The 216824-nt window shown below is 47.6% G+C and overlaps 2 protein-coding genes and 2 long non-coding RNA genes across 6 annotated transcripts; 2 read left to right on the top strand and 2 right to left on the bottom strand.

Annotated features, from left to right (window-relative positions):
- Positions 1-513: 513 nt before the first annotated feature.
- On the bottom strand, positions 514-33788 carry TGFB3 (transforming growth factor beta 3). 2 transcript variants are annotated; one of them, XM_025295176.3, is made up of 8 exons: positions 33334-33788; positions 23970-25181; positions 14936-15099; positions 14311-14440; positions 8514-8621; positions 5697-5862; positions 2943-3096; positions 514-1766 (listed from the first exon to the last, which is right to left on the bottom strand). In XM_025295176.3, exons 2-8 carry the CDS (start codon positions 24445-24447, stop codon positions 1608-1610), a joined length of 1359 nt encoding a protein of 452 aa, XP_025150961.1. In that variant the 5' UTR covers positions 24448-25181; positions 33334-33788; the 3' UTR covers positions 514-1607. The 2 variants fall into 2 exon arrangements, with proteins under 2 accessions (XP_025150961.1, XP_006052922.1); XM_006052860.4 differs by having other exon boundaries at positions 23970-24799.
- Positions 26984-134011, top strand: IFT43 (intraflagellar transport 43). 2 transcript variants are annotated; one of them, XM_025295177.3, is made up of 10 exons: positions 26984-27032; positions 30341-30394; positions 33407-33499; positions 74549-74613; positions 105298-105330; positions 105967-106013; positions 132698-132770; positions 133012-133087; positions 133558-133620; positions 133750-134011. In XM_025295177.3, the coding sequence occupies exons 2-10, from the start codon at positions 30383-30385 to the stop codon at positions 133867-133869; spliced, it is 582 nt and encodes a 193-aa protein (XP_025150962.1). In that variant the 5' UTR covers positions 26984-27032; positions 30341-30382; the 3' UTR covers positions 133870-134011. The 2 variants fall into 2 exon arrangements, with proteins under 2 accessions (XP_025150962.1, XP_006052919.1); XM_006052857.4 differs by lacking the exons at positions 26984-27032; positions 30341-30394 and adding an exon at positions 30466-30609.
- On the top strand, positions 87111-95426 carry LOC112587786. The gene is made up of 2 exons (XR_006542621.2): positions 87111-88398; positions 95029-95426. It is a non-coding gene; the product is annotated as an uncharacterized LOC112587786 (long non-coding RNA).
- Positions 134012-172774: 38763 nt separating the features above from the next.
- Positions 172775-173779, bottom strand: LOC123328285. Its single transcript, XR_006543129.2, has 2 exons — positions 173456-173779; positions 172775-173193 (listed from the first exon to the last, which is right to left on the bottom strand). It is a non-coding gene; the product is annotated as an uncharacterized LOC123328285 (long non-coding RNA).
- Between the last annotated feature and the right edge of the window lie 43045 nt (positions 173780-216824).

Genomic DNA, 216824 nt, shown 5'->3' with positions numbered 1-216824 from the left:
CTTGGCCTCTTCCATTCCAAAACTCCCTGACTAGAGGCCCATCCTCCGAAAAGGAGTCCCCGGTGAGCTCTTCTAGGGTCCACCTGAGGACAGAATCAGCCTCATATTCGTGGGCCATTTGCCACAGACAGTTTCTCTCATTCTCACCTGAATTTATAGTGAATACACAAGCCAACACATTTCCATATGCAAAAATCACACCGGGTGATTTTTGCCCACAGTTAAATGGAGGTCAAATGGAGATGATTTCTGCCCAAATCTCAGCCACCGCCTCTGTGTGTCTGAGGATAACTGCTGCGAGAAGGAACAAAACACAGATGGAAGTACAGCCCCCCCCACTGTGAGACCCTGAACAGGGCGGAGGGCGGGCGGAGGGCAGCGCGGTGCGCGCTGTCCAGGGAGTTCACAGTCGGCAGTGCCTCAGCGTTCCAGAGTCTCGGCCTTCAGATTCCACTTCCCTCTGATCATTAGATGTGGGCATGGCATTAAGAAGGATACCTCACGAGTCAAGACTTACACCTTAGAATAAGGCTTTTATTGTTTAGAAACAATCTTCCAGAAGATGAAACGATCCAAGATTCCCCAAAAATTTATACAAAGATTTTGAGAGTAATATTTCTATTTGTCTTTATACCTCAGTCTATGCGTCTGGGGCCAAGTCATTGTGTGGCACGTGTGCAACTTCCCTGCATGCCTCTCACGTCATAGCACCTGCTTCCAGGAACACCAGATGAACACGGGGTCTCGGGGTTGGGGGGTGGGGGTCAGGAGGGGAAACCCATGATGCCCCAAGGCTGCAGAGACCCAAACTCCAGTCGTGTGCGCCCTGACCTGGAAGGTGTCTAGCCAAATGTCCAAGGAGAAATAACGATCAAGGAAGAAGGCGAGAGGAGGAACCCAAGGAGCAGACCAGAGAGGGTCAGTTCCCACCCTCTACCTCGGAGTTCTGCATATCCATTGGGCCCAATATAGTTGATGACCCCCGGGACCTGCGTTACCTAGATCTTCTCCCAGAACAACCCTCAATGCCGATTGCCGTCCAGGGGACAATTTGCAAAACTAACAGACTTGTCCTTAATCCCAGGTAAGTATGAGATACAATTCTGGGACTTTTGTCTTGGGAACCTGCCTAAAGAAAGATGCTTGCCTGGTATAACGTGATCCAGATGCCCCTCGAGCAGATGTGGGGCAGCGATGGATGAGCAATCTGACCTCAGCGCCAAGGGTCTTCCAGTCTGGTCCTGTCCAGGCCGTTCTCCACCCCACCTTCCCCCGTAGGGTGTCCCGAATCCCGTGAACCCTGCAATGCGTCAACTCAACCACCCCTCTTCCTCCATCCCCACCACCTCTGACACGGAAAATCCATGTCTCCTGAAGAAATCGACCTTCCCCTAACCAAACCCACACTTGCTTTACTACAGTGATTCTCAGACCCAGCAAGAAGAAGAAATGTTCCAGAAGGGGAACCCTCGTCTCAGCCATCATCTGCCTGGAGCCGGAGGTCGCGGGCCCCAGGCCTCGCAGTGAGGTCCGTCGCTGCTGTGTTTCCCGAGGGGCAGGCAGGCAGGCAGTGGTCATCCCTCCTCTCTCCCTGTGGAGGTCGGGCCTCAGCTGCACTTGCAGGACTTCACCACCATGTTAGACAGCTGCTCCACTTTGGGGGTCCTCCCGACATAGTACAGGATGGTCAGGGGCTCCAAGTCCTGGGGTACGCAGCAAGGGGAGGCTGAGGCTTCCGGGTTCAGGGTGTTGTACAGGCCCAGCACCTGGGGAGAGAGGCATCACTAAGAGGCTGGGAAAACTGAGCTTCAAGCCGGGGTCCCAGGGACTCTACAAGGTCTTGGGGCTGCTCCAGAGTCTGCGTGCTTAGTCGCTCAGTTGTGTCTGACTCTGAGACCCCCAAGGACAGTAGCCTGCCCAGGCTCCTCTGTCCATGGAGTTCTCCAGGCAACAGTACTGGAGTGGGTTGACATTCCCTTCTCCAGGGGGATCTTCCTGACCCAGGGATCAAATCCGGGTCTCCTGCATTGCCAGAAAATTCTTTACCATCTGAGCCACCAAAATGGGCCACTGATGTTATTTCAGAGGACCTGGCGGAACCCAGTTTGGGTGAATGGCAGGTTGCTGCTCACAGGGAACGCAACATATGGCACTGGTCTGAGCATTACTGGTTTAAGCATGACCCCCACAACCAAGGGACTTGGAACTGATCATGAAATTCTCTTGGCTGGGAAGAAACATGCCTATGTTGGTTCCTCCTAGCTGTAACTGGTCACTTTGGTGAGGAGCTATGAGGAAATATGCTTCACAAGTTACAGCCCTCTCTCGGATTCCCCTGGAGAGAAAGACAAGCTAGCTTCAGACATCGACTTCCCTCTCTCTCGTCTCTTCCCTTTGTTTCATGTTGGCTTCTTCTGTGTGTTTTACATTATCTTTTAAAATAACTTCTACTTTCGAGAGAAAAGAATTATTAGAGTTCTTTATCTGATCGTAGATGGAGAGGGAAATGGCAACCCACTCCAGTATTCTTGCCTGGAGAATCCCACGGACAGAGGAGCCTGGTGGCCTGCCTTCTATGGGGTCGCACAGAGTCGGACACAACTGAAGCGATTTAGCAGAAGCAGCAGCATCTGATCGTAGCAGTCTTTTGGCCCCCAAACTCTCTGACATATGGAGTGGCATGTGACAGCTAAGTAATTCCCGTAGTACAAGAGCAAATAAACAACTTAAAAGTCTGGTTGAAACTATGCAAGAAAGTTATAAAGGGTAGAATGTCACCCACTGGAGTTGGGCCCAAATCAGAACCTTCACCATAAGGGATTTTACACCCCAGATCATCATCCATCCACTCATTTAACATGCAGCCCATCATGCATCCTTTTTAAACAAGTGGCCTGGTCAGCTCAGCCCCAGCACCCCATAAGGCATGACCTGTACCATACCGTGCTGTGCGTTGTGTCTGAGCTGCGGAGGTACGGGCATGGGCCTGAGCAGAAGTTGGCATAGTAGCCCTTAGGTTCATGGACCCATTTCCAGCCCAGATCCTGTCGGAAGTCAATGTAGAGAGGACGCACACAGCAGTTCTCCTCCAAATTGCTGCAACAACAACAGAAAAATAAATTACTAAAAAAAGAAAAAAAACTGACAAGGAAATCACTAACATAAAAACTTCACAAGTGGCCCTCATCTGGGCACCTGGAGTCCTTCCTGGTCATCATAAGGGGTGGCTCTGGTCAGTGGGATCCCAGGTTCAAGTGCACTGAGCTGTATTAACTATAAAGGCATTTTCCTCTGTTGAAGACCAGAATCCCAAGGACATAGAAGGCATAGATACATACATAAATAATATATGATGGAGAGAAAAAAGGCAAAAGTGGTCCTGTCCCTTTTACATCATGAATCAAAATAAAGACTTGAAGTGTTCCACCTAACACCAAGCCCTGAGTGTTATTAGCCAACTCGACTTTGTTGAGCTGCTTTTACCTCCCTAATGTGCACGCAACCAGAAATGAACGCTAAGCTCAGGCACTTACACACTATAGTAAATGACTGCTCAGTCTAATTCTAGAGTCTATTGAATCAAAACGAGACACATCCTTCCATTAGACTCATGATTCCTAGATTACCCCAGTGTGACTCTCAGGCCACTTCAGTTCTGTTGCCTGCAGGATTCCATTTGGCAACACCCCTTGCCAAGTGGGCATCTAGCCTGTGCTGAGACCTAGAAACTTGCTACTTCCAAAGGCAGCTATTGGCCAAAATCTGACTTCTTGCGGGTTCCCTGGTGAACCATGGTAGACATTCTTGTTTTTATACTCAAGAGCCGTTCCTACTCCTCTTCTCTCATGCCACCTCCTGTTACAGTCTGGAACACCAGATATTTGTTTTCCTGGCCTCCCCTGCAGGTAGAGATTGTCATACAACCCTGCATAGATCAATCAGACAGAAGCAGAAGTATGTAATGGGCAAGGGCAAGTTCTGGCAGATATTTGATTCTTTATAAAAGTCAAAGATGAGGGACCTCCTTTGTGGTTCAGTGGCTAAGACTCCATGCTCCCAATGCAGGGGACACAGGTTCAATCCCTGGTAAGAGAACTAAATCCCACATGCCACAACTAAAGATCTCACGTGGTGCAAGGAAGATTAAAGATCCCGTGTGCTGCAACTAAGACCTGGTATAGCCAAATAAATAAATAAAATTTTTTTTTTTTTAAGTCACAGATGGAAAAGGAAGGCTGCTGGTTCTGCTACTTCCCTCCTCCTCTTGTCTTGAGCATGGACAAGATGCTGAGAGCTCTAGCAGCCTTGCTTATGCTTATGTGACCATAACCAAGGGGGTGACAAGCCAACGTACTTGGCATGGTAGACTGGAAAGAGAAAGCCTGTGTCCTCAACAGCATTAAGCAAGCAGCCAGACCAACCCTGGGGCTGCTCCTACATACTTCTTATGAACAGGAAATCCCCCGTGGCTTAAGCCACTGGCCCTTGCAGCCAAGATCATCCATTCCTATCTGATAGGAGAGCCACACAGAACAAATGGACATGCCAGCCTTCAGACAGTTGGAGGCAACCACGCTGCCTTCCCTATACGCTCCATTCCTCAAACTCAACATCCCCAGTTCATTCTGTTGTTCCACAATAGGCCTGGTTTTAGATCTAAAAATCTCCCAATTCATTCTCCCCAGCTCCATTCAGGCATCCTCCTCTCCAGCCAAAATGACCCATTCATGCACCTTCCTTTACTGGAAGTGCTTCCTCCTCCCATAACCTTACATACCCAAGCCTCACTCATCCCTGAAGACCCAGCTCCAGTTTCACACCCTTCTGAAGCCTTCCCTGCATCCACAGATGAGCTCCTTATCCCAAATTCTTTTCTAAGATTATTTTTTTTAATGTGGACCACTTCTAAAGCCTTTATTGAATTTGTTACAATACTTGTTATTTCTGTTTTGGTTTTATGGCTGAGAGGCACATGGGATTTAGCTCCCCGACCAGGGATTGAGCCCGCACCCACACCCCCTACACTGGAAGGTGAAGTCTTAACCACTGGACCACCAGGGAAGTCCCGTGTCCCAGCTTCTTAAAGCATTTTATCCTTCAGACCTTCCCATGGATGTGGTCATTGTCTACCTTTAAGTAATCACTGTCTGTGCTTTTTTATCCTCCTTCCTTATAAATGAGAAACTACTCTGAAATAAGAGAAAATGGATGCTCTTTTTTTAACCTCTTTACAATGGCTGTCCAACTATTTCCAAATTCATAAATTCTCTAGCTCACCTTCCCCATTGCAAATGGAAACTTGTCTTATTTTTGCTCATCCAGTAGCATCCTTGGACCCTCCCTAGGGAACTGAGCCTTTAATGGAAAACTCTGCATTAATCTCCCTGCCACACAAGCAGACCTTAAGAGTATTTTAAAGCATGAAAACCATGGAGAGACGAAGCCTCTAATCCAAGTCATCTCAGCCACACTCTCCTCCTCCTTTAGTTCATCCAGGCCTTTACAGGCCTGTGCTGTGGAAAAACAGTGGGACTCCCAGAAAAACAGATTTGTGAGAGGTTCTAAATCTCCATTCCCCAAGGTGTGTGTGAAAAGCATCGAGGGCCCTCAGTTGCACAAGGCTTAGGTCTGGGGCAACAGGCGAGCAGTCAATGTTGTTTCAGGAATTCACGGGTCCTGAGTGCACCCAGGCTTACCGGAAGCAGTAATTGGTGTCCAGGGCCCGCTTCTTCCTCTGACTGTGGCCTGGGCTGTCTAGCCGGTTTGGGGGGATCATCATGAGGATTAGATGAGGGATGTGTTCCTTCTTCTTCTTAAGTCGCCCCAGATCTCCGCGGCCCGGATCATCATCGCTGTCCACACCTGCAGAAGGAAGGAAGGTGATGGTCTCCTGTCTGGGAGGGCAGGGTGGATGCTACTTTCTCATCCCATCCCCACCCTGTTCAGGAGGTGGTCTCCTGTCTGGGAGGGCAGGGTGGATGCTACTTTCTCATCCCATCCCCACCCTGTTCAGGAGGTGGGACGGTGGGGTATTCGAGGAAGGCATGGGTAAGACACAGATTCATGCTACTGTCCAGCTGCAGGAACGGGAAGACCCAATGGAAGAACTGGTATCAAGGGACCTGCAAGACGCCTGTGGTCAGATGCCCTCGTGACTCCTGAGGGTAATCCTCCAGAGGGCACAGCCCCTCCTGGGATGCTTCCTAGAGAATTTACAGAGATTCCTGAAGCATCCTTGTCACTACGAGGCTCTAACACATTCCTTTGAGTTGTCGGTTTAGATCCTGAGACTTAGAGCTTGAGGTGTGAGTCTCCTCTCATAATCTGAACTGGTCAAGATGGCATTAAGTCCCCCTATGCTTTCCAGATGTCACAATTTAAGACAGTTTGAATGGGAGCCAGGGGAACAAGAATCAACAATTGCTAACGTTCACATCAGGCCTTCCCTGGTGGCCCAGACGGTAAAGAATCCACCTGCAACGAGGGAGACCTGCGTTCGATCCCTGGGTTGGAAAGATCTCTAGAGAAGGGAATGGCAACCCTCTCCAGTATTCTTCCCCCCAAAACCCCATAGACAGAGGAGCCTGGCGGGTTACAGTCCATGGGGTCACAAAGAGTTGGACACGACTGAGGGACTAACACACACACACAACATTCACACTGCACTTATACTTTCAAAATGTTTTCTCTATAAAACTCAGATAGGATCACGAAGTGTATGAAAACAGCAGAGAAATTCCAAAGGAAACCTGCTAGTTCATCTGCAAAGCCTGAAAACTGAATTTGAGTCTCAACTACAAGAGGATCTATTTTGATGGCCAGCTGCTGGCGGCTGTCCATCTCCACCAGGGACAGGAATGGGAGGAGTGAGATTTGCGTGGTGACAGGATGGACAGGGAGGCCTGGCGTGCTGCAGTCCATGGGGTAGCAAAGAGTCGGACACAACTGAGTGGCTGAACTGAACTGAGGAGGGACATGGGCCTCACGCATACATACTAGGACTGGGAGATCGACGGCAAGCTGGGTCGCAAGTTTCCGTTTCTGAACATCTTTATGAACAAGATAACTATTGACTGAAGTGGGAGGATTTCATCCCAATTCAGAATGTAGGTAAGGACTTCAAAGGTCTTTTGAGCTGTGAGGTTCTGTGATTAGGATGTCAAATGATTTGCTTTAAAAAAAGGCTCTGTTGCACATGGCAATACCGAGCCGGCACACTCTAGAACCCACCCATGCTCTGCAACAAGAAAAGCTTGCACCTCAGTGAGAAGCCCTTGCATCACACTAAAGAAGACCCCACATGCCACAAGTAGAGAAAGCCCGAGTGCAACAACAAAGACTCAGTTCAGTTCAGTCGCTCAGTTGTGTCCGACTCTTTGCGACCCCATGAATTGCAGCACTCCAGGCCTCCCTGTCCATCACCAACTCCCAGAGTCCACCCAAACCCATGTCCATCGAGTCGGTGATGCCATCCAACCATCTCATCCTCTGTCTTCCCCTTCTCCTCCTGCCCTCAATCTTTCCCAGCATCACAGTCTTTTCAAATGAGTCAGCTCTTCGCATCAGGTAGCCAAAGTATTGGAGTTTCAGCTTCAGCATCAGTCCTTCCAGTGAACACCCAGGACTGATCCCCTTTAGAATGGACTGATTGGATCTCCTTGCAGTCCAAGGGACTCTCAGTACAGCCAAAAAAAAAATTAGGTTCAGAAATAAAGTTCATGAAGGACTTCCCAGGGCTGGGGGTCAAGAGAGGCCCTGAAATGGGTACCTTTTTCCAGACACATCTCTGACCTTAGGCTTTAAATTGGTTAGTTTGACTTTGACAAACCACTTGGCCTCAGGAGTGCCTCTGTGAACCCACAACAGGGCTCCGCAAAGAAAACAGAATTTCTCTGAAATTCAGAGACTGTCTAGGCTCAGCACCTTGAAAACATACTGGAAAACCAGACATGTCTCTCAACTATTTTGCCCTCTCCATGCAAGCACCCTGAGGCCTGAAGCAGCTCAAACCCAGATAACGCCTTGGGTGGGCTCTGCAACATCTGGAAAGCCCAGCAGTCAGAGAGCTCATGCTCATGGCCACCAAAGTTCGTTTCTTTTAGGGGAAGTGAAGACAACTCTCATTTGCTGAGTAGCCAAGCACTCTATTTCACATATGTAAGCTCATATAATTTCATGACAACCCTGTGAAAGAGGTACTCTCACCCCCAGTTTGCTGACTGAGTACAGAGAAGTAGACCAGCTTGCCTATATGATTTCAGAGGTCTTATCAGCACAATACTGTCTTCCAGATGCTCATGCACTCTCTACAGAATAGGGAGTTCTTGCTTTGAGGACAAAACAGAATATGGAAAAAACCCATAAGAACTTTCTGGCCAACCCAATACAAAACAGTCAGCCATCTCTGTGAGGGAGCTTGCTTCCTCTTCTCAGGGTCTGGCCAGGGGTCTCCTGTTTTATCTAGCTTTATTAACTCCCCCCACCCATCCTACCATAAACATCCCTTTTGTTACCTTTGAATTTGATTTCCATCAGCTCTTGAATGTTTTCCAGGATATCCCCATTGGGCTGAAAGGTGTGACAGGGACAGTGGATGCTGATTTCCAGACCTAAGTTGGATTCTGCAAAATAAGACACAGAGCTGGTGAGGAAAGCAGTCTGCGTGATGAAGCTCGCAGCCCGCATACCCACGTAGCTGTCTACCCACAGCCACACACGCACGAGCCAAGGTCTCTCCTGCCACACACAGTCACGGGGCCAGAGTGGACTGAGAGTCACAGGAGACAGAAAGTGCTCCCAGAGCTATCGGGGACCTTTATGAGCATGTTGCCTCGTATTTCTGTTGTGTTATGTGTCACCAAATGGAGACATAAACTAGTGGGCCTCATGCAGGAGAATTTTAATAGTCATCTATTTTTCCAAGGATGGTATTAGGGAAAAGCTGTCACCAGCCTAGTAGGGGCGAAAGAATGAGGGTGCAGGAAAGGAGGAGGGAAAAAGTCACCCCCCCACCCCCTGACGTGTCAGCTGGGAGAGGAGACTTTCAACCAACCCGCTGAGAAAGGATGGAGCAGACAGGAAGAGGAACAAGAGGTGACAAGTGTGAGGAAGCCTGGACTGCCAGGGTTTGGTGACTCATATTCTGGGGCTTAAAGGCCAGCTCTGGCCCTTTCTCCTATTGGCTGTGGGATTAGGTATTTTGGTAACTAAAACTGGAAAAGCAAGGAAATTACTAAAAGGGGTTGAACATAAAGTGGAAGGAAGAAAGGGAGAAAAATAAATGAAAAATTTGAACTGAATCCAGTAGTTTTGTACAGGGAAACCAGGTAGAGTCTAGGATCGTGCCAATTCTGGTGGGTAAGAACCAGGGAAGCTCTCTTGATCCAGGGCAGTGCCCAGGTATGGGAGGACGTGTGCGATGACCTCTGAGCTTAGGGTCAGCCTGAGTTCACCCTAGTGAACTGAGGGTTCACTGTTGTCTGAGATCACCCTAGTTCTGTGTGAGCATCCAGCCCTGGGGCCAACCTGGAGTCTTCCAGAAATCTGATGTCATCAGGGAAAACCCCAAAGAGTCCAGCCCAGCTCAGCATCCTTCTCATGGGCAGAATGGCAGAACCCCAGAGACCGCAGGCAGCGTTGGGCAGACCTGGATGTCCCAGTTCTACTGGTTAAAAATCAGCTCAAGGGGCTTCCCCAGTGGCTCAGTGGGAAAGAATCTGCCTGCCAATGCAGGAGATGCGGGTTCCATCCCTGATCCGGGAAGATCCCACATGCTGCAGAGCAACTAAGCGCGTGGGCCACAACTACTGAGCCTGCGCTCTAGAGCCCGGGGACCACAACTGCTGAGCCCACTTGCCTAAACTACTGAAGCCTGTGCCCCCTGGAGCCCATGCTCTGCAACGAGAGAAGCCACTGCATTGAGAAGCCTGTGCACCGCAACTAGAGAGTAGCCCCCGCTGTCCACAATCACAGGAAGCCCACACTCAGCAACAAAGATCAGCACAGTCATAGATAATTAAAAACAAAAACCCAGCTCAGTCCCTTCTTCCATAAACTCCAGATCCCAGCTTTATCTATCCCACCCCAGTCATGGCAGCATCTGGGACACATTGACACCTGCTGAGCTTTCTGTTCCAGGTGAGCTCTGCTAGGGAGGGGAGGAGTCAATATAATAAGGATGCTGAGCCCGAGATGGAGAACTAGAAGTGAACAGAGAGGGAGGCATAAGGAGTGTACTCTTTCTGGTTTAAGGCAGGTAGAAGGAGCTGGAGTAGCTGAAACGGGCTACATAAAACATAAAAACATAAAACTACATAAAAAAATAGTACACTTCTATTACCCAGAAGAATTTTCAGTCCAGGAGAGACTGAAAGTCCCATGGGTCTGTGAGTTAGAAGGTTGAGATGCAGACGTGTTGGGGAGAGTTAGGGTTAGGGTACAGGTGGTGCATGTGAGATGGTGCCTGGCTTAGCTAACAGGCTCCGTCTAGGTAGGAGGCTCAGAGAATGATGGGGACAATCACCAACGTTTGTTGAGCGTTGCTGCCTGCATGCTCTAAGACTCTGCATGCCTTAACTCATGTATGCTGCTGCTGCTGCTAAGTCGCTTCAGTTGTGTCCAACTCTGTGCAACCCCATGGACTGCAGCCTACCACGCTTCTCCATCCACGGGATTCTCCAGGCAAGAACACTGGAGTGGGTTGCCATTTCCTTCTCCAATGCATGAAAGTGAAGTCGCTCAGTCGTGTCCGACTCTTAGCGACCCCATGGACTGCAGCCTACCAGGCTCCTCCATCCATGGGATTTGGATTTTCCAGACAACAGTACTGGAGTGGGGTGCCATTGCCTTCTCTCTAACTCAGGTATATAATCATACTAATCCTACAGAGCAGGGACTGTTATTCCTCCCCTCCCATTATCCACATGAGGACACTGAGACTCAGGGAAAATTAAATGGCTTGATGGAGGTGTCCAGTAAGTGGTAGAACCAAGATTCAAACACAGGCAGCCTGACATCAGAGCCACACTCATGACTGTTCGAGACAAAGAGGAACAAAGAGGGCCCAGCAGGGACCACCAAGGAAGATGCCCACCCAGTCACTGAGACACAAAACAGTTGTGTTTTCCCAGTGTGCCCCTGTCCTGAGCCGAGGCACTGGGTGTGCTCCCCACCCGCCCTGCTCGGGGAGGCCTGGCTCTGCACACAGAGAAGCCAACACATTGGACCAATTGCACAAGAGGGTGGGGACTGGGCCCCCAACCCTGGAGAGGGCTCCAGCTGGCTCTTAGCCCAGAAGGGAACTGGTGCAGAGCAGGCTCTCTGATGTTTGCTGAACTAATACAAGACTGGACCTGTGACTCAGTTTCCTCACAGTCCACACCGCCGACTCCTCCATTTGCAGTCCATTTACCACTTTGTTTGGGGCCAAGAACCCTCAAGAGACTCAGAAACTGCAGAGTAAAGGTCTGTGTCTGACTCCCCCGAACACGGGGTGGGCAGCATCTGCCGGAGTGGGAACGGAAGGTTCCAGGGAAGAACTAACCTCAGAATTGGCAGCGGTGTGGATGGTGGGTGGGACACCCATAGGTTTTATTACGAAATTATCTTTTTTGATGTCTCAAGGAGGATGGAAATCATTCTCAATGCAAACTTCTCATTGAGTTCTGCAGCTGTGAAAATAAGAACTCTAAGTGCCGAGGGCTTCAAAGAAATCCAGGTGGAGCTGATCAGAATCAGACAGGGAAGCTGAGAGATGAATTTCCCCGCCTCTCTTCTCTGTAGCCATGTTGAGTTCCAGGCTGAGTCCCATTTCTCACGGTGCTGCCGTCAGGTGATGCGCCTGGGTTCTCCGAGGTTTCCTCCTTTCGTGTGCAGCTGGGGAGATCCAATGGGGTTCCCGGTACCCTTGGAGCTGAGGCAGGACCTCCAGCCCACCATCTGTCAGTTCAGCCACCAGGTTATGCCCCTCAGATGGGAGCCTGCACACTCAGATGCCGAGAGAGCCCAGCAGGTTATGTGAGCAAAGTGAGCCAGTGCGTCATGCTGAACTGGGGCTGCCAGCCTCACTCGTGGAGAACACTGGGGAATGGTGGGGCCTGGGGTGACATGAAGACCACATGCCCCACCTTCAAGAGGTGGTCCTACTCATCTCTGATGGATCGTTACCCATTTGTCAAGAAAAGTCAAATGTCTAGGTTTTATGTGAAATCTCCGGACATTAATTAAAACTGTTATGCTATGCTAAGTCACTTCAGTCGTGTCCGACTCTGTGCGACCCCATAGACGGCAGCCCACCAGGCTCCCCCGTCCCTGGGATTCTCCGGGCAAGAACACTGGAGTGGGTTGCCATTTCCTTCTCCAATGCATGAAAGTAAAAAGTGAAAGTGAAGTCGCTCAGTCGTGTCCGACTCTTAGCGACCCCATGGACTGCAGCCTACCAGACTCCTCCATCCATGGGATTTTCCAGGCAAGAGTACTGGAGTGGGGTGCCACTGCCTTCTCCGTAGAAACTGTTAACCGCTAGTTAAATTGAAAACAATACGTAGGCCAACATGTTTGTGATCTCTGCCTTCGAGCATTAACCCTTAACTTCCTAAACCATCGAGGAGGACAAGGAAGGCCCCACCTGTCCCAGGGACTCTGGGTATCCATATGTGGGTGGACTGTGGAGCCATGGCAGCTGATGAAGGCAGAAAATTCTTCACAAGAGGGATACAAAGAACAGACAGGACTACCTTAGGTGCCCTCACCCCACTGAGCACAGACCAGGAAGTGCCACCAAGTAAAGAAGAGGAGAAATTAGTGGAGTGTGATGCCCTGAGTCCCCAAGACTGTTAGTCAGGAAGTTCAAGTTCTAATCCAGGCTCAAAGACTGGTCAAGCCACTTAACTTCTCTGGGCTTCCATTTCCTCGCCTGACCTAATAGAAGCTCACTCTCCCATAACGGGCTTCCCAGGTGGTGCAGCAGTAAAGAATCCATCTGCCAATGCAGAAGGCATAAGAGGGTTCAACTGCTGATTTGAGAAGATCCCCTGGAGTAGGAAATGACAACCTATTCCAGTATTCTTGCCCAGAAAATTCCCTGGACAGAGGAGCCTGGAGGGCTAGAGTCCATGGGGTCGCAGAGTCAACACAACCGAGTGACCACACACAGCACTCACATAATGAGCTGAAAACTTGGAGGTTCTCTGAACTACAATGGATATTTAAAATGGCTCTGTGAGACATGCAGGGAAGGTGAGGAAGCAGAACCAGTGGAGGAGAGATTTGGACCATAGGAAGTCTGATATGCATACTAGACAGCCCTACTTGTATGACTGACTACCAGGCCTTTCAAACTTAATCAACAAAATAGAACCTACCTCCAAACCTGCTCGTCTCCCAGGCCTCCTTATTTCAGTACGAGTTACCATCTGGGTGTTCAGTCCCAAATCTTCAGAGTCATCTAGACTCCTCTTCTGTCCTCTCACCCCACACCTAATCAGCCCAGTCAATCCTATTGGCTCCGCCTCCAAAATACAGAACCAACCCAAAATACAGAGCAAACTGCCCCAGCCAAAGCCCACAGCGCTCTCACGTGGGTTGCTGCAGTGGCCCCTAACCTCTTCCCTTGACCTCATGACAACCAGAGGATCTTAACCAAATCACCTCACCCTACATTCCCAGCCCTGCTTGTAACCCTCCCAGGACATCTCTTCACACTTGGAATAAGTTCTAACGCCTGACCACGGCCTGGCGGGTCCTATATTTTGGCTCCTGGTTCTCTCTGAGCCCCTCAGCTCCAGTCACACCAGGCAGTCTGCTGCTGCCAGAACAAACTGAGCCTGGGTCTCATTGCTTTTGCTTTAGCACATCCTTTATCCTGACCTTCACAGACTGGCTCTTTCTCATCCCTCAGACCTCAGTGCACCAGCTCCTTCTTCATAGAGACTCCCGCTGAGCATCTGATGACGGGCCCCACCCAGGCACTAGCACTGCGCCCTCTTTCTGTTCTTCCTGGTTCATCACCGTTGGAAAGTCTTATTCCTCAGCATTTATTTGTTCACTATGTGTCTCTCCCACCAGAACAAAAGCCCCATGACATCTGGGACCCTGCCTGTCTGGTTCACTGCTGAATCCCCAAGGGCCTGGCTTGGAGCATTTACTCAGTATCGGTTGAATGAAGGAATGATGGACACACAGCAAGTTAATGGCTAAGCTGGGCTTTGAACCCAGATCTGTTGTCTCCCCTAGTGCCATCCCCTTCCCTGTGTCATGAAGAAAGAAGGGACCAGAGGTTCCTTCCAAAATGTTCATCCTGAGTCAACCTACCTCTCCGCAAGAGCCATTCACGCACAGTGTCTGTGACGTCGAAAGACAGCCACTCGCCAGTGCCCCGCGTGGGCAGGTTCTTGCCATCGATATACCGCTGCTTGGCTATGTGCTCACCCGGCTGGAGGATCTACGGGGCAGAGGAAGGAGTAAGTCCCGAGGCCAGGACAGGGCACCTGAGCGTCACGGTGCAGCAGGATGGGAAGGGGAACAGGAGCCAACTAAGACTTCTGAAATGCTCTTTCGAGCTCCTCAGTTAAGTCTTAATCCTCTTAAGCAGCAGTCCCCAAACTCTGCCACCCGGGACCAGTTTCATGGAAGATAACTTTTCCACAGATCGGGAAGGAGAGGGGTGGTCTCGGGATGTTTCAAGCGCATCACCTTTATCATGCACTTTATTTCTAATCTAATGCCGCCAGCCGCTGATCTGACAGGAGGTACCGGTCTGTAGCCCAGAGGTTAGGGACCCCTGTTCTTAATGACAGACACAGGTACAGAAACTAAAGCTCAGAGAAGGCGGGATTCATACCCAGGCCTGCTGCACTCCGAGCAGAGCACAGGCTCAATCTGGCAAAGAAACTGACTTCTACCCCCCACGTGGTGTCTGTCCTGGGAAGAGGTTCACCTGGAAGAGCTCAATCCTCTGCTCGCTGCGCTTGGAGGCAGGGTTGGGCATCCGAAAGACCCGGAATTCTGCTCGGAACAGGTTGGTTTCGTTTTTCTCCACTGAGGACACGTTGAAGCGGAAAATCTTGGAGGTGATGCCTTTGGGGCAGACGGTCAGGTCATCTAGGAGGCAGAGCATTGGGGGAGGGGGGAAGCACAGTGTGAGCAACACCCATGGGGACAGTGTGCTGCCAGCAGACACTCATCAAGGGGCTGGGGGGCCCACCTGTGACCGCGATAGAGCCTTGAGGCCTCAGACCTACAGGTAAGAAATGGGAGGGAAATTCTCGGTGGCGCGGAACCATACACAGGCCTGATGGAGAAGCAAGGCATGGAGCCCCACCCAGGACATGGCACTGACAACTGGCCCCTCCAACCCCTTGTCTCATTATCTCCACTCTGGCAGGCTGTCCAACCTGCTTTCCTACTCCTTTAAAAAAATACAGATTCTCCAACAGCATCAGCAATTTCCCCTAGGAGTTTAATCACTGCATAGCTAGCTGATTCATTCACGCCTTTGTTCATTCAAGCATTTATTCATTCATCAGACGTGCATTGAGCAAATGCTACATGCCAAGCACAGGCTAACGCTGGGAAGCAAAAATGAATAGACAAGGGAACTCCCTGGTGGGCCAGTGGTAAAGGATCCACTGTCTACTAAGGCAGGGGACATGGATTCAACCCCTGGTCAGGGAATTGAGATCTCAGGTGTCTGGGGAGAAAGAAACTAAGCCCGAGCTCTGCAACTATTGAGCCCACGCGCCACAACCAGAGAGCCCACGCGCCACAGCGAAAGATCCCACACGAAGCGATGAAGATCCTGTATGCAGAAACAAAAACCCGACACAGTCAAATAAATAACATTTAAAAAAATGGACAGACAGGGGCCCTGCCTTCAGGGAGATTAACATTCAGAGGTGGGGCTATTAACAGAGGTTGTTTAGTGCATGGACCAAACAACAGGACCAGAGAGAGAGCAGTAAGGGCCTTTGGAGACGCTTGGAAGTCCCTGTAAACAGGTCAGAGGAGGGAGAGAGCGATAGAAGGAGAGGAAAATGCAAGTGAGTAAGAGGGACCTGAAGCAGCCAGGCTGGAGCCCATGAGACAAGGTCAAGACAGTCGATTGGGATCTACCTGCGGGGAGGCTGAAATGTCAGACCAAGGGGTTGATTTTATATCATGAACAGTAGGGAGTCATGGAAAGTGACACTTTAGCTCTAACAAGATAGCACAGGAGTGGCAAAGAGCCCATATCTAGAGCCTGGCAGACCCCCAGATGCTTCTTCATTGCATGAAAGCGGGTCCATCACCATTGGCTGCTAAGGATTATTTTCCCTGACTGCACACGCTATGCCAGCCTCTGCACCCTGCTGGCTCCTGCACCTCTGTCCACAGATAGAAGACAGCACATGCTCTTTCCCACTCCTATCAGAGCAAGACAAGGGAGACAAAAAGATCCTGCCTTTTCTTTACAACCCCAAGGTCTGAGCAGCATTAACACCCCAGAGAAACACTTTCTACACAAAGGGTAACAACAGCCAGAACTTGAAATTCAAGCTCAGAGACCCAGATTCCACACATAATGAACATGGCTGGAACAAGCCCATAATCACCCCAGGGGTGGTTTAGGAAGTCATGGACAGGGCGGGAGGATCAGAGGCCTGGACACAAGCACACGTGCTACTGAGCTTTAGGAAAGGATGAGTGAGTGTTTCTGGAAACTGCCATCTGGTGGGTCTGACACTGGCTCTTAGAAAATTAATGGAACAGATGTTGGGAAAACAAATGTGTGAATGCCAGTTAATGAAGCCCTGATTAATAACTGGCTCTGAAAGAATGAACACTGCCAACGATTCCCCTAAACCATTTCAGATAGAACCAGAAAGAGGGATCATGATGGCAGTTCAGTTTTTGAGTTTGAAAGTCTGTAATCCCCTGGATATAAGTAAGCTCCTCACAGATGTGAGTGTTGGACCATAAAGAAGGCTAAGCACTGAAGAATTGATGCTTTCGAACTGTGGTGCTGGAGAAGACTCTTGAGAGTCCCTTAGACAGCAAGGAGATCCAACCAGTCCATCCTATAGGAAATCAGTCCTGAATATTCATCGGAAGGACTGATGCTGAAGCTGAAACTCCAATCCTTTGGCCACTTGATGTGAAGAGCTGACTCATCTGAAAAGACCCTGATGCTGGGAAAGACTGAAGGCGGGAAGAGAAGGGGATGACAAAGGATGAGATTGGTTGGATGGCATCACCGACTCAATGGACATGAGTTTAAGCAAACTCCAGGAGATGGTAAAGGACAGGGAAGCCTGGCGGTCTGTAGTCCATGGGGTTGCAGAGTGGGACACAACTGAGCGACTGAACAGCAAAGCAACAAGACTAGTACCTCCAGTAACTGTTGCAAGAGGCGATAAAAGGTATCTCAGCACAGTGTGCACATTGCTATAAAAAGGAAAAGAGAAACAAGATAGCCTGAGCCAGTGAGGTGAGTCAGAGTGGGGACAAAACAGTGGGGAGCCAGGAGATGGGGGAATGAGAAGCCAAGAGGATCTTCAGGACACCCTAGTCACCTCTCTTTCTTTGTTTCTTCCAGTTCATCCATCAGTTACTGTTCCCCAAGATAGACTCCTCTTGGTGGGAATTTCAGGGAGATTTCAAGGAAGTGGGAAAGGTCATTTTTAACTCCTTAGGATCTACAGATTTCTAAAAGACTCAGAAGGAATGTTAGGGGTCCTCTAGTTCCTCAGGGAACTAGGAACCGGGCTTCACAGCAGGTGGTGAGCAGCAGGGTGAGCTAGTGAAGTTTCATCTGTTTTTACTGCCGCTCCCCATCACTCCCATTACTGCCTGAGCTCCACCTCACTCCCATCACTCCCTGTCCGTGGAAAAATCATCTTCCATGAAACTGGTCCCTGGTGCCAAAAAGGCTGGGGATGGCTGATCTAGTACAACCCACTTCAGATGAAGAAATTCATGCCCAGAGGGGTCTTGGCCAGGGTGACACATAAATTAGTTGACACACGCAAACTGACACTAGCAAGCAAAGCTCAGACACAATCATTAGTGGGAGAGAAAATAAAATGTAAACACAATCTCCTTGACCATTAAATCCACTGAATACTAACAATGCCTTAAATATTTCATGGAATGAGCCAGAGTATAAATAAATAAAATGTAATAACACTCTCTTACATTTCATAGAACGTCTATTAACTCACCTGACCCTCTAATGATCCTTGAGGAGAATAAGTAAAATTTACCATTTTAAAAAGAGAAGCATGAACATCAGGAAGGTTAAATCACTTTTTCAAGATCACTCAGCTGAGGGCTTCCCTGGTGACCCAGTGGTATAGAATCCGTCTGCCAATTCAGGAGACACGGGTTCGATCCCCGGTTCGGAAAGACCTATGCCTTGGAGCAACAAAGCCTGAGCCTGCGCTGCAGAGCCCAGGCACCGCAACTCCTGAGCCCACGCGCTACAACTACTGAAACCCATGCACTCCAGAGCCTGTGCTCTGAGACAAGCCCGCACACCAACACAAGAGAGCAGCCCACACTCATTGCAACTAGAGAAAACCCCGCACAGCAACGAAGCCCCAGTATGGCCAAAAATCAACAAATAAATAAAGATTTTTTAAAAAATCATTCAGCTAGTAGGTGGCAGAGGTGGATTTGAACCCAGGTCTTCTAACCTCATTTACTGAAACAGAGAATCTGGAAGTTCGAGGGCACCTCAGAGATCATCTACTGGAGGGATGGTTTCACCAACAAAGCGTAGCAGGATTCCATGAAATGGGCCTAGAGTACCAACTTAAGCCTCAGACAAAAGCCAGTTCCCAGTCGGTTTGGTGATTAAGCCCTGCTTCTGCAGAACACTAGTATTATTGAAAGCTGGATGAGGGGGTCCACCTTGACAAATTAAATTATGACCAACTTTTTCCATTGCACACACAGTATATGTATTAATGGGTGCCATTTTCTCCTTTTTTGCTATAGGGAAAGAAAAATAAACAAAGAATATTCATGCAGAGTATTCATGGAAAAGCCTGGAAACAGCTGACCATGTTTAGACCGTGCATTTTATTTTTTTTAATGTTTCAGACACCTGGGCTCCTAGATGTGCCTCTGCGGTGTCCATCATTTCTGCCAGTAAAACTGCTGCCAGCTCCAATGATGGGACCACATACATCAGTGTGGCGGTGTTCCTCCACCCCAGCTGTTCCCGAGAATCACCTGGAGAGTTTTAAAAACAGATGATGCCTGGACCTGCTCTTCAGAGATTCTGATGACCTCGTTGGAGTGAGGGTGGGTCCAGAGCTTCTTTTTTTTTAAAAAAAAGACTTCCAGATGATCCTAAGATGTAGTCAGGATTGAGAACCATGGTTTATAGTGCTCTGCAAAGGGTACTGTGGCATCCAGATGCCCTGCAAGTTTGATAAACCACAACTTTAAGGATTTACCCTTTAAATGTTAACCCATTAAAATACTGTTTGGCCAATGCATCATTTTATAAAATTTTGAATTAGAAGCCACAAATGTTTTAAGCCCAGGTAGGTTAAAAACTTGGAGAAGGAAATGGCAACCCACTCCAGTGTTCTTGCCTGGAGAATCCCATGGACGGAGAAGCCTGGTAGGCTGCAGTCCATGGGGTCGCACAGAGTCGGACACGACTGAAGCGACTTAGCAGCAGCAGGTTAAAAACTGGGAAATTTCACGGAAAGATTCAGATTTTCTGCTCTTCTGGGAAGCAGTTAAGATCTAGTCGAATTGGACCCACATTGCCAAATTCAAAAATCTGCAGGAGCTGAGCAGTAGGTCCCATCTTTTCATGGGATTTTCCAGGCCCCTCTCCCACCAGCCTCCTCTATACAGTCTGTTCTCTCTGTGACCCTGAGGCCAAGTGTCCTGTGAAGTTTGTTGTGGTCCCTGTGCTGCAGCTTTTCCTCCAGATTATCTGCATCAGCTGCCTGGCTTCTGTAGGCACTTGTGTTTGCAGCCCCTCTAAGGAAGGGTCTTGTCCTCTTTCATTGAGTCTTAAGCATCAGTGCACTTACAAATCAATAAGGAGTGTGTTAAAAATACAGATTCTCCAAGATGACACTGTCCCCCTCTCCCAGAGACTCTGACTCTGTAAGGGTGGATTGGGGCCTGGGAATGGACATTTTTCACATTTACCTAACCTCTGGTCCACACTTAGAGAAACACTGACCTAGCGTGCCAAGGGCACTGGCACTTAGAACAAATGGGTTCTTTCAATAGGAAATATCTTTTAATTTTCAGAATGAACATGATCTAAAAGTAGCATCCAGAAAAGAGATGCTAAAATATCAAGTTCTCTCTTTGCTCGTGAATTCTGGTTTGGCTGGTTGTCTCAACGCCAGACCTTGGATAAAAACAAGAGTCTCTTGCCAGACACAGATAATTACAAGCCAGAAGTTAAAACAACACCTACACTGGTAAATCTTGATAACAAGGATGACAAAAGAACTGAAAAAGATGTGTGGATCCCTACCACGTGGGTCAGAGAAAGCCTCCACCCACCTCCCATAGCAAAATCCTGGGGAATTATAAAGGAATAAAATATATATAAGAGTCTTGTCTTCACTCCCCAGCAGAGATCTGCTGAATCATCCCAGACGTATATATATTGGGTAGGCCAAAAGTTCATCTGTAACATCTTCTGGAAATAGCTGAATGAAATTTTTGGCCAACCCAATAGAACTGTTTCAGCTGGAAGGGAGTTTAGAGGTTAACTTTACTGATGAGGAAACTGAGGGTCAGAGAGGTGATTTGCTCACTTCCACACAGTGTAGCTGCTTAACCTGCTTGGGATTCTTCAGCAGATAAAGAAAACGCTTCCAGGAGAATGTCTGTGGCTATATGAATCTCCCAGTCATAAAAATAGGCAGAGCTAAGAAAGAAAACACCCAGTGATCCCTCTATGCAATGTGTCACCAGGGTTACAGGTTCCTATGCCTACTTGCTTGGTCCAAAATGTGATTCATTCATTTGTGTGTGTGTGTGTGTGTGTGTGTGTGTGTGTTAGTCACTCAATTATGTCCAACTCTTTGTGATCCATGGACTGTAGCCCACCAGGCTCCTCTGTCCATGGGATTTCCCAGGCAAGAATACTGGAGTGGGTTGCCATTTCCTTTTCTGAGGATCTTCCCGACCCAGGGATGGAACCTGGGTCTCCTGCCTTGCAGGCAGATTCTTTACTGTCTGAGCCTCCAGGGAAGCCCAATTCGTTCATATTATAAACCAAACTTCTCTTGGAGCCTAAAGGTTAAAGGTAGGACTTTATATGTATTTTTACAGTTTGCATTAGTGCTTAACAGCATGCATTCTGTAGACAGAATGTCTAGGTTACAGCCCTGGTTCTTTAGGGTTGTAGCACTTAACTGAGGCACATTATAGTCTTCTCATCTGAAAAATAGGGAAATCAAGGTACCCATCTGACAGGCAGAGCCAGAGAACGGTCTTATCCTCTTTGCTCTCACCTTGGTGCCCTTTCTGTGCCTCTGGTGGTTACTCCTTCTTCCACTTTGCCCTCCAGGCACCTCTGTCTGCTTGCCCCAACTCCTGCTGCCACTTTCCTCTGAGAGTCTGTCCCACTGGGTACCCGAAGGGGCTGAGAATGATGAGATGTGGAAGGGATGGAATCCCATCCGTCCAGCAGCCAGGGCTCTGGCACTCAGACCCCAGCCCACCCTCGTGAGTTCTAGACACGCTTCCCTCTCCCCAGGCCTTGGAGGGTGGCTCTGCTCCCTCTCGGCATCTGTTAGACGTTTGCATCTGCCCACTGCCTTCTTTATAATTAGTGTGCGTTGCGCGTCTGCCTCTCTGGGGCTGGCTCAGCACCTGACCAGCTGCAGGGCGGGCCGGGCCTGCGTCTACTCAGCCTCTGTGTCACCTCCACCAGCTGCACAGTCTGGGCCTGCTTCCTGTTTGCACCTGCAAGCCTTGCTGGCATCACTCGGGTCCCATGGGGCCCCAGATCCTCCATGATATCCCAAGTAGTCTCCTGCTCACTGTACCAGGTTTCCTCGCGGCCTGATCACAGCTCCGTGGCCCCAGGGCCAGGGCCACCCTCACCTACTACAGTTTCAAGGAAGGTCCTGCTGCTGCAGCCCAGAGCTGCCCAGCATCCGTGCCGCCCTGTCCTGGAGGATCCCAGGGCTGTCCACTAATTGTGCTCTGAGTCTTTGCACACACATCCACTGGCACCTGTGTGCCCTTGCGTCTCTCTGGCTCATTCGTTCTCAGCTTGGGATTCCAGGCTGGGAGGGCCCGGGTGACTCAGAATTCCTCCTCCCTGGGACTCCTCCTCCTGACCCGGATCCTTAAGGTCCCAGTCCTTCCCTCCTGCCCTGGACTTTCCTCACACCTCTCCTGCAGGTCTCAGCTTTCTACCCTCCTCCCACGTTTGGCCACCACCTCCTGCCTTTGTGGGTGCCCAGGGTGCTGGGGGTTTATCCAGGCATTCAGCTGCTGGTACTGCTGGGAACCACAAGGCCCTGGGAGACCAGGAGTCAGCCCGGCCTGGAGGACCCCGGGCAGGGAGCACCTCCTTCTCCAGCCTCTGCCCCACACGGGAGCTACCTCCCAAGGCAGCCACAGGAAACCGGAGTGGGAGCCCCTCGCCAGTAACCACAGGCTCCTGGGCCTGGCATGGGCAAGCTCCCAGCGAGGCCTTCCACACCTTCCTCCAGAGCTGGTGCACCCCTGGGCTGCCCACTCCTCCTTCTTTCTATCCAGGTGCCCCAGCGGACCACCCTCACCTGGCCGGCACCATCCCACTCTCCCACCCCCACTCCCGACATGGCCCCCTCCCAGGTGAGCCTCGGCTACCTCGAGGTAGCCTGGCCGTCGAGGACACCTGCTGGTAGGAAAAGCAAACAGAGCTGCTCCAGAGCCCCCAGGCCTGTGAGCGGGCTCACATTCCTCCTTCCCGGGCTGTCAGTTTCTCAGCATCTGCCAAATCTCTCTCTCTTGTATTGAGGTTTTTTAAATCCCCGTTCAGTAAACACACATGACTTCCACACGTGTACAAACACACACAGACGGCTCACCCAGAAGCCTCCCGGCTTCTCGGCACAGACAGGAGCCTCCTGGGAAGACACGCTCCCAGACACATGTGCCCTGTGCACCCACGGCCACACCTCCCACCCTCTCTTCCCCTGACACGCAGACACAAAAGGGCTGCCAGCAGCCATCTACATGTCCGGAGCCACATCCTCGCTTTCCCCCACGTCCACGGGCCCGGAGGATGCCCATGTTGTGCACACGAGTCCGTCTATGGGACAAAACCGGACGATGCATCGCTGTCAAGCACACAGCCGTGTGAACATAGGTGTGTCCCCCCTCCCCCCACGCACACAGCTCACGTGGTCGCATGCGTGGCGTGGACCAAGGGCCTAAGCAATCAGAGGCTGCCTCTTGCTTGGGCTTCAAGAAGCTGGACAAGACATGAACTGGGGGCAGGTATACGCTTCTTTCCCAGAACTGGAAAAATGGAACGTGAGACGTGTCACAATGAGGTGTATACAGCAGGGAGGAGACCAAGGTTTCCAGCCTCTTGGAACCGTGTGGGCTCTCTTAGAAGAGCGCCCAGCCCTGCCCCTCTACAGCTCCGCGCGCTTCCAGTTACCTGTCTGACCACACGTGCCACAGCACAAAAACGGGACAGTGTCACTCCAAATTAAAATCCCTCAGCGATGTGATGTGAGTTCCGCTATGCCGCTCAACTCCAGGGCTCCTGGCCTCCCAGCGGCACTGGGCTCTGAGCAGAATGGCTCTGTCTCCCCCTCCTCACCCACCCAGCCCCAACTGCGCATTGCACCTCGTGTGTCCCCCAGTCCCTGGTGCGGGGCATAGCTGGGGCACCCTGCCCTGTGGTCATCGCTAGGCAACCCCCGTCCTCTGTGGAGCTCCCCACCCCAGCTCAGACCCTCCAGAGCAGACACCCCCAGCAGGGAATCTGGACTTACTGTGCTCCTCCAGCCCCTGGATCATGTCGAATTTATAGATTTCTTTGGCATAATACTCCGACTCGGTGTTTGCTTGCGTGCAGACGTCTCCCCTCTCCCCGTGCACCTCCTCCAGTAGCTCTCGGGTGCTGTTGTAAAGATCCAGGACCTGGATGGGGACACTGGCCAACCCGGATGGATCGGGGGGACTGGTGAGCCTGAGTTTGCTCAAGATCTGTCCCCTAATGGCTTCCACCCGCTTCCTCTTGATGTGGTTGAAGTCCAAGGTGGTGCAAGTGGACATGGAGAGGCTGACCGTGGCAAAGTTCAGCAGGGCCAGGACCACCAGAGCCCTCTGCAAGTGCATCTTCAGGCGGGGGCCGGGGAGAAAGGCCGCAAGGCCTGGCAGGAGGAGACCCCGGCAGTCGTGCAGAAGGAGGGAGGAAAACCAGGCGGCCTCCCTAGATCCCGAAGACTGAGGCTTGGCAAGAAGGTGCATGAACTCACTGCACTGCGAGAGCTTCAGGACTTCCAGGAAGCGCTGGCAACCCTGAGCGCGAAGAAGCCGACTGTGTGCCGTGAAGCTCTGGGTTTCTTCTCCATGTGTCTAAACAGGTTCTGCTGGGCTCTGACTTCTAGCAGGCCAGGTGGAGGGCAAAGCAGAGGGCTGGGAGGGGTGGCAAGGCAGCTGGGAGTGGGAAGGGAGCTGGAGTTTTTCCTTAGGTAAAAATAAATAGAGCGGATATCTGATATTGCCAAACGCCGCTTGGCGATGGGGAGAAAGTGGGTAATTTTAAAGAAGGAGCAGAAGGACCATGGCTGGGTCCCCAAATCAAAATCCTTGCCTTGCCCTGAAGGAGAGTAAGAAAAGAGGATGGAAAAGAAAAGAGAAAAAAATTATTAAAAAATAAAAATCACCAGTGAGTAGGTGGGGAGAGGCAGGGCTAGGCGGCTGCTGGCCCAGCTCAAGGTGGGGCGCAGCGCAACACACACTTGTCTCTCAGGCACACCATTCATGCTTTCTCTTTTGTTTACACTTCCTCGGGGGGGCTTTCTAAATGACTTTGTTCACGCTGCCTCTCATCTTCATTGGCTGGGATGTGGGCTTATGTTTGCAATTGGAAGGCAGAGGGGGTACAGCCCCTGGAGAGCATCCCCAGTTAATCCACTTGGACGCCCAGGTCACCAGCACCTCGTCTTCTCCCTCGGCCTCTGCTTCTGTTCCCTGATTCTCTTTAAAAAAATAAAAAAAAAGAAAAGACAAATAAAATAGAAGCCAGTTCACTGCACGCCTCCTCCGGAAAGCTGTTATTCCTTCTTTCTCAGGCTTCTTCCCCTATCTCTCGCCTCTCTTGCTCATGCCCTTGGACTTGGCTTTCGGATTCCCTCCCTTTCTCTCCCTCCAGCTTCTCTCTGCCTCTCCCTCTCGCTCAAGCTCCTCTCCCCCTCTCTCTCTCGCACACACTCACATGCACACACACTGCTTTCTCTATTTCTCCCTGCTGAAATTTTATACCTCCCTCCCATGACGTTTCTGGCCCCGGGGCGGGGGGCGGGGGTGGGTGGTGAGCGGCGAGGAGGGGGCGAAGAGAGGTGGAGAGTGGAGTGGGTGGGGGGAGGGACCCGAGCACCACGCAGGCTCCTTTGCTGCACGATTTTAATGTTTTAAACAGGCACAGGAAAAGCCGAGCCCATTTGAAAAATACTTTGCGAGTCCCTCTCGATCGACGTGGTAACTGAACTTTTTCTCTCCTCCCCCCTACCCCCCCGCCCCTTGGAGTCACTCCGGCTACACGTTGACTGTTTTTCTGGAAAGTTACGGCCGATGAATCCCCTCCCCTCCTTCTCCCCCAACTCCTTCGCCCTCTCGCCAGCTGTCAGTCGGTCCTCTCCTCGGCGGGTCTCTTGCTCCCTCCTAGACGCTCCCCCCTACCCCAGTCCCCCGTCCCCCGGCCTGGCAGGACCCTGGGCATGGGCCTGGGCACGGCCGCCGTGCCCACCCCTCGGGGCTGGGGTGGGAGAGGTTGACGCCCGGCCTCGGAGCGGGATTGGAGTTGGGTTCAGCCCCGCAGCTATCCTGGCCCCGACTCTTCATTGACAAGACTGTGGAGTCGGGTGGCTCCCGGAAGCTTGGAGATGCTCCAGGGGCCTTGAAAAAGGGGTGGCGTTTTCCGGCAGACCGAGGGTGCCCCCTGGCGAGGCGAGACCGCCAGTGACAGAGGCTCGGTGGGTCGGAGCCGCGAAGGTCTGGAGGGCTGGATGAGGGGAGGCTGGATGCGGGGAGGCTGGATGGGAGGGAGCTTGAGGCGGGAGGGGGAGGGAGGAGCTGGAGGGCTGCGGGAGGGTGGTGCGGGGGGAGCTGGAGGGCGGGGGCAGCTGAAGAGAGGGCTAGTGGGGGGGGGTGGTTAGGGGCTGGTTGAGGGGAGTCTGCGGGGGTGGTTGGGGAGGTGTGTGATGCCGGGAACCTCGGGAGAAGGGCTCGAAAGAGGGCGAGGAGAAACTAGACGGGGTGCCCTGGGGAACAGCCTCTCTCTCTCTCTCTCCGGGCCCCACGTGCGCACACGGGCACCTCTCCCTTCCCCGAGCCCCGCTCCGCCGTCGCTCTCGCAGAAATGTCCTCCAGATGTGCGCGGCCTCCCTCCCCGGCCGAGGGTTCCGCGGGGAGCTGCGCCAGCCAGCGCGGAGTCAGCAGTTGGCCCGAGCCCATTTCCCAGATGGGTGAGGGGAGGGTTTTTTTGGTTTTTTTTCCTCCGCCTTCGTTCCTTCTCTCAGCCTAAGTTTCTAGGTCTTTTCTCACCAAAAGTTTCGGGAGGGCAAACCACAATGCCCGCGCCCTTTCCACCCCACTGCCCGCTCACCCCCGACCACCCCACCCCGCCCCGACACGGGATAATCTCCGAATTGATAGCTTTCCAGGAAATCGGTGCTGCTCCCCGCCACCCCATCCCACTTCGCCCCAGCCTTCCTGACCCTGGATCCTAGGACATTAACGGAAAGAACGTTCTCTGCATCCCCAGGGCTGTGGTTGATCAGCTTAAGTTGAGGAAATGAAGACACAGACCTGTTTAAGAGGCTTCACTGCTTGTGAGTGGTGGAGGTGATATTTAACACGGGCTCTCTGGTTTGGGAAGACATTATTTTTATTTGCATAAGAAATGAGGGATCCTAGGTGTATGGCACCCCACTCCAGTACTCTTGCCTGGAAAATCCCATGGACGGAGGAGCCTGGTAGGCTGCAGTCCATGGGGTCGTGAAGAGTCGGACACGACTGAGCGACTTCACTTTCACTTTTCACTTTCATGCATTGGAGAAGGAAATGGCAACCCACTCCAGTGTTCTTGCCTGGAGAATCCCAGGGACGGGGGAGCCAGATGGGCTGCCGTCTATGGGGTTGCACAGACTCGGACACGACTGAAGCAACTTAGCAGCCGCAGCAGCAGGTGTAAAAAGGTTAAAGTAACTTGCGTTTGAATTACTTTTAGTTCATATAATCAGGGGGAGTCAACACTGAGATTGGGACACAGGAAGTCTATTGCCAGCATCTATTCACTTAAATGTGCTGTGCTTAGTCGCTCAGTCCTTTCCAACTCCTTGTGACCCCGTGGACTGTAGTCCACCAGGCTCCTCTGTCTATGGGGATTCTCCAGGCAAGAATACTGGAGTGGGCTGCCATGCCCTCCACCAGTGCACTTAAATATTATGCTCTATTTCCTCTGGAATTCAGCTATCACTTGAAAAATATTTTTGACACTTACTATATGCCAGGCACTGTTCTAGGCTCTGTGGAGGCAGCAGTGAACAAAACCAACCAAATCATTCCCTTAAGGACTTTACATTCTAGAAGTGGAGGTAGGACCATGGGGAAGGCAATAACTGATTTAACATATGTAAATAATGTGGTGTGATAAAAGGTAAGTGCCATGGTGGAAAATAAACCAGAGAAGACAGAGTGCCCAGGTTAAGGGGCTGTTGCAATTTAAAATCAGAGAAGGCCTTACTGAGACCTTTAAGTAAATACTTGCAAAATGGGAGGGAAAATTATTAAAGTTATATCCTTCTGGATACCACCTCTACCAATCAGAGTCCACAGGGCAGGGCTCTGACACGTGTATTTTCAACACACTTCACTGGTGGTTCAGGTGCTCAGCAAGGTTTGGAAGCCGCTATTCCAGGGCTTCTTTCTGCCCAGAGTGAGCATCTTTTGCTTTCAGGAATTTGGGGAAGAAGTGGGAGTGAAGGTTTGGAAACTGGTGGTGGTGGTGGTGGTGGTGGTGTGGCTATAAAAAGTGGAAAGAAAATAGAAATGGAGTCGGTATTGCTAAAAGAGCTCTCTAAAATGGAACCAGAAGGCCATTAAGGAAGTATGAATTATGCAAGTGTCAGCCTGAGTAAAACCTAACCTTCTGTCCACTCACTGTCCTAATGAAGGCATCCAGAAGATCTGCCAGAAATTCAAGATACTTATCAGACCCCTATCTTATAATAACTTGTGACAGCCTGTTTACTTATCAGTTGTTTTTTGGTTGCTCAGTTCTGTCCGACTCTTTGCGACCCCATGGACTACAGCACACCAGGCTTCCCTATCCTTCACTATCTCCTGGAGCTTGCTCAAACTCATGTCTATTGAGTCGGTGATGCCATCCAGCCATCTCAACCTCTGTTGGCCCCTTTTCCTCCTGCCCTCAATCTTTCCCAGCATCAGGGTCTTTTCCAATGAATCGGTACTTTGCATCAGACCCTTACTCTAAAACAACTCTTGATTCCTTAAAGACAAATATTTCCTTTCTAGCATCAGAGAACAGCCTCATGGCCTTTGCCTTTATAATCTCCTTTCCCTTCCTCTTTCCTGGAACACTCTTGATTTTACCAGAATCTGTGTCTCCCGAATTGCAATTTTCAGAGCCCTACCCCCTCAATAAAGCTCTTTATTATTTGCAGCCTCCATATTGATTACTGTTTGACAGCAATTAAAAGAAATGGGAAAATCCTAAGATTAATCCCTTCTTCCTCATCTGGCACCAAGGAAGAAGGGAACAAGGGCTTCACTGGAGCCTATATTTCATCCATCTTAGATCTTTGGCAGTGAATGTTTATTCAGGTTAAAATCTAACAGGGTATTACTCTCACTGAGAATCAGAACTCATGAGTAAAAGGTTTTAGGGGTAATCTCTAAGAGTCACTACAAGGGAGGAAGCTGAGAAAGTTCTGCAGGGCTACACAGGTAGTATCCGCCGAGCTAGGACGAGGTTTCAACTCTTCTGACATCCAGGCAGCACTGTTGTTGTCACGGGCATGCTGGCACATAGCCCTACCCAGTAAACGTGTGGATAAATGGTTGGACCTAGTCATTTATTAGAGATTGAAGAAATCCTACATTCCAGTTTTAGGGTTGGTAATCCCTCTTACACATCTTTGCTTTTGAGAAGCCATCTAAAGCCTTACCCCTAGGATGATGCTGGGGACACTTCACTTTCAGGGCCATGAACTCAAGTTCTGGGGTCCCAGCTGGGAGTCCCCAGTACCAAGGATTGGTCAGTGTTATTGACGTAGGGAACCTTACATGTAGAGTCAATGAAGACTTGATAGTCCCATTAGGCTAGGAATTTGGGGACCATCTTCCTCTACTGGCCCAGGAGACTAGCTGGCACCCAGTCAGTCTCAATACACGCCAGAGAAAAACACCAGTAAGACCTGGTGTCAGAAAAGCATGTGGCTCTGCTGCTTAATACTCAGGTGATTTTCCTCAAGGTACTGTTCTGCACCTCACTGTCTTAATTGTTGGATAGAAATACTACTTTTGTTCACTTCATGGGGGCTTGGAGGGGCTATTTGTACTTTTGAAAGTTATATTTGATGTGTTGGTTCAACTGCTCTGTCAACTTCTTGAAGGCAGAAATTACGTATATTGCACTTTTCATCGTAAACCATTTATTAGCACCTGACGCTCAGGGTGTCCATCCAATGGAGACAGTATAACTTATCTTGTCTCCTACAAAGTTGTTATGCATTTTCCATGCACTAATAACTGTGAAGTTCCTCTGTACATTGACAAGAGCTATACACATGAAAAGGATGAGAATAGTTACTACTATTAATAATAGTGCTTTGCACTTTACAACTTACCTATTTGAACAGATCTACACAGATGTAGGTCCTGATGCTGGGAAAGATTGAAGGCGGGAGGAGAAGGGGATGACAGAGGATGAGATGGTTGGATGGAATCACCGACTCAGTGGACATGAGTCTGAGTAAACTCTGGGAGTTGGTGATGAACAGGGAGGCCTGGTGTGCTGTGCAGTCCATGGGGTTGCAAAGAGTAGGACATGACTGAGTGACTGAACTGAACAGAAGTAGGCAGTTTCTAAAGACTAAAACTTTTCACTGTCCCACAGGAGCACCCTCATCAGGATTTAATATGTGGAGATTCCTTCCAAATGTCAGAAAAGGTAGGTTTAGGAAAGATTTGGTTTAAATTTGAGGATGGCACATACACTCCAGGAAACACTGAAGCGGACCCTTTAAGTCCTGGAGTGAAAGGGCGGAGCCGTCGTCAGGGACGCGACTGAACGTCTGGGTTTCCAGGAAGTTACGTCAGGCAGCCTCAGAGATGGAGGACTTGCTGGACCTAGGCGAGGAGCGGCGTCGCGGCCCGGCCACCTCCGTGAGGACCGACTCGGGGCGGGGATCGGGGCCAAAAATTAGCGGGTGGGGAGGGGCGACCCCGCCGGCCCTGGCTTTCCTGAGCCGCCTCGGTCCAGCCTGTCCCTGGCGCCAGGAGCCAGCAGGCTCTGAGCCTTGCGGGGGTGAGGCCGGCGAGGAGGCGGCCTCCCTCGCTCCGCCCCTGGGGCAGCGGTGAGCTCCAATGCTGGCCTAGGGTTTGCTTTCTTTAAACTTCTCAAAGACTGGAAAACAGATCCTTTCCCTGCCGGCCTGTGAGAACGGTGGGAAATTTCCCAGTTTCTCTCCGCTTTCTGGAGTTCCAACTTGCCAACTTCCCAAGGATGGACAGATAGATCTGAGAGTGACTGGAGGGGCCCTGGCGAGGTCACTTGCACTCATGCTAGAGCTTTTCCCCTTGGCCATGCCATGCCAGGAGTTGAAGTAAAAAACGTACTGTTTTCAGAGTGGAAAGAGGGAAAGGAGTTAGGGAGGGCCTTTCTTTCAACTCATCCCCAGGGGAGGTGGGCGTTACCTCATTTTTAAAGATCGAGGGCGTGGTCGGAGGCGAGATGGGGAGCCCAGAGGTCAGAGGGAGTGTAAAGCTGTTGCATGGGTTGCATCGATTTCATTATCTCTAGAATGGAGATTTATGTCTCCTTCAAGGAGGTGAAGATGAAATGAGATGTGCCTGGAAAGCATTTAACACAGTAACTGGCATATGCTGAGTTATTAGAAGAGGTTAGCGGCTGTTGCTTCTGAGGTCGTGATTTACCCAAGGTTATAGCCCGGTGTCGGGAAGATCCCCCGGAGGAGGGCATGGCAACCCACTCCAGAATTCTTGCCTGGAGAATCCCATGAAGAGAGGAGCCTGAATGGCTACAGTCTATAGGGTCTCAATGAGTCTGACACAACTGAAGCGGCTTAGCACGTATATATATAGATAACTGAGCTAGATTCAAGACCCAAGTTCAGTGTGTGTGTGTCTTAATTCCATCACGGCCTCACCAAGCCTTTTTACCTTTAAAATTACTGAAGATCAGAGTCACTAAAAGATTGGCCCACAAGTCTTTAGTTTCTGCTGTGGAATCTCTACATGTCTTGAAGTGCCCTAATAGCATCAGATAGCCTCCAAATTGCTAGAGAGGAGATATGAGGAATGGGAGCAAATTGTTCTAGAAAGAAGCAGGTTGCTTGACTGACCAAGGAGAATATTATGTCATCAGGCCTTTCTTGATATGTGTATTTTTTAGTACCGGGAGAAAATGAGTGTAGTTATTCATTTATTCTTTCAACAAATATTTACTGAGCTCCTTCTGTGTATCAGGCATTGATTGTCCTAGGTGTTAGAAATATAACAGTGAAAAGAAAAACTAAGCCCCTGCCCTCATGGGGCTTATGTTTCAGTGGAGGAAGATGGGCAATAAAGAGACCATACATTTAAAATATATAAAACCAGGTAGTAATGTAGTTTCCCTACCAGTCATTCCTATGGATTTATACAGGGTCTTCCAAAAGTTTAAAACCTTAAAATCCTTGCCAAATATACAAGAGAAACCATCTATAAACAGTTGAGACAAGATCCTTGAAGTTTTGTTTGACCACAATCACTCCGTGTAATATGCCATATTCAGATACCCAATGTGATCATACATGGAAAAGGGCAGCCACAGGTGAAGGAGTAGAATTGTCTACCTTGGGAAGAAAATGAGCTGCTTATTGTCCAAAATATTGTTTCTGTCATTCCTGAAATCTAAATGATTGATTAGAATTTCATGTGTAAACACTACATAAGGGTTTTTATGCAGCTCTCATGTAACTTCTCTCAATTTATTGATGCAGTCAGTTCTTAGAACATCTTAGAACTGAAATTCCAGCAGGGCACAGAAAAAGCCTTCAGAATTTGAAGGCAGAAGATTTTGCTCTTATGTTTATCTGCCACTTTATTGCTTTCCTGGGTCTCAATTACATCATTTGTAAAATGGCCTCAGTCCCAGTCCCTATTATTGTGAAATCAAATGAAGCTACATCAGATGAGATCTAAAAATGCTTACAGTAATGCTGTTTTTTTTTTAAAGAGCAAAAAAAGAAAAATATAAACATTTCAACACCCTCCAGTCTGCCCAAATAATGTTTGTATGTGCTGGGAGGCATTGGAGACATAGATGGAGCCCTCCACCCTAGGAGGGCTTTGGGAAACACCTGCAAATGGTTCCTTTGATGACTCAGAATTTTAAGTGTTCTGATTCCCAAAGCTGATGTCTCAAAAAATTCTTGTAAGAGCTTTCCTTTAATGTCTGTAAGTACAAATCCAATTAGCATATACATCAAAGGAAATGCTATCTGTATTTCTCTGGTTTCAGTTTCCATGGAATTTCTTCCCCCACCAAACGCCTTTTTGATAACTAGTTTCATGCCAAGCTGCAGCTTTGAAATTAGGCCCTCCTGAAATCCCACATCGGGACATGGGAGCCTTGACCATACTCTGCCTGAGCTGTGGCATGAGCTCCCTGTCCATTCTAGAGGAAGTTCTAGTTGCATTTCTTTGGGTAGAATAGTTCTATGGCCATTAAAAGAAAACATTGTGATCAGCGCATGAATTTCCTATCCTACCATATAGAACTGACTTCGGGCACTTTGTTTGAAGGGTTTGGAGCATTTTCTAAGTATGTTCGAGTTGTTCAAATCCCATCCACCCCATGTCATCAGAAACCCAGTCCTTGCTTACCTTGGCAGAATTGTCTTCCTCATAGTGGCTCAGAGACGTTTGAGTCAGCAGCACCCCTCATCTCTCCTTACAGGGGGCCAAGATGGGGCGCCGAGCTCAACAGGAGTCCACCCAAGCCGAGAATCATCTCAGTGGCAAGAATTCCTCTTCGACTCTGACTGCAGAGGTGGGTGCTAAAAAGTTTTCAGCTCTTAACAGTTGGCAGTTACTCAGTGAGCAAGGATTTGGCCTTTCATATTATTATTATTATTTTCTTTTTCTTTAATGTCAGCCTTCCTCCTATATTGATTTGGGAATTCCCTTCCCCAGCCTTTGTCCTATTAGCAAGAAATGAAAGAGTAGCTGTTTTCTTTTGATGCCAGAGTAGTTTCTCTGCATTGCTTTATATTCCCAGTGAAGAAGTTTTGTACGTTAACTGAAGCAAGGGACTGGGAGCTTTCAAAATCCAGCCAAAATCCGGGTTTTTATTCCTGCCAGATAAAAGCCAGTGAGGCATGCTGGTGACGTAAAGTTGAATTACACAAGTAGACGTTTTGTTCTCAGTGGTGACCTGCGCTTTCTACAGTTTTCAGGCGGGAAGGGAACCCGTACTGGTACTGGCCTTGCTTTCTTGGAAGCTTTTCCAAGTGGCCTGGAATCGTGGGAATTTATCCAGCTTCTCCGCGGAGGGTGGGTAATCTTGATGAGCAATGCTTTTGATGCCAGAGCACTATTTTTGGCAGTTTACTCAGGACTTCTTTTCACCCTCCTCTGCCCTGTGTGAAGAAACTTCTGCCCTTTTCTAGAGCTGGCTTCAGGGTAATTCTCACTGTCAGCTTTTCCTCACTTCTCCAGGCTAACTTAGGGCTCGTACTTCTCAATTGCCATAGTACCTGTTTCAGGCTCTCGTTTTCTGTTTATGTGTCTGGCCCACTAGAGAGTGAGTTTCTGGGCAACAGGCAACATGGCTACTCAGTTGCCCAGCTCTTAGCCTACAGTGGGTTTATGAGGGCAGCTCTGCTGGGAGGCCTGATGGACCGGGTAGGTAGGTGAGCACAGCATGCTGCGGACAAGACAGACACACTTGACTTACATATCACAGAAGTAGGAATATCCTTCACTTTCATCAGAAATAAGTGCTCTACCATGCTTTCAAGCACTCCACATGGGCCTTTCAGTTTCTCTTCTATTTTCTCACTGATTATAGAAATACGGGTACAGAGAAGCAGTTTCCCTCTCAGATAACAATTGTTTGTTGTTGTTTAGTTGCTAGATTGTGTCCAACTCTTTGCAGTCCCACGGACTGTAGCCCACCAGGCTTTTCTGTCTGTGGCATTTCCCAGGTAAGAATACTGAAGTGGATTGCCATTTCCTTCTCCAAGGGATGTTCTCAACCCAGGGATTGAACCAGCCTCTCCTACATTGGCAGGCAAATTCTATACCACTGAGCCACCCAGGTGACCCCAGATAACAACCATGCCAACACAGAAGAACTGGCGGCCGACCCTTGGCCTCATGGTCTGAAGTCAGTAGGGAGAGGTCGGGGAGGGACTGTGGAGGCCACAGGTAACCACACTTGGAGTAACCACTTCCTGGTCACAGCCGCTGATGTCTGGAGAATATAGGTCCTGTACTGCCAGCTCTTCTGATTTTCCAAGAGACTCTGGCAGTCTGAAATTTTATGTAAAAGCAACACATTTTTAGAGATCAGTGACTAATTATAAAAATTAAATCACTATATGGGCTCTATTAGGCCTGAGGGTTGTCAGTTTATGACTTTGACCATAGTGCCTCCTTTGTAGAGCTTATTAGATCAGCCAGAAAGTTCATTCAGATTTTTCCATAAGAATGCATGGAAAAACTCAAATGAACGTTTTGGCCAACCCACTGTATTGTATTCTAATTGTTTATGTTCTTGGCTCCCTCAGAAGATGTTCCCTTTTGGAAGGCGAGGGGTGTTTAAAAAAAAAAAAACAATTTTTTTTTTTTTTTTTTGGCCATGCTGCATTGGCATTTGGGATTTTAGTTCCCAGACCAGGGATCGAACCTGTGCCTCCTGCAGTGGAGTCGCAGAATCCAGTCACCACTGGACCGCCAAGGAAGTCCCTATCCTTTGTTTATCACAGTGCCTGGCACAGAGCAGGCATGCAGAGGGTGAGTGGGGTGAAGTTCATAGTGTGTGATGAGGGCCCTTGGAAGCTGAAGAAGAGTGTTACAGGGTTGGGGTAGCGTAGTGGCACATTGGAGGCATAGTGAAAGGGGTACAGTGGAGGGGAGACAGTGAAAGAAGAGATACCAGACCCAACCCTGGATCTCAAGGAGCTTGAACTGCAGTGGTGTATGTCTGTGAAGAGAAGATGAGCCAGCCAGTGACCAGGGTAATGGACGTCTGTTCTTGGGCTTTGGCCACTTCAGCCTGTGGGCCAGGGAAGATCCATCCCACACCCAGATCATTAATTAATTTATTTAACAAGTATTTATTGATGCTTACTGTGTGCCAGGCACTGTTTTAGGGGCTTGGCATATTTCAGTGAATAAAAGACAAATCCCATACAGTAATGGAACTTACATTTGCATGCTCACTGGCAGTCACGAAGGCTAATTACAAGCCAACCTCATTGTGAAGGAGGTTATAGCCACCTTAAGTGGTGAGGTGAGTGAGCCCAAGATGGGCCGAGATGTCCTGATGGCCTTGAAGTCCTTTGTGGCCCCCACCCCGGATCAGCTTCCAGGCTGGGGTCACTAGGCAGGTTTACCCACTTCCCTTCCCCTGAGCTCAGGTGAGAGTCAGGGCTGTGAGCACCTAACTCCAGAATAATGCACCTATCAGCATGTCAGCCTTTTTGAAATACCTACTTATTTCCACTGAGCCATGTACTCTTTAAAAAACAAACAAACAAAAAAAAACCTCTGGGCCTTAGTATTTTTTCGGGGAGAACATGATGAAAAGTCATTCTGTTCTTTACCTACCTGGTGCCTCTGACAGCAAAATGCCAGTAAGAATTCCGGGATTCCTTCTCTCCCTGAGTTACTTGAGGTTTAAAGCAGTGTGGGCAGCCTCCCTCAGGCCAGATGCACACTGTGCTGTGTGGGACTTTTTGACTGATTCTTTCTAAAATTAGATTTCCAAGACTTGTGTGTGTGCCCATTTACATTCCAGTTCTGAATATATTACTTGATATATTTATTTTTGTCCTCTCACTGAGTATATTCTAGGATGAAGCTATTCATGAAAACATAAATATGGTACCTGGGGGCTGTCAGACATACTGCAATTACTTTTAAAAAAAAATTTTTTATTTTATTTTTGGCTGCACTGGGTCTTTGTTGCCGCACACGGGCATTCTCTAGTTGCAGCGAGCAAGGGGCTGCTCTCTGGCTGTAGTATGCGGGCTTCTCATTGCGGTGGCTTCTCCTGTTGCGGAGCACGGTCTCTGGAGCGTTCGGGCTTCTGTAGTTGTGACATGTAGGCTCAGTAGATGTGATCCATGCGCTTAGTTGCCCCGTGGCATGTGGAATCTTCCTAGAGCAGGGATTGAATTCCTGTTCCCTGCGTTAGCAGGCAGATTCTTAACCACTGGACTACCAGGGAAGTCCTGGAGTTACTTTAGAGTCATGTAGTAATTAGTTCCAGAGAAGGCAATGGCACCCCACTCCAGTACTCTTGCCTGGAAGATCGCATGGATGGAGGAGCCTGGTGGGCTACAGTCCATGGGGTCGCTAAGAGTCGGACACGACTGAGCGACTTCACTTTCACTTTTCACTTTCATGCATTGGAGAAGGAAATGGCAACCCACTCCAGTGTTCTTGCCTGGAGAATCCCAGGGATGGGGGAGCCTGGTGGGCTGCCGTCTATGGGGTCGCACAGAGTTGGACATGACTGAAGTGACTTAGCAGCAGTAATTAGTTCAAACAAATGATGATTTTTTACTTTATTAATTTTTCAAAATATTATTTATTTTGTTGCGCCTGGTCTTAGCTGCAATCTTTTAGTTATGGCAAGCAAACTTGCAGCTGGGGCATGCAGGGTGTAGTTCCCTGTCCAGGGCTCACATTGGGAGTGTGAAGTCTTAGACACGGGGCCACATGAGAAATCCCAAATGATGACTTTAAAGTGAGGCGGCAGGCGGGGAACTCATACAGGAAGTCTGGCAGCGGTCTGCTGAAATAGAGGGAACACAGGCTTGGCATCAGAAAGACCAGGGCTCGAGCTTGGACTCTGCTAATTGCCTGGATCTTGAACAAACCCACTAAGCTCTCTAATCCTCCATTTCATTATCTGTCAAACAGTGGTAACAACACCACCAGGTTGATGTGAGGATTAAGTGAGATATGCGTTTAAAAGCACTTTAATAAACTTAAAGGCACAGAACAAACGTTCATTCATTCAGTGAGTGGTGAATAAGAATATTTGGACAGAGCTTTGCTCTTGTTATTGAAGGGCTGCAGAGAAGGAGGATGTGAGCCTGGTCTCTTTTAGAACTGGAAGTCTTTCCAAGGGTTGCTACTCATTTATCCACAGGCTGACGAGTAACAATATGAAGCAGGTTTTTTTGCTTTCTAGATGCAGTGGGCATTCCTCCCAAAGGGTGGACAAGGACACAGGCCTCAGGGTCGGACAGCCATGGGCTGGAATCCTGTCTGTGCCACAGGTTAGCTCAATGGCTCAGCAAGTTTCTTAACCTTTCCAAACCTCAGTTTCCTCATTGGTAAAATGTTGTCGTTCATTCGCCAAGTTGTGTCTGACTCTTTGACCCCGTGGATTATAGCACACCAGGCTTCTCTGTCCTTCACCATCTCTCAGATCTTGCTCAAACTCATGTCCATAGAGTCGGTGATGCCATCCAACCATCTCATCCTCTGCCACCCTCTTTTCCTCCTGTCTTCAACCTTTCCCAGCATTAGGGTCTTTTCCAATGAGTTGACTCTTTGCATCAGCCGCAGCATCAGTCCTTCCAATGAATATTCAGGGTTCATTTCCTTTAGGATTGACTGGTTTGATCTGCTTGCTGTGCATGGGACTCTCAAGAGTTTACTCCAGCACCATAATTCAAAAGCATCAATTCTTTGGCGCTCAGCCTTCTTTATGGCCCAATTCTCACATCTGTACATTACTTGAAAAATCATATCTTTGACTATACAGACCTTTGTCAGCAAAGTGATGTCTCTGCTTTTTAATATGCTATCTGGGTTTGTCATAGCTTTTCTTCCAAGGAGCAAGTGTGTTTTAATTTTGCGGCTGCAGTCACCGTCCCCAGTGATTTTGGAGCCCAAGAAAATAAAATCTGTCTCTGATTCCACTTTTGCCCCTTCTATTTGCCATGAAGTGATGGGATCAGATGCCATGATCTTAGTTTTTTAAATGTTGAGTTTTAAGCCAGCTTTTTTACTCTCCTCTTTCACCCTCATCAAGAGGCTCTTTAGTTCCTCTTCACTTTCTGCCATTAGGGTGGTATCATCTGCATATCTGAGATTGTTGATATTTCTCCCGGCAATCTTGATTCCAGCTTGTGATTTATCCAGCCCCGCATTGCACATGATGTATTCTGCATATAAGTTAAATAAGGAAGGTGACAATATACAGCATTGACATACTCCTTTCCCAATTTTTAACCAGTTTGTTGTTTCATGTCCAGTTATAACTGTTGATTCTTGACCTGAAAACAGGTTTCTCAGGAGGCAGATAAGGTGGTCTGCTATTCCCATCTCTTTAAGAATTTTCCACAGTTTGTTGTGATCTACACAGTCAAAGGCTTTAGTGTAGTCAATGAAGCAGGAGATTTTTTTGGAATTCTCTTGCTTTTTCTGTGATCCAACAGATGTTGGCAATTTGATCTCTGGTTCCTCTGCCTTTTCTAAATCCTGCTTGAACATCTGGAAGTTCTTGGTTCGTGTGTTGCTGAAGCCTAGTGTGATGGATTTTGAGCATTACATTGCTAGCATGTGGGCTTCCCTGATAGCTCAGTTGGTAAAGAATCCACCTGCAATGCAGGAGACTCCAGTTCGGTTCCTAGGTTGGGAAGATCCGCTGGAGAAGAGATAGGCTACCAACTCCAGTATTCTGGCCTGGAGAATTCCAAGGACTACAGTCCATGGGGCCACAAAGAGTCCGACTTGACTTGCTAGCATGTGAAATGAGTGCAATTATGTGGTAGTTTGAACATTCTTTGGCATCGCCTTTCTTTGGGATTGAATAGGATGGCCAGAAAGAAAAAACAAGATAAGCATATGTAAAGTAAGCCCTTAACCCAGTCTGACACATAAGTGCTCATTATATTATTATCTCTCCAGAGCTTGGGTATTCTATTATTGTGCCTTAACCCTCTCTACCGAGGCTGAAAGCTGGTGGCCTTCAGGCTAATCTTAGCCTATAGTCAAGTCTACTTTGATCCGGACAGAGTTAAGCATTTTTTAAACTTGGGTGTTATCTTTTGTAAATTAGGAAACTTTATGTGAAAATCCAGATTTGGGGCTCCTCTTTGAAACCAGGCTGGCATTCCCCCTGGCAGCAGTTGGCCTAAGCTGATTAAGGTGCTTGCTTCCACACGGCCTGCCCTCTCCAGCTCACCCTTTCTTACTTGAATACACCTGGTCAGATTTACTCACTTCTGATCTGCCTGACTCCTGTTTCCATTTGAGTTTAAAACTCCTGCTCTTTTAGGATGGATTGATTTTTCAGGTGTCCTTGTGTATCTATGGGTATTAAATGTGACTGCACGCATCAGAAACTCAGCCGCAGGGCTTGGAGCAGACGGGAGTGGTTTTTCTCACAGCAAGAAGTCCAGTGGCGGGCAGGGCAGGGCAGGTGCGGTCACGGGGGAGGGTCCTGTGTCGCCCTCGCCCCTTCTGGATGCCTGCTCTGCCCTCTGGAGCTTGTAATGCGTTCTCGTGATTGTTCACATCGTAGTCGGTCATTCCCCACAGATTTGATCTGTATTCTAGGTGAGGAGAGAGGGAAGAGGGGAAGAGTCCAGGGTCCTACCAAGAAACTCTGTGCCTTCTTGACAGGAAAGCGATAGCCAGAAACTTCACCAAGTAGACTTTCCTAGTTACATGTCATCGGTCAGAACTAGGTCTTAAAACCACTTTAAATTTCAAAGGAGTTTTTCAGCTGGGCACATTGCCATACCCATCACATTGGGGTTTGGGGGGTTAGGGAGAAGAGGAATCACTGAGTAGGCAATTTATGACATATCAATTAAAAAAAGATGTATGCAAAGATTTTTTTCTCCTAGGCTTGGGTATAAAAGGAAAGAATTATTTTTAGTAGCCAAAAAAAGAAAAAATAATCCACATTCCTCTCCAGTTTTCTAATTTGGGGTTGTATAGAGTTCAGAGAAAATCTGTACGCCCCGAAGGTCCGAGATACTCGATGCACTTGCCAGTGTTGTCCCTTCTCCATCTTTCCCTTCTTCCTGTTTTATCTGTAACCGTTTAGGATTTTCTACCTGTAGAGTACCTGTGACTCAGCCCAGGTAATTAGACTCTTCCTCCCTCTCTGAAAGAAGAGGAAGGGTCTCTTTAGTTGCTTGTTGCTGCTGCTACTGCTAAGTTGCTTCAGTCGTGTCCGACTCTGTGCGACCCCATAGACGGCAGCCCACCAGGCTCCCCCGTCCCTGGGATTCTCCAGGCAAGAACACTGGAGTGGGTTGCCATTTCCTTCTCCAATGCATGAAAGTGAAAAGTGAAAGGGAAGTCGCTCAGTCATGTCCGAGTCTAGTGACCCCAGGGACTGCAGCCAACCATATAAATTTTTAAAAAATTTGGAAGAATTTACCTGTCTAATCATACTGATGAACCAGAAAGATGAGCTCTTCCAGTAGTTTTACTAGCTCGGAGTTGACTATAGAGTCCTGTTGGATTAGGTAATGCACATAAAGGTCCCTGCACACAGGCACCTCTCAAGAAGTTGTAAGTACTTAGAAGGTTTATGACTGCACCCGTCGTGTGTGTGTGTGTGTGTGTGTGTGTGTGTGTGTGCCACTTGTCACCAATCAGGCTTACATCACTAGATGCATGGTTCAGTTAGCAGCTCACGTTGGTGTTACAACTGTGGACACTTTAACCGGCGCCCTGATAAGCATCTCCACATCTGTAGTGAATAACTTAGTCTGGGAGAGCAGTCCTGGGCATTAAACTGGATTTCTGTGCCTGAATTTCACCGTGCGTCAGTTCAAATGATACTGCACCTACTCAACCTCAAGAAAAGACCTGGACACTTTCTCCTGGGAAGTGACACTGCCGTACACTGAGGTTGGGGAAGAGGAATCTTGTGGCAGAACCTCTCAGGACTGGCCTGTTTTTTGTTTGGGGGGATTTTTTTTTTTTTTTTTGGCTGCCTGGTGAGGCCTGTGGGATTTTAGTTCCCCAACCAGGGATTGAATGTGGGCCCTCAGCAGTGAGAACACAGAGTCCTAACCACTGGACTGCCAGGGGATTCCCTTGCCTATTTTCTCGATGAGTATTTCTCAGCTGGGTCTAGACCAGTTTGTAGCTTAGCTTCCATTTTGCAGATTGTCCTTGTAATAATAATAATGATAGCTGACACTGGAGCAGCTGCCAGTTACACACACTGTCCTATTTAAGCCTTGTGGTCACTCCTGAAGTAGGTCTCATTTTAGCTCCGAGGACACCGAGCCTTCGAGGAGTCGAGGAGTCGAGTGACCTATCCACAGTCCTTCAGCTAACACGTGACTCTCCTCTCTCTCCCTCCAGGCAGGTGCTTAATCACCACTTCTCCTACCTCCTGGATGGTTAGATGCACAGATGTCCCAGTATAGAGAAAGACTTTTGGAGGGAGCTGACAGACTTTTGGGTTTTCCTCTTGGAATCCTTTTGGCGAGGATGTGAGTTCTCACTTGATCATCCTTATTCGTCCACTTGTCTGGAAAAGCGTTTGAGACACAGCTGTTCTCTTTTCTCTTCCTCCTCCGGGCGGCCCCCCCCCCCCCCCCCCCCCCATCCCTCTGGTGCTCCTCCCAGGACGCAGAACTGAAATTCAGCCAGATTCTCTTGCAGGAATCTGAGCAATGCTGCTGGGCTCATGTTCCCAAATTAGGCCAGTTTCCTCATCCCCCAGCAGCTCCTCTCAGCTGGAGCTCCCCTGGCACATTGTATTACGTCTCTTGCCCTCCGCCTATTCCTCACTGGTCTGCCAGCGGGCAGTTATTTTCAGCCCAGCTAGGGTTATCTGCTGACCCTTTTTGGTGACATTTTTTCTTCTTTCTCACAAAAATAACTTTCCTAGATTAGTCACATTTTTCAGCCTTTTTCGTAGTCCCTCTCCAACAGGCTGGGTTGAATGATGCTTCTGACAGTGTTGTTCAGAGAGGAATACAGGGGAATCCACCGTAGACCCGTTCACAAGGAATGTGTTTTCCACACTTATCTTCACGTCACGTTCCGTATGCCCGACTTTTGAACTCTCCCTCGGAGATGGGCCCGTGTGCTTCACCGACCCATCCCTGGGGGCTGCTCGCTGTGTAGGCGGGAACGTCATCCCCGGGGGTAGATCACACAGTTGGGAACAGCATTCACGATTCCCCTACAGCGCTTCCTCGGGCTCTGTCAGTGCCCCAGGGCACTGCCACACGCCTCCTGCTTAGTTCAGTCCAGTCACTCAGTTGTGTCCGACTCTTTGCAAACTCATGGACTGCAGCACGCCAGGCTTCCCTGTCCCTCACCAACTCCTGGAGCTTGCTCAAACTCAAGTCCATCGAGTCGGTGACACCATCCAACCATCTCATCCTTGTCATCCCCTTCTCCTCCCACCTTCAATCTTTCTCAGCATCAGGGTCTTTTATAATGAGTCAGTTCTTCACATCAGGTGGCAAAAGTATTGGAGTTTCAGCTTCAACATCAGTCCTTCCAATGAATATTCAGGATTGATTTCCTTTAGGATTGATTGGTTGGATCTTGCAGTCCAAGGGACTCTCAAGAATCTTATCCAACACCACAGTTCAAAAGTATCAGTTTTTTGGTGCTCATCTCTCTTTATGGTCCAACTCTCACAGCCATACATGACTGCTGGGAAAACCATAGCTTTGACTAGATGGACCTTTGTCACCAAAGTAATGTCTCTGCTTTTAAATATGCTGTCTAGGTTGGTCATAGTTTTTCTTCCAAGGAACAAGCGTCTTTTAATTTCATGGCTGCAGTCACCATCTGCAGTGATTTTAGAGCCCAAGAAAATAAAGTCTCTCACTGTTTCCATTGTTTCCCTGTCTATTTGTGATGAAGTGATGGGACTGGATGCCATGATCTTAGTTTTTTGAATGTAAAGTTTTAAGCCAGCTTTTTCACTCTCCTCTTTCACTTTCATCAAGAGGCTCTTTAGTTCTTCTTCGCTTTCTGCCCTAAGGGTGGTGTCATCTGCATATCTGAGGTTATTGATATTTCTCTCAGCAGTCTTGATTCCAGCTTGTGCTTCATCCAGCCCAGCATTTCACATGATGTACTCTGCATAGAAGTTAAATAAGCAGAGTGACAATATGCAGTCTTGGCGTACTCCTTTCCTAATATGAAACCAATCCATTGTTCCATGTCCAGTTCTAACTGTTGCTTCTTGACCTGTATACAGATTTCTCAGGAGGCAGGTAAGGTGGTCTGGTATTACCATCTCTTTAGGAATTTTCCACAGTTTGTTGTGAACCACACAGTTAAAGGCTTTGGTGTAGTAAATAAAGCAGAAGTAGATGTTTCCTTCAACTATGTGTAAAACTGGCTTCGTACAGAAAGGTGGTGCTTGAAGAGCACCTAAAATTCCTTCCCTTTCCTATGGGGAGGGTTAAGTCAGAACTACATGGGAGAGTTTATTTAGCTCAGTGCTCCAATAAGTTAGCTACTGTTACTATCTGTTCAACCTGAGAAGTAGAAACAATGATCATTTTATCTTTAATCTCAGCTCTGCCAATTCCTCAGTGTCTATCCTGGACAATTTGCTTAACCACTCTGAGCCCTTTCCTCATCTGCTGAATGGAGCTGATAGTAATAACTATCTTCTGTGGTTGCTGGTAGATTAAATAAGAGAATGTAAAAGGCTCTTAGGACAGTGCTTGCCACATGCTAACTATTATTGTCATTATTTGTGTCATATTAAGAAGCAGAGACATTACTTTGCCAACAAAGGTCCATCTAGTCAAGGGTATGGTTTTTCCTTTCTAGTCAAGGCTATGGATTTGAGAGTTGGACTATAAAGAAAGCTGAGCCCCAAAGAATTGATGCTTTTGGACTGTGGTGTTGGAGAAGACTCTTGAAAATTCCTTGGACAGCAAGGAGATCCAACCAGTTAATCCTAAAGGAGATCAGTCCTGGGTGTTCATTGGAAGGACTGATGTTGAAGCTGAAACTCCAATACTTTGGCTACCTGATATGAAGAGCTGACTCATTTGAAAAGACCCTGATGCTGGGAAAGATTGAGGGCAGAAGGAGAAGGGGATGACAGAGGATGAGATGGCTGGATGGCATCACCAACTCAATGGACATGAGTTTGGGTAAACTCCGGGAGTTGGTGATGGACAGGGAGGCCTGGTTCATGGGGTCACAAAGAGTTGGACACGACTGAGCAACTGAACTGAACTGATGAGAATTAAATAGTATTCTCAGTTTATCCTCAGTTGCAATTCTGTTCATGATACAGAGATATTCTTATTTGCTAATACCTTTTCATCTTCTTTTCACAACCCGACCCTCTGTCTAGAGGTTGGCGGTCTTTTCAAAGAATGATCCTTAATTGCTGACTTAACATCATTTTGTTGTTCTGGGGCACATGGGTTGAAAATGAAGAGGGCAGGAATGACCTTGGTGATCTCAGTGACCTTGGAGTAGAGGGTGACATCCATTCATTTCTTCATTCGTTCACTTATGAAACTTGATTGAGAGCTTTCTGTGTGCCAGGCTTGAAGCTGGCAGTATGGTGATAAACCAGACATGCTCCCTGTCCACTTAGAACCTTCCTCTCAGAGCTGCAGAGAACTAACTGACAGGTTGGGGTGAACACAGAAGGATATGGGAATGCTATCACTGAACCCTTTTACTCTTAGGGACATCTGGAAAGGTGGTCTAGGAGAAAATCATGTTTGAGTTGAGACTTGAAGGATGAGTAGAAGTTAGCCAAGGGAAGGGGTGGGCCAGAGTGGGCCAAGGAAGGGAGAATACTCCAAGTAGAGGCATGAGCACATGCCAGGTTTTGGAGATGAGGGAGAGCATGGCACATCAGATGTGTTAGTGGAGCAGTTGACCATACAGGCGATGGAGTGGTGGTCCTCAGTGACTTTTGCAAGCAATGTCACGTTTTTCCAGTATTCAAAAAATAGCCCCCTTGCTTTTTTTGAAAATGAGCCATATAAGGCCAGCATTTCTTGTTTGACACTGAAATAATTGGCAATATCATGAGATTTAGACTATGACATTTCAATATTTTTCAATGTTTCTTGTTCATTGATGCATCTTCAATGTAGCCATTGCACTTCTCTCCCTATGCATGTATGTTTTCTGAACTTTTGAGATGTGCTCAAGTATATATTGATGGCTTGGAAACTCTTCTGGCTCATTCTTTATAAGGAAGGGCTTAGTGCCTGTGACCTCTTACTACTTTGTTGCCTCAAGAAAGATGAGAACCCTTGTCTTTTTCCTCTCAGCATTCTTAATTTGCATATACATGATTGTCAAACATAGGTCGAATCGACTTAAAAAATAGTCACAACCTAAAAGTTCAGTCACAACCTAAAAAGTTATAGTTTGTTTGGCAGAAATTTTTAGGGCTTAAGCCTGGGAGGCAGCATTTTAAGTAGCCCTGAGACAGGGCTCCAAGGAGCCAAGTGGAGGAGCCAGGTTATATAGAAGTTTTGCAACAAAGGGCAGGGAATCTGAACATCAAAAATTTTTATTAATCAAAACCAGATAACCCAAGTTAAGGAATTTAGTGCTTTTCTATGTATGGGAAGATGCAAGAGTCTGGGCTCACTGAAATCATTCCTTTCATATGCATCTCAGCTATCTGGGGCCAGCATCCTGTGTTTTTTGATATCTGGAGCTTCCTCACCATAGGGAGCGGCTGCAATCTGATGGCTGCTACATCACAGGTGTTCTTCTTGAGTGCCTTTAGAGCTCACCAGCTCATATTCAGTCAGTTCAGTTCAGTTCAGTTCAGTCGCTCAGTCGCATCTGACTCTGCAACCCCGTGGACTGCAGCATGCCAGGCCTGCCTGTCCATCGCCAGCTCCCGGAGTTTACTCAAACTCATGTCCATTGAGTTTGTGATGCCTCCAGCCATATCCTCCTCTGTCATCCCCTTCTCCTTCCACCTTCAGTATTGGAGGGTTGCGCAGTTATCACTGATGACTGTGACATCCTTGTTTACTGATATGGCAGGAAATAATCCGTTCAGTCATATCTGACATGTTTGATGTGGGTCTCACTCTACTGTAATATTGGAATTTGGTTTGACTCCTTGAAGGAGTAGACTACTGACTTATGTTAAGAGATTTTCTTTTTCTTTGTTTTTGTACATGAAAATTTTCATGGTAATAATACTTTTGTTGTAATGAAAATTGACTTAATATTTCAAGCAAAGTTCCCAGAGCAGACTTCTGAGAATCTTTGAGTGTACTTAGCATTCTGGTAGGAAAAAATAAATTGAGAAGTAAAGAAATGGGTTCAGTTCAGTTGCTCAGTCATGTCCAGCTCTTTGCAACCCCATGGACCGCAGCATGCCAGGCTTCCCTGTCCATTACCAATTCCTGGAGTTTGCTCAAACTTAAGCCACTATAAACTCTCCTGGACTGAGTCATTTGCCTCATGACTGGTCTCTCCTTTTAGGATGAAAGGATGAGATGGTTAGATGGCATCAGCGACTCAATGGACATGAGTTTGAGTAAACTCTGGGAGTTGGTGATGGACAGGGAGGCCTAGTGTGCTGCAGTCCATGAGGTCGCAAAGTCAGACACGACTTAGCAACTGAACTGAACTTTCTTGTTCTCCTGTAGGTCAGCTGCAGTGGTCTTATAAAATGTACATAATTCATTTCATACTCAGAGCCATTTCAAGGACACCCATTGCCCTCAGGGCAAAAAATACCAAATGTTTTGCCCCTTTGTGATTTGGGCCTTCCTGTGTCTCCACCCCCATCTCACACCTGCTTCCTTGTGGCAGACACAGGAAGTTTTTACTTTGCTATTATGATTCTAGTTCCCTAGAGTACTGTAATTCCATAGAATAGAATTCTCTGGAATACTTATCTAGACTCTTTGCTGGGCTGACTCTGAAACCATTTGGTGGTGTTTGCAGGGTTCCAAAGAGCTCCAGTACTGTAGTCTTTCATGTCTCAGAGAAGAATTCAGCAAGAGCAAAGTGGTGGATAATAAGTAATTTATTAGACTAGGACACTTGAGAGACTTACAAGCGGGCTGGTGAGAGGATGCTGTGCCCTGAGAACCATACTGGGCTACAATTCAGTCAAACAAAAAGTGGGGAGAGGGAAAAGAACTTCTTTGTCATTCCTGAGTAGATGTCATGCTTCCCTTATCAGCTCCTCCTCCAGGTTGAGCAGGGGCTTTGTTGGTCCCTACACAGTCAAGCAGGGTCCACAAAGTGCTGTTTTTCATGTTTGCAGAGAGCATGTCCTAGGGATCATTAACTTACTGAGCTTACTGGGCAGAATGTGGGTTTCATGCCATTGTTTTATTGTTTTGGAGCATGTCCCGTGCTTCGGCTGCATGGTTTTGTGCTTAAGCAAACCTGTTCTTTTGAGTCATCATTAACTTGCAGGGGTCTCCCATTTTTTCTTTTTCTTTTTTTTTTTTAACTTATAATCTCCTAGTGGGATTAACTAATCACCTACATTGTCCCTCCACTCTGTCCCTATCAACTCCAACGTCTTCGAAGGGTTCAGCTTGAATATCCTTTCTTTTATTTAAATGAGAATATTCTTATTTAAATTAGCTCCCTGTATTGTACTCTCTCATAGTACTTTTTTTTTTAGTTTCCTACATTTCCACTGTCACCTCACCTGCAGTTTGTCACTGTATGTCTTTGTCATTGTTCAGGTGCGTCTCCCTCACTACCTGCTCTTTCCAGGAGTTCCTGTTCTGCTCCCATGAGCTGCACCTTGTAGGTCCCCAGTCCAGTGAATGGGGCCCAGGTGTGTGTGTGGGGGTGATGCGTTCAGTTCAGGGATAAAGTTAGTTTGAGGGGCCTGTGAGACCACTAGCTGGAGGTCAGTCAGGAGGCTTTGACTATAGGACCTGTGCTTTGGACTGGGCTCCGAGCTGGAGCCAAAGGTTGGGAGTCGTTGCTATTGAGGTGGTAAATGAGAACCCAACTCTAGTTAAAGGGGAGTCAGTAGAACCCGAGGAACACCCACATTTAAGCCACACATAACCAAAGAAAAGCTCACAAGAGGAGACCGAGGAGGATGGCCAGAGGGGAGAGGGCAACAGCAGGTCCCTTTGGTGTCCAGAACCAAGATAAGAGAGAGGGTCAAGGACTCAGGGGTCAAGAGCGATTCATGCCACTAAGAGGGTCCAGGAAGACCAGACCCTCCCTCTGGAGTAGGATCTATTTGATTGAGCACCTGAGGCTTCACTGTACTCACAGGGAAGCAGTCAGAGAGGGGCGGCGTGCACCTAATGCAGTCCCACACGCCCCACACCAGGTAGGTTCTCAAATATTGTTGAAAGAATTGCATGAATAATTATGACACTCCCCATCTCCTTCCCAGATCTTTTTTCTCCTTTTCTTCTGTTATTGAGCATTCCTCTGCTTCTCCCTTTTTCCCTCTTCTTTCTCTTTTTCCTGTGTCTCTTCCTGTTTTTCATTCTTTACCAGTGATAACAGAGAACTCCATCCCCTATACCACTCCCTTTTGCCCATCCATTCTTACATATTTTTATTGATGTATTTATAAGAGCACTTTATCCTTTCATTCATTTATTCACTTATTATTTGTACATTTCATATACACTTTCCAATGCAAAAATGAGTATGATAACTCCATATTCTAGTTATATAGACCACAAACTTTTGTTCAGTTGCTCAGTTGTGTCTGACTCTTTGCAACCTTGTGGACTGCAGCACACCAGACTTCCTTGTCCTTTACTATCTCCCAGAGTTTGCTCAAACTCATGTCCATTGACTTGATGATGCCATCCAACCATTTCATCCTCTGTCACCCCCTTCTCCTACCCTCAGTCTTTCCCAGCATCAGGGTCTTTTCCAGTAAGTCAGCTCTTTACATTACATGGCCAAAGTACTGGAGCTTCAGCATCAATCCTTCCAATGAATATTCAGGGTTGATTTCCTTTAGGATTAACTGGTTTGATCTCCTTGCAGTCCAAGGGACTCTCAAGAGTCTTCTCCCACGGCACTATTCAAAAGCATCAATTCTTCAACACTCAGCTTTCTTTATGGTCCAACTCTCACATCCATACATGACTACTGGAAAAACCATAGCTTTGACTATATGGATCTTTGTCAGCAAAGTGATATATCTGCTTTTTAATATACTATCTAGGTTTGTCATAGCTTTTCTTCCAAGGAGCAAGTGTCTTTTAATTTCATGGCTGCAGTCACCATCTGCAGTGATTTTGGAGCTCAAGAAAATAAAGTCTCGCACTGTTTCCATTGTTTCCCCATCTATTTGTGATGAAGTGATGGGACTGGATGCCATGATCTTAGTTTTCTGAATGTTGAGCTTTAAGCCAACTTTTTCACTCTCCTCTTTCACCTTCATCAAGAGGCTCTTTAGTTCCTCTTTGCTTTGTGCCATTAGGGAGGTGTCGTCTGAATATCTGAGCTTATTGATATTTCTCCCTGCAATCTTGATTCTAGCTTGAGCCTCATCCAGTCTGCTATTTTGCATGATGTACTTTGCATAGAAATTAAGAAAACAGGGTGACAATATGCAGCCTTGATGTACTTCTTTCCCAATTTTGAACCAGTTTGTTGTTCCATGTCCAGTTTTAACTTGCTTCTTGACCTGCATACAGATTTCTCAGAAGACAGGTAAGGTGGTCTGGTATTCCCATCTCTTTAAGAAAAGTCTATATACTTGGCTGTGATCCACATAGTCCAAGGCTTTAATGTGATCAATGAAACAGAAGTAGATGTTTTTCTGGACATCCCTTGCTTTTTCTATGATCCAATGGATGTTTGCAATTTGATCTCTGGCTTTTCTGCAGACAAAAGAATTATAACATAGTTAAGTGGCATCAGTGGGAGCATGGAAGGAGCAACTGACCTTGCCTGGGACTTAGGAAAGGTGTCCCAAAGGAGGTGACCTGGGAGGTGGGTTGCAGTAAATGAGGAGAGATTTTTCCAGTGAGAAAGAAGGGCAGCAGAAAAAGCTATACCAAGGCCCGTGTCTCTCAGGGGCCTGGTGTTTCCAACACACAGCGAACAACTCAGTGTCTTAGGAATGAAGGCCTGGCATTCCAAGTGGAGGGGTTTGGTTTATTTTGTATGTTGTGGGGATTCCACAAAGATTTTTAAAGCAGGAAATGATGTTGCTGACTTAGTTTTCTAGGAAGGTGAGTCTGGCAGCTACGTGGAGGATAGTTTAGAGGGGGAGGGCTTGTTGGCAGGGAGTCTGGTGGGAGGGAGGCAGTTGGAGCATCTCCTCCTGAGATGATGAGCCATGAAGCAGGCAGGGTTCCCAAACTTCAGGCATTCCCAGACTGTTCTGGTAGTTTGGGTATTCACATACCACTAGCATGAGTGTTAACAATTTTCTTTAAATCAGCTCCCTGTTTATATTTAAAGACATTTATTTTTGAACGGAAAGTGCTGTTTGTGAAAGCTATATTTTTTCCTGATACGTATTAAAATGCACACATGGCTGTGTGTTTTTCTTTGTTTTTTGGCTATGCTGGGTCTTCACTGTGGTGCACAGGCTCTCTCTAGCTGCGGCACAGGCTTCCATAGTTGTAGTGTGTGGACTCTAGCTTCAGTGTGTGAGCTTAGTTGCCCCCCCAGCATGTAGGATCTTAGTTCCCTGACCAGGGATCAAACCCACGTCCCCTACATTGGAAGGCCGATTCTTTACCACAGGACCACCAAGGAAGTTCCACACGTGGCAGTTTTTAAGAGGCACGTTTGTGTACCACCCCCAGTCATCTTGCTTACACCGTTGGCATGTGTACCCTACTTTGGGAAACAAAAAATTAAAGACTGGCAGAGAGGTGAATAGGCCAGGACAGTGCTCAGAGGCATTTTTCAAGGAAGATGGGTAAGAGGTGGTAACAGATTGGCTGTTGGAGGTAGGAGGGGAAGGCAGGTCTTGTGTGGACTCCATGTGTAGCTGAGAAGGCTGAATGGATAATGATCTTTCTGAGATGGAGAATTTAAGTCTCAGCAGTAGGGGGAGCAAAAAGAGATGATTATTTTAATTTTGGGCCTGTTGAATGTGAATTGCCTTCAGGATTTTCAAAGAGAGCTGCTGAGTAAACAGTTGAAAATTTGGTCTGGAGCTTAGGGGAGAAAGTTGGAAATGAGTGTTAAAAGATGTGGGAGTGACTAGCATATATTAATATCATACATTCTGGAGTCTCTAAGAGGAACATATAGAAAGAGCTTCTGATTCTTTTGTATGGCGCAGAGACCCTTCATTATTTCTAGGTGCAAATGTGTGATCTGAAGCTAAGAAGAGATACAATCAGATTTGCATTTTAGAAAGAGTACACTGGCAATAATTGGGCAAGGATGGATCCAGGTTTTGTGGTCCTGAGACTTACACAATTTAGAGACCTTCTTTAAGAAATATAATTGAAAATTATGAATTCAAAATAGATATGAAAGTGAATCCTTCCTTGTAATGAGAATTTGCAGCCAAGTTACTAGGCCTTGGATTTTCAGATTTCTTTCTTGGAGTTCTTATCAGGCAGTGTATCTGAAATGCTTGTGTAGATTTGGCTCCTGATTGAGAGTTAGCTTCTCATCTTCATCTGGAACTCTCTGAAACTCCTAGGGACCTGTGCATAGGTGGAGTATATAGATTAGAGAAAGGAGAGTCTGGAAGCAGGGAGCCCAGGTGGGACCCATCTGAGAGAAGGGAGAGTTTGAGCTTCTGAAGCCTTTGTTTGCATGGTTGTGCCCGTCCCTCCAACACCCCCCAGCACAGTATTGACACAGTGAAGGCAGAGTGTTGGCTTGATCCAGGTTTGGGGCAGTTCTAGGGGACGTGGAGGCCATGAACACCATCAGGACCATGGCAGTGAGCTGGGTTGATAGGGAAGGGAGAGAAACCAAGAAGGAAGTTCCTAGATCCAGAAGGAGGAGAAGGCTAGATATTTCAGATTGGAGCAGTTTCAGGTGATAACGAATTTGGGAAAGTAGCAAGGTCACTGGCGTTTAAAGGGTCCAGGAACTGTGAAGCCAAGCATTAGATGGATTGTTCATGTGAGTGTTGACTTTACATGTGAACATCAGTGGGGCTGGTTGTGGCCCAGGAACGCCCACATTTTTGCTCAATGTGCTCTCAGGCAATTATTAGTGACAGGAATCAAGAAGGGAAGAGAAGTGATATAGTTGAACAATATGAGTTTCAAAGGAAATGTTCCATAGTAATTTGAAAGAGCAATGGTCTAGAGGAACTTTGGGGAGTGAGATGGGAGGGTTATCTTGGGACCCTGAGGGGGTTTTGAAGAATGAGCTGGCCCTACCTGAAAGAGCTGCAAGAGTAATGAAGTCTATGGGGGAAAGCCAGGATTTAAGAGAGGCAAAGAGATGGAAAGGCTGGGCTGTGAATATGGAACGTCTGATCTGCTCGGGAACCATAGGATTGTGGTCGGAAAGCCTCATTGAAATCATTAGCTAGGCTAGATTTCTTCTCATTATGTAGCATGTCAATAATTACTGAAAAGGAGCAGGATGGTCGTAAAATATTCTTTTAATAATGATACTTTACAGGAAAAGGGTTCTGCCTAATGTTGAATGTCACTGGCGATAGACTGAAACATTTCTGGTCACATGCCTTTACCCAGTGTAATAGAGAATTATGTTACTGTATTTGGCCGATTGCTTTTATATTCCATTTTAATCTCTCCATTGGCTTTTCAGGTATAGCTTTTTGAACTATTTTTTTAGTGGTTGCTCTAGGGATTAGACTATGCATGCTTATCACTGGCTAGATAGTATTATATCACTTCACATGAAATGGGAGACCCTTGTGACAGAATAAATCCATTTGTCCCTTCATTCTCTGTACTAGTAATGTCATACTTTAAAAAAATCGCGTACTTTATAAACCCCACAATACAGTTGCCATTTCACACAGTTGCCACTTAGAGAAATTAAGAAAAAAAGGTAGTCTTTTATATTCACCCATATGGACTTCCCAGGTGGCACTAGCGGGAAAGAATCCAAGATGCATTCCCTAGTTCGAGACGAATTCCCTGGGTCAAGAAGATCCCCTGGAGAAGGAAATAACACCTCACTCCAGTATTCTTGCCTGGAAAATTCCATGAACAGAGGAGCCTGGCAGGCTGCATAGTCCCTAGGGCTGCAAAGAGCTGGACTTGATTGAGCACCAATATATATATAATAAATCCTTACCTTTATAATTGTTCTTCATTTTCTCCTGTAGATGCAGATTTCCATCTAAGTGTTGATATGACCAAAACCTTGGCTTTCTCTGCCTACCAAAGCTGAACAAAAAAATACAGAGACAGGGTTTGGAGGAAATAGAAAGATGGCTTTAATCCACAGCTGGCGGCGGGGAGAACACTGCAGGCTAGTGCCTCAAGATCTGTGCCCCCCGCCCCCCACCACCCTCCTCCTCCCCATAGATAAGGCTCACAGTCTGGGCTAAGGGGTAAGAGACAAAGTAGTAAGAATCTAACATTCTTCTTCTTGCCTTGCTGTAGAACAGCCGTAGCTGGCGTCAGGTTGCCCGGTAATTGGGTCTGGCAGTCCTGGAAATGGGTCCGTTTGTCTCCAGTTTATTCCACTGCAGCCTCCTTTCTGAAACGCAAAGAGCTACAAGGAGTGGTCTGAAGAGAACCAGATGAAGGCACAGGATGTAATTAGCAGGAGTAAAGGGTGCAGGGTGTAACTTACCTAGAGTCAGATAGTTGTGAAGTAAACAAATTTAGTTACCAACTACAGATTAGAAATAGCTAAAGTAAACATTAGGAGTGATGAGGCCTATTCGGTGTTCTTTTTATCTATGTTCTCAGGAAAGGGAAAGAAAAGAAAGAAAAACTGGTTCTTCTTTTTCCCTTTTCACTGCAACAGTGTCATTCTGTTTAGCCTGAAGAACTTCTCTTAGTACAGGTTTGCTAAGAACTTCTCTATTTGCTCTACTAAAAATATTTTTATCTTACCCTCATTTTTGAAGGATCTTTTCTATCAGTACAGAATTCTGAATTGAGGATTGTTTCTGCTTTCAACACTAAAGGTTGTCATTCCTTTGCCTTCATTGTTTCTGATGATTGTTCTCCATTATGTAAGTCTTTTCTCCTCCCTCTGATTGTATTAAAGGCTTTCTTTTTATCTTTGGATTCCAGAGTTTGACTATGATGTGCCTAGGCGATTGGCTTTGTATTTATTCTGCTTGAAATTTGCTGCAGTTTGTAGATTTAGTAAATCAGTATGTCTCACCAGGTTGGAGAATTTTAGACCATTACTATTTCCAATATCTTTTCTGCCCCATTTCCTCTCTCCTTGCTGGGACTCCAGTTGCCTGTTTGTTAAACTGCTTGCTATTGTCCCATAGGTTTGTCCTGTGTTTTTTTTCCCTGAAGCATGGTTCATTTTCCTCTTTCCTTTATCTTTTTGTTTTTCAAATTGGGTATTTTCTGTCCATCTGTCTTCAAGTTCACTGATTATTTCTTCTGCTGTCTCCAAATTGAACTTTTCATGTCAATACTGAACTTTTAAATTCCACATTTCCATATTGTTTTTCCCATAGCTTCTGTTTCTTTATTAGATTTCCCATTCGTTCATTCATTAAAGCATCTTTTAAATCCTTGAACGTATTTATTATAATAGTGGTTTTAAAACCGTTGTCTGTTAATTCCAGTATCTGGGTCATCTTGGGGTCAGTTTTTATTGTTTTTACTTTTGGCTATAGGTCATGTTTTCATGTTTCTTCACATGTCAAGTAGTTTTTTTGGTATGCAGGATGTCGTGGATAATAAAGCCTAGAAACTCTGGGTTATGTTATCTTTCTTTGGAAAGTTTTGATTTTTGTTTAAGCAGGCAGTTTAATTATTTGCAGATCACCTTGAATTTATGAAGACTGGTTTTAGGCTTTGCTAGGTCAAGTCTATTTTGGTTTTGGCCTTAATCCCAGAGCAAATACCATAGACCCAGGACATAGAGTTTACTGCTAAGGTGTGGTTTTTCTGGAGTATCAATGGAAAACCCCGAGGTGTGTACCAAATACCTTTAACTTGAAACCCATATTCCAGTCTCTGTCTTGCCTACAGGCTGCAGCAGCTGAAATATTACCTCCATTCATTTTTTTAAAAGCCCTATTGCAATTGCTTTTCACCGAGTTTTTTGGAGTCTTCTCCATGGATATGTAGGTCAGGTATTGACTAAAGGATTTTAGGGGAGTTCATATGCAGATTTGGGGCTCCCTCCTTCCCAGGATTTCTCCTGGTCTATTTTTAGTGACTCTGGCAGCCCCAAATTTGTCCTCAAACTAATAAAACTACATCTTTCTGCTTGAATTCTAGGTGCTCAGTCACTGCCCGGACTGGAGAGTGCACTTTCAAAGGGAAAGTCCATTTAAACACAGAATTTTTTTTTTTTTTTTACCCAGTGCAGTTCTTGTCTTTCAAGGGTCAGATCCCTTCCAGTTTCCCCTACAGCTTTTGTTTGCCCTCCAGGACCTTCAAATAGTTGTTTCATATATTTTGTCCAGAGTTTATATTTGATATCTATGTGAAGGTTAGTTGAACACAAACTGCTCCTGCATTATTGGATCCAGAAGCTGCAAATTGCTTTGCGATTGCTTCAGAAAACACTGTGGTTGTTTTTGAGTGGTACTGTTGGCAAGAAAAGAATGAGAGTGGTTGTTGCAGAAACAGATTGTGTCTGTTTTCTCTTGAGATAACTGACATGGGCATTCAGGTATGTTAGCTATTGGGACAGGAAGTATTCTGATATCAGTGGTGAATTGGTAGTGATGATCAGAAACATTGGTAGAAAAGAGGCCCAGAGACCTGGGATTCCGTCACCTGGATGGAAGCGCTCATCCTTGCATGTGCTGTCCTGAGCACTCTGAAAAGTCAGTCTGGAAGGAACTCTGGAGTTATAGATCCAGAGAACAGGAGATGTTTGTCTGAGGGGAGAGAGCCAGGCAAGGAAATAAATAGGTGAGGGAGATTAAAAGCTACCGACTTCCAGCTGCAAAATACATGAGTCGTGGGGATGAAATGTACAGCGTGAGAAGTATAGTCAATAACCATAAGACCTTTGTATGATGACAGATGATAACTAGACTCATTGTGATGATCATTTTGAAATGTATACAAATATCAAATCACTATGTTGTGTAACAGGAACTAACATAGGTCAGTTTATACTTCAAAAAACAAACTCTTGGAAATGGAGATCAGATTTGTGATTACCAGAGGTGGGAGTGGGAGAGGGAGTTGGAAAAAGGCAATCAAAAGGTACAAACTTCCAGTTATAAGATAAATAAGTACTAGGGATTTAACATGAAAAGTGCAAGTGAAAGTTGCTCAGTCATGTCTGACTCTTTGCAACCCCATGGACTATACAGTCTATTGAGTTCTCTAGGCCAGAATACTGGAGTGGGTAGCCTTTCCCTTCTCCAGGGTATCTTCCCAATCCAGGGATCGAACCCAGGTCTCCTGCATTGCAGGTGGATTCTTTACCAGCTGAGCCACCGGGGAAGCCCAAGAATACTGGAGTGGGTAGCCTATCCCTTCTCCAGAAGATCTTCCTGACCCAGGAATCAAACTGGGGTCTCCTGCATTGCAGGTGGATTCTTTACCAACTGAGCTCTCACATAGAACATGATAAATATAATGAACAGCGCTATATGTTACATATGAAAGTTGTTAAGCAAGTAAATCCTGAGAGCTGTCATCACGGGAAGAAAGTTTCTATTTCTTTAATTGTGCATCTGTATGAGATGGCAGATATTCATTAAACTTGCAGCGATAATCACTCCATGATATATGAAAATCAGATCATTATTCTGTACACCTTCAACTTATATGGTGCTGTACGTCAATTAAATCTCAATAAAACTGGAAGGAAAAAGAAAGGAAGGCCTCTAGAGTTGGAGAGGTTGACAGGATGCTATATCAAGGGCAGGGGTTCTTCATGTAAAGCCTCAAACCAAGTAGGAAGATTTATGGGGTAAGTGAACCCAGGCCTTGCCTTTTGTGTCAGGCCGCTGTCATCTGGGAGCAGTCGAACAGATGGCTTTCAGCCTTTCTTGTGTGAGAAAGGGTGGGAAGGGAGCCTGAAAAGTCATCCTCAGGCTTGGCCTGAAAAGCTGAAGAAGAGAGAGAGTATAGGACTCCTTAACACTGATCTATAGGAGGAATTTTTTTTTTTCCTAAACTGAGCAAACCAAGAATAATGTAGCATGTTTTTCATAAACTGAATTTATTCAGCTTAAAGGATTATTATTTATTCTGGTTTATGTCCTTCCTAATTTGGAGAGCTTGAAAAGATCCCTTCTTTAATGAAATAGTGGTGAGATGAAATGGTGTGTGTGTGTGTGTTTTAAGATTCTCAACAAAATTAAAAACTGTAAACTCAGTGACATCTCTCAGTCTTGTCCGACTCTCTGTGACCCCATGGACTATAGCCTACCAGGCTCCTCCGTCCATGGGATTTTCCAGTCAGGAATAATGGAGTGGGCTACCATTTCCTTCTCCAGGGGATCTTCCCAACCCAGGGATCCAACCCCGGGTCTCCCGCATTGCAGACAGGCGCTTTACCATCTGAGCCACCAGGTACTACCAACCATATCTGACCCCGCTTGCCCCCCCTCCCCAAACAAAATTTGTTATTTGAAGTATTGGCTGTCCATGAAATCTAAAAGTTTAGGAAATACAGTCCTAGAAGGTTACAACAACTTTTTAGGATTGCCGGAGTCACTTGCCATGTCGCGGGGCTGGGGGTTGTAGGGCTAACTTGCCAGCCATGACCTGGCACTCACCCAGAGCATCTCCTCCTCTCACCTCCGGGACCACAGCAGGATGAAGAACTGTAAGGCGAGGCCTGTGATGTCTGTGGTCCCAAGGTACTGAATGGAGTAGGGGCTGCAGACGGGCATTCCTCTCTGCCTCTCACAGTAAGGGGAATATTCCCAACTATCCCAGCATACCCTACCATAAGAAGATCCAAGCCTCGTATCTCAGTGCTCATCCTCAAACTGCCCACTTCTGATGACTCATGGGTTAACACTTGCTCCTTGCTCCCCCCAACTTCTTTTCCATCATCGCCCTTGTGGGGTCATGAGAGATCAGGTTTCCTAAAGCAGAGAGGTTACCGTTTCCTCCTCTGCTCTCCACTTGTTCCAGGTCATCCCAGTCTGGATTTCATTGAGGGAGCGAGTCTGGATGGTGCTTATCCAAAGTCACAGGTGCCGGGAGGGGTCGCTTCCTGGAGGGCTGGGCACTTCCACCCACAACGCTGTGCATCCTTCCAGTTACATACATGCCGGATGGGTTTTAACAAACTGACAGGCGTTAAGGGAATGACACAGACATACAGGTCTTGATTTATGATAAAAGTTAAAAGGAATGTTTATTCTGGCTGAACGGAAGAAAGTCTGGGGGAAACAAGGGCGTTTCTTGACAAGTGTATGGAAGGCGCAGACCTGAGAAAGCTGATTTTGAATGACTGGAAGGGGTATAATTGAGATTAAGAGGATGCCACCCAAATTAGGAACATCCAGGATGAATTTCAAGAACGATTTGAGGGCTGAAATCTGTTCTCTTTGGATCAGCCTCTCCAACAAATGGCTGGCGGCCCTGTTGCATGAGTCATTTGAAGTGGGCAGTTTGATGACTTATTGAGATATGGGATTTGGGCCTTTTTACGATAGGGTGTGTGGGAATATTGGGGGAAGTATGACACCACGAGAGTCATCGCCAGACACTGTGGTTGTCTGAACATCGCACGGATCTCCCAGTGCACAAAGGAACTGTGGCTTCCTCCTCTTGGTTCAGGCAACTTTAAAGCATTTCTCTCTGTTCAGAGAAAGTGGACTAAAGTAGGAGTTGGATCCCTGGCATGAACTTGTGCACGGCAGTCCCAAATAAGAGACTCCCCCAGACTCCCCGTTGTCTCAACCCTGGGCATTAATGAAGTGTCTTTTGTTCATTTGTTTGTTTCCTCCAAAGGCTGCATGTGTGCAGTCATATCTGACTCTTTGTGACCCCATGGACTGTAGCCTGCCAGGCTCCAGTGTCCATAGGATTCTCTAGGCAAGAATACTGGAGTGGGTTGCCATTTCCTCCTCCAGGGGATCTTCCCAACATAGGGATTGAAGCTGTGTCTTCTGCATTGCAGGCAGATTTTTTACCATCTGAGCCACCTGGAAAGCCCCCAAAGATTGCATTTCATTGCTTTTATTTTTTTCTGATAAATAATATAGCATTTATGCCCAAGTTTGTCTCCCATGTTTACAGCGGGTCCCTAAAACAGCACAGACTGCTTTCGTTCTGTGCAGAGGAAAAAGAGACTTAATGAAGGTGTGACTAGCCCAAGGCTTCCGTAGCTAGAAAGGATTCTAGAATCTGAGCCCAGGAGCATCCCTCCTTTCCCTCCTTTCTCTCTCCTCCCTCCCCTCCCCCTTAAACTAACCCTTTCAAACTATAGCTTTGCCTCTTTATTTCTTTCTGCCAAACTCCTGTCTTCCACCTAGTCACTCATTCTTCAAAGCTACTGCTCTGTTGGGGGGTTTCCCAGGTGGTGCTAGTGGTAAAGAGCCCTCCTGCCGATGCAGGTTAGATGTAAGATACACCGGTTCGATCCCTGGGTCAGGAAGATCCCCTGGAGAAGGGAATGGCAATCCACTGTAGTATTCTTGCGTAGAGAATCCCATGGACCGAGGAGCCTGACGGGCTACAGTTCATAGGATCGCAGAGTCGGACACAACTGAAGCGACTTAGCATGGCACGGTACTGCATTGTTGGTATGTGCAGGATAGCTGTGATGTGCAGTAAAGAGACAGCTGCTTTCTTGGTGCAGAGATTTATATTGAATTCAGCCTTAATCAAGCTGAATGCAAGCTGTTTTAGTTTATTTTGGGTTTTAATCCTGACTTTACCCTTAACCCTTCCCTCAGCTTGCCTCACTAAAGAGGTGAGGGTCAGACCAAGCCTCTCTGTCTTACTAAACATATTTATATTATCAGTAGGTACAGATTTGGTTCCAAGACACCCCTCTCCCACTAACGGATATCCGGATCCACAGATGTCAAGTCCCATAGTCGGCCCTCCGTATCCATGGTTCCTCATCCATGGAATCAAGCAACCACGGATTGTGTTGCTCTGTATTTATTGAAAAAAAAAAAATCTGCAAATCAGTAGACCCACACAATTCAGACCAGTATAGTTCAATGGTCAACTGTACTTTGTGCCCAGAAGATATATGAAGGAGATGTTCCTTTTGGTTTAGACTTCCCAGGTCTTACCCTTGTCATTGTTCTAGTCTCCCTTGTATTTGGGCACTTTGTTGCAGCCCAGACAGGTTCTTTTCTGTAGCCGCTGTGTCCTTTCAAGCCTGTGCTAGCTGGCATGCACTGAGCGTCTAAGAAGTCAGATATCGTCTGGTTTAGTGTGAAGCTTTGGTGTCAGAAAGCAAATTGGGTTTGAACCCTTGCTCCATTTTGTACCGCTCAAATGATTTTAGGTGAGTTAATGTTATCTAAGCCTCAGTTTTCCTCTTGAGTAAATTTGTTATGAGGTGGTGGACAGTTCAGTGGGTCATAGGGATTCTGCAAAGTAATCCTACTAAAGCTTTGGCATAGAGTAAACCCTCAGTAGGTGTTGGCCATCATTATTTGTTGTTCTGTTGCTCAGTCATATCCGACTCTTTGCGACCCCATGGACTGTAGCATGCAGGCTTCCCTGTCCTTCACTATCTTCTGAGCTTCCTCAAACTCATGTCCATTGAGTCGGTGATGCCATCCAACCATCTCATCCTCTGTCACCCTCTTCTCCTGCCCTCAGTCTTTTCCAGCATCAGGGTCTTTTCCAATGAGTCTAACTCTTTGTGTCAGATGGCCAAAGTGTTAGAGCTTCTGCTTCAGCATCAGTCCTTCCAATGAGTACTCAGGGTTGATTTCCTTTAGGATTGACTAGTTTGATCTCCTTCCTGTCCAAATCAAGTGATAATTATTAGCTATAGATTAACGTGTTGCTTCTCATTGCTTCGGTTGTCTCACCACTGATGAAGTGTTTGTGCTTACATAGTCTCATTTCTCTCTGTAACCTTGTGTTCTTTGTTTTATGTCTGCTTCCGCTTAATACAAGTTCAAATTGATGGTAAACATTTCATGTCATCATTTACATCTTTTTGCCTAGATACCCTTTCCCCAAATTGAAAAATAACAATTTCACAGATTCAAAGAATCACAGAATTATAGAACTGGGGGGAATCACCTCTATTATGAATTAAAATCCAGGATCATGAAACTAGTTAGTGGCAGGGTCAGAAACAGAACCCAGATTAGAAGCAGTCTAGCCTAGTGTTCTTTCTACCACATTTTTGTTTCCTTAACCAAATTTCATGTATGCGTGTATACACAATTAAAAGATGGTAGACTGAGGGGTGGGGGTAGGAGGCATGGGGAGGCACTTTTATTTATAAATGCATTCTATCACATCTAGCCCTGGCAGGGATCTGACTCAATCTTTTGGGTGTAGAGTTATATTTTGGCCTTCAGGATGCTGATGTTAGGAGTTTCCAGCTCCAAAGTGGAGAAGGTCTCTGTTCCTATTTGGCACAGGTCTTCCTTGAGCAGATTTACCCATGAACAACCCTCATACTGGAGCTCTCCTCCTCACCGCCTGTCTTTTTTCCCTTTTGTTAGCCTAAACTTCATGTATCCAGTTTTTCTGTTTTAGCTTTTACTTTTCATTAAAATTTGAGACATCTAAAAAGGAGAAATGATAGTACCATGGAAAACATACACCCACCACCTAGGTTCAGCTGTTTTCAGCATTTTCCATATTGGCTTAAATGATAATTTTAAAAATACCTAAAAATATGTATTTACACGTTTTACATGTAACTTTTTGCTGAACTATTTGAGAGCCACCATCATAAAACGCCACTTAAATACCTAAGTGCACAGCTCTGAGAAATAGGGACATTTTCCTCGAAATCCACAACTCCACACCTAACAATATTAGCAATTCCCTAAGTGCCATCTATTACCCAGACCATGTTCATTTCCCCCACTTGTCTCCAAAACAGTCTATTACAGCTAATTTTTTTCAAACTAGGGTCCAATCAAGAACCACTCCACTAAGTTTCTCTCTCTCTTAAGTCTCTTTTGGTTTGGAATAGTTTCCTATTTCATCCCCTCTTTTTAATGGTGTTGACATTTTGAAGAGTTGGAGCCCCTTATTTTCCCTCGTGCTGGACTTTTCTGGTTCTTTCTTCCTTAGTGTCACTAAACTTCCTCCTGTCTCACCTGACCTGCAGCAAGCAGGTTAGAAGTAGTCAGCCCGGAAGGCTTACTTGCATTCCCAGTGAGGCTCTGTGGCAACAGTTTTTTCTGGGTGGCACCATGCGCTTCTAGTAGCTGTACACTGGTCCTCACCATTCACAGGCTAAGTTGGATCCCTGAGTTATGATGCCGATAGATATCTCTTGTTAAGGAACATTTTTCTCCCTCGCACCTGGCACACACTTGGGGGTGATTCTTTGGCACCAGGAGAATGTACGATTCCCTGTCAATCAATCAGTTAGTGGCTTTAGCATCTCTTGGTGGTCAGGTTTCTGTCTCATGCTTAAAATAGATCTTGCATTTTGTTAGGTCCGTTACAGCCTGAAAGAGCTACATTTCCTCATAAGGGTTCAGTTATAAGCTCGGATGGCCCATTACCTGCCATGACCTTAAACCCACGAGGGGAAAACTCAAGTCTGTGGTGAATTAGTTGTCAGACCCAGTGTGAGGCTAGAGGGAGAAACTGGCAGAGATGAAACTGTGGAGGACTTCCCTGGTGGTCCACTGGTTAAGACTTCACCCTCCAGCGCAGGAGGTGTGGGTTTGATCCCTGGTCGGGGCGCTAAGGTCCTACATGCCTTGTGGCCAAAAAACCAAAACATGAAACAGAAACCATATTGTAACAAGTTCAATAAAGACTTTTAAAATGGTCCACATTAAAAAAAAATTTTTTTTAAAGAGATGAAACTGTGCATGGTGGACAGATTTGAAGAACACACACCGCCTCTACAGCGTATGCACGTATTAATAAGGGTTAATCTTCTCTTTTATGAAGCATGTAAGCTTTCCTGCATCTTTTCTCAGGTTGCTGGAGAAAGGAAAGGAAGTTTGTTTCTAGCTAGGGTTGAACATGGGAGGTGTATGGCCCCTAGAAGCTGGAAGATGGGAGATGTGAGGTGTGCAGTGGATCCTTGCTGAACGGAATGTCTTTTCTGTTGGGAATTCACGCATACGTTTGGACTGGCTTTTTTGAAATAGGATGCAGTTTGGAGTTTGGACTGCTTCGCACTGTGGGGTTTCTCCAGGACTTCTGAGAGTGTGTGAGAAGTTTCTAAACTCGAAAGGCTCCTTTTTTGGCACTGCAGTGTCTTTTCTGTTTCGGCATCTTAAGAATCTGGGGGAACCATATAAAGATCAGAAACAAGTCTAGCCCTCGAGGCTCCCTGTGACTTGGTAATTCCAGTTAGTTGAATCCTTGCCCATTCGGATGAGACCATATAAAGTGGCCGTTTCCTGAATGTCCTGCTCTCTGCCTCCTTTTTGTCGAAAGCTGGTATGTCAGGACCGCAACCACTGGTCACGTGCTTCCAACCCTTTACTCGCCGTCATTCCTGCCCCTGTTTATTTTTGGAGAGAGCACATTTTTGCTTCTCTCCAGGAGCTATGCGGGGTCCTGGCCCCTCTGTCCATCAGGCGGCAGCCCCGGCAGGCTGTGCCGCTTTCCCACACTCGAGACATGACTCCAGCTTTTAGGAGAGAACGCGAGGGACGCACTGTCTCAGGGCTACCGTCACCCACTCCTATTTTGTCCCTACTGGTGCTACACATTTTAAGACTCTTTCTTTTTTAAAAAAAAAAAACAAACAAGTTTGGGTAACGTTACCTGGCACTAAATCTGCCAAAATTGGAAATTGTTTGCCCAGCAGATGTCTTGGGGCCGTGCCTCTGAATTTCAGAAGCGGAGCAATGTGAAGAATAAACCAGGGCTTTTGAATTCTAGGTCTAGGTCCCCTCTTCATTTTTAAGATCCGTTTGAGCCCTACTTTCTCTCACCTATCCAGGGATTGGGGTTTTTTTCCCCCCCTCTTTCCTAACACAGGGCTAGGAAACAGTTTTCTCCCAGAGCCATGCTTCATACAGATTGGTAGTGTCTCCCCAAGTGCTTGGTCAAGGAGGATTGCGGTGTTTGTGGGCTCCATGAAAAAGGTCAGCATTGTCTTAGACTGAGTTTCTAGTTTCAAGGATGGGGCAAGAGTCAATTCCTTTTTCTTTAAATGCCTAGGCCTTTGCACCGAGACCTCAGACACACACGATTTGAGAAATAATAAATTACACATTCATGTCTCCTCTTGTCCTACCCACACCTGGTGGGCAGGACCTCCCCTGGTCCAAATGGAGGGCTCTGTAATGAAGGGTGATGGTTTCTCAGAGCTCCCTGTGAGGACTGGGCTCTGACCGTGCGCTGGGGAGAGCATTCCGGCTCCCAGAGTGCCCCCAGCATCTTCTTTGTCACCGCAACCGGGAGAACATAGCAGTCCTGGCAGCTGATTCTAAAAGGAGCAATGGTAGCATCTCGGTTTAGAGTGTGTCCCGTGTTTCAGATTGTCCTGGAGAGACAGCTCAGGGCTCTTTCTGAAACAGTGCTAACAGGTGTCTCCATGACATCGTCATAGCTTTTAGGGAGAGGAGCCAGGCTTTCAGGGGCTAGACTGTCTGCACAGAAGAACCCACCAGACCTTTTAAATCGTACTGTGAAAAGCCAGTCATCACTTACATTTTCAAACAGATCGTTTGTACCTGATTTTAAACTACTCCATTATGATCAAGTCTCATCAGCTTTCACTTCCAGCCAGCACTGTATATAACGGCTGCTGAGGACCTCGGCTCCCCACCAGGACGATGATCGGGGAGCAGCATCTGCTACAGCCCCTGTGTTATGTGCTGTCCTGGTAGCATGGCACCTTTTCGGGTTGCTTCTGGATTGCTTTTCCTTTTCATTTCTGCTTATCTCCCCAGTCCAGGGTAAGCCCCACTTACCCCATAAAGCTTCTGTCAGTCTCCTTGTCCCCAGCACTGCCCATCTGCTACGATTCTGTGTAGGCTTCAGGTCTGTCTTGCAAGCTTATGCATGCTTGTCAGAGCACTGCCTGAACGATGCCCCAGGAGAGTGTGGCCCAGTAAAAACCACCACTGCTGCTGCTGCTAGGTCGCTTCAGTCGTGTCCAACTCTGTGCGACCCCATAGACGACAGCCCACCAGGCTCCCCCGTCCCTGGGATTCTCCAGGCAAGAACACTGGAGTGGGTTGCCATTTCCTTCTCCAGTGCATGAAAGCGAAAAGTCAAAGTGAAGTTGCTCAGTCATGTCCGACTCTTAGCGACCCCATGGACTGCAGCCCACCAGGCTCCTCCATCCATGGGATTTTCCAGGCAAGAGTACTGGAGTGGGATGCCATTGCCTTCTCCAAAAAACCACCACAGGTGATGAGAAAACGGCAAAATTCAGTGGAACCGCCCCATGGCCGAGGGCTTCCTCCTCAGCTTCACCTTTGGACTCTGGATGAAGCCTCTCCCTGGAAGGACGCTCCAGTTCCTCCATCCCTGATGCCTATGTCCCCTCTCTAGTGTGGCCTTTGTAGTTTCAGATTAAGCCAGATACCCACCACGTAGATTTCTCAGAGACCTGATACACCCTGAGTTCTGCGTCTTCCTGGCCTCACTGGACTGGGGTCTCATTTGAGAACAGGGATGACTTCTTCTGCTTTCTCTAACTCAACTGGTGTGTGTAGGGCAGCGCTCAGCTCTCCACAGAGGAGCAAAGTTGAATTCTGGGAAGGAGCCTTTATCACTGGATCATGTACAGATGTGAGGGTTGGACCATAAAGAAGGCTGAGCACTGAACAATTGATGCTTTTGAACTGTGGTGCTGGAGAAGACTCTTGAGAGTCTCTTGGACAGCAAGGAGATCAAACCAGTCAATCTTAAACTCAGGGAAATCAACCCTGAATATTCACTGGAAGGACTGATGCTGAAGCTGACGCTCTAGTACTTTGACCACCTGATGCAAAGAGCTGACTCATTGGAAAAGACCCTGATGCTGGGAAAGTTTGAGGGCAGGAGGAGAAGGGGACGACAGAGGATGAGATGGTTGGATGGCATCACCGACTCAATGGACATGAGTTTGAGCAAGCTTCAGGAGATAGTGAAGGACGGGGAAGCCTGGCGTGCTGCAGTCCATGGGGTTGCAAAGAATCAGACATGACTGAGTGACTAAACTGACTGAGTAGAGGTTAATTACATCTGTCTCATGCAGATAGGGTATTTGTGGGTGGCCATAATAAGACTCATAGTAGGAAGATTTACAAAACAATGTTTTTTCTTACCCTTGGACTCAGGGTACTAAATCATGAGCGTAGGGATTCCCCATCAGAAAAGACAACCCCCCACTAAACACCCAAGTCCTACCTTGCAGAGAGCTGAGTTCTACCCACCCCCATCTCCCAGCCACTTCAGTGCTGTCTCCCAAGTGTAGCCAAGACTCCTGGTGGGGAGCAGGGAAGGCCGCTAAACCCTGCCCATTTGGTGTAGAGAATGTCTTTGTAACTCTTAGTGATCTCGAGGAAAAGCAGCCTATGCAGTTTTTACTGCATTATGTCAGCTCCTGAAGTCTTCAGTTATTAGTGCACAAGTCCCTTTGATTTGGGGACAAGGTGTTAAGGTCTTCTGGCTGTGGAGGAGTGACTCTTGGATGGTGGTCTTTCTGTTTGGAAGCTGCTGTGTTAGCAGTTGCCACCGTTTCAGAATGGAAAGATGAGAGGAAATGTGTCTTTGTGTGACCTCTGGACAGAAAGGATTCTCACTCATCCTCCCAATGCCTGTGACTTTCTGAGGTTTGTGGTTGAAGAGGATAAAGCAGATCATTTTGGGTTTGGGAATCTTGTGAAAGTGAAAGTCACTCAGCTGTGTCCGACTCTTTGCGACCCCAAGGACTATACAGTCCATGGAATTCTCCAGGCCACAGTACTGCAGTGGGTAGCCTTTCCCTTCTCCAGGGGATCTTCCTAACCCAGAGATCGAACCCAGGTCTCCCACATCGCAGGCAGATTCTTTACCAGCTGAGTCACCAGGGAAGCCCTGGGAATCTTAGGGAACTTTATGAACCATATGATGGATTAATCATCAAAATGACAGCTCAGGCCAGGCTCAGAGGAATCTTGCCCCCAGATGGTGTAGTGTATTTTATTACACGTGATCTAACCTTTCCTATATTGACATTAGTGATGCTGCTGCTGCTGCTAACAGTAAAGATCCAGCACTTACTATGTGCCAGGCACTGCTCAGAGCACTTACCATGTAGTCACTCGTTTAATCCCTCAACAGGTTAGTGGTTTCTCAAATGAGAGCATCTTGACCTCATTTGATATCACTTACACCCCTTTTCCCTGCTGCCTAGTCTCTCACAATCCTTCCCCAGTTGGGTCTCTGCATCTCCTGCCCCCTTGTCACCCACACCCCATGGCAGAAAACGGAGGGGGGGCCGTGACACACAGGTTGAGGAACCTTGCCGAGGCAGCAGGATCCCTCTCTTCTTGCAGGCTCTCGGTGGAAAAGCGCCAGGTAGACCTGGGCCTCTTGAGCCTGTGGGCACCATGGATTTCACATGGGTTCCTCCTGTCCTTCCAACACCCGGATGCCCCAGGGGCAGGCAGGGCGCCTGGGGAAGTGAAGCGGGCCTAGGGGTTGGGCACAGGCACACCTGCGGTCTGCACGCTGATGCGGTCAAGAGATCCCACTTCCAACCAAGAAGTATATGCTCGTTCCTGTTTTTGTCAAAATACCCAACACAGCTTTCATTTTCCCACCTCCTGTTGTCATAGGACCTGGAGGGAATTCTGTACTGGAAAAGAAACAGCAGCATGATCGCCATCGTAATAGATGTCCACTGGCACTTGACGGGGCAGGAAGGAGCCAGGCAGGGCCGGTGGGGGCTGTGGCAAACTGGAACGCACATGTCCAGTCACCAGAAGGCGGCTGCTGCTCAGCCCCAGGGCCACTAGAGCTTCCAGTTTTCCGAGAGAAGCTGGAAACTGCTGTTTTGTGCGGAAATCTTGCAGTTTTTAAAATAGTAATTTAAATTTAGAAACAGACAAAAGCCACTGTATGGCCAGACCAAACTTGTGGTTCCTAGTTTGTGACCTCCAAATTCATTAAGGCTCCTTGTCACAAGATGGTCCTACAAGATGGTAAAGGAAAGTGGGATGTTATCTGCAAACGCATAGGGAAGAAAGCTGTGAGCCAGATTGGTTTAAAACCTCCTGGAGGCACCTGATATGGTTCAGTTCCAATCTCTTTAACCTTTGCAAGCACAGTAAGAGCTGACCAAGACAAGGTTCCCGATCTCTGCTTATACACAACTTTGGCTTGTGTCCATTTGGCTTTATTCTGATTCCAGCTGGTCCTTACAGTTCCAGCACTTGGTGCTGTCCGAGCAGCCTAACCTCTGAGCTTCAGTTCCAGATTTCTGGGACCAAGAACTCAGTTGTTTCTGACTGGGTCTGACTAGTGCATTGCTAGTTCACTCAGCTGTGTCTTAGGAAAGAGGGGTCTCGGGATGAAAGGCTTCTCCATCCAGTCTGGGGACAGGTGAGTGTGGGTGGCAGAGACACCAAAAGAGGATGTGTGGACTGGGAATTGATGGTGGGATCTCTTCCTTCATCTTCTGTGGATTCCCTGCTGAGAACCTAAGCACTAGTTCACTTTCTACTCTTACATTTTTGTCGTTTCTGAGAGTACAAAGCACCATTACCCAAGTTTGTTTTCTCTAAAGTACTGCCTAGGTTTCTCGGGAGTTAAGTCCTTTGGATGTAGGCTTTCCAAGTCTTGGCTTCTCCTCCATCAGGCCTTTCCAGCAGGTTCTTCCTCTCCCCACAGAAAGGCCCAGTCTCCAGATGGCGCTCATCCTTGGCAGGCTACTGGAGAACCAGGAAAGGGAGTGCATCTTGGTGTAAAATAGAAACATCAGAAGTTAAATGTATTTCAGCACATTGAAGGAATGTTTTCTTAAAAAGCTGCAAGTTAGTTGCAATGGTGAATGGGATTGTTTCCTTAATTTCTCTTTCTGTTTTCTCATTGTTAATGTATAGGAATGCTAGGAATTTCTATGTATGAATTTTGTATCCTGTAACTTAACTATATTCATTGATTAGCTCTAGTAATTTTCTGGTGATGTCCTTGGGGTTTTCTATCTAGAGCATCATGTCATCTGCAAACAGTTTTACTTCTTTTCCAATCTGGATTCCTTTTATTTCTTTTTCTTCTCTGATTTCTGTGGCTAGGACTTCCAAAACTATGTTGAATAGTAGTGGTGAGACTGGGCACCCTTGTCTTGTTCCTGATTTTAGAGGAAATGCTTTCAATTTTTTGCCATTGAGGATAATGTTTGTTGTGGGTTTGTTGTATATAGCTTTTATTATGTTGAGGTATGTTCCTTCTAGTCCTGCTTTCTGGAGAGTTTTTATCATAAATGGGTGTTGAATTTTGAAAAAAAGGCTTTCTCTGTATCTATTGAGATAATCATATGGATTTTATCTTTCAATTTGTTAATATGATGTATCAGATTGATTGATTTCCACATATTGAAAAATCCTTGGATCCCTGGGATAAAGCCCAACTGGTCATGATGTATGATCTTTTTAATATGTTGTGGATTCTGTTTGCTAGAATTTTGTTGAGGATTTCTGCATCTATGTTCATCAGTGATATTGGCCTGTAGTTTTCTTTTTTTGTGGCATCTTTGTCTGGTTTTGGGATTAGGGTGATGGTGGTCTCGTGGAATGAGTTTGGGAGTTTACCTACCTCTGCAGTTTTCTGGAAGAGTTTGAGTTGGATGGGTGTTAGCTCTTGTCTAACTTTTTGGTAGAATTCAGCTGTGAAGCCCTCTGGTCATGGGCCTTTGTTTGTTGGAAGATTTTTGATTACAGCTTCAATTTCCATGCTTGTGATGGATCTGTTAAGATTTTCTATTTCTTCCTGGTTCAGTTTTGGAAGGTTATCCTTTTCTGAGAATTTGTCCATTTCTTCCAAGTTGTCCATTTTATTGGCATGTAGTTGCTCATAGTAGTCTCTTATGAGCTTTTGTATTTCTGTGATGTCTGTTGTGATTTCTCCATTTTCGTTTCTAATTTTATTGATTTAATTCTTCTCCCTTTTTTTCTAGATGAGTCTGGCTAATGGTTTGTCTATTTTATTTATTTTCTCAAAGAACCAGCTTTTAGTTTTGTTGATTTTTGCTATAGTCTCCTTCAATGAAAAGAATAAAATACTTAGGAATAAATTTACCTAAAGAAACAAAAGGCCTATATATAAAAAACTATAAAATACTGATGAAAGAAATCAAAGATGACACAATTAGATCGAGAAATATACCATGTTCATGGATTGGAAGACTCAATATAATGAAAATGAGTATACCACCCAAAGCAATCTATAGATTCAGTGCAATCCCTATCAAGTTACCAATGGTATTTTTTACAGAACTAGAACAAATAATTTCACAATTTGTATGGAAACACATAAAACCTTGAATATCTAAAGCAATCTTGAGAAAAAAGAGTGGAACTGGAGGGATCAACCTGTCTGACTTTGGACTATACTACAAAGCTACAGTCATCAAGACAGTATACAGCACAAAGACAGAAATACAGATCAATGGAACAAAATAGAAAGCCCAGAGATAAATCCACACACCTATGGACACCTTATCTTTGACAAAGGAGGCAAAAATATACAATGGAGAAAAGACCATCTCTTTAACAAGTGGTGCTGGGAAAACTGGCCAACCACCTGTAAAAGAATGAAACTAGAACACTTTCTAACACCATACACAAAAAGAAACTCAAAATGGATTAAAGATCTAAATGCAAGACCAGAAACTATAAAACTCTTAGAGGAAAATATAGGCAGAACACTCTCTGACATAAATCACAGCAAGATCCTCTATGACCCACCTCCCAGAGTAATGGAAATAAAAACAAAAATAAACAAATGGGACCTAATTAAACTTTAAAGCTTTTGCACAATGAAAGAAACTCTAAGGAAGGTGAAAAGGCAGCCGTCAGAATGGGAGATAATAATAGCAAATGAAACTGACAAAGAATTAATCTCCAAATATATGCAAGCAGCTCATGTAGCTCAATACCAGGAAAATAAATGATCCAATCAAAAATGGGCCAAAGAACTAAACAGACATTTCTCCAAAGACATACAGATGGTTAACAAATACACGAAAAGATGCTCAGTGTCACTCATTGTCAGAGAAATGCAAATCAAAACCACAGTGAGGTACCATCTCATGCCAGTTAGAATGGCTGCCATCAAAAAGTCTACAAACAGTAAATGCTGGAGAGGGTGTGGAGAAAAGGGAACCCTCTTACACTGGTGGTAGGAATGCACACTAGTACATCCACCATGGAGAACAGTGTAGAGATTCCTTAAAAAACTGGAAACAGAACTGCCATACGACCCAGCAATCCCACTGCTGGGCATACATACCAAGGAAAGCAGAATTGAAAGAGACACATGTACCCCAATGTTCATTGCAGCACTGTTTACAATAGCTAGAGCATGAAAGCAACCTAGATGTCCATTAGCAGACGAGTGGATAAGAAAGCTGTGGTACATATACACAATGGAATATTACTCAGCTATAAAAAAGAATGCATTTGAGTCCATTCTAATGAGGTGGACAAAACGAGCCTATTATACAGAGTGAAGTAAGTCAGAAAGAGAAACACCAATACAGTATATTAACACATATAAATGGAATTTAGAAAGACGGTAATGACGACCTTATATGTAAGACAGCAAAAGAGACACAGATGTAAAGAACAGACTTTTGGGCCATGTGGGAGAAGGTGAGGGTGGGACGATATGAGAGAATAGCACTGAAACATTATTTTACCATAATAAAATAGATGACCAGTGCAAGTTCAGTACACGAAGCAGGGCACAAAATACACGAAGCAGGGCACTCAAAGCTGGTGCTCTGGGACAACCCAGAGTGGTGGGGTGGGGGGTAGTGGTAGGGGGGTTCAGGATGGGGGAGGACACATGTACACCCGTGGCTGATTCATGTCGAAGTATGGCAAAAACCACCACAATATTGTATACTAATTAGCCTCCAATTAAAATAAATAAATGAAAATTTTTTCCAAGCTGCAAGTTAGGTTTTAAGCAACAAATTGAAAGGATATTGCAGTGATTTTAGCACCAGAGACTGCAGACTACATACTTCCCACAAAATTTGGCCCACTTCTTGTTTCTGGAGAAGGAAATGGCAATCCACTCCAGTGTTCTTGCTGGGACAATCCCATGGACAGAGGAGCCTAGCAGGCTACAGTCCATGGAGTCTCAAAAGGGTCGGACACAACTGAGTGACTGAGCTTGTTTTAACTTTATAAAAACATGCATGCTTATTTTTATAAAGTTTTATTGGAACATTACACCCAGGTGTTTAATTCTTGTCTGTGGCTGCATATTGCCCTGCAGTATCAAGAGTTGAGTAGTTGTAACAGAGCCTTTGCAACCCACAAAATCAAAAATATTTCCCACCTAGCCCTTTTAGAAAAAGTCTGTCAATCACCATTGTAGTCCACTTATCTAAGAATCTCCTCAGACTGAGAACAGCAGTTATGATTATGTGAGGTTCTTGGAAAAAGAAAATTGGTAACTCAGCAGTCCTAGATGAGTCCTGGGTCATTCAAAACAGGAAAGGCTTTTGCTCTTTTGTCCAATGTATTTCAGTAGATTGATCAATTCCCACCTTGGTATTTTTAGTTGAAATAGTTAGACAAGAATTCCTGGACTTGGGTTTCTGGATGTATCTATTGCAAGTGAATGCTTCCTGCCCAAATAACTTAAGTAGATTTTTAACCCACCGAATGAGTTTGTATCTTTGAAGCAAGCCTGTCTCTTATACTTTTATTTTATTACTTTTCTGTTTTTAAAAGTGGTATAAGTTGACTGGTAAAAAAAAAAAAAAGAAAGAAAATGTACACGTAAGAAAAAAGAAAAATTGCCTTAATTCTATCACTGGATTTCCTCTCAATCATGTATGATATTATGTATGTGATTTTCTTTCACAAAGTCAGAAGCATGTACCTACTGTTTTGCAATATGTTTCAAAAAGTTAACATTTATATCATAATGTAACATTATATAACATTTATATCATTAACTCATATCATTATTGTTTTTTAACAGTTTCTCATTATTGTATAGTATTTTCACGTGTGTATTTCATGATTTACTTAATTCCTTGTTGATGTCCATTTTGATTGTTTCTGAGGGCTTCCCTGGTGGCTCAGATGGTAAAGAATCTGCCCATAATGCAGGAGACCTGAGTTCAATCCCTGGGTCGGAAAGATCCCTTGGAGAAGGAAATAGCAACCCACTCCAATATTCTTGCCTGGAGAATCCCATGGGCAGAGGAACCTGGTGGGCTACAGTCCATGGGGTCACAAAGAGTCAGAATGACTGAGTGACTAACCCACTTGATTGTTTCTAGTTATTCACTATATTAAAAAAATGACATTACATTTCTCTCTGATTATTTCCTGGGGTTAGAATTGTTTGCTCAGAAAGTGTGAGCATTTCTAGGGCTTTCAGTTGACAGTGCCAGACTGCCCTCATGGTATGAAAGGTATGAAAGCACCCAGGTTTCATAGTATTGCATTTTTATTCAGAAGCTTTTGGTAGGTTGAAGGAGGGTTTAGGTGACCTTAACCTCAGCCCCAGTTTGCTGGAACGATGATGCTGAGTGACTGTTTTGTGGCTTCTGTCCCTTGCAGGTTCCCCCTCCCAAGCCACCCCGCCGGCAAGGACGCTGGGCAGAGGCCTCTGTGAAGGTTTCCAAGTGAGTGCCAGCATCTCAGGGTTGGGGTGGAACGGGGAATGCTGTGCTCCTGTGTCGTTCTTCTGTTTTCTTATAACAGCTCTGTTGAGATGTAATTCATATACCTGACAATTCACCCATTGGAAATGTACAGTTGAGTCGTTCTTAGTATATTCAGAGTTGTACTATCATCACCACAATCACTTTTAGACCATATTTATTACCCCTCCTGAACTGTGGTGTTGGAGAAGACTCCTGAGAGTCTTCTGAAGGAGATCAGCCCTGGGATTTCTTTGGAAGGAATGATGCTGAAGCTGAAATTCCAGTACTTTGGCCACCTCATGTGAAGAGTTGACTCATTGGAAAAGACTCTGATGTTGGGAGGGATTGGGGGCAGGAGGAGAAGGGGACGACAGAGGATGAGATGGCTGGATGGCATCACTGACTCGATGGACGTGAGTCTGAGTGAACTCCAGGAGCTGGTGATGGACAGGGAGGCCTGGCATGCTGCGATTCATGGGGTCTCAAAGAGTCGGACACGACTGAGCCACTGAACTGAACTGAACTTCTTACCCCATACCCATTAGCAATCACTGCCCTTTTCCCCCCAAGCTCCCCTGCCCTAGACAACTACCAACCTGTTTTCTGACTCTGATTTGCCGTTTTTGGGCATTTCGTGTAAATGGAATCACATACCATAAGTCCACTGCATACGGGCAAGTTCCATTCTGAGAGCTTGTTCAGAAGTCCAACAGAGTTAGCCTAGGTACGCACCTAACACAGTCAGCTGTATAGTACTGTACTGTAACAGGTTTATAACACTTTTTACACAAACAATGTGTACATAAAAAAACAAACACAAAAAATAAAACATTTTTAATCTTACAATATAGTACCTTGAAAAGTACAGTACTGCAGTTCAGCAGCTGGCATGCAGGGACTGGCGCACACGTTAGCATCTTTGAAAGTCTGCAACTTGAAGGTCTTATGTTGGGGATTTACTGTATTATGTGGTCTTTTATGAGCGGCTTCTTGCACTTGCATAATGTTTTAAAAGTTCATCCATATTTTGACATTCGGTGTTCTTCTTTAAGTTACTTTTCTAAACAGATTGGAATTGCCTGTTAGTTACTGCTGGATTACAAATCATTTTGGCCTTCAGTTCCCTTGTACTAAGTCTTAGATGAATGGTCAACCAATACACATATATATGTATATATATTTGCTGCCCTTGGCCAACAATATAGTTTAACTAAAGATAAACTCAGGAGAGGAATTTCCTTTTCTCAAATAATACGTATTACTTTTGTTCTGAATTTCTTTCAGCAATTGTTGCCTTGAAAATAGCATTATCAAAAATATTTTTTTCCAGTGTTCCCCTCTTCTCCTCTGTTCCTCTCCCCACCTCTAAACATAGACACACACCACACATATGCTTTCTTCTCTCCTGAAGCATTTGAAAACAAGATGCAATTATCATGATATTTGATCTCTGAATACTCTAGCATGAGTCTCTATAGACTGACATTCTCCGAATAATCACCGTATAATTGTCACATCTAAGAAATTTCATAGTGATTTAATAATATTTAAAATATAGTCTGAATTTCCCCAGTTGTCTCCAAAATGTCTTTTGTAGTTCCAGGAGCCAATCAGAGTTCATATATTGTGTTGGTAGTTCTATCTCTTTTTAGGATCTTTTACACTCTAAAATATTTCCAGCTCCCCTTCCCCATTACCATACCTTCACCCAATGTATTGACTTTTTTGAGGAATCCAGGTCAGTTGTAGAATGTCGCACATTCTGGATTTTGCTGATTGATTCCTCATGATTAGATTCAAATTAAAGGTTTTTGGCAAGAACAAATGATACTGTATACTTTTTATTGTCTCAAAATGGTATAGAAAAATATACTCAGAGATATCCTACTCCCATCCTTATTCCTTTCACCTCATTTCGGTCCATCTCCTATGGATAACTTCTTTATTAGTTTCTGGTTTATCCTTCCTATACTTCTTTTTGCAAAATAAATAAGTGTATATATAAAATTTTTAATGTATCCTTATTTGTTTATATATACTAAGACTTAGCAAATTGTGGCCCACAGGCCAGTCCTCTGCTTTTTATGCAATTTTTAAAGGTTTCTTTCCATTATAATCATTGTAGAATATTGACTGTCTGCCCGTGTTGGGTAATACATCCTTGAACCTGTCTTACACCCAGCAGTTTTACCTCCCACTCCCCTTGCCTGTGTTGCCCTTCCTCACCACCATTCCCCACTGGGAACCACTGGTTTGTTCCCTGTGAGTCTGCTTCTTTTTTGGTATATTCACTAGTTTGTTGTATTTTTTTTAGAATCCACATATAAGTGAAATCATACAGTATTTGTCTTTCTCTGCCTGACTTATTTCACTTAGTATAATGCCCTACAAGTCCATCTATGTCACTACAAATGACAAAATTTTGTTCTTTTTGTGACTGAGTAGTATTCCATTCTGTGTGTGTGTGTGTGTGTGTGTGTGTGTGTGTACACCATTTCTTCTTAATCCATTCACTTTGTTGATGGGCATTTAGGTTGCTTCCATATTTTGGCAATTGTAAATAATGCTGCTTTGAACATTGGGGTGCATGTATCTTTTCAAATTGGTGGTTTTGCTTTTTGAGTGTATACCCAGGAGTGTAGTCGCTGGGTCATATGGTAGTTCCCTTTTTAGTTTTTTTTAGAAACCTTCAGTTTCCCACAGTGCCTGCACCGATTTATATTCCCACCAGCAGTGTGTAGGGTTTCCTTTTCTCCACATCCTTACAAACGTTTATTGTTTGTGTGCCTTTTTTTTTTTTGATGATAGGCATTCTGACAGGTATGACAGGTATCTCATTGTGGTTTTGATTTGCATTTCCCTGATGGTTAGTGATACCTAGCATCTTTTGATGTGCCTGTTGGCCATCTGCATTTTCTCTTTGAAAAAAGTGTCTGTTCAGTTCTTCCACCCATTTTTTAATTGAGTTGTTTGGTGTTTTGTTTTTTTTTTAATGTTGAATTATATGAGCTGTTTATATGTGTTGTATATTAACTGCTTATTGGTCCTGCCATTTGCAAATATTTCCTCCCATTCAGTTTGTTGTCTTTTCATTTTGTTTATGGTCTCCTTTTCTGTGCAAGAACTTTTAAGTTTAATGAGGTCCCATTTTGTTTATTTTTGCTTTTATTTCCTTTGCTTTAGGAGATCCAAAAAAAGAGCATTGCTGCAATTTTGTGTCAGAGTGTTCTGCCTATGTTTTCCTCAGTGAGTTTTATAGTATCCGGTCTTACATTCCTGTCTTTAATCCATTCTGACTTTTATTTTTGTATATGGTATTAGAGAATGTTGTAATTTCATTCTTTCACATGTAGCTATCAAGTTTTCCCATCACCCCTTGTTGAAGAAATCGGCTTTTCTCCGTTGTATATTCGTGCATCCCTCGCCAAAGGTCAGCTGACCCTAAGTGCGCAGCCACCTGTTTTTATAGATCATGCTTTCTTGGAACATGACCATGTTATAAACCTACATTTTATTTATTTATTTTTAATTGAAGTATGGTTGATTTACAGTGTTGCGTTAATTACTGCTGTACAGCAAAGTGCCTCAGTTTTACATAGATATACACTTCTTTTTCATGCTCTTTTCCATTATAATTTATCCCGGGATATTGAATATAGCTCCCTGTGCTGTGCAGTAGGACCTTGTTGTGTATCCATTGTGTGTACCAGTCTGATAATCCCAAACTCCCACTGCGCCCCTCTCCCACCCCCCGCCCCCTTGGCAACTACCATTTTAGTGTTTATGTCCCCGATTCTCTTTCCACTTCACAGATGGGTTCATTTGAGTCATATTTTAGATTCTGCATGTAAGTGATACCATATGATACTTGTCTTTCTTTTTCTAACTTCACTTCGTATGATCATCTCCAGTTACAGCCGTGTTGCTACAAATGGCGTTATTTCATTCTTTTTGTGGCTGAGTAATTTTCCATCGTATGTAAGTGCCACATGTTCTTTATCCACTCCTCTCTTGATGGACAGAGGTTTCCCTGTCTTGACTATTGTGAATAGCGCTGCTATGCATCTTTCTGAATTACAGTTTTGTCTGTGAATCTGCCCAGGAGTAGGATTGCCGGATCACGTGGCCATTCTGTTTTCGGTTTTCTGAGGAGCGTCCATACTGTATGCTGCATTCCCATCAACAGTGTCAAAGAGCTCCCCATCCCCACGCCCTTTCCAGCACTTACTGCATGTAGACTCTTTAATGCTGGCCATGTTCCCCACCTGGCATAAGGCGGTGCCTCCTTGTAGTTTTGATTTGCTTTTCTCTAATAATCAGTGATGTTGAGCGTCTTTTCATGTGCCTACTGGCCATCTGTTTGTCTTCTTTGGAGAGATGTCTGTTTAGGTCTTCCACTTTTTTGATTGGCTTGTTTGTTTTTTTGTTGTTGAGTTATACGAGCTGTTTGTGTATTTTGGAAATTAAGCCCATGTCGGTCACATTGTTTGCAAATATCTTCTTCTGTTTGTGGGTTGTCTTTTCATTTTGGTTATTGTTTCCTTTGCTGTGCAAAAGCTTGTAAGTCTGATTAAGTCCCATTTGTTGTTGTTGTTGTTTTCAATTGCATTGGGAGACTGACATAAGAGAACATTGGTATGTAAATCTACATTTTAAAAATTAGATCTCTCATCCATGTGAAATTAATTCTGGTGTATAATATGAGGTGTGGATCCAGTTTTATTTCTTTTTTCTAAGTGACTTTTGTCCCAGCATCATTTATTTGGAAATTCATCCTTTCCCACCTTCTCCATAGCCTACTTCTGTTCATGTGCCTGGGTCTATTTCTGAACTCATGATTCTGTTCCAGTGGTCTTTCTATTCATATATCATTAAGTACCACACTGGTCCTTGCCAAACATAACAGTCCTTTTTCATGTTGCTGCTACTGCTAAGTTGCTTCAGTTGTGTCTGACTCTGTGCAACCCCATAGACAGCAGCCCACCAGGCTCCCCTGTCCGTGGGATTTTCCAGGCAAGAATACTGGCGTGGGTTGTCATTTCCTTCTCCAATGCATGAAAGTGAAAAGTGAAAGTGAAGTCACTCAGTCGTGTCCGACTCCTAGCGAACTCATGGACTGCAGCCTACCAGGCTCCTCTGTACATGGGATTCACCAGGCAAAAGTACTGGAGTGGGGTGCCATTGCCTTCTCCGTTTTTCATGTTAACCAAGTACAAGAAGAGGAGTGAGAAGTTCTAGTGAGAAGCTACTAAGTTATTAGGGGATTCTTGTGTTTGTATTATCTGGAATTTGTTTTGAAATATGGAAATGAGACAAATCCTATATCTGCTTCTTAGAGGGGGTGGGGGGGAAGGGAATCTCATGTTAAGTCCTCAATGAATATATTAAAGATTTTTTCAGATCAGATCAGTTTCTCCTGGGAGGGAGGCACTTTTCCATTTCCCGTGTTACTTTTCAAAGGATTTCCTTGTTCGGCTTTCTTGGTCTGTGACCCAGTCCTAACCGCTCAATGGCAGTGTGCCCAGGGCTTATCCACCAGCCTCCTCTTCTCTGTCAGCGCTCACTCTTGGCATAATCTCCGTTCAGTCCTGGGTGTTCTCCCATCACCTGCACACTGATGACCCTTGCAGAGTTTGTATCTCTAGCCCAATCCTTCCACTAGCATCTAGCCATCCACAGCTCCTTTCTACTTGAATGTGCAACTCAATCCTAACGTATCCAAATTTGTCTTCTTAATTTCTGCCCCTTCCGCCCCTTCCACCCTGTCCCCTAGTCTGCACCTCCCCAAGCCCCCTCAGGTCTCCGTAAATGGGCTCCACCTTCCCTTTCACTCAGACTCTGAACTTTGGGATCATGCTGGACCCTTCCGTCTCTACTCAGGTTCAGTCCGTCAGCAAACCATATTCATTCTAAACTTCAAGCACACCTGTTGTCTGCACTGCCAACATCATTCCTGGCCCTGACTCGAGCCAGGCCCTCCTCCCTGCCTACCTCTGCCTCCTTCAGTCTCAACTGCAGGAGCCAGAATGACCTCTTTACAGCATGGGTGAGGTCGTTTCACTTTTAACAGCTCAGAACCCCCCAGAGGCATCTCCCCCCAAAAGTATACCACACAGTCTTTCCCATGTCTTCCCAGGCTCCACGTGACCTCACTGTCTATAGCACCCTTCATCACTGTTCCCCACCTCCTGCTGGGAGAGTCACCGCCTGACATACGTCCATATACATGTGTATGGTGTGTGTGTGTGTTAGTTACTCAGTCGTGTGTTGCTCAGACTCTTTGCTACCCCATGGACTGTAGCCTGCCAGGTTCTTCTGTCCATGGAATTCTCCAGGCAAAAATGGAGTGGGTAGCCATTCCCCTCTCCAGGGTATCTTCTGGATAGAATCCAGATCTCCTGCATTGCAGGCAGATTCATTACCATCTGAGCCACCAGGGAAGCCCACACATGTGTATACACGTATACACATATTGTCTTTTTCTCTCTACTGTCTTATTAGCTCTGTGAGAGGAGACATACACTTGTTCACATACCCCCAGGTCCCTCAAACAGTGCCAGTCCATAATAAGCTCTCTGTGACTATTTATTGAACACATGAATGATGAGATCAGTAGTTCTGTGGGGTCACTTACTGTGTCAGTGTGGGACCTGAACTCAAGGCTGGCAGCTCTATTGGGGAGGTGATGCTCTGTATGAAGAGCCTGAACCAAGGCAGTGGTGTGAGCGTGGACAGAAAGGAGATTTGGAGACATTTTGGAGAAAGAGTTAACAGACGTGCCATTGGTTGGGTACAGGGCAGAGGACAGAGTTTAAGGTCATTGCAAGGTGCCTGATCTCGCTCCCTGGTTGGGTAGTGGTGTCATCAGATGAGGAAGGCAGAAAGAGGGACTTGACTTGGAAGCCAGCAGCAGAGAATATAGATCATTTCCTCAGCGTAGGAGTTGAGGGGAGAGGTTGAAAAGCAGTTGCAATTTGAGCCATCTGTACCAATAGAAGACAAGGACAAAGCCTTGGATTTGGCTGTTTGGAGATTGCTAGGGGCCTTTGAGAAAGTGATTACAGTGATTTGTGTTGGGGCCAGAGTCAGTTACAGCATGTGGAAGAGGAAGGTGGAAGTGAGGGGGTTGGGAACAGTGGTACAGGCTCCTACTCTGAGAAGGTGCAGACACAGGTGGGACAGTATTTGGAAGGAGGAATCTGTGTTGAGCCTTATGTGTGTAATAGCTGGCAAAGAGTGATTACAGATGAAAGGGAGGTGGTGTGAAGAAGTAGGATCCTGAGGGATGGGATAAAACCTTCTAAGAAAGGCTAACTAACCTTAGACAGGAAGAGGCAGGGACATTTTTTCCTTCAGGACAAGAGGGGCTTTGGAAAGGCCTGTAAGTTATCAAGAAAGGCTGAAGGAAGTAGGGAATTGGGGGCTACTTCATTTTTAATTGACCTCTTTTTTTCCCCTTCTTTTTTTCAAAGTGGGAGGGCAAACTTGAGTGTTAAACTTGTTCAAGCAAAGGAGAGCTGGCATCTGGAGCCTAGTAGAACAGATTGGAAGCAGAAAGAGGAAAGGGGATCAGCTAGCCGTAAGAGAGGCAGTTGCTGGGCTGCATTGAGGGCCTGCCCCATGAAGCTGGAAACATGAACTCCTGCTATTTGCAGGCGCCTCAGGGAGTCCAGAGTGTCAGTAGGCTTTCTGCCCTGCAAGAACTTGGGTTCCAGTTGGGGAGATGAGGCATTTTCATGCACAAAAATCAGGATCGCCTAGAGCACATCATAAGTGAGAAACTAAAGGAGTGGCCAACCTCTATGATGTGACGTCAGAGGAGAGTAATCACGGTGGTCAAGGAACCCCTTGAAGAGGAGCTGGGGGTCAAGCTGGGGGAATTCTGGTGGGCAAAGAGGATCATGGGAAAGGATTAGTGTAGGTGTAAGTCTTGGGGGTGGGAGCAGTTACCGTATTGTCAGTCTGGTTAGAGCAGAGAAGTCACACTAAAAATAATGTGCCCTTAAATTCTTTGGGGATGTGCTAGTCACCTGTCTCAGTCAGTTCAGGCTTCTACAACAGTCTCATAATCAGAGTGGTTTAAACAGCAAACATTTGTTTCTCACAGTGCTGGAGGTTAGAATTTTGAGATCTGGATGCTAGCATGGCTGGGTTCACATGGCCTTCCTTGGTGCGTGCACGCACAGAGATCTCATGTCTCTTCCTTATTTTATGAGGGCACTAATCCCATCATGGGGGCTCCACCCTCATGACCTCATCTAATCCCAATTAGTTCCCAAAGGCCCCACCTTCAAACACCATTGAATTGGGGATTAGGGTATCAACGTTTGAATTTGGGGGGCCATAAACTTTCAGTCCATAGCTGCACCTTACCTGTGCATTGCACCAACCATATTGGGTAGATTCTAGTTTTTAAGGTATCCCAGGACAAGGCGGGGAGAAGGAAGGTGAGGCTTAGAGAGGTCTGTGTTGTCCCCAGTGGGAAATAGAAAAGAGGCTGTTTACTGAGAGGCTCACAGCCCACAGCCACAGGGGTGTGAATTTCTGGGATACCTTTGTTTTGTCTGCATAAACCTGTCCAAGCTAGAAAGCAGGGCATGTGTTGCCCACCTCCCTGGCCAGAGCTGTTGGCTGCTGGAACCCAAATACTCACCCCTGAGCCACTTAGGAAAGGGCTGTATTCAGGAATGGCCTGAGATCTGGAATCACTGCCTGTTCCCTCTCCTGGCACCCCAGACATAGCTATGCCAAAGAATCCATCTTGGAGCCAGGCTGGCCTTGGCTCTGAAGTTGTCCGAGGTGGGGCACTTGTACCTAGTGGGGAATAGAGCTGAACAAGAGTCAGCTAGACTTGGGAAAGAGAGGAAGGAAAGGTAGTCTGATTAAGTTTTGTCTCAAAGTGTCTGTTTTTGGGTTTGTCCCTGCATTGATCTGCAAGGGAATGAGGCAAGTAATGGCCCCTCGGGGACTTTCAGGACTTTGCTCTCAATGTCAGCCGTCATTTTCAATCACCCTCTCCCTCCCAGCCATTAATTTTGGCCCAGGATCATGGGGACTTGTCCATCTATCACTCCTAATTGACACTAAATGATCTGTCAGTTTATTGATGAACGGCAGGAGTGGAATTGTCACAATATATTTTACTTTCTAACAACTCCTCCTGACAATTTTACCTTGTCCATCTCACTCTCCTCACATAAATCTCCATTGGCCGCTCGTTCCTTCTCACGGGCCGTTCTGGTGCCAGCCACTTCCACAGCATCTGCACGCGTCAAGGACATCAAGATGGCGGTAGAACAGCCCGTGTGCTGGTCCTGAGGTTGCCCCCTTCCCTCCTCCTTCTCTCTTTCCCTCTTGCTTTTTTTTTTAATGGCAGAGATGTTCCAAGAATACTAAAGGGCTTCTGTCCTCTCCCTCGGTGTCATTGCCATACCAGAGTCTCTTTACCTTCTTGTTAGCAGCGAGTAGTTAATTCTTATTAGGCTACCAAAGTGTGAAAGGCAAAAAACTCAGAGCCGCCAGGCTCCTAGATCTGTGAGCACAGTTGCAGACCTGTGTTCTGTCCTCTTTAAAGCAGCTCTGTTCCAAGCTGGCCATCCCCATAGAAGTCAGTTTCTTAGAAAGATGTCGCTGAAGGTGGGTTAGCTGGAGCCTGCCCACTGGTGTGCCGTGTGCAGGATATAGGTGGGCCTTTGGGGCCCAGCTTAGAGCTGCCAAGGACCCTGAGCTGTCACCAGTGGCCACAAGCAGTCTCATCTGTCCAACCCCAGTTTTCTATTCAGCTTTTACTAAGTGCCCCCAAGTCTTGAAAGAGATGGGGAGGCACTGGGCTAGAGATATATAATGGTATATAGTTACTGTGGGTATGAAAAATCCTTTATCCTTTATGAGGCCAAGGATGAGCAGAGGCGCTCGACAACATATTAAAATGTCATTGCCCTCCTCCCTCCTTCCGTTCCTGTTGAAGATAATTTTTGTTAACTGATAGGGACTGTTTTTGTTTATTAACCGTCCTTCCATTATCATGCCTATCAAAATTAATGATGGTTCCTTAATGTCATCTGATAGCTAGAGTATATTCACGAGCACTTCCATTGTCTCGATGTCTTTTTATGGTTGATTGTATAACAAAAAGGGCAAATCAAGGTCCTCACCTGTACATAGTCATTAGATGTCTTTAGTCTCTTTCATTCTGAGCCATCCCCACCCCACACCCACCTCTTTTTTCCTCCCACGCCATTGATTTTTTTTTTTTTCCTTTGAGAAACTTGTCCTACAGGGTGGCTCACATTCTGGATCTGGCCTGTTGATTCCTAGTCGTGGTGTCTGACTTGCTCCTCTGGCCCCCATCTCCCAGTGAGGCTGGAAGTTAGATCTAGGTCAGCTGATGGTTAGACACAGACTCACCATCTGGCAGAAGCGCTTCCCGGGTCGTGTTGTGCACATTCCGCTGCATCTCGTCCGTAGGCACAGGTGTCCCGGCTCCCACTGCCAGTGAAGCTGTGATGGGTCCTTGGAGTCAGGGGTGTGGCCTCCATGTTACATGGCCCACCAGACGCCCACCTACTGGTCAGAGTATCCACTGATGACTGTTGCCTTGAGCTGTGATTTCATTAACAGGTGTCATATGGTAATTTTCTAATTTTCACTCATAGAAAATTAGAAATTCTTCCATAAAAATACTTCCTCTACAACTGTTTGGTTGCCTGAAATACAATTCATTATATCTTTCATCCTGCTTTTCCCCCTACTCCATCCAGTCTTTTTAGTTTGAAAATTTTCAAATCTATAGAAAAGTTGCAAGAATAGCACAACAAGACATCCTTCCCATTGCTAATGTTTTACTGCACGTGGCTCTTTCCTCATTTTCTATTTTTTTTTTTTTTTCTTTTTCTGAACTGGTTGAGAGTGGCAGCTGCCTTTGCATTTGCATTACTTACCACTTGACATATACAGGTTCTCAGTACATACGTGATCACTGAGTCTTTTGGACATTTCTTACAGAGCTCCAGTAATTAAAAAGGGACCAGATATCCTTGAGCCCTTGACCTTCAGAATTTTCATCAATAGATACGATTTTGTTTAGCAGTATGGAGAATTTCTTTTCCACATGCTGCCCTGAGCTGTGTGCTGCCCTGGGATCCCAGAATTGGCATGACCTGGCAATGTCTGCAGCGGTCCTGAGCACCACGAGTGAACATTTATTTAGCTCTCAGCAAGGTTGATCAAGTATCAGAGATGAGTGTCCAGTGTTGGATGAAATCAGATGAGGCCATTGCACAAGAGATGGTTGAGAAGGGAAGTCTTGATAGGTTATTGTGCATCCGTTTCCAAAAGCTGTGCCCAGGGCTCGGGCGCCATGGCCCTGTTATTGAGGATTTCGGAGATGCCCATGTGAGCCCCCTGCTTGAACCTCTGTCTTGTCTTTGTCTTTACTGCTCCTGCCTGCACATGTGCTTTTCCTCCACATGGCTTCTGAGACACGACAGATTAAAAAAAGGTGGCTTCAGGACCAAGCAACAACATACCTTTTTAACGTACACCTTCCATTTGTTCAATCTGTGTGGGCTCCCAAAAAAGGAATTTCTCGTCTTGCTCTCAAGCCATGTTCAGAACCTGGATGGAAAGATGATAAAGGACAATCTAGATAAGTTTTTTACTTTAATGAACTTAGAGAATCCACAGGGATTTTTTCGGCTTGTTGATTTGTTTGTGTAGACCATTGAGAATTTCATTGCGTTGTTTATCGCTGTAAATCATTTATGTTCAGTCGGACCTGAAGATGAAATAGATACCAAAACTGCATCCATTAACATAACGAGTGAAAAATGTGTCCTCAGGAAGTGGGGAAGAATGTGTGATTTGTTGAGCTCATTCTGTTCTTACACTTTCTTGTCTTCAAACGCTTGTACTGTGTTGGTGGCTGGTAGGTAGCGGGCATGAAGGCAGGACTCTGCTGAACTGTCCTCTCCGACTGAGCCCCGAAGTGTGCACAGCCATGAGGTAGTCACTGCAGGTCACTCTCCATGGGCAGAGGCGAAGGTGAGCGTTGGTTCATCCTGCAGACACGGGGACAGACTGCTGCGCCTCGGCCAGCGCGTGCCGCCAGGTCTAACTCTGGTCGACAGAACCCCTTTCCATAGTGATGATATTCTTCCTCTTTGTGGAGTAAGGTCTGTTTGACCTTAAAACTCAAATGTAGCAAAGTTGAGAAAGGTGGCTCACTTCCTGAACACAACTGTGACAGAGAGAAAGAGTAGGACGCAGAGACAGTGCAGATCCTTATGCTGTAGACACTGTATCACTGCACCCCGTCTTTCGAGACATCAGAACTCTGAGTGAGTGTTTAACTTTATTTTTTTTAAATAAATTTTATTTTTCAACTCTTATTATTTTTATTATTAAAGTATAATTGCTTTGTGATGTTATGTTAGTTTCTGCTGTACAACAAAGTGAATCAACTAAATATATAGGTATCCCCGCCCTCTTGAGCTTCCCTTCGACATCCCCCATCCCACCCCTCTAGGTCATCACAGAGCACCGAGCTCAGCTCCCTGTGCTATGCAGTAGCTTCCTGCTAGCTCTTTTACACATGATAATGTATTTATATGTCAGAGCTACTCTCCCAGTTCGTTCCACCCTCCCTGTTCCCCCTCCTGTGTCCATAAGTCCATTCTGTACATCTGTGTCTCTATTCCTGCCCTGCAAATAGGTTCATCTGTACCATTTTTCTAGATTCCCTGTATTTAAAAAATCATGGTATAGAATTCAAAAGATTAAAGAGACTGGGATCGTGAAATTTGCTAAGACAGTAAATCTTAAATATTCCCACTCTGCATGCACACAAATGGTAACTGTATGAGATGATGTATGTATTAAGTTGATTGTGGTAAACGTTGTACACCTTAAATATATATAATCTCTGTCAGTTATGCCTCATTAAAGCTTAAAAAAAAAAAGGCTGGGATATAAAAGGAAAGTTTCTTTCTCTGTTTTTTGTGCCCCCAGATACTCAGATCCCCTTCCTGTGTCAACCACTGTTCACTAGTTTTATTGAGTTTCCTGCCAAAGATACTCTGTGCATTTACAAAAAAATAAGTTAATGTGCTCTATAACTACGCCCCCCCCATAAACGGTAGCACATCTATTCTGCATTTTTCTTTTATCATATAAGAGTATTTCTTGGTGATCTTTCTGAATCTCAATACAGAGTAGACCTGCATCATTTTTAAGGGCTGCATAGTACTCCAATCATGAGCAGACAATAGGCATGATATTCTCCCAGGCTGTAAAAGGAGACTTGCATTTTTTTATTCATGTAGCTGCTGTAACATGACTCTTTAGAAAATATCAAAGACTTCAGATACAGTACATATAAATTCCATAGGCTGGAGAACGAACAGGAAGCATATATCGTTTTTTTCATTGAAGATTGAGAGAGGCACATTTTCCTGCGTTCCCATTTGGATCCATGAAAGTGATGTTCTGTGTTCTGTTCACTGCAGTTTAGGGGCCTGGATGGCTCGTCTAGTGTCACAGAAGCAGTTTACTTATGCAAATGACTAAATATGAAATAATTGGAATCTTGCAATTCTGTCAAGTGCCTCCCAGTTGAAGGTGATAGCAGTCTGTTCCCGTAAGCCCCGCCTGGAGTAGCATTTGGATACTTCCCTTCCCGCTCTGAAAGGTGGAGCAGTCTTCAGACTACTGGGCTGCTACTAAGGCTGCCTGGGCAGCCCTGCGCAGGCCCTCCCTGGAGCAGAGGTGAGCGCCTGGTGCCCAGGGAGGTGGGGAGGGTGCATGCAGTGACTGGAGATGGGCCTGCCGCCCGTGCGTGTGCTCCTGGGAGGGGACAGCTGAGGCCGGAGGCTGCACGGTGCCCAGGAGCCGCGTTTCTAGAGCCCACATCAGCGGCCCTGCTTCCCAGGTACCTGCAGGGAGGCCTGTTGGAAGGGCTGCCTAAGACTGCAAAGTAACAGGCTGCGATCCATCCCTACCCTGCCCAGCTTCCCTCAGGCCTGCAGCTTTTCTTGACTAGTTAAACTACCCTTGAGTTTTATCTTTATGACTGAAAGCCAGGAGCGATTCTAGAATAGGTTCTTGGCATGTCCTATGAAGGCTTTGACTTTTGGTCCTTTGCAGTTTCTAGTTTTGCAGAGGTGCAAATTCTTGTGTGACTGGAGTTGGGAACCAGGGGTAGGATCGTAAAAGAGGGAGTCTCAGGTTCGGGAAGGGATTGACAGGCCCACAGAGGGGTCCCTTAATTTACAGTAGCCAAGAAAGCACAGCGTCCTATGGAATGTTCATGTGCCTCTCTGGACTATCACTTAGAGCAGAGATCTGGAAACTAGAAAGTGAAAGTGAAGTCGCTCAGTCGTGTCCGACTCTTTGTGACCCCATGGACTGTAGCCCACCAGGCTCCTCTGTCCATGGAATTTTCCAGGCAAGAGTACTGGAGTGGGTTGCCATTTCCTTCTCCAGGGGATCTTCCCAACCCAGGGATCGAACCCAGGTCTCCTGCATTGTAGACAGACGCTTTACTGTCTGAGCCACCAGGGAAGTGAAATTAGAAGGTTCTGTCCAAATCCTTTCAGATTCTGGTGCCTCTACAGTGCTGCCCTCGGTCTGCCTGAACTCCTTCCACTGCTGGGGGATTCAGTGGAGACATTTATATATTTTTTTTAAGTCTTTTGTAGTTATATAAGCAAACCAAGGACATTTTAATGATATAAAAATTCAAACAAGACATGAAGCTAAATTTGCCTGAAACTATCATTTCCTCCGATCCTAGTCATCTCTCTAGAAGTGGCTACTCATAACAGTTCATTGGTATCTTTTACCAACAATAGATACATAGTTTTGCACAATAGATACACCTTCAGAAGTATATATATGTAGTTGTCCCTCGGGATCCAAGGGGGGACTGCTTCCAGGACACCCATAGGTATAAAAATCATCAGTGTTTAAATCTCTTATATCACATGGCATGGTATTTGCATATAACTTATACACATCCTCCCATGTACTTTAAATCATCTCTGCATTACTTATGATTCTTAATATGATGTAAATGCTATGTAAATAGTTGTAAATACAATGCAAATGCTATGTAAAGAGTTGGCAGGGTGTGGCAAGTTAAAGTTTTGCTTTTTGAGATTTTTTTTTCCTTCAGATATTTTAAATCTGTGGTTGGTTGAATCTGCAGATGCAGAACCCATGGATATGGAGGGAGGACTGTGTGTGTGTGTATGTGTACACATATATTACACGCAAATACACATATATACAAACACACAACACCCCCCCTCACCCCCGCCATGTTTTTTTAAACAGCTCCTCTTTAGGAAATTTGCAGCTCCATCCTCTGACCCAGATTCCACCTTCTGGGGCCACATTGCAGAACCACGTGTAGACAACCCACATGCCATGCCCAGCCCTCTTGTTGTATGGATGGGAAAACACACACACACATGGTGTTCATTGTGGCTTTGGCACTGGCTGGTGTGCTAAGCACAGTTGTCTTAATTTATCCTCAAAGTACCCCCCCCCCCCATTAGGTAGGTTCTCTTATTATCCCCACTAAAAGACAAGGAAACAAAGCTTCAGAAACGCTGACTAACATACTCACGGTCACACAGCCAGTAAGAGCCTGGCAGGATTTGAACCAGGTGAGTCTGACCGTGGGTCATGCTCTTCTTCTCTGCACCTTGACACCTTCTGTTTCGTGCCCTTGACCCCTGGTGTTGTGTGTGTGCGCTGGCGGGAGTCTCAGCGGGTGTTCCCCGAGGGCAGAGCAGCACGCGGTGAACGCGCGACCCACGGCTTCCCTGGCTGCCTGCCTGCAGAGTTGGTGAGCACAAAGGATGCGGTCTACACAGGTCAAGGCCACGCCGGTCACACAGTCAACAGGCCCAATTGGGCTCGTGGTTCAGTTCAGTTAGGCATCAGAAACGTTCATTCCTTCTAAGCCTGCTGTGCCCTCCAAGAACTGGATCCGTCCCCAGGCAGCCAGCTATGGAGCCGGTTCTAGTTATAGGTTTCGGCCGTGACTCCTGCCAAGGCCAAGGGCAGAGTGGTCTATGGGCTCTCAGCCCAGAGCAGGTGCTCCAAGTGTTCACGAAATGAAGGCAGGCATCTGCCTGGGAGGTATTTCCCCTGCCCATCTCCCCCATACATCCCCCCTCCACTATCCTCCTCCTTCCAAGGGTCACTCCTTCCTACCCCGCGCCCCCCACCCCTCCCCATGCCTGCTGGAAGTTGAAACATCTGCCTGTGGTCTAGTCCCATCGCCATGTCCATCACCCGCTCCCCTGTGACCTTGGCGCAGGCAGGTCATGTGGACTCTTTGGGCTGAGGCTCCCAAGGGCTTTGGACTAGATGATCTCAAAGCTCCCCCATTCAGCTGTAGGATGTCACAATCCTGGGAAATCCCAGATGTTCAAGCCCTGTGGCTCCAGGATTTCTTCCCACCGAGCTCTGTCTGGGAGAAAGCGGGGCAGTCCAGCTTCTCCTGATGCCCCCAGCTCCACACCCTTGGGCTCTGTCTCTTCAGCGTTAGAGCTGAATGGTCTCTAAGGCCCTGCACAACTCGGAAAGAGTGTCTGCCCGTCTGACCTGTGCTTTCCGGACAGCCACTTGAGACAAATCATCTGGGTGCATAAACCACGGCCTTGAAATGGAACAGTCGACAGACCCCGAGACGCAGCAAGCCTCCCAGGCACAGGGGCCGGTGGAGGAGGCCTGGGTGTGCCCCAGTGTGCTTGGAGTAGGCAGAGCCCGGGGGAGACGGAAGCCTGCGGTCTGCCTGGAGAAGTGAAGGAAGTTGGTGGACAAGGCAGAGAAGGACCTGCATGCAGGGCCGTGAGTTCCAGGCATGTGCTTTACCAGGAGCCTTGGATGTGTTGACAGCTGTGACCGGTGGTGCAAGGGACACACGATTACACCTCTTCTGAATGCTTTTCTGATGTGGCACCATCTTGGGGAATTTGCAGATGTAAAAAGCTGCCTGTTTCTCCCATAGAGGCCTCCTCTTAAGGGCTGCCCCAGCTCCACTCTGTATAGTGAGTGCTTCTCTCTCCAGGCTGGATGGAGTTGCGGAGAGGCCTGCTCAGCTTTTCCCTTGAGTTTGACATCCCTTTTTGTTCTGGCAGATTTTGGTGATGTCACTCATCCATTTCCAGTGAATTGCTCTCCTCATGTGTCCATTTCAAATCATTGCTTTCTCTTATGAGACTATTTATTAAGGTTACCTAATTATGATTTCATGAGGGTGGTTTTTCCATAGGATATGTGTTCTTCCTCACCTGGAATGACTTCTCATTTGCCACAAGTTTTCTTGTATTAGTGAGGTTGAATTCATCTGCAAGCAGCAGCATACGTGTGTGCTCAGTCACTCTGTTGTGTCCCACTCTTTGTGACCTCATGGACTCTAGCCCACCAGGCTTTTCTGTCCATGGTGTTATCGTGGCAAGAATACTGGAGTGGGTTGCCATTTCCTCCTCCAGGGGATCTTCCCAGCCCAGGGATCGAAATCCTGTCTCCTGAGGCTCCTGCATTGGCAAGCAGCAGAGAACCGTATTAGTAGAGCTCTAAATGGAAAGAGGTTTATGTCAGAAAATAGGAGGTCCAGAACTTTGTGGTCCAGGGCTGATGTGGCAGCTCCGTGGTAACAGCAGAAGATGGAACTCTTTCCATCTTCCTGCCCACCATCCTTTGCATGTGGGCCTTTGTCATCATGCTGTGCCTCATAGTGGTATAATGGCTGCTGTGCCTCCAGACCTCACCTCTGTTTTCCAGGCAGGAAGAATGGTGGATGATATGGAGGAGAAGAAAAAGGGTTCTTTATTAGCAAGAATTTGTCTTTTGGAGGTGAGGGGGTAGAATATGCTTTCCACGGACTGCTGCACCTTTCTCATTGATCAGGAATGTATATGCTCATCCCTCAGTGCAAAAGAGGCTGGGGAGTAGAATATTTTTAGTTAGGCTCATTACGAACCAAAGCAGAATTAGGGTTTGAGTTGAGAGGACGAGGACAGGAGTTCTGAGTAGGCACCATGCTGTTTTCTGTGGTCGACTCCATCAGGCCGAGAGACAGAAACCACTGGTTGGGGTTCTTTCTGAGACTGTGTCATGTGATGTAGAGAGTCGGGTGTGCTAAGGAGCATAAAAACAGTCTCACCTAATGCTGGGAGCTTCTTAGAAGTAGGGAATCATTTGGAAAGGCCTCAAAAGGCAGAAAAATTTGCTTTTGAGACAGGGATAAACAAACGTGGCTGAAGTGAAGGAAGGGAGCCAAGTGGCCAAGTGGCAGAGGAAGTAGAAAGCAGTGACAAGGGTGGACAGCGTGAGAAGGGTGTGCACCGAGAAGGCTGAGGGTGAACCTGGAGACCGAGTCAGCATCAGGGGAGAGTTAGCATCAGGGAAGCAGCGGGCGGCTGGCGTGAGGACTAGGCGGGTGTAGGTGGCGGGCGGCTAGCCAGGTGGGGAGAGTGGGTGTGTCTCATTCCTCCAGGGTTGGCTGCCCGGCATGTTGGCTGAGGGGTTCCCGACAGGTTCAGCCAGAGGCAGCAGTAACCTGGGAAGCAGGGGAGCAAGGAGGTTAGAAGCAGAAAGTATGGAGCAATGGCTGTGCACACCTAGCCAGCACCCATCTCTGGGCAGGGGTTCCGTTATAGGATTGAGGAGGAGAAAGACAGTGTCTTGAGCACAGGGAGTGGAGACTGGAGTTAAAAGCATCCTCATTATCATCGTAATGGAAGTAGCAACGGCTGTTCCCCGTCTCATCCTGTGTGCCAAGTACTGTGCTAAATACTTGATGTAAATTAACTCACTTGATTCTAATGACAACCCCGTGAAGCGAAATGTGGTACTATCACCAGTTTTGCAGAATTTAAGTGACTTGCCCAAGAGCATACAGCCAGTGAATGGTGATGCTCAGCTTTGAACCCTCTGACTCCAGAGCCGGTACTCAGAGCCAGCTGAGCCCCAGGGCCTCCAGCCCTCTGGGAGCGGGAGAGCAGAGGGTTGACTTCTGAGGTGCCCTCTTGGGAGGTCCAGAGGGTCAGCAGGTCCTTCTCTCCAGCTGCTTAGAGGGAAAGGAAGTAGAAAGGAGTCATAATCAGGAGGAAGTGAGCCACCGAGGCGGTTAGCAGAGGAGTGGGAAGGGGAGGTACAGGCTCCCGGTGAAGCTGGGAGAGCGTGGCAGATTTTGACAACACCTAAGAAAAGAGACTTCCCTGGAGGCTCAGATGGGAAAGAATCTGCCTACAATGTGGGAGACCCAGGTTTGATCCCTGGGTCAGGAAGATCCCCTGGAGAAGGAAACGACAACCCACTGCAGTACTCTTGCCTGGAAAATTCCATGGACAGAGGAGCCTGGTGGGCTACAGTCCATGGGGTCACAAAGAGGTGGACACGACTGAGCAACTTCACTTCTTCAAGAAAAGAGGGCTTCCCAGGTGGGCTCAGTGGGTAAAGAACCCACCGGCAATGCCTGAGACGCAGGATATGCAAGTTTAGTCCCTGGGTCGGGAAGATCCCCTGGAGGAGGGCATGGCCATCCACTCCAGTATTCTTGCCTGGGAGCGTCCCACGGACAGAGGAGCCCGGTGGGGTACGGTCCCTAGGGTTGCAAAGAGTCAGGCACGGCTGAAGTGACTGAGCACACAGGGAAAGGGAAGGGGGGACCGAGGAGGAAAATGTCTTCAAGTCTTCAGTAGGAAGAGAGTCTGTGTGAACTTTGTTGTCTCTAGAAATGACTGCGTAAGGGAGAAGGGTCCCCCGCTTCCTTTCCCTGCTGTTCCCGTCCTCTTTCCCTGCCCTTCTGCTCCCTCTTCCCTTTCCTCTTTGGTTTTGTTTTCCCCACGCATTGACTTTGGGAATCTCCAAACCAGCACATGACAGTGATTGAAATTTTAGGGCTGGATTAAACCAGCTGTGGGGATCAGGAAGATTCCCCCGGAGAAGGGCATGGCAACCCACTCCAGTGTTCTTGCCTGGAGAATCCCGTGGACAGAGGAGCCTGGTGGGCTACGGTCCATGGGGTTGCAAAGAGTCAGGCACGACTTAGTGACTGAGCACACAAACCAGGTGTGGGAAAGGGGCAGCTTGGGAGGTTGTCAGAGTAGGAAATGGTTTTCATGGGAACAGACTCGGGGGGTGGGCAGTGGGGACCAGTAGAGGCGGGGTCAGCATCATTCACAGAGCCGAGGAAGGACCCAAGAGGTCACGAGGTGAGCCCCTTCGGTTTGGAGGTGGAGAAAATGAGACCTGGGGTGGTTAAGTGGCTCAGGGGTGGAATCTTAAGACTTAGAAAAGCCCGCAGATGTCACCTTGCCCCACCGCCCAAGGTTGTCCAGCTAATTAGTGTAATAGAATGTGCCTCTCGTTCTGCAGCCATGCCATCCTCAAACCTGGAGAGCGGCAGGCATTCATCTCAAGTTCATGAAAAGGCCGTGCACTTCGCTATTTGTGCAACAGCGCGTCTGTGAGAATAAAACCCGTCTTTACTGCAGTCCTCTGGGACCCTCGCAGAAATGAGATGTTGATCATATGAAGCAATCGTACTGAACAAAACAAAAAAAAAAAACTTTCAAGGAAAAGAAGTTGTGTCCCCTGAGCCAGCCCGTCTGCTAAAGGGGGATGCGCCGCTTTGCAGAGTGAGCCGGCTGAAAGCCAGCAGGGAGCGACGGGGGTGCCCGCCATTGGTTAGAATTCTCCCAGCATACATGATCTCCTTGTTCTCCCTTTGATGGATTCAGTCTCTCAAAAATAAAATGCATCTGTGAACATCATACCTGCCTTTTCCCTTCTCTTTTTAGTCCTTTATTGAGAAGTAACTGAAAGCCGTTTTCCTTGTCGAAGCCACAGCCCGGGCAGACGTAGGTATAATTTATGCACACGAAATAGAACCCCTTTTATATAAGCTCGGTTCTTTTCTGGTCTGGTGGGCCTGCTGGTGGTTTTACTTTTTGTCCCGTCTTCCCTCACCACCGCTGGTTACTGGGGGCTAGGCCTCTTTCTCCTGGTTTCACAGCGGTCATCGCACAAGAGGCCATATTGAGAAGTGCCAGAGTGTCCTCGGTTCTGTACCAGGGAGTCACTGGGTTGGATCCGGAGCCTTCCAGAAGGCTGCCCCACACAGTACCCTGCCAGGCCCCGGGAGGGCCTCGCACGTTGGCAGTGGAGGGGGGCCACCTCTAGCAGCAGGTACCACTGCACCACCTTCCCTGTGGGTAGCTTCTCACTTGGGTGAGTCCCAGTGTGATTGCGGGCCTGTGGGGGACCACAGGATGCAACGGAAAGACAGAGAGAACAACTAGTGAATGACCAGAAGGAAGTCTCCACTGGTTTCTTTATTATGGAAGAAAATTCTAGGAGAAGTAAAAGACCCTGATCATTCAGTGTAAATCATCTCTAGTTTTTTAAAAAATGGACTGAAATAAAGGTTTTTAGAAGCACTGATGAAAGTTTGCCCCCTGACTTTGCCAACCAAGGTCCATATAATCAAAGCTATGGTTTTTCTAGTAGTCATGTATGGATGTGAGAATTAGACCATAAAGAAGGCTAAGCACTGAAGAATTGATGCTTTTTCAACTGTGGTGCTGGAAAAGACTCTTGAGAGTTCCTTGGACTGCAGTGAGATCAAACCAGTCAATTCTAAAGGAAATCAACCCTGAAGATTCATTGGAAGGACTGATCCTGAAGCTGAAACTCCAGTACTTTGGCCAACTGATGCAAAGAGCCGACTCACTGGGAAAGACCCTGATGCTGGAAAAGATAGAAGGCAGGAGAAGGGATGACAGAGGACGAGATGGTTGGATGGCATCACTGACACAATGGACATGAGTTTGGGCAAGCTCGGGGAGATGGTGAAGGACAGGGAGGCCTGGCGTGCTGCAGTCCATGGGGTCACAAAGAGTCAGATGTGACTGAGCAACTGAACAACAGCAAAAACTGACTTGTGGAGCCGTGATCTCCACTTACTTTGGTTACCACGTCCTGTGTCATTTCACTTTTCGTCCTTGTGGCCACATTTCCCAGAGACCAGCCCCAAGTCTCAAAGTTACTGTCTCTCCCATCGGCTTTCAGCCCCCTCCAATTGTATCAATGGGAAAGTCTCAGTTTGCACCTAGTATTTCCTTAATACCTTGCTAATCTACCTTTTTAACAAAGGAGGAATATGCCATAGGCTCAGACTTTGGCAAATAGCAATATGTAGCTATAATAAATTTTGTGTTTTGTTTAAGCTGTATTGTTTTTTTTGTAACTACTTTCTCTATGGTTGGTAATGCAGAATTTCCATTGAGAATGTAAAGTTTTCTTTTAAGTAAATTAAAGTAAAAGTAAGGAGTCAACGTATAAAGTAGTTGCAGGAAGTCCACTTACAGCAAACTGCGTGAGGGTGGCATCTGAGTGTGGCGGATTTTTCGGCAGCACTTCTTCCCAGAGATTTTTCCTCCCCATCCTTCTCCAGCAGGAAGGATGACTGAGTGTCTTCCACTTAACCCTTCGTGCTGCTTTTGTGTTGCCGGATATGTGGTAGGTGGCCTACTGTTCATTGTACCCCCTCTCAATTGTCTTAGTAACTTGAAGGGGAAAAAAGGAGCCCAGTGAAAATGTATAGCACCCCCTTTCCATCCCTGAGCGGTATCAGCTTCTGTGTTTCTGGGGTTGATACCTACATGGAAGAGCTTCTTGTTCCAGTCTGTCAGCACGTCCAGCCAGTTCCTCCGCCCTTCTCATTCTCAGCCACCACCCTTCTCAGCCGCACCGGCTCCCCTGCTCTTTTCTGAGTACACCTGGCCCTTTTGTGCCCCCTGCCTTTATTCAGGTTTTTCTCCTCCTGTGACTTTTCTGTCAGTCTCAAGCACGTTTTCTAGGGAGTCTCTCCAGCGTCACCCAACCAGAAAGATTAGTTCTGTCTTTAGTGCTACCATGATATTTCGCTCTGACCTCACTTGTTCTTTTGGGCTTCCCTGGTAGCTCAGATGGTAAAGAATCTGCCTGCAGTGCAGGAGACCCAGGTTCAGTCCCTGGGTTGGGAAGATCCCCTGGAGAAGGGAATGGCTGTGCACTCCAGTATTCTTGCCTGGAGAATCCCATGGACCAACGAGCCTGGCGAGCAACAGTCCATGAGGTCACAAGAGTCAGATACAATTGAGTGATCAACACACTTGTTCTGTTAAATCTGGGCCGTAATAGAAGCAGCAGTAGATGAGGGAATGTTGGTTTCTAGTTCTAGCTGTGTGTCCAGCTCGCCTTGGGTCTGTAATGAAGTCGTTTTGCATCTCCTGGTCTCTTTATTTCCTCACCTACAAGATGCGCAGGTGGGATGGTGGCCACAGTCTTTCAGGCACTGCGGTGGGTAAGACTTCTGGAGGCATTACTGCCATCTCTATAATGTTCTTTTTCTGCAGCCAAATTGTAAAATCCTGAGCAAAAGATCCACAAATCCCAACACCCACCATTTGTTCTAAATAAAATAGTGTTCATTCAAGGTACCTAAGATCTAGAGGTGTGAACTCTTCAACTTTTTACTTTATTCATATCAGGCATATACATACATATTATGTGTTCCCGTAATTATTTTTAGCTACTAAGACTGTCTCTATATTTCAATCTTTTTTTTCCTCCTGATAAATAAATGCTTGAGTTTGAATCGGAACAAAGATGTTGTTTTGAATCTGACCATCAGGGGGCAGACTTCGCCCAGGAATTGCCTTGTAATTCCCTATCCCTTCCACTTGGTATGGCTTGGGAGTCTACAGATAGGATTTGGAGATTGTTCTTCGTCTTTCTACTAGACACCTTGTTTGCTGATAATGCCAATAAGAGCTAACTGGACTCTAAGGTGATCTAAAACTCCAAAGTGCCAGAATTTGGGTGCTGGGGAGTTCTTGTTTGTTTTTAAAAAGAAAGGAAAACGAACAATACCTAGAAAAACACTAGACACTAAATGCATGAATGGCAAGAATTAGGAACCCAGGAGGAAAGAGGGGGTTTCAACTTTCAGGAGAGATTTTCAATGAAGAGAAATCTTTTAGCCGAAGAAAACTTCAGTTCATGAGAACTATCTGGTTGTTAATCAGCATTGTAGGTGTGGGGACACTTGGAGCAGATGGACCCCAGTTTTAGTGGTCCCCTGCCTGATGCTGAATGGACCTGGTAGCTGAGATTACAATGGAAGATTTCTCGTCTGCTCAGATTCGGGTTTTTGCTGTGAAGGCTCATTTGCTGGGTCATACAATTTATAAAGTAGAGCCTCAATGTTGGATGTCCTGGTGATGTGTTATATGACCTGGGACAAATGACCTCCCCTCTCTCACATCTTGGTAAAACTGACCTCAGCGAGGTTTGTGAGATTTTTATTGGACATTTAAGAATTATGAGAGTTGAAAACCTCGCAAGAAAGTGGTATTTTGCCTGCTTTTCCTCCAGAGAAGTGATATGTTTTGAAAATATAAGGTAGCTTTAGCTTCACTTCAGCTGGTCTCTCACTCCTGCTCTTGCCCTTGCTAAGTATTTATGAATTTGGTCCCTGGCTGCAGAGTTTCTTCTTTTTATCATGGGAGCCCTGTAAGCCCCTTACGGGGGCTTTAGCGCTTCTCTCATGGGCCACAAGTTGTACTAGTAACCACTTGTCCAAACCCTTCACATCCCTCGCCGGTTAGAGACCGTGGCCCAGGCAGGGTGGGCCGGTAGAGTGTCTTCCACTGGGCGCTTCCATGTCCAGCACTTTGATCTATTTTAAGCCTGTGCTGTCTTGCAGCAGGGAGGTGAGTCTAGGGTCCAATATGTGTTATGGATATTAAGAGACTTCAAGGACACTTCCCCCCATTTATCCCAGTTATGTCCCCTGCTAAAATAGGTTAACGGTGTCTAATTAACCACTGAACATTGTCATGCCGCATAAAGATAGCATCCTGGCTGTTCTCTGAGCCGTGGTGCTTTATCTCCATTTAGATCTCTGCGGTATTCCATTAAACTCGAGAGCAGCATTTTAACTGAGATGATGTCTACATTAGAGCCGCCTTTCACCCTTCAGCACGTGACCCGTATAGGCAGCAGCTGAGGCCTTCGGCCTGACGCAGGAGGGCAGGCAGAGGAGATGGGCCGCACAGGCCGGGAGGGTTTTCACACTGAGGTCCTTCTCTGCCGCTGAGCCCCAGGGTGAAACCAAGCATCCAGGATCGGGCTGTGGTTCTGTGTTGCTGCAGGGGAGATGTGCTGGAAGCCGGCAAGTTTGTCCTCCGCTGACCAAAATCATGCCCAGTGCATGTCAGCGTGGTCTCTAAATGTCAAAAGAAAGGAAGTGCATCTGAGCAGAGGAAGTTTGGAAAGGCGAGGACACGGAGGGAAGGGTGACCTGGCTGGATGGGGTCTCCTCTCTGCCATTACGCGAGCTGTCAGGTTGTAAATAAAAATACACGAACAGTGACGCAGAACAATTAAGCCAACATTAACTACCCCCTGGTACAAAGCTGTCGTGCTGCTCTAAGTCAGAAGTCTTACAGTCTATATCCTCGTCTTATCGTGGAAAATATGAATTGAATTTCAAGCAGAATGTAGAATGAGCCCTTCCCCTGGTCAGCAGAGCCGCCTGCGTGCCTGTATCACGTAGGGGTTAAGAACTGGAATTTGTATTCCGGCCCGATCACTTTCTAGCTGGGTGACTTTAGTCAGATTAACTTTCCTTCTCTGAGCTCCAGGCTCCTCATCTATAAAAGGGAGCACGTTAAAGAAGGTAATGTGATAAATAAATAAGGTAAAATGTAATGCTTATATCGTGTTATATAACAGGGATATATAAATAAGAGTGCCTAGCACCCAGGGACGGGGGAGCCTGGTGGGCTGCCGTCTATGGGGTCACACAGAGTCGGACACGACTGAAGTGACTTAGCAGCAGCAGCAGCAGCGCCCAGCAAGCCCTATAAATGGTAACTGTTGCTGTCGTCAGTCATCAGCTTTACCGGTCTGTGTGGGTGAGGGCCTGGGAAGGGTCTTTTCCCTGAGAATTGAGGGTGAATGTGTGGAGCTGAGGAGGAAACACCCAGTGTGTGGATGGTAGAGAAGTGGGGGTGAACACCAGGAGGGGACTGATTGAGTGTGGAGCTGAAGGACTGGGCTTTAAAGAAAAGTAGGGAAAAACCAAGGGACTTTTTTGTTGGTCCAGTGGTTAAGACTCCTCTCTTCCAATGCAGCGGACACAGGTTCAATCCCTACTCAGGGAACTAAGATCCCACATGCTGTGTGGCACAGCCAAAAGATAAAAACAAATAAAAATAATTTAAAAATAAGCAAAATAAAAATAAAATAGGGAAAACCAGACAATGCCCCTAACCTTGATGTCTCCACCTGGGAACTCAGTGTTTAAAGAACAGACAACTTCTCATGAAGCTGAGCGATCTTAGTGACTTGAAAAGCTGCACACAGAGAGGGCCGTGGTTTCCCTTCTTGGCAAGTTGCCTACCAGGTCCAGCCATCCCTCGCTGCAGAGCAGGAGACCAGGGTGCCCTTACTCCCGTCACCCTGTCTCCCCAAGGTGGGAGGTGAGGGAGAACATGTACTCTCATTGTCCGGAGTTAAAGCTTCATTCTGCAAAATGGCCAAAGCAATCAGCAAGTGATGGAGTAGCTCTTAAAAAGAAACCTGGCATTTAATTAACTTTTCAAAGTGCTGGTTCAGCAACCTCTGTGTTTTACATTTTGAATATTGAACAAGCATCTCTAATCGGACCTGAATTGCTTCTGGGCCTCCCCGGGTGGAGGGCACCTGCTGAGCTTTTACGAACACCGGGGAATCCCAGCTGAGTCTCAGAACGCCAGTTCAGGGTCACTCGGGAATGGAGCCTTCAGTCCATGAGGCTGTTTCCTTCCTCCCCTCAGCCTGTCACTTGTGTTAGGAGAAAGGGCTTCCCTGGTGGCTCAGGTGGTAAAGAATCTGCCTGCAATGCAGGAGACCCAGGTTCAATCCCTGGGTTGGGAAGATCCCCTGGAGAAGGGAATGGCTACCCACTCCAGGATTCTTGCCTGGAGAATTCCATGGACAGAGCAGCCTGGTGGGCTCCAGTCCATGGGGTCGCAAAGAGCTGGACACGACTGAGCGATTAACACACAGGGGAGAAAGTAGGCAACTCGGAAGGATGAGGCAAAAGGGCTTACCTCCTGCTGCTTAGCAACTAGCGAGTTCAGCCTGCTCTCTGACATAAGGTTTCAAGTGGTGATTCTCACATCCATGACTAGGTTCCTTTTCTAGAAATTACTCCCTCGGGGGGCCTGGGGTGGACACCGCAAAAGCTCCCCAGGGGTGATTCTCTTGTGGTCCACTGGTTAAGAACTCCTCATGTAAAGGATTCTGTCAAGTTTTCAATGAGCTGTCTGTTGTCTCCTGTAAGTATGGAAAACATGCGAGCCCAGTAAATCCAAGCAGTGTTCGGGGAGCCCAGGGGACAGCTAAGAATCAGTGGGTACCTGCCTTTGCAAGGGCTCAGGGCAGCATATTTGGAATCTGGGGTGGAAGGTGGGCGATGGGGAGTCTCGTTTCAGCCTCACCACCAACCGGCTCTGTGACGTGGACAGAAGCGCACGGCGCGACGCCCACGGTCCCAGTCTGTGCGTGACACAGTGCTCCCGGAGCCTGCGGCTGCATCCTTTCCAGAACGACTGCTGATAGGCATGAGAGTCTCTGAAGATCCCAAAGCATGCTGTGTCTCTATACAGTGGGCTCCTCAGTATGATAACTGCCAGGCTCCCAAACCCTCTCACAGCACCTCTGTGGGAGCCTGGGGCGGAGCTGGCCGCCTCTCTGCAGTCCTCCTGCCTCAGGCTTGGACCGGCTCACACCGTGTCCCCGGAAATGTGTCTGCAAGGACAAGATGACCCAGAACCCGCTGTCCCCTATGTCAGCCTCCACCCACCCACAGCCTGGGAGAGACGGGACTGCAGCCCCACGTCCTTCCTTCTTGGGTTGCCTGATGGGCAGTGATAGAACACCACGTGTTGTTTTTTTTTTTTAACCTATCTCCAGCAATTTTAAAAATGTACTCTCCATCATGACTGGGTATATCCGTATATAAACCTAAAAAAAAAAACTTACATAATATTTATCTTTACGATTTGCAATATACCCTCTTCACTATTCTTTGCTATTGAAAAAAAAAGAAAGATTAAAAAAGAAAGGCTGCTGGTGATCCTCTAAATGGGTTTCACGGCTCACTAATGGGTCATGACCTGTGGTTTGAAAATCCTTGTGCTAGACTTCACGTCACTGCATGGCCCGAGGTGCCTTTGGGGACTGACTGGTCAGGTATAGTAACTCTGTGAAGTGGGGATCGTTTCAGAATAGCTCCTTGACTTATATCACCAAGGAACAGAAGTTACTTGCATAGTCACAGTTCTGTAAAGAAATGTACCCTCTGCCTGTTCTCCTGAAGCATGCTTCCCACTGCCTTTTGCTTTCTCACTTTTGGTAGCTGCACAGCTACGGGAAATGCTTCACTTGCTTCCTCAAGCCGGCACCGCAGGCTCAGTGATAAAGAGCTAGTTCAGTTCAGTTCAGTCGCTCAGTTGTGTCCAACTATTTGCAACCCCATGGACTGCACTGCACGCCAGGCCTCCCTGTCCATCACCAACTCCCGGAGTTCACTCAGACTCATGTCCATTGAGTTGGTGATGCCATCCAACCATCTCATCCTCTGTTGTCCCCTTCTCCTCCTGCCTTCAATTTTTCCCAGCCTCAACTAGTAGGGACCTCCAGTTCTAGGAGGGCAGAGCTCAGGCTTGCAGTGGGGAGGGCACTGGGCACAGCCCAGCTTCCCCGAGTTTTCCTTAAGGGAATGTAAGTGCAGTATTGCCAGTGTTCATATTTGAAGAATTCAGAAATCCAGATTTTTTTTTTTGTACAAAATATACCAATTTGGACACCAAATTCATGTTAAAACAGAACAAAATGAAACCAAACCAAAATAATCAGTGGTGTGGCACGGCCCAAACTTACCTGAAGCTTGGTATGGCCTGAAAGTGGCCCACTGTTCTACAGGCAGGGTTTCACGCCATTTCTCTGAGGCCCCATACAGGTTCCCACTAGGCTTTCCATCTCCCGAGCAGAAGGCTCTCCCAGAACCTGCTGTTTCTGGCAGGAGAGATGGAGAGACAGACAGACAGACAGAATGCCACCTGAGGACATCCCCGCCCTCCATCTCTGGGGGCCGTGGTCTCTAGTTCCAACTCCTTCCCTGCGGGATGCAACGAGATGCAGGAAGATACTGGGCTACCCTGAGAGTGGGGCGGAGCAGGACGTGGGCTCAGCAGGAATTACACCGATTCAGATGATGAGTGAATAAATGGCAATTAATCAGCCTTCCCCCGAAGAGTAGCCTTATCATTATGGTTTCCTTCCGACCGAGTTACTGCTGCTGCTTCCCCCGGCACAGGGCTTCAGAAAGAACGATTCTATTAAAACTCCTGAGGGTAACCAAAGACGGCACTGCCCCTTCTGTAGAGTGGGAAGGTGCTGGCCTGGGCGACCACCTTCCTGAAGCCTGTTCCTCTCCTCTGATCCCAGTTTCCATACAAGCCTTCCTGCCGCTGGTGACAGAGGACCGGCTCCTTCGGACAGCAGGTTTATAGCATTCAACTTCACCACGACAGTCAGAGGCAGTGGTCCCAGGGTTTACTTTACCTTTCCCCTCTTGGGGAGAATTATTTGCATTTTTGCAGAAAGTGCCGGTTGGTTCCGAGGTCACTTTTCCTGGGGAGGGACTTCTTAGGCATCCTGCCTCCCGGCCATTAAGGCATCACCATCACCCTGTGCCTGCATGGATCATGGTGATTGATTTCTGACTTAAAAGATTTCATAAAGAAAACAAATACTCTCTTATCACAGAGATCGTCACACATACAGAAAAGTAATCTTGGTGTAATGCACGCTCAAATTCCCAGGAATTCTAATCCAAGCAGGTCACTGCTGAGCCTCTGAGAAACGCTGGTCTTAAGTCTTCTAAGTAAGATTGGCTAAAGGGTGACGACTGTTTAAGTTAAGATGTATTCCCCCTCCCCTAGACAGCCGATCCAGAAATCTCTCACTGCTGGGCCCAGCGATCTGCATGTCTGACAAGCTTCCCAGATGGTCCATACACACGTTCAGGTTGGAGAACCCGGGCCTCACATAAGCGTGTGAACAGGCCACCATCACTCACGGGGCCTTGTGGTCCTTCCCGTGGGGGAGGCAAGAAGTCAGGCCTGAACTGCGCAGCTGGTTCTTCCCCTTCTGCTCACGGGGAGCTACGTGTGTTAGCACAACAGCTCCAAACGAGACCCACGGCCTCCGTCCTAAGAGTGTGCTCCTGTAAACTGATCAGTTAATTGTTGAAAGAAAAAGAAGGCACGGTATCATCCACACCGCTTTTGAGTTTTGAGCTTCTCCTTCAATTTAAGCACTCAAGCTCCACAGCTTAATGTGGCGACATGCTGAGAAAAGGGCGTAAGAAGGCATCACCATCACTCTCTCATCGGTTGTGGGCCTTGGTCTATAAAGAGGAATCCAGACAGATAGATCACTTGAGTTATTCTCATTTTACCCTACTTTTGAAACACCCCTCCAGTGTCCCACGCCAGTGCAGAGACTAGCAGTTTCTCATAAATTTTGTCTCTCTCTCTCTTTCAGGTCACGAAGGAGGGCTTCTGAAGAAATACAAGAGTATGTTTCCAGTATTCTTACAGCATCCTGTGTGACCCTAGTCCTCCATGTGGTCTGTGTGGTCCTCATCAGCTCAGCCTTTGTTGAACGCAGCATCCGAACATAGACAGCAGGGAGTGGGCTGGGCTCAGGCTGGAGATCAGAGCGATAGTCAGGGGCTCAGCAAATGCTGCTTCTGCAGCTGAAGGGCTGGACTCTGTCATGGATGGCCATGTCCTGTCTCCCACGCCCTGGGTCTTAGATTGTACGTTCAGGTGTCAACAGGACTGACCCTTAGGTTCTGCTTTATTGATGAAGATGGGCAGAAGGAACACCAGCCTTCTAATCCTAGCCTCCTCCCCAGACATATCAAAGAGAAAGAAGGCAGGTTTCTAGGTCAAGACGGAGTGTGCAGGTAGGGCGGGAGGAGCATCCTTTCGCAGTCCGTGTGATGCTGCTGGTGGGATGGTACAGCTTGTGTGCTTTGCACGGCAGACCAAACTGACGAAGCAGGCCTGACCAAGCTGGTGGAGGAAGGTGGGTCCAGAGACATTTTCACCTAGGAAAAGGAATGGAAGCCGTCAAAATATAATAGGTTGTTCCTTCCTGTGTTTGAAACTCACTTCCTCCTTTCTTTTCCTTCTTTTTTGGTGACAGCCACCGCCTCAGACAGCAGAGCCTGGATAGGTCAGATGACGGAGGAGGTAAGATGCCCGTGGAGGAAGTCAGAAGGGCTTCCAGAGACATTCCAGAGCATCTCCTGGGCTACAGCCAAGGTGCCACTTGCTGCAGGCTTTACTGGACACAACCCTGTGGCCTCGTCCTGGCCTGTGGGTTGCGTCTCTGTGCCTGGCCGAGTGCTGCTGCCCCTGCCTGGGGTTCCTCCCCACTTCCTTATCCATTAACCCTCCTTGTCCTTCAGCACTCGGCCAGAAGCATCACTTCCTCTGAACTGTCTTCCCTTGCCATCCCACCCGCCGTCTCTGACTCAGGTGTTGTTTCTCCCTGCGCCCACAACCTCCTGGGCAAACCTCCATTGTAACGACCACCCCCCACAGCAATAATAGCTGGTACTTATTGGTTCTTTATTATTAGTCTCAGGCACAGTTCTCCCAATTTATAGATGCTGAAGCATTTCATTTTCACAGCAGCCCTATGAGGTAGTACTGTTATTATCCCACTTTTATATTTGAGGAAACTAAAGTACAGAGCGATGAAGTTGCCTGTGGTCACAGGGCTGAGTGACCGTCATGCTTTAACGCTTTATTGGCTCAGTTGTTCTTCCCACCAGGCTCTAAGCTCCTTGATAGTGGACACCTTGTCTTGTTTATCTTTGCATCTCTAGTGCATGCACATAGTTGGTTAAAGGCTGATGCTGTAAATAAGGGAGAAACAGTGCTTCGGTGGCTAGCAGCCGTGTCACAGCTGAAGCCCGTGTTCAGAACTCGAAGAGATAAAGTTTGTGTGTACCTTTTGCAGGAAACCTACTAGAGGGGAGGTTATCTTTAGGACCTGAATGATCAAAGCCTCTTTTTTAACTCACATATTTACCATTTCCTCAGTCTGTTCCTTTGTGTAGAACTCAATTTCCATCTAGTATCATTTTCCTTGTGCCTGAAGCGCTTCATGTAATGTTTTATTTTTTTGTAGAGCAGGTCCTCTGGCAAGAAATTCTCTCGGTCTTGTTCATCTGAAAAATGTCTTTACTTTTCACCAGATAAAGGATTCTGGGCTGATGCCTCGGTTTTTCCTTTTAGTCTTTGAGGTACTTGGTTCATCGTCCGTTGGCTTGCTTGTCTGCCGAGAAGCCAGTGGTCCTCCTTATCTCTGCTCCCCTGTATGCACTGTCTTTTTGTCCTGCTTTTAAGACTTATTTTCCCTTATCTGTTATTCTCAGCAATTTGGTCGTGATGTGCCTTGTTGTGGGTTACTTTGGGTTTATCCTGCTTGAACATCTTGAGTCTGTGGATTTGTGGTTTTCGTCAGATTCAGATCATTGTGGCCGTTGTTTCTTTGGGTTTAAGTGAAGCGTGGTTGATGTACCGTGTTTTGCTGGTGTCAGGTGTGCCGTGTATTGATTTGACGTTTGCACCCATTAATGAGCTCATGATAAATCTGTCCCCATGCAAGTTACTACGATTTTATTGACCATATTCCTCATGCTGTATGTAACTTCCCAGTGGTTTATGTATATTATCACCGGAAGTTTGTGCCTCTTATTGCTGTTGCCCAATTTCACCCCACCCCCTGCTCTGGCGGCCACCTGCTTGTCCTCTGTGTGTTTTAAGTCTGTTTCTGTATTGTGTTTGTTTTGTTTTTTAGATTCCACACATAAGTGAGGTCATATGGTATTTGTCATCCTCTGTCTGATTTATTTCACTTAAGCCTAATACCCTCCAGGTCCATCCATGTTGTCACAAGCAGCAAGATTTCATTTTTTCATGGCTGAGCAACGTTCCACTGTGTATGTATGTATATACACATCTATATGTTTGTGTGTATATATATATATTCTCTGCTAAGTCCCTTCAGTCGTGCCCGACTCTTTGCAACTCCATGGACTATAGTCCACCAAGCTCCTCTGTCTGTGGGATTTTCCAGGCAAGAATCCTGAAGTGGGTTGCCATTTCCTTCTCCAGGAGATCTTCCCAACCCAAGGATTGAACCTGGGTCTCCTGCATCTCCTGCATTGGCAGACAGGTTCTTTACCACTAGCACCACCTGGGAAGCCCTACATATATATATATATGTAAGCGACTTAGCACACAGCATGAGCACACACACACACACATATATATATATACATATACACATACATATATGCACATACATATATATATACATATATATATGTGTGTGTGTGTGTGTGTGTACGTGTGTGCTGTGCGCTAAGATGCTTCAGTCATGTCCGACTCTGCGACCCTTTGACTGTAGCCCACCCAGCTTCTCTGTCCATGGGATTCTCCAGGCAAGAATACTGGAATGGGTTGCCATTTCCTCCTCCAGGGGATCTTCCTGACCCAGGGATCAAACCCTGTGTCTCTTAAGTCTCCTGCATTGGCAGGCGGGTTCTTTACCACTAGTGCCACCTGGGAAGCCTTATATGTGTGTGTGTGTGTGTGTGTATACACACACATATATATACACACCATGTCTTCTGTATCCATTCATCTATCAGTGGACACTTAGGTTGTTTCTCAAATCCCAGCCACCTAAACATTGACCTGTGTCTCCTCAACCCCACCACTCCACCCTGTGCCCGACTCGGGTTCCCTACCCTGTACCAGTGCCCGGGAAGCACCTCTAAGCAGAAGCTAGGGTGACTTCAGGGCCCACTTCATTCATTTCCCTGCCCTCAGGGGTCCCGGTTCTGTGTTACCTCTTTCCACTGTGTGAAAGCAGCTTGTATTTTTTCTAGTTTTCTGATTGTTTATAGCAGGAAGGCAAGTCTGGTACCACTTACTCTCTCATGGCCAGAAGTGGAGTTCCAAAGCTTTCTATTAACCTTTGCATGTAACTAGTAAGGCAAAGGAGAGAATTGAATCTCTCCTTCTATGTCATCATCTATGTCAAAGATGTCATCTATGATTCTCTGTACCATAGCTACCGCACAGGATTAGTGTGAGAGTCATATAGGACAATTGTGAAATATGCTAGGAGGGTGATTAAAATACAGATTCACAGAGTTGGGGATGAATGTGTGCACACTGCTGTATTTAAAATGAATAAACAACAAGGGCCTACTGCATAGCACAGGGAACTCTGCTCAATGTTAAGTGCCGGCCTGGGTGGGAGGGGGCTTTTGGGGGAGAATGTGCTTAGTGCTTAGTTGTTCAGTCGTGTCCAGCTCTTTGTGACCCCATGAACTGTAGCCCACCAGGCTCCTCTGTCCATGGAATTCTCCAGGCTAGAATACTGGAGTGGGTAGCTGTTCCCTTCTCCAGGGGATCTTCCCCAACCAGGGACCGAATCCAGGTCTCGCACATTGCAGGCAGATTTTTTACCATCTCAACCTGGGGAAGCCCTGGGGGAGAATGGATACATGCATATGTATGGCTGAGTCCCTTTGCTGTTCACCTGAAACCCATCCCGACATTGTCAATTGGCTACACCCCAGAAGAAAATGAAAAGTTTAAAAATACAGATTCCCAGGCCACTGGCAAAGTAGAAGCTGGGATTGGGGCCCAGGGAATCTACATTAATTTAAGTAAGCTCCCCAGATAAATATTTTGCACACTGACGTTTGACAGCCTTGCTGTGATGCCTCCAAAGCCAGGACTGAGGACTGGAGAGGGAGTCGTGCACACAAGTACTTCCGTCTCATCTCATCCCAAAGGGGTATAAAGGTAGAAAGGTAGTCACTAGAGGTCAGGAATTGAGTCTGCACTCGCTCTAAGGGTTAGTAAGAGCCCCTGAGTCGCCTTCTATCATTCTTCAGCCCTTTGATTGCTTTTCCATTCTCTCTCATCGACAAGGTCATTTATTTTTGCTAGATATTCTGCCTCAGCTCTTCTCACTCAGTTCGTCTCAGCTGCCAAGCTACTCCACCCGCTATTAATTCCCGGTGGCGCTGGTCAACAAGGTACCCTGCGCTTCTTTCCCCGGAAGTCTGTCTTCCCAGACGTGTTCCGGGACGTCCTCTGCCGCCACTAAGGCCACAGCTGTGATGCTTGCCGATTGGCGGCTTCTCCCACACTTTGGGTCGGCCTGGCCTCGGAGGCTCTGCTGCTTCAGCCGTCGGTTACACAGGGCTGCATAGCAACCAGGAGGGTGTGCCAATGGGCTCAAGGAGGCAGGATCCCTACCAGGTGGTCAAGGTACAGTGTGCTTGGAAACTGTGATGCTGATGACGCTGGGGTGCTCGCTGAATTCCTGATCTGCAGAGGGTTTACTTAACTGGAACTCTTCACACCTTTTCCCACCCTAGCTTGGACTTGTTTTCAACTCCCCTCAACGGACTTATGAAATCCTACCTTCTCCATTTTTTTTCAATTCGGAGGAAAAGAAAGTGTTAGTCACTCAGTCGTATCCGACTCTTTGCAGACCCATGGACTGTAGCCCACCAGGCTCCTCTGTCCATGGAATTCTCCAGGCAAGAATACTGGAGTGGGTTGCCATTCCCTTATCTAAAGGATCTTCCCAACCCCAGGAGTCGAACCCGGGTCTCCTGCATTGCTGGCTGATGCTTAGGGAAGCCCTCAGTTGTGTGAAAATGCTCCATTTCAAGGAGTAACTATATCACAGCAAAACCCTCTGAATACTGACGTTTACATACACACACATGCATCGTTAGAAGGCGATGCTGGTCGCAATTGTGGCGTCATTGCATTAGAATCAACTTGTTGCAGCTTTTGGCGTCTCGATACGCCATGTTGCCCAGGCCTGCTGTTTGACATGTTGAGAGGCTGAGGCCTAGGCATTATTATACGGAATCATCAGGCTGAACAGGCACTCGGGTCCTCTGACTCCCAGGGGCGCGCGCTCGCTGTCCTCGTGCCGTGGCCGTCACCAGCATTACCAAACATTTCCATGTGCCAGCCATCAGGCCTGGTGTTGCACATTTTTTTCTCATCTAATTCTCAAAACAAATCTGTGGGAGACTTTTTTTTTTTAATATCAGTTTTATTGAGGTCTGATTTGCATATGATAGACTGCATTCATTCGAAGTGCACAGTGTGAATTTTTACAGCTGTGTATACCCAGTGAAACCTCCACCACCATCAATGTGCAGAACGTTCCCATCACGCCCAGAAGTTGCTCTCACTCTCTTCAGTCCATCCTCCCTCTGCCCCTGTCTCTAGGCAACTGTGATCTCTTTTTTTTTTTTGTCATGATAGAGTGGTTTGTAGTTTCTAGAATTTTAGACACTGAATCATACATATGTATGCTTTTGTGTTTGACTCTTTTCACTCATTAGAATGATTTTGAGATCCATCCAGCTGGTTGCGTGTATCATTAGCCAGTTCATTTTTATTGATAATATTCCATTGCATGGGTACATAGCACATTTTTGGTTATCTTGGTTATCTATTCACTTGTTAAGGGACATTTTAATTGGTCATCATCCCCATTTTAAGGATGGGGAGGCTAGGGCAAAGAAAGGCAACTTTGCCAAAGGTCACACAACTAGTAAGTGACAACACCAGGGTTTGGAAGGCAGCTGTGTTCACCATGTGTTGCTAGCACAACGCAGCCCAGCACCAGGATTTGAACGCATATCTTGGCCCCAGAGTCCTTGCTCTTGGCCTCTACGCTGTAACAAATAGCACGACCCTCTGCTGTGTTGGCATCTCCTTGCATAGGTCGGTTGTGTAAGTGTTAGCTCCCCAGTGTGTAAGACACAGTGCTGGCATGATTGATAGGATGCTTGATGCAATTGCATTAAGGAAGGAGAGAAGAAAGTTGCTGCTTTCGGAGAATACCTCTGGTGTTCTTTTCCCTTTCATAAACTTGGAATGTGAAATTTGTGATTTGACCTTTATTTTGGCTCCAGGACTTTGAAGCAAAAAAAGCCTTTCTTGTCAGAGTACACTTGATGTTACCTTCTAGGAGGTATGTCTCTGCCCTGGCATAAATCTGTTTTCCATGCGGTTATCCCTGAGTCCTTTAATGGAAAATCAGTTCATATGTTACACTTCACACTCGACTTAGTCCATTTCACCGTATGTGAATGTTTAGAATCCATTTTGCAGTAGGAATCATATGTTACATATAACTAGTCTCTAGAATTATCTTTGCTCAGAGAATTACTTGGTTGGCTAGTTAAGCCTGCTCTTTTGAACTTAGAATAACCAGTGGGTGGGGAAACTCCATGAATGATTGCCCTGAACCTGGACATGGACATGGATGCTCATTCGGCAATGATGTTAAACAGATCTCTGGGCACCTGTGAGGAAACCTACTGGTTCCCTTAATAAAATCACATCTGGGGGCTTCTCTGGTGGCTCAGTGTTCAAGAAGCTGCCTGCCAATGCAGGAGACATGGATTCGATCCCTGGTTTGGGAAGATCCCACATGCCTCAGAGCAGCTAAGGCCATGTGACTGTGCTCTAGAGCCTGGGAGTTGCAACCTCGGAGCCCACGTGCTGCCACTGCTGAAGCCTGCACACCCTCGACCCCGTGCGCCACAGCAGGAGAAGCCACCGCACTGAGAACGCTGCACACAGCAACCAGAGAACAGCCCCCGCTCCCCGCAACTAAAGAAAAACCCACGCAGCAGCCAAGACCCAGCACAGCCCAGCCCAATAAATAAATACATTTTTTTAATTAAAAAAGTAAAATCACATCTGGGTTCTTTGAGGTCGTCAGTGAGGTGTATTCTCACCTGGGAAGGGGCTACTCCTCTTCCTGTACTTGGTAGGGCTGTGTGATTGACGAGCCATCTCAAAGGAGAAGATGAATTTACCAGGAATAGAAGTGAGGAGCCAAGGTCCAGGGCCTCCTCTGAGCATCTTGGAGATGAACCTTCACCGAGGAAAGCCAGGGGGTCTTCATGAAACGTCTCCTGTAGGCAGTGCTGCTCCAGGTCTCGGAAATGGTGGTGAGTGAGACAGTCCCTGCCCTCCAGGATTCTCTGGTCTAGTGAGACATGCCCGGCCTTCTTTCCTCCTCCTCTTTTATGTAGACTTTGAGGAGCCATGTCTCTTGAGATATATTTCTCATCATTCAGCCTCCCTACATCACTCTTCAAAAGATGTTTCTGCTTTTATTTTTTTTGGCTGTACTGGGCAGCATGTGGGATCTTACTTTCCAGAGAAGCGAAGTTGCTCAGTTGTGTCCAACTCTTTGCGACCCCTGCGGAGCCCACCAGGCTTCTCAGTCCACGGAATGTTCCAGGCAAGAGTACTGGAGTGGGTTGCCATTTCCTTCTCCAAGGGATCTTCCCAACCCAGGGATTGAACCTGGGTCTCTCGCATTGCAGGCAAACGTTCTACCGTCTGAGCCACCAGGGAAGCCTCATATACCCTAAGTGTACTTGCTCAAACCCACCTCCCCAAATTCCTTGAAACTAGTCTGGACAAGGTAAAAGAGAGATAGGATCAAAGTTAACGCATGATTCATGTGTCACAAGACTAGATAAACAGTGGATATTTATCAATAGGCCTGGGGTCATATCCTGATAAACATAATGGAATTTACCATTTTGTTACAGAGATAATTAGCATATTCTTTTAGGCAAGGGAGAGTCCAAGTACAAATCCTGAGGTGCTTTTATCCAGGGGTCTGGTTTTCCTTGGGTATGCCATTTCTATAGACACCAGGCACAAAGTTCAGAGTCCATTGGGAGGGTGACCAAGCCTGTAGCCTAATGTTCACAGCCTGGCCTAAGATGGAGTCCAGCTCTGTTTCCTCCTTTATTCCCTCCTCTTCATGCTCTTAACTCACTCACTTACTTTCCAGATCAGGGATTAAACCTGCATCCGCTATATTGGAAGCATGGAGTTTTGACCACTGGAGCGCCAGAGAAGTCCTAGATCTCTCTTGATACATGGTGCTGCTCCTCCTTCCCTGGGGAAGAAGCTGAGGGAGAGAAGAGAAACACATCCTCTTGTTTATTGATGTTTCCCTCAGGCTTCTGAGGGAAGAGAACAGAAAAACAGAGAAAGGAAGGAGCTATTGGGATGAGACGTGTTTTTTGAATGAGAAGCAGAGAGTAAGTCCTGTGCAGAGGTGGTGTGGGGATCTGTTGGTTAACCAGAGTGTACTGCAGAGGGACTGTTTGCAAGACCAAGGCAGGCTGTGAACTCAAATGTTTCTAGGGGCTCGGCAGATAATATAAACACTTGAAACAGCAGGCATGTTTGACCATAAAGAATGGTGAGGCCTGTGGTGAGCTTGGAGGGGAGATGGCATGACCTGAAAGTTGTCAAATTCATATTTTAAATAATGACAAGTTTTAAATGTCACTGTACGAACAGAACAAAATGCATCATCAAGTTGGAGTAGGCCTTTAGGAAGCGATTTGTAAATCCTTTGTAAGACCTTGCCAACATCCACTGGATCATAGAAAAGCAAGGGAATTCCAGAGATACATCTGTTCTGCTTCATTGACTACACTAAAGCCTTTGACTGTGTGGACCACAACAAACTGTGGAAAACTCATAAAGAGTTGGGAATAGCAGATCACCTTACCTGTTTCCTCAGAAACCTGTTTGCAGGTCAAGAGGCAACAGTTATAACTGGACATGGAACAATGGACTGGTTCAAAATTGGGAAAGGAGTATGTCAAGGCTGTATATTGTCACCATGCTTATTTAACTTATATGCAGAATACATCATGTGAAATGCCAGGCTGGATAAATCACAAGCTGGAATCAAGGTTCCTGGGAGAAATATCAACAACCTCAGATATACAGATGATACCACCCTAATGGCAGAAAGCAAAGAGGAATTAAAGAGCCTCTTGATGAAAGTGAAAGAGGAGAGTGAAAAAACTGTTTTAAAACTCAACATTCAAAAAACTAAGATCATGACACATTCAGTCCCATCACTTCATGGCAAATAGATGGGGGAAGAGAGGAAACCATGACTGATTTATTTTCTTGAGCTTCAGAATCACTGTGGACAGTGACTGCAGCCATGAAATTAAAAGATGCTCACTCCTTGGAAGAAAAGCTCTGACAAACCTAGACAGTGTATTAAAAAGCAGAGATACCACTTTGCTGACAAAGGTCTGTATAGTCAAAGCTATGATTTTTCTAGTAGTCATGTATGGATGTGAGATTTGGACCATAAAGAAGGCCGAGCACCGAAGAATTGCTGCTTTTGAATTGTGGTGATGGAGAAGACTCTTGAGAGTCCCTTGGACAACAAGAAAATCAAACCAATCAATCCTAAAGGAAATCAACCTTGAATATTCTTTGGAAGGACTGATGCTGAAGCTCCAATACTTTGGCCACCTGATGCGACAAGCCGACTCACTAGAAAAGACCCTTGTGCTCAGAAGGATTGAGGGCAGGAGGAGAAGAGGGTGACAGAGGATGAGATGGTTGGATAGTATCACTGACTCAATGGACATGAGTTTGAGCAAACTCCAGGAGATAGTGAAGGACGGGGAAGCCTGGCGTGCTGCAGTCCATGGGGTCACCAAGTGTCATGACACAGCTGAGCAACTGAACAACAGCAAACAACAACATAAAACCTTGGAGGGCTCTGCTCTAAAGGGACACTGAACTTTGTTGAGGAGACAAAACATGAAAAATGAAAATCCAGACAAGGATTAAGTAACTAAAGTAGCAGTGTAGTGAGTGGCAGAGTTAACAAGTGGTTATTGTTATATTAGTGATTTCCTTGCTAAGTGCTTTGAAGCGTGGGCTGCCGGCCCTTCAAGAAGAAAGTAGAACTTACTCGGGTCCTGTAGGCTAGATAGGATTAGGTTAGGCAGAGAAACAGGCACAGCCTTCCACGGTAAGCCACCTGGCATCAGGAGTGACTCCGCTTGGAGGATGAATGAGGAGTTCGCCGTCACCAGGAGAGAAGCTGGTTCTGCAGATCTAAGCCCTGATTCTGGGCCATTCTCAACTACGCGTATTCAACATCCTCGTGTAAACTGGCTTCTGTGAAGTTTGCAGATTGCCAATCATCTAATTTGCTGATTCTGGGTAGGCTTGCAGCTAGAACCGATAAAGTGCTTCAGGGAAGGTGGGATTCGTGGTTGTCGAGAAGAGCTGAGAATAGTAGACAGCTCTGTGCTCAGTTGCTCAGTCATGTCCAGCTCTTTGTGACCCTGTGGACTGTAGCCCGCCAGGCACCTCTGTCCATGGGATGTTCCCAGAAAGAATACTGAAGTGGGTTACCATGCCCTCCTCCAGGGGATCTTCCCGACCCAGGGATAGAGCCTGTGTCTCCTGCATCTCCTGCATTGCAGTTGGGTTCTTTACCGCTGAGCCATGGGGAAAGCCCTGTAATGGACAGCCAGAGCCCCCAAATGATCTCAGGGTCCCCAAATTGTAGGATGGCTGACCTTCCTTTTAGTGGCTTAATTATCCATCCCTATTCTTAGAATCAAGTTTTTAGTTTGCCTTAAGACCTCTAGACTTCTGTCATGGAAGGTTTCATGGTGTTAGAGAAAACATCAGATCTGGAATAGAATTGGATCCAGTCTCTACAGGTGATACTGGGCAGGTAATTCATTTATTCATTTCTTTAACCACCATTTGTTGAATACCTACTATGCACGATGCTTGGGGCTGGCACTGGGGGCATGATGGTGTACAAGAAGACATTCTCAGTCCTTACCCTCATGCAGCTTACAGTCTAGTCGGGGAAGGGGATACTAAGCCAATAATCACACATTAAATGAGTATGGACAGATTGTAGTCGAGTCCGCTGAAGGAAGACTCGGGTGCCATGAAAGAGAATGACGGGGAGACCTGATTTGGGTTGGGTGAGGAGGGAGGACCTCTCTGAAGAAATGGCTTTCAAACGTCAAAACTTGAGAGACATGCAGAAGTTGCCAGCAAAAGCGGGGTGGGTGCTGGGGGGTGGGGGAACCCTGGTAGAGGAGCCAGCAGGCACAGAGTCCAGTCACCTCTCTGACACCAGAAGCATCAGAGAATAGAATTCCCAGGGCTGTTCGAGCTCTAAAATCCAGCTCTCAGAAAGTGAACTCCGATGAATAGTAAAACTTGAAACATTGAGCAGCACACAAATGGGAGAGAAGAACTCTTTGTCTTTAGAAAAGATGAACAGTCTTCAGATTGAGAGAATCTCTGAAAACACAATTAGATACGGACTCAACTTTCAAAAAGCTTATCTCCCAGGTAAATTCAATTTAGGAAAGAACTTGGTTTAAAAAGTGGAAAGTCTCTGAAAACAGGAGCTTTGAAAAAAAGAATTAGCTCTTTTGGATGTAACCATCGCATCTTGGCGTCATCCAGGACTGCAGGTGGAATTTTCAATAACTCTTCCTGGCAGCTCCCACGCCTCTGGGGCATGCCGCCTTCTCACTGGAGAGGGTGGCACTCTTTGTATCCTGGGGTCCAGTTTTGACAGAATCAAATACCTCAGAACCTCAGGAATAATAAATCCTATGGCCAACCCAAAAGTGTAATTCCTAAAGGACAGGCGGGGTTGAGCCACTTTTAGCCAGGGGCAATTGGGGACTTAATTCTGCAAGTGTAACAATCTGGATGATCTGAGAGCTCTGAGTTTAAGGGTAATTGCTCAATTTTCTATCCATGTCAACAGGGAAAATAGGTAAAAGTGGCTGAACACATCCCAGCAATGAGGTTGGATGAGATGTGAGATGCCAGACTGTCAGTAGAATTAGAAAAACGCTATCTGTAGTAGGCTATTGCTCTGTTACCCCTCTCCCTGTTCATCTCTGTCCCCAGGCTTTCTGTGGCTCTTTTGAGCTCTTTCTCATTCCTTGCTTAATTCTGCCACCATATCTTTCATCCATTCTCCTGAAAACAGCAGTCAGTCTTAGCCCAAGCAGTTTTCATGCGGAGAAAGAGAGAGTGGGAAGAATTCTTTTAATGCGGATAAATTGGAACCCTGATGTCTCAGTTCTTTTCTCTTGCTTAGTCAGAGTGTTCCATTACATTGGCATTCGCTCCTTAAGCTTAACACAGCGCATCGGACTTCTTAGGTGGTACCCAAACCTAGTCCCTTTGCCTGCCTAATTTTATTTATTTATTTTATTTAATTTTGGGCTGCACTGGGGCTTTGTTGCTGCTTGTGGGCTTCCTCTCATTGCGGCACGCAGGCTTCTCATCACCGTGGCTTCTCTTGTTGCAGCGCACGGGCTCCAGAGCATTTGGGCTTCAGTAGCTGTGGCACATGGGCTTAGTTGCCCCATGGCCTGCGGGATCGTCCTGGACCAGGGGTCAAACCTGTGTGCCCTGCATTGGCAGGTGGATTCTTAATCACTGGACCACCAGGGAAGTCCTGCCTCCCTGATTTTTTTTAAAAAACTATTCTAACCAGGGTTCCTTTTAGCTAAACATAGAGCAGGAAAGAGGGCAGGGGTGGAGTGGGGTGGGATTCATTAATCCCAGGAGTAACTGTCCTGTCTGCTGTCTCTGCCTTGTTAAACTTGCTGTTGTTTATAGTATAGCAGGTGTGAGATTGGAAAAAGAAGTCCTTCTTACAGGAAAATGGGATCCATAATTAATGTGCGTGTTTGCCGAGAGCCAGGCTTTGTGCTGTTTTCCCTGCAATGCTTTAGTCAGTCTTCAGCATTTCTACGAGGAGACACTGTGATCGTTACCCTTTTCCAGGGAAAGAAATTGAAGCCTTGGGAAGTTAAATAGCTAACAGAGGTCACGTGACTAATAAACAGAGATGTACTTATTTAACAACCAGCTCTCCGGGGTGGGGAGGGGGCAAAGTCCTCATTGGGTAGAGTTCCTAGGTGGTGCAGTGGTAAAGATTCCGCCTGCCAATGCAGGAGACCCAAGAGACTCGCGTCCGATCCCTGAGTCAGGAAGATTCCCTGGAGGAGGAAATGGCAACCCACTCCAGTATTCTTGCTAAGAAAATTCCATGGACAGAGGATCCTGGTGGGCTACAGTGATTGAACACACACATACTCCTGCCATGGCTGGTTTCAAGCTCCCAGCATGACACCAGTGACCACAAAACTGGGACGAGATGAACAGTAGCACACAGCATATCATATTTCCATCTCACCAGTCCTTTGGATGGAGGAGGAAGTGGCAACCCGCTCCAATATTCTTGCCTGGAGAATTCCATGGACAGAGGAGCCTGGCGGGCTCCATAGGGGAAAGTTAAGTCCATGGGGTCGCAAAGAGTCAGACACGACTGAGTGACTAAACGCACAGTCCATTGGATGTAAATAAGTTCATAAGCATAGGTAAAGTAAAATGCAATAAAACTTAGAAAGTGGCAAGTTTTGAGTATTACCTTTGTTTTTAATATAATTTATTTAATTACGCTGTGTTGTGTTCTGCTTAGTCGCTCAATCATGTCTGACTTTTTGCGACCTGTTGGACAGTAGCCCCCAGGCTCCTCTGTCCATGGGATTTTTCAGGCACGAATACTGGAGTGGGTTGCAGTTTCCTCCTCTAGGGGATCTTTCCAACCCAGGGGTCACACCCGTGTCTCCCGTGTCTCCTGCACTGCAGACAAATTCTTTACCTGTTGAGCCATCAGGGAAGCCCTATTTAATTAACTCCAGGAGATAGTGAAAGACAGGGAAGCCTGGCGTGCTGCAGTCCATGGGGTCACAACAATATATAATTTAATCTTTAATAATGTTTCTGTGTAACAACCTGCATGCGAAATTCCCAAACATTTTAGACAGCCCGAACTGCTCCAGAACATCACCTCTAGTAAATGACAGAGCTGAAGCTGGGACGTGGCCTTCGAGACTCCTGATCACCTGCTCTCAGCGCCTTCCTCCTTACCGTCAAAGCGCTAGGTTCGTTTCTCCAGCCTGCTTATCCTGAAAGCTGGCCTCCACTCATCTTCCCAGCGCCCTGGTGCAGCTTTGCTCTCCTTTCCTGGTTCTCAGATTAACCCGCTGGCCCCTGTCCTCGGCTCTGCTGATCCTCTGTCTCTGAAGTCTTGTCAGCAGCACCCGGGCTGAGTAGAGAAAAGCCAGAGAAGTTAGGTCTTTAAAGCTGTGTGGCATGAACAGAACCTTCAGGTTGAACCATTCCTCCCCCATCTTATGTTTTATTTTCTATCAGATCCATTGGGATTGCTTTTTTATTATTACATTTTAAAATATTCACCTGTTCATTCAATCTTTGTTGCGGTGAGATCTTTAGCTGTGGCAAGTGGGATCTAGTTCCCTGACCAGGGATCAAACCCAGGCCCCGTGGATTGGGAGCAGAGTCTTAGCCACTGGACCACCAGAGAAGTCCTGAGGTTGCTTTTAAATAAGGAATTCTTGCTCCTCTGCTAGGTCTTCCAGAGAGGAGCTCCTGTTTTAGGGTGAGAGGAAAGAGAGTCTTATGAGGGCGGCAGTGTGAGCACCAGGGAGTGTGGGACACTTAGAAGAACAGAGACCCCACAGGGTGCTCCCTGGGCCGTGGAGGGCTCTGGTTGGAGCTCTCCCACCAGCGTCATCCTTGAGACGCAGCTGAGGGTGAGCAAATTGACATCACGGAGACTTGGGACATCACAGACGCTGTATGGGACATCAAAGATTCCCCAGTAAGGGGTGTCGGATTATAAGGTGCGAATACGGAGCTGAGTTCGCTGTGGGCCACAGGAGGGATCTGTGTAGGCTCATTGCATTAGAGAAAAATGAACTTTCCATACAGCGATTCTCCTTTCTTAGTATTTGTTTATTTTAGCTACATGAGGCCTTAGTTGCAGCATGAGGGATCTTACATTGGCCTTCAATATTTCATGGCATGTGGGATTTTAGTTTCCCGAACAGGGATTGAACCCAGGTCCTGTACCCTGGAGGGTGGATTCCTAACCACTAGACTACCAGGGAAGTCCCCTATACAGTGATTCTCTAAACAAAAGACCCAGCTTGCCTTACAGACACGTAGGTGGTATCTGTAGCTGGAATATTTGGGAAGACTGCTCCACAGGCCAATGTGACAGTAAGGTGTTTTTTAAAAATTATACCATGAGATATATTCCAGTGGACACCCCAGAGATAAGGATGTCTTTGAGATAGAAGGCACCTCATTTTGGTGATAAGGAAACTTGGGAGCAGAGCTGACAAATAGCTGCACTAGATCAGCAGGTCAGGGGCAGACCTGGGACCCGGCTTTCCTGACTCCTGATTGGGTCTGCCCTCTGGTACAGCTCTGCACAGCAAGAGTCTGGATTTGGTTCTTCCATGATAGACAGTGAAAGCCACACTCCTCGTGGGGAAATGAACTCTAGCAGATGGAAACTCTTGAGGCCCCAGTGGCTGACTTCACAGCTCCCCATTGTGGGTTTGGCCAGGGCTGGTTCCCAGAGCCAATGAGACACCAGAGAAGTTACAGGGAATTGGCCTGAAGTTTCATTAATGCGGCAAGAGAAATTGTTTTAACTTGGTTTTGTGTTCAAGGTCCCATGATCCCACCATGGGAAAAACATGCCATCACAGAGTAGGTATCTGGGAGCGGATGGACTGTCTTGACTCAGCAAGCTGAGTAGAGACTGGTTTGGCTCTGTTCTCCTTGCCTCTCAAAAAGGCAGTGTCAGGGCAGGTTTTGGAAACAGAGTTAAGCTTGGACCAGACTTTGGTTGTTCTGCTTTGTCCCCTCAGTTGTCCCCTGCCTCCCCTGGTCCAGCTGCCCAGCACAGCCTGGAGTGTTGACCAGACCTACTGCTCACTGGCAGAGCCGGAACAGTGTCCTCTAGGCCCCTTGGTGGTTCCCCACCATGTCTGGGTCACACCAGCCTTCCCAAACTCTCCATCACGAACATCTCTACCCAAAAGGCAGTTGACAGTGACCAGTCTCTAGGGCTCCAGTTTCTTTGTTCATGTGAGCAGCTTTCTGGGATGTCCCTGTCTGAAGAGGTGGGATGGGGAGGATGAAGCAAGTCTTGGACCACACATGCACAACCGTTGTAAACGAAGCAGTCTGTATTGACCTTCCTCCAGGAACACAGGGAAGGCTCCGTCAGCATCCCGTGGTGCCGTAGTCTGTTTGGAGGAATGTGATTAATAATAAATCTTCCAACATTAGGCACTGACAAAAGCAAAAGAGAGCTCACCCTCCCTGAAATAGCTATGGAGACCTGGGTGTTTATTCTGTAACTCCTTGGGTTCTTTCCCTATCGAATACAGAAAAGAGGATTGGGATAGGACAAAGCTAATCCCACTTAGCTTTGTGAGACAGTCCTAGGTGTGACTGTGGGCCATGGTCCCTCTTTGGGGAGAAGCACAGGTCCTTCTCCACACAGCTGTGAAGGGAATGATGGATGAGGGAAGAGAGGGGATGAAGCCAGTTTGGTGAGAATCACTGCCCAGGGACATCTTAGGCTCCTTAGATTTTTATGTGATTAGAAAGAAATAGAGGCTCGATGCCATAGGATGTCTGTTTCAAGCGATGGGGACTGTATAGAGAAGAGGCATGGTGTTCTCTGCAACTAAAAGAGACAAATGGATTTGTAGGAGTTGCTCCAAATAGTCTATAACTAAAGCCACAGTCAGCTGTGGCCTGGGGACTGTATTCTCCAAGCAGGTGGCCGTGGTGCCCTTACTCGTCTTGAAGTCTGACAGTCAGACAGCACTTAGGTGAGACGGGAAGGAACAGGCTTGATTGTGCATCTGAGGTTGGGACTCCGCATATCACTTGGGCCTCATTGTGAGAAGTCTTCCCTTCTAACACCTGCAGATAAGCAAAGCCTAGGTATAGCAGAAATCCAGGGAAGCGGTGATAGGGGACCCTCTTACCTTAGCGAGAGGTGAACTTGGTATGGCCAACCGGTAGGGTCTTCCTTTCCAGTTTCAGGTCCTCCCAGCTTTCTAAACATGCCCAGATGTCTGCCATGTGTGTGGGTATACTCGCCTATACGTATGCACACGCAGGAGGGCAGATATTGGGTAAAATGATTCCTGAGTCCATAAGTGTGGTTGACGGACTGGGTTTACCTAAAAGACCCTTTAAGAGAAAGCTCTTGAAAGATGATTACAGAATTGAGACACCATCATTTAAAAGTGCCCGAGGCAAACGCCTTTGAAAATTGCAGCAGCGGAGGGACGGAGAGAGAACCAGGCAGCCCTTGATTGTTGGGCTGTTCCCTCAGGACCCGTTGCCCCCCCTCCCCCTCTGTTTCGCATCTGATAAGAGAGAGAGCAGCGGTAAGACTCCTCATCTATCTTATGAAAATCCGATTCGGAATGGCTGTGATCAAAACCAGCTGCCTGTCACCAGCAGTGGCCTTGCACGGAGGAAACCGCTCAGAAGCCGTTCCGTATGTGGGGGTGTCACGGGTGGCACTGATCAAAGGAGCATTTTTTTAATAAATATATATAAGGAAAAACACAAAACCTAAGGATTTAGAATAAAAGCAGTGTAGTTTGTCTTGTTTTTTTTTTTTTTTTTTCCAGCATAACACGAAGAGGATGAAATAGAATCAGATATGCCGGGTTTCTAACATTTCTAGTGGCGGCCCTGAGAAGGCCGCTCTCTGTCACAATCAGTCTGTATTCGCTGTGTCTCGGGCCTTGTTGAAGAGAGCGGAGAGGTCCTCCCTTTTCCGTCCCTTCCAGCCACTTCATCCTTCGTCACCTTTAAAGGCCCTTAGCCCTCGTCATCCTTAACACGTCTCTCCGGATCAAAGCTGGAACCGCCGTGAGGTGCCGAGTGAGAGCTGCTGGCAGTAACCGGGAGCCTCCCTGTTCATTGTTTTAATTTCCTTCAAGTAGTAACCAGTGTATCAAAAAAGTGAAGTCGCTCAGTCGTGTCCAACTCTCTGCGACCCCATGGACTGTAGTCTACCAGGCTCCTCCATCCATGAGATTTTCCAGGCAAGAATACTGGAGTGGGTTGCCACTGCCTTCTCCAGGGGGATCTTCCCGACCCAGGGATCAAACCTGGGTCTCCCGTATTGTAGGCAGACGCTTCACAACCTGAGCCACCAGGGAAGTCGTTCACTAGAGGTCGCCCCTCTCAGGTGACACTGGGCTCCTTCCCCATGTTAGGCTCCTGGGCTGAACGGGGCGTTTCCCTGTGGAGAACCATCATTGGGTCTGCTTTGTCTGTCAGGAGCACCATCTTTAATTGCTGCAAAGGGTCAGTCCTGGTTGACGACCCTTCTCGTGGTCCATAGGGACTCTCCCGTAGCCCATGGTGGACTGGCTGGGATGACGGGGCAAGTCTCCTGGGGTGTTGCGTTTGAGGCTCCTTCTGGAATGTGCTACTGTCCCCCCTGCAGGCGATACGATGAGGCCGGGCCTGCACGCCTGAGGCAGGCCACAAGCTGCGTCAGCACTCAGCACAGCCTCCCGTCTGCCCACCGTCCAGCCAGCACCACGCCTGCTGAGACCCGGCTGGTCTCACACAGACTCAGTCCCAGCCCTGCTCTCGCGGCCCAGCGTCAGCCAGGACGGTTGCCACGGTGTGGGGGCTGGACGGAGCAACCGGCTCTATTTTCTTTTCTTTTTTTTTTTCAGTCTTTATTAGACTGTAATTGCTTTACAGTGTTGTGTTAGTTTCTGCTATACAACGAAATGAATCCGCCAGATGTATACATCTATCCCCTCCTTTTTGGATTTCCTTCCCGTTTAGGTCACCACAGAGCGTTGACTAGAGCTCTCTGTGCTATACAGCAGGTTCCCATTACTTACCTATTCTTTGCACAGTAACGTACTGATATATATGTCGGTGCCAACCTCCCAGTTCATCCTACCCTGCTCCCCCGTTGGCGTCTGTACCTCTCTTCTCTACGTCCCTGTCTCTATTTCTGCTTTGCATGTAGGTTCAACACCAGCTGTTTTGATGTTCATCATGAGGTCAGTGATCTCCTTCCCCAGCAGCACGAGGAAGGGGGTCGGTTGGGTAGAAGCACGGAGACTTCTCAGCATATATGGGATATGGATGAGGCCCCCCACAGCCCCTGCCAGCCAGCCCCTCAGGAGACGGGCATCTTCTTTCTGTCCCTGGCGCTGATTTCCCCAGGGACCTGCTTGTGCGTCTTTTGCTCATAGTCAGAACCTGTTTCTCGGCCCCTGCAGCGGGCGCTCTGGCCAATGGTGCCACAACGTTCAGCCTGTCTTCTCTGAGGGCCACCCGTTTCCTCCCAGCCGAGTGGCCCGGCTGGGTCAGGGGGACTCACCGGGGACCCGTCTTCATGAAGCAGACCTGCCCGGGATCCACAGGTGCCTTTTTGCCCTGGAACCCAAGTCCACCCAGGGACTGCAGGGGCCCAGAGCTCCTCTGAGAGCATCCCTTCCCCTTGTTCCTTCGGGTGTTTGAAGCCTGTTGCCTACTGCTTTCCCCTTTTCTTCTCCCTTAAAAAAAAAAAAAAAAGCTCCATTTTTTCACTTAGAAAAAAAAGTTATTTATACGATTGAGATCCACTAATTAAAGCCATTTTCTGGTATTTGGTTACTGGAGCGTTTGATGTCTCTCTGACAAGACCATGAGATGCACGGAGTGTCCGCGGGGACAGAATTTGCTGAACACGGCTCTTTGTAAATGAGGGGACACAGTGGCGCAGCAGCTCATGAATATGAAACGCCCATGATGCCACCTCAGTGGACTTGGGAACACAGATGAATCCTGTCATGTGCTAAATGAGACCAATTTCTTTCACTTAACTTCATCTTCAATCAGACCTTCTTCCATTTGCCTGTTTAAAATTCCCCATACGTGATGCAGAAGGTAACAGCATTCAGTAAAACAAAGTTTTGCAGCTGCAGAGAAAAATGATAATGATCTCGGGCTTAAAGTTGCCATCTCCTAGAAACATGGACATTCTTTTGAAAGCTCTTGAGCTCTGCTGAAGGTCTGTTGACTTTGAACACACCATTGGGGGTTGTCTCAACTGCTCTTCTTGGGGTGTCCGCCCTGCAGGGTGTCAGGTCCCTTTCAGGTGGGTTGGTTGTTGAACACGGCTGTGCCTTATAAAGGGTGGACGTGAGCCCTTGGCAGCCCACAAGTCCCCTGCAGTGGCCAGGGTACTGCCGGAGAAGCAGTTGTGTGGGGCTCTGTGGGTCCTCTACCCCACGGAGCCAGGGTGAGGTTAGTGAGTGAAGCGAGAGGGACAGATGTCATCAGTCAGCATCTGGAAGGACCAGGCCAGGTAGGCCAACCCTAGTACCATTTACTAAGGCATCAGGATCAGAATGTGCTGAAGTTTAGAAGAGACTTCATGTAGCTCTCTAGAAACCCTTCTGGCCACGACTACGGAATCCCATTCAGAAATCCCCAACCAAGAACCATCAGCACAGAGTAGAAGCTAAAGAAATGCAGAGAGGAGCAGCTCCCTGCCTGCACCATCCTTGCCTGGATGGGACCAGGGCCCGGGTCAGGGTGTCTCCTTTGTTCTCTCCTTCCTCTGCAGGAAGATTTATGCTCCAGGGAAAGAGCCTGAGTGATGCTCAGGGTGCCCTCATCACAGGTGGAGTCCAGTCCAAGAAATCACCTTCTGTTCTTGTACCAAAACAAGCAGACGACAGCCAGGTGTGAAGGCAGGCTCATCACAGCCACCTGGGGCCAGGGTTTTTGCAAGAGGCAGGCAGGCTTCTTGCTGTCAAGCCACAGGGGCTAAAAAGGATCCCACTGGGACTTCCTGGGTACTTAGCATTTTAGTGCGACGGTGTGATGGTATTATTCATAATGAATGGATTTCAGGGCAAATGGCAGCTTCTCACATCTTTGAAATCAGTTGTAATTGATCCTGCTGGTGTTCCCACATTCCTATTATTTATTTAAGCACCCCTCATTTATTTCTGTGGTTTCATCTGGTGGTTGGTTGGTTGGTAGGCCTGTTGGCAGACTGATGTACTGGTATCATAATGAGTTTTCCATTTGGCAACCTCTCCCTTTGGAATTAGTTCCTACTGTTGTTGCTATACATCAACAAGCCTTTACTGGGACTCCCAGAAAGTGGAGTGATAAGACTGGGGCACACCAGAGATCAAGAGGAAGCTCAGGGAGATTGGTGAAGGACCGTGTGACCCAGCCTCAGGATGGAAGCCGAGGGGTCCGTAGGGACCATATTTGAGTGACTCTTCCTCTGTAACTTTGACCCCACTGCTCCGTCGTTTCTTGTATATGCACAGGCCCTTCCCAGCAGGCCTTGCAGCTCTTAAGTAAGGCAAAGGCTTTGCTATGATGCCATCAAACCCAGGAAGTGTCTAAGGATGGCTCTTGGTTGTTCTTATGAAATGAACCCTGCTTAAGCAGCTCTGACACTCAATAGCACTTATACTACAACCGGAATGATCTAGAGAAAATGAACATGGCATGCTTCTATGGGTGTGGCTTTCAGATTTGAGAGACGTTTATGGATGTCAGTTCTGTTCAATTGTCCTTTAGTCTGCCCATCTTTGGGAATGCACAAGTGACTGAGACACAGTCTTCACCCTCAAATAGGAGGTAGGCCGAGGGAAAATTTCACTTACTCCACCTACAGCAAGGTGATCAGGTCCGTCTCATGGCCTTGAATAAAGTATTATGGAAAGACAAAGGAAGCTCTGAATTCTGCTTTTGGCTTCCCAGATGATCTACAAAGGTAGGGATGTGCATTTTACTTAGTCTGCTCATTTGTCATCATTTTGTAAGTGTATAGGCCCTCCCACTGCAACTTGTTCATGCTTGTTTAGTCCATCTTGGTTTGCCCCTAATGTGCCTCTGGAGGGGTCTTGCCTGTAGCAGGCACCCATCAGGCGTGTGTCTCCTGGCTGGTCGATGCAGGTTCTTCCCCACCTGGCACCTGATGCCCTCTCTCCTGCCTCACTCTGTGCAGCTCTCCTGAGCCCTCCACGTCAGCCACACCAGCCTTCCTCGGAGAGTTGCTCCTTGTCTCCTGGCGCCTTTGAGCACGCTGTCCCCTGCCTGGCTTAGTGCTGTTTGTCCTCCAGCTGCTCTGTCCAAGTTCTGAGACCTCCCCTCACCCCTCACACCACCCCTCAAAATCCCAAGTTAGATTCTCTCTGGATGGAATTATGTGCACTATGCAGCATCCATTCAGTAGAGTACTAGCCCGCCAGGCTCCTCTGTCCATGGAATTCTCCAGGCAACCATTCTGGAGTGGGTAGCCATTCCTTTCTCCAGGGGCTCTTCCCGACCCAGGGATTGAACCTGGGTCTCCCATATTGCAGGCCAATTCTTTACCGTCTGAGCCATTAGGGAAACCCATAGAATACTAGATGGCCATTTAAAAGAATAAGATGAATCTGTACACTGAAAAGGAAAGATAAAAACCAGTCACAGAACGATGGATATGTAACGTGCCACTTGCGAACATTTTTAAAAGGACAAACGTGCTGTATATGCAGAAATTCTCTTCAGTAACCATATATGAGAAATGATTAATAGCGATCACCTCTAGGGAGATGACTGGGGTTCATATAAGGAAAGGATGTTTTCTGTCTTAAACTTTTGAATTTGTGGCATTTGAATTTGTTACCACATATGATGTTACTTTTACCTGGTGGCTCAGATGGTAAAGAATCCGCCTGCAGTGCGGTAGACCTGGGTTTGATCCCTGGGTCAGGAAGATCCCCTGGAGAATAGAACAGCTACCCACTCTAGTATTCTGGCCCGGAGAATTCCATGGACCATACAGTCCATGAAGTCACACAAATGCAGTTTCCCCACCGTGTGGCTAATTGGGCACCACATGGGGCCCAGAAGCAGGTGAACAGCAGGTGAGATGGCTGACCTGAGAGGCCCAGAGCAAATGCCCAGCAGGGAAGGCCCGTTTTATTAAGGAGCCCAAGTGGAAGAGAGTGGCAGGTGACCTGTGGGGGGTGGGGGGCGCCCTCTTTGGGGACCAAGATCAAGGATGAGGGCTCCGCTACCAGGGTGCTGGCATGTCAACCCTCTCGCCTCACCAGCCCCTTTCCTGGGGGTGTCTGAGGTATCTCAGCCACCTCCTCCTCGTCACGGCTGGTTTAACGCCACAGGGCCAGCAGGGGAGGGAGTCTCTGGGCTCTCGCATGTTGGTCCATTTTCCTTTCTGCTCCAATGGCCTTGTTGTAGGCAAGTAGCCAGTGGGGCGTATGATGAGGGAGAGACTTAGCTTAGTTATGGTTCCTGGAGGCAGAGGAATAACCGAAAACAGAGGACCCTGAGTCTCCAGGCAAAACAAACTGTCCCAACTCTAGGCGGTTGTCTCACCCCTCCACTAGCCAAAGCGGTTTGAAGTCACTGCACCTTTGCAAAGAAAGCCTGAGGGCGGCACAGGCTGGGAGTTGGGGGTGGTTGCAGTTGAACTGGAGTGGGAAGCCTGCTCTGTCCGTTCCTAATGCCTCACTCCATGCAAGCTGCTCCATCTTGCTGAGCCTCAGTGTCATCTGGAAAATGAGGCAAATGGGCAGGATTAAATGTGAAAATGAGGATAAAGCCATATAGCTTCTCTCCATACTCAGTGTTTTATCTGTCAGGAAAGTAAGAATAGTACAGAATATTTATTAGGTGCCCAGCATAGCGCTTAGTGTTTTATAAAAAGTGTCCCGTGTATACCTTACAGCAACATATGAAATGGGTGTAGTTATGCTCCCCATTTTACAGCTGTAGAAACTGAGGCATCGAGAGGGTAAAGTCACACAGCTAGTCCGTGGGGGAGCCAGGCTGTGAATGCCTCCAGTGCCTGCACTCTTAACCACCAGACAGGAGTCCTGCCCACATGCTTAACAAAGCCACTGTTTCTGTTAACATTCTTATTGTTAGCAGCATGGAAGAAAATGAGACTAAAGTCAGTAGCAGGACTGAACTTTCAATGGTGCTGGAGCAGAGTCCTTTATTCCTCTTATCATCGCTATCAAAGGTATATCATCGCATACACCTTGGGATGTTAAACTTGACACCCTGAATCAGACCAGGTCTCTGGTCCAGGCCTACAGGTGACATAGCCATTGCTGACTGCAGACACGGCTGCATCATTCCGTGCAGGTCATTTTGTAAAGAAACGGATTTATTTCTCAAGCCCATTTTCTTTTTATAGGTTGGTTCATCATGTATATGTGTGTGTGTGAGAGAGGGGAGTGGGACTGGGGGGAGAGAAAGAGGCAAAGAGGACAGAAACTGTTGGGAATGTGTCACGTACTCATAAGCAAGCCCTTGTTTGTGACTATACATCAGAAACTGTAAAATGAGGAAGTTCTTTGAAATTTGCCCAAGATCTGCTCCACGGCCACCTGTTCCTCCGGGGCCGGGAGTTGGATGGCCAGGCTCTGCAGTGACGAGCTCAAGCTGTCGCTGCACCGGAATGCTCCAGCTTGCCTCGGCCTGGCTGTCATTGCTGGCTCCATCCCACTCCGGCGCTTCGCTGGGCTCTGTCGGGCACCAGGCTTCCAATTAGAGAGAGACCCCACTGTGTGGCCAGCGCCACCCGCGTCCCTCCAAGCGGCCCCTTTGCCAAGGCCCGCGCTGACCTCCGCTCTGGCGCAGATGGGGCCAGCCTCACTCGCTTTCCTGCGCATTTGGAGGAAGGAGGCAGTGATGAACGGGGAAGCCCTCGGGGACCCAGAGCGGACTGTGGGCCGAAGCACAGCTACTTGGTGCTGGGAGAAGCTGGGCAGGGTTGACAGGGCCCAGAGGCTGACATTGCAGAGCAAGGGAGGACTGGGGAAGACCCAATCCTGAGCCTGAAGCTCAGCAAAGGGGGGGCATTTTCTTACCAGCTTCTGAATATTCATCTCAGGCTGGGCCCCACGCCGAGCAGAGCCAAGAGTAGCCCGCTGTCTCACACCAGACCTGTCACGGTGCTGATGGCGCATGGCTCGGCCAGCTTCCTCCCTGCCCGGCTGCAGGGCCTACGTGGTCTCACCAGCCTGGAGGCCCCTCGCCCCAGACTCAGGGACGGTGCCGTCAGCCAGCAGTGGACTGGATCCGCTCAGAGCAAGCTGAATTTCTATTAGCATAAAAAATAGAAAATTAGAGAATTCCGTATCCAATTCTCGAGCAGGATAGAGAGATACCATCTAACCTCTGAACAGCTTCTTTCTGGATAGAGGACTTGCTGAGTGTGATTCATTATTTCTGGGCTGGTGTGTGCGTCTTCTTTATTTCCCTTTTATCAGCCATTTCTTTTTATTTTCATCCTCTAACTCTCTGTCTTTCTCTGCCTGTCTCTTTCTCGCTCGTCTTATTTTCTGTCTCCGTCTCTCCCTTGCATGTTCTCTCTCTCTCTTTCCAAGTACAACATCTATAACTCTGCCATCGGAAGCAGTAATAAAGACACCAGTCTGGGAACTGACATTTATATATACTCAGGCTGAGCTTGACTAGAACCATTGCAAAGTCTAAATAATGAATAGCCTGAAAGTGGGAAGGGTCCTTTCCAGCTGCTCTTGGAATGATTCTGTATCTCTTTAAAAAAAAAAAGTTAATTTAGTCCATAGAAGCAAAAAGGAAGGGTGTCTTCACTATTCTTGCCTCTCTGGAATTTTTAATATTCGTAGTTGGTTTGGGACTTCCAGGACTGTCTCTCCCTGCTTCACCTTTTTTTTTTCCCCTGCCCCATCTCTTTTTATCTCTGTGCAGACTGGTTAAAACAAAGAAACCCCTTCTGCCAGTCAGTGATACTCCCTGAGAGAAGGCAGTCCTTCTCTGGGGTGTTCGAGAAGATGCTGGTTTTTCTGCCGTAAGCAAGTTGCCGCTGTTAAGTGATGCGCCGTCTCTGTTTCTCCCTTTGCACGGGCTTGTTAGATTGACGAAAGGAATGGCCTCGTGTCTCCTCCTGTGTCTGTATGTCCATCTCATACAGAGAATTCAGAAAAGAAGAATCTCCAGGAGACAGCAATCTCATCTTTAGAATTAGCATTGTTTAGGATATTAGACCTGGCCAATGGAGACTCGGGCTTCCTTCATAGCTCAGTTGGTAAAGAATCTGCCTGCAATGCAGGAGACCCCAGTTTGATTCCTAGGTTGGGAAGATCCCCTGGAGAAGGGCTAGACTACCCACTCTAGAATTCTTGGGCTTCCCTTGCGGTTCAGCTGGTAAAGAATCCACCTGCAATGTGGGAGACCTGGGTTTGCTCCCTGGGTTGGGAAGATCCCCTGGAGAAGGGAATGGCTACCCACTCCAGTATTCTGGCCTGGAGAATTCCATGGACTGTACAGCCCATGGGGTCGCAAAGAGTCGGACACGACTGAGCGACCTTCACTTTCACTTTGAATGGAGACTCTGATCCTGGACGCTGCCGGGAAGCCAGGTCACATCATTAGGTGGAAAGTGACCTTGCAGATACAGGCTCGGGGCTGTGACGGTTGCGAAGACTAGGACGAGCTGATGCACACGTGGGCCTCGGGCATGAGGAGGTGCGCTCGTGGAGACGTCCCCCTGGTGACACAGTGTGTTCCCCACTCCTCTGTCTCTGACCGTGCCACGCTCACTCAGCTCCTCTTTTCCTTTCTCTCCTCTAAGTGCTTCCCCCCAGGGCTGTCCAGGACTTCTCATTTCTTTACATTTCTCCTTGGAGAGCTACTCCCATGGCTCCTAACGTGGACCAAATGTCAGGACCAGCCAAGAAATCTTAGGGAAAAATTCAGCCTCCCAGGCCCCACCCAGGAAACTTTTAATTCCCGCAGGTTCTGGGGTAGTAAAGCCTGAGATTCGGAAATTGTTGAAGGTCTGCCTTCAGTTCTCATGCACACTTCAAGTTCAATTCCACCACCCTGAATGGGGGAGTGGGGGTGCTGGAGGCAGAGACCATCTGAGTGTCCATTCTACCCAAAGCCTTAGCCCTCACGGTGGCCAGGGTATTGAAGCTGCTAAGTCATCAGTGGGGAAGTGGGCTAGGTCCCCACTCATGCTGCTGACAGTTTTGCCTACCCCCTGGTTGCAGATATCCCTGTTATTCCGGACCTGGAGGAGGTACAGGAGGAAGACTTCGTCTTGCAGGTGGCAGCCCCTCCCAGGTATGTTATATTCACCTGAAGTTGGAGGGAGGCTGGGGAATGTGCCAGGCGCCATCAGCAGTGATGCTGCCCCCTCGGGGAGATCCACACGTCTCTAGTGATGGGCCCCATCCCAGGGTTCCCATTTATTGCCCATTTTTTCCCCATTCTGGTCCTTCCCAGCTGCCCAGGAGCCTCTGGAGACGGCGGCCTGGCAGCGTTGCTGGCGTCGGTTCCTGCCCACATTCTGTCTTTCCCACAGCATCCAGGTGAACCGAGTGATGACCTACCGTGACCTGGACAATGACCTCATGAAGTACTCAGCCTTTCAGACCTTGGTGAGTGGACAGCTGCTACACAGAGGGGCAGGCGCCCATCGGGGATTTCTCAGTTTCTCCCAGGCCTTGCAGCCCCTTCTCCGTGAGGCTCTGAGGCTGCCAGGCGACAATCCCTTTGCCAGAGACATCCTCCTCGGGTATTAGAGTATCCCTGGACCCAGCCTATCCCAGTGCTCTCAGGGCCAGTCTCCCCCATGCCCCCGCCTGCCCTCTTGGCATCAGTAGATGTGCTGCGCCATGCCTGCCCCTCCCTGGTGTTCACTTTGCCCCAAGGAGTGCCCAGCCATAGGACATCGTGGTGTCCGCCCCAGCTCTCAGCAGCCGTGTGATCCACCCACAAGTTTGCTGTTTCACAAGGTGTTCCAGCAGGGCTGGGTTTGGAAAGTTCTGCCCCACTCAACTTGGTCCCCAGAGGTCATTGTCCAAAAGCCCCGTGGTACACATACCCCCTCCTGCCCTGACATTCACAGGATGGAGAGATTGACCTGAAGCTCCTCACCAAAGTCCTGGCGCCGGAGCACGAGGTTCGAGAGGTATGTGGCAGCGGCAGGTCCTGCCCCTCGGCTGTGAGCAGCGGGCCCCGAGGCTGACCTTGGTGGGAGGCTGGCCGTGCCGGAGGGGAGGGTCTCCCCCGTCTCACCCCAGGATGCCGCTCCCCGCAGGACGACGTCAGCTGGGACTGGGACCATCTGTACACGGAGGTGTCCTCCGAGCTCCTCAGCGAGTGGGACGCACTGCAGACAGACAAGGAGGGCCCAGTGGGGCAGCCCGCACACACCTGAGCCGGGGGGTTGCTCTCCCTGCACGCGCACACCTCCGCTCTGGACTTGAGGAGAAGGCCATAAACCTAAAGAAGCTCGCAAGAGGCTCGGGATTTTTATATATGGACTATTTTGTAATAAAAATATCTTCTCTTGTAAGAAATTGCATTGTTCTGTGGCAAGAAATTGTGTTTGCTCTGTTGCCCTCTCTTCCATTCATTTGCACCGCTCTCTTGGAAAAATCCATCAAGGCTGAAGGAAGGCATCTTTTGAGCCACTGATGGGAACTCGCCCCATCGCTGAAGAGCATGAGGGAAAGCTAGGTGGGGGAAGGGAAGGCTTTGCGCACCTGGAAACCATTCCGTTCACAGAGGCCACAGCAGCTCCAGGGAGCATCTCCTGCTGGGGTCCTGGGGAGGCCCTGGCTGGACACCTTTCTCCCTTTGGATGGTCAGTGACATTGGTGACATTGCACTGTCTCCTTTGTGCTTTTAGGGCCACTTAGCTGAGAAGACATCACACAGAACATGTGATAAGGTGACCCCATTGCCCATGTCAGGGTTTGGTGGCTCTTCTGATAGCGTGCCCCTTCCCTCCTGCTTCCTGCAACCCAGACCTGGAGCTCCCAAAGCACGTGTTTCCCTTCTGTCCCCCCAGGTTCCCAGGGCCGTTTCTCATTCTCATTAGCAGAGGGCAGCTCGGCAGCCCTGAGTTGTCCACAAAAACTCTCAGGGAACCCCAGGCCTCTCCCCCAATTACCCCCAACCTTTCCGACACAGAGCTGTTTATCTCCACTGCTCTCCCCCACTCCAAGCATCATCACCGCCTATTTCCAACGTATGCTAAGATCTGGAGCAGAGCCCAGCCCTTGTTCGAAACAGAGGCATCTTTTGTTTTTGTTTTTCTCTTTCTCCCCAAGACATCCTATCTGAGGACAGGAAGTCTCCCGCCCGCTTCTAGGTGCTACTTCGGATCAGGCCTGTGCAGGCTGGCGGCCGCTAGCCAAGGCCCACTCCAGGCTGTGGGGAGCGCTGAGTGCTGCTCTCATCCTGCCTGGAAAGCCCTTCATTAAAATTCAGGAAAACAAAGAGGCTCAACACTTCAAAAACCCACTGGGGGGTGATTTTGTCTGACTACGGTGCCCTTCCCCCGGTGAGCCACCGGGCTCGGCTCAGAGCAGGCAGAGAGAACGCGTGTCTGTTAATTATAAACTCAGGGATTTAGGGGCTTTGGGGTCCTGTCTCCTCCTTTTCCAGTGTCACACTTTTAGCCCAGACAGCCCCTCTTTGGAATAATTCCCATGGTCACTGAGAAATTTCCGTCCAGGCTGGTTTTTCTTGAGCCTGCAAGATTCTGAAACCCAGAGGAGGAAAGGCTGTCTATTTCTAGTACCTTAATCCCTGGCAAATTCAAGCGCCTCGGGACCCTGGTAACCTTGGAGGTCTTTGGCCAGCAGCTCACGCAGGGGCTGGGTTTTGACTCCCTCCGTTTACTTCTCAGACGCCTTCTTTATGTGCCAGCCAGCCCACCCAAGACTTCAAAGGCCTCCCAAGAAGATGACACAAGAGGCCCGATAGACTGGACAAGCTTCGACAGGTACCCAAGCGTGGTTTTCTGCAGACATGGTGGGGTTGGGGGGTGGGGGCGCGGTGAGGAGGCATGGAGTGGGCCTCCTTCATGTGGTGGATTGATGGGTTCCTTTCTGGTTTCTCCCAGACTGGCTCATGTCAGAGAAGCCCCAGCTGGTACCTGGCTAAATTTGGCGTGGGTGGTAGCCACAGAGCTGCAGTTCATAGACTGGGCCCTGCTGGGGAAGTTCATTCGTGAGATTCTGGTAGAGACTGTAGTAATACATGCCAGGTGCTGTTTCAGACTCTACAGACAGGGAACTGGACAAGCAAAATCATCTTCCCTCAAAGTGCTTCTGTTCCGGTGGGGGAGATGGACCAGTAAGTAAGAGAGGATGTCAGCTGGTCATCTGGTACTGGCGAGAGGAACTCAGCAGGCCGGGGAAGGGGGTGCTGGGCTCAGGGGGTGCATAGTTAGGTGGGGCCATTAGGGGAGGCCTCACTGAGAAGGTGACATGCGGGCAAAGATTTGAAGAAGGTATAGGAAGGAGTGGGACTGGTACCTGGGGAAGAGTGTTCCAAGGAGAGAGAGCAGTATTTGCAAAAGCATGTAGTGCAGTGGAGGCCTGGCTGCTTTGAGCAGCAGCAGGAGGCAGTGTGCCTGGTGGGGAGGGGGCCAGCGGACAGGAGATGCTATGTCTTGCTGGGGGGCCAGGGTCATCACAGAAAAGGCCTCTGCATATGTGGGGTCCGCTCCCTCCAGTGACACAAACACCCTCAGGCCTCCATGAGCTCACCAGGCAGCCTTCGGAAAAAGTTTCCTCAAATGCCTGCAGGACTCCTTTATGCCTCGGCCTGGAGAGAAGGGTTAATGCCACATCGAGGGAGAGAGGAACCATGAGCTCTTCAGACATGGAATAGAGGTCCAGAGGCTGTGGTCAGCTCCCCCAGGCCAGGGCCTGCTGTGTGCAGGGCAGATGGCAGCCCTGTGAAACCCCTGCATGGGACGCTCCCTGGAAACCTGTAGCTCTGATGAGAAGCAAGGCCAGCCTGTGGCTGAACCTGAGGTCATCTCTACCTCTTTGCTAAACCCGATGGCACTCCACTCCAGTACTCTTGCCTGGAAAATCCCATGGACGGAGGAGCCTGGTGGGCTGCAGTCCATGGGGTCACTAAGAGTCGGACACGACTGAGTGACTTCACTTTCACTGTTCAGTTTCATGCATTGAAGAAGGAAATGGCAACCCACTCCAGTGTTCTTGCCTGCAGAGTCCCAGGGACAGGGGAGCCTGGTGGGCTGCCGTCTATGGGGTCACACAGTCGGACACGACTGAAGCGACATAGCAGCAGCAGTACACCCCCCAGACAGGCTTCTGGAACTACAGGCTCCACATGGAAACCGCTGCTAGTGCCAGTCCAGGGCTGCCAGACCACGGGGCGCTGCTGCTCACGGAAGTCAAGGCCTTTGTGAGGGCGGCTCCTGGGAGCATGGCTGCAGGAGGCTTGAATGAAAGGATTTTCGAGATAAGGAAGCTTTAGCATCCTCGCTCTGCTTCTCCAAGCAGTGCTGTGCTTCCCCCTACCCGGGGTGGGGGGATGGTGGGGGGAGGCAAAGAGTCAATGGGCAAGGAGATGGATGGAAGGGGGAGGGAAGGGAGCAGCATCCAAGAACACAGCTTCTGGAGTCAGGCAGTCCTAGGGTCCAGGCCCAGTTCTGCCACTTAGTCGCTGTGGCTCCTTGAGCAAGCTCCTTTCCCCTTCTGACCCTGTTTTCTCATCTCTGAAATGGGGATAATCTTAGGATTGTGATGCCCAGTGAAAGCTGACGGCTGTTAGAGTTTGGAAATGAACGGGGTAGGAAATGAACCTCGGGAAAGTCACAATGGGTATTTTATTGTGACAACAAGCACCTGCATCTCGCGAGGGGCTCCCACCCTCCCTTCCCCCGCTGGCATCATCTCTCAGCCGTGGCTAGATAATGGTTTGGCACCTGGGTTGTTTTGTTTTTATAACAACTTTATTGAGGTATAATTTGCAGGCCTTAAAATTTACCCCCTGAAAGTATGCCATTCAGTGATTTTAGTGAATTGATGGAGTTATGCAACCATCACCATAATTCTGCCTCCGGAACATTTTCATCATCCACTAAGGCTCCCCTGTGTCCATTTACAGTTAGCCTCCTCTTCCACGCCCAGCCCCAGGCAACCACTCATCTGCTTGCTCACTCTCAAATGGTCTTTTCTGGGAATTTTATATCAGTGGAACTCATATTACATGTGGTCTTTTGAGTCTGGCTGTTTCCACTTACCATATTTTCAAGGTCCATCCGTGTCATACCATGCGCCAGCGGTTCATCCTTTGGATTACTGAACGTTCTTCTCTTAATATGGACACATACTATGTTATGCTTGACATTCCACGGCTCTTGAACATTTGAGTCATTTCTAGTTTGGACTTAAAAATAAAGCCCCTGTGGACATTCATGTCCATGTCTTTGTGTGGACAGATGATTTTCATTTCTCCAAGGTAGATTCCTAGAAGTGAAATTGTTGGGTCATATGGTATATTTAGGGTTTCCCTGGTAGCTCAGATGGTAAAGAAACTGCCTGGAATTCAGGTGATATGGGTTTGGTCCTTGGGTAGGGACGATCCCCTGGAGAAGGAAATGGCTACCCACTCCGGTATTCTATGGTATATTTCTGTTTAACTTTTAACTGCCAAACTTTTCCAGGGCATCAGTTTTATTTGTTTGGTTTTTCAGTGCTTTATCGTATCAGGATTAATTCAGTAAAAATTAAGATTTTTTCTTATCTCCTTCCCGTAAGTTTTTCAAAGGTCACTGCCAAGTTTATAGGAGGCACAATCTCCTGGTTCCTCCCTCCCCGCCTTCTTCCTGTCAGTTCTCTGCTGAGAACACAGAGCTCATCTGTCCACTCTCCCCACCAGCCTGTAAGCTTCTCCAGGATAAGACTGGGTGTTGTTTGAGTTTCTTTCCAGGCTTTTGCATATTCCAGGAGTTCAAAGTCAAATAAGACACGGCCCTAAAGACACAAGATTCCTCTGTGTTCTCAAAGCATTGGTTTTGAAAAACACAGAGGCTTTCCAGACGAGTGCAGGAACCCAAATAATCCACTGTAGAGTGCAGATGAAAGAAGAGAGAGGGAGCTTGGTTTGTCCACCAAGAAATGCAGAGGAGGTTGGTGTGCTTAGAGGGGTCAGCGTACTGCAGCCTGTGGCCCAAATCCAGCCCGCCACCTGCCTGTGTAAAGTTTACTGGAACGCGGCCACGTACCTTCATTTACATACTGCCTGTGGCTACCTTGGGGCTACAGGAGCAGAACTCAGTTGTGACAGAGACCGCGTGGCCTGCAAAGCCTGAATTATTTACTCTCTAGCCCTTTACAGAAAAAGTTTGCCAATCCCTCCTTAGACGAAAGAGAAATAACAAGAGCCGCAGGCTTCCCAAGTTCAGCTGCTTGTCGCCATTCAGAAAAGCAATCACAGCAAGAGTGAGCTGAGTTAGATGGAAAGAAAGGCTGGAAGGATGGGGGGATTCTGGGCTCCTAAGAGAGAGAGACAAACTTCCCTTAAGAAAAGGAAAAAACAAGGAAAAAAATCCCCTCATCATTTCCAGTTGGGACAGAATCTATCAGGAAGCAAAAAGCTGGAGAGACCAATTAGGCTCCTTAGCCTTTGGTCCTATTTAAGATGGGAGCGGGGTCGAGGAGGGCAGACTTCAGGACTCAGATACCTTGGGCAGCAGGCTCAGAATACTGGTGAGAAAGCCCAGTGGTGGGAGGTTAGGAGCAAGGGAGGAAGGGAAAGCCTGATTTTTTTTTTCCTTTAGCGAAGCAGACATCAGAGAGGAAGGGTGTTGGGAGCAAGCAGAGGAAGAGGCCGCCCCTCTCGTGGCTGAGCCGGAGTGAATTAATTCCCGGCATATGTTCCCAGCATCTGTCATGGTGACCTGGACCGGAGGGGTCAGCAAGAGAGGGGACCGTGCCAGGGCTGAGCATTAGCCCCGAATTCCCCGGGGCTGCAGAGGCTCCTGGCTTCCACAGAACGAGGGCTGGCCAACTCACCCCAGCAGCATCTGCCGCAGCTGCAGCAAACAGCACTGCATGGGAGAAGTGGTCCCCCGCCAGAGAACACCTGCTGGGGAGGGGCTGGGCGAAGACCAGGAAGAGCCCTGCAGAAGGCTGTCTCTTCCAGAGCTCTCTCTCGGGCTGCAGTAGACGCCATCCACCAGCCACAGGTCCTGCCGGCAGATGGGATGGTACTGGGAGGGGCGGTGCACAGGGATGGGGCGCCCTCCTAAGTACCAGTCCCAGAATCCGCACCCCGCTACCTCCTGAGTACTTTTCGGCCTGCTTGGTGCTTAACTCTCCCTTGGGAGTCAGAAGTCAGCACGGAGGGAGCAAGACAGGAGGGCACAGAGGCTGAGAATGGAGATGATCCCAGATTCAAATCCCTGCGCTTTCCCGTCACAGCCTCAAGGCCTCAGGCAGATTCCCTGCCTCCCTGTGCCTCGGTTTTCTCATCTGTAGAAAACAATTCCTGTCTCAAAGCGTTATTGTGTTGTTTTAACCATGTACAGTGTCCGGCACACGAAGCCAGCACTCAGGAGCTGAGCTCTGGTCACACTGGTTGGACAGACAATGCCCCCTCGCCTGGATGGCTGCATATTCGGCACTGATTACACGTGGGCATCTACCCCAAGGTCATGAGGGGGAGGCCCACAGGCTGATTTTGACCCATAGGACATGTTTGATTTGGCTAACACAAGATTTTTTTCATTGTTCGGTTAATTATCAACATTTAAAATAGAAAGGTTTTATTTTAAACCTGGATTTCCAGCTTCTCTTATGAAATTGGGAAATCTGTCTACCAGGCCACAGTCCCTGGGGCAGAGACTGCCATGAGCAGAGAGGCCAGAGCTCTGTTGAATAGGGGCAGGTCAACACACCCCACTCCGCCCTCACTTCCATTTCTGACCACACTCTCCAGGTGCTGACTGCAAGACGCTGCCCCATCTCCTCATTTTGCCAGTGAGTATGAGAGTGGGACCATAAAGAAGGCTGAGTGACGAAGAGTTGATGCTTTTGAACTGTGGTGTTGGAGAAGACTCTTGAGAGTCCCTTGGACTCAAGGAGATCCAACCAGTCCATCCTAAAGGAAATCAACCCTGAATATTCATTGGAAGGACTGATGCTGAAGCTAAAATTCCAATACTTTGGCCACATGGTGCAAAGAGCCAACTCATTGGAAAAGACCAGGATGCTGGGAAAGATTGAAGGCAGAAGGAGAAGGGGACCACAGAAGATGAGATGGTGAAGGACAGGGAAGCCTGGAGTGCTGCAGTCCATGGGGTCGGCAAAGAGTCAGACACGACTGAGTGATGGAACAACAATAAATCCTGTTCCCCAAGGGCATTCATCCAAGGTCATGGGTGTTGGAACTTGAGTCCTGACTTGCAGAGCAGTGTTCTTTAGTCAGTAAGCAGGCCCCTGCCTGACGGGCACGCTAAAACCACATGAGCTCTGGAGGAGGTCCAGTGTTACCTACTCTGGGGTTATCCCCCTCTGATCAGAAATCTAACCCGGTGTCCAGTATGGGTTTGATGAGAGTTTGAGCAGAGTTCTGGGATATTTCCAGGGCCAATAACTGGACCCTCAGTCATTTGCCCTCCATTGAACCATTTAAACTCTGCCCTGCAGCTGATGGCATCTGCTCCTGATAAAGGTCCAGCTCAGCAGGAGAACGTTAGCAGGTTTGCCTTCTTTCTGTGGCTGCCACCAGTGCCTCAGTCATGCTGCAGAGGTGTGATGGAGATAAGGCTGCTGGGAATTTGTCTGGCTTCCAGGCCTTCGGGGCAGGAGAGCCCACCCCGGCTGCCAGCCGCCAAGGTCTCCATGCCGAGTTCTGGAGGACAGACAGTGTCAGTTGCACCCTTTGGGAAATTTGCCCAAGAAGTGACGTGCCTTCAGGATCTGCTTCCAGGTCCAGGCTGTGAGCTTCCCAGACCGTTGCTGAACCTGATGTGGTTCGGGGCTCGCCAGTCCAGGCCAGCACAGGACTCCTCTAGAGCAGTCTTCCCACCAGACCTCCTCCTGGGGCTGGCGGCAGCTTTGTCAGAGCTGCATGGCAGTCTGAGATCCTTGCTATCCAATCCTCCTTCCTCTCCTCTCTGTCCACAGCTGTCAGCCCTTCATCTCGGCCTGAAGCCTCTTCCTGTCGCGTCCTGCATCTTTCCCTCTTTTTCAGTCTGGGTGTCTGCTTCCCGCAGGGCCCAAACTGTGGGCCTGGGGTGGTCCAGCTAGATGTGGTGGTCCAGCCGAGACTCTGGACCAGGGCTGAGAGGAGGCAGCTGGTTAGAGGAGTGGGCAACGGCTTCTCCAAAATCCAGACGCCTCCCAGACCCCTGTGGCCTGGCTGGGGTGCAGTGGGTTTGGGATTCCTGGAGAGGGACCGGGGGAGGTTGGCCAGAGCTCAGTCCCTCTCACTCATTTAAGTGCCACCGTAGAACCTAATCCAACCGAGGAGGAACTGAAACCCCCCAGCAGGTATTTGATGAAAGAATCTGGTGTCCTCTCGGCCAGAGGAGAAAACAGCTCCCTCTTTTTTGCTGAGGTCAGGCCTAAAGACTCTATTGGTGGCTGTATGGGCAGAGAACAGCGGGTGTTGCGGATACCAGGCCTGCCAGGAGACTGGGTGTGCCCTCCTTCAGAGTCTGAAGGGGGTGGTCATTGATGAAGGTGGGAGAAGAAATGCCACTTAGACGACTGTGCCCCAGACCTCTCCGGGGCAGGGCCCCGGTAGACACGCCACCCTAGCACACAGCTGTTGAGATGGCATGCTCTCCTTCAGCAGAGGGGAAGCTGCTGGAGGCTTTGTGAAGGGCCAGGCTTGTTCTGACGGAAGCCCAGTGGGCAGCCCCACACTGTACCTGAGACGCATGCTCTCCGGGGTGCTCATGCAACTTTAAGGACAAAGACGGTGGAACCAAGACTGAACAAGAAAGCCACCTCCTAGGGTGTAGTTGGAGGAGATAGCACTGGCAGGGGAAGCTGAAGCAAAGAGAAAAAATTAGTATAGCCTTTGGGCTTCCCTTGTGGCTCAGCTGGTAAAGAATTGCCTGCAATGCGGGAGACCTGGGTTCGATCCCTGGGTTGGGAAGATCCCCTGGAGAAGGAAATGGCAACCCACTCCAGTATCCTTGCCTGGGAAATCTCATGGACAGAGGAGCTTGGTGGGCTGCAGTCCCTGGGGTCGCAAAGAGCCAGGCATGACTGAGCGACTAACACTTACTTCTTTAACTAGAAAACAAAATAAATAAATAAAACCCAAACCTAGGTGAGGCAGGGGAGGGCGGGGGGGGGGTGGGGATGCTACATGGAGGTGGGAGGGAACATTCTAGGGGGATGGAAATGTTCCATAATTTGATTGTGCAATTGGTTACATGTCTGTTTATAAAACTCATCAAAGGATTCACTTTAAAAAGGGTGATTTTATGGTATGTCAATTGTACATCGGTGAACTTGATTCTCACTGTTGTCCCCTCACCCCTTCAGGTAGAGGAGGTGGCCTAGTTTCTGCAGCATCATACAGTTTTTTCAACGTCCCCTGTGCCCTGGGACCCAGCAGCCTGGCTGCCCCTGAGAACCGGTTCAGGAAGCAAAGAGGCCCTGTGGAAAGGCCACCTCAGCCCCCGCCCCTCGGACTAGGAGTCTACTCAGACTCCAGAGCTGCCTTCACAGTCTTATCTGCAGTTTAGTCTTCCATGAGTTTCCATGGAAAGAAAAGCCAGCAAGTCTGACTACCACAGGTAGTCCGATGTGAAGTAAAGCACAGGCATTTGGGACTCATATTTGACTTTCTAATGGAAGCCCAGGTCCACTGAGCCTGGAGTAAGGGAGGACACAGGGAACCTTGAAGACCCAAGACTGATTAAAACAGATGTGACCCCAGAGGGAACAGGGTATGCCATCTTTTGCATTGCAATAAATCTTTTGACCTGGGGGATGCAGGGATATAGGAACTTTGGATGCCAGCTCTTTAAAATAAAAAAATGTCTTTTTTTAAAAGCTCACAAATCCCATTTTTAAAATATGATCTTTAACTTGCACATATTCATGAAATTATATACATAAATACATAATCACTACATTTAAAACTGTATACCTAAATATAGTGAATATCCTGCCCCCTTCCATTCCACAGCCCTCCCCAGAGGTGACTGTGATATCATTCCAGAGATTTCTGCGCACTTACATATACATGGACATACAAATAGAGACCCAGAGCTTAGTTTTATTTAGGTAGTAGGGACCATTCTGCAAGGATGGCCTGGATTTTGCTTTCTCTGCTCAACAGCACATCTTGCAGAACCTTCCTTTTGGTACCTCTCTCCCGCCTCCTTTTCAATGATGGGCGTTATTCTGTAGATTCTCTTGCTCACAGTTCCATCCCCTCGTCAGCCCTTCTACGCAATGATCATTCAGACGGAGCCGACTTCCCTCCGCCCTGGCCGCTCTGAGGGACTTGCTGCCTTCCAGCACTGGGTCACCTCTAGTTCCTTCTGCCAGACTCCCATCAAGCCCCTGAAAAGACAGGCAGCTCTTCTGCTCATTCCAGCCGCCCACCAGGTAAGAAATGGCAGAGGGAATAGCAGTCCCCTGGGATGGCTGGTCCAGGACAAAGGGGGCCTTAGGAGAGTGATTGTGAGGCCACAGGGAGAAGGCGCTGGTGGAAACAGGGGAGTCCGGTCCGTGTGGGGGAGGGTGAGGCTGGGCCTGTCCTAATCAGTCCCAGAGTGGGAATTCCCTGTTGGCCTCTTGATCGTGTGTCTAATTCACTGATGAGCACTCTGGGGCCAGGCAGTGTCAGGCGCTGTCCCCTGAGACAGCTTTGTCCCTGGCTAAGACTAAGAGCTAAGCGCCCCCTGTGTCCCTGTTAGCATGTGTCCCAGTTCATGTTTATGTCCAGCCGTGGCTATCATTTATTAAAAAAACAAAGATTATGGCCTCCAGTCCCATCACTTCAAGGCAAATAGGTTGAGAAAAAGTGGAAGCAGGGATAGACCTTATTTTCTTAGGCTCCAAAATCACTGCAGATGGTGACCACAGCCATGAAATTACAAGACTCTTGCTCCTTGGAAGGAAAGCTATGACAAACTTAGACAGCATATTAAAAAGCAGAGACGTCACTTTGCCGACAGAGGTCTGTATCATCAAAGTCAGGGTTTTTCCAGTAGTCATGAATGGATGTGAGAGTTGATCCATAAAAAAAAAAATGAAGAAGAAGGCTGAGTGCCGAAGAATTGATGCTTTTGAATTGTAGTGCTGGAGAAGACTCTTGAGAGTCCCTTGGACCACAAGGAGGACAAACAAGTTAATCCTAAAGGAAATCAACCCTGAATATTCATTGGAAAGATTGCTAAAGCTGAAGTTCCAGTACTTTGGCCACCTGATGTGAAGAGCCGACTCATTGGAAAAGACCCTGATGCTGAGAAAGATTGAGGGCAGGAGGAGAAGGGGGTAACAGGGTGAGATGGTTGGATGGCATCAGTGACTCGATGGACATGAATCTGAGCAAACTCTAGGAGACAGTGAGGGACAGGGGAGCTTGGCAGGCTGTAGTCCATGGGGTTGCAAAGAGTGAAGACACAAGTTAGTGAGTGAACAACAACAATAATAGCTATCATTTATGAAGCCCTTACCAGGTTTCAGGCAAAAGATGCAATGCACTCTGTAGAGTATCTCACTCAACCATCTCAACTCAACAAGGCAGTACTGCAATTGTGCCCATTTTACAGGTAAGAGAAAGTAAGGCTTAACCCAGGGCTTTCTCATTTCATCTTCATCAAACACTGGATGAGTTGGGGAAGAGTCCATTCCTGTTCGGAGTACATCCAGGGTTCTGTTGGTTCCTTCTCCTGACGGGCTGCAGCAAGGTTCTGACCCCACACTGGGGTCTCCTCCGTGAGGGGCAGTTTTTGTACCACGGCAATGCTAGAGCCTTGAAGCTGTGCCCATCACTCAGCAGGACAGGGGCACTGGGCACAGGATGCCAAGGATGTCAGGTTTTCCGTCTGCCCACCTTTCAGTGGGCTGTTTAAAGTGTTACCCTAGAGTCTAGAGGCAAAACGACAATACTTGCAAGCCAGGGCTTCTCAGAGGCGGCTGCCTGGCATGGCCCGCCTGCCTCTGAGGACTCCACAGGCCTTACCCAACAAACAGGTTCCCAAGCCTGACCTGCAAGATTAGAGACCTGGCAGGGGGCACCTGAGTATATGCACTTTAAACTGTCACCTTGCCCACCTCCGACCCTGTTCAAGAGCCATGCAAACTGTCATCTCACAGACTGCAGTCTGCACTCACAGTATATTGGCTGAAACAGTTTAACAGTTTTCTTGACATTTATGTCTTACCTGACAACATATAAAAATCAGGAGTATCACAGGAAAAGGCAAACAGACCTCCGCTTCTTGCAAAGATCCGGTAGTACCGAACCCGCCTTCCCGTACTGCGCACCCTGGAGGCGCCCCCAGGCCTGCCTCTTCTTTGCTTCCGTGGACGCTGTGAGTTTGTGACCCCTGGCCAAAGGAGATACAGTGCTTGTATCTGTCAGTGCCAATGCCAGGCACCAGGGCATGACAGCAAGGCCAAAGCTGGTGCAACTTCCTCCCTGGATGTAGGCCTGCCTTTGTCCCGCTTTGCAGAGCTCACATGGAGGGCATCAATTCACCCTTCCCCACCCCTCTTCTCTCTCTCCTTTGGCAGCAGCTGCCAGATGTGTTTTCAGAATGATCCAAACATGACATGTACCCCCTGCTCCAGGTAGATACCATCCCTGGCATATAAGATCAGTGTTTCTAAAAGCAAAGTTCATGGACCACCACAACAGATCCTCCTGGGAAGGCATCCAAAATGCTGATGCCTGGCCTTCACCTTAGACCTGGGGGATCAGCACCTCCGGAGTTGGGCCTGGGAATCTGCATTTTTAATGTGGTACCCCCAGGTGATTTTGATGCATTGCATGGCTTTAAGATCTGCAGTCATCTAGAGGGAGGAGAGTGAATATAGCTTTAACTGGGACCTGGGTCCGATCGGCCTCCTGGGTCTTTGGCCTCCTTGAAGGAAGAGAGTCCTTCCCCCAGCCCCGAGCCTCCACCACAAACCCTGCTCCCCATCCCCAGGGCATCAGGCCCCCAGGGCTCATCTCTCTATCAGATCCCATCTCCTGTCACTTTCAGAACCAGTTCATTATTCCTTTATTATTCTTGTTCTCCAGCTTATCATTATTAATAATCATTCTAGACAGGCCAGGGTGCTGACAACTCCCCCTTTGTCCATTCTTTCTGTCTGTTTTAATCCTGCCTGCTTATCTGGCATTAACCTGATCTTTTCCCCTGTTTAATTAAGCCACGTTGGGCAGCCCACTACGGCCCACGTGGAAATGGGCATGATCAGTTCTCCTGATAGGCAGGGGACAGATGGGCTCGGTGGCCTGGACATTCCACTTTCCCAGAGGGGCCTGAGGGCAGGGGCACATGTCCCAGGCAGGGCCACACTTGGCCTGGAAGGCTGGGGAGGCATGGCTGGTTGATGACCAATGCTCATCAAAAAGCAATGCTTCTCAGAACGAACTTATGGTTGCCAGGGGCAAGGATGAGTGGAAGAGGTAGTTAGGGAGTTTGGGATCGACATGTACTCACTGTTATATTTAAACTGGATAACCAACAACCCTACTGTATAGCATAGGGAACGCTGCTCAGTGTTATTAAATATGTAGCAGCCTGGAAGGGAGGGGAGTTTGGGGGAGAGTGAATACATGTATCTATCTATATGGCTGAGTTCCTTTGCTGTTGACCTGAAACTAGCACAACATTGCTGATTGAATATGTTATTCTTGTAGTTTAATCATTAAGTCATGTCCAACTCTTTTGCAACCCCATGGACTGTAGCCCACCAGGCTCCTGACCGGCTGTACTTCAATATAAAATAAAAAGGTTGTTTTTCTGTTGTTGTTGTTTTTTTTTTGTTTTGTTTTGTTTTTTTACAGCAGTGCTTCTCAAACCTTTTAAAGCACTTCAAATCAGTGCTTCTCAAATCCACCTGCAATGCAGGAGACCCCAGTTTGAGTCCTGGGTCGGGAAGATCCGCTGGAGGAGGGATAGGCTACCCACTCCAGTATTCATGGGCTTCCCTTGTGGCTCAGCTGGTAAAGAATCCGCCTGCAATGTGGCAGACCTGGGTTGGGAAAATCCCCTGGAGAAGGGAAAGGCTACCCACTCCAGTATTCTGGCCTGGAGAATTCCATGGACTGTATAGTCTATGGTGTCACAAAGAATCAGACACGACTGAGTGACTTTCACGTTCGCTTTTCTCAAACCTTTGCCTCAGAATCACTGGGAGGTCCTCTTGAAAAGCAGATTCCTGGACCCCATCAGATCAGATCAGATCAGTTGCTCAGTCGTGTCCAACTCTTTGCGACCCAATGAATCGCAGCACGCCAGGCCTCCCTGTCCATCACCAATTCCCGGTTCACTCAGACTCACGTCCATCGAATCAGTGATGCCATCCAGCCATCTCATCCTCTGTCGTCCCCTTCTCCTCCTGCCCCCAATCCCTCCCAGCATCAGAGTCTTTTCCAATGAGTCAACTCTTCGCATGAGGTGGCCAAAGTACTGCAGTTTCAGCTTTAGCATCATTCCTTCCAAAGAAATCCCAGGGCTGATCTCCTTCAGAATGGACTGGTTGGATCTCCTTGCAGTCCAAGGGACTCTCAAGAGTCTTCTCCAACACCACAGTTCAAAAGCATCAATTCTTAGGTGCTCAGCTTTCTTCACAGTCCAACTCTCACATCCATACATGACCACAGGAAAAACCATAGCCTTGACTAGACGAACCTTTGTTGGCAAAGTAATGTCTCTGCTTTTGAATATGCTATCTAGGTTGGTCATAACTTTCCTTCCAAGGAGTAAGCGTCTTTTAATTTCATGGCTGCAGTCACCATCTGCAGTGATTTTGGAGCCCAGAAAAATAAAGTCTGCCACTGTTTCCACTGTTTCCCCATCTATTTCCCATGAAGTGATGGGACCGGATGCCATGATCTTCGTTTTCTGAATGTTGAGCTTTAAGCCAACTTTTTCACTCTCCACTTTCACTTTCATCAAGAGGCTTTTGAGTTCCTCTTCACTTTCTGCCATAAGGGTGGTGTCATCTGCATATCTGAGGTTATTGATATTTCTCCTGGCAATCTTGATTCCAGCTTGTGTTTCTTCCAGTCCAGCATTTCTCATGATGTACTCTGCATATAAGTTAAATAAACAGGGTGAGAATATACAGCCTTGACGTACTCCTTTTCCTATTTGGAACCAGTCTGTTGTTCCATGTCCACTTCTAACTGTTGCTTCCTGACCTGCAACCAAATTTCTCAAGAGGCAGGTCAGGTGGTCTGGTATTCCCATCTCTTTCAGAATTTCCCACAGTTTATTGTGATCCACACAGTCAAAGGCTTTGGCATAGTCAATAAAGCAGAAATAGATGTTTTTCTGGAACTCTCTTGCTTTTTCCATGATCCAGCAGATGTTGGCAATTTGATCTCTGGTTCCTCTGCCTTTTCTAAAACCAGCTTGAACATCAGGAAGTTCACGGTTCACTTATGAAGCCTGGCTTGGAGAATTTTGAGCATTACTTTACTAGTGTGTGAGATGAGTGCAATTGTGCGGTAGTTTGAGCATTCTTTGGCATTGCCTTTCTTTGGGATTGGAATGAAAAGTGACCTTTTCCAATCCTGTGGCCACTGCTGAGTTTTCCAAATTTGCTGGCATATTGAGTGCAGCACTTTCACAGCATCATCTTTCAGGATTTGGAATAGCTCAACTGGAATTCTATCACCTCCACTAGCTTTGTTCGTAGTGATGCTTTCTAAGGCCTACTTGACTTCACATTCCAGGATGTCTGGCTCTAGGTCAGTGATCACACCATCGTGATTATCTTGGTCATGAAGATCTTTTTTGTACAGTTCTTCTGTGTATTCTTGCCATCTCTTCTTAATATCTTCTGCTTCTGTTAGGTCCATACCATTTCTGTCCTTTATCGAGCCCATCTTTGCATGAAATGTTCCTTTGGTATCTCTGATTTTCTTGAAGAGATCTCTAGTCTTTCCCATTCTGTTGTTTTTCTCTATTTCTTTGCATTTATTGCTGAAGAAGGGTTTCTTATCTCTTCTTGCTATTCTTTGGAACTCTGCATTCAGATGTTTATATCTTTCCTTTGCTCCTTTGCTTTTCGCATCTCTTCTTTTCACAGCTATTTGTAAGGCCTCCCCAGACAGCCATTTTGCTTTTTTACATTTCTTTTCCATGGGGATGGTCTTGATCCCTGTCTCCTGTACAATGTCACGAACCTCATTCCCTAGTTCATCAGGCACTCTATCAGATCTAGGCCCTTAAATCTATTTCTCACTTCCACTGTATAATCATAAGAGATTTTATTTAGGTCATACCTGAATGGTCTAGTGGTTTTCCCTACTTTCTTCAATTTCAGTCTGAATTTGGCAATAAAGAGTTCATGGTCTGAGCCACAGTCAGCTCCTGGTCTTGTTTTTGTTGACTCTATAGAGCTTTTCCATCTTTGGCTGCAAAGAATATAATCAATCTGATTTCGGTGTTGACCATTTGGTGATGTCCATGTATAGAGTCTTCTCTTGTGTTGTTGGAAGAGGGTGTTTGTTATGACCAGTGCATTTTCTTGGCAAAACTCTATTAGTCTTTGCCCTGCTTCATTGAGTATCCCAAGGCCAAATTTGCCTGTTACTCCAGGGGGTTCTTGACTTCCTACTTTTGCATTCCAGTCCCCTATAATGAAAAGGACATCTTTTTTGGGTGTTAGTTCTAAAAGGTCTTGGAGGTCTTCACAGAACCGTTCAACTTCAGCTTCTTCAGCATTACTGGTTGGGGCATAGACTTGGATTACTGTGATATTGAATGGTTTGCCTTGGAAATGAACAGAGATCATTCTGTCGTTTTTGAGATTGCATCCAAGTACTGCATTTCGGACTCTTTTGTTGACCATGATGGCTACTCCATTTCTTCTGAGGGATTCCTGCCCACAGTAGTAGATATAATGGTCATCTGAGTTAAATTCACCCATTCCAGTCCATTTCAGTTCGCTGATTCCTAGAATGTCGACATTCACTCTTGCCATCTCTTATTTGACCACTTGTAATTTGCCTTGATTCACGGACCTGACATTCCAGGTTCCTATGCAATATTGCTCTTTACAGCATTGGACCTTGCTTCTATCACCAGTCACATCCACAGTTGGGTATTCTTTTTGCTTTGGCTCCATCCCTTCATTCCTTCTGGAGTTATTTCTCCACTGATCTCCAGTAGCATATTGGGCACCTACTGACCTGGGGAGTTCCTCTTTCAGTATCCTATCATTTTGCCTTTTCATACTGTTCATGGGGTTCTCAAGGCAAGAATACTGAAGTGGTTTGCCATTCCCTTCTCCAGTGGACCACATTCTGTCAGACCTCTCCACCATGACCCGCCCATCTTGGGTTGCCCCAGGGGCATGGCTTAGTTCTTTGAGTTAGACAAGGCTGTGGTCCTAGTGTGATTAGATTGACTAGTTTTCTGTGAGTATGGTTTCAGTGTGTTTGCCCTCTGATGCCCTCTTGCAACACCTACCGTCTTACTTGGGTTTCTCTTACCTTGGACATGGGGTATCTCTTCACAGCTGCTCCAGCAAAGCACAGCCATTGCTCCTTACCTTGGACGAGGGGTATCTCCTCACGGCCGGCCTTCCTGACCTTCAACATGGGATAGCTCCTCTAGGCCCTCCCGTGCCCGTGCAGCCATGGCTCCCTGGACGTGGGGTTGGTTCTCCCGGCCGCCGCCCCTGACCTCGGACATGGGGTAACTCTTCTCGTCGCCGCCCCTGACCTCGGACGCTGGGTATCTCCTCTCGGCCGCCCCCCCGACCTCGGATGCAGGGTAGCTCCTCTCGGCCATTCCTGAGCCGTCGCAGTCTGGTACTCTCGGCCGCTGCCCCTGACCTTGGACGTGGGGTAACTCCTCTTGGCCGCCGCCCTTCGGGCATGGGGTCCTCCTGGCTTCTGCCCCTGACCTTGGACATGAGGTGGCTCCTCTTGGCCGCGCTTAGCGCGCCGGTCGGTCGCGTCCGCCTGGGATTCTAATTTGGTAGGCAGCCATGAATCTGAATTCCTCCTAGTAAGCTCCCACATGGTGCTGCTGTGGCAGGTGTCAGGACCACACTTTCGTGTAGCCCCGCACGAGTGGGCTGACCTCAGCTGAGTGACAGACCCCGGCCAGGCCCAAGTGTGCCTTGATGGGCATGGACTGAAGAGGAAGAGACTTGAGCAAGGGGAAATCCCTGCAGTTCCCACATGTGCAGTGGAGAGGGCATGAGCTGAGGGGAGCTCAGACTGAAAGGAAAGGGATGAACGTGGATTTGACACCTGGCCTAGAGCGGCAGCAGGGTCTCAGTGACAGAAGGGGCAGTGAAGGAGAGACGTGAAGATTCCTCCATGATTTTGAGTAACTGGCAGCACCGTGGTCCTTGACAGAAATAAGTACAAAGGGAACGCGTGAGGGTGCGGTGGGGATATGCCGAGGTCAAGACAAGCTACAGAGCTTGCAGCACCTAGTGAAAAGTGAAAATGCGGGGCCTATTATTCAAAAATTTAGAATTTCAAAGTGAGGACCACAGAGCATTAGCCCCAGTGTTGGGACCTTTTTAAAGTGCAGGGCTGATAAGATAGATAACTAATGTGAACCTACCGTAGAGCACAGGGACCTCTACTCAAGTGCCCTGTGGTGACCCACATGGAAGGAAACCCAAAAGAGAGGGCATATATGTAAACACAGAGTTGATTCACTTTGCTTACAGCAGAAACTGACAGAACACTGCAGAAGAACTATACGCCAATAAAAATACTAAAAATAAAGAGCAGAGCTCTGTGGCACTACACGAGCACACGCCGGGAAGCCGCCTGTCTGCGGTTCCCCACAGCAGCGTCACAGCCACACAGAACCGCCACCATCCTGGGGCCTGTCGGTCACTGTGTCTCTTCCGTGATGGGAACGTCCACTCCCGATGCCACAGAGTCCAAATGAGAGGTCACGGGGCCCCAGAATCGCAACTGAGCCTCTTATGAGGAGAAAGGCCCAACCAGGAAAACACGCTAGGGTCATAATACCTCAAAGAAGTTGCTCGTAAGACGCAGGGAAGGGTGCCATGGCCAGTATTTATGCAAAGTCACCACCTTGAGAACTTGAGGTCTGTGGATGCCTTTACCTTGCCAGGCATTGCACAGAGAGTCCTTTCCTGTATTACTTTATCCTTGCAACTGCCCCATAAAGTGTGTGTTATTGCCTGTCTCTTACAGATGAGGAAACTGAGGTGCAGAGAGGTACAGTCACTTGCCTAGTGAGGGAGGGAGCCAGCTGCTGGAGCCTGAGTGTGCGTCTGGGGCTGGGAGTGGCTCAGTGCAAACAACCAGAGAACTAGGGGGCTGATGCCGGGTGGGGTGGCGGAGGGGGGACTGCCAGGGGACAGAACCACGCATGTGCCTGGGTGTCAGAGGGAAATGCATAGATACCCAAGTGCCCACCAGAGATAGAAGGATTTAGAGCAATTAAAATGTTTTGCCTGGGAGCTGTTTGGAGCCTTTTTTTTTTTTTTTTTTTTTTGAACTGAGAGTTTTCTGACTTCAAGGTGTTAACAGGCTCTCTAAATGGTTTTGTTTTTTAATTGCAGCAAATGACTGTGGAGCCATTAGATTTTTGCCTCTCTGCAGTTGTTTCTGAGCCCTTTCAGTCCTCCTCCTTCTATTTATTCTGTTTAATTCAGTCAGGTAGCTCCGGGGCAATGGAGATCAATACTCCTCTTTGATAGAAAAAGAGTCAGGTTTGAAACCTAGAGATAAAACTGACACATTTTGTATAAATTTAATTAAAAATGCACCTTCAGTGGCTTGTTGCAGGCACAAAGCCTAGTGTCTCTCTCTCCGACCCCCTCACTCTCCCCCTCTCTTTCTCCCTCTCTTCCTTTGCCTGTCTCCCTCTCTTTCCTTTCTTGTTCCTAACAGGGAAATCTCTAAATCTGCCTCACCGCAGCCCCTTTTCATGGTTTTGGACTTGAAACTTCCGTGCTGAGGGACGATAAGGCAATGGGGTAAAATTGGAAGCTGATCAGCCCGGCCTCCTTTTCCCAGAGTAGGCTGGGGAGCGAGATTCTGCCAGGAGAGGACAGGGGAGCCCTGGGCCCCAAGATGGGTTTGCTTTTCTTTTTAAAACCTTTTTTTTTTTTTTTTTTTTGTACCATGACCTGCAGACTCAGAGGCTCCTGCGTCTATGTCTGTGCCTATGTCCCTCTCCCTCTAGATGGTTTTGACCTGCCTGCCACTGCCGCTACTGGCACCTCCCTGGGCTCCCATGGGTCCCCGAGAGAGCGGGGAAGGTGTAGAGGCCCCAGCCTTCTGTACCCGTCTCCAGCAACCCCAAGGCCACAGCACCCATTTGTCTTGTGTTTTACAATCCACCCCTTCACCTCCTTCTCACCGGCTCTCCCCCTATCGCTCTCTCAATCCCATTTGGCTCTCCTCATTTTTCACTTGAGTGGGTTTCCCATCCCCGACTCGGCTCTGGCCTCACTCTGCTCAACACCAATAAAACACACTCAACACAGGTGGAACAAGGTGCCCGAGCCCCTGTGACAGATGGCTAGCCAGCCATCTAAGCGCAGCTATAAATCGGCTTTCCCGTGACTGGGCAGGCCCGGTCCCCGCAGCCGGGCAGTAGGGAATGGGCGGCCAGCGGACCAGCACTTGGCCAGCACCCCCAGGCGTTCCCAGGATCACAGGCGTCCGGGAGGGGGCAGGGTGGCAGGTGGGAGGGCAGGGACCCCTGACATGTTGACACCTGTGGCTTTGGCTGGAGCCACTCAGACTTCCACTGGTTTTGGGCTAGAGCTCCACGGGCGCTCTGCATGCTTCCACGTGCCAGGCATCACGCTGAGGCTCGCCATCATATTGTCTTTAATCCTCCCCAAAACTCGATGAGGTGCAGTTACCATGACCGTCCCTATCTCTCACAGATGAAAACCCTGATGTCGGTCTAGCAAGGTCACAGAGCTTGCCCAAGGTCATCTGGCTTGTAAATGGCAAGCCGGGAGGGCAGACTTCCGGGACTCAGGGCTCTTCAGGGACCGCGACTCAGGAATTGGGGCTCTTCATCACCGTGTCCTGTGTGCGTGGCCCAGGGCTGGGCATGTCCGGGAGCAGGATGTAATCCTCCTCCGGGGTTTCTGATGTCGTGCTGGGGGCACTGTGGGTCCTGCTGGAAGATAATGGATTCACCACTGGTTTCCTTCTCTGCTTCTTGAAGGTCCTCCTGCCGGCACCACCAGCCTTGTACAGGGGAGCTGTGTTGCATCTTCACCCCAGAACCAATGATGAGAGGTGGGGAAGCCTCCTCCATCCGGGAGTATTGAGGTTGCCGTTAGCACGGAGGAGCACAGGGAGCACTAAGGGAAGCCCCCAGGAAGGCTGCTCCAGACCCTTCTCCTGCCCGGGGAGCCACTGGGGCTTGTGGGTCTGTAACCTCACACCCAGGGCATCGGGTACTGCGGGGATGCGACTTGTTTTAGCCGGTCTCCTCTTTGGCTTTAGGTGCCTTTAATTGCCGCAAATGCAAGTTTAGACGGGAGAGGTAGGCATCCCCCTTCTGAGCCACCGGACCTTCCTCTCTCGCCTCCTTCGTCGCTGGCCGATCACAAACACCGGGCGCTTTGTGTCTAAAATAGCCGAGATAATTGAAACGGAATTCGGAATCAGGGCCCTGCAGGCAGCACTTGTTGAAAGAAGAAATAAGATCGCGTGGGTCACGTCTTTTGTAATTTGCGTTTAATAATCGTGCCAGAAGGTGCCGGCCGCACGGGGAGAGGAGGCGCGAGAGGCAGCTCCCAGCCCCCCAGCCGCCCTCCCTCCAGCCCCGCGCCACCCTCCCCCCCACCCCGCGCCACCCTCCCCCCCACCCCGCGCCACCCTCCCCCCCACCCCGCGCCACCACCCCCCTGCGCCACCACCGCACCGCCCCCCGCCCCCGCCCCCGCCCGTTCCCCGGCCGAGCGGGGAAAAGTTCAAGAAGGAAGCTCACAAGTTGGAGAAAGTTTTCTCCAAGGGGCGGTGGCGGGAGAGAGGGCACGGCTTGGGGCGGGCCTGAGAGGCTGAGGTGAAGGCCATGCCAATGTGCTGGGTGCCCTCTCTTCCCACCCTGCTGCACTCTCCGCCCGCTGGAGGGCGAGGTGGGCGGAGCTCAGGGGAGCCGTGGAGTGATTTTGAACCGGCAGCAGTGGGGCTCGCTTTGGTCTGGGCTGCTCCTCGGTTTGCTACTGGGTTTTGCCAGCCACACGTGGAGCTGGGGCCGGTGCTGCCCTTCAAGGGGCCGATGCAGCCTCCAGGCTGTGGGTCTGCATGCGTCGAGTGTCTTTCCTTTGGGAGCCCGCCAACCCATTAGTCCCTGGAATCACAGACGGTCATGTTAGTCTGTTGAAGCCGCGTGACCCGGGAAACAAACTCACTCAGAAGGACAATGCAGATAGTGGAGTGCAGTTTATTACACCCGCGGGCCCAAGGCAGAGCCTCCTCTTAGCCAAGGACCCTGACCAGTTTTTGTGAAAACCTTATATACCGTAAGTGTATGTGCCCAAACCCACCTCCCCAAGTTCCCTGAAACTAGTCTGAACAAAGGAAAAGAAAGATACAAAGTTAACCGGTGATTCATATGCCTTAAGCCTAGGTAGTTAACAGTGGACAATTATTAATAGGCCTGTGGTCATACCCCAATAAGCATAATAGACTTTATGATTCAATTCAGTTACATAGATAATTAGGGTATTCTTTTAGGCAACGGAGAGTCTAGATTCGAGCCCTGGGGCTCTTCCATCCAGAGGGTCTGGTTTTCCAGTTGGTATGTTGTTTCCATAGATACTGGGCATAGAGCTCAAAGTCCACAGTCTAGCCCAAGATGGAGTCCTGCTTTCAAGATGGAGCCTGTTCTGTCTGTTTCCTCCTTCAGGTCCTCGAGGAATGTGCCACTTCTACGCAAATATGACCGCCTTTCCTACCCACTTCACGTGCTGTTCATTCATACCTCCACCGCCACCTCCAAAAACATTTACCCCATCCCTTGTAAAGCTGCCCTTTCCTGTCTGCAAGAACCTGAGGGCTGGGGACCTCAAGGGCTCCCCCACTGCCCACATCATCATGGGCTGGGGGAGGCTTTGAGGAGCTCAGGCTTGGAGGTGGAGAGACAGTGCTCTGAGCTGAACTGGGGCCTCACAAAATTTCTATGTTGGGGTCCTGACCCCCAGTACCACAGACTGTGACCGTGTGTGAAGATGGGGGTCTTTGAGAGGCAGTTAAGGTAATGGGTAGTCCAATAAGGGGACCCTAAGCCCAAATGACTGGTCTCCCTAGAAGAAGAGGGAGAGATAGCAGGGATGCTCGTACAGAGGAAGGCCATGTGAGGTCACAGGGTGGCCATCTGCAAGCCGGAGAGGGAGGGCTTAGGAGAAACCAACCTGTCAGCACCTTGATCTGGGACATCCAGCCTTCTAAACTGTGAGAAAGTAAATTCCGGTTGCTTAAGCCAGCCAGTCAGTGTGGTACGTTGGTCTGGCAGCCCTAGCAAGCTAACACAGAGGGTGAGATGCAGGGGGAACCTTGCCTGTGATGCTCCTCGCCCTGGGTCCCCTCCCTCCCTGGCCCAGACATACATAATGTGGGCTTGAAAGTACCAAAGACGGAAACTCTAGCCGCTTCCCTTTCCCGATGGGGCAGAATCTAGATGACACGTGACTGCCAGAAGGGGTTCTGCATGCCAGCCTTTGCCCAGGTCCTTCCTCTGAGGCTCAGTGCTGCCCACTCTCAGGCCCTGGGGATGGGATGCTTATAGATCTATGAGGTCCAGCTTCCATCCCTTGCTCCTGCTCTTAGGCCTCATCCCTTTTTGCCATTCCTCAGAAAACAGTATCCCATGTTGGTGACACAAGGGCATTTGCAGAAGCCAGATTCCTGGTATAACTAGAATCACCCAGTCAGTAAAGTTCCACAGCAAAGAGTTGTTTTTAAAAAAAAAAGGAGGCATGAATAAAGAGCTTTCCAAGGTCTGAATGTCTGATATGAGCAATGTGTGTGAATACTCCCAAGGACCCTGACACAATGGACACTGCCCTCTCAGGGAAGGCCTGTGGCCACAGGCTTCATGAAGGCCAGCGGAGCACGCTCTGACCCTGGGCTTTCTGTGACATATGGCTTGGACCTTCAGAGGAGCAGGCACTGGGCAGCTGAGGTGACCCAGGGCTGGGGGTGGAGGAAGAGGTGGCAGCAAAAGATGGAAAGGAACCAGCCGTGTCCTCAACTTTTCAGCTTGGAAGGGCTTTGGGGAGATAAATCATGGACCTGCTGACATTCCGGAGGACCGCCTCTTCTGCCAAGACCTGACTGTATGCTCTCAAATCTTCGCATTTTAGTCCAAGCTGGTGGGGGTGGGTCGACGGTGGTATCTCCATTGTATGTAGGAGGTATCGGGTTCAGAGAAGTTATGTGCTTGCTCGTGATGGCACAGCTGAGAATGGCAGACCTGCCATTCAAACCCAGGACTCCTAGTCTCCCCATCCAGGCTCTTCTAGAGCAGGAGTTGGCAAACTGCCACCTGCCACCCATTTTCATGTGGCCTGTGAACTAAGAAGGGTTTTTGCATTTTTAAATGGTTGGGGGAAATGAAAAGAAAAAAAACAATACTTAAGGACAAGTGAAAATGATATAAAATTCAACTTCCTAATATGCGTAGTTTTATTGGAAGACAGCCGCACCCAGCTGTTTACATACTGTCTGCTGCTTTCGCCCTTCACTGGCAGTTTGTTGGTTGTGACACAGACTGTATGGTCTTCAAAGCCTCAAGTATTTACTTTCTGGGCCTTTACAGAAATGGGCTTCCCAGGTGGCAGAACGGGTAAGGAATCTGCCTGCCAGTGCAGGAGATGAAAGAGACATGGGTTCTATCCCTGGGTCAGGAAGATCCCCTGGAGAAGGAAATGGCAACCACTCCAGTAGGCTTGCCTGGAGAATCCCATGGACAGAGGAGCCTGACTGGTTATGGTCCATGGAGTCTCAAAGAGTCAGACACGACTGAAGTGACTTAGCACGAGCACAACCAGTATTCCTGCCTGGGAAATCCCATGGACAGAGGAGTCTGTTGGGCTATAGTCCATGGGGTCACAGAGAGTCAGACATGCATATACCACAGATATATTTGCCAGCTTCTGTTGTAGAGTCATGTGACTTGGGAGATGAAAGAGATTTTAGAAACTACAGTTAAAAACCTTGACGCTCTCTTATTCTACCCACCATTTTCCAAATAAGCAGGACAATGCCTATTGCATCTGAGCAGTTGTTCCAGGCTGCCCTCGGGGTGGGTCTCCCACCGGGCTCACAACCACCTATACCCTGGAAAGAAGGACCCTGCTCCATTGTTGTCTGTGTCTGATGCTTTCCTGGGGCTCCTTAGGCACCAAGTTAGCTGTGTCCCCAGGCTCAGGACCTTAGCCTCTGGACACCAACTTCTGGGGTCCAGATGTGACCATCACCTGGCTGATGAGGAGGGGCACATGGTGAAACTTGGGGTACACGTGGGGCAACAGTGTTGTGGTGCGTGCAGGGTCGGGTCAAGTCCTGGCTCTATAACTGTGACTTTGGGCAAGTTATTTCAACACTCTGCGCCTCCGTTTCCTCACTTGGAAAATGGAAGAAATAATAGTATTTACCCTATGGGGTTGTATGAAAATTAAATGAATCAGTGCATGTAAAAGGCTTGGAATGGGGACTTCCCTGATGGTCCAGTGGTTAAGAATCCACCTGCCAATGCAGAGGACATGGGTTCAATCCCTGGTCTGGGAAAGTTCCACATGCTGCAGAGCAACTGAGGCCACGCACCTGGAGCCCACGTTCTGCAACAAGAAAAGACACCACATTGAGAAGCCCACGCACCGCAGCAGAGTAGCCCTCGCTCACCGCAGCTAGAGAAAGCCCTCGTGCTGCAACAAAGACACAGTGCAGTGGGAAGTAAATACATTAAACGTTTTGAACAAGTGCTGGAGTGGCGCTTGGCACACTGTGTTGTGCTGGGTGATGGTGGGGCTGGTGGTTGTTAGCAGCCCTGTTCAGCCAGCTCATCCTTCCAGCCCTACTAGGCACTGTTGGCGTTCAGTCGCTCAGTCGTGTCCGACTCTTTGTGACCCCACAGACTGCAGCACGCAGGCTTCCCTGTCCTCCACAATCTCCTGGCGCTTGCTCAAACTCCAACCATCTCATCTTCTGTCTCCCCCTTCTCCTCCTGCCCTCAGTCTTTCCCAGCAACAAGAAAAGACACCGCAATGAGAAGCCCATTCTCCCCCAAATCCCCTCCTCATCCAGGCCGCCATATAACATTGAGCAGAGTTCCCTGTGCCATATATACAGTAGGTCCTTGTTAGTTAAACATTTTAAATATCGCAGTGTATACTTGTCTTTTTGTGTTATTCTTGATGCATTTGTGTAGGTCTCAAGTATTTTATGACATATATATATATATATTTAATGTAGGCAAGGCTGATTTTGCAAAACCCAGTAGAATTTTGGAGGCTGTAAAATGTACCAAGAAGCCCCATGGATGGATGAATAGGGACAGATGCATTGGGTGGACAGCGTGCTCTTGTGGTGTGTGGGCATGCCTCTGACGCTCTGCCCCTTCCTCCCTGCCCGCTGGTGTGCATCCCCAGCCCCTCTCCTGGCATCTTCGCCTGTGCCTAGCAGCCCTTCCCCATCTGCTGGCTGTGTCGTTCCTTGCCTGGCCATGTGTCCTCTCTGGGCTGGGGAGGCGGCAGAGGCTCTGGCCCCCCTCCCTGGTGAGGCAGAGGGGCTTTGGAACATGTGTTTCTGGGAGGCAGACACCAGCTGGCTGGGGAGACATTTGCATATTCAACAGAGCCCCCCAGAGCCAAGCCAGGATTGTGAAGAGGAGGCTGTGGCAGGACAGAGGGAGAAGGAAGGCTCTGGTCAGCTGGGGGTCAGGCAGAACAGATTTCAGATTGGAGAGACAGATGGTTAAAGCAGAAAAAGGGGGAGGGAGCAAATCCCAACTCACACACAGAGAGGCATTCGAGACCCCTGAAATATCTTACGTCTTCACAGGGCTTTGTGGGTTTTGAAGCACTTTCATCTCTTTCATTTGATTCCTCATTGCCGTCCTGCAGAAGAGGTATCACCGTCATCCCCATTTTACAGATGAGGAAACTGAGGCTTAGAAAAGTTAGACCCCTGGTTGAAGACCACAGGCCCAGTCCTTGGGGAATCCTGTGATTCCTGGTCTTCCTCCATCACAGAGCCAACTGAATTTGCCATCTCCGCTTGCTCACCTTACATTCTTCTCTCAACCTCTCCAGTGGGGTTTCTGACCCCTCCACCACATTAAAGCTGTTCTCTAGATTAACAGCGACCCCTCTTGATACCAAATTATGGTCACTTCTCTGTGTTCAATTCACTTGGCCTCTCCACAGCGTATTACACAGGTACCACTGAATTCACTCTTCTTTCTGAGACAGCCTCCTCCTTGGTTGCCATGACAACACAGGCCCCAGTTTCCCTCCCGCTTCCTTGGCTGCTCCATCTCTGTTCCCTGTTCTCTGCTCCACCTCCTAAGGTTGGAGGGCTCCTATCGGCACTCTTCTCTTTCTTTCCTCTCTCTCGACTTGAACCTGAGCCACCTAGTGCAGCCCTGCCACTTTAAGTGTCATCCATGTCTGAGGCTCTCACGTCTATTTCTGCAGCGTTGCCCTTGCCTCAGGCTGCCTTGCATTGTGGTCAAGAGGACAGACTCCGCAGTCAGACTGCCTGGAATTGGGTCTCAGCCATTTATTAGACTTCCCTGGTGGCTCAGATGGTAAAGCATCTGTCTATAATTTAGGAGACCTGGGTTCAATCCCTGGGTCGGGAAGATCCCCTGGAGAAGGAAACAGCACCCCACTCCAGTACTATTGCCTGGAAAATCCCATGGACAGAGGAGCCTGGTAGGCTACACTCCGTGGGGTTGCAAAGAGTCAGACACCACTGAGCAACTTTACTTTTCACTTTAGCCATTTATTACTTATGAGACCTTGGGCGACCTTTGTAAGTGTTGGGCTTGCCATCTTTGAAAAGGCAGTGTTGAAGTCCTTTATCCCGTAGGGCGATTGTGAGAATTAAGTGAAATGTAAATGTCTTAGAACATTGCCTGACACTTAATAAGTGCTCAATAAAAGGCAAGACATTGTTACTTGGCATCTCTTCCTCCAACAGGCCAAGCATCTTCCCACTCCAGAGCCTTTGCACTAGCCCATCCCTCTATCCAGAAGGTTCTTCCCTAGATTTTCCTAAGGTTGACTCCTTTAAAAAAAATTTTTTTAATTTATTTTTGGTTGCACTGGGTCTTCATTGGTGCATGTGGGCCTTTCTCTAGTTGCAGGAAACAAGGGCTACTTTCTAGTTGCGGTGCTGAGGGTTCCCGTTGCAGCGACTTCTCCTGTTGTGGAGCATGGGTTCTGGGGTGCTGGGGCTTCAGTAATTATGGTGCTAGAGATTAGTTGCTCTGCAGCATGTGGGATCTTCCCAGACCAGGAATTGAACCCATGTCCCCTGCACTGGCAGGTAGATTCTTAACCACTGGACCACCAGGGACATCCAAGGCTTACTCCTTTTAATTCAGATTCCCCAGCCACCCAGGCTGAAGTAGTCTTCTGTCACCTCACCCCATTTAAATTTTTTGCCTGGCATGTATTTGTTATTGGATATTTTCTTGTTCATCTGTATTCATTGTTTTCCCCATTAGAACACAGTCCTCAAAAGAATGGAGATTCTATTTTGTGCGCTCCATCTCTCCAGTTCCTAGAAGGGGCACACAGTAGCTCATTGACTTGTTACATGAATGAAATCAAATGAGGTCTATTCCAGCCTGAGAACGGCCCGACATGGCTGTCATGCACTGTCATTCCTTGTGATGGGCAAATGGGGAAGAAGATGTTTCCACCTGAGAAATGGGTGGGAAGACCTTTGCTTGTGTCTCCAAGCCCCAGAAATGTTGGAGGCCTCATATTGTCCCCCAGCCCTTCCCAAAACACCATCACAGCAACCACACTCTCCCTGTTTTTACCCAGCCCTGCAAATCCTCTCCATCCCTCCCCTGGGGCTGGAAGGCTGGTTCTAGCTTGCTCAATGCTGTGAGAGGTCCCAGGGAGCTGTTGAGATTTGGTCCCCACTCCTGAAGACCCTATGAACCAGAAGCTGAGTTAGGGCGAGGCAGAGATCAGGGCCAACCTTGGAGAGGATATTCAGGGCTGTGGGACTCAGAAGGCAGGGGCAGGAGTGCAGAGTGCAGGGCTTGGGTCCCCTCTAGGGTCCGGGTCCCCTCTAGGGTCCAAAAGCTCCCTCAGGATGCCACCTCCCAGCACTGGGTATAAGGATTGCCAACAGACTGCTTCCTCCAGGTCCCAAGGCACTTGACCTCAGACTTTGCCTTCTCTCTTCTCTTGACTTCTCTTCTTTTCTCCAGGACTAAGAGATGAAATCTGGGAGTTGGTGATGGACAGGGAGGCCTGGCGTGCTGTGATTCATGGGGTCGCAAAGAGTCGGACACGACTAAGCGACTGAACTGAACTGACTGAAGAACAATAAGCGGACAGTGGTGATGCTGGGCAGCCTACATTTGGGCTGTGCCACTGGCCCTTTAAGCTCAGGGTGATTCTCCTCACTTAGGAGCCAGGACCATGCTCATGGTTTTGTGTGTGTGTGTGTGTGTGTTCAATCAAGACCCAGTTCCCTTCGTAGGCAAAACACTTTCCAGATTTTTCCAGAAAGCAGAGGTGGAAAATCCCTGGTCTCATTAACTGAGCCATTCCAGCTGGTCAGGTGTGGGTGCTGACTTTTGATCTAGAAACTCTGTTTGTGGACATCGAAGGGATCTAGTGTTCTTGGCCACCATGGGAAGAAAGTGTCTTCAGAGAATGGTAATGCAGAAGGCAGTGACCCTGGAACGTATACCAAGTCTGGGAGCTCAGAGATCCAGGTGGGTGGCTGTGAGAGAAGATGGGCTAGATGGAGGGAGCAGAGATTGTCCCCCATACCATATAAACCTAAACACATGGAGGCAGGACAGCAAGAGCCTTCTGGGGACAAACCAATGCGTTCATTTTTACATTTTAAAATATGTTACAGCCAGTTCACTTCATCGTTACAAGACAGCTGCAGCAGCTCCAGATTTTCAGTTCAGTTCAATCGCTCAGTTGTGTCCGACTCTGCAACCCCATGAACCGCAGCACCCAGGCCTCCCTGTCCATCACCAACTCCCAGAGTTTACCCAAACGCATGTCCATTGAGTTGGTGATGCTATCCAACCATCTCATTCTCTGTTGTCCCCTTCTCCTCCTGCCCTGAATCTTTCCCAGCTAAGGGTCTTTTCAAATGAGTCAGCTCTTCGCATCAGGTGGCCAAAGTATTGGAGTTTCAGCTTCAACATCAGTCCTTCCAATGAACACCCAGGACTGATCTCCTTTAGGATAGACTAGTTGGGTCTTCTTGCAGTCCAAGGGACTCTCAAGAGTCTCAATATAGGACAGAAATGGTATGGACCTAACAGAAGCAGAAGATATTAAGAAGAGGTGGCAAGAATACACAGAAGAACTGTACAAAAAAGAGCTTCATGACCCAGATAATCACGATGGTGTGATCACTGACCTAGAGCCAGACATCCTGGAATGTGAAGTCAAGTGGGCCTTAGGAAGCATCACTACGAACAAAGCTAGTGGAGGTGATGGAATGCCAGTTGAGCTATTCCAAATCCTGAAAGATGATGCTGTGAAAGTGCTGCACTCAATATGCCAGCAAATTTGGAAAACTTAGCAGTGGCCACAGGATTGGAAAAGGTCAATTTTCATTCCAATCCCAAAGAAAGGCAATGCCAAAGAATGTTCAAACTGCCACATAATTGCACTCATCGCACATGCTAGGTCCTCAGATCTATCAAGAGGAGCCTCTTTTCAGATTCCCAGAAATAATAGACTCGTTGTGTCCCATTGGCTTTGACTGAGGCACGTCCCTGTTTATAAATCAGCTGTGGGAACAGGATGACAGAAGCTGGAATTGGCTCTGGACTAGATTACCAGCTCTGAGCTGGGGCTGCAGAGGGCTGAGACCGGGGGAGAAACAGTTCCTCAGAAGGGAACTGGGATACAGGTATCAAGTTGGAAGAAAAAAAATTTCCTTTTAAAAAAAATTTTCTATCACTCACACAATGGCTTCTTTTCCACTCTGAATATCTGGTCACCTCACATAAGGACAATTCAAGAACTTATTCCCATGGACTTGCTTGGTGATCCAGTGGTGAAGAATCTGCCTTCCAGTGCAAGGAATGTGGGTTCAGTCCCTGGTTGGGGAACTAAGATCCCACATGCTGCAGGGCACCGTGCCGTAACAAAGAACCTGAGCACAGCAACGAAGACCCAGTGCAGCCAAAACAAAGCAAACAAAAAGGATTTATTCCCCAACAGGAAGGTGAGCCAGAGCTCTGAGGGCTCCAAATTCTCTGTAAATATTTATTGAATTGAAGGTATGTTCTAGGGCCCAGTGGATGATGGCAAGGAGACGGGGTGGGGAAAATAAGGCGATGGTATGTTTCTCTCTTCTTCTCGTCTACCTTCTCGTTTCATTAAGCAACTATATATTGACTAAATATATGGTTTTTTTGTTGATAGCTCTAGGATGGCTGTTGAATCAACATAAACAAGAAACTATACTATTTCTGCTCTTTCTAAACTGATTGATTCCAATCTTTCCTCCTATTTTGTAGGAACGTACAGCATATATAGTAAAATCGGGTTATGTTCATGGGTTTTTTTCTTGCCCAAGCTTCTTTACCATAAAGAGTCCATTTCACATACAGTTTCCCAACGTGTTTGACTTGCTTCTGAAGAGACAAGTTGTCAGGAGGCGGCCAGAGTGGGAGAGAAGCTAGACAATTAGAAATGCTCAAACGAACCCAGACTATATTTCTTGCAGAAGAGAATCTTTTTCATTTCTTTTCCATGTTTTCATTTTTATTTTATTTATTAAACTTTAGTTGATTACAATGTTGTGCTAGTTTCAGGAGTACTGCTTCAGGTTCTTTTCCATTACAGGTTATTAAAAGATATTAAATGTACTTCTGTGTGCTATACAGTAGATCCCTGTTGTTTATTTTATATATAATAGTATATATCTGTTCATCAGAATTTGTCAATCCTAATTTATCTCCCCTCTTTCCCCTTTCATAACCATTCGTTTGTTTTCTATGTCCATGAATCTATTTCTATTTTATAAAGTAGTTCACTTGTATAATTTTTTTAGACCCCACATATAAGTGATATATGGCCTTTATCTTTGACTTACTTTACTTGGTATGATGATCTCTAGGTTCATCCATGTTGCTGCAAATGGCATTATTTCACTCTTTCCTATGGCTGAGTAGTATTCCATTGTATGTATATGCCGCATCTTCTTTATCCACTCATCTATCAATGGATAGATGTCGTGTCCGACACTGCAACCCCATGGACTGTAGCCTACCAGCCTCCTCCGCCCATGGGATTTTCCAGGCAAGAGTACTGGAATGGGTTGCCATTTCCTTCCCGACCCAGGGAACGAACCAGAGTCTCCTGCGTTGGAGGCAGACGCTTTACCATCTGAGCCGCCAGGGAAGCCATCAGTGGGTACTTAGGTTGTTTCCATGTCTTAGTTATTGTACATGGTGCTACTGTGAACACTGGGGTGCATGTATCTTTTTGAATTGGTGGTCAGGTCTTTTCTGCATATATATACTCAGGAGTGGAATTGCTGGATCATACAGTAACCCTATTTGTAGTTTTTTAAGGAACCTCCATACTATTCTCCATAGTGGCAGCACCAATATACATTCCCAATAGTGTAGGGGAGTTCCCTTTTCATCACGCCCTCTCCAGCATTAATTATTTGCAGACTTTTGGATGATGGCCATTTTAACTGGTGTGAGGTGACCCCTTATTGTAGTTTTTTTTATTGGAGTATAATTCTCATTGTAATTTTTATTTGCATTTCTCTTATAATTAGCATTACGGAACATCTTTTCACGTGTCTGTTGGCCATCTGTATGTCTTCTTTGGAGAAATGTCTATTTAGATCTTCCCTCAGAAGAGTTTTTTTTTTAATTTTTTAACTTTTTATTTTATATTGGAACAGTTTATTAATAATGTTGTGTTAGTTTCAGGTGTACAGCAAAGTGATTCGGTTATTCATATACATGTATCTCTTCTTTTTCAGTTTTTTTTCTTTCAAATCCAGGGGCTCTTATATAGGGCACTAACTGCATTCCTGAGGGCTCCATCCTCATGATCTAATCACCCTAGAGACCCCACCACCTAAGATCATAGTAATATGCCCATCTCTGGAACTGAGGGATGGTCATGGTTACCTGAAACAAAAGGACAAAATTCAGTTCATCCATGAGAAACCCGAGGCTTGGAGGGTTTCAGTGATTTGCCTGAGTTTAACCAGCTTACAAGAGAGGGAGCCAGATTCTCAAAGAGTCTGACTCCAGAGCCTGCCCTCTTTTTTTAAAAAAAAAAAAAAAAAAAAAAGTATTTTAAAAGGAATATATACACACAGTAAAAATTCCAAACAGTGAAAAAAGGTGTATAGTGAACAGGAAGCTATACTTCAAGCCCTGACCCTGGTCCTCAACTCCCCTTTTCTTCCCCGCCATCATTCATCTGGGAGGTTTCATCACTTCCATGCTTTATTATGCTGATCCAGGATAGTCTGTTGTCTGGCTCTAATATGTCCCCACTTCCAGGGATTTTACCCCATGCCCAGTTTATTATGAGGTCTTTCCATTAGGGCTGGCAGGAACACAAACTAGTTCCAGCCGGGTGTGAAGTTGAGAAGCTGTTGGACTTACTGCTTTGCAGTGGTTCTTTCTCAACCTCTAGTAGCTTCTCACACATGTTCTGACCAGTTCTCAGGCAGTAACTAGAGAGAATCCCTCTGCAAGTTGCAGGAGCTCTCTTAGAAGAGTTTTTAATCATCAAAGATATCGTAAGAAGGCTCCATGGAGTTATCTCATATGACTCTAGGAAGAAAGCCAGACTTGATAGTTTAAAGTTCATTGGAGGCAGATGACAGCTTAGCATAAAGAGGAATTTTCTGTGACTAATGGATGCTACAGATTGGAATGGGATGTGGTGATGGAGGCAGTGGGTCTCCACCATCAGAGGCATCCCTCCTGAAGCTGGATGTTGTATAGAAGACTCAGACATCAGGACCTTTGAGGGTCTTCCTGTCAAGTTCTTCAGCTGTGCGGATGGAAATGCAAATGAACAGGAAGACACAATAGAGGGGAGCCTCAGTGTCTACCCCCTACCCCTGCCCTCAATCCTGAGATGGGGGTTTCTGCTAGTTCCTGGGTAAGAATAAAAGGAGGATGCGTGGTAGACCTGGGAAGGCCCAGGGTTTGCTGGACAAGCTATTTCCTGCACACACAGCCTGCACACATGCGTGGACCCTGAATACACAGGGGTCCTGCACCCACAAGTACCCTGCCCACAGGGGCTTCCTGCTCATGCACAATGACTTGTCTCTGCCTCCCATACCATGCAGCCCCAGATGGGTGCCCAGAGGGCTGACCATGCCCCGGAGCTCACCAGTGTCCTGAGAAGTCCCCTGGTTAGGTCCAGGCTGAGGGAGGGTGAGGCACAATAGAAAGGGGTGGGCTTTGGATGACACTGATCTTGACTTGAATCTTGGCTCTGGTACTTTCTCTCCCCATATCTGCCTCCGTGTCTTCATCGCTAAAATGAAGAGACTAATGACTACTGTAGAGTCTTGATAGGAGACTCATGGGGATCTTGGACAGCCTAAAAGGGGAAATCGAGGCTGGAGGACTTTCAGACCCCTAGGTCACCCAGCCTTGGGTTCTGTTTAGGGCTCCTTAGCCCAGCTGAGTGCCCTGGCCAGCAAACGAGGCTGTTTCTCACCCCTCAGAGAACAGCCTGTGCTCTAGGTCTGCAGTTGCCCTGGCTTCCTTGGTTCCCACGAAGTCTTGCCCCACCTTTGCCCACCCTGGGCTCTGAAGCAGGGCCTGGTGGCAGCCAGCTGGGCAACTGAGCTCTCTGCCGGGCATCCATCACTAGAGGCCACTCTTCCTCTGCGTGTGTAGACTGGAGGGCAGAAATAGGGCTGCTGAGTGGGTGCCCAGGCGTCTCCTGGGAGGATTCATCCAGGCCCACCTGGCCAGGAGTGAGCGCACCAGCCCTTCCCATTGTCTGGGCCTGAGAGGTCATGAGCTGTTCCCCTCCTATGAGCCAGGCCAACTGAGTGCCTGAGCTTACCCAGGTGAGGTAGGAAGGCTTCTCTAATCCCAGGGCAGTCTAGCCAGCTGCCTAACCACTTCTGGTTCCCCTGGGGCAGCTACAAGGCAGGGACAGGTCTGAGGGGAGAAATCACAAAGCAGGAAGCCTGGACTTCCACCTACTAGTCCCTAGGCCTTGTTCATTGTGGCCTGCATTGGAGCTCACTTTTCTCCCAGGGCTGGCCTCACTGAGTACTTTGTCTTCTCCCAAAACACTGCCCCAGTGCCTGCCAGCCTGACAAGCCCTTTTCTACCACAGGGCCTTTGTACTTCCCTCGGTCTGAATGCACTGCCCCAGGTCTTCACATGCACTTTTGTCTGAGATCAAATGCCACCTCCTCAGAGAGACATTCTCTGATCTCCTAGTCTAAATAGCCATCTCCCAGCTTCAGCTTGTTACCCTTTATCTCACCATCCTGATTGCCTCTTTCATGGCACTTACCACCACGGTAAGCACCTCCTTAGCGCCCTTGGTTATTGTCCACTCCCTCCCACCCCCACCAACTGCTGCACCTGCTCAATAAATAATTGTTGGAGGAATGAACTGAAGTCTTAGAAAGCAGACGGTTATTATTGTCCTATCTTATGGATAAGGAAGTTAGTAAAAATAAGAGATTTATCAAGACCACGTAGATAGGAAATCATTGAGCCAGGAACTCCGTCCCAGGTCTTTGAACTTGAAAATTATCCCATCCCCCTGTCCCCCAACTCCCAGTCTCTGTGAAGTTTCATGATCTGAGGCCATACACCCCATAAGTATACCCCAGCGGAGGGTCAGCGGGCCCAGGCTCATTCTTCTCCACCCCACCCTTGACTATCTGGGCTGAGAGTGATGCATAACGATGAGGCAGAGGAAAATGAGGTGTGGGTTGAAGGTCGTGGAGCGGCTCAGTGACAGCACACAGTCTCTCGGGGATCTGGGAGCCCCTGAGCCCCCATGCTGTATTCTTCTTAGGAGAAAATAAAAGGCATGTATGAGGGGGCACAAACCTATTTTAAGATGAAAAGTACAGAAGTGGCCACATTTCAGTACTTGTGTTCACAAGAGTTGCTCCGCTGCACTGCTGTGGCGAGCACTCAGCCCTGCCTGAAGACAGCCTCAGGACCTCTGTGGGCCTCCACGGTTTCCTGGGGCCCTGGGAACATTTGAGAATGTGGACTGTGTGACCAGATTTTCCTATCTCCATTGGCCTTTTCTAGCCGGGATTTCATAGCTAGGCAGTAAAATAAGAGTTTGATTAGACTAATTTTTTCATCTCCTTAATTTCCCAAAAATGATTGGACAAGTCTTCCCTGCCCCCAAACTCCTTCCCTGACTTCCCACAGAAAAACCTACCTAGTCTCAGATACACCACTCACTTCTGAGTTCCCCATCACCCTTAAACTTGAATCCTGGCACGTGTTGTCTGCCAGTCTTGGAGTGCAAGTGAAAAGTGAAAGTTGCTCAGTCGTGTCAGACCTTTTGCCACCCCATGGACTGTATCCATGGAATTCTCCAGGCCAGAATACTGGAGTGGGTAGCCTTTCCCTTCTCCAGTGGATCTTCCCAACCCAGGGATCAAGCTCAGGTCTCCTGCATTGCAGGTGGATTCTTTACCAGCTGAGCCACAAGGGAAGCCCGAGAATACTGGAGTAGGTAGCCTATCCCTTCTCCAGCAAATCTTCTGACCCAGGAATCAAACCAGGGTCTCCTACATTGCAGGCAGATTTTTACCAACTGAGCTATGAGGCAAGTCCCAGGCTTGGAGAGGTGGGCCTAAATATTAATAGGGAGACTGCTGGTGGTTGGGGGCTGATGGAGTCTCCCTTTTCCTAGCAGATGGCAGAGAAAGAAAGTTGGTTAGCTCTGGGGCTGACAGCAGCATCATAGGGGTGAGAGAGTGGAGTTGGACCCTTGCAGACCTAATGTGAGACTTCCAAGGGCAGAGGACCCTGTCCACTGAGGGAGGCCCAGCCCAAACCAACAAGCCTGAAGTTCATGGGACCAACCTGCCCTGGCTCTGCTTTGGCCTGAGCCTGATCGGAAGGGCCCTGGCCTAGGAGCCCAAACACCTGGGCACTAACCTCAGTCCTCCCCTGTAACTAACTGTGGCCTCAAGGGTTATATGCTCAACTGCTCTGAAAGCTAAGTGAAACGATATGCTGCTGCTGCTGCTAAGTCACGTCAGTCGTGTCCGACTCTGTGTGACCCCATAGACGGCAGCCCACCAGGCTCCCCCGTCCCTGGGATTCTCCAGGCAAGAATACTGGAGTGGGTTGCCATTTCCTTCTCCAGTAAGTGAAATGATATAACCTGTAACAAATTGGAGAAGGGCATGGCAACCCACTCCAATGTTCTTACCTGGAGAATTCCATGGACAGGGAAGCCTGGCGGGCTACAGTCCATGGGATTGCACAGAGTTAGACATGGCTGAGCAACTAACACACACACACACACATACACACACACACAACATAACAAATAATATACATGTATAAATAATTCTGCTGGAGCAAGAATCATTGATGCAATAACGCATGTGACTAAACTTTGGCAACAACTAAGTGCCATGGAAACGATGGTGGGCCCAGGCCCTCACCCTGTGCTTTCCTTTGTATCTTGCTGGGCTGCAGCCAGTGGGTCAGGCGTCAGCAGGCAGGGGCTGGGCTTTCAGCCTCAGTGCCATCCAGGGGGAACGCCCAGACGGTTCCCCCGTATTCCACTCCTCTCTCCCCTGGCACACATGGCGGGGGGCGGTTACTTCTCCCCATCCTCTCAAAGTTGGGCAGGGTGCTAGCTAGCATTATTTCTGGCCAGTGGGTTGTGGGCAGGAGTGCTCCGTGTCGCTTTCAGGCTGGAGCACTTGTCGGCTCAACCCCCCCAGCTGTGCTCCTCACCACAATCACAGAAATCTGGTCTAGATGAGTTTCCTCAGCTGGGTTTCTGAATAACCTCAGTGAAAGGAACCTCCAGCCAACTAGCTTTGGGCATGGAGATGCAAGAAATGAATCGTTATTGTATTAAGCTCCTGAGGGTGTGGGGGTTGTTTGTTACGACAGCACCATCCGGCCTAACCTACTGATAAGAGGCTCCATCAGCCAAGTTGCTCAACATTGGGATCCAGGGACCTATGGCCTCAGAATCACACGGAGCAGCTCTGTTAAAAAATGCAGATTCTCAGGCTCTGCCCCAGATACCCGGAATCAGAAAGCCCAGGGATAAGGCCCCCAGATTCGCAATTCTAAAAACAGTGACTTCATCTCCGGGGGCAGCAAGTGTACATCCCACACCTGGGGAGTGTTAGGGAAGGCCTCTGCTCCTGCTGGGGGCTTCACTGGTGGCTCAGATGGTAAAGAGTCTGCCTGCAGTGCAGGAGACTCAGGTTTGATCCCTGGATCAGGAAGGTCCCCTGAAGGAAGGCATGGCAACCCACTCCAGTATTCTGGCCTGGAGAATCCCCATGGACAGGGGAGCCTGGCTGGGTACAGTCCGTGGGGTTGCAGAGTCAGACATGACTGAGCAACTAACCCTTCTGTTCCCGCCACCTCCTCATTTGCTTCCTCTGGGTCTGAAGCAAGTCTGCTTGCTAGTCTGGGCTGGGTTCTCCAGGTACTACCGGGCTCAGGGCCTGAGAGGTCCCTGCCCTGGGCTTCCTGCCGCCTCTCTCCTCCCACCTGGCAGCGCAGCAACTCCCCTGGGCCAGGCGCTGGGGGGAGGGCTCACAGAGGGAGAGCAATAGAAACCCTCTGTGATGGATTGAAGGAGACGAGACCATTCCCAGCTGGCGAGGAGGTGCGGCTGCAGTGACAGGCAGCGATGTTTGTGCTCTGAACCTGCAATCTCAGCTAATGGGAGAGATTGAGGAGTTTGGAATGAGACGCGGCGTGGGCCACAGCCCCACGGGCCAAGATGCTGCTGGCGTATGCCACGTGGCTTCGTGGGCTTCCTGAAGGAGGGAGTGGGCACCACATTCCTGGGCAGGGGAGAGAATGTCTCTGGCTCGCCGGGAGGTGGGCTAACCCGGCAGGCCCTAAGTTGGCCCCCTTTGGCTGCCTGTGAGTGTTAGGAGGACCAAGCTGGAGCAGCAGGTGAGAGATCATCCTTGTTTCCCTCTGAGCACTGCCCTCCCAAGCGCCTCCCTCAAGGGGCTGCTGTGTCCAAATTCAGGGAAGCCCCACTTGGGGTGCAGGAGGAAGGGGCAAGGCTGAGGTCCAGAGTAGCCCTTGAGTAACTCTTCCTGCTTGCAGGGAGCCTCCAGTGTCCTTCTGGGGGGCAGCCTGATTAAAAGACAAGAATCAAAAGCCCAAAATGAGAGAACAGCTCATAAACTTCCCATCGCCTCTTTCTTAGGTTTGAAGCCACATTGTCCACAGGGTCAGATTCCAACTCTTTCCTCCTCTTGTCCCTGGACAATGAAATCCACCCCCCTGGGCTTCAGTTTCCTCATCTGTAAAATCTGAACAGAAAAAACATAATTTCTTGGGAACATGGCACTAAGGACTGAATAAGACAAGGTGTGAGGCAGTGCCCGTGAATCACCTGAGGACCTTGTGAAAAATGGAGATTCTGACTCAGCAAGGCTGGGGTAGGGCCTGAGTGCCTTTATTTGTAATTAGCTTCCAGGTGATTTTAGTAACAAGGATGCAGACGATCAGAGCAAGTGCCTGGTTCGTGGTGGGTGCGCAAACAGTGGTGCTTTGGTTATTATTGTCATCACTGCCAGTAGTGATGTCATCACTCCAATGGTGATGTCATCACTGCCGATGGTGATGTCATCACGCCAATGGTGATGTCATCACTGCCAATGGTGATGTCATCACTCCAATGGTGATGTCATCACTGCCAATGCAAATCAGGTGAGACTGCCCCTTCTGCGCCACGTCCTTCTTCACAACTTCCTGTTCCATTTAAGGTTTCCCTTGAAGACACCTGGACACAAATTTTGGAGGGGCCCAAAGTGGGATTTATTGAATGCCTCACCTGCAGGGCCCCACCACGGGTGGCCCAGCAGCCAGCCTGTTCATTAGACATCTTTAGACCCAGAGTCTGATGAGCTTAGTCACTGGAGGCCTCGACAGTGGGTGTTGCCCAGCCATTTCTCACTCCTGTCATCACAGCTGCCCAAAGGCATGACGGAAGTCATTACAGTCCCTATCCTTCATCCCAAGAGAAGGCACTTGCCGTCCTCTTTCCTCACGGGAGGGGAAGAGGTGTCTGGATTCCACCAGAAGCAGCATGGCTCAGTGACTAAAAGCTTGGGACCTTGGGCAATTTGTGTAAACACTCAGAGCTTCAGTTTCCTCACCTGTAAAACGGGCTCACACTACCACCAGCTTTGTTGTGAACATGAAAGGAAACAATGATTGTGAAACCCTTTTCACATGGTGTGCACCAAAGGCATGTCATTTTATGATCATTAAATTCTGGACCCTGCCTCTTCCTCACCCACTATCAAAAGCTGGTCCTAGAACCACCTGAACTGTGGTGGTAAATGCAGTTTTGAACTGGCTCTGCTTTAACTTGGTGGTTCCCATCAGTTCAGTTCAGTTCAGTTGCTCAGTTGTGTCTGACTCTTTGTGACCCCACGGACTGCAACACACCAGGCCTCCCTGTCCATCACCAACTCCCAGAATTTACCCAAACTTTTGTCCATTAAGTCAGTGATGCCATCCAACCATCTCATCCTCTGTCATCCCCTTCTCCTCCTGCCTTCAATCTTTCCTAGCATCACGGTATTTTCCAGTAAGTCAATTCTTCCCATCATGTGACCAAAGTATTGGAGTTTCAGCTTCAGCATCGGTCCATCCAATGAATATTTATGGAAATCCTGATTTTCTTTAAGATTAACCGGTTGGGTCTCCTTGCAGTCTCAGGGACCATCAAAAGTCTTCTCCAACACCACAGTTCAAAAGCGTCAATTCTTTGGTGCTCAGCTTTCTTTATAGTCCAACTCTCACATCCATACATGCTGCTGCTGCTAAGTCGCTTCAGTCGTGTCCGACTCTGTGTGACCCCATAGACGGCAGCCCACCAGGCTCCCTCATCCTTGGGATTCTCCAGGCAAGACTACTGGAGTGGATTGCCTTTTCCTTCTCCAACGCATGAGTGAAAATGAAGTCGTTCAGTCATGTCCAACTCTTTTCAACCCCATGGACTGCAGCCTACCAGGCTCCTCCGTCCATGGGATTTGCCAGGCAAGAGTTTTGGAGTGGGTTGCCATTGCCTTCTCCCATCCATACACGACCACTGGAAAAACCATAGCTTTGACTGGATGGACCTTTGTTGGTAAAGTAATGTCTCTGCTTTTTAATATGCTGTCTAGGTTGGTCATAGCTTTTCTTCCAAGGAGCAAGCGTCTTTTAATTTCATGGCTGCAGTCACCATCTGCAGTGATTTGGGAGCCCCCCAAAATAAAACCTCTCACTGTTTCCATTGTTTCCCCATCTATTGCCATGAAGTGATGGGACCTGATGCCATGATCTTAGTTTTCTGGATGTTGAGTTTTAAGCCACATTTTTCACTCTCCTCTTTCACTGTGGTTCCCATAGTTGGAGCCAAGTTAAGCACAGTGGAAACATGGAACCAGAGGAACCAGAGGAGTATCCCAGCTGTTTGTAGCTGTGGCTCAGGTCAGGAGGGCAAACCATGGGGAGGGGGAGAAGGGAAACGAGGAGGAGGAGAAGGGGAGAAAGGGGTTAATTTTGGAGAGGTTGCTGCAGGGCCACCCTCAGCTGAAGACTGGCCTGTTCATCATCTGGGAAGTGTGGGAAGGCTCAAGATGAGTGGCGGTAGCAGGAGGACCTGGAGAAGGCAATGGCACCCCACTCCAGTACTCTTGCCTGGAAAATCCCATGGATGGAGGAGCCTGGTAGGCTGCAGCCATGGAGTCGCTAGGAGTCGGACACAACTGAGCAACTTCACTTTGACTTTTCACTTTTATGCACTGGAGAAGGAAATGGCACCCCACTCCAGTGTTCTTGCCTGGAGAATCCCAAGGATGGGGGAGCCTGGTGGGCTGCCGTCTCTGGGGTCGCACAGAGTCAGACACGACTGAGGCGACTTAGCAGCAGCAACAGCAGTAGCAGCAGGAGGACCAGAGACAGATGCTGAAGGCTTGACACCTAGATCCCCTGCAGCCCTTTCCGAGGACACTTCCTGCTGGCCTAGCTCTTCCAAACCCTTCATTCCATTTGTATTTGTGGGAAAATACGCATCTTAACCATTTTAACCACTTTCTTTTTTTTCTTTACTGAGGTATAATTGACATACAATTTTATATTAGTTTCAGATACACAGCATAATGATTTAATATTTGTATGTGCTGTGAAATGATCACGACAATCAAGTTTAGTTAATTTCCATATCATACGTAGTTACAGATTTTCTTCTTGTGCTGAGATATTTTAAGATTTACTCTCTTTGCAACTTGCAAATGTATAATACAGTATTATTAACTATAGTCGCTCGGCTGTATATTAACCTCTCCACGACTTGTTTTCTAACTGGAAGTTTGTACATTTTGACTCCTTTTGCCCCTTTCATGCTCCCCTACCTCTGACAACCACCAGTCTGTTCTCTGCATCTATGAGCTTGGTTTTTTCTTTTGGATTCCACATATAATTGAGAGTGTATTGTCTTTGTCTGACTCACTTTCCTTATCATAATGCCATTCAGGGTCCATCCTGTTGTTGAAAATGTTTACATTTCATTCTTCTTATGGCTGAATAATATTCATAATAATATTAATAATGTGTGTATATATGTTGGACTGACTTTGTATTCCTGGAATAAATGTCATTTGATTGAGGTGTATGATCCTTTTAATATATTGTTCAATTAGGTTTGCTAATATTTTATTGAGAATTTTTCCATCTTTATTCATCAGGGACTGTTGTTTAGTTGCTAAGTCATGACTGACTCTTTTGTGACCCCAGGGACTGCAGCCTGCCAGGCTCCTCTGTCCATGGGATTCTCTGGGCAAGAATACTGAAGTTGGTTGCCATTTCCTTCTCCAGGGGATCTTCCCAACCCAGGGATCAAATTTGTGTCTCTTGCATTGGCAGGTGGATTTTTTTCATTGAGTCACCTGGGAAGCCTACTCATCAAGGATGTTGGCCTGTGACTTTCTTTTCTTGTGGTGTTCTTTTCTGGTTTCTGCGTCTGGATAATGCTGGCCTCATAAAATGATTGGTAAGTGTCCCTTCTTGTTCTATCTTTTGGAAGAGTTTGACAAGGATTGGCATTAATTCTTCTCGACTCTTTGATGGAATTCAGCACAAAGCTGCCTGGTTCTGGACTTCTGTTTATTGGGAGGATTTTGATTACTGAGTCAATCTTCATGCCAGTAGTTTGTTTATTCAGATTTCCTATTTCTTGATTCAGTCTTGGAAGGCTTTATGTTTCTAAGAATGTATCCATTTCTTCTAGGTCATCCAATCTGTTGGCATAAAATTGCTTGCAGATCATCTATGTCTGAGGTAACAATTGTAATGTTACCTCTTTCATTTCTGGTTTTGAGTCCTTTCTCTTTTTTTCTGAGTGAGTCTAAAGTTTTGTCAATTTTATTGAACTTTTTAAAGAAACAGCTCTTAGTTTTATTGATCTTATGTTTTTCCTCTTTATTCTTTTCCATTTCTGCTCTGATCTTGTTTATTTACTCTACTAATTTTGGGCTTCATTTGTTCTTTTTCTAGTTCCTTGTATAAAGTTAGGTTGTTTGAGATTTTTCTTGTTTCAAGTAAGCATTTTTATTTCTATTAACTTTCCTCTTATAACTGCATTCCATTAAGTTTTGGTAGGTTGTATTTCTGTTTTCATTTGCCTCAAGGTATTTTTTAATTTCTTTATTGACCCATTAAGGGCTTCCCTTGTACCTTAGTCAGTAAAGAATCTGCCTGCAAAGAGGGAGAGCCAGGTTCAATCCCTGAGTCGGAATGATCCCCTGGAGAAGGAAATGGTAACCCATTAGTCATTCACTAGCATGCTGTTTAATCTCCACATGTGTGTGGCTTTTCTAGTTTCCTCCTTATCATCGATTTCTAGTTTCACACAGTTGTGATCAGAAAAGATGCTGCAGTGTTGTCTGTTTGTGACTGGTTTATTTCACTTGGTCTAATGTTCCCAAGGGTCACCCATGATTGTATGTATTGTGTTTTTAAGTCCAGGTTTAGTAGTTATTCTTGGAAGCTGGAGTTGGCCAGATACAAGCTGCTGCTGCTGCGTCGCTTCAGTCATGTCCGACTCCATGCAACCCCATAGACGGCAGCCCACCAGGCTCCCCTGTCCCTGGGATTCTCCAGGCAAGAACACTGGAGTGGGTTGCCATTTCCTTCTCCAATGCATGAAAGTGAAAAGTGAAAGTGAAGTCTCTCAGTCGTGTCTGACTCTTAGCGACCCCATGGACTGCAGCCTACCAGGCTCTTCTGCCCATGGGATTTTCCAGGCAAGAGTACTGGAATGGGGTGCCATTGCCTTCTCCGAGATACAAACTAGTCGTCCAAATTTAAAAGCAGTGCACTCCCATGGCTATAAGGTGTAAAACCAGCTCCCCTACTGCAGCCACCATCACCTGTAGGAGGCTAGTGTGAGAGGCTGCCTCCCACCTAGCATCTCATTTGTGAGGAATAGCTTCCAAGAAGCTGGAAAATGCTGAGGGTTGCAGTGTCGGTTCCTGAGGTCAAGTTCACATGCTTGCTACCTCCAAAGGCAGTGCTGTACACTGATAGAGAACCTGAGTTCTGGGACCAGGCAGCCTGGGAGTGAATCCTGCTACTGTTACTTCCTATCTACTTGTTCCTTTATAAAGTGGAGATGATGACAGGGTTGATGTGGGAATTAGATGAGATGGCCTCTCTAAAGTGCACAGCCAGGCCTGGCCCAGAGGAAATGCTTGGTAGAAGCCAGAAATGACTGATTTTATCAGCATCTCATGGGTTAAAGCTTCATCTCCATGGCTTCTGAGGTCCAGCTTGGACTGAGATAAGCAAGATACAGTTGTTCCCAGGCTAGTTTGGTGGTTTTCAATTTCTGTATATTTGTAAAGAATGGAGCCCTTTGGGCAAATTCTTTTGTGTAGCCTCATACTAGGATGGAAAAGGAGATTTGCTCCTCCTGGGGAGTAGAAATTCTGGCCCTCCTCGAGCACGCACACCCACCTATAGACAAGTGCCTTTCCTGCCTCACTCTGTCCCTCCATCTCTCTCTCTCTCAGTTTCCCCACTGCCTCCTCCAGTAGAACCCCTGCAAAGCCCGGGGAGGAATGGAGTTGGAAACCACTACCTTGTGGGAGGCTTCCCTTACGGCTCAGCTGGCAAAGAATCCACCTGTGATGCAGGAGACCTGGGTTCGATCCCTGGGTTGGGAAGATCCCCTGGAGAAGGGAAAGGCTACCCACTCCAGTATTCTGGCCTGGAAGATTCCATGAACCATACAGTTGGACATGACTGAGTGACTTTCACGCACACAATCACTCACTCACCTTGTGGGAAGACCCCTTCTTGTGGAGAGTCCTGGAGAGGCGTCTAGGTCCCTGTAAAAACAGGGCAACACGGCTCAGTGGAAGGCAGGGCGAGGCCTCTGCTTGATGGGGCCTCAGTTGCATCACGGGCAGGCTGGGCTGAACTGGGGGCTGCAAGGAAGGAATGCTGTGGGTCCCCGAGTCCCTTTGTCTCACCTTCTCTTGTGTCTTCACAAAACACCTTTCTCTCACTTCTCAAAAGGAAAATATCTTAAAAAGCAGAGTCTCTCATAGTGGGTCTGAGGTCACGTGCCTGAGCTGACAGTGTGTGTGTTTCTAGCACTGACTGGTGTTTCTAGCACTGCTTGAGCCAGAAAAAGGGGTGTGTCAGATACAAGTTGTGAACGTGTATGTGTCTGTGCAGGTGTGTGCATGTGTGACTGTATGTTCCCATGTGTGTGTGTCCATCTACATGTGTATGTGTCTGTGTGTGCCTCTGTGTGTGTGTCTGTGCCTGAGGGTGTGTTCACATGTGTGTCTGTGTACGCGTGCCCAGAAAAGTCCTCACGCTCATCACATTCCCTGCAGAACTTGTGGTTACTTCACTAATTCACTCACTCATCCAGTCACACATTCCTTTAGCACTCTTAAGTAACAAATCTTAAAATGGTCAATTCTAATTCTGTTAAGTGCCTCCCGTGGTGCCATAAGAGCACATGCCCATGTTACTGTGATGCCATAGGCCCGGAGTTCTCTGTAGATCTCTCTGATCCTGAGCATTGCCAAGCAGCTTACCACCTGGTTCCCGTACCCCTTGAAGTTCTGTGGGTGCTCCCTGAGCTTTATTTATTTGCAGAGCCCTATTTCTCACCCTGGAGGAGGGCATGGCCACCCATTCCAGTATTCTTGCCTGGAGACTCCCCATGGACAGAGGAGCCTGCCAGGGCTGCAGTCCGTGGGGTTGCAAAGACTTGTGCACGACTGAGCGACTAAGCACAGCGCGCATTTCTCACCCATCCCTGAGGTATCAGGCCACCCCTGAGAACATGGCAGTCCCTCTTGCTGCCTTTTACCACGTCAGGCACACAGATCCCATCAGAGCATTCCTGTGTCAACTCCAGGTGTATGCATGTGACTCTGGATAGGTGTGTCTTTATACCGCAGGACGTGGAAAGGTGGGCTCTTGGGTGAGGTCTGTGTGGGGTATCTCCAAGTGTGTGATTGTAACTCTAAGCTGAGTCTAGGCCTGGACCCACTCCCAGCCTGCCCCCAGAAGCCCCCACTGTGTTGTCCTGCCAGTAATTACAGCAGATAAACTGCTCCAGTTGAGGGCTGCCATCCCCGGCTGGCTGCCAGCCGTGCAGCCCCAGGCTGCACTGTGGGAGTCCATTCATTTTAATAAGAGGTACACCCTGTGTTATTAAGAAGAGTGTTTATTACTGTCGCCGCGCACTGACAGCAGCTTCCATCATCGTTAAACGGCAGATGGGGGGAGGGCAGGGGTGCTGTGCACTGCGGCTCTTCCGAGGTACCCGCCCAGCTGGGGAGGCTAGGGAGGGTCTTCTCTCCCCTCCCTTGCCCCAGGACTGCGTGGCAGTGCCCTTTCTAGCAAAAATGAAGCCATTCAGTTGAGCCTCACTCTGCTGGAGTGGGGGCTGGTGGAGGTGGGGATGGGGGAACAAGGCTTAGCATCCAGATGCTGCCCCAGAGGAAAAGGGGGCTGCGGTTTGGGTTTGTCTCTAGGGCCAGAGAGGGCGACCCATTGGCCCACCTGCCAGGCTCCTGGTTTTACCTGGAACGCCCCCACCCAGGGCTTTTTTCAGTCACTGAGTAAATGAAGCCTTGCCAAATTCCTTACCCTTCCTGCTGTCTTTCAGGATGTTTGAGGTGGACAAGAATTAGGCACAATCACGAGAAATGTAATGAAATAGAAGGAACAAAGTTTCCTAAACATTCTTGGTTCACGACACTCTTAGGGTCTCGATTTTTTTTTTTTTTTTGCAATACCCCTGGGTCAAAAGAAATACCTAAAAGTTGTGTTTCTTAAGTAGTTAGGTCTGAACAGCTGAAACATTTGTGTTTTCACAACTGATTAGCCATTTGGGGAAAAAAAAAAAGGCACACATAAACTTAAATTTTAAAAGTTATTGTAATTTATTTGGCTGAGCCTGGTCTTAGCTGTGGCACACGGGGTCTTCCATCTTCGTTGTAGCACGTGGGATCTTTAGCTGCGCCGTGCTGACTCTTAATTGAGGCACGTGGGATCTAGTTTCCTGACCAGGGATCGAACCTGGGCCCCCTGCATGGGAAGCCTAGAGTCTTAGCCACTGGACCACCAGGGAAGTCCCGACATAAATGTAAACTTAAAAAGATTTTATTTCATTGTTAACTGTAATCACATACCAATGGGATATATGTGCCTGTTGGACACCGCACATTTTCTCAGACTTTGGAATAAGATTGACCAGTTCTGCTTTGATGTTTATTGTAGCAAACACTGAAAATCCAGCTTCTTGAAGATATGCGACCACTGTAAAGAATGTAGTATGAGCCAACGCTGAAGATGTGAACTATCTCAGGTTGGTAATTCACATCGTGTTTGGCAGATAGCAAGCATTCCTCAACACTGGCAGATGTTGACTGTTTGCTGGGAAAGTTTATAGCATCCTGTGATGCCCCTGTGCATGTGGCTTCAGTGTGGAAACACAGTTTGAAAACCATGGTACTAGAAGACCTGGGTTCAAGTCCCAGTTGTTTGTTCATTTACATATCTATTTATTTAGCGCAGTTTCAAGTACTGATTCTGTACATCTAAGAGCTTTATAAGTATTAACTCATTTAATCATCATAACAACCTTATGGGATAGATGCTACTGTGTGATGATTGATTTATGTGCCAACTTGGTGAGGCTCTGGCAGCCAGTTGTTTGGGTAAGTACCAGTCTAGGCGTTGCTGTGAAGGTATTTTTTAAGATATAATTAGCACTTAGACTTTGAGTAAAGCAGATTACCCTCTACGATGTGGATGGGCCACATCTAATCAGTTGAACATCTTAAGACCGAAATTTCCTGAAGGAATTCTCAAGACTGCAACATAGAGATCCTGCCTGAATTTCCAGCCTGCCGCCCTCCTTAAGAGCTGGAATTCAAAACTGCAACATCAACTCTTAGCTGAATTTCCAGGCTGCTGGCCTGCCCTATAGATTTCAGACTGTCAACCCTCAGAATTACACGAGCCTAACTCTCTCTCTCTTTGAGAGAGAGTCTAGCCTTGACTAAAACATTATTATCCTCATTTATGTATAAAAACACTGTTCAGCTACTAACTAGTTACTAACTAGCTGTGTGACCTTGGACAAGTCTTTTTCTCCTTGGGCCTCTGTTTTATCATAGCCAGATGAAGTTGGACAAGATGAATTGAAGGTTACTTCTAGTGCTAACATATGGTCTAGGGGGTGCCGTGCTGTGCTTAGTTGCTCAGTCGTGTCCGACTCTTTGTGACCCCATGGACTGCAGCCCTGCAGGCTCCTCTGTCCGTGGGGATTCTCAAGGCAAGAACACTGGAATGGGTTGCCATGCCCTCCTCCAGGGGCTCTGGGGTGTGGTGGTGGATAAATAGGGCTACCATCCTTCTTAGAAAGTCATGGTAGGCCTTGTTTATTGGCTACCCAGCAGCCATTCCTAACCCACTTATCCCTTGCCACCACTCTCTGTACAATATAGATACTCCAGTTCCTAGCCTTACTTGTAGCTAGGGAAAACCATGTAACTTTCTTAGGGCTAATGATGTACAAGGGAGAAGTACACTGGGGACTTCTAGATAATATATTTTATTATCCCATAGGAAAAGGAAGAGAATCTACTGTCTTTGTGCCTCTTTGAAGGCCATGATATCTGGAGCTTTAGCTGCTGCTGCTAAGTCACTTCAGTCATGTCCGACTCTGTGCAACCCCATAGATGGCAGCCCACCAGGCTCCCTTGTCCCTGGGATTCTCAAGGCAAGAACACTGGAGTGGGTTGCCATTTCCTTCTCCAATGCACGAAAGTGAAAGTGAAGTCACTCAGTCGTGTCCAACTCTTAGCGACCCCATGGACTGCAGCCTACCAGGCTCCTCCATCCATGGGATTCTCCATGCAAGAGTACTGGAGTGGGGGTGCCATTGCCTTCTAACTATGAGGCATCAAAAGCTAAGGATGGCAGAACTGAACAGAAAGCATCTGGGTTCTCAATACATGGTTAACCAACATTCAACCAATCCTAAGACCTGCCACCTCTGAACTTCTTGGTTATACCAATCCTTACGATCAAGCTATGGTATCTGTGTGTTCTGTTACTTGCAGGTCACAGCATTTTTAACTGATCCAAGTACCTTCCTTTATTGCTTAGCTTGGTTTGGTGAGTGATCAAGGGCAGGGTCCTGACTTTGGGGATTGTTTTTTCAGGTCTCAAGGAAACTGAATTTACTCTTCTTGATTGAGTATAACTTTGACTCCAAGAACAGAGACACTAATACCATGCTGTCCGAAATTTCCAATAGGTGGTACCACACATTCTTGATCAGAAAGATTGATAGTCCCCAGTTTTAGAACAGTACACTTATCAAGTAGATGGATTTGGAGCTCATAGAAAGGAATGTGGGTCACAAGGGGTCATCATTGTTTATACCAGCCAAACCTCACTTTCTGTGTTTTATAATACCGATGAGGGGAAAGGCAGAGATATCATTCATGTATGTCAAGGCATTTGATAAAACCTATCACAAGAGATGTGGGGCCTGGTACAGAAAATGGGGGTTGAATAATAGCACAGCTCTAGTTCATATCTCTTGATTAATCAAGGCCCAGCTGTCTGTTTAGCCAACACCTTCATATTACTCACCATGTGCTAGGTCCTGTTCTAAGGGCTTTACAAATATTAGCTCATTTAACCATCATGACAATCTTTTGAGATTGGTTCTATTGTTATTCTCACTAAAGAGATCTAATCATTGAACTGATCAGGCTGGATGAAGTCTCTAGAGGGAGGTCATAGGGCTGTGCTCTTAATCCTGTCCTACTAAGCTTTATATGACAGGGACTAGAATAAAAAAACATATGACCAGAGTTTCAGACTGCCAGAACTAACTTTTGTTAAATGATTCCAATGAACTGCAATGATGAGGCTGAAATGATTAAGCTTAATTGAATAGTGTTCAGTTCAGTTCAGTTCAGTCGCTCAGTCGTGTCCGACTCTTTGCGACCCCATGAATCGCAGCACGCCAGGCCTCCCTGTCCACCACCAACTCCCGGAGTTCACTCAGACTCACGTCCTTCGAGTCAGTGATGCCATCCAGCCATCTCATCCTCTGTCATCCCCTTCTCCTCCTGACCCCAATCCCTTCCAGCATCAGAGTCTTTTCCAATGAGTCAACTCTTCACATGAGGTGGCCAACGTATTGCAGTTTCAGCTTTAGCATCATTCCTTCCAAAGAAATCCCAGGGCTGATCTCCTTCAGAATGGACTGGTTGGATCTCCTTGCAGTCCAAGGGACTCTCAAGAGTCTTCTCCAACACCACAGTTCAAAAGCATCAATTCTTTGGCGCTCAGCCTTCTTCACAGTCCAACTCTCACATCCATACATGACCTCGGGAAAAACCACAGCCTTGACTAGATGAACCTTTGTTGGCAAAGTAATGTCTCTGCTTTTGAATATGCTATCTAGGTTGGTCATAACTTTCCTTCCAAGGAGTAAGTGTCTTTTAATTTCATGGCTGCAGTCACCATCTGCAGTGATTTTGGAGCCCCCAAAAATAAAGTCTGACACTGTTTCCACTGTTTCCCCATCTATTTGCCATGAAGTGATGGGACCAGATGCCATGATCTTCGTTTTCTGAATGTTGAGCTTTAAGCCAACTTTTTCACTCTCCACTTTCACTTTCATCAAGAGGCTTTTGAGTTCCTCTTCACTTTCTGCCATAAGGGTGGTGTCATCTGCATATCTGAGGTTATTGATATTTCTCCCGGCAATCTTGATTCCAGCTTGTGTTTCTTCCAGTCCAGCGTTTCTCATAATGTACTCTGCATATAAGTTAAATAAGCAGGGTGACAATATACAGCCTTGACATGCTCCTTTTCCTATTTGGAACTAGTCTGTAGTTCCACGTCCAGTTCTAACTGTTGCTTCCTGACCTGCATACATGTTTCTCAAGAGGCAGGTCAGGTGGTCTGGTATTCCCATCTCTTTCAGAATTTCCCACATTTTATTGTGATCCACACAGTCAAAGGCTTTGGCATAGTCAATAAAGCAGAAATAAATGTTTTTCTGGAACTCTCTTGCTTTTTCCATGATCCAGCAGATATTGGCAATTTGATCTCTGGTTCCTCTGCCTTTTCTAAAACCAGCTTGAACATCAGGAAGTTCATGGTTCACATATTGCTGAAGCCTGGCTTGGAGAAGTTTGAGCATTACTTTACTAGCGTGTGAGATGAGTGCAATTGTGCAGTAGTTTGAGCATTCTTTGGCATTGCCTTTCTTTGGGATTGGAATGAAAAGTGACCTTTTCCAGTCCTGTGGCCACTGCTGAGTTTTCCAAATTTGCTGGCATATTGAGTGCAGCACTTTCACAGCATCATCTTTCAGGATTTGAAATAGCTCAAGTGGAATTCCATCACCTCCACTAGCTTTGTCGTAGTGGTGCTTTCTAAAGCCCACTTGGCTTCACATTCCAGGATGTCTGGCTCTAGGTCAGTGATCACACCATCGTGATTATCTTGGTCATGAACATCTTTTTTGTACAGTTCTTCTGTGTATTCTTGCCATCTCTTCTTAATATCTTCTGCTTTTGTTAGGTCCATGCCATTTCTGTCCTTTATTGTGCCCATCTTTGCATGAAATGTTCCCTTGGTAACCCTAAATTTCTTGAAGAGATCTCTAGTCTTTCCCATTCTTTTGTTTTCCTCTATTTCTTTGCATTGATTGCTGAAGAAGGCTTTCTTATCTCTTCTTGCTACTCTTTGGAACTCTGCATTTAGATGCTTATATCTTTCCTTTGCTCCTTTGCTTTTCGCTTCTCTTCTTTTCACAGCTATTTGTAAGGCCTCCCCAGACAGCCATTTTGCTTTTTTGCATTTCTTTTCCATGGGGATGGTCTTGATCCCTGTCTCCTGTACAATGTCACGAACCTCATTCCCTAGTTCATCAGGCACTGTATCTATCAGATCTAGGCCCTTATATCTATTTCTCACTTCCACTGTATAATCATAAGGGATTTGATTTAGGTCATACCTGAATGGTCTAGTGGTTTTCCCTACTTTCTTCAATTTCAGTCTGAATTTGGCAATAAGGAGTTCATGACCTGAGCCACAGTCAGCTCCTGGTCTTATTTTTGCTGACTGTATAGAGCTTCTCCATCTTTGACTGCAAAGAATATAATCAATCTGATTTCGGTGTTGACCATCTGGTGATGTCCATGTGTAGAGTCTTCTCTTGTGTTGTTGGAAGAGGGTGCTTGTTATGATCAGTGCATTTTCTTGACAAAACTCTATTAGTCTTTGCGTGCTTCATTCCGTATTCCAAGGCCAAATTTGCCTGTTACTCCAGGTGTTTCTTGACTTCCTACTTTTGCATTCCAGTCCCCTATAATGAAAAGGACATCTTTTTTGAGTGTTAGTTCTAAAAGATCTTGTAGGTCTTCATAGAACTTCAGCTTCTTCAGCATTACTGGTTGGGGCATAGACTTGGATTACTGTGATATTGAATGGTTTGCCTTGAATAGTGTTACTCCTTTGTTTTTGTTTTTTTTTTTTTATTTTATTTTATTTTTAAACTTTACATAATTGTATTAGTTTTGCCAAATATCAAAATGAATCTTGCTAACCAAGAGATGGAGGTTGGTGGCCAAAGGGCAGTACAAGACCGGGGTGTGTTAGTTGCCTGCAGGTGCAGGGGGCCAGAACAGCAGTGTGGTCCCGAATGGGACCCTGCATGTCTGATAGAAGTGGAGTGTCCAGGAGTCAGGCAGGACACACTTGGAACCCACTTTTCACAGTTGATACCACCTGTGGGAGACTCAGTTCTACTCTCTGAATTACACCCCACTACACCACACAAGGAAAGAAACATACCAGAGAGCGCACAGAGAGAGAATGATCAGGATGGCATAGGCCTGGAAACCATGACTACTACAGTGGGCCAATCTCCATCTTCCCGTGTTCTGTAAAGTGCTCCATGATTTTCCTTCAGGGACTCCCCCACCTCACTGGGCATGTCATATAGGTGGGGCCAATCCCCGGAGGTGGGTGTATGACCTGGGCCTGACCATTCAGAGATCTCCATCTTCCTGGACACAGGGACTGATTAATGGGTGGACATGTGACCCAAGCTCGGTCAAAGATAATCCTACCCATGGCTTTTTCTGGAATTCTTGGGAAAGGGGAACTCTTTTTCATGGCATTTACTGAGTTGGTGGGATTTAGGCTGAGTCTACCCAGATGCCTCCATATCGGGAGCACTTACCTGAGAACAATGTCAGTGTAGAGGAAGGCAGAGCTGAGAAATGGGGACAGGCTCCTCAAAGCACTGTTTGTACCCTTGGGTCCCCTAATGCCTAATCCTGGATCTTGCCAGTTTCATGAATGAATAAATTCCCTTTAGGGTCAGTATTTTGTCCCTTGTGATCCTGACCGATACAGCAACTGAGCCTGTTGAACCTGACAAAGGGTCTTCAGATCCTTCAAGTGGGAGGGCCACTTCCATGTGGATACTGAGAGCAGCAGAAGAGTCCATGGTGGTGGTAAGAGGACCTCACATATTTGCGCTCCAGGAAGATGAGAAAGAGTTTTCTAAAGGCAAATACTCCACAAGGATGGAATAAACCATCCCTCTGAGATGGTGAGTCCCTTGGCCCCAGAGGTGTCAGTGGGGGCTGTGGGACTATCTGTGTTGGAGTTATCATGAAGGCTGTTTGTGCATAAAGTTAGAGAATTGGACCCAATAGCCCTTGCACTCTGAGATATGATGATCCAACTGTAAATATGTAGTTGAGTGTCGTGGGGTCAACAATTCATAAGAATTATGGTCTGCTGTACTTTGCCAACAAAGGTCCATCTAGTGAAAGCTATGGTTTTTCCAGTGCTCATGTATAGATGTGAGAGTTGGACCATAAAGGAAGCTGAACGCTAAAGATTGATGTTTTGAATTGTGGTGTTGGAGAAGACTCTTGAGAGTCCCTTGGACTGCAAGGAGATCAAACCAGTCAATCCTAAAGGAAATCAATCCTAATATTCATTGCAAGGTGAATAATATTCATGCTAATAATATTCATGCTGAAGCCAAAGCTTCAATACTTTGGCCACCTGATGCGAAGAACTGACTCTTTAGAAAAGACCCTGATGCTAGGAAAGATTGAAGTCAGGAGGAGAAGGACAACAGAGGATGAGACAGTTGGATGGTATCACTGACCCGATGGACATGAGTTTGAGCAAGCTCCAGGAGTTGACGATGGACATGGAAGCCTGGTGTACTGAAGTCCATAGGGTCATCAAGAGTCGGACACAACTGAGAGGCTGAACTAAACTGAACTGATGGTGTGGTGGAAAAAAAGACATCTGACATCAAAATCTCTGGGTCCTCTTCTGTCTTTCATTGACCAGTTGTGTGGCCTAAAGCAAGCCAGTTACCTTCTTACTCATGTTCTCCAGCTGTCCAAATGGGGATGATGCCATTTGCCATCTCAGGGAGTTATTCTGAGTCTCAGATGCAGTAAAAGCTATAAAAGGTTCAAGGAAGTTAATGTGCTCTCCAGACAGATGTAGGAGGTGAGGCGGAAACCGTCCTCAAGGATGGAGGGTCTGAGTGGGACCACCTAGGAATGAGGCCTGGGCTTCAGGGGGTTCCTTGGGGTCAAACTGTCTATAGGGAAGAGGCAGGTGGTGTAGATGACTGGAACCAGGATTAAGTGTGATGGCAGGTGTCTGTGGAGTGTGGACTGGAGTGAGCCGCTACTGTCTGAAGAACTGCAAATTCTAATTTGATAAAACAACTCCAGACTAAACAAAAGACACCCGTGGGCCCTAGCTTGCAGCCCCGCAGCTAAATGAACAGGTAAAGAAAGACTTGAGAGGCAGCTGGTGTCGTAATGAATGAGTGAGTTTCAGAATCAGCAACTCATCCCCACTCGAGGGTTTGCCTGTGGGAGGGGGATATTCCTGCCCAGCTCAGGGTTCCAGGCCATTGGGTACCCATTCCTTCTCAGATGCCTTAGTGAGGACAGGTTCTCTCATGCTAATTAGTGAAGCTTGGAAGGATCCCGATGAATCCTGCACACAATCCGCCAAGTCACCCCCTCAATGTTCTCTGTCCAGGGAACCTCTTACCAGGTAAGGGGCACCACTCCGGGCTCTCTCTAGAGAGCGAGCTCCAGGCCTGCGGATGCTCCTGCCCTCTCCCCTTCCTGGAAGAAGCTCCTGACCAAGCTTAGGGACCACCACCCAAGGAGCAGCCAGGCCAGGGGCTGCTTGGCTTGAGGTGGGTTCCCTTCCTCCTCTCCACTTGTGGGCTTCCCTTGTAGCTCAGTCGGTAAAGAGTCTGACTGCAATGCAGGAGACCTAGGTTCGATCCCTGGGGTCAGGAAGATCCCCTGGAGAAGGAAATGGCAACCCACTCCAGTATTCTTGCCTGGAGAATCCCCTGGACAGAGGAGCCTGGCAGGCTACAGGCTATGGGTCACAAGAGTCAGACACGACTGAGCGACTAAGCACTCCTCCACTTGCAGATGCAATAAACCAGCCTGGGAGCCAGCTCCCTCCCCTGTCCTGCCCCCTCCGGGGACATCAGGGTGGATGTGACATTGGGGCTCCTCTAGAGGCTGCTGGCTTTGGCAAGGTTGATTGGGACCCACACGTCAGCCTGGGCCACTTCCTCATCACCGAAACTCTGTGCCGAATAACGAGACCACGGGAGTCTGCTAGCGCGGGCCCGGGGAGCGCACTCCATTACTCTCCTTTATTCACCAGGGAGATTTATGTGGCCTATCTCCCTTCCCTTTGTCCACCTGCGAGGCCCTATAAGTCATGTCCCCGGGCTGACAGGTCACAGGGCCCGTGCTGCTGCTCTGTCAGAGTGAGTGATGCTGGGGGGTGATTAAAAGAGAGGAAGGGTGAAAGGTCAGCAGCAGACGGCATGATGGGAGTTGGGGATGTAATTATTACTCCCGTGACATACTGCTGGCTTGTTCTCCCCCTTCTTGTAATAGACACACACACTTGGGTATAGCTCAGAGAGAGGGGGAGGGCGAGACGCTAAGAGGCACTGGCAGGGCCTGCCGGAAGGGGTCTTGGGTAATGGGCCTCGCACCTGGGCTTAGAGCACAGGAGATGGAGGAGCATCAGTGGGCTCCCCCACCCCCTCAGACAGCAGCTCCCTCCACGCAGTGAGGCAGTTCCCCAAGACCACAACACAAAGGCTGGGATGGAGAAGCAGTACTTGCCATGTGGTAGTGATTGCTGTTAGCTCTGAAGGAAATGATTAAGGAAAGGCACCCAGAGAACGAGCTGAGAAGGTAATGAACAGAAAACTCCCCTGAATGGCCTAGACTGAGGGGGCTCTAATTTTCCAGACAAATGGGCAATTCCCACTGGCATATAGTCAGTCAGGGACACAGGCAACCAGGAGATACCACACCCCCACCTGCTCGGGAACCTCTCCTGCACCCACTTGCTGAAGTGCCTTGAGTTTTACCAAGGGACTTGGTGGCTCAGATGGTAAAGAGTTCGTCTGCAATGCAGGAGACCTGGGTTCGATCCCTGGATAGGGAAAATTCCCCTGGAGAAGGGAATGGCTACCCACTCCAGTATTCTTGCCTGGAGAATCCCAAGGACAGAGGAGCCTGGCAGGCTACTCTGTGGGGTTGCATAGAGTCGGACATGACTGAGTGACTAACACTTTCACTCACTGCTCCAGAAAACTGCTGTGGCCTCCTGGAAGGTGGGAGGGCCAGGCCCAGGACTGCCCAGGGCTTATTCACACACAGCATGCCATGTCAGCACAGGTCAGTAGGGCACGTCAATCCCGAGAGTACGTTTTCATGGGGGTAGGAAAGGGATATTCCAGGGGGTGAATTTAGGGGGAGGGGTGGTCCTGGGGAGACCAGGCCTTACCCAGAGTAAGGTAAGTGTGTCCTGGGGGAGGGCTGTAGAAGGCTTCAGAGGAAACCCTCAGCTGCACAGCTCTGTCACCCAGGCTCAAACACTCCCTGACTACAGGACAGTCACAGCTTTCAGATGGTACCTTGCTGGGTGGGGTCCTGAGCCTCTCTGATTGACATTCTTGTGTAGTTCCCTGTCATACTGAACCTGGGCTGGTCCATGACTGGTGGCCAAAGGAAGGTTGTACAAGTTCTTGGCCCAGGTCCAAAGAGGTCCTTGAGAGCGTCTACTTTCACTGTCTTGGAGTTCTGAGCCACAGGGTAAAAACTGTCTAGGTCATACTGTTAGAACAATCACATGCAAAGAAGGGTCTAGAAGATGAAAAATTAGGAGTAAAGAAAAGTTGCAGTGTCCCAGCCATCTCCACTGAAGGGCCAGGCATGAGAGGAAGGCTGTTTTTGTATCTTTCAGCCCAAATTCCAGCCACAGACCAAGCCCAGGTGAACCACATGGAGCAGAGATGAGCCATCCCAGCTGAGCCCTGCCCAACCAGCTCACAGTATCATAATCATTAACATGGTGCTTGTTTTAAGCCATGTTACCTTGAAATGGTTTGTTATGCAGTAAGAATCCCATGGGCGGAGGAACCTGGTAGGCTGCAGTCCATGGGGTCACCAAGAGTCTGACACAACTGAGCTACTTCACTTTCACTTTTCACTTTTATGCATTGGAGAAGGAAATGGCAACCCACTCCAGTGTTCTTGCCTGGAGAATCCCAGGGATGGCGGAGCCTGGTGGGCTGCCGTCTATGGGGTCGCATAGAGTCGGACATGACTGAAGCGACTTAGCAGCAGCAGCAGCAGAGGGCTCTCGTCTGTGGTCCATAGAATCATGCTCCCTTGGTTCCTTGCCTCTTGCTACCCTCCCCCAAAGAGGTCCAGGTGAAGACTCATTATTGGAGCAGATGCTCCTGCACCAAGTAGAATTCCTGCCCAGTGGTGTACCAAGGGCCGGGTGGGGAGCTGGTTCACCCTGAGTGCAGGCATTTAGAACTTAAATCAACAAAAGTTTGGTTTTTTTTTCAAGGAGGAGTATTTTATCACTGCTGCTGCTGCTAAGTCACTTCAGTTGTGTCAGACTCTGTGCAATCCCACAGAGAGCACCCCACCAGGCTCCCCCATCCCTGGGATTCTCCAGGCAAGAACACTGGAGTGGGTTGCCATTTCCTTCTCCAATGCATGAAAGGGAAAAGTGAAAGTGAAGTCGCTCAGTCATGTCCGACTCTTAGCGACCCCACAGACTGCAGCCTACCAGGCTCCTCCACCCATGGGATTTTCCAGGCAAGAGTACTGGAGTGGGTTGCCATTGCCTTCTCTGATTTTATCACTGGTATAGTTTAAAATCACTAGAGCATGTTAATAATAAAAAGCAGGCTGACTTTCAATGATTTGTCTTTAAATTCTTTATGAAAATGCAGCCCTTTATTGCGGTACTTGGAGCAGACTGTGCTCAGCACCCCATCCCTGGAATGTCACTGGTCCACCCTCATGATGGTGTGAGTCTCAAGGGGAGAGAATTAGGAAGAGGTTGAATAGAGAAATGGCCCTAAAGCCCCAGGAAGGAAGGACAATGGGGTTTTCTTGGGCCTCTGTCAGACTTAGGGCTTTTGTGGGTATTATTGCTTTTAATCCTCAGGGGAACGCTGCTGGCATTTTGTCTCCTGGACTGGCAGATGGGTTCTGTACTGCTAGTGCCACCTGGGAAGCCTGTTCAGATGGAGCTTTGACACAGGAGTACAGAAGGCTCTCCAGGTGGGCGGTTCGCCCGAGCTCAGAGAGCGAGGAAGTTCTGGGGCTGCGTGTGGACACAGGTTTTGGACTCTGGACCAGAACTAGTCCGGATGGAGGGAAGAGTGCTCCCCTGGACGAGGCTGCAGTGTCCTCTGATGGAGGCTGCGGTGGCTTCTTCCTCAACGCTTCAGAGTTTTCCTCCACTTTTCACAGCTCCCACAAAAAGAAAAATCTGCCTCTTTCCTTTCCCAGCATTGACATGCAGTGCAGTGGTTAAGTGGTGCTGGAAATCTGGGTTCAAATCCTAGCTCTGCCCTATGTGACCTTGGACCAATTTCTCAACCTCTCTTTGCCCTTGAAACAAGATTAACAATTGTCTTTGCCTCATTAAAACTGATGGGAGACTGAAATGAATCAATACATATAAAAAAATGTAGACTCTAATGTTAGTAATCCAGTGGATAACTATCCATTTTTAGTTATCCAATGACCACTTATACAGCGTGATGGGCAGGCATGTTAAGAACTTGACAAATGTTAACTCATTTAATTCTTCTTACAACCCTGTAATGTGGGTACCATTATTTCCCCCATTTAACAGATTGGGAGGCCCAAGACCAAGAAAGGCTAAGTGACTCCCTTGAGATCACACAGCTAGCGTGGGGCTTTCCCAGGATTCAAACTCAGATGTGTGTGCCTCCCAGGTATGGATTTAGCATGTACACAGAGCTGTGTTTACTAATGTCAGCTATTATAATTTCACTAGGTTTCCCTGAATATACTCTGGGATTCCTCTTTCTCTCTACTTTTCTTGCACAGAAATTATAGTAGGAACCTTTTGGTATAAGTAATCATGTGAAAAAAAAAGCAGGTACCATTTCCTACCCTTCAAATAGGTAAATATTTTAAAGTGTAGTGATATCAAGTATTGGGGCTTCCCAGGTGCACTAGTGGTAATGAACTCACCTACCAATGCAGGAGACATAAGAGACATGGGTTCAATTTCTGGATCTGGAAGATCCCATTAAGGTAAGGCATGGCAACCCACTCCAGTATTCTTGCCTGGAGAATCCCATGAACAGAGGAGCCTGGTGGGCTACAGTCCACAGAGTCGCAAAGAGTCAGACACAACTGAAGCGACTTAGCACGCATGCTTGCAATATCAAGGATTATCAGGAATTCGGGCATACATACTGCTGGAGAGAGAATAAATTGTAAAGCCTCTTGGAAAGGACTGTTTGGGAGAGACAATTAAAACCATGCATTCCTTGTGACCCACAGTGCCACGTCTATTCTAGAGAAACCTGTGCACGTGTGCACCAGGTGAGATGTGCACACTGTCCACTGCTGCACCGTGGTAGTGACAAACCAGGAACAACCAAAGTGTCCATCAACAGGGCATTGCTACACAGAGGACAGAACCACATCCTGCCCCGCCCACCACGGAGTGCCAGGAGGTGGCGAATAGAATGCGGTAGCTCCAGAGCCTTCACATGAGAGGCTTTCTAAGGTTCCATGATTTTTTACCCATTTATCCAACCAACAAATGTTTACTGAGCACCGAGTATGTGCCGGGCACACTTCTAGATCCTAGGGATGCAACTGTGACCATGGAAGTTCAAGATCAAGGGCAAAATCCCTGAGCTTGTAGGGCTTCTGTAGAAAGATTTTCTGTAAAGATAAAGTCACACCACAAAACAATGATATATATTTTCTATGGGTATTTATATACGGATGTAAGTACATCGAAAAAGAACTGAAAGTTTATACACCAAACCGCTAATGGCAATACCTCTGAAAGATCAAGAAGATACCAAGACTTAAGCTTCGGCAAACATTAGCAGCAATATATATTTTTTACAATGATAATTTATTATTGTACTACTTTTATAATTAAATGTTAATACTAAAATGGGGGGAATCTATCGGGGAGTGGGGCTTTCTTGTTTATTTATTATTAATTGATTTATTCATGGCTGTGCTGGGTCTTCCTTTTGGTGCACAGGCTCTTGTTGCTGCACGTGGGCTTTCTCTAGTTGTGGCAAGTGGGAGCTACTCTCTAGCTGTGGTGCGCGGGCTTCTCATTGCAGTGGCTTCTTTTGTTTTGGAGCACAGGTTCTAGGGCATTTAGGCTCAGGAGCTGTGGTACATGGGCTTAACTGCCCCACAGCATGCGGGATCTAAGTTCCCAGACCAGGGATCAAACCCATGTTCCCATCTTTGGCAGGCAGATTCTTAACCACTGGACCACCAGGGAAGTCCTGGGAGTATGGCTTTGTATGATGTAGACCTTAATGTCTTGGTTTGCTCAGGTTGCAGTAACAGAATACAGTGGCCTGGGTGGCTTAAACAACAGACATTTCTTTCTCATTGCCCTGGAAGCTGGGAAATTCAAGATCAAGGTGCTAACTGATTCAGTTCCTAGTGGCAACCCAATTCCTGGCTTGTAGAGAGCCACTTTCTCTTCACAAGGGAGAGAGCTCTCTGGCTTATCTTTCTCTTCTTATAAGGACACTAATCCCATCATGGGGTGGACCCAACCCTCATGACTTCATCAAAATCTAAACCCAAAGTCCCCACATTCAAATACCATTACACTGGGGGTTACGACTTCAACATATGAATTTTGGAGAGTCACAAATATAACACCTGAGTTAGAATCCCAGCCATTTTTATTATTATTATATATATAAATTATTATTCCCTCTCAAACTCTGTCTCCTCAGCTGTAAAAATGGGGCTTGCATCCCTCACTTCTCTGGAGTGTGGAGAGCTTTGAAACATCCATATGAGAAATGGAAGATTTACACATTTTTCATTTTCCTTCTGACTTGAACCCTGCTCCCTGCTGACCCAGCACATACATACTCCTGCCAACTTCCCTCACTCACGCACATCACTTTCTGTCCTTGGGCCTCTGCATCAAGGTTTGTGAATGGGGGAAATACAAAGTGTGTGCCAACGTCCCCCAGCCAAAGCCCTCAGGAATGTCCCTGCAGTTGAGCAAAGTTGGACATACTAACTTGTTGCCATGATGCAGAGTGCACACCATGGCACACTGTAGGATGTCTGGATAAGGAGGTGTTAGAAATAAACTATTAGAGGATTTGGACTCAGGCTAGGTGATACAGGGGAGGCTTCAAGGAATTGGGACTGTGCTCTGGGTTAGTTGCTGACAGGAAGATGGGCTAATTCTATGATTGGGGTATTTTTATGAATCTTATCCAGAAGACAAGACTAGACCTAGGCTAAAGCTATGATTGGTAAAGAAGCAGCAGTCATCCTATTGGCTAGGTTAGAGAGGTGGCTGGTCATTTTGTGCTTTGGATGAGGTTCTTGTTTTCATCTGTGTTCAGGCCTGATCTTGAAGTGGTCTTGTTTTCACCCTGGTTCACCGTGGCCAGGGAGTGGCTTTGTCTGAAGTTGGTGTTCTGTGAAATTGTTTGCAATCCCCAGGAAAGCGCCATGGTCTAGCTGTGAGCGCCAGGCCGGCTCTTTGATGTCATAAGTATGATGCCAGCAGGTAAGGAGGGCATCCAGAGGCTGGGGTTACCAGGAAAAAGAGAAGATGAGGAGGTGAAAGAACCAAAAAGCCTCTCAGGCTTCGCGGGGGAGGCAGGGGATGTGGGCCGTCCGGGTTCAGACTCCAGGAAGGTCCCGGGCTTGGAGGAAACCCTTGGGAGGGCTGAGGGCAGAAAGGAGTCAGGCGGGAGCCGGCGGATCCGGATCGCGCCAGCGGGCCGGGAGGTGGGTGGGCGCGGCGGGAGCCAGTGAGCTCACCGCGGAGGAGGACCTGGCGGGCCGGGGAGGAGAGGAGGGGGAAGGCAGCGTGACTGCGTCTGATCTACAGTGACGAGTACCAATGTTAACTGTCACCTCTCATCTCCAAACTAAATCACACCTGGAATTGGAGCCGCCGAGGAGCTGATAGAGTCAGCCTCACAGAGGCGACAAGTCAATCAGCGCGGAGATGCGCGCGGAGACACCGGCTCCCCGAGGCCGGGCGCCTTCATTCATTCTGGGATTTACACTTGTCAGGCTGCCGCCTGAGGGTGGGCAGGAGGAGGGGTGGGCAGCAGGCTGGTCTCACTTCAGCTCCACTTACTTAAGACGGGATGACTCGTGGCTTTGGCGGCTTTTCACCTGGGGAGCCGGGCAGACTGAGTCCGCTGGCTTTTGCTGACTTTCCACTTCACCCTCTGGGTCATTCCCCTGGGGGTCAGTGGACTTCGGGCTCAAGGAGTGGGAAGAAGCCCAACGGTGGGAAGATTAGGGCAGACGGACCCCACTGGGACAGGCATAGTGGTTGCCCAAGGGACTCTGTCAGGCTGAGAGCATCTGAGGGCAAAAAAAGAATTCTGTCCTGGGCACCAGGTTATGTGTTTGGGAGGGAGCCACGTGGCCTTGTGGGGAATAGATTTAAATTGACTACTTTGGAGCAATTCTGTCTGTGGTCAAATGAAATGGAAAAGATCTTTAGTTTCCCTTTCATTCGTTCTTTTGCTTATTTAATAAGTGATATTCAGTCAGGCTCTGTGTGAAGTGCTGGGAACTAAAAAACACAGAGCCCCTAGATCCTATGAGAAAGGGGAAAATTAAAGTGCTAAGAACTTCTCAGGTTGCCACTTCTGTCTTAGTCAGGGAACCTGTAGTTCCCCTCTGTCACTGACCACCTCGGTGTGGTCCTTTATAGAGTACTTTTTTTTTTTTTTTCACATATAAGCATAACTATGTCAAGTGCTGTGCCAAGGAAAATACCTGGAGATATAAATTCCAGCTGGAGAGAAAAACACTGCATTTCCATTGCTGTTTAAACATCTACTCTATTTCTGTCACTGTGAAAATAATGTAACTTCGTTACAAAACATGTGGAGCAATAGAGAGAGGAAAAAAAAAATCACTCCAAAACAAACATTTTGGTGTGCTTCCTTCTAGTCTTTTTAAAAAAATGTTTTATTTTATATTGGAGGATAGTTGGTTTACAACACTGTGTTATTTTCAGGTGTGCAGCCAAGTGATTCTGTTATACCTATAGCTCTTCTTTTTCAGGTTCTTTTCCATTATAGGTTGTTACAGAATATTGAGTGGAGTTCCTTGTGCTATATAATAGGTCCTTGTTGATTATCTATTTTATGTACAGTAGTGTGTGGTTCTTTCTAGTCTTTTTTCTTGTATATCTTTAACTTTTTTCCCCTCAAAAGTGCCTAGCACAGGGCATGGCCTATCTCACTGAATGTGCAGGTAAGTTGGAAGCTTTATTTTCTCCTCTGACCCCCATTCAGAGAAGTGCCTGAGGACAAGACTTCATTCTGCCTGGTGCCCGGGCACAGAAATGGTGATACAAGCATTCGGCAGGCTGATCTCTTAATCCAGATTGGTGTAGTCATTTGAAACTGAAAGCAGCTCCTTTTTATGTCGCCTGCTTCTCAGCATTAACTTCTCTTTGATGTAATTTTTGCTTCCGATGCTCTCTCCCTTCATGGGTTAGATTAGTGTGAAATTGGCCTGGCTCCTCCAGAGACTGCAGTGCTAAGCTTCAAATACTTGGTCCTTATTGGAAATCCTTAACCCACATCAGGGGAGAAAAGTGGCAGCATTACTTGGGAGTGTGTGAGTGGGAGGATGGGGAAGAGGACTGGGTGTAGGGCAAGAGGGAGAGAAATGCATGTTGGCAAGGGGAGGACAGGGAAGTTGAGATTCTTCTCCATTTATGATTGCTGAAGAACCGATCACCTTAATCTTGGGGAAAGGGAGAAGGAATAGATCTTGCATGCCTGCTCCGTTGCCAAGTCATGTCCAACTCTTTGGGACCTCATGGACTGTAGCCCACCACGTTCCTCTGTCTATGGGATTTACCAGGCAAGAATACTGGAGTGGGTTGCCATTTCCTCTTCCAGGGGATCTTCCCAACCCAGGGATTGAACCCTCATCTCCTGCATCTCCTGCATCGGTAGGCAGATTCTTTACCACTGAGCCACCTGGAAAACCTGGAACAGATCTTCGGTAACTTGAAAATGAGTTAATATAGGGGGCAGAAAGCCTGTTTGGTAACCTGAATGTCTGCCTGGAGCTGTCCAAAAGCCTTGGTGCTGAAAGGATGAAAGAAAGTTGATAATGTTTGGGAAGATTACAGGGCAATGTTACTAGATCCCTGGGATTATGTTCCTAGACCTTTTATAGATCCCTGGGATTATGCCTGCTCCTACAGGTATTTCACTTGGCTCGGATGAAGCATGTGCAAGTTGGTAACACCCAGTTACAAACATTCCATGAGGACTGGCAGGACTGGGTCTCTTCACCAGTTCTCCCCTGCTCTCTTGCCTACCTCCCATGTGACAGAGAAGAATAGCATCTTGTAATTGGGCCAGACTGCTCCAGGGAGGTACTCAACTGCAAGGGAGACTCAGCTGAACACCTGACCCGGGGGAGGATTTCCCCCGACTTTTAAGACAGAAGTGATGGCGGGGGGTCTGTGGGTGTGAGGGGCTTTTGCTGTGATTTGGACACATCCAGACCAAAGAGCAATGGCACCCCACTCCAGTACTCTTGCCTGGAAAATCCTATGGACAGAGGAGCCTGGAAGGCTGCAATCCATGGGGTCGCTGAGGGTCAGACACGACTGAGCAGCTTCACTTTCACTTTTCAGTTTCATGCTTTGGAGAAGGAAATGGCAACCCACTCCAGTGTTCTTGCCTGGAGAATCCCAGGGATGGGGGAGCCTGGTGGGCTGCTGTCTATGGGGTCGCACAGAGTTGAACACGACTGAAGTGACTTAGCAGCAGCAGCAGACCGAAGAGATGCTCCGAAGAGATGCACCTCCAACTTACTCCTCTCTAATAACAACCTCAGACCCTCTGTCCCCAAATTCAGATTGCCGCCTGAGGATATCATTGGAGAACAACTGCCAAAGACGATTCTGATGGCCAGGCTGGCCCACGCTGCCCATAGAGGAAGCAATCACTCAACATCAGGGTGGTCTCAGACTCTCCCTTCAAAGACAGTTTAGCTCCAGATAGTTCAAGTTTGTCATCAGCCAAAACACTTTCCCCCTTGCCATTCTCATCTGGCTTTCCGTGCCAGACTAGCCTTGACTTCTACTTGTCCTCCACTTTCTGTTTTCTTCTCACAATGCCTCATGCCCAAGCCTCCACCCAGTATGTCTGAGACCTTTCTTTTCCTTGGCCTGATCTCTGGTCCTTCCCCTTATTCCTAGTGGATCCTTCCAGCCACCTTCCCACTGACCTGGGCCCTGACTTTGTTCTCTCCTTCCCCTAGCTTGGTACGCTTTTCCCACTCAGCGGCCCTACCTGGTCTGTGCAGAGTGGAAGGGCCTTGGCCCACTTTGGTTTAGCCTTGTGCCTCCTTGTACATGGGCCCTCCTCTCCCCTTCTTGAGTCTGCAAATCACTCCTTCCAGTGTCAGCCGGCAAATTGGTTTATCCTCCCCCCAACCCGGCTTTCATTACCTTGCCGAAATGAAGCGATATCTCCTCGGCGGAGGCTTCCCGTCCGGGCGGCCGCTGGCATAATAAATGAAGACAAAGTGCCGGCGGCATAGACCATCTCTCCCACCGCACCACCAGCCGCTGCCAGCTTCATTATTCGCTTAAGTTGCCGGAGAGAATTACTTAACCCTGACCCGTGTATTAGGGGCCTGTATTAATGCCGCGACAGGCGCTTCTTACGGCAGAGAACAATTTATTAGTGCCGAAACAGGCTGCTTTTCTCTGTCATTTTTCCAATCTGAGCTTTGAACACACATCATTAAACTTGTCTGACTCTCTCCCCTTCTCCATCATTCCTTTTTCATTTTTTTTTTTTTTAACAGAAAGCACCGTAGAGAATGGAGATTGTTCTGAAAATCTCCAAGTGCCTGGCCCTCTTGCTTCTCCCCTACTTTTCACCCTTTTCTGCTTTTCCTCTTTCCAGTTCTTTCCTTGGCCTCTTTTTGGTCTTGATCTCTTTGCTGGTGGATTTTAGAGTCAGAATATGATGGAAGAGAACATTTGGTTCCTGGAAGAGAATCCGAATGTTCTTTGGATGTGGAGGCTGGGAGCAGAACCACCACAGCTGTCTGACCCTCCAGCTGTCTCTTCCTGAGATTCCTTGGCCAGAGGCAGCCTCTGCCTGTCTGTGCCTCCAGCTGGGACCATCTTACTGTGAAAACAGGCATTGGCGTTGATTCTGGGAGGTTAAGTGCCGCGGTGTGAGGAAGGATGGGCAGGTTTCCTATTTGTCATGGGGACTTTGTCATGTCCACATTTGGAAGGGAGGTTTGGGAGGGGTTGGGAAGCACCTAGAGCTGGTCACACAGGGTCTGAAAGCATGCTGAGCCCTGGTGCAGTGGCTGGCCACAGCCTGGGAGGTTGGCCACCGGGCTGTGCTGCCACGGGGCTGCATACATGGCTCTTTCTGACCAGACTGTCAGTTTCCAGGTGCTCCCGTCTTGGCATCCCCGTGTGGCTTTGTCTCAGTGCCTGAGCACAGTGTACAGCTTCTTCGTCCTCCTTGGCTCCTGGTCTTCTGGCCTCACACGCACGCACTTGTCTTTAACACCACTGCTGCCCAGAGCCACGTGGAGCCATCACTGATGGGGCACTTGCCACTTCTCCCTGGTGATCATCTCCTGTTCTTCGAATTGGGGACACACATGGCCACCATCTTCGTTTGTGTTCCCCTGAAAGCAGAGCTTGGGTAGACTTGGGAATAGATAGTTTTAGAGATGACGTCAGGAAGCAGGAGTGAAGGGTGAAGAAAACGAGAGTGATAAAGAGGAAACTGAAAGGGTGATTATTGAGAGGGCTGTTATGAGGAGTGGGGTTCAGCTCCATCAGGCGCTCTGTACTGGGTTCAGAATGCCTCCTAGAATTGTGCTTCTGGAAAGGCTAGGGTATTTGTCCACGGGCCTCTGTGCCCCATTGGCTAACGGTTGGCCCTGGGGCTATATACTCTTCCACGCTTTTAAAAAAAAAATTTTTTTTTTTATTGAAGTATGGTTGATTGACAATGTTAATTTCTGCTCTACAGCAAAGTGACTCAGTCATTCACAGGTATACACTTAAACTCTCCCCTGCTTCTCCACCATGCTTCTGTGTTGGTGATGGGTACTGCTAAGCACCTGCTTCCTGGAGAAGTCCCTAAGACAGGAAACTGGAGAGAAATGTGAGGCTCTGGCTGGAGGTAGGTTTGGTTGGGGTGGGTTCACATGTACCTGGTGAGCACAGCTATGGCTGAAACCAGAGCGGGTGGGCAGGAGAATGAGAGGCGACACCAATGGCATCTACCCCTGCCACCCTTTCACATGCCCACCTCTTCTCAACAGCCCCCCCTCTCAATCCCCACTTCCCCGGGCCTCCAGTGGGACAGAAATGCTGTCACAGACTAGCAGGGAACAAGTGAGGGATGTAAACAAGTGAGGCAGAATGGGAGCAATAAACAGGAACTGGTGGGGACTGGCATCAGAGAGTAGAGGCAATCTTGTAAAGATAACAACATAATTTTTAAAACATAGGCCACTAGACAAACCTGTAATGGGCTAGACAATTTGACCTGTGGACTACCAGTCTAGCATCAGGATGTATGAGTCTTTGGAGAAGGTGTGTCTTTTGCAAAGTTTTCACTTACCATTTTGCATTTTTCCCAACTCTGGCTGATGGCTTTGGGAACCATTTGGAAGTGAGTACAGGGAAGAGGGGAAGAGGGGGCAGAAGAGCAGGAAAGCCCATCTAAAAGGCCAGTGGCTTTCCTCCTCACATCCCAGTTCTTCCCAAATTCCCTCGGCCTCCAGATCCCTGCCACCCTCCCTCCCACTTAGCTCAATAGCTCTTGAAAGTTCTCTAATCACCTCTCTGCTTCCTGCATTAATGAGCCTCTCATCTCACTGATGGCAATCAGAATATTTGCTTATGAAAGGGACACGGTTAATAACACGATTGCTCCCCTCCGCCTTCTTCCTTCCTCTCCTTCCCCCTCCCCTTCCCTCGCCCTCCACACAATTCTCTCAATTAACGATAGGCAGAAATTAATTTTTTCCCTCAATCGAAACAATTGCAGGGAAGCCGGATTGCCAGCGTCGCTTCAGATAGGGACTGCTCCCAGCAGAGTGTAGAGAAAGGAGGGGAGATGGAGGAGATAGGCACGGCCCTATCTGCAGGCACAGGACAGAGTAATACAAATGTTATCCTTAGAAATGTACTTAAAGAGGATATGTTTATAATTCGGAGGGGATTTTCAGGGGCTCTCCTGCCCTCCCTCACTCTCCATTCTGTGCACTTTGGAATAGCAGAAACCAGAGTTTGTTGGGGATTTTGCCCTGCCGCCTCTGTGAGCAGAGCGGGCCTGGGATGAGTAAGATCAGGTTAGCTGGGGCCGGTATCGGTATGGTCCATGGGACCTGGGCTTCGGGCATCAACGATATCACTGACTTAGTGGCCAAATGCCAAACACCAAGTGTCAAATCTGGCTGTGGTGTCGACTTTCCAGGTGAAGGCCTTGCTAATTTACCACCTTTACCCACCCCTTCTGTGCCTGCCTGGACTTTTGGCTTAGGCCTCCCTCCCATCCAGCTAGAGAGGCAGGCGTCTCCGTGGAAGCCAAGATCATATTCTGGCAAGGTGGTTTTAAGAGCACAGAGTCTGGAGCAAGGCAGCCTAGGTTTGAATCCCAACTCTGCTGAACAGCTCTGTGACCATAATACTGTTACTCAGTTGTGTTCCACTCTTTGCAACCCATGGACTGTAGCCTGCCAGGCTTCTCTGTCCATGGGATTTCTCAGGGATGAATGCTGAAGTGGGTTGCCGGTTTTCTCCTCCAGGGGATCTTCCCAATTTAGGAATCAAACCCATGTCTCCTGCGTCTCCTGCATTGCAGGTAGAGTCTTTACTGTTGAGCCACCGGGGAAGTCCCTGTGATCATAGGCAAGTTACTTAATCTCTCTGTGCTTTGGTTTTCTCATATGTAAAATGCAGATCACACCTACCTCCTAGGGCTGTATGAGGATTAAATGACTGAATGTCATTTAATGACATTTTAATTTAATGTAGTTTACTTAGAATAGTACCTGAGAGGTAGCAGGTACTATTTATATGTTTGGAAAGATATTCCCATTTGAATGCAGAGTTCCAAAGAATAGCAAGGAGAGATAAGAAAGACTTCCTCAGCGATCAATGCAAAGAAATAGAGGAAAACAATAGAATGAGAAAGACTAGAGATCTCTTCAAGAAATTTAGAGATACCAAGAGAACATTTCATGCAAAGATGGGCTTGATAAAGGACAGAAATGGTATGGACCTAACAGAAGCAGAAGATACCAAGAAGAGGTGGCAAGGATACACAGAAGAACTGTACAAAAAAGATCTTCACGACCCAGATAATCACGATGGTGTGATCACTCACCTAGAGCCAGACATCCTGGAATGTGAAGTCAAGTGGGCCTTAGAAAGCATCACTACAAACAAAGCTAGTGGAGGTGATGGAATTCCAGTTGAGCTATTCCAAATCCTGAAAGATGATGCTGTGAAAGTGCTGCGCTCAATACGCCAGCAAATTTGGAAAACTCAGCAGTGGCCACAGGACTGGAAAAGGTCCGTTTTCATTCCAATCCCAAAGAAAGGCAATGCCAAAGAATGCTCAAACTACTGCACAATTGCAGTCATCTCACACGCTAGTAAAGTAATGCTCAAACTTCTCCAAGCCAGGCTTCAGCAATACGTGAACCGTGAACTTCCAGATGTTCAAGCTGGTTTTAGAAAAGGCAGAGGAACCAGAGATCAAATTGCCAACATCCGCTGGATCATGGAAAAAGCAAGAGAGTTCCAGAAAAACATTTATTTCTGCTTTATTGACTATGCCAAAGTCTTTGACTGTGTGGATCACTATAAACTGTGGAAAATTCTTCAAGAGATGAGACTATCAGACCACTGACCTGCCTCTTGAGAAACATGAATGCAGGTCAGGAAGCAACAGTTAGAAGTGGACATGGAACAACAGACTGGTTCCAAATAGGAAAAGGAGTATGTCAAGGCTGTATATTGTCACCCTGCTTATTTAACTTCTATGCAGAATACATCACGAGAAACGCTGAGCTGGAGGAAGCACAAGCTGGAATCAAGATTGCTGGGAGAAATATCAATAACCTCAGATATGCAGATGACACCACCCTATGGCAGAAAGTGAAGAGGAACTAAAAAGCCCTCTTGATGAAAGTGAAAGAAGAGAGTGAAAAGGTTGGCTTAAAGCTCAACATTCAGAAAACGAAGATCATGGCATCTGGTCCCATCATTTCATGGCAAATAGATGGGAAAACAGTGGAAACAGTGTCAGACTTTATTTTGGGGGGCTCCAAAATCACTGCAGATGGTGATTGCAGCCATGAAATTAAAAGACACTTACTCCTTGGAAGGAAAGTTATGACCAACCTAGATAGCATATTCAAAAGCAGAGACATTACTTTGCCAACAAAGGTCCGTCTAGTCAAGGCTATGGTTTTTCCAGTGGTCACGTATGGATGTGAGAGTTGGACTGTGAAGAAAGCTGAGCACCGAAGAATTGATACTTTTGAACTGTGGTGTTGGATAAGACTCTTGAGAGTCCCTTGGACTGCAAGGAGATCCAACCACTCCATCCTAAAGGAGATCAGTCCTGAGTGTTCATTGGAAGGACTGATGCTGAAACTCCAGTACTTTGGCCACCTCAAGCGAAGAGTTGACTCATTGGAAAAGACCCTGATGCTGGGAAGGATTGGGGGTAGGAGGAGAAGGGGATGACAGAGGATGAGATGGCTGGATGGCATCACTGACTCGATGGACGTGAGTCTGAGTGAACTCCGGGAGTTGGTGACGGACAGGGAGGCTTGGTGTGCTGTGGTTCATGGCGTCGCAGAGTCGGACACGACTGAGCGACTGAACTGAACTGAACTGAACTGAAGGAAGTAAAAAAAAACACACACAGGAGACAAACCTGTGCTCTGGTGGCAGTCAGGAATTTGCTATTCCTGACTATTCATTCAACAAACATTTACTGCATGCTGATCCTATAGAGGATATAGACATTTTAAAGATTTGGTGACCCCTACACTTGAGTCGTGAACAACCAGAAGGTGGGCAGAATTCACCATATAAAATTGGTGTCCCGAGTGCTATGAGATTTCAGAAGGGGGAGGGAGGGAAATTCTGGCAGGACGGGGCAATCAACGTGCGCGTCATAGAGGCGGTGGCAGCCGACCTGACTTTGGAGAGTAAGTTGAATTTCTATAGGTTGAGAAAGGTTGCTGCGGAGTCGAGCCGGGGAGGGGAGGGCAAAGAATGCGAGTATCCAGTTCTAAGGCCTAGGAGTCGGACAGGAAAGTTGGGAAATCGGGTGTGTGGGGAGGATTCGAGGAGAGTAGTCCCTTCTGTCATCTCCGCCCTTCTATGGCCATTCACCCCAGCTCCATCCTGTCCCAACTCTCCTCTTTCTCTCAACATCCCAGAAAGATTAACTTCTCTCCGTGCGAGAGAGGAAGTTATCATCGCAAAGAAATTAAGAGCGGTTAATGATGCATCCCTCCCCCCGCCCCTCCCACCCTGCAGGCCTTATCTGGTGGCAGAGCCGGACAATGCGGCCGGTGGGGAAGGGGAAGAAAAGGAGAGGGAGAAACGGAAAACAATAAATATTAAGTGCAAGAAAGAGAGAGAGAGCGCGCCGCGCTGATCCCACTTGTTAGATTGAAGGCGCCTCTCCAGAGGGGGGAAGGATCCAAATTGCTAATTAGCGCCTCTGAAAAGGCCCGGCTCTGATATGCGCGCCGCTGAAAGGCCGCTGTTAATGAAGCCGCGGCGAGCCCGCTTCCCTTTGACCAGCCTTCATCCCTCCTCCGAGCCCCGGGCCGCCGGAACAATGAGGCGGGGAGCGCCGGCTCCCCCAGGCCTCGCCGGGACGGCCCGGGCAGCGCGCGCGGGGAGCGGCGCGGCGCCCGCGAAATGTGGAGGGGGGAGATAAGGCCGAGCCGAGGGAAGAGGCTCACTCCCAGGGGCCCGGGGAGAATTTGCAGTTATTATGAAGGAGATGAGACAGATTAAAAGCCCTTGTGTTCGCCGCTTTTGCCCCTTTATTTAGTGGCTTCATCTAGGAGATGAAAGAAGTTGGAAATGACTTTCTCTGCTTTGCGCCGCCACCGCCGCCGCAAGAAGCTTCATGGCACATTTCTTGACTTTATTCCTTCTTTTGTTTCCCTCTTCCTTGCCTTTAACCCCTGCAATACTTCACCGTGCTGCCACAGGCACGGGGGCGGGGGTGGGGGGCAGGGGGAGGTGGCCAGGAAGCAGGGACTGCTGGGACCAACCTCATGGACCACTGCTGGCCAGACCTTGTGACTTCCGGCTGACCTCTGGGGAGGCAGTGGCTTCCATATGCCTCTGGAAGGCCCCAAGAGGAGGCTAGATGACCCGTTATCCAAGTGGGGGTGGGGGGTGTGCAGAGACCCCACATAATGCCTGTTCTCAGAAGGTAGTTCAGCACTGTGTACACTGGAGTCCACAGCCAGATCACCTGGGTTCAAACCCAAGCTCCACCACACATGAGTTGAGACCTTGGGCAAGTCATTTAACATCTCTGTGCCTTGGTTTCCTATCCGTAAAATGCGGACGCTGATAAGACTTAGGGGTAGGATAGCTCATCACATTACTCTCCCGGTGTTTCATGCCTCCCTTTGTTAATGCCTTTCCGTGCTGACTCTGGGCTTGGCCACATGACCAGCTTTGGCCAATGTTTCAATTGTGAGCTTGACTGGAGCAGAGTCACCACTGCATGTTTCTATCTTAGAATGTGTAGTTCCTCGTGCACCTCTCTTAGAACACTACCCCAGTCACGAGGATATGGGCTTCCCTGGTGTAAAGAACAGGTTCCCAGACTGTAAAGAACGCCTCTGCAATTCAGGAGACCTGGGTTCAATCCCTGGGTCAGGAAGATCCTCTGGAGAAGGGAATGGCTATCCACTCCAGTATTCTTGCTGGGAGAATTCCACGGACAGAGGAGCCTGGTGACCTACAGTCCATGAAGTTGCAAAGAGTCAGACACGACTTAGCAACTAACACACAGGAGAATATACCAGGGCTAGACTCTGGTCATGAGAACATGACTGTGCTGGAGGCATGTGAAGACAGTCAAGTTGTCCCAGATGAAGACTTACTAGAGCAACCGTCTCCCTGCTGATTGCAGGTACATGAACAATCCCAGACGAGACCTGCCAATCCTCCCCAGATGGGCAATCCTAATCAGTCAGCCTATAGACTTGTGAGAAATAATAAGTGGATGTTGCTTTAAGCAACCAAATTTTGGAGTGACTTGTTATGCAGTATTATTCTGAAGTGGATAACTGATACATAAATTGGTACTTAGAAGTTTGATGCTGCCAAAAACAAAAATAAAACCCAAGGCAAAGATACAAACACTGGCTTTGGGATTGGAAAGCAAGTAGGTAGGCTGGGAAAGATGATAAAGATACTGCTATAGCAGGAAAAAAAGGTAGCCCATATTATGTATAGTTAAACAATCAGTAAAACTTGTCTGAGGTAATTTGGACAGTAGAAAAATTACTTAATCAACTACGGATTTGAGTAGTGAAATTTCCAGGTAGAGTATTGAAATGATCAGCTGGCTCTTTCTAAGAAAGAGGTGGACTACAAAAGGAAACAACTAGCTTGTCAACAGAATTTAGAGGGAATAGGAGCAACCCCACGCCCAAGGCCAGGGGCGGTGGCTGGGAGGACCAACCCCATGTCCAAGGAGCCGTGGCTGCGTGGGGGTGCAGGAGGGCCTAGAGGAGCTATCCCACATTGAAGGTCAGGAAGGGTGGTGGTGAGGAAATACCCCTCGTCCAGGGTAAGGAGCAATGGCTGCACTTTGCTGGAGCAGCCGTGAAGAGATACCCCACGCCCAAGGTAAGAGAAACCCAAGTAAGACAGTAGGTGATGTAAGAGGGCATCAGAGGGCAAACACACTGAAACCATACTAACAGAAAACTAGTCAATCTAATCACACTAGGACCACAGCCTTGTCTAACTCAATGAAACTAAGCCATGCCCATGGGGAAACCCAAGATGGCTGGGTCGTGGTGGAGAGATCTGACAGAATGTGGTCCACTGGAGAAGGGAATGGCAAACCACTTCAGTATTCTTGCCTTGAGAACCCCATGAACAGTATGAAAAGGCAAGATGATAGGATACTGAAAGAGAAACTCCCCAGGTCAGTAGGTGCCCAATACGCTACTGGAGATCAGTGGAGAAATAACTCCAGAAAGAATGAAGGGATGGAGCCAAAGCAAAAAGAATACCCAGCTGTGGATGTGACTGGTGAGAGAAGCAAGGTCTGATGCTGTAAAGAGCAATATTGCAATTGGAACCTGGAATGTCAGGTCCATGGATCAAGGCAAATTGGAAGTGGTCAAACAAGAGGTGGCAAGAGTGAATGTCGACATTCTAGGAATCAGCGAACTGAAATGGACTGGAATGGGTGAATTTAACTCAGATGACTATTATATCTACTACTGCGGGCAGGAATCCCTCAGAAGAAATGGAGTGGCCATCATGGTCAACAAAAGAGTCCAAAATGCAATACTTGGATGCAATCTCAAAAACGACAGAATGATCTCTGTTCGTTTCCAAGGCAAACCATTCAATATCACAGTAATCCAAGTCTATGCCCCAACCAGTAACGCTGAAGAAGCTGAAGTTGAATGGTTCTATGAAGACCTCCAAGACCTTTTAGAATTAACACTCAAAAAAGATGTCCTTTTCATTATAGGGGACTGGAATGCTAAAGTAGGAAGTCAAGAAACCCCTGGAGTAACAGGCAAATTTGGCCTTGGGATACTCAATGAAGCAGGGCAAAGACTAATAGAGTTTTGCCAAGAAAATGCACTGGTCATAACAAACACCCTCTTCCAACAACACAAGAGAAGACTCTACACATGGACATCACCAGATGGTCAACACCAAAATCAGATTGATTATATTCTTTGCAGTCAAAGATGGAGAAGCTCTATACAATCAGCAAAAACAAGACCAAGAGCTGACTGTGGCTCAGATCATGAACTCCTTATTGCCAAACTCAGACTGAAATTGAAGAAAGTAGGGAAAACCACTAGACCATTCAGGTATGACCTAAATAAAATCCCTTATGATTATACAGTGGAAGTGAGAAATAGATTTAAGGGCCTAGATCTGATAGATATAGTGCCTGATGAACTAGGGAATGAGGTTCGTGACACTGAACAGGATTCAGGGATCAAGACCATCCCCATGGAAAAGAAATGCAAAAAGGCAAAATGGCTGTCTGGGGAGGCCTTACAAATAGCTGTGAAAAGAAGAGAAGTGAAAAGCAAAGGAGCAAAGGAAAGATATAAACATCTGAATGCAGAGTTCCAAAGAATAGCAAGAAGAGATAAGAAAGCCTTCTTCAGCGATTAATGCAAAGAAATAGAGGAAAACAACAGAATGGGAAAGACTAGAGATCTCTTCAAGAAAATCAGAGATACCAAAGGAACATTTCATGCAAAGATGGGCTGGATAAAGGACAGAAATGGTATGGACCTAACAGAAGCAGAAGATATTAAGAAGAGATGGCAAGAATACACAGAAGAACTGTACAAAAAAGAGCTTCATGACCCAGATAATCACGATGGTGTGATCACTGACCTAGAGCCAGACATCCTGGAATGTGAAGTCAAGTGGGCCTTAGAAAGCATCACTACAAACAAAGCTAGTGGAGGTGATAGAATTCCAGTTGAGCCTATTTGCTGTAAATATGTCAGTGGAGAAATAAAATATGAATCTCCTATCTACCTAAAAAAAAAAAAAGATGATGCTGTGAAAGTGCTGCACTCAATATGCCAGCAAATTTGGAAAACTCAGCAGTGGCCACAGGACTGGAAAAGGTCACTTTTCATTCCAATCCCAAAGAAAGGCAATGCCAAAGAATGCTCAAACTACTGCACAATTGCACTCATCTCACACGCTACTAAAGTAATGCTCAAAATTCTCCAAGCCAGGCTTCAGCAATATGTGAACCGTGAACTTCCAGATGTTCAAGCTGGTTTTAGAAAAGGCAGAGGAACCAGAGATCAAATTGTCAACATCTGCTGGATCATGGAAAAAGCAAGAGAGTTCCAGAAAAACATTTATTTCTGCTTTATTGACTATGCCAAAGCCTTTGACTGTGTGGATCACAATAAACTGTGGAAAATTCTGAAAGAGATGGGAATACCAGACCACCTGACCTGCCTCTTGAGAAACATGTATGCAGGTCAGGAAGCAACAGTTAGAAGTGGACATGGAACAACAGACTGGTTCCAAATAGGAAAAGGAGTACGTCAAGGCTGTATATTGTCACCCTGCTTATTTAACTTATATGCAGAGTACATCATGAGAAACACTGGACTGGAAGAAACACAAGCTGGAATCAAGATTGCCGGGAGAAATATCAATAACCTCAGATATGCAGATGACACCACCCTTATGGCAGAAAGTGAAGAGGAACTCAAAAGCCTCTTGATGAAAGTGAAAGTGGCGAGCGAAAAAGTTGGCTTAAAGCTCAACATCCAGAAAACGAAGATCATGGCATCCGGTCCCATCACTTCATGGGAAATAGATGGGGAAACAGTGGAAACAGTGTCAGACTTTATTTTTCTGGGCTCCAAACTCACTGCAAATGGTGACTGCAGCCATGAAAGTAAAAGATGCTTACTCCTTGGAAGGAAAGTTATGACCAACCTAGATAGCATATTCAAAAGCAGAGACATTACTTTGCCAACAAAGGTCCGTCTAGTCAAGGCTATGGTTTTTCCTGTGGTCATGTATGGATGTGAGAGTTGGACTGTGAAGAAGGCTGAGCGCCGAAGAATTGATGCTTTTTAACTGCGATGTTGGAGAAGACTCTTGAGAGTCCCTTGGACTGCAAGGAGATCCAACCAGTCCATTCTGAAGGAGATCAGCCCTGGGTGTTCTTTGGAAGGAATGATGCTAAAGCTGAAACTCCAGTACTTTGGCCACCTCAAGCGAAGAGTTGACTCATTGGAAAAGACTCTGATGCTGGGAGGGATTGGGGGCAGGAGGAGAAGGGGATGACAGAGGATGAGATGGCTGGATGGCATCACTGACTCGATGGACGTGAGTCTGAGTGAACTCCAGGAGTTGGTGGTGGACAGGGTGGCCTGGTGTGCTGCGATTCATGGGGTCACAAAGAGTCAGACACGACTGAGCGACTGATCTGATCTGAGAGCTTTCTGAATTGAAAAATAATCTCTAGTCTCCCAGGCCAGTAAAATATTTTCAATGTAATACAGGGCCTGGGACTTCTTTTCTGGCATTAATGGAGTATATGCTTGTGCATGTGTGTGTGCTCAGGTGTGTCTGACTCTTTGAGACCCCTTGGACTGTAGCCCACCAGGCTTCTCTGTCCATGGAGTTTTCCAGGCAAGAATACTTAAGTGGGTTGCTATTTCCTATTCCACGGGATCTTCCCGACTCAGGGATCACATCTGCATCTCTTGCATTGTCAGGCGGATTCTTTACCACTGTACCAGCTACGGACTGTATTTACTCCCACCTTAAATAATTAAAGGAATACAAAATTTTCCAGTATACAACAAAGTAAAATTAGTTATGTCTGGAAAGCAATTTAAAAAATTACCAGGCACAAAGAAGCAGGAAAATACAATTGTAATGTAAAGAAAAAACAATCAATAAAAATGGACTCAGAATTACACAGATGACAGAACTATTAGATGAGGATATTAAACAGCTTTTATAACTATATTTGATGTTTAACAAGGTAGAAAAAATATAAGCATATTAAGGAAAAACATGGAAGATTTTTTAAAGCCCCAAATCTAAGTTCTAAAAATATACAATGTCTGAGATGAAAAATATATTGGGTGAGAGTCACAACAGATTAGATGATATAGAAGAAACTATTGTGACTCTAAAGACAGCAATATAAACTATCCAAAATAAAGCACATGGCAGGGGCAGGGGCGGGGCAGGTGGTGGTGGAGAACAGAACACAACAATAACAAAAAAGAAAGAACAAAAGAACAACTTGAAGCAATCTAAAGTATGTGTAACTGGAGTCCCAGAAGTAGAGAGCAAGGGAGAGGACAAAAATAATATTTGAAGAAATAATAATAATAATAATAAATAAAAAAATAATAGCCAAAAACTTTCCAAATTGAATGAAAATTATAAGCCCATAGATCCAAAAAGATCAATGAATCCCAAGGACAATAGACATGATGCAAAGAATACTAAGACACATCATAGTCAACTTGCTTAAAACTAGAGATACAGAGAAAAAAGTAGCAGCAACAGTATAAAGGTGTTTTCTGCAAAAGGCACAAAGATAAGAGTAACAGCAGACTTTATCCTGGAAATAACACAAGCCAGAAGACAATGGGGCAATATCTTTAAAGTACTGAAAGCACCATCAACCTAAGATTCTATACTCAGCAAACTATTTTTCAAAAATGAAGATGATATAAAGCTTTTTTAAAATTTTTTCAGACAAACCTGAAGGAATCATCAATAACATACCAGAACTACAAGAAATGTTAAGGGAAAATACTTCAGGTAGAAGGAAAATTTATACTACATAAAAATCTGGATCTACACAAAGAAATGAAAAGCACCAAAAATGGCATTTGTGAAATTATAACTCTCTTACCTAATTAAAAAAAAAAATCTCTAAATGATAACTGACTGTTTAAGGCAAACAAATAAGAGTGTATTGTGGGGAACTTCCCTGGTGGTACAGTGGATAAGAATCCACCTGCCAATGCTGGGGACATGGGTTTGATCCCTGGTACGGGTAGATTGCACATGCCATGGAGCAGCTAAGTCCATGCACCCCAACTAGTAAACCTGCACTCTAGAGCCCTCCAGCCACAATTACTGAGCCCACGTGCTGGAACTGAGCCCAGGCATCTACTGGAAGCCTGTGCACCTAGAGCTTGTACTTCACAGCAAGAGAAACCACTGCAACGGCCCACGTACCACAACAAAGAGTAGCCCCTGCTTGCTGCAACTAGAGAAAGCCCACTTGCAGCAACAAAGACCCAATGCAACCAAAATTAATTAATTTTTTAAAAAGAATGTATTTGGGGATTTCTGCTATATTTAGAAGTAAAATGTGTGATAACAATAGCACAGAGGCTAGGACAGAGGAAATGGAGGGGTATTGTTGTAGACAAGGTATAAAGTGTTACAATATTACTTGAAGGCAGAGTAAAATAAGTTAATAAGTTAATAATCCTAAAGCAGCCACTAAAAACATAAAACAGAGGTATAACCAATAAACTAACAAAGAATATAAAATAAAATAATAAAAAGCACTTAATCCAAAAGAAGGAAGAAAAAGAGGGAAAAAGAAGAGATGGGACAAATTGAAAATATATAGCATGATGATCGACTTAAATCTGTTATGGACTGTATCCCCAGGTTCATATGTTGATGTATTAACTCCTGGTACCTCAGAATTTGACTATATTTGGTAATGGGATCTTTAAATAGATAATTAAGTTAAAATGAGACTGTTAGTGTGAGCCCTAATCCAATGACTGGTGCCCTTATAAGAAGTGGAACTTGAGACATGGACATACTTGGAGGGAAGACACTGTGAAGGTAAGAGTGAAGACAGCCTATCTATAAGCCAAGGAGAGAGGGTTCAGAAGAAACCAAACGTCCTGACATCTTGATCTTAGACTTCAAGCTTCCAGAATTGTGAGAAAATGCATGACTGTTGTTTATGGCACCCAGTCTGTGGCACTTTGTTATGACAGCCCTGGCAAACAAATATACTTTGCAGATATGATTAAAGTTAAGGATCTTGAGACGGAATGACTATCCTGAATTATTCACGTGGGTGCACATGGGTTCCTAAAAACAGAGAACCTCTCCCAGCTGTGGTCAGAGACAGACATGGTGGCAGGAGGATGAGAGAGATTTGACATTGCTGGCTTTGACGATGGTGGGAGGGCACAAGCTGAGGAATTGGGGAGGCCTGGCAAAGGGAGAAAAATCCAAGAAATGTGCTCTCCCCAAGAGGCTTCAGAAAGGAACAAGCCATGATTTTAGCACCTTGATTTTAGCCTAGTGAGATCCATGTGGAACTTCTGACCTACTTACGGAATTGTAAGATAATAAATTTGTGGTGTTTGGAGTCACCGTGTAGTGATTTGTTTTAGCAGCAACAGGAAATTAATATACACACCAACATCAAAAAGGATACTGAAAAGATGAAATAATGAATTTAAAGTCTTCAGCATGATGCCTGGCCCAAAAGAAGCCTTTGATAAATGTTACCTTGACAACCCCCCAAATTCGATGTTGTTGAGGAGGGTTAAGTGAGAGAGTACGAGAGCTGGGCCATAGGTAGAATTTGACAAACCTCTGCCATCTGCCACCTGCCAAAGAGAAGGTGTCAGAAGGGCTGGGGCCAGGAGGGCAAGTTTCAGGGAGGCACCCATTTTTCAGGTAAATGCAAACACTTCCTGTCCTCCCTGGTGGACACTGCTTCTATTAGTATTAACAACATCCCTTCAGTGGCTATTGGAATATTTGGGGGAAAGATTCAGAATGTCTTGGATCAGTTTAGAGAAGCTCTGAACAAGGAGACGAATTGTTCAGTTCAGTCGCTCAGTTATGTCTGACTCTTTGCGACCTCATGGACTGCAGCACACCAGGCCTCCCTGTCCATCACCAACTCCCAGAGTTTACTCAAACTCATGTCCATTGAGTCGGTAATGCCATCCAACCATCTCATTCTCTGTGGTCCCCTTCTCCTCCAGCCTTCAATCTTTCCCAGCATCAGGGTCTTTTCAAATGAGTCCGTTCTTCACAGCAGGCGGCCATAGGATTGGCATTTCAGTTTCAGCATCAGTCCTTCCAATGAATATTCAGGACTGATTTTCTTTAGGATGGACTGGTTGGATCTCCTTGCTGTCCAAGGGACTCTCAAGAGTCTTCTCCAACACCACAGTTCAAAAGCATCAATTCTTCAGTGCTCAGCTTTCTTTATAGTCCAACTCCCACATCCATACATGCATGCATGCATGCTAAGTTGCTAACTAATCCCATAGGATGAGTTCTAAAAAGCATGCTGCTGCTGCTGCTGAGTCGCTTCAATTGTGTCGGACTCTGTGTGACCCCATAGACAGCAGCCCACCAGGCTCCTCCGAACACAGGACTCTCTAGGCAAGAATACTGGAGTGGGTTGCCATTTCCTTCTCCAACACCCATACAGGACTACTGGAAAAACCATAGCTTTGATGAGATGAACTGTGAAGGAACACAAAAGCAAAAGAAAAGACAATCTCCTTGTTCTTATGATATTTATAGTCTAGTGGGATGTGACAGAGCATAAACAAATACACACAAAATAAGGTAATGTTGGATTATGAAATAGGCCATAAGTGAAATAAAGAAGACGATGAGATAGAAACTGGCTTTAGGGGAGTAGGATTTCTTAAGATGGTATTAGAAAAGGCCTGTTTGTGGAAGTGACATTTTAG

Source organism: Bubalus bubalis, chromosome 11, assembly GCF_019923935.1.
Source record: "Bubalus bubalis isolate 160015118507 breed Murrah chromosome 11, NDDB_SH_1, whole genome shotgun sequence".
Taxonomy (NCBI): Eukaryota; Metazoa; Chordata; class Mammalia; order Artiodactyla; family Bovidae; genus Bubalus; species Bubalus bubalis.
Note: the sequence above shows the minus strand (reverse complement) of the source record. Positions and strands in the feature narration are given on the sequence as shown.

What these genes read in the sequence shown, in the direction of transcription:
- TGFB3 (XM_025295176.3), bottom strand. Translation starts at nt 24,447, where the DNA reads ATGCACCTTCTTGCCAAGCCTCAGTCTTCGGGATCTAGGGAGGCCGCC. An exon ending in AGAGGATTGAGCTCTTCCAG is followed by an intron (nt 14,441 to 14,935) that starts GTGAACCTCTTC and finishes TCTGCCCCGTAG; the next exon opens with ATCCTCCAGCCGGGTGAGCA. An exon ending in GACACCAATTACTGCTTCCG is followed by an intron (nt 3,097 to 5,696) that starts GTAAGCCTGGGT and finishes TTGTTGTTGCAG; the next exon opens with CAATTTGGAGGAGAACTGCT.
- IFT43 (XM_006052857.4), top strand. Translation starts at nt 30,556, where the DNA reads ATGGAGGACTTGCTGGACCTAGGCGAGGAGCGGCGTCGCGGCCCGGCC. An exon ending in TAGGTCAGATGACGGAGGAG is followed by an intron (nt 106,014 to 132,697) that starts GTAAGATGCCCG and finishes CCCTGGTTGCAG; the next exon opens with ATATCCCTGTTATTCCGGAC. An exon ending in ACTCAGCCTTTCAGACCTTG is followed by an intron (nt 133,088 to 133,557) that starts GTGAGTGGACAG and finishes TGACATTCACAG; the next exon opens with GATGGAGAGATTGACCTGAA.